The sequence below is a fragment of the Trichomycterus rosablanca genome, chromosome 9 (genome assembly GCF_030014385.1).
Source record: "Trichomycterus rosablanca isolate fTriRos1 chromosome 9, fTriRos1.hap1, whole genome shotgun sequence".
Lineage (NCBI taxonomy): Eukaryota > Metazoa > Chordata > Actinopteri > Siluriformes > Trichomycteridae > Trichomycterus > Trichomycterus rosablanca.
The window spans coordinates 32,591,820-32,879,143 of record NC_085996.1 but is presented as its reverse complement, the minus strand read 5'-3'; the positions used below and the strand labels follow the sequence as shown (position 1 = coordinate 32,879,143).

The following is a 287,324-nucleotide window of genomic DNA, read 5'->3' as shown; positions in this document are numbered from 1 at the left end:
CAAAAGCAGCCGACATAAATAATGGTAGACATTATTCCACTATATGAAAGCTGGAGCAGGGCCACAGACGAGTTCATGCCCAAAATCTTTCCAGTATGACTAAATTAATTCTACAATGAGGGCTACAATTCCACCACAGCAATGTAAAAAAAACTATTTTTAAATTATTGCAAGTATATTGCAAGTTCAAATATTACTGATATAAATTTAGATAGTCACAGATTACCATGTAATCATTTCATTGTTTAATTGATATTAGTATTATGCTGGAATGAGCAAATAATAAGAGGAATTCTCTTACAAACCTTTTCTATGACCATAAACCATCCAAAGAACCACTGTTACAAAGAATGTGACAACGAGTCACATTACAAGTTAAAAAGCTGTTTAAAAACAGGGTTAAAACAACACTGGTCAGCCAACTGCCTGCATATTGCATTTCAGGTTAAAAAATAACCTTATACAGTACATGTATTGATTTCTGCACCTCCTACAGTTTGTTGCCAGATTGTCAGTTGCAATAACAAGCAGACCCAGAACTACACAAAGTGTAAACTATAAAGTGCTTGGCTTGCACTTCATTAAGCCTTTGCTTATATGCTTAATGAAAATGTTCACATATCATGCAAAGGTTTGCAAACCCCTGTTTAAATATCATGTTTTGTCATTTTTAAGTGAAAATAATTTAACCATTCCACATTTTATGTTGTATTTTCAATATGGCAATTAATCAAGAAAACACTATGTACATGTGGAGGAGGTTATAACTTATTTTCACACATAATAAATACAGAACGTATAAAAACTTGTTCTGTAAATCATTCTGTATGTAAATGTTTTAATTATATCAAAAATAAAATACATTTTAGGCATTTCTGCATTCCAATATTTATGATTTTGAAATTTATGAGTTTGATGGACATTTTGCAGGATAGATGCTAAATGCCTTAAAAAATAAAGCCACAAAACTAAAAATCATGAATGAGCACCTTTAGGACCTAAACAAAACTCTACATAACAAGCTTTGTAAAGCTGGAACTCCTTATAGAACTGATAAGGAGGGACTGAGCCCTCTCCTATTCACTTTGCTGACCCACGACTGCACACCGTTGTACAGCTCCAACCTCTTCATTAAGTTCGCGGATGACACGACTGTGGTGGGTCTCATAAAGAACAATGACGAGACAAACTACAGGAGTGAGGTGAGTCGCCTGTCCCAGTGGTGCAAAGAAGGGATTTCAGAAGATCATGCACACAACATGCTCCTCTGACCATCAACGGTGCTGCTGTGGAGAGGGTGAGCAGCACCAAGTTCTTGGGTGTGCACATCACTGAGGACCTCTCCTGGACTAATAACACAACATCTCTAGCCAGGAGGGCTCATCAGCATCTCTACTTCCTCCGCAAGCTGAGAAGAGCCAGAGCTCCACTCCCCATCACGTGTACCTTTTACAGAGGTACCATCGAGAGTGTCCTGACCAGCTGCATTAGTGTATGGTACGGCGCCTGCACCACGTCCTGCCGCAAGACCCTCCAACGCATTGTGAGAGCAGCTGAGAAGATCATTGGCACCTCTCTCCCCACCCTCCACGAACTACACAACACCCGCCTCACCCGCAAAGCCCTCTGCATGGCAGGTGATTCCACCCACCCACTACACAGCTTCTTCAGTCTGCTGCCATCAGGAAGGAGACTGCGGAGTCTCCGGGCCAAGACCAGCCGACTGAGGGACAGCACCATCCACCAGGCGGTCAGGATCCTCAACTCGCTTCCTGTTCTGCCCCCCCTCTCACGAACCTAAACCCCCCCCATCTATACCAAAAACTTACATCCCCATTATCTTTTCAATGTACACATCACTTTAATCTATCTATAGATAATCGATTTTGCACTGCCGTTGGAATTACAGTGGTTTTAACAAAGTCTTCATAATCTGCATTGCCACTTTAAATGCTTAAGTTTTTATATTGGGACTTCTATTTTAAAAAATTTTTAAATGGTCTTTTTACCTCTATATCTTCATATTTGTGTCAGTGTATACAGTGTATCACAAAAGTGAGTACACCCCTCACATTTCTGCAGATATTTAAGTATATCTTTTCATGGGACAACACTGACAAAATGACACTTTGACACAATGAAAAGTAGTCTGTGTGCAGCTTATATAACAGTGTAAATTTATTCTTCCCTCAAAATAACTCAATATACAGCCATTAATGTCTAAACCACCGGCAACAAAAGTGAGTACACCCCTTAGTGAAAGTTCCTGAAGTGTCAATATTTTGTGTGGCCACCATTATTTCCCAGAACTGCCTTAACTCTCCTGGGCATGGAGTTTACCAGAGCTTCACAGGTTGCCACTGGAATGCTTTTCCACTCCTCCATGACGACATCACGGAGCTGGCGGATATTCGAGACTTTGTGCTCCTCCACCTTCCGCTTGAGGATGCCCCAAAGATGTTCTATTGGGTTTAGGTCTGGAGACATGCTTGGCCAGTCCATCACCTTTAGCCTCAGCCTCTTCAATAAAGCAGTGGTCGTCTTAGAGGTGTGTTTGGGGTCATTATCATGCTGGAACACTGCCCTGCAACCCAGTTTCCGGAGGGAGGGGATCATGCTCTGCTTCAGTATTTCACAGTACATATTGGAGTTCATGTGTCCCTCAATGAAATGTAACTCCCCAACACCTGCTGCACTCATGCAGCCCCAGACCATGGCATTCCCACCACCATGCTTGACTGTAGGCATGACACACTTATCTTTGTACTCCTCACCTGATTGCCGCCACACATGCTTGAGACCATCTGAACCAAACAAATTAATCTTGGTCTCATCAGACAATAGGACATGGTTCCAGTAATCCATGTCCTTTGTTGACATGTCTTCAGCAAACTGTTTGCGGGCTTTCTTGTGTAGAGGCTTCCTTCTGGGGTGAAAGCCATGCAGACCAATTTGATGTAGTGTGCGGCGTATGGTCTGAGCACTGACAGGCTGACCCCCCACCTTTTCAATCTCTGCAGCAATGCTGACAGCACTCCTGCGCCTATCTTTCAAAGACAGCAGTTGGATGTGACGCTGAGCACGTGCACTCAGCTTCTTTGGACGACCAACGCGAGGTCTGTTCTGAGTGGACCCTGCTCTTTTAAAACGCTGGATGATCTTGGCCACTGTGCTGCAGCTCAGTTTCAGGGTGTTGGCAATCTTCTTGTAGCCTTGGCCATCTTCATGTAGCACAACAATTCGTCTTTTAAGATCCTCAGAGAGTTCTTTGCCATGAGGTGCCATGTTGGAACTTTCAGTGACCAGTATGAGAGAGTGTGAGAGCTGTACTACTAAATTGAACACACCTGCTTCCTATGCACACCTGAGACCTAGTAACACTAACAAGTCACATGACATTTTGGAGGGAAAATGACAAGCAGTGCTCAATTTGGACATTTAGGGGTGTAGTCTCTTAGGGGTGTACTCACTTTTGTTGCCGGTGGTTTAGACATTAATGGCTGTATATTGAGTTATTTTGAGGGAAGAATAAATTTACACTGTTATATAAGCTGCACACAGACTACTTTTCATTGTGTCAAAGTGTCATTTTGTCAGTGTTGTCCCATGAAAAGATATACTTAAATATCTGCAGAAATGTGAGGGGTGTACTCACTTTTGTGATACACTGTATATATTTGTGCTTTAGTGTGTTTATTCTTATTCTATTTTTATATTCTTCTTTTATTCTAGGTTTATTGTTTAATTAATGTTTAATGTTGCACCATGGGTCAGAGAGTAATGCAATTTCAATCCTCTGTATGTCCTGTACATATTGCAGTTTTGACAATAAAGCAACTTTGACTTTGACTTTTGATATTTGGGTATTTTTTAAAGGCAACTGCACAAGCTACAAAACTTTGTAATATTAGGTTTTACCATTTATTACCAGTATGTTTAGAGAAAGCCAATGGATACTTTTAACTCAGGATATCTGCTGCTGTCAGGAACAGTGAAGCATAATTCAATAAAAAAAAGCATGCAGTCATCCAGTAAAAATCATTGGGTCCAAATAATGCTTTGCATATTGCTTACAACAGCCAACTAATATGCAGTGAATTGACAAGACCAGGTGCACTGTGTGGTTTTGCACCAGTCTTTACTGATTATGCTTCCACATTCCAGAAAAATAATCTTTAGCACTATTTTACAACTGTGTAGATATAGATTAATGTAGATGTAGTTTTATTGATCTTCCCAATTTAGTTCTGGAATTAAAAATGCAAAGTATATCTCCACCTTTTTCATTCCTTTCAGAAAACTGGAACATAACAACATAAAAAAAACAGTAAAGCTGTTCTGGAGACGGAAGGTTGGCACTACCCCGTTATCTCTTTCATATTCAAATAAGTATATCATGTTTCAATTATTTAGTCCACTGACCATATGACTTCAGGAAAATATTAATAATGTTATAATGAAATTAAATAATATAACAATCGTGTTTATATCTTTTACAACATAAGCACTTCCAAAAGTATATCGAATGTAAGCAGTAGTAGTAAATATTGAAAGTTTACATTTGAAGTAAAAAGTTGACATACACTCTCTCATATGACTTCAGTTATGTCCGTTACTATTACTTTTTCAAAAACAGCATATTACAAACTATAATTAATTTCATTTAATTGTAGGTTTACTAAAACATTAAAAAATATGTTTGCTTAAAAGTAAACATGCAGCAACTTATTAATTCATGGTGTACAAAGTTCTATAATGACATTTAACTGTGTAACGTGTAACAAACTAACTGTTTGCTAGTGATGATGTAGTGATAATGATAACACAAATTCAAGCCAGCTTTACATCACGTTAACTTAACTTAGAGGCTGCAAATCGAAAAGCCCCTGCTCCCTCCTTTTTCAGTTCATGTAGCCTAATCAGCTACAAAATTTAGTCAAGGTTTTGTAGCAGAAGCTTCTTTCTTGAACAGCTTTTCAACACAGGACATGGTCCCTAACTAGAGTGTTTGTATTTGTGGTTCTTTTCTATTTTAGTACTAATAGTTCAGTATAGGTGCAGTCAAACTAGCCCTATTTATGAGCATAGAGAGGTCACCAGCTGTAGTCAATAATAATAGCTAACACAGAATTAGCAAGCCATGACACATGTTCAGTTAAATGACATTATATAACTTTATATCACTACATGTGTAATCTAAGTATCTGTTTGTTCATTTTTTACAGCAGATGTTTATTTCAGATTGTTAAAAAACACCAATAATCTAATGAAAAAAAGTTTTTGTTTGGACAAAGAAAGATTTGTTCCAATTATTCAATTATTAAAAATAGCTACAGAAATTACTAAAATCCCAATACTGCCATGACAGACCTTTAACAAATGAATGGAAACGTTTGACAGTTAGGTTGTCATCTACCAACACATTTAAATAGATTAAACAGAATATTTTACATATAAAAATACACTCTGCATTCTATAGATTTATAACCATTCTAAAACTCAAAGACATTTCAAAGCACTGAAAATGGGCATTTGGATAAAAAAAAATACATGTATAATATATAGTGTGGAAATAGTATAGTGTGGAAAATGCAGTGTTTTGTTAATTTAAAATATTATTGAGAAAATGAAATAATGCGGCTTGCTAAATTGCACGATCCATTTATTTATTAGGATTTTAACGACCTGTTTTACACACTTTAATTACATTCATCAATAGATTCATCAGTTCACAAGTTTAATGTCAAACACAGTCATGGACCATTTTGCATCTTCAATTCACCTCACATGCATGTTTTTGGACTGTGGGGAAGAAACCGGAGCGCCCGGAGGAAACCCACGCAGATACGAGGAGAACATGCAAACTCTGCACAGAAAGGACCCGGACCGGTCCACCTAGGAATCGAACCCAGGACCTTATTGCTGTGAGGCGACAGTGCTACCCACCGAGCCAGTGTGCCGCCCGATGCACGAGCAATCTGTAATATAATTGTATGAATGTAATACTGAAGGCCATTTTAACCATTATTGTTCAGTCCTGCTACAGGATAGGAGGAACAGACGGACATTACAATGATTAATGCTTTACAACATGGTCACCAATGGTTGTTTTCTATCGAGCTTCGGCTGTATGTAAGTGCAAGGTAGGAAAAATGTCTTCTTATTAATATAAAAAACAGGGTATTTGTTAGATCACATAGAGCCGTGTTAGTAAGTATTGCACCTGATCGGTGTAAACTTGGATTGTGCTGTAATGAAGCTGATGACACCCACAGATCTTCTGAGAAACAGCAGACTCATGAAGTTCAGAGAGTCGAGCGACCAAAGCGCGATTAAAACAACGCGTTCGCTTTACATTAGCATTACTATCAACCTTTAATCGCACTCAATACACTGGTTATAAAGCTTTTTTTAAAACTCTACTGCATGCTAAAACTAAGTTCGCTGTAAAGTACAAAACGAAAGAGGACGATGTTTGTTCGCCACCTCGCAGTGACACACTTGACGTCAGCCTCCATCAGGAGAAACAAATAACACCGAGCGATGTTTGTTCCTGCAGCCGGGTTCATCCGCACATGAAAGCTTCAACACAACCGACACGATTAAACCACAGCGCAGTTTACACCTCGTTTAAACACGATCAAACCAGACCGAGCCAAATCCGCCCAGTCCGCCACGAGAAAACCAATTCGTCCCAAAAAGCCTCGCGTAGTCCAGCGCACGGACAAATATGAGTCGCTTTAAATCATCTTCCAAAAAAAACCCATACTTACAGTTTAATGCTTAATCCAGAGAGGCGTCGGAACGAGTCGGTTTGTGTATTTTCCGCGTTTAAAGGCCAGGCTGTGTGCGCGTGTGTGTGCGCGCGCGTGTGTGCGCGCGCGTGCGTATGTGTGTGTGTGTGTGTGTGAGTGTGTGTGTGTGTGTGTGTGTGGTATGGACGCTAGCTGTTGCCCGCTGTCCTCTTCCTGCTTTAGCGCGAGCGAGCTGCACTCAACTTAACCCACCCGCACCAATTATAACACAGACAACCAGCCTGACACACTAACCACCCAATCAGCAGCACCGCCACTGTCGTCTCCAACCGAGAACTATTTACAACTAACCCAATTCTGACAAGTTAACCACTAACTATTTGTAAATAACCCAATTCTTTAAAGTTAACCAGCATCTATTGGTAAATAAACCATAACTGACAAGTTAACCAGTAACTATCAGTGAATAACACATTTCTTACAATTTAACTGGTAACTATTTGTAAAAAAAATTTTTAAAAATCCCAGTTTACAAGTTAAAAAGAAACTATGCATTAACTAGCGGTTAAGGTACTGGGCTAGTAATCGAAAGGTTGTTGGTTGCTGGGTTGCTGAAAGGTTGCTGGTTCAAGCCCCACAACAGTCCGGTTGCCACTGTTGGGCCCTTGAGCAAGGCCCTTAACCCTCAATTGCGTAGACAGTATACTGTCCCAGTACTGTAAGTCGCTTTGGATAAAAGCGTCCGCTAAATGCTAAAAATGTACAAATGTACTATTGGTAAATAAAGTGCAACTGACAAGCTAACCAGTAACTATTAGTAAATAACCCACTACCAAATAACCCAATACCAACAAGTTAACCAGTAACTATTAGTAAATAACACATTTCCTACAATTTAACTGGTAACTATTTGTAAAAAAAAAAACCAGTTTACAAGTTAAAAAGAAACTATGCATTTAATAATACACAACTAACAAGCCAACAAGTAATTATTTGCAAAATGAACTAACTATCTGCAAATAACCCACTACCAAATAACCCACTACCAGATAACCCACTACCAACAAGTTAACCAGCAACTATTTGTAAATAAAGCACAACTGACAAGCTAACCAGTAACTATTTGTAAACACCGCATTTCTTACAATTTTCACAATTTACCTGGTAACTATTTGTAAAAACAAAAAACAAAGAGTTTACAAGTTAAATAGTGACTGTGTGAATAACTCACAATCGACAAGCCAACAAGTGATAATTTGTAAAATAAATAAATAAAACCTCACAACTGAATTGACAACCTGCAACTATTTCTAAATAACCCATTAAAAAGCCATTCAGTCACTTATAATGTAGTTGCTCAACATGCAGACTGTTTAATAATGTTTTAGTAATTAATGGAGAGCATACACGCTAAGTGACAACTGTTTGTAAATAATGCACAATTAGTCAATTGTAAAACATACAAAGTAAATATTATTTATAAATAATGCACACCATACAAGTCAAGCAACCATTTGTTAATAACACTTGATGTTCAGGCTAAAAACTCTGGAAATAATGTGTATAGTAATGCATATACGTAGATTATCTTAAATGAAAACACAACAAGCCTAATGATTACAAACCCAGTTCCAAAATAGTTGGGGCAGTAGGTAAAATGCAAATGTATTTGTCTTTAATTTAAAAAAAAAGCACAAAAAACATAATCGATGATTTACCTTAACAAATTAATTCATTTTATTAAAAGCTTATTTATAATTTAATGCATGTACCACTTTCCCAAAATGTTGGGACAAGGGCAATGTAAGCCTGGAAAGTTTGTTGACAGAACAAAAACACCTATTATAAAACGTTCCATAGCTAAACAGGTTTTATAAGTAACCAAAGATTGGTGAAGGCTTCCAGTTTTGTTAAAAAAAACAACTTAAGTCCAACAGTTTAAAAACAATGTGTCCAACTGCACCACTCCAAGGAATGTGCATCATCTTCACTCTTTAACGTTATTAAAAGAATTTGAAGAAATCTTTATGCGTAAAGGCTGAAAAACAATAATGAATGCCAGTGACCTTCAATCCTTCAGGCATCAACTTGTGTCTGTGATGAATATAATAACATGGGATCAGGAACCATTCAGAGAATATATACAATACAAGGTATGACTCTACTTTGTAAAGCCAAGACCACATATAAACAACATTTAGAAACGCCATTAAATTCTCAGAGCTCAAGGTCAATTGAGATAGGCTGGCATTACAAGTCCACCTATCAATTTGTTTTTGGAAATAATGGATGTTGTGTTTTTTGTGGCTAAGAAGATTTTTGGTATTTGTAAATAATGCACAGCATGAGCTATGTAAACTATCTGTAAATAACATAAAACACTGTTTATAGGTAATACACAATTTATAGCATGTGTAACCTATGTAATAGCTTTTTGTAAATAATCCACAAAATTATTTGAAGAAAAAAAGAAAGAGAAAATAATACACATTATTTAATAAATAGCATTATTTCGTGTAGCTAGTTCAACTTATGACTGTCCTAAACCACTGTGAATCTTATAAGCATGTATTGTATGTGAAAACTGACCTAAGCTATATTAAAACCACATTAAAAACACATAACGTTCTACATTCATGACAAAATCTGCTGCTGTCAAGCTACCACCCACGTAGCTTGACATCAGCATGAAAGTCTACAATCAAACCATTTGCTACTTTACTGTCCAAAACAATTGTGAAACGTAAGCACTCTCCTAACACAGGCATTGTCTTTGGTCTCACATTTCCTTTACACAACAAACATTTACTAGTCCATTATTAGTAAGTCTTTTGTGGGGAAAAATCAATACCCAAAACATTTCAAAACATTGAACAAGAGTTTCCATAGAGTGACTTTGTTGCACTAACAACATTTTTAAAAATCCCCTATTAAAGTCCCATTATGTTCAAGTTACCTATGTGTTTTTAAAAAAAGTGAAGTAACTGGCTGGATTATGAGCAACAGAATAATACAATTACTTAAACTGCCAAAAAACAAAATCTATAGAATTCTTAAAGTAAAATAAATTCAATTGACTTTTTTCCTGCTGCATATATACACTATAACTTTAAAAATAAATGACTACTTAACCTCATTTATCAATGGCTACTTAACCTCATTTTAAATGTATTTAATAAGGTCTAGATCAGATGACCTGGTCATTGCAAAATATTGATTCTATACTCATTCTCTGGATTTGGTTTTATGTTTTTATGAATCATGAGTTCTGCTTGAAGATCCAAACACAACCTACATTAAGATTGTTGGCAAAGGCAGCCACATTTTTATAAAAAAAGTTTATGATGACATCTATCCTAACAAGGTTCCCTGAGACTTTGGTTGAGAAACAGCGTCAGGACATTATTCCATCATACTAAACAGTGAGAATGAGTTTATACAGAACACAGAAGGGCCAAGGCATAACGTGAAATTAGCCACTGTGGGGGTGGGGGGCACATATCAGTGCATTATTAGTTGGGAGGGACCAACTAGGTGTTTTTGTTGCATTCAATTGTACACTTAATAAACTAGATACATAAGTGGTCAATTAGTAATTAGTAAGTAGTAATGTGTCCCTTTTGCTATTTGAAACCTAATGCTGTAACATAACCTCTCTTGCCACTCTAAATGCAAAAACACAATAACAGGACACCCGTAGCTAAATGATCTCTTGTTTGGGAAAAGCCAGATGTTTGCACATTTTCTGCCTTGCCAGTATTACCCAGAAACAAAAGACTTTTTCAGGTTTACTTCTTTTAAACTGTTGTTTGGGAATTGGTTGCTCAGAGCATGGCACTTCTGTAACTAGTTAAATACCAATACTCTTTCTTTACTTGCATTGACTATCAGCAGGAATATACAGCAATGTGGAATTATGTATCATTTACATGATTGTTTAATTTGTTGGAATTTACTAACATTTTAAATAATAAATATAAGTTGTGTACTATTTCATTTGCAGATTATAATTAAAGCTTTTTGTCAAATGTTTTGCTAATGACGGGGAGAAAAAAAATCCAAAAGTCTGTAATATCTGTTGCTTTATTTCTCTTTATTATTTTTAATATCGTATACTTGTTGTAGAGTTTAAACCATTCTGATCTTAACTATTTACAACAAACCGTATAGCCCTCATTATTAATGCACATCACACAGTAACCTAACCCAGATACACAAGTTTGGGCAATTGGACGCGCTAAAAGTCGAGAGAAAAAGGGGAGAAAATGAATAATATATATAAAATATAAAAAATAAAATATATAAAATATATAAAAAACAAACAAAAAAACATTGTTTGCCCTGCAATGTTGGGGCCTTTTAAGCAGCCCAGTCTTTTTTGTCTCATCTTACGTATAAATAAAAAATCTTTTTTAAAATGTTATGAATAATTTACATATAAATAAAACGGATGTGGGAAAAAAGGATTTTAAAGAGCCATACATTAACATAAACAGTATCTTAAAAACATTACCGAATGGAAATGAGGTAGGTATGACCTAGGAGCGGTAACAAGTCAGACTTTATTCAACAATACAATTTTGCACCGAGCTAATTTGTTTATTCATTTTACAGATAAAGCAGCCCAAGTTTACTCATCAGGGAGTAAGGGAGAGTGTGCATAAACAAGTGAGTGAGGGAGGGAGTGAAGAAGTGAGTGAGTGAGTGAGTGAGTGAAGAAGTGAGTGAGTGAGTGAGTGAGTGAGTTAGTCAGTGAATGAGCGAGTGAGTGAGGAAGACTGAGTGGTGGGTTGAGCAGTGGGCAAGTGAGTAAGTGAATGGGTGAGTAAGTGTGTGTGTATAGTGAGCCAGTGACAGGAAGTAAATAAATAAAAAGGTGAAGGACTGAGTAAACAGATTTAATAGACCGGAGAACTGTGTAAGTAAGTTAGCAAGTGAGTGACATTGAGTAAGTAAATGAAGGTATGTGATTAAGTGAAGAGATAGTTTAAGAGACAGTTAAGTGAGTGGGTAAGTGAATGACTAAAAACGTAAGTTGGGTAGGTGGAAAATTTGGTAAGTGAAAGTATAAGAGAATAAGTGGAGAATTGGGAAAGCAAGTGGGTGGGTGTATGGAGGTGGGTGGATGTGTGAGTAAAGAAGTGAGAAACAATAATAATGACATAGGTCTAAAAAAGTGTAACATAAATATGTTGTAAAGCATCACTAGTGTAAATGTATCTTAAGTAAACATTTGACCTTCAGTTGAAACTGTGTGGAACTGTGTATAGCCTTGATTGCATCTTACTCTTTAAGTTAGTAAAATAACTATAAGAGAAATAGAAATGACAACAAAAACAAACAGCAATTTATTTTCCCCAAAACCAGTTTAAAACAGTTCAAAGACAAGATATTAAATTTATGATTTTTGAATTGGTTGTTTATACACCGATCAGCCATAACATTAAAACCACCTCCTGGTTTCTACAAACACTGTCCACTGAACTTTGTAGTTCTACAATTACTGACTGTAGTCCATCTGTTTCTCTACATATCTTTTTAACCTGCTTTCACCCTGTTCTTCAATGGTCAGGACCCCCACAGGACCACACCAGAGTAGGTATTATTTAGTATTATTGGTGGTGGATCATTCTCAGCACTGCAGTGACACTGACAGTGTGTGTTGTGCTGGTATGAGTGGATCAGACACAGCAGCGCTGCTGGAGTTTTTAAATACAGTGTCCACTCAATGTCCACTCTATTAGACAGTTCTATCTAGTTGGTCCACCTTGTAGATATAAAGTCAGAGACAATCACTCATCTGTTGCTGCTGTTTCAGTTGGTCATCTTCTAGACCTTCATCAGTGGTCACAGGACGCTGCCCAAGGGGTGCTGTTGGCTGGATATCTTTGATTGGTGGACTATTCTCAGTCCAGCAGTGACAGTGAGGTGGTTAAAAACTCCATCAGCGATGCTGTGTCTTATCCACTCATACCAGCACAACACACACTAACACACCACCACCATGTCAGCGTCACTGCATGATCCAGAATGATCCACCACCCAAATAATACCTACTCTGTAGTGGTCCTGGGAGAGTCCTGACCATTAAAGAACAGCATGAAAGGGGGCTAACAAAGCACAGAGAAATAGATGGACTACAGTCAGTAATTGTAGAACCACAAAGTGCTTCTATATGGTAAGTGGAGCTGATAAAATGGACAGTGAGTGTAGAAACAATGAGGCAGAGTTAATGTTATGGCTGATCAGTGTACATGCTGATTCTTAATTTGCAGATGGTACCTAGTGTCATAGAAGTTGGGGCATGGGTGTGTTTATGACTGTAAAACATCAACTGTTAACAATGCTTTTAGCACCCATTATTGTATTTGTGGTAGTGGTTTTTTTTTTACATTCTTGCTTAATTTAACACTGCAGCTGAGGAAAGAGGAAAAGTCTGGGCTGCAGACAGGCAAGTCTAGCACCTGCATCTTTTACTAAAAAGCCCTCTGTTGTAAGATGCCTCTATGTGTTGGCATTCAATTATAAATTTGTATATTACAAAAATGTACAAAAGTGATCGTCACTTTGTGCTGGTGTTAATTCAGTATCTGACAGTTTACAAATCACTACTTACACATTTCATTAAAAAAATTTCTTTTTGTCAATACTATGTTAAAAACTAATACTATTGTGTTTACAACCCTATAAAGCTGACTATGGTGCCAATGTCAACAATCAGTAACAACTATGCAAATTACTTATAACTAGTATTATATTTCAGCTGGGCAGCTATATTTTACTTTAAAACACAAAAACTAAAAGAGAACCACATAAAACAGTCTGAAATGAAGATTTACTCAGATTTACAGTCTGACTCATGCATAATTTCTTACAAGCAATCATAAAGGCACTCATTTATAGCTGACCAAAGATGATGTAACTAAGGATTGCTTTTTAAGATACCCATTACACCTGCAGCATTACCTGTTTAGTACTGTGTAATTACTGAAACACAGACACTACTCAAACGTCTGCACCATTCAGTCTACGTGTTGAGCTCTGTTCCCTCTTCCTACCCTAGCTCATGTCCCAACTGTGTATAGTGTGCAAATACTGAACTTTAAATAAGTAATTCTCTCATTTTACCCACCCGCGACCCTGACCAGGATAAAGCAGTGGTAAATCAGACAATAAATGAATGAATGAATTTTGAAATTTTACAGAACTGGAACATTTGCCATTAGAAGCCATCACAAGATCCTAAAAGCATATCTAAGGAGTCAACTGCAATATTAGTGGCTTTCCCGTATTCTAGTATGCTGACTCTTACAAATGCTTAAACATTTCTACACATAAAAATAGGTTCCCTAGGTGTCATAGCTACAGATTTTTGTCTGTAGTATTTAATCAAATGAGCAGTGGCAGAAGGAGACCTGGCTCAGACGTGACATTCCAAATGATCCCAAAGGTGTTTAACACAGATCACTAACAAACCTCTACACCAAACTAGTTGGAAGTAGGTAATATATTTTAAATATATTTATTTTATATATAAGTAGACACATATTTATATATTTTATTTTATTTTAAGCATATCATTTATTTGATATAATCTGTGATTATTTTTGTGGCTGTCAGGCACTCAAGTGGCGCAGTGGTCCAATGCACTAGCCCACTACTGCTGAGATTTAAAGCTCTCGAGAGCTGTGCTATTGACAGCTGGCTGTGTCTGAGGGAGAGAGGTTGATGTGTTAATTCGTTACAGCTTCAAATGTGACCTTTACAACAAATAAATTGTAATTACATTGGTAAAACAAAAGAAAAAATGCAAAAATAGATTAATAAAGAAAGGTAAAATGTTGCTATTTTTTAAAATTATTTATCCTTTAATCAGTTCTTTTTTGCTTTCCCATCTAGTCATAACCAGTTTCATGATTTATTGATTTAGGAACGCTGCAGACCCGAGGCAGGCTGACAGAAGGCGCAGAGAGCCATGCACTGCCATTCATGATGAACTGCAAATGCTAAATTATTTTATTTTATTAATTTTACAGTAACATAGCATACAATTTAAGGTGTTTTAACATTATTACTCAGTGTAATTCAAATATATAAATAAATAAGTTATGAAAATGAAGTCACACATTGTGTACCTACAGAAAACAATTAATTAATTTTATTAGTGTAGTAAGAGATGTTGTTTACTTCATAGTAGTGTTTTTGTTTACAAAGTTTTTGTACGACTAATTTGTCAATCAATGAAAAAGAAATTATACAAAAGTAGAATCCTTATAGTGAAATAAAAGTAATACACCATCCAAAAGACTTTTTCTTATTTTAGAATATGCAAATATTACACATTTTAAAAAGTACTTGAACAAATATGGTCAGTAATACTTACTATAAAAAATATAACTGAAAACTGAAATGTATTTTATGAAAACTGAAATGTATTTGAGTGAAGTCAATTTTTGTGAACTAACATATATTTAGTGACACTATAAAATGCTTTATTCATCAATTCATACATTCTTTCCATGCACAAATATGAACAGGTTACTAAAATTGAAAAATATGCTGGCAGCTTCTCCAAAAGATGCCAAAAAATTTTATTGTGCTGCAAGACCAAACGCTGATGTCAAGTGCAGAGTGAAGAACAACTGCATCATAGATTTCCACAGATACAATCTCCTCAAGGTTGGTGATGGCCAGTCCAAGCAGAAACACTTCAAATGTCTTTACTTTTGACAAGTGAAGGATCGATATGATCAAAATTGTATTTCCAGCTATTTCAATGGCAGAAAGTATAATCTTTAGTACCAGTAATGCCAGTACACGCTGCTCCATTGGATTATTGTACAAAAAGTCTGGATTGAAAAATTTGTCATAAAAGTACTGTCAAATGACATGATTTAAGTAAATACTAAAACTTAAATCCATATGATTACAGGCAATAAAGTAATTATTTACAAAACAATATTAGAGCTTTGTAGGCATTATTAGCATATTTAAATCTACAATTAAAATTCATATGTTACCCTAGTCACTAGTCATATAATTAAACAAAATAAACAACATTCCAAATTATACCTCATCTTACAAAAACCATGTAAAATAAATAAAATAAAATAAATGTTTTTCAAACAAGTTAATAGGACTTTTGTATTTCACTATAATTCCAGTTTAAAGCAAAATTTGTACAATTGCTGTTAGCATCAGGCTAATTTCTACTTTAATATTCGTAACATTAAAGTTTCATTTCTTAATATTAGATCATCATATTTATGAGGTTATATAGCTAATGATGTCACATAAAGTGCTTCAAGGAAAAAAAGTTATGTCCTGTACCATAAATGTATGGGATGATACCTGTATAAATTGTTGCAATAAAAAACTCCATCTCTGACCAAGCAGGCATGTCATATCGGGTAAACATTAACTGATTAATTAGATACAAAATGCAGTACAGCTGAAAGAGAGTCATCGCAGAGAGGATGCCAATGGTGCTCCGATGAAACACATCATGCTCATGATGATGATGGTGATGATGATAAGCAGCTAATGCAGGTGGATCTGAATTATGATGTGAGTCCACTGCATTTTGCTGAACAATTAAAATCCTAATAATTAGGACACTCGTCGCTGTAACAATTAGGAGAGGCAAAATATGAACGATCACAATGAATAGAATTTTATAGACATTGTTAAAAGTGGGACAGTAATCTTTCGAACACTGGAAAAAATCAGTTGTACAGTTTTCAATAGTAAAGTTTTCTATGTGGGGGATGCTACTCTGATTTATAATGATAACGGGTATACTTACGAGAACAGATACAAAAATGCATCCCAAACTAAGACAAACAGCAGATATTATGTTGTCCATTAAAATAGGTGTAATTATTCGCTTGGCAGCATTGTGCAGCTTTTGATAGCGGAAGATGCTAATAAGCACTGTGAAAAATATGCTGGCAGCTTCTCCAAAAGATGCCAAAAATTTTATTGTGCTGCAAGACCAAACGCTGATGTCAATTGCAGATTGAAGAACAACTGCATCATAGATTTCCACAGATACAATCTCCTCAAGGTTGGTGATGGCCAGTCCAAGTAGGAACACTTCAAATGTCTTTACTTTTGACAAGTGAAGGATCGAAATGATCAAAACTGTATTTCCAGCTATTCCAATGGCAGAAAGTATAATCCTTAGTACCAGTAATGCCAGTACACGCTGCTCCATTGGATTATTGTACAAAAAGTCTGGATTAAAGAATCCCTGTCAATCTGTCCGCTGTAACTACAGCGTGAAGAACAACTCATTTTGCCTTCTCTTCTTGCTTTTCTGCCTCAGTGAATCCTGTCTGATGTCTAATACCAGGAGACTTACAAAACCTTACAGGCTGCTCTCTGGTTAATTGGAGTTTGAGGAAAAGCTAAAGAACTTAGAGGACTGGGAGATGTGTAATTGATGCCTTAGAGCTTTGTCATCTTAACATGAGAGCTTTGTCATCTTAACATGAGACAAGAAAGGATCTTGATGTCTATTTTTCCATGTGGCATTGCATTCTGTATTTATCCTTGAGTGGATCATATATAAAGAAAGCTCTATAATTATGCAGCTTACCTAAAACAAAACTATGAATGAATTTTGTCATAAATAAAATCATTTAAAACAGTACACCCTTTGCTAGTAGCCAGTAGTTCTATTTCAAGAACTTAACATTTTATCAACATTAACAATTTTTTTTACTGTTGTTTACACTACAAACACATAATCAGCCAGTCATGTGGCAATACAATGCATAAAATCAGACATGGCTTAAGATACTCAGTTATTGTTAATGTCAAACATTAGAATGGGAATAAATTCTGATTTGAATGACTTTGACCATGACATGACTGTTTGAGACAGATAAGCTGATTTAAGAAGAAAATGCTGATGTCCCGAGATGTTCAGGTACAATGGTCTCTAAGGACACACATACATTCTGTACCTATACAACACATTTTGAAAACAGATAAATAAAATTATAAAATGTAGGGTTTCTATTTCATTATTATTATTATTATTATTATTATTATTATTATTTTACATTATGTTTACCTGAAAAATGTTACTAAGATCAGTATTTTTGTGTTATGCTGTGACATGCAGATATTCATGGTCAGGATTTGGTGTAAACAACATGGGCTGTTTAGGCTGTGGTTGTGGTGTAATGGTGTGGGGAATGTTTTCTTGGCACAAATTGGGCCTCCTAATATCAGTTGGGCACTGTTTAAATTCCATTACCTTTTTGAATGCAAAATTAGACTGTCTGGAAACAAAGTTAATACATTTTCTTGGATCTGTTTTTACTAATTTATTGTCATTTATCTATTTCTATTGTATCCATATTGTAAACATGTAGTGCTATTAGTAATGAATTCCTTGCTAATATGTCATATACACCTAACTCTTAGTTGAGGACAACTGAGTCTCCTACCATAATTAAATCACAATGTAAGACCCACCTTTTCAATAATTATTTAAATTCTTTTCCTGAAGCCATTTGGCTACTAAGCCATTTACTACTAATCTGCAGAACACACACACAAACAGTGCAAATAACACATCTACCAATAATTAATCCTTATTTTGTCTCTACTTCTACCACATACACACACTCTAAAACAGTACCCAGCCAATATAACCAACTTTTTTCCAACAATAAATTGAAACTAGCATTGCACTTTCTAATGTCTCCTTTAAAAAGACCTGAAGTTCTACCTAACAGATTTGTGTTTATAACTGTTACTTAAGTGTATTAGAGTAAGACTGTGTTAGAGAGGAAAACCCAAAACACTTCTGTAAAAAGGATCTGCTGTGTGCTGTAAATGTTGAGAGAATACATATCCTAGGAAATTCCAGAGCCACCGTTTTTTCCAAGTCTAATGATGTAAATTCTGAGTTTCAAACTTTGGTTGAACACAATTGAAGAACTTGGTCCACTGTCTGTTCTTTTACTAGGACACGTCTGTTGTATTTGAGCAAACAATAGTAATTTCTGAACATTAAAAATAAAAAACAAACATTTTAAGCCTGTGTAAATGCCAGAGAGTAATTCTGTGTATATGGTGGGAAACAGGGGTGGAATATCACATTTCCAAAGCGTATTCTATAACACCAGCTAGCATACACGTTAACTAGATGTTTTGTTTTAGACTGTATAAAATAAATGCTTTAATTGAAATGACAGGTAACATTAGTTTATAGGACAGTAGTCGTGCTTTGTAAAAGGGGTAAAGTGTAATGACATGTTGCAAGTCATCAACCATCTAGCCATTTTTGCAAGGCTAACTGTTTTTAGCAATAATTTACCAAATACATTGCTGTATTTTCTCATGACTAATGTACAAACCACTAGTTTTAATGTAATTAAGAAACAAAATAGTGCCATAAGTAGAGTGTACATGTGTATGAACGTTTAATTCATTTAGTACTTGCTAATTGTTAGCACGTTGCACGAGGTCCACCATGTTTGACTCTGACGTCACGTGCTCGTACACGGAGCACGCCTGTGTATCTATGCGCGTGTGCGTGTGTGTTAAAGCTGACATGCTTCCCGGGGCATTTTGTAATACTCCAGTCACAACACAGCGAGAAGTCTTACGCTTGTGTATAACTCTTGTGTGTATGACTGATTATAAACAGCGGGCGGGCTGTAGTTGACACACATGCTAAGATCTAGATCTTTCTGCGCAAGTTTTGTTTATGCCGGAGTGACGCGGGTGAAGCGCGGGATACACAGACTCCCGCTTATACTCGGATTTATGCCCGCGGTGGTGACGGTGCGCATGCGCTGTGAAGTATTCCATACCCCGTGCATTAGCAGCACGCAGGTCTCCATTGGTGAAAGTGAATCCGTCGTCGAAGTTGTTCTGCAAACCACGGTAAAGACGCGCTCTGTTTTCAGCTCGGAAGAGTTAATGCTGGAGATGTTATCTGGAGCTTTTTTTTTTCGTTTCGTTGGCGTTAAGTTTTAAGTTCAAGCCTCTTTCAGCAAAGAGCGGTTAGCTTACACTTCAAATAGCTAATTTAGCTAGCTACAAGGCTAATTGGCTAACTCAACAGTATTTGTGGGAGCAAAAACAGTTTTATACTTCTGCATTAATTGTTCAGCACTTCAAATAATTCGTTTTTAAGTGATTATTAGTTTTACGTTTAGAAACTGTGTTGCTTTGTATATTGAGGTTTTGCCTTGTCGACGTTATAATTTTATTTTGGAAGATCGTCAATTTACCCAGAGCCTGATGTTAATAGGGTTTGGGAATAGAGGTGCGGCTCAGCTGTGCAGAATGAGTCGGTTGTTTACAACTGACTGCATGTTTTAAATGAATTGGCTAGAGAGTTTCGAGGTCACATTATAGTTTCTTATAAAACGCTTGAAGTATATATCGGTACCCTGAACCTCAACGTCAATTGGTTCCAGGAGTGGCGTTGAGTTTCAAGGTATTTTTCCCGTAAGGATGTATAGGAAACCTGTTAATGCGTTCCATGGTCCCGTGGAACTGCATATATTTTAGGCTTATGTAAAATAATGGGGTTGTTTTTGAGACTTATACACTGAAAATAACACAAATATGATATAAAAACACTGAAATACAATTGAAAACAGTTACAAATCAATAAAACCTGCACTCTACCATTACATCTTCATTGTTTCATTTACATTTTCAGCATTTAGCAGACGCCTTTATCCAAAGCGACTTACATTGCAGTTACAGTACACAGTTTGAGCAATTGAGTGTTAAGGGCCTTGCTCAAGGGCCCAACAGCAGCAACCTGGCAGTGGTGGGGGCTTGAACCAGCAACCCTCTGATCACTGGTCCAGTACCTTAACCACTAGGCTACAGCTGGTACAGCTGTTTCCGTATGCTTCTTAATCATGGAGATGCCTAATGTTGAAATGCTGTATTACATTCAGTAAAGGCGCATTTACATGAGAAGCTTAACGTGACTTATTGTACTAAAACAAGCGAAGAATTTCATTAGTGGAGAGATGTTATGAGCAGTAATAATTAAGAGAGGTTTAGTGTTTCTATGTTGTTCTTATAATACATTGTCACGTAAAGCTTTTTTTTAACAATAAGTGTTTTAGACTTAAAAAAAGCTGATTCTTACAATTTCTCAGAACCCCCAGCTATAACACAAGTTATACAGCTAAACACAGATACATGTGGATGCTTTCAGAGTACTTCTGACAGTTATTTCACACAAATGCAGATTCGTCTCATATTCGCACTTTGATGATGTTTTACTGCACCGCTCAAGCCAAGCTCTGAACAAAGCTTTATTAATCATTGTTAATTTGAAATTAAATCCATTTTTTTTAAACAAACTGAACACATTGAGTTTAAGGTAAACGTTGAGTTTAAGGGTACAAATTTCCCAGACGAAGGGCGTTGAGTTTCAAAGATTTTGAGTTTAGGGGACTTCGAGTTACAAGGTACCACTGTATAAAAACTATTAGCTGAGAATGCTGAAAATACGTACAGTATAGGGTTAAAAGCTCATGCGGTCTTACTCTTATTTTCTGCATTCACGTCTTATGTTTTGCCAAAATCCAAGTACATTAAAATAGGTTTATATTTTAAATAATGCAATAAAATAAATAATTTAAGTGTGAATGTGTGCATAATGTACAGCTGTCTGTAATGCAACAGTGATACAAATAAAGATGTTAAATTCATTTTTGTAGGTCTGTTTGTCTTAAACTGTGTTGATTTTAGTTTAAATTTTATTTTTGACATGAATGACTTTGGCCCTTTTAAGACTGTCTCCAATAAGTTTATGCAAGACCACAACCAAGTACAATTGCCCCCTCCTGAGTTCTTCTATTTTTGCACATTTGTCACACATACTTTCAAGTAATACAAGTCGGACAATATAAATCAGAAAACATTGCGTTTATGCAGTTATCCAAAACCAACTAGCATAGTTGGTGTCAAACAAAAATGTGCCCCTTTTGTTAATTAACCAGTTTACCAAATTTTAATTCATTACTGGTCTTAAACAGTGTAGATACACACAGGTTTGATCCCAGCCAGTCCTGTTAAATCTATTAAATAGGAACACATAAAAACACAATTGAACCACTGTGAGGGCCAAATAAAAAATAACAATAAACCAAATGGAATACATAATGGGCAAAATGACCCACATTTGTGGATAAAAACAGCTGGACCTACTAATCTGAGAATAATATGTCGACTGATAAGGGAAAATAAAACATTTTCTAAGGTAATGGAAAAAGACAAGCAATACATAAATAGTACAAGCTATTACTATTTCTATATCACTATATATTTAAAAAAAAAGGAGCAATTGCATTTATTTCTCATGCAACCAAAATGTAATGTACATGTTTACTTGTTAATCAAATGTTTTCCTTGTGTGCCTCCAATTATCAGGAAAAAACATCCTTGAGAATGAAAGAATGCAACACCACTTTTTAAGATCAGCTGCCTAATATTGCATGCACCATGGAGGGGAGCAATACCGAAGTGATTTTGGAAAAGGCTTCTAAAACCGCCACTCATCTCTTACTGACTGGGTGTATGAAACAAGTTCAAAATGATGTGTATAGTAACAACCAGGCTGTTACAACTGCAAAAGAGACAAGTCATCAACTTGCAATAAACCCTGTTTCACCCACCAAAGGCTCTACACAACCTAGTTATATGAGCACTAACATTCAAGTTACTCTGGAAAATGAATCTGTTTGGAGCCGGTTTCACAGCTTGGGCACAGAGATGATCCTGACAAAGCAAGGTAGGCGTATGTTCCCTTGCTGCCGCTTTAGACTGAGTGGATTAGAACCAGCGAGGAAGTACTCACTGATTATGGATATCATGCCTGTAAATGACTTTACATACAAATGGAATGGAAAGACATGGGAGCCAGTTGCAGTGGGTGAGTCACACGTGCCAGGAAATGTGTGTGTTCACCCAGAGTCTCCAGCCCACGGACAGCAGTGGATGGAGAGCCCAGTGTCTTTTTACAAGGTGAAGCTGACTAATGAGTGCATAGACCAGGAGGATTGCCTGCATTTACGTCCCATGCACCGCTATCAACCACGACTTTATGTAGTTCCAGTGGATTCAGAAGAGCCAGCGGCACTGGACAGCCCAAATGTTAAAATGTTTACCTTCCCTGTAACGGAGTTCTATGCAGTCACAAGCTACCAGAACCCCCAAATTACACAACTTAAAATTGACTGTAATCCTTTTGCAATGGCCTTCAGGGAAGACAGCAAAAGCATTCGACTGGTTCAAAACAAATTCCGACTCCATTCTACTGCTGGTACAAACTTAAAGTCTCCTGTTCTGAGTCTGGCTCGAAGTTTAAGCATGAAAAGAAAAGATTGTGCATTAAAGAATGCAGCCACCTCCTGCAATGAAGACAACAGGTATTTGTTAGTTTTCTTTCAGATTTTCTTAGTAGATGAAAAAAGAAATGTACTAGGTATTTTGGGCAAAAATACAATCCCTAGGTTTAAATGAACTATGTATAATGGATATCAAGCTTTCATCTTTTAGTCAATAGTAAGATTATTAACATAGCCAGTCATGTCTGTGTAGATGCCCAGCCAGCCGATATCACAACCGTGATTCAAACTCTGGATCTCAGTGGTGGTGAGTTAGTGTAATTTACCGCTGCAGCACTCGAGTACCCTCAACACTGAATACACTGATTAGCCAGAAAATGAAGGTTGGCTGCCCAATACCTTTTTGGGAGCTTGTGGTTTGTAACTCTTTGGACCATGGCTGTTTATGAGCACTTCTTGCTGTTTCAGAGATACTTTAACCAGATGTTTGACTATAACGATTTGGCCCTATTAGTGTCTTCCCATGTCTGCTGCATAACACATTATATTATGAGGGGCTACCTTAGGCCCAACATATTTCCCTGACAGTGACATATGCAAATGTGTTGCTATTTGCATTTATGAGGGTGGTTATAATGTTTTTGCTCATCATTTTTGCTCATCAGTGTATAACAGATAACATCTAAACATAAAAAAAACGATGTGCGCTGCAACCTGTTGCTCAGTCACAACTCTGTATTGTATATAATTGCCAATAGTGCATAAAATAACAGTATTAACGCACAAGGCAGGGCAGGGCGCTCGAGTGATGCAGCGGTCTATAAAGTTAGCCCACTATGTTCTGGGTTGGAATCTTAGTGGTGCTATTGGCCGGTCAGGCATCTACACATGAATGGTTATGTCTGACAGGGGTGATGGCTGAAGCCCTGCAATAGATTGGCACCATGTCCAGGGAGTTCCTGCCTTGTGCTTAGTGATTCCCCTTGGAGCCGGGCCCGCTGTTGCCCTGACCAGGATAAAGCAGTTAAACAAAATTGAAAAATGTACAAGGCTACAGTGTACAGGCATAAGTAAATAAGTCTTAAACAATTAAAACCAGCACTATTTTACATGGTACATGCAATAACAGTATAAATTATTTTGGCATAATTTAAAAAGCTTCTATAGGACTGCACACAGAGCAGAGATAGGATGCTTCTTCAGCTGGCAAACTGTAGGGCTGTGTTTCAATTGCACAATATTAACTGTGCTTTGTGCTTAAAACACTTATCATTTGCATTGAACTTATCTAGCAATCTAAGTACATAATGTGGTATTTGGGAACCAGTGTCTCTCATTTGCTGTTGCACAGCTTGAGGCAGCAAGTTTCGGAAGATATTTAAAGCCGGAAATATTACTTGGCCCTTCTTGTGTGCTCCTTATAGTCTTTAACTCTCTAACTAATTTCATATTCACAGCAATTGGTGTCCTTAGTTTTCATTTTCATGAACCACTATATCCTGGTCAAGACTGAGGCAGGTCCAGTTCCACCAGGAAACACTGGCCACATGGCAAAAATACCCAGGACAGGTCGTCATTCCAAAAAAAAAAATAATAATTCGTAAAAATATAACACTTATGTATGATGTTAGTTTGAACAGTAGCCTTTAATGTTAACTGTTTGTTGTTTTGCCCTTGTAGCAAAAAGGATCCAGTGTCATTGCCTTCTAAAGAGAGAGAAGCACAAACGAGTCACACTGCCTTAAGCTACTCAAATGACATTACTGTGTGTAAGGAAACTTTTAATTGCAGTAAAAATGAAATTGTAGTACGTGAAAACCAAACAAACCCTCCACTGGTTGAGCTCGTGACATCCTCGGACATTAAACCAAGCGAAAATAAGTCTTTGCAGGAACCCCTACAAAGCACTGAAGAAGCGGTTCTGCCTCAGAGCAACCCTGAAGCATCAAAACATATCTCTGATGCAGCAAATTCACAAATCAGCCTCACAGACAGTAAATCACCAAATGACTCCCTGCCTGCTGATATTTCTCAGACTCAGGAAAACTCAAAGCTAGATTCTGTGGAACTTTTACTCCAAGCCCAGCTTTCTGATGAGCACAACACAACTGACTTGTTTCCTCAAAAGCTTACTGAAGTGACTAAAGCAAAGTCTAAATGGTGGTCTAAGTATGCAAGACCTCTTCCTGTAACCACAACTCCTGATATTTCTTTACAACCAGACCTCGATGATGTGGATGGAATGCTTTTTGTATCATTTGGTGCAAAGGTATGATGATATATCTCTTAACACTTGATTTGAATTTTTGAAAGTCTGTGTACTAAATTATGACTCAGTACATCTTTTACACCTGGTGTGTCTAAATACTTGATTACTTAAGTAATCATGCAGTAAGTGAAGCAGCTTAACCTGATAGTTAGAAGGTGAACAGATCAGTTTTGCTGATATGTTTGACCGTGTATCTTAGATGGCTTTTCTATTGTAGCATAATTAATGTATTGTTCTTTCATTTAGAATCTGGGTGGCACGGTGGCTAAGTGGTTAGCACTATCGCCTCACAGCGAGAAGGTCCTGGGTTCGATCCCCAGGTGGGGCGGTCCGGGTCCTTTCTGTGTGGAGTTTGCATGTTCTCCCCGTGTCTGCGTGTGTTTCCTCCGGGAACTCCGGTTTCCTCCCACAGTCCAAAGACATGCAAGTGAGGCGAATTGGAGACACTAAATTGTCCATGACTGTGTTTGATTAACTGATGAATCTTGTATAACCAGTAACTACCGTTCCTGTCATGAATGTAACCAAAGTGTAAAACATGACGTTAAAATCCTAATAAACAGACAAACAAACATTTAAAATCTGATTCTACCTTAATGAATCATCTGAATGATGAAAATGTTATTACAGACTAGTTTTCCTTCAGAAATGTAAACACCAGGTATATATGAGATTAAATGATCTATAGTGCAATAAAACAGTATATATTTACCATGAATTATTGTATCAGTTATCATGCATTATTGTGTATTTTTATTCTTATATTTGAAATGAGTTTGTGCCTGTGTTTCTTATTTCAAAGAATACTTTGAGCAATGATGTTGAAAACGTAGAGCAAGAGGTAACATCATCTCCACCATTACCAACTCTGGATCGGTTAGATAACCAGGAGAGTGAAGGTAAAAAGAATGACGTTGTTTTACTGTTGATTTATTGTATGTTGTTAGAAATGTTTTTAGCAATCCTTTCCACATTTATGCTTAAATATCTTTTGTTACTGCAGATGCTAGTCTTTCCAGGATTTCCAAACTGGAGAGTATTTTACTTCATGATCTACAACAGATGAAGCACAGACAAGTCATTCACCCCCTCCTACAAGATGGTGCGAGGAGAATTGGTGTTTATATGACACATCAAGTTGACTGAAATTATTTGATGTGGCAAAAGTAACGTTGGTTGGTTTTATTGTTTGTATTTACAGTTGGTATGAAGCTGAGCCTTCTCAATCCAACATTAGCCATAGATCTGCAGTACCTGGGTGTGCAGTTGCCTTTTCCTTCACCAGTTCACAATGACCTATCATCTCCTGGTAAGCAAGCAAGCAAGAAAGAACTATTGTTTTCATGGTAAAACTGGCAATACAGTAGAATTAAATTGTTTAGTGACTGACTGTTTAGTAACATTGTCTATTGTTATTTAAATTTTCGGAGTGTTTTCCACTAGTATATGTTCCCTTGGAGGACTGATGCAGTCACAATCTGTCAGTCTAAATGCCTGTGTCAAACTGCCAAATGGGCCCTGGGAACATGAGTTAGTCTTTACTCACTGTTTGTGAGGGGTTTTGCAGGTTTTCTCCTTGTCCACATGCGTTCTTCTACTAGTGTTGAACTGCACCACCTGAGTACCCCTAAAATGGTATTTTTTATACATAATTCATACAGATTTTGGAGACAGTAAAATGCATATTGTTCTCTAGATGCAGCTTGTTCTTTTGTGTCACGGACTGGAAAGACAAACGATCCCACTAAAATAAAAGGCTGGCGAGAAAAGTTTAGCCCCACACAGAGTACGCCCGAAGGTAGGAGTAATCTACAGAATCTGTAACAGATTACATTTTTTTCATACTTGAGTTCTCGACCAACAAGGTCATAGTTTAGTCTTATAATGTTTCTTTCATAATGTTTTTAACAGCTGACATTTTGTGATTTTACACGTCATTAATGATTTTAGCTAACAGACCTAAGTCTATAGGTCATCATTTATCAGATCATCTGACAACTTAAGTGGCGTAAAAAAAAATCAAATAAATAAATAAATCTGACGACTTGAATGCCATCAGGAAAATGAATTGCACCTTGCTGACCTCTTACTTTACTTAAATTATAAAAAGCAGTGTCTCACCATTTTTAAAAAATGTTAAAAGAAAAATGAGTGATGTGTTTATATAAACTGGTTTCTTTAAATGTTTTGTTTTTGTAGGTCTGAGAAACTCTTCAGCATTCTGTAGTGACATGTTGGATGAGTATCTTGAGAAAGAAGCCCAGCAGATTAGCAATCGTGTGGCTGTGTTTTCTACTGGCTCTACGTTGCCAGTATCATACCAGCTGCCATCAAAAAGCAGCAGTTACATTGTCACCTTGAATAGTCGACTTAAAACTCAGTCTGCTTTGACAAAGGTATATTCCAACCCATCCAGCAAAATCCTGTCCAAATCTTCACCTACAGGGTCTCCGAGAATGTTATCACCAGAACCCCAACATGGTTTACAAGGAAACAAAGCGAAAGGAATTTATACATTTCAAGCTCAAACACATGCCATTCGTTCCACTGGTTCTTCTTGTAAACCTGGAGTGAACAAGCATCTAGGCAAGCTTCAGGAGAGCTACAAATCCAGTGCAGGGTTTTTAAGCTGTAACAGCAGTGTGCGCTACCCCATGACATCTGCAAAAATTTACTCCCAGATTCTAATAAAGGACATGGAGGAAGAGGCATTGCATCATGGAAAAGGCTGTACACATATTACCACCAAAAGAGCCAAGTTTGCCCTGCATGCACTGCTTAATTTCCAGGTAGGCCCTACTTTAACCATATTGTTTAGTTTTGTTTTTAGTTAATATATAAGTATTTTTAATTTCGATCTGTAGAGACTGTGTAATTTATCTGGAATTCATCTACACTGTATGGCCAAAAGTAACTTGGACACTTGACCATGGGCTTGTAGGACATCCAGTTTCAAAAAAACAGTTCTATGTGATCTTTTCAGTTATAACAAAAGTCACTATTCTGAGAAGGCTTCTCACAAGACAAGATGTGTGTGGGAATTTGTGCCCATTCACTTTACCAAATTATGTAGTCACTATCCTTCTGGTAGCCTAGTGGGTAGAGCTTTGGGCCATCAATCAGAAGGTTGTGGGTTCGAATATTTGCTCTTCCATGCAGCCACTGCTGGGCCCTTGACCAAAGCCCTTAACCCTCTCAGCTCTAGGGGCGCTATACAATGGCTGACCCTGCGCTCTGACCCCAGCTTTCCAACAAGCTAGGATATGCAGAAAAAAACATTTCTTTGTACCGTACATGTGTTTATGTAAATATGACAAATGAAGTTATTCATTCTGCCTTAAATTATTCTGCCTCCTGTGCTACAAATGAACAGTAGTTTCTACTCATAAGCTGCTTGTACATTTGACATTGTCTTATTTTATTACATGAGTATTTGGATATTTGTCTTGTTAAATCAGAGTGTATTCACATACACACTAATGATCTTATTAGGATTCATGTTCTGGCTGTAATCAAATTATCCGAAAGATCACGTGGATGGCTACTTAATCTGATTAAGGCCACATTCAGATTATAAGTGAAACAAATAAAATACCCGAATTTCTGCCCCGAAATCAGTTTATTCAGCTCATACACACGGATATTCTGATTAAGTTTGGTTTTTGCAACTTTAATTGATGCAAACCATGATGTGTATTCACTTTTAATTCATCTTTTTGATATTATTTATATATATGCAGTACAGTGTATATAAATATATATATACCTTAGTAGGGCACTAGAAAGTCTAAACAAAATAGAAAGCGGTAAATTACGCTAACCCAGCAGTGTTATTGGCTGGTCAGGCATTTACATACAGATATAATTGGCTGTGTCTGGGAGGGCAGGGATTTCAAATTTATTTATATAGTACTGTTTACAATGAACATTGTCTCAAAGCAATGTGGATGGAAAGGTAGATGGCCAGATGGATGGATTGGCGTTCTGTCTGTGGTGTGTTACCACATAGCGCCCAGTGATTCCAGGGAAGCCGAACCCCCTGTGGACATGACCAGGATAATGAAATAAAATGATGCCGATTCACTACACAGTGCACTTCGGGTTTAACACACTGCCTCAGTCAGACGCCTAAAAGCATAAAAATTTGCTGCTTCGACAACAAATATATATTATATATATATTTAAGAGTGAAATATGAACTCATTAAAAAAAGTATAATCTTTACATTATTGTTCTTTTTACCAAATGACACAAAATAACATGATGGATTAGAAAATATACAGTATAATACTGGTTAATAAAATGTAACAATGTAGGGTTTATCATAGGGTTGGGCGGTATGACAGTATTGCAATATACCGCGGTATTTAAAAATGGTGACGGTATTTAAAAATGGTGACGGTATTTCAAAAAATGTGAAGGTCCAAATTTCTGCTTCAGGTCTACTTTGAAAACTGCGACTTTAAGACATTCGCACATCCACAGTAAGGGAGGGGTGGGAGGGGTAGGCAATTGGAGCTCACTGATTGGTTGTAGTGATGGGAATTATGGCTCCTTGAATGGAGTCGGATCTTTTGGCTCAGTTCCTTTTAAAGAGCTGTTCAAAAAAAATGGCTCTTCGTTCTTCTGGAGGCGCTACTGGGTAAACTATAAGACAGCCCCGATATTAATATCAATGATGAACAATCATGCAAATTTTGCTACCTTGCCATAAATGTAGGCCTAATTCAAACAACACTTAAATGAGAAAAAAAGATTTATTTTAAAAGGAAAAAAAACTACAGGGAAGAGAGACATACTGTGGTTGCATTGCATTAAGTTTCAGATAAATCCTCTCTTGTGCAGAGATGTGCCTGTGTTTGTTTCTGCTTTAAAACATAAGCGCCATGAAAGAATCAGATTTAACATAATTAAACAAGTTTATTTCTCAGGTATTTGTGCTCGTTTTCTGCATGTTCTCTCTGTAGCTCGGTTACGGCTCTGTCTGTGTGTGTCTGTGTGTGTCTGTGTGTGTCTGTGTGTGTCTGTGTCTGTGTGTGTGTGTGTGTGTGTGTGTGTGTGTGTGTGTGTGTGTGTGTGTGTGTGTGTGTGTGTGTGTGTGTGTGTGTGTCGCTCGATCTCTCCGCGATATTAAAAGTGTTTTTGGATTTAAATTTCGACAATAAACAGCTCTTATTATGACTGATTGATTCCCTCTACTGATGCCAAGCTGAATGGGTGGATTACAGCTGATTAAAACTGCGCAGAAATAAAAATATATATTATAACAGCTCCCAGAGACGCATTTACGCTTATGCGTACAATATGTATTATAGAACAGATAGGATAAGCAATGTTTGACGTTCTGATTGTTTTATTTTTTGTAATAAAACATTTGAACACTGTGATTACACTGTAAAGTTTGTACACTGTACATGCGGTGATACAGTATACCGTGGTATTTTCTGAAGACGGTATGACGGTATGAAAATCGGCAATACCGCCAAACCCTAGTTTATCAGCAATATTCCGTTATGGTCATGTAGTTACAGCACTGTTTAATTGAAGCAGTAATATCATCTTGTTAAAATGTGTAATTAATCAACTGATTCACCACATACTAAGACGCTATTGAAAAATGTCTGTGTAAATTAAATCAGATTTTCCAACAGTAGATGTACTACATTATGTTTTAGATGATTAAACATACAACAGTAAGATTTATACCTACCCACAAATCCTCAGAAATTAGAAACTGTAAAGGTGAAGGACAAATAATATCATACAAATAAAAACTCTTAGAGTTTATTTCCAGCTTGTGGCTTTATCATTAGCTACTGATAATAAATATTATTTAATTTTATTTCAATGGATCAACCGCTTTATCCAGGTCAGGGTCGTGGCAGGTCTGGTTCCAAAGTGAGATACTGGGCAAGGCAGGAATACCCTGGACGGGGCACCAATTCATCACAGAACTTTGGCCTAACACACTTACCAAGAAATCAGATGACTGACTGTCTTATGTAATCCCGTTATAATTTACTGTCATCATCTCACTTCTTGCAGTAATCTTATTATTGTGTGCTCAAAAACATACTCACTGGTTGTAAATTAGTTTCTCTTTCACTGCTTTGTTTTGTTTTTCTGCCCCGCCCAGCCCTGTGTATATGCGTGTGAGTTTGTGTGTTGTGTGTGGTACTAGGTAAAAATTTACTGAGCTCAAAATTACCTGCTACTCATTCAAGTAAATTAGCTTTTTTTACCAGGTGAATTTAAGAACTGCTAATCACAATTGTTCTTGATTATGTTCGTATTTCTTATTCATGTGTTGATTTAAAGTTCCAGATTTGTCAGGAGGCCTGAATTATTACCCAAGCTGTGTTTTTATCTTGCCAGAAAGTAAAAAAGAGATCCAAGTTCCGAATACAACATCAAGATGGATGTTCTGAGGAATTCTGTCGGTTGGGCTGTATTTGTGACAGCTTGCGCAGAGAAAACCGAGGACCCACCCACTGCCGACGAGTCGACTGCATGCTTGAGTGCAAGTGTTTTAAGCACAAAGTTCTGTTGATGCCCCCTCCAAATGTGACTACTGTTCAGCAGGGCAAGAAAAGGGCATTCTTGGCGTTTTGTAAGTTTACTGTTTTCACTAGCAGAACCACGCTTCTAACTGATTCATTAAATTGCTGAAAGTCCTGAACCTGGTCTTGATCCATTCTTTGTCATTAAATAGGGATTGTCCTGATCTCACTTTTTGTTTGTACGCTGCTATTCTATGCTGTGTGATTCTATGCTGTGTCCCATAGCTCTCAGATTCTCCTAGACTAATTTATAATAATACTAAATAAGTAACCATAGGCAGTGTTTCCAAGCCATGTTTAGAAATACTGAAAGCCCCTAACCACATTAAATATGATTTATTTGAAACTATTTAAATACCATTTTCTTTTTTTAATTTTTATCAAGTGTTTTATTGTGGTCAAAATCTTTGTGGGCACAGGCCCTTAAGGAAATGCTGGGAGCAAGGCGGGAACACCCTGACAAGGGCATCAGTCGCAGGGCTTTGGCGACCCACTTCAGACATAGCAATCGTGTCTTTGTAGACACCCAGCTGGGCCAAACTAAACCCGGATCTTAGTGGTGGCCACCCAAGTGCGCTATATGCAATTGTTTTATTTGATCACATTTACACAGTTTTATTATATAGGTTATAAAATTACATTCTGTTGTTGAGGATTCAATAAAATTTACCTTACTATTTTGAGATCTTGACAACTGTAGTCAAAGATTTGTAATAAATGAATGAATTGATGCAGTTATTTAGACTCACCATGTTTCATATTATTGATATTATTTTCTTAAAAGCCATCGGAGACACAGAGAGTGAAAACAGACCTCCACCTGCTTCTAGTATCACCACCTTATGGAAACGGACTACAGAAGACAGTGACTCGGACCCAGTATTTATTCCAAGGCCAGCAAATCTTCCAAAAAAAGAGCCTCGCTTGCATTCCTCGGTTTCCCAATCCATTCATCAGGTCAGTTTAAATTCTGGTTATGGCTCTTAGTCTCTGTTTTCTGTTTTTCTTTAGTTTAACGTATAATATATGTCTGCTGGATTAACTTCCTATTGAAGTCTTTCTGTCCTGTTTGGTTTTAGATTGCAGAGGAGGATAAAGATCCTGTGTACCTGTATTTCGAAAGCATGATGACATGCGCTCGAGTGAGAAAGTTCAACAGTAACCCACCACCGCAGATACACATGGTCCCTATGAGAAAGGCAACTAAAGGAGCTAAACAACTTGTGAGTTTGATGGAATTGAACATTTTGACTACCCAGATCAAATGTTTTAAACTGTCTATTTTCATGCTTTGAGGCTTTTCCCCTTTTTTTCCAGAGTTCACTTTCAGAAGAAGGTGAATCACTTACCTCTGAAAAAATATCAGGTTGGTGTTTGTGGTCTTGTTACATTCAGAGGGTTAACATGCACATTATTATTTAGTCAGTATTGACTGTACGCTTAAAACATTTTATACTTTTAGCACTTTTTACTGACCTGGTGCTGGTGCCAAAATCCTGAACGGCACTTTAAACGTGGGTCTATTTTTAAAAGGTTTGCTAGTTTACAGGAACCGCCAACAGCTCTGACACAAGCACCATCTTTTTGTTGGTGGAAAAGAGGTATCTGAGTCCAAAGTAAGGCTATTATAAGAACCATGACTTACTAAGTAGTACACTGTGTTTGACCATTAGGGTTGTTCAGCCAAAGTCTACCCTTCTCTTCTGGCTTACACATAGCATTTTATGCAGTCAATTTATTCATTTGCACCCACCTCTTTTACTGGTCAGGGTTGCAGTGGGAATATCCAGGACGGAGTGCCAATCCATCGCAGGGTTTCGGCCATCTCCCTCTCAGATATGGCCAATCATGTCTGTGTAGATGCCCAGCTGACCGATGGCACCTCTGAGATTTGAATCCAGATCTCAGCAGTGGTGGGCTAGCATAATGGACCAATGTGCCACACAAACGCTTATTCAGTAAAGTGAAATATAAATGTGATCTTCAAAAATGCAGGCTGAGACACATTGTGTATGTCAACAAAATAAAAGAACCTAGATCAGTACTTTAATTTACAAAATAGTGACACTACCACTTAACTACATATAACCATGCTATAAGATAACACTGATTACAGAGGAACTATGCTGCCTTTCTGTTAACAGATTAAGTACAGTGTGAGAAGGTTTTAATTCAAACTAGAATCATAGTCCAGGTAGGTCATAGTGTAACATTTAGCATTTTGTAGAGCTCACAGTGGTTCTTGGTCTTTATTTGGTTCCTTTACTTTCTTACCTAGAAGACACCCCAACAGAGTCTACAGAAAACACAGGTGAGCCTGAGCCCACCAAGCTGCTGGAAATTCTGTCTGAGTGTAACTGGGAGCCCCATCGGAATTTGGTATTGAGTGCACTGTTCCGCCAAATGAACAGCAACCACCTCTCTGAACCTTTTTTCATTGGCAAATACAAGGTCCAGCTTGTCTCTACTACGTATAAACAGGGAGACCGGAGCACCACAGTCACCTATAAAGTGTGTGTCTCCCATGCTGAGGAACATGAGGTGAATGAAGACCAGCATTTGCGAGCAAAAAGGAAGAGGACAAAAAGTAAAACATGCACAGAAGGTAACGATGCTAGATGGAATTATGTTCTAAAATTTTATTTTATTTTATTTTTTTTGAATGATTTCAGGCAGATATTGTTGCAAAAAATTTGTGAGCATTTTTAAAGGCTTCTGCATAAATTACTTGTAAAATGTAGTTTAGTTTTAGTTTAACTCACAATAAGAAACTTAACACATTTTCTCTAAACTAATAACAAAATTTTTTTGTCTTTCTTTTTTTTTTTTTTTTTTGTTAATTAACAAAGAACCAGTTAAACCCTTGTATGTTATCTCGCACAAACCACTCACTCCAGGGCTTGCCACGGCATTTCTAGTGTACACAAGACTTTAACCTGGCTACTTTAAAGCTCTAATTCTGTTTCATTTCAGCTATTTACATGTTTTTGCCTTAAATCCATTGTATTGTGGAGTCATTATTACTGGCCTTAGCTGAGGCTAGAGACAATTGCAGGCCGGAAACTCCTGGAAAACTTCACATTAAATCAGAATACCCTCTCTCCTCTCTTGATTGACTTTTTTTTTTTATTGTTATTAAATTTCTTTCTTTCATTTGAGGGTGGGAATGCCGGAAAGGATTCCTCCTGACTGCTGCAGTCATTGTTCGTATAGACACCCAGCATGCTGGCAGAGCTAAGATTTAAACTCGCAACTCCAATATGTCAGCTCCGGTGTGCTAGTGTATTTATAGTGTGCTGTGCCACCCAAGCTCTCTACTCCACTATAGTGTCAGTAAAGACATGAAGACTACAGTTGTTGCTGTGTTATTACTTTAGTCACAAGTAGTTTTCATCTCGTTAGCATTTATGCGTTTTTATATATGGGTTCACAAACTGTCTTCACAACTGCACATACAAATTTCCTGAGACTGATGAGTCTTCTGTGTTATGCTGTTTATTTCTTATACAGAAGATTTTACCGATTCAGCTGATGTGGATTCTCAGAGGAGGAGCAGTGGCTTCATCAGCAAACAACCAAGGAAACTTTTCTCCTTGATTAGCCATTTTTCTCTTGCTGGTTACCTCAAGGCTGATAAAAAGAAACCAGGAAGGCCTGCTCTTGGGCTAATTAAGGTAAAACTTTCACCAATGGTTGGTATTGTGTTCACCTTAATCATTTGTGTGCTCTGTATTTTTTACTGTAAATCCTAAACCTCCCAACATGTCTGTTTTCGCAGGTAAATGGCAAAATGTATAATCAGGCAAAACTGTTACTGGGCCAGATGGGAGCGTTACACCCAGTCAATCGCTATGCAGCTTTTGTTACTGGCAGGCTACAGCATACAGCTCAAGATCAGCCTAAGAGTGTAGGTGATGTTGCCAAATCTTCTCCTCCTAATGTTCCTCTTGGGGATAGTGCTAACATCAAAGTGGCAAGTATTTTAAACCCATCGACTTCAGGTTTAGCTATAGCAAGGCCTGCTGTATCCAGTGTCACTCAACCTACGACGGTGCCAAAAAGAGGAGGAAAATCGAACTTTGCTTCCCTCAGTGTCCGTGCAATACTTGCAGGTAAGAACAACAACAAAAAAGAACTTCACTACTGACTGTTGTTTTCTGTAACGTAAACATTATGTTAAATTTTCTCTTGTGGCTAAAATGAGTCAATATTATTGCCTTAACTAAGCAGCCACTCAGTTTTTGTTCCTACATTACCCAGCTGACCATGCACGTGTGTGTGTGTGTCGTAATTCGCCTCTACTGCTGCAGACCTCTACTCCTGACCAAGGAGGGTCACAGCCCTCACACACCCCCCTTCGACACATGTGCAGTACCGACCACATCTTTGCACCAGCACGAGGCGTGTTCATATAAAGATCTGTTTTGCGTATGCAGAGTAATGCTTTGATTTTTATTATCCCCCCTTGGCACTGATCAGCATGCAGAGGCCACTATTGCAGCATCAGTCTATTACAGAGTTGATCTGTGGGCTATCATTGTTAATCAATGCCTCGCAAAAATATTCAACTCCCTGAACGGTTTCATATTTAAAGATGTGTGCAGGTCTGACAGAGCTGAGCTGTTTATGGCATGTGTGTTAATTCTCTACTCTGGTTATGCTTACACTTGGCAAGTATGCAGCAATATGTATATATTATAGCCCAGATAAGTGCTGGACAGTGGACTATTTCATCAACTGTGCGACATTTATGGCCACTCATATTGACCTTACTATTTAAACACTAAACACACATGCAAAATTAAGTCCCAGATAAGAGGCAACTGCCCAAAAGCCCTTGTGCGTTTTATCAGAGGAGGAAATGCGCACACACTCACACACTTACATATAAATCCTTAAAAGTGAATGATACTTTTGGGTACCTTTCAAACTAATACATATCCCAGCTTCTAAAGCTAAATACTTGTTTTAAACCCATGGAATTTGTTTGACCTTCTTTGCTGATTATGTATATTTTATATCTGAGCACTTTTTTAAAACTCTGCTTGAATCTAATACATATTTGTTATCAATTTAGGGCAGAGAAGATCTCAGCAGGATGATGCCTCTTCTGTCCCTGTTGATTCAACCCTTGCTCCAAAGCCTCTTGTTCCTGATGGCTCAAAATTTGTACTTCTGTCAGGCCTCCAGACTATCAAACCCACCGCTGATCCTTCAGGAGAGGCTGCTCAGGGTGCCATCCTGCCACCTGGACAGCAAGTGGTTCTGCAGCCTGTGCCAGGAAAGACAGAGTCAAATTTCTTTTGTCAGTACAATGGCCAAGTGATCAAACTCGTGCCCATCAGCCCAGAGCCTCTTACTAAGTCTCATACCAGTCCAGGCACTGAAGGTCAGTGTGCTTTTATGCTTTCTGTTTTTTTTAATATGTTAAAAACTTTTATAACAGTTGAATTAAATTTACATTTTTGGCATTTAGCAGACGCTCTTATCCAGAGTGACTTACAGAAGTGCTTCCATAGTAAATATTACCTTACTCTAGTGTAAGTAAACAACAGTCCAAGAACACTGGGTTTTTTTTTTTGGGTTTTTTTCCCGAAAGAAATGAAAGAGTGTTAGTAAGTAAGTACAAGTCAGCTTAAGTGCTTAGTAAAAAGGTGGGTTTTTAATCGTTTTTTAAAGACAACAAGAGACTCAGATGTTCGGACAGACAGAGGAAGTTCATTCCACCACTTGGGTGCCAGTACAGAGAAGAGCCTTGATGCTGGTCTTCCTTGAGTCCTGGGTGGAGGATCAAGTCGCGCGAGACTAGTGGCTCGGAGGTTGCGTGGTACAGAGCGGGGTTTGATTAGACCACGAAGGTAGCTTGGGGCTGGTCCATTTTTGGCCTGCCAGGAGGGAGTTGCAGTAGTCCAGCCGTGAGATTACAAGTGGCTGGACCAGAATCTAAATGGCTTCCATGGAGAGAAATGGTCAGCTGGTTATCCAGGACGACACCAAAGCTTCTTACATTATCAGATGGTCTGATCTGGGAGTCATCAAGAGAGATGACTAGGTCCTGGGTTGGAGATTGATCTACTGGAATGAGTAACATCTCTGTCTTTCTGGGATTGAGTTTTAGATGATGAGCTGACATCCATTGTGAGATATCTTGCAGACATGCTGAGATCCGAGCTGAGACTTGTGTGTCTGAAGGAGGAAATGACAGAATGAGCTGAGTATCATCTGCATAGGAGTGGTAAGAGAAGCCATGGGAGGCTATGACCTTACCCAGAGAGCGGGTGTAGATAGAGAAAAGAAGTGGGCTAAGTACAGAACCCTGAGGAACACCGGTTGAGAGAGGTCAAGAAGAATGAGGACCGATGACAGTTTGGCTGCTTTGGCTGCATGAAGCTTCTCAGTAACCTCCGCAAGAACTGTTTCTGTAGAATGCGCTGCCTTGAAGCCAGACTGGAGGTGGAGGTCATTCTGAGTAAGAAAGACAGATAGTTGGTTATAGACAGCACGTTCAAGAATTTTTTATAGAAAAGAGAGGAGACAGGTGAGATAGATGTCACAATGTACATCACTGAGAGTGAGTCTTATTTCAGCACAGCTTACACTGCACCCTTTCCCTGTATCACATGTTTTGTAAAAGAGATCACCATTTGCTGTTCTAAAGGAATTTAAATGATATTTTAATCTGACGCAATTCAGCAATCACTTATTTATGTTTGGTTAATCACTTGGTCCAGTATAGTCCTACTTCTAGCTAAGACACAATGATGGTTTGTTTGAACGGTTAGGATTTTAACGTCATGTTTTACACTTTGGTTACATTCATGACAGGACGGGTAGTTACTCTTCACACAAGGTTCATCAGTTCACACAAGGTTATATCAAACACAGTCTTGGACAATTTAGTGTCTTCAATTCACCTCACTTGCATGTCCTTGGACTGTGGAAGGAAACCGGAGCACCCGGAGGAAACCCACGCGGACATGGGGAGAACATGCAAACTTCACACAGAAAGGACCCGGACTGCCCCACCTGGGGATCGAACCCAGGACCTTCTTGCTGTGAGGTGACAGTGCTACCCACTGAGCCACCGTACTTGACAGTGCTTGTTGTTAGACGGCATGTTCCTGATCTACCTTTGTCTATTTTTTCTGCTTGTAATAAATGCACACATGCAGACAATGACAGACTGTCCTTCCATATAAAACCAAACATACTTATTTTTGTAAAATGCAGTTTATATGTTTGGTCCAACTGCAAATGTGCTGTTGAGGTGCATAAACTGATGTGACAGATTTAAAAAAAAAAACACTGTTGATCGTAAAAAATTTTTGACCATTTTTTCTAACTAATCTTTTAACATGCGTTATAACAGAAAACTGTGATTTGCCCTAAATTTTTATTAACAATTAACACATTTGTTATAGAACATTTTGACTGCAGACTGTGATAGCTGAGATTAAACTTTTTGTACTTTTTATTGTTTTTTTAAAAACATTTCCATCTTTTTCTTTTCCAATGCTTGCACAGGTAGCCTCTCACAAGATACACAAACACCTACCGCTACAGACCCATCTAAAGATACCGCATCCATCCAAAAGCCGTTGAGTTCTACCACTGTTACAAACCCATCATCCAAGCTGTTCCCTGTCATTACACCCAGAATACTTTCTCTGTCAGGTACAAGTGGTATGAACATTGCCAATGGAATACCAGCTATTAAGCTACAGTCCAGTTTTCCTGGAAAAACAGGAACATTTTCCTTCCGGATTTGTCCCCCTAAAAGTGAGGGTAAGTCTGTAGGATCAGGGCAGGATGCTAAACCATCTAATTTAGTTGCTGGAGCTCCTTCAACATTGATACTTCCTGGAGGTTTTACCTTGATAAAACTTGAACCTCCACCAAGCAATTCTGCAAATGTTAATACTGCATCTAATGCTGCTGAAATCTCACAGAGTGACGAGACTATGAAAAAATCCATCATCCAGGATCGCTCCTCCAGCCCTAAAGAAAAGTGTCAGAACTCAAAAAGCAGTGCCAATTTACTTCCCTTAGAAACATCAAACGGTAATGTAGAACAGATAAATGCAGTTGACTTAAGCCATGGCAACAATTCCCTTTCCTCTGAAGATGCTAATGAATGTGAGTCTGTGGAAGAAATGAAAGAATTAGTAAATACTTTGCCTGTGGAAGCTCAGATGCTACTTAGAAGTAATAATGGTGAATTTGAACATGAGGATATGGATAATTTGCCACTGTATGGATCAGAGCAGACAGAAAAAGTTGTCTCTGTTCATAAAGAGAAAATATGTTTAAATACAGAGATAACCAACAATATTGATGCCTTTGCTGGATCTCCAACTGAAGTGGGAGCCAATAGTTCCAATAATACAACAACAAAAGGCATTGGGGATGACCCTGGCAGTCAGGATGAGACTTCAAAAAGCCCTGTTGTTAATGAAAGCAGTTTAACACCTGAACAGGAGGAGTGTCAGAAAAGTTCTCAGGCTTCTGTAATAAAACAAAACCAAGAAGGGGTCTGTAATATTCCTGACAATATGGCCATGGTTGCTAATAAGCCATTAATAAACACAGCTAACATGGATCTGGTAAATATTAGCAAAGAAAATACATCCTTTGATGTGTTTGAACTTCAGGTTAAAGAAGTATATACTGAAACATCACAGACGTTTCCCCACCCTAAGGTTGGAGAAGGTGTTCAAGGAAATGGTCCTCAGATTGTCATTAAAATCGAACCATATAATGAATCGGAGACAGACATGACGGCTAATCAGAATGACACCAGTAACCAAAGCCTTGCCACTGAGAATAGCTCTCCAGCAGCCAGTAAAATCAAAACCATTGAGAGTCGAGCACAGTATCAAAACCTGGTCAACCACATTGACTTTGAAAAACAAAGACTTGGCCCTGAAAGTATTCCTATTAAAACTGCATCATGCAGTGACCCACCAGAAGCAGTCTCTACTCACCCACCTGTCAATCAAAATGGCATTGACCAAGTGCACCATTTACCACTTGTCAATAACCAAGAACCCAATAACAATCAGACACCAAAAGTGTCTTCCAAGCAAGGTTTACCTAATAAGAAACAATTGTCCTGCACCATCTTCAACAACACTGCTTCAAAACATGCTAAAGACAATGATCAAGATATTAATATTGGTGTGCCATGGTCCGTATTGTCGGGTCAGAGGCCTGCAGTGGCTTCCAGACTCACAGTTCACCAACCAAACACAGATTTAAAGGCAACAGAGAGCAAACTTTTGGTTCATGAAGATGAGAATTTAAGTGAGGAGGATTCAGGCGACTACTGTACTGAAGATTCCAGTGATGATGCCACTAGTGACATTGAGGACTCATTGGACAGTGTAAGTGTCTACTAATTATAACAGCATTTTAAATATTATCTGAAGTTAATTACCAATCCAGTTCCAAGTATTGTTATTAGAGCCAATATGGCACTAAAACAATGGATCCGTACCTGATTGGATTTGACATACAGTGGATTTAGTAAGTACTCGGACCCCTTAACTTTTTTTATACTTTGTTTTGTGGATTTGATTTTGAATGGATATCATTAATGTTTTTACCCATCAAGTTACACTTCCATTATCCAAGCTACACTTACACTATCATCCATAATGACGAAACATCATTGTCGAAAATATCATTGAAAATCAAATACTAAGATCCTACTTACAAAAGTATTATGGGGCACTATGTGTTGTGGGCTTTATTTTAAATGGATATACACTTGAGTGTGCAAAAGGTCAAGGTGTCTAAGTACTTTCTAAATCCACTGTATATTCTACTCATATCTACTGATGCAACTGTATGTTTGTATCATTTTCACAGGGCTTGCTTTTCTCCTCTTAGTACAAGATTTTTTGTGTCACATAACGGCCAACCCGCTGCTAGCTTTGTGTGTTTCCTCTGCCAAAGCTAGTTAGCTTAAAAGGACCATCATGCATTTATAAATATACAACAATACCTGTTTGTTTTGTTTGTTCATCGTCAAAATAATATATAGATTATTAGCATAGAATTAGAAGATGTACTTTATGACCAGTGGTGTTGACATAAGTTGTTTGCTAGGGGAAACAGATGGAAAACTTTTACTCGGACCGTTGTTAGTTCTAATGCTCTTGCATGCATGAAGTAAAACTGCTTGAAAGAAAAGTGGAAAGTGTTTATTATTATAAAATATTTTTGAAATCTAGGGTGATACATCCAGCGATGAAGATGGAACTGTTGATATTGAGTCAATTGAGGACAACCAAGAACAGATGTTTATTAGCAAGATGAAAGCTAAAGCTCGACAAAAAATGTAAGTCTCATGTCTTAATTTAGCTTTTATTTCAAATACTCGCAGTTTAGTTGCCAGATATTTGTTATATTTCCAGTGATTACCTGCCACCAACAGGACCTAACAGTACACAGGCAGGGTTAACTGTAACATGACACAGCATAACCGTTCTGATGCCAACAAGAACATAGAACGTTCTGATACATTTGTACTGTTTTGACTTAACTTATTTTCTGTAAGTGAACAAACAAAAATACTTCACTTTCATCATATGATTCATGAGTAATGTGTCTTTACATTGGCAAAGAACATTATTTGATCCTTAAATAATCAATATGCTATATTCACACAGGAAGTCAAAGAGAGCATCTGAATTTAGAGGATGGGTAAGATCGTTCTGGTGTTTTTTTCTAACCATTTGACATAATATTGGGATAAATAATTAAAATATGTACTTTGTCCACCTTTAACAAAAGAATCATATAGAACACAGTTCTATCGGAGATGCACCAGACCTTAAGGATGCAAGACGTCAGACTCACACCGAGAATGAGCGTCTGCGCCGAATTGAAATCCAGCAGCAATTTGTTACACTGAAAAAAGCACTGAACATTGCCGAAAAAATCAAGTCAAGCAAGTATGACCTTCTTAATCAGGTTGGTAACTTGCATTTATATTTGACTATTATAGTGCAATGACGTTCTTTTAACTTGAACATATTTTGGTAGTTGACATTAACAGTATTTAACTTGGGTACTTTACTGGTATTATTAGACATACAGTTTGGACACACTTGTCAAATTACTCGTTTTGCTGATGATGTTAAAACATCCTTCACAGGGAGTGCACATTTACGCAGTATGTGTACAATAGTACAAATACTGTATATTTGCTGAAACAACATAAAAAAAAAACTAAATAAAATATACCAAGTGTATGTGTGTTTATAAAAATGATATTGCCTATCGATTATTTAAGGATCAAACAATCTAAGACTGATTTTGTTGCAGGCTCGACTCATGATTTGGGCTCTTGAGGGTCGCAGCCAATACCTAGAAGAGAAGAAAAAAGCACTACTAAAGAGACGGTTTACCTATCTCACCAAGATCGCAGAATTGTCTGGTACGTTATTAAGCAGGTTGTAAGATTTGATGTGGAACATCTTTAGAACCACACAATTCCTTTCCTAGAAAAATCTTATTTAACATATTCTAGCAACCATATAGAACATCTTTTAATGCCTGACTTTCCTGAAAAGTGCAAAGCCAATGACTATGTCTCTTTAATCCCATCACTGGTATATGTAAAAATGTGCCTTGCTTTGTTTCATGGTTAATGGTGTAACTGGATGTTGCTCTTTTAAACAGCAAATACAAAAGACACTGAAAAGACACATTTCAAGGAAAACTGTGAGCAGATAAAGCAGTCTGGTGTTCAAAACCAGGTCAAAAATGTAAAGCCTCAAATTAACCCTCGACGAGTAGACAGTGAAGGTGACAAACTCCCACCTCAACTTGGACAACGGAAAGCCCCTAACTACATACCCAACAGATCCAAGAACTCTTCTGTACCCATTACAGGTTAGTCTTGCATAAACATGATTTTACAGTTTTTCATAATAATATCTTGAATCTAAGTACCACTAAACTGCTGGTTTTAGATCATTTTGAATTGTAATGTGCTTCACAATGGAAATGTGGTATCTCTATTTTAAGCTCTATTTTTGTGTCATCTGAACATCTGGTAGTACATGTATACAGTAAAAGTTTCATTAACGACTGCCAAATTGTAGGTTAGAGCTTTTCTGTCCTTCATAACCGTGGCTTTTCTCTGGCACCCCAAAACACTCCAAAACAGCTTGTGCTTATGTAGGTGGCATCTGACTGTAGATAGAAAGATGTTCAGACCTCAAGATTTAATTAATGCCTTCAGTTCCTCTTTAATGGAATTGTGCAGCTCGACAACCTTTTTGTTGCTCATCATTGCTGCATTCTCTGGTTCTTCTTGTACGGGTTGTCTCGTCATATTAATAAATGCATCGTTCTATGGTTGCTCCCATAATAGGGTTAGCCACAGTGTATCACTGGTCCGCATAATTAATCTCGCTTTTTTACACCAGATGCACTTCCTAAATGAACCCTCCTATTTTATCTGGCCTTGCGACCGGCAATGAGAGCATGAGAGAGTTCACCTCCCAATGGCTAGGCCATTCCCCTGATATTGCCAGTTATGTCTGTGTAGACACTGACCAGCTTTGGTTTGCAGAGTTTTGCACCCCATTTGTCAGCGGTAATTGTGGGCTAACCAACCAGAGTGCCTTGTGGCAATAAGTATACCTATTAGCTCTGGTGACCTTTAGAACACTAACTATTAAAGTACAAAATTTTTAGGGGTGCCAACAGTAAGTGTACACGTAGTGTATATTTAAGGTGAAAGAAATTTGAATGTTTAGAAATCATGTTCTAGGTTTAAGGTGACTTTTGGTGATGTATCTAATATACTGATTCTCAATATGCTCTTGGGATTTTTACAGTGGCCCCTTATAAGAGTTCAGAGCTTCCAGGCAACCATTCCGTGAGTGGATCTCTGCCTTCTGTTAAAGATGGAGCAGTAGCAGGTACTACTGAAAAAGAACTAGATTTTTTTGTTCTGCTAATTCATTTACTAGTTCATCTAAAACTTCAAAAGCTTTTTACTGTACACATGTCATATGACAAAAGGCCTTTCATTTCATCAAATGCTTTATCCTGATCACTTCCACCAGGAAACAATTGGCGCAAAGCATGAGTAACCTGGACAGGGTGCCAATTCATTGCATCCATTTTATTAAGCTATATTTTCTTTTCTTCTATGTTTTTTGTAGAAGATGTAGTGCGGATACTTATTACACAGAATCCTCTTGGTCTACCTTCAGTAAGCAAGCCTAAAAGTCTCTCAGCGAAGCCCAAGCCACCAGGTATCCAACAGATGCAGTAATATGATAGTGTTCTGCTATTTTATATATGGTTACACTTTTGGATTATATAGAATTCTACATGAAATACTGGTAATGTAATCAGAGCTTTATTCTATCAGAACTTATTCTAATAAATGAGATGTGAATAAACAGGTTGTATTTGCAGAGCTGCCCTGCTTTAAAGATTCTCTTCTAAAGAACAATCTGCTCATGGTAACTTTACCCCACCTAAAACAAATTTGAGAGGACTTTAGAAGACCTGTAGAAATAAAGTGGGCAGTTCATCATTAAGGCAGTAACATTGAAATTGAGTTGATTCACTCATAAGTCACAACTTAATCCGCATCGGGGTTGTGGTGGGTCTAGTGCCTACTTTACATTTAATGAGGGTTATTTATAAAATGCAAGAAATCTTAGAAAGATCTAAAAGTCCTACTCACTCTTGTGTACACGTAAGGCACACATAGTGTATATTTAAGGTGAAAGAAATTTGAATGTTTAGAAATCATGTTCTAGGTTTAAGGTGACTTGGTAATGTATCTAATATATTGATTCTCAATATGCTCTTGGGATTTTTACAGTGGCCCCTTATAAGAGTTCAGAGCTTCCAGGCAACCATTCCGTGAGTGGATCTCTGCCTTCTGTTAAAGATGGAGCAGTAGCAGGTACTACTGAAAAAGAACTAGATTTTTTTGTTCTGCTAATTCATTTACTAGTTCATCTAAAACTTTTAAAGCTTTTTACTGTACACATGTCATATGACAAAAGGCCTTTCATTTCATCAAATGCTTTATCCTGATCACTTCCACCAGGAAACAATTGGCGCAAAGCATGAGTAACCTGGACAGGGTGCCAATTCATTGCATCTTATACACCCCCCCCAGACATAGCCAATCATGTCTTTCTAGAGACTCGGTCAGCCGATAACAGATCTTGAACTTGGAATGCAATACCTTTATTTGTTATATATACAAATACACATGTATACAATGAAATTCTTTTTCCACGTATCCCATATCAACCGCTTGCCACCCGAGTGGCCAGGATATGCTTTAATTAGGTTCAGATGTATCATATGCATGACTTAAATTGATTGATTTGCTTTAGCAATGCCATTGTTGCTAAGGTATTGTAACTTTAGTGCATCCATTTTATTAAGCTATATTTTCTTTTCTTCTATGTTTTTTGTAGAAGATGTAGTGCGGATACTTATTACACAGAATCCTCTTGGTCTACCTTCAGTAAGCAAGCCTAAAAGTCTCTCAGCGAAGCCCAAGCCACCAGGTATCCAACAGATGCAGTAATATGATAGTGTTCTGCTATTTTATATATGGTTACACTTTTGGATTATATAGAATTCTACATTAAATACTTGTAATGTAATCAGAGCTTTATTCTATCAGAACTTATTCTAATAAATGAGATGTGAATAAACAGGTTGTATTTGCAGAGCTGCCCTGCTTTAAAGATTCTCTTCTAAAGAACAATCTGCTCATGGTAACTTTACCCCACCTAAAACAAATTTGAGAGGACTTTAGAAGACCTGTAGAAATAAAGTGGGCAGTTCATCATTAAGGCAGTAACATTGAAATTGAGTTGATTCACTCATAAGTCACAACTTAATCCGCATCGGGGTTGTGGTGGGTCTAGTGCCTACTTTACATTTAATGAGGGCTATTTATAAAATGCAAGAAATCTTAGACAGATCTAAAAGTCCTACTCACTCTTGTGTATTTCTGATCGGCAGCTTCAGGAAATTGTAGCCTAATCAGGTTCTACCATGTATAAAAGACTAGGATTCATATAGCAGTACCAGCATGTGAAGGGAATGATTAATCTTTGTACTTACATGAAAGTTGGCTAAATAATAGACCTTGTTAAGTTAATTACACAGACATCCAAGGGGTTTACAATTTTTTTGTAAAAGTCTTTACTTTGCATATAGAAGAAGCATCTGCTGCTTATCCCACAGTATTGCATTTCATTTCAGTACATATATTGCTTCATTCATAATCCCAGTCTAAATTGTCATACTCATTTGAAAATGATTCACTTTGTCTTTGCAGCAAAAGTGTCAGCTTTGCCCAAGATCGTGTTGCAATCCTTTCGCAAACCCGACACTGTAAAGCCCATAAAGGATGCCATGACTGTCCAACCAACTTCCACCCAATGGTCTTTTTCTGCTCAGCCATCATTGGATCAAGAGGAAAAAAAGGAAACCAGCAACACCACAGAGACTTCTAATGGACTGGAAAGAACTTCAGTTCCAGAACACTTAAGCCAAGAGAGCCCTGGTTCATCTTCAGTGGCCAGTGAGAGTGATCTTTATAATGATGCTCAGTCTGAGCTGGACCGGGGCAAGCCAGCCTCAGCAAGCAACAATGTGAGAAAAAGGAGGTCTAAAGAAGCTGTCCATAAAGAAGCTTCATCCAAACCTGATGGCTCTGGTTCCAGACAACTTAGACACAGGTCTCCTGTAGTTACCAGAATGGCCACAAGGAGCACTCCTACCCTAAAGAGGAAAAGGATTTTTTAGATAAAGTGCACTGACCAATGAACTTTGTAACACTCCACTTCTTTCATGTTGCCCCCTAACCTTAAATGCATCTCACTGTTGTTTGTGTTGATGTGTTTTTCAAGGTTTATGATGGTTTGATTGAAGTTCGCTTTTTTGTGTGTGCAAAAACATAGAACTGGTCGGTCTACCTCTCATTTGATGGCTGCACACAATCACACTGACTGAATGTGCTGGACCTGAGGATTTCTTCCACAGTGTTGACATTTGGAGGAGAAAAAAAACACATTAAATTAATGTATGAATATTCCATGTTATCATTTGATGATAGTTCTATGAATCCCATATTGGGGTGAAGTTATTAACATTTTCTTTTGATACGATAATTATGTGCTGTTACTGCTCATGGTTGTATTTTAAAAATTACAACCTCACTTGTTAAAAACGTGACATTGCAAATGCCTTTTTTCAATCATGTTTTGTATGATTTGGTTGAGTTTGATTTATCATTACTGACAATGTGCTAAGTTTTTTCATGCAAAATGTATTGCCTTCTACAAATATGTAAAATATATGCAAAACAGCAAAATGTGCATAGGTTTATTTTTACATGTCAATCTATACTTTTATCACCTGTATTGGGAGTGAAAATGTGTTCTTAGAGTTTTAAGTAAATTAATTAAAAGTTAACCGAAATCTCTTATTCACAAAAAGATTAATACCCTTTGTTCAATACTTTGTAGAAGCCCCACTGATAGTAGCAAGTCTTCTTGGATATGCTTCTAGAAGCTTTGTACACTGTCAATCATGACAGATTCAATTGGGTTTAAGTCTGGACTTTGGTTGGCCTACTTAAGGACAGACTAGCCACAAATCCAGTACAGTCTTGCTTTGACTGGACCGTACATTTTGGGTCAGGACTATGTTAAATAATTTGCAAATTTTGCAAAATGTATTTCCATTTACACTGTGTTGTAAACACAAGAAAATATACAACATACATTTAACAACAAAAAACCTGACAAGTTACTTTCATTAAAATGTATTTTTTTGTTAGACCTTTAGTAATGATCCCTAATTCTAAAGTAGTTTTTGTTGACCTGCATTATTATTTTTATTTAACACACATGTGCTTGGATGGTAAAGTAATACAATGTAACACATTACCCAACTTCAGGCCATGCTGACTAGCAGTAGGTTTTAAGGTCAGCAATATTAAGTGGGATTGAATAATTGTGACATGGCAATTATACCAAAATATCTTGCTGCTAAAATATTACATAATTCATTATTGATGTGCTAACCATTTAACTAACAGAGGAATTAAAGCTAAATGAAGCTCTGCAGAAATGTTTCGTTTCCAATCCTAATTTTCCTAAAGGGGGTTAAATATTTCAGATGGCATCTGTATTGTCTATAAAGTAATTGTGGCACATTTGCTCTCCGTGTCTGGTTGAAAATGCCATCAAAGACTGACCTTCAGTTAAGTCCTGCTGTCACAGGTATCCTTGTGCAATTTAGGTATGGTACAGATACTTCCAGGTTTGGATGGGAACTGTACTATAGTGTAGAGCACTGTGCAAGGGCTTAGGTGTTTGTTAGCCAGCTGGTAAAACTATTTATTTTTGCAATGCCATCCTGCATTGCTGTAGAAGGAAGGAGTACCAAAATGGTACTAACTATATGTTTACTAAAATACACACATATACGTATTATATCACAAATAGTGGAAAGCCCATTAATTATGTCATTAATTAATGTAATAAAAAAATGTTGAAAAATTATTGAAAATATGCATTTTGCCTGTGTCCAGACTTAGGGACACCCTGTTTATTAGAATAAGCCCCATCACATACACATTTGTCCCAAAACATTTGTGTAAGTGGTGAAGCAAAGTTGAGAACTGGAGAATAATTAAGATGTTAAATGCAATTTGTGAGACTTCAATACTACTGTACTACTAAAGATAATAAAAAATAATAATACATGGGTAGGAGCGTCTAGCAAAATCAGCAGCGGGGCAGATTAAAACATGGTGTGTTTATATTCACTAGAATTGTCTGGATTTTTGTTAACTGCAACAGAGTTGTTCACACAGTGAATATTTGATTGTATTTCATATTGAAAAGTTAGGACATAACTCGGCTGTCGCTTTGCTGTTACACTTACACTGTTGTTTAGAATATGTTAATTATCTATCTGACCAAAAAAAGACAAACCGTCGTTCGGGTTTGGTAGAAAACAAGTCTATGGCCATTTCCGCCAACTGGTGACACCTATAACAGAGGTCAGTTCCAGCAGCACCATGTACAAAGATAAACATGTGAGATAATCGATCACTGTATGAACCGGTAGTAAGTCTGGGTGATTTTGCACGTAGCTTTAGTTTGACTGTTTGATTTCAACAATGAAATGATCGATTCCCGCTTAGTTGACTCGGGTGTTTGGGTTAAACCATTTGAGTGATTAACGTGAGACACTTCAAAACCAATCAGATCCCCCCCCCCATCTGAGTGAATGGTACAGTCCAGGTAAAGCGTGCGCGTGTGCGCGCGTGCGCGCAAACAGCTGATCAGATGCAGTTCACGGGATTTTTCCACAGATGCTCCAGAATTTTATAAGAAGAGTTTAAAAACAGTCCGACCGGCAAAACTTAGAGTCCTCAGACTCATCAGATGTTAATTAATATATTATTCGTTTAAACGTCAGTGCTTGGTCCCATGAGCTCTGTGGGAAGTACTTGCAGGAGTGTGGTTTTGTTTTTGTGAGTTGAGCATGGAGACTTCCACCATTAAAACCAGAATTAAAAACCTACTTCGCTCCCCTTCAGTTAAACTCAAAAGAAACCGGCAAACCACCAGAGGAAGTCCTGCTGACATGGTAATGGTTTTCTTTTATTTGTTTATTAAACAAACGGCATAAATGCTCCACTAATAACTAAAACGTAAATAAATACTTCAAGCAAAAATATGTAAATAGTTTAAAAAAATATATAGGCTAGTTCAAATAAATCAGTCTTTATTGTGGGCTTTTTTTTTTTTACATTGATTGGTTTACATTACTGGTTTAACTGAATACAAGAAACATTCTGCTGAATTGGAACATCTTGTGTTTATTACATGAAAACAGTAACAATTAAACTTTTAAAAACAAACCGGTAAAGATGAGCTCTAGGCATTTGTGATGAATGTAATAATATTTAGAAATTTAGTACCAAAATTGCATTCCTAAACCTTTTGCAGGTCTTTCTTAACCGTGTTGTGTATGTTTTAATGCCATTTTCAAGCCAAATTTATTAAATTTAAAGCAAAATGATTATCTTATAAAGCGTTTTGAGGCATAAATCAGAAAAAAAAGAACTGATGTATGCTGCAAATATCAGTCCTGTTACCATTCTAAAGGTTGACAAAAAAATAAAAATGTAACAGTTGTCTCAGTCAAAAGTTGTCTCTATGTATGTAAGATCTACACATTTTAAGAACAGTTTTGTTTTTAAAGAATCACTATATTCTTATTCAGTTATAACCAATCTTTTTTCACCATCTGCTTCATCCTGGTTAGGATCATGGTGTGGCCAGTGTCACCCACTAGCCATGAACACACCCTGGATATGGTACCCTTAATGTTTGAAATACAATATGGAATTATGAAAGATAACCCTGCACCCCTATTGTTAAAAAAAAAGGTAGTTTTTCTACCTGTACTTTAGTTCTAACAGAATCCCAAGAGACTTGTGTACTGTTGTCTGTTTGTAGAAGAGTAAGGACATGTTTACTGAGGAAGCACTTCTGAGTTGCTCTGGATAAGAGCGTCTGCTAAATGCTGGAAATGTAAACATTGCATAAATTCAGATTACATACAGTATTATATTTGTAAACACCCCTTATCCCACTACCATCTTACAACAACATGACAGTTAATTAACTGCTAAAGCACTGTTATGTTGTATTTGTCAAAGGTAGATACGAGTGGTATCCAGGTTTATGATTTGTCTTCTCATAGTCCTAAAAGTCTTAATATCATGTCAAATTAGTACATTGCCAGTGACGTTATATGTAGCTTGTAACAACCAAGTTGCTTTGTAAACTAACTCACATCGGTCACAAGTAGTACAGAATGGGATTTCGATCTTGTCCTGGTCATTAAGGACTAAGCACAGTCATTCTTGTCTGGATGGATGCTTTATTGGCCAATAGTCCAGTTGAGATTTGGACCTGTAGACTGCAGCCACCCAAGCACCACACCTTTTGTATAGTAATTCACCCAGAGGAAAAAATCTGAACAGGGTATCATAAAGGGTTAGTCCTTTAAAATTATTCAAGTTTAGTTAATGCTTTTTTCTAAATGCCTTTTATCTGTATTGTTTATTTAAAATATTTTTTTTTACTCTAATTATTGTTGTAGTTAACTCTGGAGCGAGTACTTGGTGTAACTACTTCAGGAAGCAGTGGACTAACATGTGATCCTTGTTCTGGTGCTGTGGCCTACCCAGCAGGGTGAGTGAGACTTTTTGAATGCAAATCTGTCTGTTGTAAGGCTAGGTCTAAATATACTACTAATCAGATGTCATCTGATGCACAAACTTTATTCTTATTAAGAGGCTTAGCTGTTTTTTGGTTGCACAATAATTAGTCCAGTGGAGTTAAAGTTATGTAAGAACACTGGAAAAGTTTGATAACTAAAACTTATTTAACTTTTGTTAATAGTGCACTTAAGCTGAACTTAGAGCTGCCTAATTGCCTGAGAACATTTGCTTACTACTTAATCTCTATTGTATACACTGACGCATGTTTAAGTTAATTTTTCAGGCACTGTAATAAGTGCTTATTGTCCAACTGTCAAATATGCCACTATTTGTTTTTAGCTCTTAGCTGATTGGCCCTGTTTCTTGTTTGGGAGTAATATTTTTGCCTCTCCTATCTGTTATTTAATGACCGCTAATTCAGGACCTTGTGCAATTGGAAGTAGTAGCAGCATCCTTCAAGAGTGTTAACCTGCCAGTTGTGTAAAATCTCAGTGTAAAATGTGCCACTGAGTAGTTGCACATGCCTGTGATGTGGAACACCGTAGGTTGGGTTGTCAACTTTGTAGCTAAATCTGGGAAAGGCCCTTTCCAGCCTGACTATAGTGGTAAAAAACACAAGCATTGATGCATATCTTGTGACTTTTCAGCAAGGTTGCACTTTTTAAACAAAGACCTTTGTAGATAACAGATGTTCAACAAGCCTAGCACAATGCTTTTCTATTTCAGCTAAAACAGTGCATTAGCTTAACTTCTGGCTTCTTTTCCCTGTGCATCAAGTTGGGGATACTCCTGTGACCGGGAATAATTATCCAAATGTCCTAACATAGCCCATAGAACTCTAACCTATTTATATATGTAACTGATAAGCTTAAACATGGTGTAAACAAATAAACTTTGCTGTGTGCATGCATCGTCAGTTTACTTTCTAAAGGTTTCATAATGCAGCAGTCCCCAACCTTTTTTTGCACCACGGACCGGTGTCATATAAGATATAATTTCACAGACCGGCAGGGGCGGGGGGATTTAAAATAGAATAACAATACTACTCACAAATGAGATTTTTTTTTCGCTGCAACTAGACGCTACTCTCAACTAGGAGTGATTGGAGACAATAACACCTGTAAAAAAGTAGTGTTTCAATTGCTGATGTAGCAATCTCGAATTATTTATTCTTTCTGTGCGGCCCGGTAATAAATGACCCACGGACCGGTACTGGTCAGAGGCCTTTGTGGTTGGGGACCACTGTCATGTTTACATGTTCCCAAAAGCCAGTGTGCATGGGTTTGAAACTTGGCGTAATTCAGCAAGATCATCCAACATCAGGACTACATGGTTTGGATGGCAGATGATCTTTGTTTGCCACACGATGCCAGAAATAAGAGGGATGAATCATTAAGTCTCTGCTTAAAATTGAAAGGTGCTCTCAGCAGAGCCACTGACCTGGCCGGGTGTCCACACAAAAACAATTGGCCGTGTTTACAATTAGAATTTACTAGTTTGGGAGATAAAAGGGGGAAATCCAAAGAAAAAACATTTAGGCCTTATGGTGTTTTTTTACTTTGTGGAGAACCATTAATGTTGTGTTACTTCTTAAATTTATATTGTGTGTTGTGTGTTGTGTGGTCTTTCTAGGTGTGTGGTAGTGCTACTAAACCCTAGGAAGAACAAACAGCAGCACATCATTAACACATCCAGGTAAAGAGCTGGCATTATTAGCATGCATTTGCATGTTAATAGCCACGATTAACAATCTGCCATTCTGTGTAAATAGTTCTCTAGACATGACTTATTTTCTTCCTTTTCACAGGAAAACTATAACCACTTTAGCCTTTTCATCTGACGGCAAATATCTTGTCACAGGAGAGGTGATGTATGGTTTTTGTATGAATATATTAGTGTACCATCATGTCCAATTATAAATTAATAATCTGATGAGAATTAGGTAGGACCTGATTCTGTGATTATCTGAGCTGATTGATATCATATCCTCTAATACTTGATGTGACATCTACTCATTTTGGGTGGTCCTTTTGGGTTGGGAGTTTGATTAGCTTTTAAAACAGTGTGTTGTCGTGCTGATCTCATTGGCACGAGTTAAATTCATTAACAGCTGATTAAATACTTCCTCCAGAGCTGTGTGTGTATGATCTGTGACAGACCTGGAGAGCTGTGTTGTTGAGATTATTATGATTATGGTTGGGCTGCAGGGGTGCAGTTGGCGTATAATGCTATTATCTGATATCTTCTCTGCTTTGTTATTCATTTCATACTTTTATTACTTAATTATTTCTCTCTCTTTATCCATGATAGTGAAAATATATGAAACACAGACTGTATCTGTGGGAATTTGTGCCCATTCATTCCAAAAGCATTTTTTGAGGTCATTCACTGGTGTTTGATGAGAAGGCCTGGCTGGTAGTCAATGTTCTTATTCATCCCAAAGGTGTTCAGATGGCTTGAAGTCAGATCTCTAAGCAGTCCAGTGGAGTTTCTCTTGACCAGAATCATCCAACCATGTCTTCATGTACATTGTTTTGTGTATATGGGCACAGTTGTTGAACAGGACTTGGTTGTTCATGGATTTAATCATTTTCATATAATTTATTTTACACACCTGTTAGCAATAGGGTGGCTGAAACACCTAAACTCGATAACTAGGAGGGGGGCTTGTATTATACTGGTACTATCTTTTGAAATGTATCAACTGAAACTTCCCGTCTAAACTTTAAAACTGTCCTTCCAAATATGTTTTGTTTTTAACTTCCTGTCTGCTGTAACAAATATGCTACAAATGTGAGAGATCGAGTTGATTAAGTGTGATTGTAAGTCTGAGTAGAATGCTGAGCTCCTGTGAGTAATTGTTATGAGTAATTGTTATGAGTGATCAGATATAAGACGTATCTAAATGGACAATGAAACCTGAATGGTTTCATGTGATAATCTAATCAGAACTGAACTCAAGTGTGATATTGACTTAAGCTGTAGTAACTTTATTGAAAAGACCTTTGTTCCAGTGTTGCCTATCAGTTAATGACCTGTGATGATAATGAGCTGCTGGTTGATCTGGCGTTAAAGCTGGTGGTATTTTTCATGTTGGGTTTCATTGCTATTTTTCCTCATTTTTGTTATTGTTGTTTTCCATAAATCAGAAGCAAAGTTTTGTTGGTCTAGTGGGACCACTTAGTTTGTAGCACAACAGTGAAAAAAATGTATTTTAATTAAGCCAGCAGCGCAATGAGGAAAAATAGAAGTTTGATAGATCTGTTTGAGCATACATCATATCTTAGTGACAGTTTGTGTTTCTGTATTTGCCTTTTCTTGATTCTTTTTTATTTTGTAGTACACTTAGTGTTTTAGATCTACAGTTTAACAGGGCCAGTTAATGTATAGCTTTTATTTTAAATAAAATGATTATATAACAGCCATGTTTACTCCGGTTGTGCTTGTTTTATGTTATATTAAGTTTACAGATATTTTATTTTCAGACATTTGTTACTATTAAGTATTTCAGAAGGGTGAAATGATATTTTGGTTTAAATTAAATTCTAAATTATACACAGCAACAAATAAGTAGTACTGCAATTTAAATACTTCACAGTGAGACAAAACACTTAAGAAAGCAAAGAGGCCTGTGAAAGATCACAATAAGCATTTTAGTAGGCCTGTTATGCTATGTTGTATGGCTTGGAGGTGGGAATGGGTTTAATAGAGGCACAGTTCAGGCACAGTGTTTTAGGGATTGTTAGGGGAGCGAGATTAAGATGGTTTGGATATGTGCAGAGGAGGGATAAGAGTTATAAGAGGAGAAGAGGGTGCTGAGGATGGAGCTGGTAGGCAGGAGCAGAAGAGGAAGGCCTTGTGTGTGTTTTTCCAAAGTGATATTTGCCTGCATGTTTTGCTTGATCATGTCTCTACCTGCATATATAATAACAACATGGCTAAAATGCAACAACACTGAAAAGAACATTTAATGTTCAAATTTCTAACAGAATTTCAAACTACAGCAACATTTAATGGCTCTTTAATTGCTCATTAAAGGCCCCCATGAATTTCTTTTTTTTTTTTTAGAGTGGTCACCTGCCTGCAGTGAGGGTTTGGGATGTGTCTGATGGCTCTCAGGTGGCAGAGTTACAAGAGCACAAGTATGGTGTGGCCTGTGTAGCTTTCTCTCCTAACAGCAAATACATTGTTAGCGTTGGCTCTCAGCATGACATGAGTGTCAACGTGTGGGTCTGGAAGGTAAAACTACATACGAACGCTCAGTCACAATTCAGCTGGCATTTATGGAGTTAGTGGAGATAGTGAAAGAATTGTGTTGCTTTGCAGAAAAACATGTTGGTGGCTGCTAACAAGGTGTCCTGTAAAGTAACAGCGGTGGCATTTTCTGAGGACAGCTCCTACTTTGTGACAGCTGGGAATAGACATGTCAGGTTCTGGTACCTGGAACCCTGCAACTTAACCAAGGTACAGTTTTTCTTGCACAGTGTATAGTAAAATGTATTTTCTGCAGATGACAGTTTCTATCATTTCTAAAGACCTTTAATCATTAAACAACACTGTCAAGTTCACTTAAGTTCAGTTCTTTGTCAGAGTTCCAGCTCTTGTGATGAGAGCTTGAGAAGAAAATGTCATGTTGCCCACTTCTAGTCTGTGCTTAATATCAAATAGTTTCTTAACTATTGTGTAACTTTACAGCCTCTTACAGCTCCTGTTCCACTACTTGGGCGATCAGGCCTCTTGGGTGAACAGCAGAACAACTTCTTTTGTGATGTAGCCTGTGGACGAGGTGAGAAGTCCGAGAGCACTTTTTGTCTCACTCTTTCTGGGCTTCTCTGTGAGTTTAATGAGAAGAGGATGCTGGATAAGTGGGTAGATTTACGGGTGAGTGACTAACAAGAAACTTTTTTCTATAAAGACAAAAAACATTTTCACTTGTCTGCAGATACCGTTGCAACAAAAAATACTCAACCACCCAGATTATCCAAAATTTAGCATAAGGCTATATAAAATTTGCAGTACATTTCTTTTGTACCTTTGTAAAATCATGATCATTTTGCTTAGAACATGGTAAATTATTAATTGTAAGTCTATTATTATCTACAGATAAAATACGTTTAAAATACATTTAAAAAGGGGCGCCCAGGTGGCGCAGTGGGATATTCCGCTAGCACACCAGTGCTGAGATTCTGAAACTCAGCTTTCCCACCGGTTGGCTGGGTGCCATCTGGTGGACATAATTGGCAGTGCCTGCAACAGATACTAATTGGCCACCGTATCTGCTAGGGTGGGACGACCGGACTATGTGTGGGTGGGTGGGTGGGTCTTCATACACTGAGTAAGGACCCTGATTGGCGGAAGAGACGCCTGTGCAGAATGCAGGGGCGAGAAGAGGAGGGCTGTGCACGTGTCAGAGGAGGCATGGTCAGCGACGTGCTCTCCTCGGATTCAATCGGGTATCCCCCAGCAGCGGCAGACAAATTGGCTGCTCTAAATCGGGAGGAAAATGGGGAGAAAATTTTTTTTTAAAAAGACATGATAAGACCAAATTATGTAGACACTGCTACTAATTATTAAGTTAAGGTGTTCCTGGCAGTTTTGTTGCTAAAATGTATAAAATCAGTTATATAAAATGAATAAAATGCATTGTGTTGTGGCCTTTGTTTGGGAAAGACCTTCTTTCCTTTCAGCACCGTTGGAAAGAATTGGACTGTTAAATGCGAGCCATACCTTGATGTCCAGTATCAGTGTTTGATCACACAAATGCTCTTTTGGCTAAATGGGCTCATATTCCCCACAGATGAGCCTCATATAGTGATGTTAAGAATAAGTCAAAATATTTTACTTAAGTTAATTGCTTGGTAAAAGATGTGATTGATTTGTGTTACTGTGTGTAAAGTGATGCCAAGAATGTAAATGTTTTTTTTTTTTGCTTACACTGTATATTTTCCTGCTTTGTTTTGAATGTGTGTGTTGTGTAGACCAGTACAGCACATGCTCTGACTGTCAGTGAGGAACTGATCTTTTGTGCATGCGCTGATGGAACGGTTCGAGTATTCAGCTCATCTGATTTGCGCTTCATCTGCACCCTGCCTCTCCCTCATCACCTGAGTACTGACATGACTACTGTGACACAGGCCAGGTAAGATCAAACAGTCTGATCCTTAAAATGTGTTACAATAGAACAGTGTTCTGACACTGTGTACATTTTTTGAAAACCAAATTTTAAATTGGTCCAACTCTTATAGCTGTAACAGCTTTCTAGAAGATTTTGAAGTGGGTTTTTAAGAATTTTTGCCCATTCGTCCAGAACATGACCGTTTCTATTTCTACAGATACAGATTTGTGAATGTACTGTAATTTTTTTTTTATTTACTAATTTTTTGTTAAAAGTCAAATTCCTTTTTGTTCCTTAGTAACAACTCTTTCAAGAAATCAGACGCCCGTTATCCTGACTCCTTGGCAGTGACCTTTGACCCTGTCAATCTCTGGCTGTCCTGTGTGTACAGCGACCACAGTCTGTATGTTTGGGACGTTCAAGATTTGCAACGAGTCGGAAAAGTGCACTCGGCTCTCTATCACGCCGCCTGTGTCTGGGACTTGCAGGTAAATATTTTATAAGTGTTTTAAATCCAGAGTCGAGTTTAGTCAGAGTTTGAACTGGTTTATTTTAGGTTGTGAGATAAGTCTGTACGTTACATATCTAATTCCATCCTTTTTAATGCAAGTATGTTATCAACTTTTCACGTTAGTGCTGAGTGTCTCCCAGGATGCTAACTGTGGCAGACAAATCCAGCCAAAAATATAATTAAAACATTAAAATGTAAATGCAAAGCTCTTTGCCATTCCTTTTTAAATGAAACACGTACATTTGCAACTTGGTTATTTGAGACAAAAATAAAAATTAATTTAAAACAGCTAATTGTCACTGGAAAGGCTAATAGAGAAAAAAAGTCGAAGCATCACTTTGACTTTGTCTTTTCTTCATGAAATGCCTAATATGTGTCAAAACTAAAATCAAAATGCATTATTTACATTGTCGTTTCTTTTTATAGCAACAGGCTGCATATCTGATAAAATAAAAACGCAAAATAAATGATTTAACAGCAGACTACTGGTGTAACAGCTGGTTCATACTTTGCCCATTTGTGATGTTCTTCAGATGTATCCAAAAGCTACAGAGGGGTCGCCGACTGAGCTTTGTACCGCAGGACAGTTCTTCACCTGCTCTGCAGATAACACAATCCGTATGTGGAGCACCGAGCCACACAACAACTCAACTGATGTAAGTATTCTCAGCAATGTAAGTTTTCTGGTTAGACTAGTAATAAATGCTGGATCATAAAGATGTCCAGAGTTTTTTGCCCAGAAGATGGTGCTGTCAGATAAAGCTGTTACTTCACATTAAACAAGATTACCAGGAAGCACACCAGATGACCTAAAGTACGTGGACACTTGACCATAGGTTTGTTAGACATAACAGTTTGCATTTTAATGCTGCTGCTTGGCCCCTTTCTCACCTTTAGCAGCTTTAACAGCCTTCACTTTTCTAGAAAGACCACAATTTGCTATGTGAACGTAAGATTTTGTGCTTATGCAAGAGCATGTTGTCAGGCATTGGTTTTTGGCGGCAAGGTCTGGCTCGCAATTGACATTTCAGTTCATCCCAAAGGTGTTCAGACGGCCCTATATTCTTACAGATGACCTGTATTTGAGTTATAATGGGGGATTTAACCCCATACACAGAAATACCTTAGTGAGACCCTGTATTCTTATGGATGACCAGTATTTGAGTTATAATGGGGGATTTAACCCCATACACAGAAATACCTTAGTGAGACCCTGTATTCTTATGGATGACCAGTATTTGAGTTATAATGGGGGATTTAACCCCATACACAGAAATACCTTAGTGAGACCCTGTATTCTTATGGATGACCAGTATTTGAGTTATAATGGGGGATTTAACCCCATACACAGAAATACCTTAGTGAGACCCTGTATTTTTATGGATGACCAGTATTTGACTGACCTATTTGCATTCTCATTCTTTTTGGTATTGTCCTGCTTTGTATAAGGATCTTCACAAGGTTATTTATACAGAGAGTAACACTACATGCCTGCTGGACAGAGAGAGAACAGCTGGCAGCAACACAGAAAAGCCTGAAGTGCAAACTGCAGAGAGCCGAACAGGCATCAGAAGCATCTGCATCAGTCCAGATGGCAAACATCTGGCCTCAGGAGACCGAAATGGCACACTCAGGTGATATAACATTTATCATTCTTCTAGTTCTGGCAATTAAATCAACATGCTCTGTGAACATTTGCTACATTTTGGGCTAATTAGATATTTAAGTAGGCATATATTTGACTTAAACATTTTATCTTGTAGAGTTCATGATCTTAACAGTATGGAGGAGATCCTTAAAGCTGAGGTTCATGACTCCGAGATCCTGTGTTTGGAGTACTCCAAACCTGAAACTGGTATGTTTGCGCGAGCTGATCTGTGTGTGTCACATAGTGGTGTTTAAAGGTTTGTCCTACAGTTTTACCAGAATGAATGTGTCATCTCATAGGATTAAAGCTGTTGGCGACGGCAGGTCGGGATCGTCTGATTCATGTATTGGATGTTGAGGAGGACTACAGTGTGCTGCAGACCCTGGATGAACACTCCTCCATCACAGCAGTTCGCTTTGCTGGTAAGAGATGGTATTTCATAAAGGACACATGTAAATATATACTATAAAGAAACATATTTATTTAATCTACTTCCAAACCTTGATGATTGATTTGCTCTGACGTAGTGTTGTGAATAACATAGTGTAACATAAGTCACACCTAACTTTTATATAAACTATATATAAGTTTATATTTCTCAACACATTGTTTTTCACATTAATATTTTAAACATAAGATTTATAATTCTCATTCTAAAAGAAACTTGCTCTTCCATATAGTGTATGATCTGCTAATATTTTGTCCTCTCTTCTCACTACACTTGCTCTGCCCCTGAACTCCGCAGCCAATGAGGGGAAAGTAAGGCTTGTCAGCTGTGGAGCCGACAAGAGTATATACTTCCGTACTGCCCATAGGGTAAGTTTGCTTTTTCTTACTGCCATTTAAATAATAAATAATAAATAAATTAAATTGCTCATTTAGTGATGACAGGGTGGAACAGTGGCACAGCTGGTAGAGTGGATGCCAAACAGCAAAAGGGATTAAATGAACCTGGGTTTAATTTTCATTTTAAGTCACCTTAGGTGTTCTAACCATGACTATGTAGTTAATCTTTTTTTTTGCCACCTCCTTAAAACATGCAAAAGGTAAATTGACGCTGTTAATTGGCCGTAGGTGTTAGTGGGAAGGTTCCTAGCTGATTTTATAGGAGAGCTTATGCCAGACTGGTTCAGAAATAAGAACTGGTATAGAATGTATGTTGTATGTACTGTATATCTAAGTTGTTTTTTTTCCTTCACTAATGTTAAGACTTTCAGAGGAGTAAAATTTAAGCGTACCCACCATGTGGTGAGAAAAAGCACTCTTTACGACATGGATGTGGATCCCACCTGCAAGTATGCTGCCGTAGGCTGTCAGGACAGAAGGATCAGGTGTGCTCTTATTTACACTTTTACATGAGTAACATATTAAACATCTGGATTTTTAGTAATATTTCACAAAATGCTGTTTTTTTTTGCCAGAGTGTTCAACATAAGCAGTGGAAAACAAAAAAAATACTTTAAAGGCTCTTTTGCTGAAGATGGAAGCCTTCTGAGGGTATGCTGGGCTGTAGCACACACACAATGCATTTTTGTAGTTTTTGATGTTTGAGATTTAATGGGAACTTTTTTTTCTGCAGGTGCAAATTGATCCTTCTGGTCTGTATGTGGCCACCAGCTGTTCTGATAAAAATATCAACTTGTTTGACTTCCGGACTGGAGAGTGTCTGGCTGCCGTGTTTGGACACTCAGGTATACACATATAGAATTACTTTTTAAGGGACTTTTTAAATGAATATAATTGACATTGGGTGGTTTGTACAGTACACTCGTTTTTCTTTTTCATTTTATTCCCAACAAACAGGAACCCCCACTTGTTTGCTTATGTAATGTGAGATACTTGGTCAGGTCTAGTGTATGTTGGAACAATGGCATCAGTACTGGTTCTGTTGAAAGAATCAACTATAAAGGCAGATTTTGTACCATTCCTGAAACTGAACACCCTGGAATATACAAACACTAAACAAACTTTAAACCATCATAAATAATGACTTTTATTCTTTACACTGTAGCTCTGCAGAGATGCCCAGTCAGTAACGGATCAATAAACCTGCTCTGCACATTTTGTTAACTGTAGTTTATCAACTTTTTAGGCTTTTAATATGATGGTTGTTTTGGTCTAATATTACAGTGTCATTGTTTTTTGGTTGCATTAAATTTTCTGCAGTGCATAAATAATTATAATATAGACAAGATGTAATAAAATGGGTCATTTTAGAACATTAGGCCAAATTGTTATGGCCAAATGACTGGGTTAAAGTATCTGTAAACAGCAAGGAATGCTCACAGGCAGCCGTGATGAGCCATGAACCACTGACATGTTGTTTAGCAGCCAGGAATTACTGATGCTAGAAGACATTTATTTTAATAGAAATACTGTAAAGTTGTCCTGGTATAAAGAATTAATATAGCTGCTGGCCAGTCAGCAGCAAGGTGTTTTAGTGTCTGTAACTTATGTTTTTTTTTTTTTATCAGGAAAATAGGAGAAGGTGGTGGATAATGTTTTCTTTATTTGTCTGCTTACAGAAAATATCACTGGTATCAAGTTCACTAGTGACTGCAGGCATCTGATCTCAGTCTCAGGAGACAGGTAGGACCGTGCATTTGGTAGTTCTGATAATCTTAAAGACTTAAAGCTTGAATTAAACTATATTTTGGCAATCAATGTACAGTATGCATCAGCCTATGCTCTGCTTGTTGTAGCTGTATTTTTATATGGCGTCTTGCTCCTGAGCTGACCATTAACATGAGGGAGCGTCTGGATCAGTTGAAGCGCTGTCAAATCATCCCAGCCCTTACACACTCTGTGTTCAGGTACATAATTACATACAGCTTTATTATTCTGTACGCATAGTCTCAATTAAGAAATGCTGCTCATGAGGTTTAAACATTTCAGACGTGATTCTACAAGCAGCCTGGAGCTGCACAGCACTCTGTCTCTACCTACCTGCTCCACCGAGAGTGATGAAGCAGAGGATCATGAAGACGAAGACAGATTTGGTGACATCCAAACCCCAGATGAAAATGACATTCACCAAAAATCATTAGAAGATGAACAAGGTAACATGGTTGTGCTGTCCACATATACTAGATGGGTTCTTTTCTTATGATTTATGCATGAAAAGGTGCCCTTGCCTTCATTTGACTGATAACTCAACCTGACATCTGGCCATCATTACATTGCTTGTGTAATGTAAGTGGTTTAGTTTGTAGCCATTGAGGTTAAGATGAATATTTTTAGCCAACCTTTTTAGCTAGTCAGATAGCGAACACTAAGATGTTTAAGTGCATTTCAAATAGATATATCCTCAGATCTCTACAGAGAAAAGCTATTTATATTTCATTCTGGAGGACTTAGGCTGTGTTTGAATGGACATTCTTGACTCTGACGCATTTTATTTTATTGAGAATGTCTCATTGACGGATCATACATACTGATGCATGGTCATGCATCAAAATTATGCTCCGTGATCTGTTAAAGTTCACAAGGTCTGAAATGGTTATTCATTTATTAATTTCAGTGAAGGAAATGAAGAAAAAATTCAAATCCAAACTGTGTAATTCTATTCTATAAACATTAAACTGTATGCATACAAGCATACATACTACAGTGTATACTGTACATAACAAGTATGTACATAAACTTCACTGTTAATGTTTTTCTACTCTAATAAGTACACCTTGAGTGCTTTAAGATATGAGTTTTGTTCCAGTGACAATAAAATACACACCCTGTAAAAGCAGGCTTATTACTTTTAAGTGGACCATATCCACTATATTAAAATGTAATTTAGGATAAAGGATATCATCAGTAATTTTCCTCTATCACAGGTGCTTCAGATGAGGCTCATGACTGGGACTCTTCTATTAAGGTAGGAGTTGCATAAGTTTTAAATACTGATCCACATTTGTCTTCATTCTCGTAGCTACTATTTAACTATATATAAATATCTAAAATACTTTACTCATTTAAAACCATTATATACTGTATTTTAGGTTACATTTCATGTTCTCTTGTTGTTTATGATTTAGCCCCAGGAGTCATGTACAGGTACATGTGGATCTGAGCCATCTCTGCCCCAGGTTCCTCACAAGAGAAAACGTTGGAACTGCAGGATGGGCTCTTTGGATCTAATGGTGAAGTCCATGTTGGAGCTTCGGCAGCTTGACTCTTTTTCTAGGCCCAACTCTCCCAAGAGAGGTCATCTTAGCAACCAGGCCAGTGGCAGCACTGCTAGCCTGAAAGCCAATACGGTGAACTCATTACAATGCAATCCTCACTCTGCCTGGTTATCTCCTGCTTCATCTCCGGAGCCTGAAGGTGTAGTGTTGTACCCAGTTTTGTGCCCAAGCACTGACTTCCAGTCTGAAGCCTGCCAGTTGCAGAGAGAAAATGTGAAGTGTCATGACAGCCCTAGCCGTGACAGTGGTGGCTCTGCTGGCTATGGAAGTGGAGGATCCAGCCCAGAGCAGGGCAGTGAAGGTCAGAGCTATACCATGAATAAAAAAAAAACCATTTAGTGTAGTGCAGCTTTTGGTGCAGCTGTTGCCTAAGCTTTATCATATGTCTAATCTCGTCACAGCATCATAATAGAAGTGTTTGTACAACCTCTTTATACTAAACTAACTCTATAATGCACTTGATCTAAATGACTATTTACTAGGCTATGTCTTTAGCATAGCCTCTGGTAAGCTTTAACTCAAGAAGAAATATGAGTGCTTTTGCCAGAGGGGTAGGTGCTCGGACATCTGCACATGCCTGGCTACTAACCTTTAAATGAACGACACGAGCATTCATACTAAAGACAGTAACTCAAAGCTGTACAAATTGTAGTTAAACCCTTGCTAACCACTAGTTTTGGATGTTTTTACTTTGCCTCAGGCTCTGATAATACTGAGCCATTAAGTATCGATGAGGAGCATTACACACAAGAAGAGGAGGACAAGGACAGAGGAAAGTCATTTCACAAACCGGAGAGCCTTAATCAAGAGAGATTTCTCAAGCAGCACTCTCGGACGATGGCTGAAATCAATAAAGGTAGAAATAATTTATATCTGTGTGGGTTTGTTTACCTTTTTTACCATCCATGACTGTTGTTAATGTTAATATTTATATGGTTTACTTGAAATTTGTATTTTTGAGTGCTGGCACTTTAACATTTAGTCATTTAGCAAACAACCTTTTCTAAACAATTCTATTAAATGTACAGGTCAGAAGCCCAGACCCAGAAGCAGCATTTCAGCAAGCTTTTTTGCACAAGGCTCCACCACCAGGTATGAGAACCCAATATGTAAAAATGTTAGCATTCATAGACTTGCTTTGATCATGTATGACATTCAGGCCATGTATTTGTTCTTAGTAGTCCCTCCAGGTCCTTCTCCAAGACTGGCAGAAAGTCTAAAAGAGGTCCAAGTTGTGTATTTAAGCCTCAATACATCCCAGTGCATCCCATGCAAGAGGACAAGAGTCAGGAACAGGGCTTGGAGGAGAAGACGGAGACAAACCTTCCTGATCTGCTAGGCTCAACCCCAAAGAGGAGGAAATCTAATAGAGTGCAAGAGGTCAACCCAATAAGCAAGTGGAGGGTGAAGTCAATGTCTACACACAGCCTATTAGCAGAAAGTAGTAAGTTCCTCTGAAAGCACTGCTGAAGTTCTTGAATCAGTTAAATTCATCTTGACTTGTTAATATTTAAATGTTAACCTCATGCTGCAGGAACTCTAAGGGAACATTTAAGTGACAGTAATTGGTTAAATTACATTTTGTTCTCAAGTTTTGTCAACTTTTACCAAAGTAGACATTTAAAATGAATGCCAATTGATTATAAGAATTTAAAAATGTTAATATAAGCTGTATTTAGTAAACTATTTAAACCCAAATGAACACAATTTGTATGCATAGCTAGATAATGACCCCACAGCATGCTATATACTGTAATTAATAATACAAAGAACTTAAAAGCTTGGTGGCAGCAGCACCATAGTAGTAAAGAGAACATAACTAAAAGTGTAAATTTTTTGTATCTTTTTTAGATCTTTTTTAGATGCTTAGATTTTTTTATTGTGAAATATTCATTCTATTTACATCACTGAAAATGTTATCACTTCTTTTTTGAAGGTCAGAAATCTGTAACCTCATCCTATCTAAAACGAGAGTCTTACCCTCCAGTTTCTGAGCTTCCCACAGAGAAGAGTGATGCCAAAATACAATCACGCCACTCATCTTCAACAGAAAGTCCATCTGCTCATCTCTGGGACAGCCCTAACACACAACGGCGCTTCAAGAATCGCTCCTACATGAACCCCACTACAAGCTTTAAAGCCAAGGTCTGCCGCTCTGTGTCCCTCGGAGAGGGTCTTCATTTAAACCTGCCCACTGGCCAGACGACACCTAGCACAGGGTCATGCCAATCTCCGACCAGTCCATCTGATGCCAGTACGCCTCTTCTGCCATCTCCGTCCAGCCCTCTGCCTGGTCCATGCAACCAGGGTGAACCAGAGTTAAGTCATGGTGGAAGTCAGACTTCACCTGTTAAAATAAACAAGACTCATGTTTTATCAAGGACAAGTTTATCATCATCTCCAGTTTCTCATTCTGAGCCTGTTAAAGGCAACCCTGAAGCTTTGTCCTACACCAAACAGCACCCCCTGGTGGCTGTCCAGGCCTACAACGTGATGCATGAGAGCCAGACTGATCAAGGTTTGCATTGTTTCTTGGTTATCCTGAAATATTTAATGTGTTACTTTTCCAGTGTGTGAATGTTTAATGTCTATTTCACATCTGTACTTTTATTTTATTTATAAAAAGCTGCAGCCATTAGAACCCCACACTAGTAGATATAACCTATAGCCAATACTGATGTCAGCCAGAGTCTGGTTAAAATTTGATTAACAAAAGTGACAGCATAAACAATTTATTATTTATTTGATATATTGTTCTCCAGCAAAGACCTCAGTCAACCTGGAGACTTGCAGACAGGCTGCAGCTGAGTTGTACAGCAGCATAAAGAAAGCCACACAGCTCTTCGGAATGGTGAGTGCAGTAAATCCCTTTTTTTGGTAAATATGCCATAAGTATACAGCTGAGGTCAAAAGTTAACTATTCCAAAACTATTAATATGGACAGTAGCAACAGCTTGTGTAAAGAAATTAGGTGCAACTTGCATGAAAAAGCTTTTATTTGAAGCATTAATATCTTTTGATTTGTGTATATGTATATACATTTTTAACTGGTGTCTAAGTACTGTGTCCCCATATCAATTTAGTTTTTTGTTCACATTTATAAATACATAAGTTTTTATAATTACAAAGTGAGAAGACATTCAGTTCAAATCAAACAACTTTAAACATCTAGAGAGGGATTGAACCTCGGAGTGGTAATTTTAACATATAATAAACGCTATTGTTACACAGCCAGTGGTTTTATACTTGGTGTTTCTTTTTCTCCTGGACTAGATGAACTCTGATGCTGGGGATAAGGGGACAGAGCAGCAGGAAATGGGGCGAGTGCTGGTGGATGCTCTGTTCATGGCGCGCTCTGAGCTGGAGGCTGTTCCTGGACTCTGCTCTAAGGTGGAGCCGATGGGGTCAAGTGAAGGTGAAGATAAAACGTTAGCCCTGCTGGAGCAGTACTCTGAGCTCCTGCTGCAGTCTGTAAAGAAAAAACTTGAAGACAAGATCTAGTTTTAAAATCTAGTAAATAAGAAAAATAATCCTGCACTCGTTAAGATGGTGCTAATAATAAGCATTATGCACTGATGCACAAATGCACAAAATTGCACAAATTTTACATTTTTAGTTTACATTATTATGTTTTTTTTATTTTTCTTTAATCAAATCCTAATAATGTTTTTAACAATATAAATTTTTTATTCAAAAGTATAATTTATTTTGTTAATTTAAATGTTTTGTTGCCTGGTAAGTATGTACATCTGTGTGTTTTAAATACATCATGAGTGTGTATTTTATCTAACAAATCTTATGTGTTAATAGGATGTAAATAACTTTATGATATGCTAAGTGGGTTAATTTTTAACATTTATTTTTACATTTTACACGTTTCTGCATGTGATTTATCACAGTTTCTGTTTTACTTTTTGTTTTTGATGTATTACTATTTAAATAAAATGACATGCAGGGCATCAGAATACTGTTTATTAAACTTTACATATTCTGTACCCCTTAGTGGATTGTGACCTTGTTGTGGTGTACTTCAGTGAACTATGTTACAAGTAGCCTAATGTTTCTAGCAGGCTGAACATGTCTGAGGAAAGAGATAAGACAGAGTGATCCTACAGACTTCTATTAAACATACAAGTAAGGTTTAACTACACTGTCTGAATGAGTGTTACCTAGGTGATTTACCCAGGGATTTATCCCTGGGACTAGTCTTAGGTGGCTGAAATGGCAGCCGGGTTGGGGGTCAGGTGCTTTGCCAGTCAGGCAGCAGACAATTGTTGGATAGTTTTAAACAGACTAAACCTAAAGAGGATATAGAACAAATTCAACCACTCTGACAAAGTCAATCATGGTAATAAAGAAGAGCATATATGGATAGAGAGAAATCAGTTGAGGTGGATTGGACATCTAAAAAGGATGTCTGCTGCTTGACTCTTGTGAAGCTGTTTTGGGCATGTCCTGCTAGACTGAGGCCATGAGCCAACCCAGGAACGGCTGAAGAGATTATATCTTACAGTTTTTGGGAATGCCACAAACTATGGTAAGGAATAAAAAAAATCTTTGCGGATCTTGCTGACACCATGACCTACACCAGGATGAATAGATGAAAAATAAGATTGGATAAAATAAATGTTTTGTAGCTATAAATGTTCTACCAGCCTATAGTTATGATACATTTATTGATGGGATTACACAAATATTTCGCACAAGTCACCAGGCTCAAATGTAAGTGTAATGACAGATACCATGTAGAAAATAAAAACCATATTCTATCCAGTATGTGTATAAGATGTATAAAGTAACATTAGTTTCTTGCAGGGGGAGCATCATATGATTTGAACGGACGTTTTTGTTCATGAAGGTTTTTTGTAAAAAAAAAGTAATCAGAAACATTTTTTTATATTCAGTACTGAAGAATTTGCTGTGCTGGTGTGTACATTCATTATCTTAGTGTTGGGTTGAAACACTGAGCAGTGAAGGTCCTTCCATATTGCCTTAGTGCATTACAGATGTAGTGTTGGTGGGTGAAGTTGAAGGAAACAGTGGTCCAGCTGTGGTTTAGGGTAGAGTATCCACGCTGACAGAAGTGAGATTGACATCATGCAGGATGTTGATACGGTCGATCTGGTTCACCTCTTTGATGCGGTACTTAAAATCAAACATTGCTGTGTTATTTACCACCACCTTGAACTCGCTGACTGTGCAGAAGATCTTCATCTGTAGAAGAAGAGATCCTGTAAGTACATGCAGTTTGCATTCAACTTAATATTTGGCCAAAATATTTTTACGTAATATTTTTTTAATGGTTTATCTGAAATATGTTGTTTGATTTGGGTGAAGTTAATTACAAATTAGAAGTTAAAGTGTTCTGTTTAAAACATTCTTATTGTGGACATCTAACCAAAATAAATAGGTGAGATCTGTTATTTTGAAAGTGACTACTTTCTAAGCTCCATAATTCAAGATTCATTCATTTTTCTACTACAAGCTTCATCCTGGTCAGAGTCATACTGGGTCTGGTGCTAGCTGAAAGCAACATTGCCCCAAGTGTGTGCGTGTATGTTTGCACTGTCATGGATTGGCGACCTGTCTGTTTTCTACCTTCTACCCAATGAATCCCACTGAGCCTCCGACTGTGACCAGGATAAGGTGTTTAATGGTCAACAAATGAATGGTCCAATTCAAAAAACATTTTTCCATGAATAAACTACAAAGATCCACAATCCGTTACATTCTCCCTCACCTCAAAGTGTTGTCCTGCAGCAAAAGGAAACGGCGCTAGAAGATTTCTCTCCTCAGGTCCCCATTGTTCTCCCAGTTTGTGGTTGCGGACAATAACCTGCTTACCCATCTCGTTGAAGCGTGGATTGATGTGCAGTGGAATGTCATTACCACGCAGAAAATTGACAGTAAACCTAGTGTTCAATAACAGTTTAGTTAAAATTCTTCTTGTCATATCTAACAATATCAAACAATTGTAATGCGTATTTCCATTTTATAAACTGATTAATCATTTACAGTCCAGACATAAAATGTCTAAACCATTAAATTCAAGAATTCATAGAACACACTTTAGCAGCAATAAGGTTTCCACTAGCTGCTTATCTGTGTTTTGCAACATTTCAGACCATTCTGAGCATTCATGAAACGTACTGAATTGTTTGTTTCTTTGTTTATTAGGATTTTAACGTTGTGTTTTACACTGTGGTTACATTCATGACAGGAACGGTAGTTACTCATTGCACAAGGTTCATCAGTTCACAAGGTTATATCAAATTGTCTTGGATAATTTAGTGTCTCCAATTTACCTCACTTGCATGTTTTTGGACTGTGGGAGGAAACCCAGAAAGGACCCGGACCGCCCCCACCTGGGGATCGAACCCAGGACCTTCTTGCTGTGAGGCGACAGTGCTACCCACTTAGCCACCGTGCCGCCCACATTAAATTATGCCATTAAATCTTAGATGGGTTAACTTAGTAATTCATTTGGCACAAAGTAGTGAACCATTCAAATGTGGCAAATTAATAGTATTTGCACAGCACTGTATCACAGCTGTATCCACAGCAAAGACGTATCATCAGTCCACAAAGCCTCATACACCAGAATCTCAACCAACAAATCTCCATCTACCCATCTGAAGAGCAAACAGCCATATAAAAGATTGTCCCCAATCCTATTACTGCCTTCCTTGTAACTCTGAAAGAAACATGTGAAAAGCTAGTACTAGTCTATCAGGAGTTTTTAAGGTGTTTGGCTGCACAAAAAGAAATCTAACTCCCTTATTCCCCTAACTACCTCCCTTCCGGTCCAACATTAATTCCTTATTTACTTTAGTCAAAGGTGTGACCTGCACTCAGAAATTAGGACTGGCCATTTGAAATACAGAGTTGTTATTGATAATTTGTAAATTATTAAGTTGTAAATGATCAAGGCATGTTTTACAAATGGTCTGAAAAGTTAAAAAAAAATTGTGGAATTGTGCAAAGGTTTGTCCATTAGACAAATTACTTAGGTAAGGATAGGTAAGGATCATCATTTAACTCATATTTAATAATCCAGATAATTCCTAGGGTTCTTTCAACTGTAAATACACATTCTATGAAATCGCAAATGTTTACTTACATTTTTGCATCAGGCTTCACTTGGCCCCTTATTGTTAGCATAAGCTTATCATAAATGCCTCTTGGAAGATTCATGTTGAAAGGCACAGACTAAAATCACAACAAATTACAGTATGAAGTTAGATTTTGTTTAGCAGAACATCAAAACAATAGTTCATTTTTATACATTTTAATTTCATTAAATTTATTTTTCATTAATTGCTTTATAATGGCTGTAAAGCAGGAATAATATTGGCAGGTTCCACATATAACCAATAAAAAAAGCTTAAACTTACATTTGTAGACTATAGAATTATCGGTATAAATGTCAAGTAAATTACCAAAGGTCCTGTGGATGAAGCTGGTGGCCAAGCTTGTTGGCCATCAGTGGGGCCCTGATTAGGCCATCCAGGCTGTCCAGGGTTTCCATGCCATGAAGGAGGAGTGGGCTTGGGTAGCTGTGAAGGCCAGTTTATTTGTGAAGGCTGGCTAGGTTGACTTGGTTGGTTTGGTGGGAGGGGCTGGAAGGGTTGGCTTGGTGGGATAGGTTGAAAGGGTTGGCTTGGTGGGATGGGTTGGATGGGTTGGCCTGGTGGAATGGGTTGGATGGGTTGGCCTGGTGGAATGGGTTGGATGGGTTGGCCTGGTGGGATGGGTTGGCTTGGTTGAGTGGGTGGAAAACTAGGCCATCCAGGTTGGCTAGTTGGTACTGGTTGGCTTGCTGGCCAGTTTGGCACAGTGGGCTGCATACCCGGCCAGTTGTATTGGTTGGGCTGACAATGCCAACATGGTTGATATGGTTGGGAAGGCCACACTGGTGAACCTGGTTGCTGAGTGTTTGGGCATGGCCATGTACTGTTACCCTGTGAACCAGATGCTGGACAGCTCATGGTGTCTAGGAACTGTGGGTCAAGGAGCACATTGGGGTTAGACCATGCAGAAATAAAAAAATGCTTGTTTTAGTTTGTATACTGAAATAATCATATTAATGTCACTATACACTGATCAGCCATAACATTAAAACCACCTTGTTTCTACACTCACTGTCCATTTTATCAGCTCCACTTACCATATAGAAGCACTTTGTAGTTCTACAATTACTGAATGTATTCCATCTGTTTCTCTACATATCTTTTTAGCCCCAATTCATGCTGTTCTTCAATGGTCAGGACCACCCCAGAGCAGGTATTATTTAGGTGGTGGATCATTCTCAGCACTACAGTGACATGGTGGTGGTGTGTTAGTGTGTGTTGTGCTGGTATGAGTGGATCAGACACAGCAGCGATGCTGGAGTTTTTAAATACTGTGTCCCCTCACTGTCCACTCTATAAAACAATCCTACTTAGTTGGTCCACCTTGTAAAGTCAGAGACGATCGCTCATCTATTGCTGCTGTTTGAGTTGGTCATCTTCTAGACCCTCATCAGTGGTCACAGGACGCTGCCCACTGGGCGCTGTTGGCTGGATGTTTTAGGCTGGTGGACTATTCTCAGTCCAGCAGTAACAGTGAGGTGTTTCAAAACTCCAGCAGCGCTGCTGTGTCTGATCCACTCATACCAGCACAACACACACTAACACACCACCACCATGTCATTGTCACTGCAGTGCTGAGAATGATCCACCACCCAAATAATACCTGCTCTGTGGTGGTCCTGTGGGGGTCCTGACCATTGAAGAACAGCATGAAAGTGGGCTAACAAAGCATGCAGAGAAACAGGTGGACTACAGTCAGTAACTGTAGAACTACAAAGTGCTTCTATATGGTAAGTGGAGCTGATAAAATGAACAGTGAGTGTAGAAACAAGGAGGTGGTTTTAATGTTATGGCTGATATGTGTATCTAGTTCTAAAAAGCCTTTAAAGTATGCTAATGAAGTTCCTGTGCACTGCACATTTAAGTTTTATTTCCTGTTCTGACAGGGGTTTTTGGGGATAAAATTAGACTTTATAAGGCAGGTATTTAAACATTTGGCAGCTTTCAATAAAAGCATATACAGACCTACCAATGACTGCACTGTTCTTGGATTATTTTAAGATTAATCCAAGAATCACATCTACTTAAACACCTTAAGGGAAATTCCCAGTAGCAAAACCACCTTCTGCATGTTTTTCAGTGGTGAAACTAAACCAGACTTCACTAACAGAAAACCCACGCAGACACAGGATAAACTATTTTATACAAAAAAGGTTGGTTTTTTTTTTTTTTTTTTAATCCTTCCTAGTGTGTTCTTAAGTACCATTTAGCTAAACCAGTTCTGTAAATATGTAAAATGATGCACATAAAAAAAAAATACACAGAGTATTTAGCAATTTAAAATGACTAAAAAATAATTTATAAAACATTATTTATTATAAACTACAGTATAATAAAAAGAACAATAATAATAGCAGGTAATCTGCCCGACATGCAAACCAAATGATGTGAAAAGTAAAGACAGCAGTACATACCTGTTAAGATGCGCCACAGATGGGAAACACAGATACAAGGAGGAAACTCATCACAAACATATGCATGTATATATATATATATACTTGCTTTCTAACCACTCCCATTTTTAGTTTGCTAAATCTCTGGGAAAACCACACCCAGTAAAAGAAATGGCACACTTCACTTCGTTATAGGCAAACAAGGTTTATATATTTTTTTGCTGTCTGTATAAGAATCTGTTCTAAAATGTCTTTCATTAAACATGGAAAAATAAAATTGGTTCATTAAGTTTAGTTATTCAGGTACGCATCATACAAACACTCTTTATTGAGGGCAAAAAACAGCTGATGACCACTGTCTAGCCCAGTTTGCAGAAGATGTCTGAATACATATATACAAAGTATAAAAATCCTTAAAATGACAGTATGATTAAAATTAGCCTTACAATGGGCTTAATGGTGGTTCAGTGGCTTAGCTCGTAGTGTAAGTGTTGCATTGCAATATAAATCCCTGGAATCTGGGTTTGATGAGAAGTGTCGCATTTTCTCCTTTTGACTATTTAAGGTTTTTCCCTATCCCCTCTCACAAAAGATTGCAGTAGATGGGTTGACTACTGGAAATTATCCCTGGGTGTGAGTGATTAATTTTGAGTGCATACACCCTCATGAATTATCGCATTGTTCAGAGTGTGTTCCTGTCTTGTGCCAAGTGTTTTTGGGTGCCACTGCCATCCTAACATAAATTAAGCAGTTGCTGAAAATTACTAAATGAATCACTGGTATAGTTAATTTATTCAATAATTTATTTACATTAAAAATGGTAACATCTATCTATTATTAGATCTTGTGTATCACTGCAAGTTTATCACTGCAAGTACATTTAAATAAAACCATTTGATGTTCAGAATTACAAACCTTAATTTCAAACAAGTTGGGACAGTATATGTAATGATAAAAAAATGATAAAAACAACAGAAACATCAACAAATACATTGTTATTGTAAATGTAAACCCTGTAAATGTTTAAAATTGTAACAGTAAAAAAGTTGGAATAGAGTAATTTAAGATAAAATTAAAGTAAAATAAAGTGAAATGGTTAAAAAAAACCACCTGTAAAACTGGTAAAACAATCATGTTTTGGGTATAAAAGGAGTATCTAAGACAGGTCCTAGTCCTTTATAGGCAAGGATATAAGATGTGACTCTTTTTGACTGCACCTTCTTTCTTATTGTTGTGCAGGCAAAATATTAGATATATAAGTACCTTTTTAATTTAGAGTTGTTTAATTATTACGTCATTAAAAACCTTTAAGAAGTTCCATGATCACCATGATTGGTACTTATTGCATAAACTTTTTCCAAGATGCATTAAATCTTTTTATGTCTTTTACAATAAAACAAAGTGCAATTTGCACAAAAGAATTTTTAATTTTAGCATTATTATCTAAAAATTGGCTGCTTTTGCGTAACGTTACATATAAGCCTATACATTTTACAATATATAGTTACTCAATACTGTTTCTACTGAGTGTACATTTCATTTTATCTTCATACAAGGCTTTATCCTGGTCAGGGTTAGAGTGGGTCTGGTTCTACTGCAAAACACTGGGCGCAAGGCAGGGATACTCTGAACAAGACACCAGTCCTCAGGTCTCAGGGCTTTGGTCATTCCTCCGTCAGACAAAGCCAATCATTGTGTCTGTGTAAATGCCCAACCGGCCAATAACACAGCTGAGATTCAAAGCTGGATTAGGTGGGCTAGTGTTATAAATGACAGTGTCACCTGAGAATTTTGTGTACATTTGAAGCAGATTAATGAAATGAAGTACTTTAAATAACAAAAGTAATTAAATACCTTCCGGCACCGTAATAATGACAAATTTAGCAACTACTATATACTATAGCAACTATTTCGGACTAACCTACAGTCACCCACATCATTAATCAACAAAATAATAAAACAATGCAAAGAGGACAATTTTAAATAGGACAATATATGCTGATTGGTTACCATTAATTGTAAACAATGTAGGCCTATGTAGCTTCATTATGACTATGGCATGATCAGTGTGGTGCTGCATTGTTGTCAGCAGTCATGAGACTATCACTAACTGCTCACAGGAGTACTGACAACTCAGCAGTGCACTAATGCAATAACAGTGCATAGTCAAGCTGTTGTGTATAAATAGACGACCCACTGTTTAAATGGGAGGAGTTGGAAGAGAAGGTAAAAATGTCACACTATACTAATTTCTCACAATATTTTAAACACAAGGACATTTGCTAGTTGTATAATTTTTTTAAAAATAATTTTTGGTTATTTTACTGACACTATCATGCAAGACACATATAATACACTGTGTAGTCATAAGTATGACTACAAGTAAGACACTTGAACATGAGCTTGTGTTTGCCAATACTATGATCTTTAATATAGAGTTCCTCTCTGCCTTTGCAGCTGTAATAGCCACTCTTCTAGTAAAGCTGTCTACAAGATTTTGGAGTGATCTATGGGACTTTTAGTAAAAAAAAAAAGCACAGAAAAGAGTCTTCCTTAAACCTGTGCCACAAAGTTGGTTTGATTTTATACACCTATTAGCAATAGGTGTGGCTAAAAAATCATAAATCTATAATTAGTAGAGTTGGCCAAATACGTGGTTCTGACCATACAGTGTATAACAGTGACTAAAACAAAAAACAGTTTTCAATTATTTGAGTTATTTTTAAGTCTTTTGTCAGGGGTTAAGGTGGTGCAGTGTTTATTACAGTAGTCGATTCTGTCTGAAAGGGTGAGAGTGAATGGCCAAAGCCCTGTAGTAGACCGGACCTGCTACAACCCTGACCAGGATAAAGTGGTTGATGAAAATAAAATAAATTTAATTAAATTATTTAGTCACAGAGAAAATAATAGCTACACACAGTTTATTTTCACAGCTCCATATGTCCTAAGAGTGTCAAAAGACATTAATATACATGTAAAAATTACACTATTTGTCCAGTATGTGAACACCCCTGCTAGTTATTAAGTTCAGGTGTTCCAGCCACACCAAAGGTTCATTAAGCCCTGGTTTGACATGTTTGGTGTAGAGGAACTCAACTGGCCTGACTTCAACCTCACCAAACACACATTTGGAATGCACTGGAATATTGATTGCAAGCTATGCCTTCTTATCCAACATTAGTGCCTGACCCCATAAATCTTTTTTATCTAAATATTTCAGATTTTCCAGATCAACCTATAAAAATCTTGTAGAAAGTCTTTGAAGAACAGTAAAGTATACTATATATGCGAGGGAAGAGTTGTTACATACATTTGGACATACAGTGTATGTGTTGTTCTTGTCCTGGCTGTGTTTTTCACAGAGGCAAGTGTGTGAAATGCTGCTGTGAGATGGAGAGCTACTATTTTGGGCTATAAATCTGTAGGCTGATGTAGCAGGCTTTGACAGGCCTTCTGTCACTCACATGGCTTACTCAGCAGGCAGTTGTAGTCAGAAGAATGAAGATACACACACATTGATTAAGGCAGAAAGTGAAACTGACTACCTGCTAACTGATCTTGACATTTATTTGAAATCTGCTAAGCATATAATTAACTTTTTTTTTACCCATAGTCATAGTATTTATTTTATGAACATAGGAAAAGAATAAAAGTAGAATATTGTATACAGACTAATTAGTGACCAACAGTGAAAACTCGGGCCCTTTCTGATGTTTGCTTGCCTATGTCATTGTATATTTGTCACAGTTAATGGGTTCAGATCATTAAACAAAACATACTTTACAAGGTTATTAAAGTTGAAATATTTTGTAAATCTTAATTTAATGTATTTATGAAAAAAATCTCACATGCATATTGCCATTGTAAATAAGTAATTGCCCTCAAACTGGTAAACCATCCAGTTTTCATACCAATTTAGCTAACTGAACATAGTAAAGCTTGATTTTAGTCACCCTGTGAAACAGAAATCTTATCTTGAATCGTATGATCAAAGTCATGCACTCACCTTAAACCTGTTACTAAAACATTGTCTGGAAAAGATTACAATTCCAAGTCTGAGGTGATAGGTTGCCACTGATGGGTCCTTGAGCATGGCCCTTAACCTTTAATTGCTTGCATTTTATTCAGTCAGAATTGTAAGTCACTTGAGATAAAAGCATCTGTTAGATGCCATAAATGTAAATAAGATAAAGCTGAAATGTAATTAGGATATACAGCATAATGTTGACCATGGAGCAGCTTAGTCACTGTCTTTGAACTTAATAAGATGGCAAGACCTCTGTGATTCTGTTGCCAAATGTTGATTTATTGCTGTTCAATTTGGTTGTTGCCTGTTTTAAAATCTGGTCACCACCAAGACCTGCTAACATGTTTGGAATTTTTCAATAGGCCCTCGACTCCTCAGCCCAATTGGCTATATTTATCACAGTAGAATGACAGCGTGTTATGCGATGCAATCTGAGGATTAAAATTCATGAACATTTAAAAGTGTTTTTTGTCTAGCCCAACAGTGACATCTCTCCAGGTTCCCTAAATCTTTACACAATAATAATTATAAATATTAAATGGTGAAAGACCTAATAAAATGCAATCTTGTATTGAGAAATGCTTTTAAACTGATAATTAACTGACAATTTTTTTTTATAAAGTTTGGCACAAAGAGGTGAGCCCTGAATCATCTTTGTTTATGTCGACTGAGCTTTAGGTGGATCTTCCTTTTATACCCAATGATTATCACACTTGTTACCATTGCACTTAATTATTGTGAAATATTTAAAAACAGTATGCAATATTTTTGCAAAGTTTAGTGCACAATTTCTATTTGCTGGACTTAAAAAAAATAAAATAAATGTGACCACTTATTTGCAAATGCTAGATTGTTTGTCCCTGCATATGATAAATTCTGTAAATAAATAGAAATCGTGACAATTTTAAAAATTAAAAAATCCCTAAAACTTTTGAGGGCGGTGTGCCTCCAGGATTGACCTCTAAAACTCCTGTAATAGGGTAGTATTTAGAGTAGTGTGCAGTTTGGAATGCAGCCTCAACGGTAGGGGGCGTGTCCGCCTGGCAGCCACACCTGAGCCGTGATGCCCTGGATACATGGCTGTCAGTGGCATCAGTTCCGGCCGTGACTTAGCAAAAGCAGAGCTGTCAGTACTGTACACACACACACACACACACACACACACACACACACAGGTAATTAGCGGCGTTTAGAGCTCAGTCCCGCCTCTCTAATACACACACTTACTCACACTCACATTCACTGCTGCTCCGGTTACTGTACACCCGCTCTGCGCTGCGTAGCAACAACAGCCCGGATGTAGAGAGCGGCGTCCCCGCATCAGGACCGGAGCCGAGGGAAGCGGGAACATGGCGCTGGTTTTAACGTAACAGTAAACCTCATCCTCCCTGAGAATTAGAGCAACACGAGACATGTGAGGAGCGTCCAAGGGTGCAGGTAGGTGAAATGTTGTTTTGGTTTCTGCCCAGCGACAAGCCGTCTCATGACGCGCGCTGTTCGGTGCGCAAACGGCGCTTTAACCCTGAAGCGTTTCACTTCCAAACTGCTTCATCTGTTAACCGAGCGCCCTGTCTTCTGATATCAAAGAAATAAACACTCCGTGCTGGCTTCGTGTGCTCAGATCTGTGTTAGTGCTGTCGTTCTCTACATCTAGTGCATGTTGTAATATTCGCTACAGCAGGTTATTCGAGTAGCAAAAAACGACTGGATCGATTCATTCGATTATTGGAGATAATTGCTTCCCCGTCTGGTTCCGTTTGGGCGTTAGGGGTGTCAGGTTTGTTTTTAGGTTTGGATGGATTTGCATCTCATTTAGATGTTGCTGCAGGTGGTCGAGCCTGTCCTGACTGATTGTGGCTAAACGTGGTTAGTATTTGCAGAGAACTCGAGTGTCATCATGGCTGTCTGGTTGTCAATAAAAGAAAAGCATTGTAACCTTAGTATAAATAAATACTGTTTTCCTGCACCTGAGTATGGCTACACCTTTAAGAGTAGGCCCACAAGTCCAATAGAACATATGCAATGACAAGGCAATGACACAAAAGAATACTAATATTACTGCCAATACTAATGATAATACAGAAGGACAAAATAATAGAAGCCCAAAACAATATATTGATATCAAGTAGGCCTGTGACAAATATTGCATTATCACTTACACAATAACTGAACCTAACTGCAGTTATTGATATATGATCAAGACAGTTAGATTCCACAATCTTACATGTTCATATACTGTAAATGTACAGCTGCCCTTTATTTATTGATGTAGTCAGCAATATGTTATATGTTATGATATGGTCAGTCCCTCCCTGCAATTATATGAAAAGATACCCTAAAATCTACTTACATATTAAGCTGGCTTTATACTTTATTAAATAAAAAGTGTAACAGTTAACATGGCAGTAATGTAGAACAGTAAGGTAAACAAAAACAGTGAATAGAACCAGTTCAACATTCAGTATGTAGATTTTAAACTGAGTTGGGATCAGACAGTTCATTACTTTTACATTTACGGCATTTAGCAGACGCTTCTATCCAAAGCGACTTACAATTTGGACTGAATACAACACAAGCATTTGAGACTTAAGGGCCTAGCTTTAGGGTCCCACAGCAGTGGTGGGGCTTGAACCAGCAGCCTTCTGATCACTAGTCCTGGACCATACTACAGATATAAAGTATAAATACACATACTCACATATATGAGGTCACACAGAATAACAGACCAACTTCCACTGTGTCACATTGCTGATGCTATTAGTTCATATTTGAAAGACTCTGTCTGACTTTAAGACTGTCTGCTTAAAAATGAAATAATTGTACAGTCTGTGTGATGGATAGACCCTAAATTAGTACATTGACTATTTGGCCTAATTGGAAATCTTTTAGTTGTGTTTGTAATAGTGATTAGGTTGAAAAGCGAAAAATGAATCTCTTTTTATTTGTTGTTTTATGTACATTCTTCTTTGTAGGGAGTAAATTGATGTCTATGTGCCAGGCCTAGGAGTTTCTGTTGCTGTGCATATGGATCTAAACTGGTGTCCTGTACCAGGATGTTGTGGAAGGACATAATTAAATAAGTAGATCACAGTAGTAGCTCCTCTGTCTCCACACTGGACATTATAGTCAGCTCAGATTTTAAGTGAGGCTGGACAGGCTGTTGACAGAAACAAGTAATGCTGCACTAAAAGCAAGTACGACAGCTGACTACACTATCGGAACATACTTTAGGTGTCCTACGTTGTGACAAACATTTTTGTTATTTAACCCTTATATGCTCCCTATAATGTATAAACCTTACAGGTTAATATGAAAAACACAGCGTTATCGTTATGGACAACAACAGCATTATGGATGATGTTTGAATTTATACAGCTCTACACTTACAATGTTAATTATAATAATTATAATTTTTAGAAATTAGAGGCACAGTTGAATACTGAGAAGCACAAAGCTGATTTTTGTTGAGACCAACATTAAGCACCAGATGGGCAATTATTCAACCTCTTTTGCTTTTGTTATGTAATTTATTTCTGTGAATTGTTATTATTATTGTTAATATTATTATTATTATTATTATTAGAATAAAATAGGGTAGAGCAGTGTATTATAGGTCCTCAGCACCCCCTTGCTGATCATAAATTTGTCGCCTTTTACTTAATACCCGAGTCTGTGGAGTAAGAAATTCTGACACTCCTGCATCACATACACAGGAGTTTGCAGAGGCCCTTTAAATCATGTGGCTGGTCAACACTGGTCCTGGGTTGTATTTCTGTGGAAATCCACAGAAGGTGTTGGCACAGGGTCAGTCAGATCGTTAACCTAACATTTTCATAGAACAGTTTGAGTATATCACTCCTATAGCCCTGGTACATAACTGCTGGAGTTCTGCAGCTCTGTTTAACAAGAATTGGAATATATATTGAATGAAGTTTAAGTACACAACAAAAATCAGCTATCCAGAAATATGTAAGGTGGGTCTGCCTGCAGGCTTTATAACATTATCTAGGACAAAAGAAACACAAGGAAAAAAACATGGCTGAACATGGCTACCAGGGTAAAAGCAAAGAACATACTATGCAAAGACAAGCACACAAAGCTCATCAGTGACAACAGAAGAACCCCAAACACACAACTGGAAAAAGTCAGACAAATAACAATACCAACAAGAAATCCTGGCAAACAACAAACAGTGGCTTCAAATTTTAAAGACCAGAACAGTTTGCAATGACATCTGCACCTCAGCATCATAGCACAAATAAATATAAACCCTAAACCCTTTAAAACCTGTGGAAACTCCAGCAGCTAGACAGAAACCTAGAACAAACACAAAACAAAAAGCAAGAAACCTTCCTCCACACATATCAGTGGTTTCTCTATGATATAAAGAGCAGATTCCCAAATTTTCAAACCATCTACACAAGTAGCTGCAGCAGTGGTAGTTGGGAAACCTGGTTTGGACTGAACACACCGGAACAGAGCACAATATTTACAGCACAAGCACAGGCAATCCTCATGGCACTGGAGTACATAGAAAAAACGTCATCAGACAACAATATGCACAGACTCGAAAGTGTGTTTGCAGAAACTTAAGCTTAAATTTAACTTAAACTTAACTTTAAACATAAATAGATGGACCACAGAATGGACCAAACAAAAACACAACAAAGTACATGAAATAAACCCTGACATAAAAATATCAAACACCTGGAAAGCAGATGGGAGCAAATTATATACAGAAAAATTGCAGGATTGGACATACATGAGTCACACATATAATCTAACCACTGTGCTACAACTGTCCATCATTGTTGCACTGGAGTACAGACTGTCACATATATCAGATACAGGTATCAGCAATTGGCAGTCCTCAGTTGTAACCAGTTCTGTAAGCGTTTGTCCACTGGCATGTGGTAAAACCAATCCAAGCATGTTTTAAACAACCACCGAACTGTATAGACGTTCACTGAATCGAAAGCTTTGGTTAAACATCACTTCTGTTTTCTGCTCACATGCCTTCATTAGTGCTGGACCACTAAAGTACTTCAGGTCAACCTGACTCTATAAGATTGATTCGGGTGATTCAGAGAGAAGCATCAGAAGCATAGTAATGAGACGGAAAGTCTCACTAGAAGGTTAAGAGAGTTAGCTTAAGTGAGAGCTGAGCGGGCACAGGAAGTGTGTGTTATCAATACAATAAAAGATTCATCAGAATAACTGAGGTGACAGTTAGTCGTGGTGGGTCAGCTTTTAGTTTTCAGGTCACTGACTGTGATGTGTTTATTTAGTGATTAAAATAGCTAGCATACTGAACCATGTGCATGGCTAGGAGGTTTTGTAAATGTCAAGAGCTTACAGACCATAGTATAATAGTTGCCTGTGTGGCAAATAAGATTGCCTTGGTGTACAAATGTACCCCTGACAAATTATACGTGCTATTTCTTCAAGTCTATTATTGATATGCAGTTGTAGCCTAGAGGTTAAGATACTGGACTAGTAATTGAAAGGTCGCTGGTTCAAGCCACACCACTGCCAGGTGCCACTGTTGGGCTCTTGAGCAAGGCTCTTAACTCTTAATTGCTTAAACAATATACACAGTACTGGCACTAGGGCTGTCATCATAACCTAATACTTTTGAACCAGTGAGTTAGGAGGCACAATTCAATGACACTATTATAATTTTTGTCATTGTATTTATTATGCAGTAACGTATGTGGTCAAATATGTTAAACTGTATCAAAATAGCAATATAGACATTTGCAAACCTTTTGTGTTGGTCAATGTGTTAAAACACTTCCTGTAAAGAGCACAGGCGTACACTTCTGAGCAATGAAAAATGTCCTGTTATCTGATGAATCCATTTTCACCACTTTTACATCTAGACCAGTTAATGTTTGTATGAACCTAAAGGATACCTTTATTTTACATAGTACTTTGGGGGCCCATAATGGTATAAAAAGCCATCCAGGGTGAACCACCAATAAAATTTGGTGGCTATTGCTAAGCAATTTTTTCCAAGGATGTTCCCATGTTCCAGGATGATAATGTACATACTGTTAAAATAACTCAAGTGGTTGTGGTTTGATAGCACCACGATTTTTTATGGCTTCCTGAGTCTCCAGATTTTAACCTAAAGGTATTTTGGGACACTCTGGAAAATATTTGTCCACTCATGTCTTTTTTTAGTTTACTATTTTTGGACTGTGCTGTGGTTTTTGTTAATAAAAATAGGGGAAATACAATTAGACCAACATCAGTTTATGCAACTTTGCATCAGTCAGCAAAAAATATTAAAAACTAATGAACCCGAAGAATGATCTAGAGCAATGAAAAGTGCAAAATCACAACATAAACATCAAAATATATAAGAAAATGTAAAAAAATAATAAAACCAGATCTTTAGAATGTTGAATTATTTCTGTTGTGAAGTTATTGGTTCCTGTGGCTTTTTTGGTAGTGATCTCAGGGCCTATCTTTAAACAGTAAATGTTCCTCTAAGTAGTTGGGATTGAACCAGTGTCTTGTTTGCAGAGATCTTCTGTAAAGTCCTTCTATTGTTTCATCATTGTTTCATCAGAAATGACCTATTCATGGCCATCCACTTTCATACTAACTTGAAGTTGAAATCTGTTATTGATCTCACATATTTTCTGAAAGATGATTCTTGTTTTTCCACATTTGTTTTCATAATTCAATGCCTTTCTTTTCTTTAAAAGATCCTAATCCTTTTTATTTTCACTTCTCCTTTTTTTTTTTGCAATTTCCACTGTATTATCGGTCATCTAATTTTATTTCTTCCTTTTCATTCTTCTTTGGATTTTCTGTTTCTTCTTTGATGTCCTTTTTGAGTTTCATCTTTAGCTTCTCTGGTTCTCTCCCAATTATGTCCAGAATCTGAAATCACTTCCTGATGTTATCTTTGGAGACTGGTGGTTCTTCTGGCACTGTACCATCAGTCATTCTGTTGTTCTATTCCATTTGGTTTTCTTGGTAGAGTACAGAAGTCATTTAGCATTGTCATTTTCCATGCAGTTAAAGTAATATCATTGCTGTTGTCATCTTTGTGACCATCTGCCTTGGACATCGTCCTATATTGCTGCTGCCCAGTATAGGTGGTAGGTTTAGTCTGGCACCTCTGCTTGACCTTTTTGTTATGGGAAACCCTGACAGGAGATAAAACTCCACACACTATAGCTCTCTGCTTCTCTGATGCACACAAGCTTTCTCACCTCAACAAAGCACCATATCATGAGAAGTGTTTAAGTCAGGCAACTGGTACCCTGAGTGTCTGTCATATAATTATTTTTATGCCTCTGTATTTTGAGAATTGAGGTAACTCAGGAGAGAAGCCTTGCTGGCTCTGCATGGTATAAATTTGAATGCTTTCATGTTTCATTTCAATCACTTTTCCTACCCACATTAAAAGCTTAGCTAATATAGAACAGGATTAAATCTGCATAAGTGTAGCACCACACTGTGCCTTTGTTTCATTGTATTAGATTTGATTTCTAAGCAACAATTACATCACAAATTCAGAAGATGTTAGATGTCAGAGTCAGAAGATGCTTATATAGATGCTTTATAGTAAATGTAACTGAGCTTGTAATACATATGTATCAGGTTACGTTTTATACTAGATTAAAGTTACATCATATATCATCTACAAGCAGAAGGGTGAGGGCTATGCCTTCTCTAAGAGACACTGCCTTTTTTTTACTGGGAAGATCAACATCCTTAGCAAAGAGCACTAACTGCTCACACTGCTCACACAACTCTTTGCCATCTGTCCAAGCCATTCATCAGTGCTAGTTATGCTATTTTGGATGTCTGGATGATAGGATATATTTTGGATGCCTTATGTTGGACCAGTAACCTTTTTTTTGTAATACATTAAAACATTTAAGGCTGTTCAGGTGGTGCAAAGGTCTGTTATGCCAGCAAACCACCACTGAGATATGTGCTGTTTACACAGACATGATTGACTATGCCTGGTTGGTGGTTGGCCGTGGGGGTTGTGGCTAATACTGTGTCTCATTCGTAAGATCCTTGACTGAAACACATTAGAAAATTAGAAAATAGATTTGCTAGCAATAACTGAATCAGTTTTTGCCATTGATATTTGTTTAGAGCAAAAGCTGGTCCATAATTGGTCCTTCAAAGCTGGTTTGGCGCTGCTGCCCTGTGTTATTCAATTTTGCTGCCCTTCTTTATCCAATAAAAGCTGTTGAAGAGACAAGTCAGCATATATGTCATAACCATGCCAGACATCACGCTTCACTCGTCTTCATTCAGAACCTGTAAAAGAAAACGGAAGCCTCTGAATCATGGCAAGAAATTTGACCTGCTGTCTAATTCAATACACAGATGAACTCTTTTATAACTTTATTCAAATTTGGGACAATTAGCAGATGCTTTTATCCAAAGTGATCTGAATACAGTTTAAGCAATTGAGGGCTAAGGGCAGTGCTTAGAGGCCCTACAGTGGCAACTTACTGGTGGGGCTTAAACCGGCAACCTTTTGATTTCTAGTTCAGTACATTTACCACTAAGCTACAACAGCTCTTCATTGCTTCTTATTGATTATTATTGATTGATTATCTGATTAGGTTTGTTTTGAGTTGTTTTGGAATTAAGTGGGCATATGTTTATATATAAATATATAGTAAATATGATAATCCAGGTAAACAGTTGTGTTTGTATCTTCATTTTTATTTTTGTATATAAATATACAGAATTGTAAATACTTATCAGTACATACATAGAGAAATATATTGAAGCAGCCTGTTACACTGTTTTTTTTGTGGTTTGCACAGTTTGCCTACTCCTTCTTATTCGCTCACCTTCAGTGGATTCGTGCGTGAGGTTAGTTTCGAGAGTCACACACTGATCTCTGGTTCTTCTACTCTTGTACAGGCACCTCAGGCTACTAACCAGGGTCCTTAAACAGCATTGAAGACCCCACCCTCTTTTTTGTCCGGACTTTTCCAACCCAGCAGACTTTAGTGGCCAATTTTGTCTGCTGCTTTAACTTAAGCGCTTCACCCTCATCTATGACCAGTGTGTCTGTGGCTGTATTACATATCTGTATGTACTTTTATATCTGTAAGGACTGCACAACAAGGTCAAGATTCCAAAACGGTTTTGGAAGTGGCCCAAAGCATGTGGACACCTGACCATGAGCTTGTTGGACATACCATTCCAAAACCATGGTCTGTAATATCAAATTGTCCAACACCATTTGTGGGCTGGAACAGACTTTACTTTTCAGGAAAGGCTTTTTTATAATTTGATTAGGAGCATGTGGAGATTTGTGCCCATTCTGCCAAAATATCATTTGTGAGGACTAGAAGGAATGACTCAATAATTAGAAGGCGTGTCCATACCTTCTAATTCTGATTATTAACAGATTAGTTGAATCAGTGTGTTTGATCAGGGAAATCTCTTCTGTACCCTCTTAATTACCCTCTTAAGTTTGTCTTTTATTACTGGTAATATTACTGGTATTTGCTTGTTGTCTTGTTTCCCTGTGTTTTGTTGTAGTATTTTTTTGGTTTTGACCTTTCCTCTCATGCAGGCCAGTCTTTCATGCCACTGTTGCAATATTCTCGAAATGGCATAATGAAAGTATTCAGTAATACACCAAGGCGCTGCTGGTTACCATGTATTGCACAATGTGGCATTTTTGTCTGGAGGCTGCTGATGACACTTGTACAGAATACAGCATGTTTGTACTGCATCAGTTGAAAATTATAGTGTCTGTCACACAATTATGCTGCTCAGATTTTCAAGGCAAAGTTCACGTTATTAATTTGAATGAACTGAAATCGTAATTTAACAGAGAGAGGATTTGAAACTGGAGTAAACATATATCTAACAGATTTTTCACAAACTGAAAGTGTTTTGTTGTTATAACCATTACAAATCAGAGCCATATAACTTTGTTGTTTCATCTTTAACATTAAACCTCATGTAAAATGAATGTAACAAAATTACACTTATTTAAAGGATATTTGCTATGATGGGTGATTTTGCATTACAAACTTTGGTGAAAATAACGATTTAAAATGAATAAACTTTGATCCATCCCACTAGGGTCAGTCATTCATGTTTCACCACAGTACTTTCAAAAATCAGGCATTACAAACTCAACCCTTAGTGCCAATAACAACAAATGCTTTAGATATTATTTTAGATCAATCCCATAATCTATGCCTTACCACAGATTGATCAGGGAGATCCTTAGATGGTTCCTTGGACTTCTTGGCTTGGTTTTCGTCCTGAAAATTCAGTCTAAATATGGGCCTTTATGGAATCAAACTATGTCTAATCAATTTAAATTACAAAAGGTGGATCCCAGTTGTGTACTAGACACATCTCGAGGATAATTAAAGCAAACAGGATGCACCTGACCATCGTTGAGAATACCACAGTAAAGGGTCCAAAGACTTGTAAATATGAAATACAGGTTTTTAATTTTTAATTAATCTTCATCATTATGGGTAATCAAGTGAAGATTGAAGGGTAAAAATTGCATTTCTATGTGTTCAAATTCAAATCTATAACACAACAAAGCTCACAGAAAGTCAAAGGATCTGGTTACTTTCTAAATCTTCTGTTTATCACAGTTTATGTAAATTAGGTTTAATTGAAAGTATTTAGAGACTGAAAGACTGTCACAAATAGCTCTTTTATACCTGTAAGTTTATTTTAAGCTTTATAGAGCAGTTTTGTAATCTTTAGTCATGCAGTTGTGCTGTTAATGTGGTTCAAGGTCTTTTTAGATCATTTAAGATTCTGTGAATAGGACTTTACACTACAGTTTGTTTACTGATTTGAAACTGCTGGTTCAGAGCTGGCTTTAAGAACTACAGTATCTCTACTAGTGTATCAGTAACTGTTTACTCTAGCGTACATTTATACATAACGTGTTGATAAAACACTAATGAACTATTGATGCTGAATATGTAATTAAACCAGTTTGATTTTCTGTATATTTTAAAACTCCATAGACGTGCCAGGATTTATAACATATCTTTAACTATTGAAGACGTCATTTCCATTTTTCCAATCTATTCTGGAGTGGTTTTACCAAAGCATGGCTTGTCTCTGAGACAAAACACTGGTCTAAATCTGGAGTGCAACTCATGCCTGACCATTAGATGGATTAGTCACTGTGATGAGTGATAGGTCAGAGCAAAAAACAAAGACTTGCAAAGAGAAAGGTCATAATAATCACCACTGTACTGGGCTCCAGTGATAACATAGCTAATATAATTACTGAGTTCAGGTGTTTCAGCCACACCCATTGCTAAAACACCTGAGATGTATAAAATTTATATTACAGAAGTTTTATGTGTCTAGATTTAACCCTTTTGCACAAAGTGACGTACATAAAGATAATGTTTGATGAGTGATGTGGTTGAGAGGTGGCCTGAACAGAACCCTGACCTTGATTGCAAGCCAGGCTATCTTGTTTAAGATCAGTGCAAGACATTATAAATGCTCTTTTAACTTAATGGGCACAACATTTCCACACTCGCACACTCCAAAACACTTTACTTTTTCTGCAATTCCCTTTGGGATCAATAAAGTCTTATCTTATCTTAAATTATAGTGAAAACCCTTCCTAGACAGTGGAGCTACAAAAAAAGGGGATAGCTGTTTTTCCATGTATATGGTTTTGGAATGGAATGTTCCCAGGATCATAGTCAGATAACATCCCCAAACCATTGCACCATTACCACCAGTCTGAACTTTATTTTTAGGTATTTTGGGTTTATTAAAAAAGTTAAATATTGATATAGCTGTGCATTTTAAATTTTTAAATGTTTAACCTCTGAACAGAAAAGTACTACTGACAAAAAGTTGCATGTGTGAGAGAAGTTGTGGTATTTGTCATTTGTTTGTCACACAGCTGATGGGGTGCTTTGCATTTCATGATTTCTTAAGGCTTTTCTTGTAGGCGTTGGTCTAAATTATATAACCTTCTGAACAATTCTAAATTTGTTTTCTCTCAAGTAGTTCTTGGGTTTACAGAGAATTAGAATTTGTACATAAACTAATGTATAAACCCTGCAGTTATCACAAATGCAGAATACACAAATACTTAGTCAAAACAATATAAAATGTATTCAATCATTTATTTACATTTAATAATTGCTTCCTCCTGATCATGGTCGTGGTCCATATGGTTTTACTTCAAACAACAGGGCACAACGCAGGTATACACCTTGGACAGGGCATTGATCCATCATAAAGCACCACATACTTACACATTCACTTGTACAGTTTAGTGCAGCCAATCTACATTTTAAATCTCTTTAGAAATTGGGAGTAAAATTTAATATTTAACGAAAACAATGCTGACACATGGAAAACACTGCAAACTCCTCACAGTGACTGAAGGGCAGTTTTGGACCTGAAGCTGTGCTATACCCTCACTACATGGCGTTCTTGTGATGTTTTTGTTTTCAGTTCTATTTTTGCATTTCCAGATACCCTGGTTATATCGCACCTGTCTCCTTCTGACATGTGTGTAGTAGCCAATCAAGTGATTATGTCTGCAGGAAAATCAATAAGACAACCCTCACATTAGCTGTGAATTTACTGCTTCAAAAACGGCCATTCAGGTCTACAGTAGCGTACACTTCAATAGTACAAAACCAGGGTATTTACCACTTAATAAAAATGTAATTTATTTAACAATGGCATATAAAAACATATGTATGAACACATATAAACACACATATTTTATGTCATCTTATTGTGCAAAGTGCAGGGTAATCATGAGCTGTAGAGGTGGCATCATGAGGCGCGATCAATATTGCATATGGAGAATCCCACGCTGATCCCCATTATTCTCAGTTTCTGTGCTAACGGCAACGACGAGCCAGCAAGAACTTAAGGAATAACCTCAGTCTACCCTATTCTGACTATTTCCTGGCTGTGTCTTACACTGCATCATATGCACTTAGTAGTATATCATTATTAGTGTGCTACTTTCACATACTATTTAGTACAGAAGTGAGATTAGGACTTCTGAATATGTTTGTAGTTACGGGATGATGACTTGCCCAAAAAGAGCCAGTTTATCCCCCCTAATGTTGATAAAAACACTCATTTGTATGACTGAGCCAGAGTGCATTTCAAAGATGGCAGCCAAGTGAATAGACATGCCTGTAAAGACTGGTAAATGACTGAGCAGAGACTCTAATGACTCTGACAATGATGCTAGCATTATCATTAAAATGATCAGGTGGATAACAGCAGATATAAATGAGTGCTTTAGAAGTTCCTCTGGGTTTGGCAAAGTAGAGGGTTGTTTGGACGGCTTACATCATATACTAATATCAGAGGCTGCATTCATCTGGAACTGAGCACCTGTAATTAGCACCAGTCAAATCATATAGTGTACTAGTCTGTAGGATAATGCTAACTGTGTCATCTCCTTACTTAAGCAGTTTCGTTCTGTTTTGCTTATCTGTGTGTAGGCTGCTGACCTGCTGAAACACACAACACTATTTTGACGTTACATAAGTGCTTTAAGAAACCGCCACAAACTTTTGATGGCTGCTAGAAACACAGAGGTGGAGACTACCAATGCTTTGTGGGTAAACACACATGCAAAGTCTTGTCACATGCATGCACAAGCTCAGACACGTACAGGATGAGAGGAAGGAAAATTACAGCATATTAAAACCCACAGCTTTAGCAAAAATGGTGAAAGATGAGCTTACAATCGAATCATTTAGACCTCAGAGCTAGGGCTGGGCGATATGGATCAAAAATTATATCTCGATATTTTTTAGCTGAATGGCGATATACGATATATATCTCGATATTTTTTCATCCCATAAGGTAATAACAACAAGACACTTCTGAGACAAAGCTACATGTTCCAAATTTTTTACAGGCACTTTTATTAATATTCATGCTGGGAAGCTTCACACAAGAACTATTTTTCCTTAAGAAAAAAAATAACTATTGTAAGAAAAAGTTTGTTTTCTAACGTCTCACCTGTTGTGTAATGTGAATTACAAATATATTGTCTGGCCCTTTAAGAATGTTAAGTGCACTATAGGGTGCAGGGAGCGAGTGTGTAGGGAAGATAACAGAAATTGACCGTTTCCGGCTGCGCTTGTGTGAGCTTGCGTGTTTTGCACTGAGCTTGTGTGACATTAAAAGTAGCGTTCTCGTTAAACCCCCCCTCACATGTTTGGACTTTATACATTATTTTTACATCAGTCGCCACAACATTAACATTTACATTAATATTTTCTTTTACCATATAGAACTCAGTTCTGTAATCCAGGCAGAACTAATCATTCATGTTACTGTGTAACTATTACAATATATAATGCATTTTAATCAGCGTTCTGCTTCATGCACTTCATTATTATTTAACAGCTTTATTTGTTGTTTAATTGCTGTTTGCTCTTTGCTTTACTTTACTGCAGAGTTAGTTCATGCAATTTTATTAATTTTTGGATGTTTATTGGCCGAGAACAAGAAATACTATAATAGAAGATAAATAAATAAATGAGTCTCGGACGTCGGGATATCATCCAGTATAAACTAACGTGCATGTCAGCCCGTGCATGCGCTTGTATGTTTATATTGGTTTTTGAAACGAATAACGACTCGTTTTCTTGTTTTTCAACTTTGGGATTTGAAGTGAAAAACGAATGGTACACGGAGCTCGAAGATTTTGTCTGGACTTGTTTTCGGTTTTCTCTACAGAATACATAATTCTGCTGCTCATCTGACACTTCCGAATCCGAACCATCTCCAAATAATTGAGCCATTATTTTTCTTTTTACTAAGCAGCTCCTCTTCGATAGCTTCTGTCATGTCTTTATCCGTCTCCATGCTATCGCTGCCTGCAGGAATTACTGGTGAAGCGGTGGGGAGGGGGAGTTGTGGTCAGTGAGGAAGAGGGGCGGGGCAGGTGAACATGTGCAGAGACAAACTGGGAGAAGAGAAAGTCGAACTGTCGGATCTAATTGGAACGCAACATCTATATCGATATAAGCGATATTGTCTTATCTTATATCGCGTATGAAAATATATCGATATATTATAAAATCTCGATATATCGCCCAGCCCTACTCAGAGCCCTGATGTGCTATTTTGAGCACAGCAGCCACTTAAGACCACTTTACACAGGGCAGTGTTTGGTAAGTAGTTAGGGCTCTGGGCTGTCAAGGTTAAGGGTTTGAATCTTGGCTCTGCCAAGTGGCTACTATTGGGCCCTTAACAAGGCCCTCTTGGCTCCAGGAAAGTTGTATAATTGCTGACCGTTCTATCTCATATCAAGAGCTGTATTTTAATGCTGTTTAGTTTGGTGATGGTGTGGTTGGTTGGTTGGACAGGGTGTCTGATTCGCCAGTTGAAAAGGAAAACACATTCCCAATGACACATTGCAAAATCTTGTAGAAAGCCCTCCCAAAGAAGAAATGATGGAGCTGCAAGGAGATGGGGACTCTATATCAACATTCATGGAATGGGATTTCCAACAAACTCTTGATCAGGGGACTACATATTTTTTTTTGTCCGTATGGTGTGGGTATGGGGGTTATTTGAGACCACAATCTCATTCTTATATTATCCCTTAAAACTTCAAAGCTTTGCAACAACCATTTGGAGAACACAATGAACAGGGAGTGCATAACATCATGTTCCTCCATAGCCACCTGACCTGTGTTTATGAAGACACTTACAGACAGAGAAAACCAAGCCTTCAGGAACAAAACAGGATGCTCTTTGTCATTCTGTGAGATCATTATGGGGTGACATGGAATTTTCTCAGATTTTATACAAGCGTGTGGAGTGCCTGAGTGCATGCTGTCATTACAGCAAAAAGGGGGACATACCAAATATTTAAAATTCTGAAATGTATACATTCATTCAGGTTTCATTTTAGGGCTTGGACTTTTGGACCCCACTGGAATTATTTGTAAATCAGGGTTTGAATTCTCAGCCTGACAGTAGCCCAGACCTGTCTCCCATTAAAATATGACAAGTTTAATATTAAGGAAGAATCAACCATTTTGTCCTGGTCAGGGTCATGATGGGTCCGGTTTTACTGGAAAACACTGGGCACAAGCCAGGAATACCCTGGACAGGGTGCCAATCCAGTGCAGAGCTTTGGCCATGGTGATGTAATACAGTGGTTAACATGCCTGGTCCCAATTTTTTTTTCAGCAATCAAATTTTATATAAAAGTTGAAAAATCAAATATCCTTGTATTGTTGTCCATTGAATACAGGTTAAAAGGGCTGCTTTTGTTTAAAGTTTTCTTGCCCTCCCAACCTTTTTGTAGTTTTTAGTTCTAAGTCAATATGATTTTTTTTTTACAGATGCAGTAGGTTAAGCTTACACTGAAAAGGCTAAGATACAGGATCATTTTCATAATTTTTCTAGCTTCTGCTTTAAGCAAATGTGTCGACTTTGAATAATTACTGTTATTCAGAAAGTGTGTGTGTGTTGATAAGCCATGCTTGCTTCATGCCGGTGCACTGTGTTGTGTGTTGTAAAGTGGATGCTAAATGATTCATGCTGAGGGATTTTGTCATGGTTCTCATGGGCTTTAGCAAAGTGCTCTCACACGACGGAGGAGTGAAACTGGCTCAGAGAGAATACACGTGAGAGTGCGCTTGTGTGTGATAGTCTGTGTGACTGTCTGTATTTCTTCACAACGTTTGCTGTGCTAGCAATGTTATGCCTGCGCTAGTCCTGCACAAACCCACTATGCCTGATTTCGCTGTCTGATCGCCCTCACCTGCTAACCTGCTGCTGTCTCTGTTAGTCCTGCACTGCCTAATCACCTTACTCCAACACACATTTCCTGTCTAAGGGTGTCAGTATGGTAATCCCAGTACAATAAACCCTTATCATTACATGTGTCATGAAGTAATCAACAGGTTACAGTAGTTTATAAACTAAGTAAATAAACTGAGAATTTCTCACACAATTTGCCCTCTCAAGCCAGTCAGAAGCAAATAATAACATTAGGACAATCCCCAAAATGTGCAGGCCAATGTCAGTTTCATAACAAGTGTTCATGTCAAAATGGCAGATATATTAAATGTTTGGATGATGGTAGTTACTAGGAGTATATGTTAAAGGCAGGGTTGAATTATTTCTGGAACAGCTTAGGGTGCTCACAGGCAGTCGTGGTGAGGGTACAGTGGTTACTTGCAGCGATCCGAGAAGAGACAAACCATCATTTTAATGCTAGTGATGTAGAGAAGTGCATCAAACCCTTCTGTCTATGGGGCAGCGTGGTCTTAGACCAATCAAAGTGTCAATGCTAACTCCTGTCCATTGTTAAAAGCACCAACAATGGGCAAGCAGGCATTGGAACTGGACATCAGAGTGACAAATCCTATTTTCTTGTTTACCAGGGGAAGAGATTGCACCAGGATACATTGTAGGACGATCCCCTTTACAATATTCTGAAGGTGAAGGACCTGTTAATGTCCTGGCACCAGACACCACATGAGTCCTTCAGATGTCTGGAGTCCATGTCTTGGTGGGTCAGAGCTGTTCTGACAGTGTATTACGCGACTGGTCCTAATGCTTTGGCTCATCAGTGTATATGAGTGTGTGTAAGTGTGTATGTATGTGTATAGATGCTCTCTAGAGCAACAGTCAGACACACTGTAATTTAACTTCTCAGCTCTGCACACCTCTGTCTCACTCTGAATGCCTAATAATGGGCCGACAGGGTATGATTAAGTCCCAGCTCTACAGCTCATCATTACCCTGCACTTTGCACAATAAGATTACATGAAGTATAAGTGTTTGTCTGTGCATGTTTCTCTGTGTTTATATGTGTGCATGTGTGCAAAATAACTGAAACACCTGGTTTTAGACCACAATAATTTATTAGTATGGTGTAGGGCCTCCTTTTGCGGCCAATACAGCGTAAATTCGTCTTGGAAATGACATATACAAGTCATGCACTGTGGTCAGAGGGATTTTAAGCCATTCTTCTTGCAGGATAGTGGCCAGGTCACTACGTGATGCTGGTGGAGGAAAACGTTTCCTGACTCGCTTCTCCAAAACACCCCAAAGTGGCTCAATAATATTTAGATCTGGTGACTGTGCAGGCCATGGGAGATGTTCAACTTCACTTTCATGTTCATCAAACCAATCTTTCACCAGTCTTGCTGTGTGTATTGGTGCATTGTCATCCTGATACACGGCACCGCCATTGGATGCACATGGTCCTCCAGAATGGTTCGGTAGTCCTTGGCAGTGACGCGCCCATCTAGCACAAGTATTGGGCCAAGGGAATGCCATGATATGGCAGCCCAAACCATCACTGATCCACCCCCATGCTTCACTCTGGGCATGCAACAGTCTGGGTGGTACGCTTCTTTGGGGCTTCTCCACACCGTAACTCTCCCGGATGTGGGGAAAACAGTGAAGGTGGACTCATCAGAGAACAATACATGTTTCACATTGTCCACAGCCCAAGATTTGCGCTCCTTGCACCATTGAAACCGACGTTTGGCATTGGCACGAGTGACCAAAGGTTTGGCTATAGCAGCCCGGCCGTGTATATTGACCCTGTGGAGCTCCCGACGGACAGTTCTGGTGGAAACAGGAGAGTTGAGGTGCACATTTAATTCTGCCGTGATTTGGGCAGCCGTGGTTTTATGTTTTTTGGATACAATCCGGATTAGCACCCGAACATCCCTTTCAGACAGCTTCCTCTTGCGTCCACAGTTAATCCTGTTGGATGTGGTTTGTCCTTCTTGGTGGTATGCTGACATTACCCTGGATACTGTGGCTCTTGATACATCACAAAGACTTGCTGTCTTGGTCACAGATGCGCCAGCAAGACGTGCACCAACAATTTGTCCTCTTTTGAACTCTGGTATGTCACCCATAATGTTGTGTGCATTGCAATATTTTGAGCAAAACTGTGCTCTTACCCTGCTAATTGAACCTTCACACTCTGCTCTTACTGGTGCAATGTGCAATTAATGAAGATTGGCCACCAGACTGGTCCAATTTAGCCATGAAACCTCCCACACTAAAATGACAGGTGTTTCAGTTATTTTGTCCAACCCCTGTATATACCATTGTTAAATAAATGCACTTTTTATTAAGTGGTAAATATGCTGGTTTTGTACTATTAAAGCGTACACTACTGTAGACCCGAATGGCGTTTTTTAAAGCAGTAAATTCACAGCTAATGTGAGGGTTGTCTTACTGATTTCCCTGCAGACATAAACACTTGGTGACTTCACCTCCTGGACAGCTTTCAGTGTGGATATTCTTGCTTGTTTACTGTGCAGGGTCTGTATGATTGTTTGCAGGTTGTCTTGAAACTGCTTGACCTGTCTGAACAATGGTTTTACTGATTGAGCTTCCTGTTTGCACCAGCTGACTGTGCTTGGGCATTAGGGTTGCCAGCCATCAAGGATTGGCTAAGATCACCCAGAATTTAAATAAATCCTCTTCAGACAACAACCAAATGGGAATTAGGCATGTTTACAAGACTACCTAAACACACATTTACTCTGTCCAGAGCAATCGATCAGCTGAATTATTCAGTTATCTTAATATCATTATCTTTTTCACAAAAGCATTTATGCATAAACTTGATTTAAAAAAGTAAAAAAAATTGAAGTAACTGCATTTTAACATAATAAATAAAAAATAAGTTAGGACCGTTAATACAAACCTTTTTTATTTGGTAAATTAATCACAGATCTGGCTGCATTAATACAAAAACATTCTACAATTTTAGATTTAAAAGGAAATCTGTTCAAATATGATGCAGGTATCACAAGTCTCAACACATTATCATTATTAAAAACTGATTTTCATAGAAAAGGAGTCAGTAGTGGTTTGTCATTAGGTGACCGATATTATTTAAAAATAAGTGATTGACTGTGGACTCGAACGTGTTCGGCTCTTTTCTTTTTGATGCTTTTAAAAGCCAGTCTTTTGTGTTTCTTTGGGATACTAAGTAAATTAATTATTTGAAAGTAAGTTTATCTTTTTTATTAAAACACATTTTTATTTAGTTTGTTCATTCATTCATTTGTTTATTCATTGTCTGTTACCACGGCTTTACCCTATTCAGGGAGGCAGTGAATAAGATTTACAGGGCAAAAGGGAGGAAACACCCTGGAGAGGCTGCCAGTCCAGTCCACACTAACACACAAACACATACCTAGGGCAAAGTTAAGTATCTCTAATTAACCTGACTGCATGTGTTTGGACTGTGGGAGGAAATCGGAGCTCCCGGAGGAAACCCATATCACCGTGCCTCCCTAAGTTTGTTCAGTATTTTTTAAGACATTACATCTAGTTTAACCATTCAATAAATGTATTTATTGGTTTATTTTGTTGCTGCTTTTGTGTTCTGAATTCCCCCCATTGACTTCTGTCTTGTTTTTTTAACCATGTATCCTGGCCTTAAAAATGTCTATAATTAACAGGTAATTAAGTCTATAATTAACAGGTACTGCGATGCATTTACATTTACATTTTCGGCATTTAGCAGATGCTCTTATCTGGAGCTACTTACAGAAGTGCTTCCATACAGGTACAGGTCTCTGTGAGACTCCGTCCCAGGTGGCTGAGGCAAAGCGGCTGCCGACCGCACTCGTGTTGCAGGGGGCAGCTGTCCCCGGTCAGTTCAGGACTGGTGCAAGCAGAAGATGTATTACAGTCAAGGTCTTGTTTTACTTTTTTCAAGCATTCTAGATTACTTTACTGATCTGTAAATTACTTTTCTTGCATTTTCAGATAATAGTCCATTATGAAATTGCTGCAAATCTTCTTCCTAATTACAATGCACCAACTTTTACTATGTAACTTTAGTAGTAAAATGTGAAAATCAGGCGAGAAGTTTGTTATAACAGTACATGCTACATCACGTGTTTTAAGCAGTCATGTTGAATGTGCTTGTGTATGATCTACTGTCACCGAAAGAAGTTTAGCAGGTGTCTGAAAATGTTCCTCTTGAAAATTCTTCAGATGCTTTACACAGTCTTTCCTCACTGATCTGTGTCTGTATGCTGGAGATAGATGGACGAGTGATATGTGCTTCAGAAAGCCAGATGCCCCTGTAGCTCTCACTTTAATAAGCATGCCACAGTTGGACAGTGTTGATGTGAGTAAAAATAACTTCTTGAGCAAGATGGGTGTGGTGTTGCTGCTTGCTCCAGACAAAATCATGATAACAGGGGTCTTTTATTTATTGAGAAGCTGTTCACACCCTCAGGAGTAATTCAGGAAATCTATGTGGTATTTTTTGTCAGTACATGTGGGTGTTTATGTGCTTGTGTTGGTGACGCTGCCACTTGTGGACACAGGCTTCATGGGTTATGTACTCACTGTTTGTAACAGCTGTCCCTCTCTCTCTTTTTTTACTTTCTCTCTCGTTATTGGGTGGATCTAAGTGTACAGTCTCACACTGTGATAGAGGGTGCTCATGCCTGATCTTAGTGACAGCCTGGTTACTAACTGGATGTTGTGTTGATGTAAGTTTACACGAGGTGTCGTGAAAGGATTTACCCTGCGGGTTTGGAATTCAGTAGGATGGTGTTGGCCTGGGAGGGTCTTTATTGTCTCACATCGCAGCACTTTGGACTTCGTCTATATGGAACAGGCTGCTGCCATTAGCATTTTTGGCCCTATCTCTTGTTGAGAGCAAACGGATTGCTCATGGGTGAGGAGCCCAGGACAAAGCTCCTAGTTCACCCTCACTAGAAATGTGTAACTGTCCCCATGACATACACTGATTACATTTTTTGTGGAATTTGATACTGTGTGTCAATAAATCTGGAGCTGTCATGGTTGAAGGGGAGTAATGAGTCAAATACCAGGTAAGATGACATATGGTGGACTAGCTTACGCAAATGCATAATGAGTACAGAGATATTTTTGGTTATGATTGAACTACATAAGAAATAGTAGAGCGGTTTCACCTAGGTCTTTGGGCTTTATTATTATTATTAGAATGTTTAATTTCTGCCCTTTACTTAACAATGTTTTGTCATACAAATAATGAGATGAATGCTATTTCTGTTCGTTTAAACCCACTAGGATATGTTTCTATCTAATATTATTTCATTCTTTTTTACTAACTGCTTCATTCTTGTGCTGGGTCAGGTAAAACTGGTCACAAGTCAGGAATACACCCTGAACAGGGCACCAATCCACAGCTGGGTTAAACATATTCTGTCGTGTACTTACACGTACAGGCAATTTAAAGTTGCCAGTTCAGCTTTTACGGGTTTTTGGGAGGTAGGCAGTGCCAAAGTACCCAGTAGGTCAGGAGGCACTAAAACACAAAGCAGGAGTACACCACAGGGCATCACACACTCTCACTTTTACTTATACTCTTATTCTTCTTATTTATCTGTTGCCCTTCCTGATGCAACTCTTCTTTTTTATCTGCGCTGAGAGCGAACTGACAGGTGCACCTCCCAGTGGCTAGGCTGTTTCAGCTATTCCCACCGGACACAACCAGTCTAACCTCCCAGTGGCTAGGCTGTTTGAGCTATTCCCACCGGACACAACCAGTCTAACCATGCAGACGCCTGACCAGCCAATAGCGCTGCTGAAATCTGAAACCCAGATCTCTACTGTAGTTGGCTAGTGTTCTTTACAGCTGTGGATCATGATAACAAACAGTTTTTACACCTAAAGAGTCTTTACACCTAAAACGGTGGCCAAAATTTGCCACTTGCCAAAATTAATAATTTTTTTATTTAATAAAATGTATAATAAGTGTACTTAACTATTAATTGTAACAAACATAGTTTTTTTCATTAAAACAATAAACAGTGTCTAATTTAACCAGGGGTAAGAACTACTTCATTTGATTTTTGTATTAATTATTGGCTATTAGTAGTTTTGTTATTATCATTATTGTGATGGCACTTATTTAAGTGTAGAAAAAAGTCACACAAAATACAGTCAGTCTTTCATTTGTCCATCACTCATTTTTAGTAACTGCTTTTTACTGTTCAGGACTGACATGGGACTGGAGTCAATCTGTCTTCACTCTGCAATCTACCACTCATACCTAGTAGTTTATCAGACCCCTGATATGTTTTGTGAGGTGCAAGGAAACAAGACAGTAACCGGAGAAGAGGACTGAACCCAGGAGTTACTGCACTTTTTTAATTACCCAGACTTTTTTCCGTAGTTCTTATTTACTCTCAGTCAGATATATTAGAGCCCAGCATGCATGTGCTGCATGCTTGACATAAGTCAGTTAATAGCTCGGTATGTCCCAAAAGCCTTACTAAGCCCCCTGCAGCAGGGAGTGTGCAACCAATCGTATGCTCCTGCAAATGTGTAAGTTAACAGCACATGTGTAGATGGGCTTTAAATAGTGCCAGCTCTGTTCTGTTAGCAGGACTGCTGGGAAAAGGCCAGGCCTCGCTTCGTCCCACGATTCTATGGCTTTGCTCCGGGCGGGAAATGCCTGCCATCCCTCAGATGGCGACAGATGGTTCAGGGACAAACAGAACTGCAAGTCAAGTGCAAGTCGAGTGCATGGCTTCCCCTTTCAGTGCTACAACTCAGTTCTTATGACTGCTCTTTAATGTATGTCTTCTATTTTATTACATATTACCCTATTTTTTGTTAATGCATGATGTGAGCAGAACTGCTTTTGATTAGGGCTGAACTATTTATGGACACTAATATAATTGTGATTTTTATCAATAATATTGCAGTTGCAAATTCGATATGTGATTTTTTTTTTTTTTGTAATTTAGGCTTCAGTCGTGTATGTAAGTGTAAAAAAAGTATCTATCAAGTGTAGTAACCCTCAGATCCTAATCCTACATAATCAAAGATCACTCTGTTACCTACATAGCCAAGTTGCTTGAGTATCAAATTGTATGAAAGAGGGGTGGCATGATGGCACAGTGGGTAGTGCTGTCACCTCACAGCAAGAGGGGCATGGGTTTGATTCTTAGGGTGGGCAGCCAGGGTCCTTTATGTGTGGAGTTGATATGGAGTCAGGCCAAGTGTGTGTGTGCCCTCTGATGAACTGGTTTCCTGCCTTTCGACCAGTGAATCAGACCCACCGTGACCCTAACCAGGATAAAGCGGTGGTAAAACAGACAATGAATGAAAGCATGGAAGAGAAAGATTTCAATTTAGCAGACACTTTAATCCAAACCTACTTACAATTGTGACTAAATACAGTGCAAGTGGTTAAGGGTTATGGGCCTTGCTCAGGGGCCCAACAATGAAACCAGAAACCTTAATCAGTAATCAGTATCCCAGTTTCTTAACCACTAAGCATTGGTTTTCCTTAAGTAATGCATGTAATACAGTTACTTTACATTAGTCTTTTATTTCCAACTGTGTAATGCTAATTTCCAATAACACAGTATATGTGATTTCACTACAGCCAAATAGATTGAAAGGACATCTTGTATTTATGTACAATTTTGCTGTAGCAGTTTATGGCCAAAACAAGTCTGTGGTGTCACAATTGACATTTAAATTAATCTTAAATGTGTTAAATTGGACTGAGGTAAGGACTCTGTTGAGACCCACTGATCTTCTACACCCAAACATGTCAAGCCATCGGAACAGTAAAGGTCCTTTACTTTTATATAATTTATTTTGTGGAACTTATTTGATACACCTGTTAGTGATGAGCCTGCGTGAGACACCTAAACTTAAGAATTATAAGGGATGTCCACATACTATTGGCCTTATAGTGTATCTATCATTATCATCCTAAGAAATGGTCTTACTAGTTGAGAAATAGATTTAGTGTTGTGTTTGATCTAAAAAAAGCCCATGCTTGCACATTTTCTGTGCACTCAGATTTCTTTTTTCTTCTTCTTATCCCTTGTTGGTTTAAATCCTGTAGTCTGTGCGATATGATTTCAAAAAATTTCTCTATTTATGTAGGTCATAGGTTTCATCAGAGGCATGAATGCTCTGACAGCTCCTGTATCCCTCTGCCTCTTATCTGGCCCAGTCCCTTAAGTACACCACGGTTAGAAGGCCTCCGTCAGAGCAGTGCAGTCTACACACAGTAGATGCATGTCTAAGCTTGGATATACACTTACTGACTAGCCATTCTTTACAGATGTGTCACTGTTGTCTGATGTTATAGATTTTAGCAGGACTCCAGTAGTGTGTTTGTCTTGACCATGTATCATGCACAATGCTTTTATTTTAAGCTAATTATAATATGAAGACATTCAAAAAGACATTTGAAGTGATATTTACTTGCATTTGATCCGCCTCATTGCATATGTGGTTATGCAAGTTATGCAATAACAGAGGCCAATGTTCAGCTAAGATTATTCTTTATTATTTTACAGAAATGTATTTGTTTTATTGGCTTGCCATCATATAAACAGGGTTTTTGTTTTTTTATCTGTTTTATTGGCTTTTGAACACTATTTTATACTCATTAACCTCAGACTAATGATAAGAAAGGTAAAAGCCAGTGGTTATTTAAAAAGACTTGCAGAATGACCTGAAAGCATCAACAGCAGGCATAGCAGTAACATATAAAACAATCAGAAAAGAATATTAGGATTTGTGCTGGTATGAGTGGATCAGACACAGCAGCGCTGCTGGAGTTTTTAAATACCGTGTCCACTCACTGTCCACTCCATTAGACACTCCTGCCTAGTTGGTCCACCTTGTAGATGTAAAGTCAGAGACGATCACTCATCTATCGCTGCTGTTTGAGTTGGTCATCTTCTAGACCCTCATCAGTGGTCACAGGACGCTACCCACGGGGCACTGTTGGCTGGATATATTTTTGGTTGGTGGACTATTCTCAGTCCAGCAGTGACAGTGAGGTGTTTAAAAACTCCATCAGTGCTGCTGTGTCTGATCCACTCATACCAGCACAACACACACTAACACACCACCACCATGTCAGTGTCACTGCAGTGCTGAGAATCCACCACCCAAATAATACCTGCTCTGTAGTGGTCCTGTGGGGGTCCTGACCATTAAAGAACAGCATGAAAGGGGGCTAACAAAGCATGCAGAGAAACAAATGGACTACAGTCAGTAATTGCAGAACTACAAAGTGCTTCTATATGGTAAGTGGAGCTGATAAAATGGACAGTGAGTGTAGAAACAAGGAGGTGGTTTTAATGTTATGGCTGATCGGTGTATTTACTGAAGTAAAACCATTTCCAACACTTACTGACCTTGTGTTAAAAGGTAATTCTTCTCTTTACCAGTTCATCAAACCAATTTAAATCTGATTTTTTAATGTGTGCAGCCCTGGGATGGACTGGTCTTGTCCAAGGTCTGTTCTTGGTTTGCACCTAGTACTAAAGGTAAATAAATGCAGTTTTTAATGCCCTGCTGAACACTGTATATATTTAATGTATCTAATTTCTATTATCTTCTTTAAGTTTGCTGTTTATCATTAACTCACACACTTTTCTGAAATCAGGAGTAGGAAAACTAAACACTAATTGTCTTGTTAATCAGCTCGACGAGCTTCCATGTTATTTTCCAGTCTTGTTTTCTGAAAGCTGATGTTTTGAATTATGCTACCAGGTGCTGGCAGACAGAGCTCTTTATTTATGCAGTGAAACCACTGGGTGTCCCTGATCAGTCCAGATTTAGCAGCCTGCGTAAAGCGCTTCTGTACTGTTTAAGCAACTAGGCTAAAAAGAGCTCTGCCTACACTGAATTTACATGAGGTGTTCTCATTAACACTTTTTTCTGGAGAAGGTTTTTTAAACAGGCACTGCTGTCCCTTTGTCTGTGTGCTCATGCTGGCTGTACAACTGGCACTGCGTAGGTCAGCCGGACATGTTGTACAGCTGTGTGTCCAAACTAAAGGACAGCATTGTGCTCCTGAATGGCAGTGACCACCAAATTTGGAGCCCGATTCCAACACAATGAGATCTATTCAGTAATGAAACACAAAGAGGTTGATGAGCGGCCAGTGCTGTGTGATCGTGCTCTCGCATTACAAAGGCTTTTAGATCCAGCTAATTTGTTTTCTGATAAACAGATTTACGTGTACTTACTGTGAATTTATCCACTGACACTATTGTTTTATTTTAATGAGGTCTGGTATAATGAAATTGAATTAGGGTTTTTTGATGATAGGTCTTATCATCACCTGATACCACTCATTAAAACCGTGGGCATTAGTAAAAAGCTGATTAATTGTTACACTGCTACAAAACGATGCTAAAACTAATTTGTTAATTTCTAATTTAAAAACAATTTTTGCTTTTTCACATCAACAAAATCATTGGTATGGTTAAGGCATTCTTAAATACACTATTCCAATTCACCCCAAATCAGTAAAGTCAGGGCTTTTAAAAGACCACCCAAGTGCTTTATTGACCTTGACACTGATTTTGTGTGGAGGGTATTGTTTTGTAAAAAAAAAAAAACCAATGGGCCTCATGGAACTGTTGCAGTACATTGTCCTTTACTGGAACTTATGTAACCAGCCCAAACTACCATTCATCAAACCCAGATTTGTCCATGTATTCTTTGCCTCCAAGTTATGGTGGTCTGTTTTGGACCTTTGTATCATTTGCCTTGCATAGATTATTTTAGGCTTGTGTGCTACTGCTTAGTCATTAGTCATTAAATAGAACATGTGCTTTAGCAAGTGGTGCACCTGAGAACAGACATTTTTATGTTACATGCTTCAGCTCTTGCAAATCACATTCTGCAAGCTGTTGTTACACTAAATAACAGAACTGACAGTCACATGACCATAAAGCTTACATGTTGGAAAACACACATCTTACTACAGTGGCTGCTGAGCTTTTCAGTATGACCAATCGATGAGGATTGCATGACTGTATGCTTCATTTTGTGCATTTGTTATCAATGGGTGTAACCAAAATAATGAAATTCACCAGTTAAAAAAGAGACCTCACATAGTTATTAGATGAGAAAAGACCATTTAAAATCCAAGTGGGTTCTTATGCACGGATGATCATGCTAATATTAACCAATTTCCGCAACAGAAATTCCAAAGGTACATGGTATGTCCAAAATATGGATATGTGCACACCTTATCGTGAGCTTGCTGGGCATCCTTTTCCAAACCTGTTGGCCCTCATTAGTGGTTATAACTACCCCCACTCTGGCTTTCCAAAAATGTTCAGTCAAAAACATTTGTTGGGTCAAGTGTTTATGTTGAATATGAACATTTGTTCCACACATTGGTCAAACCAATCTATCATGTACTAGCCATCAAACAAGAGCATGTCAAGTGGACTGCTTTAGCAAGTGCACTTTAGCTGAGCAATGCATGTTCCGTTTTTTTCTTTTTTAGTTATGATTTTTCTTTGTCTTTCCAGGTTTATCCAGCTTTTCCAACATGTTTGGAAAGAAGAAAAAGAGGCTGGAGATCTCGGCTCCCTCGAACTTTGAGCATCGTGTACATACAGGGTTCGACCCCCGCGAGCAGAAGTTCACTGGGCTGCCTCAGCAATGGCAAAGCCTCTTGGCAGATACGGCCAACCGGCCCAAACCCATGGTGGACCCGTCTTACATCACGCCCATTCAGCTGGCACCGATGAAGGTACATAAATCAGTCACTATTCTAAAAACCTGTCGGTTGTCTCTTTGTGCGTTCTTACACACTTTTATTAGAGGATGTGTCTGTGAGAGGTTGCTATGTCTCTCTAAAATGATAAGAATATGGGACAATGTTATACAGTGTATCACAAAAGTGAGTACACCCCTCACATTTCTGCAGATATTTAAGTATATCTTTTCATGGGACAACACTGACAAAATGACACTTTGACACAATGAAAAGTAGTCTGTGTGCAGCTTATATAACAGTGTAAATTTATTCTTCCCTCAAAATAACTCAATATACAGCCATTAATGTCTAAACCACCGGCAACAAAAGTGAGTACACCCCTAACAGACTACACCCCTAAATGTCCAAATTGAGCACTGCTTGTCATTTTACCTCCAAAATGTCATGTGATTTGTTAGTGTTACTAGGTCTCAGGTGTGCCTAGGGAGCAGGTGTGTTCAATTTAGTAGTACAGCTCTCACACTCTCTCATACTGGTCACTGAAAGTTCCAACATGGCACCTCATGGCAAAGAACTCTCTGAGGATCTTAAAAGACGAATTGTTGCGCTACATGAAGATGGCCAAGTCTACAAGAAGATTGCCAACACCCTGAAACTGAGCTGCAGCACAGTGGCCAAGATCATCCAGCGTTTTAAAAGAGCAGGGTCCACTCAGAACAGACCTCGCGTTGGTCGTCCAAAGAAGCTGAGTGCACGTGCTCAGCGTCACATCCAACTGCTGTCTTTGAAAGATAGGCGCAGGAGTGCTGTCAGCATTGCTGCAGAGATTGAAAAGGTGGGGAGTCAGCCTGTCAGTGCTCAGACCATACGCCGCACACTACATCAAATTGGTCTGCATGGCTGTCACCCCAGAAGGAAGCCTCTTCTGAAGTCTCTACACAAGAAAGCCCGCAAACAGTTTGCTGAAGACATGTCAACAAAGGACATGGATTACTGGAACCATGTCCTATGGTCTGATGAGACCAAGATTAATTTGTTTGGTTCAGATGGTCTCAAGCATGTGTGGCGGCAATCAGGTGAGGAGTACAAAGATAAGTGTGTCATGCCTACAGTCAAGCATGGTGGTGGGAATGCCATGGTCTGGGGCTGCATGAGTGCAGCAGGTGTTGGGGAGTTACATTTCATTGAGGGACACATGAACTCCAATATGTACTGTGAAATACTGAAGCAGAGCATGATCCCCTCCCTCCGGAAACTGGGTCGCAGGGCAGTGTTCCAGCATGATAATGACCCCAAACACACCTCTAAGACGACCACTGCTTTATTGAAGAGGCTGAGGGTAAAGGTGATGGACTGGCCAAGCATGTCTCCAGACCTAAACCCAATAGAACATCTTTGGGGCATCCTCAAGCGGAAGGTGGAGGAGCGCAAAGTCTCGAATATCCGCCAGCTCCGTGATGTCGTCATGGAGGAGTGGAAAAGCATTCCAGTGGCAACCTGTGAAGCTCTGGTAAACTCCATGCCCAGGAGAGTTAAAGCAGTTCTGGGAAATAATGGTGGCCACACAAAATATTGACACTTCAGGAACTTTCACTAAGGGGTGTACTCACTTTTGTTGCCGGTGGTTTAGACATTAATGGCTGTATATTGAGTTATTTTGAGGGAAGAATAAATTTACACTGTTATATAAGCTGCACACAGACTACTTTTCATTGTGTCAAAGTGTCATTTTGTCAGTGTTGTCCCATGAAAAGATATACTTAAATATCTGCAGAAATGTGAGGGGTGTACTCACTTTTGTGATACACTGTATATGTTATATATGTTTGTATTCATGCTACTTTATGTGGATTTTGTATATTTGTACACAAATGATGTTATTTTTTGAAGGAGTTACATTTTCTAAAAGGAGAGTTTTGATCACATAAACTTGCTGTTGATGAAGAACGGATGGTATTTTATGCTCTTGTTTTATTCTGTTCGTCTTGTATGTTAATGTCAGTGTTGGTAATGTATATGTATGTAAGTCTGGACATGGAAGTGTCCTGTCAGTATTGTCAGTATTACTCCTACATATAGTGTCAGTGCAACCATTCTCTCCTGCCTCCTTTATGCTCTTCATGTTGTCTGTCTGTGCACTTCTGTTCTCCTGCTTTGCCTTTGTCCTGTGCCTGAACAGCTTGTGTGTTGTCTTGTCACTTGCGGTTTCAGTGTTAAAACCGGTTTCCCAGCAGTAAAAAATTAATTAACACATTGAAAAAATAAAAAAGGTGTGTTATTAGACATTACAATGTCCCTAAAGCCTGTTTTATGCTTTCAGTATTATAAGGCATACGTATAATGATAGAACAGGAACACTTTTTCAGTACACCAATAGTTTTCAATCCCCTGTTGCCTTTGCAATCCAAGGGTGCTTGCATCACCCCTTTTTGGCCACAGGAGGGCTAAGTACTGTTATGCTTTTAAACTTGTACAGCACAAGCCGACTGCTTCTTATACATCAGCCAGCGGTGACACTAGTTTTGCAGCGCAGACAGGAATCCCTCGTTTGACCTTCCTCTGTTTAGTTCATTCATAGTTTTATCATTTTTATAAAACTATATGGCTATAAGTATGTGAGCACCCCTTTTTATTACAAACTTCATGTGTTTTATTTACATCTATTGTTAACAGGGTGCTAAAAATTATGTTTCCAGAACTGATGCAAGTGTGCAGAAAGCGTGGTCAGTAAATACACGGTTTGACAAGTTTGTGTAGGAACTCCAGTGACCTGAACAGAGCCATGCAATAAACTGTGCGAGAGCAGCCATAAATAAATACAAACAAAAGCCTAAATATTTAAAACACCCTTCTAAAATATGCAAAGAAAAATATCCAATAAAACTTCAGAAAGTCAAATGGAAAAAGTTAAAAGTAAACCTTTTTGCTTTAAAATTGAAGGCCTAAAAACACAATAGATCAATCATACATCTTTATTTCCTACTTGTGCAGGACAGTGGTAGCTCCGTAGTGAAATTCTGTAGAAGTTGTAATGTAATGTTTTAAAACAATTTTCCTCTCTCTTAAAGCCTGATTAGTTGCTTTTAAAAGAAAAAGGAAAAGAGATCAGAGCTGCATTAAATTAGAAAGCAATATTACCCAAAAATCATAAAGAGCTCATTTTGTTGGAAGGAAATATTAAATAGTTTTTCTGATGTATCTAAATAAACAGATGTTTTGAAAACATGTTTAAAACATGTTAAAAAATTATTACCTTTGTGGCCTCTAAATATGTACACCAGTCTGTGGCACAGGACGAAAGGCAAAGAGACAGAACTTGTGCAACAGCTTTGGCTTTGGCTGTTTTTTAAAAATCCAATATGACATTAATGCTTTTAGTAAAAAACAAAAACCTTCCAGGCTGTCAGACAACGAATGAAAATGATCTAACATCTGTAGTGAGGTGCAGTGCTTTAGGAGATTTCTCTGAAGAGGGGTCGACAAGACATTAATTCTCCTGCTCTCTTCACAGACATCTCCCAAGAAAGTCCGGTCATCTGAATCTCCGTTGCGAAAAGTATGCTCTTTTTCCTACCCTATTTGATCCTTTTATAATCCCTTAACCACAATATCTCCTGTTTGTGCTAAATTTCTCTTTTTCTTTTACTGCTTGGCCACCTGCATTTTGGGTAGTTCTAGTTTCTAGATAATGGTGATAAACCATACAAACATAACCGAAAAGCACTATGGATTCTAATTCATTCATTTTCGGAAGCTAAAATGCATGTGTTTCTACATTCTAGTGGCTTATGATTGTAAAATTTGCTGACATTTTATGTACATATTATTTTATATCTGTAGAATTTTTCACATTAATGCTTCATGTAGGCATATGGCTTGCTATAAGCATGTCACATGATGAAACACTGACATTTGGTAGTAATACCTCATGACATCTTAAAATTCATCGTGTGGCATGGACCATTAATTTGTTCTGTAGAAGTTTGTTTATTTAAGCTTGTTTATTGTGCATGCTTTGCTGTAGCAAGCTGTATTGGAGTAGAGATGTTTGATGTTTACAGAACTGATGTGTGAAAATGCAGTAACCTTGAGTTTAAATAGAGAACAGAATGATGGGGTGTGCTGTAGTGTATTTTAATCGTTTTATATCAGAGCAACTTGTAACCAATTATTTATTTTCCTTCATGAAGAACATCACATTATATTTTATTGGTTTATGCTTAAGCAATAGAACTTGAGAGGAAATGTGTCATAAAAAATAACATTGCAGGTGTGATTTGGTCGCAGCAACATGTGCAGTAAATTTTCACAGCCTTGATGTTATTTGTAATAACACATGACCTTGACTGTTTCGATAAATAACAGTGGTAAATAACAGTAGCTACGGTTCTTATCCTCGGTGGTTCTACATACAGACATGATTGGGGGAATTGGGTGTTGGGTTAGTGGATTGGTGTCCTGTCTAGTGTCCTGTGTTACTGTGTTGCACCAAGTGATTCCAAAAACCAGACCCACTGCAACCCTGACCAGAATAAAACGGTTATAAAAACATGAAAATAAAATGAATGCATATCGAATATGCATCTTTTTTATTTAAATCAACTTTAACAGGATACAATCCAAAAGACGGAGGCTTAAGTGCTTTGCTCATTGACCAAACAGTGACAGTGTGGCAGTCACCCTCAACCTTACAATCAATAATCCAGTATTTTAACCTTTCAGCCGCCACCTGTAAGTTAGTGCTTGTAAATTTGATGCTGCTTTGAAAACTATAAATTTCAACCTAGAGCTTGTGCAGTATATCTGGGATGTCCCGAGCCATGCTCATAGAACACCAGAGGGAGTGAGTTCACACAAATAAGGCTGTAATTCAGTCACAGCAGGCACAAGTGGAGACAAATATAATAGATCATTACAGACATGATGATGTTTACTAGATAAGCCACAGAATTGATTGTTCTATTGCGTTTTTGTAACATGGCCACACAAAACAGTAGTTTCTGATTGTATATAAACTAATCCAGGTAGTATCAGTTATAAATGTGTATCATTTTTTAACTGGGTTGGCAGGCCATTAATTTATTCATTTCATTACAAACCACAAAACCACAACAATAATAATAATAAATAATAACAAAAATAATAGTAGAGGACATTATACATGGCATAATGGACTAGCCAGTGGAGGTAGTGCCATGCTTTGGATGATGTCCTGCAGGGAAAGCCTGGGGCCAGTAATTCATGTGAGCCATATCTAGACCAGGCACACTCTTTCAGGCCAGTGGGTTTTTTGATAGCGGTGGCACTACAATGCACAAGTAGTTGGGGAATAGTTTAAGAAACACGAGGAAGAGAAGTGTTGCCTTGACCCCCAATTTTCCCAGATCTTAATCATATTAAGAATTTGTGAGATGTGCTGGAACAATGAACAGTTCTGCTGGTGTTCAGTCAACACAGAAAACCTTCCAGAGGTTTTGTGGATTCCATGCCTCAGCTGGTCAGAGCCATTTTGGTCACACGCAGGGGTGTAGCAGCTTATTAAGCAGCTGACCATAATGTTTTGGTTCATTAATAGAGGTGTAAAACCATGAAAAAAGTCAATGAATATAGCCTGAATGACAAAGCTTTAATGACTGAATATCTTCAAAGATGCAAAAAACAGTTAGTGTGTTTGTGTGTGTGTGATTTAAATAAGCTTCTTTAGAGTCTGTACTTTACTCACTCAAGTCGAGACAAGTTGCACATTTCACGCTGTGAGCTTTAAATCTTAGTAAAAATTAAAGTGTGTGTGTTCTATAAGCTTCAGAACACTTCAGATACACCTTTGGTTAAAATTAAGAGAAACTCACATTGGCACTGCGACCACTGGAAACCTGATGCCCACAAGAGAGGGCGTGATCCTGACAGAAATAACCAGCTTGCTGACATAATTTATAGCAAAACATTTGGTGGGTTTAGTATAAAAGTCAGGAAAATACCACTTTCACAGTAAGAGGAGCTCTCTGCAGGTCGTATTGCAAAGTGGCTTTGAAAATGCCAATACAATGCACTAGACTGCACAGCCCCATGCCAGTCCATTCACATTTCAGACCTCACAGCAGCAACTGAATTTAAATAGAATTATATCGGCTATACCAGCAAAGTGTGCTGGCACCTGCATAAGTTATTGCCCCATCTGTCAGTAAAACAGCTTTAATAGCATGTGGCTGATTAAAGCACTTAGTCAAAGCGTAGTGTAAGTCAGAGTCAAAGCTGTGTGTAATATTAGAATCGCTCAGCTACCCCCCTCCCATCTTTTTCCACTTGTGGCACTGACACATGAATGATGTTCTCATTCCTCCAGCTGCCAGACTTGTCTGTACACTGTTCCTGAGGTAATAAAGGAGTTCAGAGAAGGAGAGAAAAATGTTCAGGAGTGTTCAGACTGGTCCCAGAGATAGATAAATCTTGAATTTTGCTGCCGGCTGATACAATGTGTTCTCTTTAAAGGAAGGGTGGCGTGTGGGGGTATTTGATATTCCTACTTTATCTGAATCACAAAAATCATATTTGGTTGGATGCTTTCCTCATTTGTAAAGCAGATGACATCGCTCAAAAAGACATTCATCCGTGTGATGGGTTTGATAAGGTTAGTGTGCTTCAAGTGCATGCACTCAGTAGATATATTTAAGATTACTCTTTTTTTTTGAGAGAGATTTGCAGTGAATAAATTGTTCAGAATGAACAGTAAATTACTCATGTATATACTTTTAAATATTACAGAAATATTACTAAAAGTTACAAAAAGCTTGATGTTGCATATAATGCAGGAGTTTCTCACTCCATTTATATGTTATACTTGAGAGCAGGGTGTCTGCAGGTGTCCTCAAGGTGTAGCCTAGTGGTTAAGGCACTGGACTAGTAATCAGAAGGTCACTGGTTCAAGCCCCACCACTGCCAGGTTGCTGCTGTTGGGCCCTTGAGCAAGGCCCTTAACGCTTAATTGCTCAGACTGTATACTGTAATGTAAGTCGCTTTGGATAAAGGCGTCTGCTAAATGCCCAAAGTGTGATGTAATGTAAATGTCATAATGCCATCCTAAAATGAATTTATTTTTCATTTATCATAATATGTTAAAAAATAATAAAGAAATTAAACAGAACCAACAAACCCACAGCTAAATACAAAATTCTGTAGAAGCCATGCAATCCAGGTAAGTAAAAACATAAAGTGAAATTAAATCACAGTGGATGTTACAAAACATGTTAAAGTGCAACTGTATATGCAATTCTGTTTAAAAGTGCTAAAAGTTAGCAGCCTTATGGGATATTTAACCATTTTATTTACTATTGTACTCATTTTTAAAGTTTGGCAGCATAATATGCTCTAATATATGCTATAATATGCTTGGAGTTTAAAAAGGGAAAACAAGGCAGTTGTAGCCTAGCGGTTAAGGTATTGAACTAGTAAGCAGAAAGTTGCTGGTTTAAACCCCACCACTGCCAGGTTGCCACTGTTGGGCACTGGAGCAAGGCCCTTAACCCTCAGTTGCTTAGACTGTATAATGTAAGTCGCTTTGGACAAAAGCGTCTGCTAAATGCTGAAAATGTAAATGTAAAAAGGGAGAATATTTGCTGTACCCCCTCCCCCCTTTCTCAGTGTTTCCACCCATTGCTCTGAATGAAAGCACATAGCTAACAAGTTAATATTATCATCAATAGTAGAGCGTGACCCTCCACATACGATACTGTTGTCTGTGTGACCATCTCTGACTGGTGGGAAAGAAGCGGTCAGTGACTGCATGCGTGTCAGAGGGGGTCTGCGGCTCTCCTTGGTCAAGGTGGGGTCTGAGGTGGAGGAAGTCGGAGGAAAAAAGAAAAAATGCAATAAGAGAACTTATTTGCAAACATGCTGTGAGGTACTGTACACTACACTGATTATAAATCAAACACCAATGTTCCCAGTAGCTCCAGTGTAGTTACAGCCCATTTTCCGCTGGCTCTCAATAGTGCAGTGATAATGTTAAATATGGCACATTGGGACTCGTTATTCTTGTAATACAGTGAAGACAGACATGGGCTTCCAGCCAGTCAGAGTGGCTCAGTAATAGCTAACCAGCAGCATGGATCACATGATGGCATGGAAACCTGATAGTAGACCTCTGTTGCTAATGCTGTATGGATAGCAGCTGCATGCGGTTACATATGTTAGGAGCAGATGGTTCAAATATGGGCAGGAGAAAGAGGGCTGGAAAGAGAAAAGCAGTGAGAAGAACTGAGAGAATAAGCAGCAGGTGCAGGGACTCTTGGCAGAGCAGGGCAGGCAGGGTAATGCCATTCAGCTGCAGCTGAATCTTAGGCGAAAGAAAAGCCAAACTCGCACAGATGTGTTATTGATAGAATTAGGGTTTTAACACAAATGCTACACACACTTCACTGCATCTAACTGTGAAGTCAATGAGGATTCATCAGTACAGCAGAGTAGGTTCTAGCTCAGAAGTAGTGATTTGGCATGGTCTGGTACATGTATGCATGTATGAACAAATTAGTTGCCCAGGGCAAGCATTATTCATTAGTAGCAATCAGCTCCTGTTTTCGCTGCTGTTCAACATATTCTGATATCAATTGTCCGAAATGCCTCAGTGTTATAACTGTAGCTTTCTAAATCCTGCAGCTACTTGCGCTGCATTTAGCACATCAAACATGCATCTAATCAATCTTAAAGAACTGTTTTTAATGACAGCTTTGAGTTGAAATTATTTGTCCCCTGCTGTAACACACCATTACGTTAAAAGCAAATTCAGCAGACTGCATTATTTAGGTCATTAAACAAAACATTAGGGGGACAACACAATGGCTCAAAGGGTAGCACTTTCACCTCAAAGCGAGAAGGTCCTGCGTTCGATACCTATGTGGAACGGTCTGGGTCCTTTCTTTGTGGGGTTTGCATGTTCTCCCCTTGTCTGTCTGGGTTTCCTCCAGAAGCTTCAGTGTCCTTGCTGTGTACAGCTACACCCAAACACAACTTTTTTTGCATTTATATTATTTAAATAATGAGCTGCAGAGCTGTTACACATTAAAAACATCAACAGTAAAACCAGTTTATATCAGTACAGAGTTTGACTGCATGGTAATCTCTGTACATGTGGTTTTTTTTCATCATGTCCCAGTAAAAATCTGCTTATCATCTTTCAATAACTACGATTACTGAACTGGTTCTGCTTACAGTGTTTATATTTATATTCATCGTACTGTTCTAAATTTCTGCCACGGTTGTTATTTTATGCCGTGTTTAATAAACAAATTGGTCATCGCTTAAAAGAAATTGGCAAAATGTGCATTCCCAGTATTGAGTGTTGAATGTTTTTTACTTACTTACTCTCCTTTACTTCCAGAACATAGCCTGCCTACAGTGTACACTCTCAAAGAGAGCTAAGATTAAACAGTAGCCAACAGTGTTGGCCAGACAACAAGAAATGCCCATAAAAAATGGTTTGCTAAGTTTGATGTGAACAAACATGACTGGCCTGACTCCTAACTTCGGCCATGTACAGCATATGTATGCAGTAATATTATGTGCTGATCATGCTTATGTTCATGTGTATAATAGTGTACACTGTAAACTCTCAGGTTTCTGCTGGCAAATGTGGCAGTGCAAGCTGTCTCTGAAGAGCTGTGCTATGAAAGAGCTTTATTTTAGTCGTGTGTGTGTGTGTTAGGGTGAAAGATGGCTCACGTTCATGAAGGCATGGTGAGACATTTTCTTTCTGGTTACTGGGTCAGCATTCGTTGGCTTTGCTGACTGATTTAAACAGTTTGACACATACAGTGTATCACAGAAGTGAGTACACCCCTCACATTTCTGCAGATATTTAAGTATATCTTTTCATGGGACAACACTGACAAAATGACACTTTGACACAATGAAAAGTAGTCTGTGTGCAGCTTATATAACAGTGTAAATTTATTCTTCCCTCAAAATAACTCAATATACAGCCATTAATGTCTAAACCACCGGCAACAAAAGTGAGTACACCCCTAAGAGACTACACCCCTAAATGTCCAAATTGAGCACTGCTTGTCATTTTCCCTCCAAAATGTCATGTGATTTGTTAGTGTTACTAGGTCTCAGGTGTGCATAGGGAGCAGGTGTGTTCAATTTAGTAGTACAGCTCTCACACTCTCTCATACTGGTCACTGAAAGTTCCAACATGGCACCTCATGGCAAAGAACTCTCTGAGGATCTTAAAAGACGAATTGTTGCGCTACATGAAGATGGCCAAGGCTACAAGAAGATTGCCAACACCCTGAAACTGAGCTGCAGCACAGTGGCCAAGATCATCCAGCGTTTTAAAAGAGCAGGGTCCACTCAGAACAGACCTCGCGTTGGTCGTCCAAAGAAGCTGAGTGCACGTGCTCAGCCTCACATCCAACTGCTGTCTTTGAAAGATAGGCGCAGGAGTGCCGTCAGCATTGCTGCAGAGATTGAAAAGGTGGGGGGTCAGCTCAGACCATACGCCGCACACTACATCAAATTGGTCTGCATGGCTGTCACCCCAGAAGGAAGCCTCTTCTGAAGTCTCTACACAAGAAAGCCCGCAAACAGTTTGCTGAAGACATGTCAACAAAGGACATGGATTACTGGAACCATGTCCTATGGTCTGATGAGACCAAGATTAATTTGTTTGGTTCAGATGGTCTCAAGCATGTGTGGCGGCAATCATGTGAGGAGTACAAAGATAAGTGTGTCATGCCTACAGTCAAGCATGGTGGTGGGAATGCCATGGTCTGGGGCTGCATGAGTGCAGCAGGTGTTGTGGAGTTACATTTCATTGAGGGACACATGAACTCCAATATGTACTGTGAAATACTGAAGCAGAGCATGATCCCCTCCCTCCGGAAACTGTGTCGCAGGGCAGTGTTCCAGCATGATAATGACCCCAAACACGCCTCTAAGATGACCACTGCTTTATTGAAGAGGCTGAGGGTAAAGGTGATGGACTGGCCAAGCATGTCTCCAAACCTAAACCCAATAGAACATCTTTGGGGCATCCTCAAGCAGAAGGTGGAGGAGCGCAAAGTCTCGAATATCCGCCAGCTTTGTGATGTCGTCATGGAGGAGTGGAAAAGCATTCCAGTGGCAACCTGTGAAGCTCTGGTAAACTCCATGCCCAGGAGAGTTAAGGCAGTTCTGGGAAATAATGGTGGCCACACAAAATATTGACACTTCAGGAACTTTCACTTAGGGGTGTACTCACTTTTGTTGCCGGTGGTTTAGACATTAATGGCTGTATATTGAGTTATTTTGAGGGAAGAATAAATTTACACTGTTATATAAGCTGCACACAGACTACTTTTCATTGTGTCAAAGTGTCATTTTGTCAGTGTTGTCCCATGAAAAGATATACTTAAATATCTGCAGAAATGTGAGGGGTGTACTCACTTTTGTGATACACTGTATATAGCTGCTTTTATTTAAATGGAAAGTGTCACATAAAAGCACACTGATCTTAGCTTATTATCACACTAGCTGTGCTACTTCTATTTATAGATAGCACTTAACATCCCAGTTCCAATTAGCATTTCTTTGTAGAAAGGAAGCGCTGAACTAAAATTCTGTTTACATAGCTAGTTTGAATCTTTTTATCTCCCTCCCTTAATCATAAAGACACATGCTTTTAAAGAACGTCACATGCATGCAAATGTCCCTAACATTTCCCTGTGCAAATGTGCTTTTTAGGAATAATTATCATGGTTGTTAATGTCAGAGACATCACATACAGTGGTTTAAATCTTTTTTTCTGTTTGGTTCTCTTAGGAGACTCTTAACTCCCAGCATTTAAACATCTTCCAAAATGGACAGATCATTCAAAAGACAACTAAACAATGGGGTGGGCATTTTAACCAGTTTTGCTAATTGTGATGCTGAGGTGTGGGATATACTTGTTATTCAAACCCAAACATTGTATTAAATACAGAGGGCTCACCACAGTTGTAAAGAGTGGTTATATGAGTTAATGTTGCCTATTTGTCCAACTCAAACCAGTCTGACTATTCTCCACTAATGTTGTCTCATCAATAAGGCATTTCCACCCTGCAAAGCTGCCACTCACTCTCACTGGGTGTTTTCTTGCACTGTTCTGTGTAAACTTTATAAAGACTCTGTGATTTTGTCACTGACTGACTCACCAGCTTGCAAGGATGCATTTAATCTTTGCAGTGTCATGAGAAAAAAGCAAAAAAGAATCTTGATTAAGCAGGAATAACAAGCTTAATGAGATATATTCATCATATTGTCATGCGCTAGTTTGCTTGCTGACTGTCTAGGTAACATTAAAGCATAGCTAACAGTTCAGTTGCTGACTGCTTATAAGCCTTATTTGCCAAATATTTAAGTCTCAATATGCATCATATTCAAATATCTTAAAATATTACAGAACCTTTGTCATTTTTTGTAGGTAGCTTTAGCATTAACCCAGGGCAGTTAATTAGCCTGACTAGCATTGACAGTGGGTAGAAAGCTCTGGTGTTTCTATAAATCTTACATATACATTTTAAAAATTATATTGACATTATTATATTCATTGATGACTTCAGATATCGGATCTCAGTGACGCAAAGTTGTGAAGAAAATTTGTTTAATTTGGTTTAAGTCTGTTTTAAATAGAAAAAGTGACTTTAGTGCAGTGATGGCTAATGTGACCAAATGCTATATCCAGAACCAGGTATTCAAGTTAAAGATACCAATTTCCAAATCATGTTATAGTTTAAAGATAATTCAAATAAAACAGAAATAATTTTCACTAAGAAAATATGAGGAATTCTAGTTACGTTTTTACATTCTGGGGCTAATAAAATGTTTGACTGTATGTGCGTTTACACTGAGAAAACACTAAAGATGAATTGGCAGGAACTGTAAGTCAGTAATACAGAACTTTCCTTAAATGTCACTGATGTTTTTCATGTAATTGCTCACTCACATGCTGTGTAGAGTTACTGTACTGCTCGTTTTGAGAGCTGTATTGCTGTGTAGAGTTACTGTACTGCTCGTTTTGAGAGCTGTATTGCTGTGTAGAGTTACTGTACTGCTCGTTTTGAGAGCTGTATTGCTGTGTAGAGTTACTGTACTGCTCGTTTTCAGAGCTGTATTGCTGTGTAGAGTTACTGTACTGCTCGTTTTGAGAGCTGTATTGCTGTGTAGAGTTACTGTACTGCTCGTTTTGAGAGCTGTATTGCTGTGTAGAGTTACTGTACTGCTCGTTTTGAGAGCTGTATTGCTGTGTAGAGTTACTGTACTGCTCGTTTTGAGAGCTGTATTGCTGTGTAGTTACTACTGCTCGTTTTCAGAGCTGTATTGCTGTGTAGTTACTGTACTGCTCGTTTTCAGAGCTGTATTGCTGTGTAGAGTTACTGTACTGCTCGTTTTCAGAGCTGTATTGCTGTGTAGAGTTACTGTACTGCTCGTTTTCAGAGCTGTATTGCTGTGTAGTTACTACTGCTCGTTTTCAGAGCTGTATTGCTGTGTAGAGTTACTGTACTGCTCGTTTTCAGAGCTGTATTGCTGTGTAGAGTTACTGTACTGCTCATTTTCAGAGCTGTATTGCTGTGTAGAGTTACTGTACTGCTCGTTTTGAGAGCTGTATTGCTGTGTAGAGTTACTGTACTGCTCGTTTTCAGAGCTGTATTGCTGTGTAGAGTTACTGTACTGCTCGTTTTCAGAGCTGTATTGCTGTGTAGAGTTACTGTACTGCTCGTTTTCAGAGCTGTATTGCTGTGTAGTTACTGTACTGCTCGTTTTCAGAGCTGTATTGCTGTGTAGAGTTACTGTACTGCTCGTTTTCAGAGCTGTATTGCTGTGTAGTTACTGTACTGCTCGTTTTCAGAGCTGTATTGCTGTGTAGAGTTACTGTACTGCTCGTTTTCAGAGCTGTATTGCTGTGTAGAGTTACTGTACTGCTCGTTTTCAGAGCTGTATTGCTGTGTAGAGTTACTGTACTGCTCGTTTTGAGAGCTGTATTGCTGTGTAGTTACTGTACTGCTCGTTTTGAGAGCTGTATTGCTGTGTAGAGTTACTGTACTGCTCGTTTTGAGAGCTGTATTGCTGTGTAGTTACTGTACTGCTCGTTTTCAGAGCTGTATTGCTGTGTAGAGTTACTGTACTGCTCGTTTTGAGAGCTGTATTGCTGTGTAGTTACTACTGCTCGTTTTCAGAGCTGTATTGCTGTGTAGAGTTACTGTACTGCTCGTTTTCAGAGCTGTATTGCTGTGTAGAGTTACTGTACTGCTAATTTTCAGAGCTGTATTGCTGTGTAGAGTTACTGTACTGCTCGTTTTCAGAGCTGTATTGCTGTGTAGAGTTACTGTACTGCTCGTTTTCAGAGCTGTATTGCTGTGTAGAGTTACTGTACTGCTCGTTTTGAGAGCTGTATTGCTGTGTAGTTACTGTACTGCTCGTTTTGAGAGCTGTATTGCTGTGTAGAGTTACTGTACTGCTCGTTTTCAGAGCTGTATTGCTGTGTAGTTACTGTACTGCTCGTTTTCAGAGCTGTATTGCTGTGTAGAGTTACTGTACTGCTCGTTTTCAGAGCTGTATTGCTGTGTAGAGTTACTGTACTGCTCGTTTTCAGAGCTGTATTGCTGTGTAGTTACTGTACTGTTCGTTTTGAGAGCTGTATTGCTGTGTAGAGTTACTGTACTGCTCGTTTTCAGAGCTGTATTGCTGTGTAGAGTTACTGTACTGCTCGTTTTCAGAGCTGTATTGCTGTGTAGTTACTGTACTGCTCGTTTTCAGAGCTGTATTGCTGTGTAGAGTTACTGTACTGCTCGTTTTCAGAGCTGTATTGCTGTGTAGAGTTACTGTACTGCTCGTTTTCAGAGCTGTATTGCTGTGTAGTTACTGTACTGCTCGTTTTGAGAGCTGTATTGCTGTGTAGAGTTACTGTACTGCTCGTTTTCAGAGCTGTATTGCTGTGTAGAGTTACTGTACTGCTCGTTTTCAGAGCTGTATTGCTGTGTAGTTACTGTACTGCTCGTTTTCAGAGCTGTATTGCTGTGTAGAGTTACTGTACTGCTCGTTTTGAGAGCTGTATTGCTGTGTAGTTACTGTACTGCTCGTTTTGAGAGCTGTATTGCTGTGTAGTTACTGTACTGCTCGTTTTGAGAGCTGTATTGCTGTGTAGAGTTACTGTACTGCTCGTTTTCAGAGCTGTATTGCTGTGTAGTTACTGTACTGCTCGTTTTCAGAGCTGTATTGCTGTGTAGAGTTACTGTACTGCTCGTTTTCAGAGCTGTATTGCTGTGTAGAGTTACTGTACTGCTCGTTTTCAGAGCTGTATTGCTGTGTAGAGTTACTGTACTGCTCGTTTTGAGAGCTGTATTGCTGTGTAGTTACTGTACTGCTCGTTTTGAGAGCTGTATTGCTGTGTAGAGTTACTGTACTGCTCGTTTTGAGAGCTGTATTGCTGTGTAGTTACTGTACTGCTCGTTTTCAGAGCTGTATTGCTGTGTAGAGTTACTGTACTGCTCGTTTTGAGAGCTGTATTGCTGTGTAGTTACTACTGCTCGTTTTCAGAGCTGTATTGCTGTGTAGAGTTACTGTACTGCTCGTTTTCAGAGCTGTATTGCTGTGTAGAGTTACTGTACTGCTAATTTTCAGAGCTGTATTGCTGTGTAGAGTTACTGTACTGCTCGTTTTCAGAGCTGTATTGCTGTGTAGAGTTACTGTACTGCTCGTTTTCAGAGCTGTATTGCTGTGTAGAGTTACTGTACTGCTCGTTTTGAGAGCTGTATTGCTGTGTAGTTACTGTACTGCTCGTTTTGAGAGCTGTATTGCTGTGTAGAGTTACTGTACTGCTCGTTTTCAGAGCTGTATTGCTGTGTAGTTACTGTACTGCTCGTTTTCAGAGCTGTATTGCTGTGTAGAGTTACTGTACTGCTCGTTTTCAGAGCTGTATTGCTGTGTAGAGTTACTGTACTGCTCGTTTTCAGAGCTGTATTGCTGTGTAGTTACTGTACTGTTCGTTTTGAGAGCTGTATTGCTGTGTAGAGTTACTGTACTGCTCGTTTTCAGAGCTGTATTGCTGTGTAGAGTTACTGTACTGCTCGTTTTCAGAGCTGTATTGCTGTGTAGTTACTGTACTGCTCGTTTTCAGAGCTGTATTGCTGTGTAGAGTTACTGTACTGCTCGTTTTCAGAGCTGTATTGCTGTGTAGAGTTACTGTACTGCTCGTTTTCAGAGCTGTATTGCTGTGTAGTTACTGTACTGCTCGTTTTGAGAGCTGTATTGCTGTGTAGAGTTACTGTACTGCTCGTTTTCAGAGCTGTATTGCTGTGTAGAGTTACTGTACTGCTCGTTTTCAGAGCTGTATTGCTGTGTAGTTACTGTACTGCTCGTTTTCAGAGCTGTATTGCTGTGTAGAGTTACTGTACTGCTCGTTTTGAGAGCTGTATTGCTGTGTAGTTACTGTACTGCTCGTTTTGAGAGCTGTATTGCTGTGTAGTTACTGTACTGCTCGTTTTGAGAGCTGTATTGCTGTGTAGTTACTGTACTGCTCGTTTTGAGAGCTGTATTGCTGTGTAGAGTTACTGTACTGCTCGTTTTCAGAGCTGTATTGCTGTGTAGAGTTACTGTACTGCTCGTTTTCAGAGCTGTATTGCTGTGTGTATGTTTGTGTTTACATGCTAGCGAGTCTCCTAGCAAATGTGTGGAGCATAAACAGTGAACTAAGCAGCATGACTCAGGAGAAACACGGGGCTCTTACTCAAGTGTTCTGGGATTTTATAAATTAGACTTGAGCAGCCTCTGGTGTTGAATTAGAGTACTGTTCCGTGTGTAATTCAGTTCTTCTCATCCTTTTTAGTGGTGATAATGATGCAGCCATCGCAAAGGCTGGTATTGTAGGCAGTACAGATGCATTTAAACGTATTAAGATTAGACCTAATGTGCATACTTTCTCTAGGCTACCACCGAGATCTGGGTTTGAATCTTAGCAGTGCTATTGACTGGCTGGGTTTCTATACAGAAATCATTGGCTATGTTATTAAGGGACTTGTTTGGCACCCTTCCCAAGGTAATACTGCCTTGTGCCTAGTGTTTCCCTGTGGGACCAGACCAGCATCGACCCTGACCAGGTTCAACTAGCTGATGAAAGTGGAAAAAATAAAATAATTTACTTTTAATTTTTTACACTAAAAGTTATGTATTAGACTTAACTTCAGACTAGCTTTTTCAACATTTGAAGAAAAAAGTATGTGACTTTATCAAAGGTCATGTTTTGATTTCAGTTTTTCCTATATAGAAAGGATAATTGCAAATTATAATGTCTGTTAAGAATTTAAAATTGCTTGATGAATGATGAAGAAAACCTAATTAAACTAAATACACACAGCAACTAAATCATTAGCAGTTAAAAACTTAATGGGTGTGTATTCAAAAGGTTACCATACAGGGCTGTATATATTTGAGTAGTGTGTCAGAGCAGTCCCAACAGAATTAGAGGTGCAATAATTGAGACATACTATTTAGGAGGCTTGGAATAAATCATCATCCTGTTTGTTTCTAAATAGGCTAGCATATTTTACCGCTGCACCACCCAAGCACACTGTGTCCAAAAATTTTTATTTATTAATTTTTACCATTGGTAAAAACCAGTCTGACTGTTCTTACACAGCCAGGCTGGTCATGCTGGATGATGTTGCTGGCAGCAAAATGTCTCCCGACTCTTTCATGCCTGTCACATGTGATCAGTGTGAACATGCTTTCATCTGTGAAGAAAAAGAGGTGTTAATGGCAGACTTTGCTAATTCTGGAGTTCTCTAGCGAATGCCAAACAAGCTGCACAGTGCTGCGCTGTGAGCACAGGTCCCTCTAAAGGATATATGTCACCCTCATGGAACCTGTTTCTGATAGTTTGGTCAAAAACATGCACATCAGTAGCCCTCTGGAGGTCATTTTGTAGGTCTCTGGCAGTGCTCCCACGTTCCTCCTCGCACAAAGGGGCAGATACCAATCCTGCTGCTGGGTTTATGCCCTTCTGAATGGTCTGTGTCTTGGTATATCTGTCAAGCTCTTTAGACTGTGCCGGGGACACAGAAAACCTTCCACTAGTGACAAGGACACTAGCAAAACTCAAAACTAGAGAAGAGAAAAAAAGGATAAGAAGAGAGGAATTGTCTGTGGCCATAACCTGCAGAACCATTTTCCTTTTGGGGGTTGTCTTGCTGTTGCCTCTCCAGTGTACCTGTTATCACTTTCATTTAAACCAATAGAGGTGAAATTGATTTGCAGTTGTTGCCAATTCTGACCATTCAGCTCTATGACAAAGCATTTTTAATAATATTTATGCACTTTCCTTTTTTCTGCCAATCTAGTCACATTCAGTTACCTGGTTGCAGAACCCTACCCTGACCAAGGAGGGCCTTTCATAACACTTGCCCACTTCGACACGTGTGCCACAGTAAGAGAGTTGTGCACTGCTCTTTATTATTGCCTGTTTTTGTGCAGGCGCCATCGAACAGCCAACTGAAGCCGTAATTGCAGCAATAATAAGGAATCCTTTTGGCATATCTTCTCCCTGATGTAGCCAGTCACGTCTGTGTAGGTGCCGACTTGCCAATAGCAGAGCTGAGATTCAAAGAGATTCACTTTTTTGGTAAGATGACAAATGTGGGAACAAGGGTTGGTGTTCTCTTAAAAATCAGACTTAGTGGAAGATGCCATCTGCTGACAAGTGTTACAGATATAGAAATATTTTTAAACCCATCTGTTTTGTGTTAGTAAACAGCGTATGTAGGAAATTGCATGTCTTAGACTTTTTTGAGGGATTCATTTCAAGTGTTGTGACTCAGTGTTTGAATGATTCATGAGATCTTGTATTGGTGGGTAAACTGTCTTTGCAGCACTTTTATAGCTGCATGATCAGAGCAGACAGTTTAGCAAACAATATGTCTACAAGCCTATCACACTTCCTTCAGAAACTCTGTGTTTAATTATGTGTTTTTAGAGTAGCTAGTCTACACACGTTAAGGTTTCTGAAAGATAGAAAGTAAGGAAACCAGAGTACCTGGAGAACGTCCACACAAGAACAACATGGCATATTCAAAATTGACAATAATTGGAGACAGGGCTTAAAGCTGGGTCGCTGGAGACTTCTGGCACCAACACTATCTACAAAACCCCTCTTTAGTCCTTGGATTGCTTTAATTGAGTCCTTAATGTTTTGTGATAATGAAGATAATGAAGCTTTCTTTAAAAATAAAAACAAAGGAGGTAAAGATCCCCTTTGCAAGGGCATTCGAGAAATTCCAATTAGAGTTTAACAAACCTTGTGAGGTTTTAAGAACTTGAGTATGAAAAAACATTTGCGTTATAGTGTGCACCTGACTTTACTGACTTTAATTTTCAAACCTAATTCTTTCCATAAGATGGAAATAATTCTACCAAACTACTACCGAATGGTGTGTGTGTGAGATAAAAAAAAAACATAAATCTATATAAATTTAGGCCTAAGAATCAGTGAAATCTGACTGTATTACATTATTAAGTTTTGTCCTTCTTACACCAAGTTATGCACCTTTTTCACTGGCCTTTTCTAAATGGCTGCATGGCAAGAGTTTTTGAATGCCAGCTCTACTGTGAATTCCAGCTTGTTTAGCTTAAAGTGTTATTAAGACTAAGTCATGAACATGTTGATGCATGCTCAATAATCCAGGTACACAAATCCACAAAGTTGAATCAGTTCATCTGGACACAAGTTTGTTGTAGAGATACGTTTCGTCACTCAATCCGAATGACTTCTTCAGTCTTTAACATGTTTATTCACTTTTGTAGCTGTAGTTTTGATGTATTTTCCAGCATGTTTTTTCTTCAACAATTTCTTGTCTTTGCTGATGCGGTTCGACCTAGTCTGCCAGGAAAGACTTCTGACTGTTCCGCAGTAGAAATAAATCATTTGTGACCTGAACTCAGTGCAACTATTGATGTCTGATAAATAGGTGTTTGGGCAGCACGGTGGCTAAGTGGGTAGCACTGTCGCCTCACAGCAAGAAGGTCCTGGGTTCGATTCCCAGGTGGGGAGGTCCGGGTCCTTTCTGTGTGGAGTTTGTATGTTTGTATGTGTCTGTGTGGGTTTACTCCGGGTGCTCCGGTTTCCTCCCACAGTCCAAAGACATGCAAGTGAGGTAAATTGGAGATACAAAATGTATGAAACGCATTTGTATAGCATATGTGTGTTTGTTGCTAAGCTGCTAACTTCTGTTTACTGTGTTTGTGTTTTGTCCACCCTCTGTAATTGTGCTTCTTTGTACATTCATAGCATTTTTACTACAGTAAATTTAGGGATACAAAATGTGCTGAATAAGTCACATTAATATAAATGTGTGATTTATTGCTCATATAAACTTGAAGATTACATATCAAACCTCATTTTTACAGCCAAGTTAAGATGACATTTAAAAGGTATTTTATGAACCCCCTTGTAAAGGTTGGGGTAAAGTACTACATCCCCCAGATTTCATTCCCTACACGCAAATATGAAATGTCAAGTCTTCTCAAACACATATTTTACTCCATGTCATTGTAGCAAAGCTAGCTAGCAAAAGTGTGAGAAATACGCTCATTTAGCATGTAATATCTGATATAACCAGAAGATGGCGCCAGTGTAGTATTTTTCATATAATTTGTTCAACGTACGATTGAATGCATCTTTGTAATGTGTAAACTAGTAACGATGGCTTTTATCAGTGATGATAAGATACTTTTTTATTGTAAGGCCATACATTTAATGCAGGCTGAATATGGGGTGAATTGTTCAACTTGTTGACAGCTCTGTTAACAATAGCGGCGTACATAATGAATGTAAAATGTAAAAAAATCTCAAATGCTCCATGTAATATGTTAAAAATTACTATGAGGTAATAAAATATAGTTATTAAGTACAGCAATCAGCCATAACATTAAAACCACCTTCTTGTTTCTACACTCACTGTCCATTTTATCAGCTCCACTTACCATATAGAAGCACTTTGTAGTTCTACAATTACTGACTGTAGTCCATCTGTTTCTCTGCATACCTTTTTAACCTGCTTCAATGGTCAGGACCCCCACAGGACCACTACAGAGCAGGTATTATTTAGGTGGTGGATCATTCTCAGCGGTGGTGTGTTAGTGTGTGTTGTGCTGGTATGAGTAGATCAGACACAGCAGCGCTGCTGGAGTTTTTTAATACCGTGTCCACTCACTGTCCACTCTATTAGACACTTCTACCTAGTTGGTCCACCTTGTAGATCTATTGTGCTCATCTATTGCTGCTGTTTGAGTTGGTCATCTTCTAGACCTTCATCAGTGGTCACAGGAAGCTGCCCATGAGGTGCTGTTGGCTGGATATTTTTGGTGTGTGGACTATTCTCAGTCCAGCAGTGACAGTGAGGTGTTAAAAAACTCCATCAGCACTGCTGTGTCTGATCCACTCATATCAGCACAACACACACTAACACACCACCACCATGTCAGTGTCACTGCAGTGCTGAGAATGATCCACCACCCAAATAATACCTGCTCTGTAGTGGCCCTGTGGGGGTCCTGACCATTGAAGAACAGGGTAAAAGCAGGCTAAAAAGGTATGCAGAGAAACAGATGGACTACAGTCAGTATTCGTAGAACCACAAAGTGCTTCTACATAGTAAGTGGAGCTGATAAAATGGACAGTGAGTGTAGAAACAAGGAGGTGGTTTTAATGTTATGGCTGATCAGTGTGTAAACACTGTGTTAGAGTTATCCCTGGTTTATCTGGTGATTTCATACAAATAATTTAATAAAATAGTTTTATAAAATAATAATGTATTAAACCCAACCAAGACAGATGTTACTAAATACAAAGGCTACTATGCAAATGTAGCATAGGAACTCAAACCAATACATGAGGTTCAGAACACCAGTGCCAACCATCCATGTTTAAAAAACAACACTAGGTGTCAGTGCTGTTGCACACTGCTGTTACTCGACTATGAAAATGCTGAATCTTGTACTGTAGGCTATTTCTAAGTCTGCGTGAGTCGAATACTGTAATGCAGGAGACCATATCAGGTCACTGGAGTTTTGGATTTGACTCTTCTCTAGCTAAGCAGATCAGCCTCCAGCCCATATTTTAAGGTAGTGGTGTGTGTGGTTAGTATAGTAGTAGAAAGGTTGGTATAAGGGATTATTGTCTAAATGAATTAGTTATTATTTATGTGTAGGTCTTTGTGGTCTGTTGTGTTTTTATGCTACATGATTTTATGCTTAAGGCAGACTGAGGTAGTTTTTGATGGTAATTTGAGTATATAATGCCTGCCCAGAAAGCTTGTTTCTAAATACTGTTTTTGCAATTATTTATTTTTAAAGGAACACACATGGCCTCAAGACCAAATTTTGTGGACTGGTACTGGTCTACAACCTGGTGGTTGAAAACACATTATAGCTAAGTTCTTACTGTATGGAGCATATTGGCTGCAGTGTGGCAACTACGTTGGGCTTGCACTGAAAAAGTCCACACAGCGTCCTTGTCCATAGCTTTTTACTGAGCGCAGTATGGAAAGGTTGTGATGGCAAGGTTCTGCTAGAGGCAGTGTCATTAATTACACCCCCCCCACCCCCCAACACACACACACATACACACTCTCACTTCATTACAGTCAAGGTTAATCCTCTGCTTATCTTGTGGTGAGCTCATTCTTCCCCACACTCCTCCTGCTACTCACTGCTCATGTTCTCTCGCTTACCTTGAGACGACAGCAACGTTGGGGCAGGAGTGGATCTATTACACCTTATCACAGCAGGACAGGCCAGAGACAGAGCCCTGGTGAAATATGGCTCCTGCCAGAGGACAAGAGAGCACCCCCGATCCCAGTCTTTCATAAAACCACGAGAAAGAAAAAGAGGACGAGGTAGGGTAAGACAATATGAGGGGAGGCGGTACTGTGTGAAAAGAACTATAAGTTACATAATTTAAAGAAATTGGTACACCTTAAAAGCCGAGTTAGATTCAGGAGCTTGACATTGATTTGCCACACAATTAACCTCACATCACCTCCTCACTACACCTCTGTCAGTTTATCACATTCTTTTTCCCTCTCAATCTCCTCTTTTGTAATACCTCATGCTTATTGACTTTCATTCTAGACCTGCTTGGTTTTCCGCTGTAATAAACAATTTTCTACCACGAATATGTACAATCATGTACAGATTGTTTGACACAAAGCATAATGGCTTCTATAAAACTTGCTGATCTTTCTGTAAAAAATATCATTAATGAGTATTTCAATTTTACAAAATCAGTTTGTTAACAATTATTTTGGAAAAAATAGGATGTTTGATTCACATGTTAGATTAGACTACATTATTGCTTTCAAAGCTCAAACACTCAAAAACCTTTGTTGTCCAGCTATGAAATTAAACTGAGCTTTACTGATTAAGTGAAAGTTTACACACATATATAGACCATGGCAACAGTTCTGTTTCTGTTATAGAATTATTAGAAAACACTTTAAGAAATATACACTACATGGCCAGAAGGATTACGGATACCTGACCATGAGCTTGTGACTGTTCTATCTCAGAGATTTATAAACCCCTGTCTTACAAAATGAAACTGAGTATATTAACCATGATGGCTGAGTTACCAGCAGTCAATAAATATTTAATGGATGCTCTGTACCAATTACTTATCTGTCTCTTTTTGTATTTGTACACTTCTGTAAGACAGATAGCTGGACTAACCTTCATGCTGAAATAAGCAGCGTTTGTATTATATCTTATATGTACAGTGCTGCATAAAAGTATTTCTGATTCCTTCTGTTTTTGTGTGCACATTTGTCATACTTAATTTTTTAGATCTTGAAAACAAAATTTAATGTAAGACAAAAACATGTAAGGAAACACAACATGCAGTCCTATAATGATAAGAGGAAAAGGTTATTCAACACCCACGTTTCTCATTCAGTTACTTTTTTAACCAATTAACTAAATAAAGAAGTGGATTTAATTAGACTATACACATTCAGAACTGGTTACCACCAGTCCTGTTGAACCTAAACCCACAAAAACGTACAGAATATTCTCAACAAGCAGTTATAGTGTTGCATAACATTAATTATTTATTAAATCAAATAATTATTTTAAAACAGTGTTTTGTGGTTTATTTATTAGAATACATTGTCATGACATTATGTACAAAATGCTGGGTAAATAGAAATCAATAAAAAGGGTATAAAGTATATTATTGTGCTTTACCAAGGCCGTTTTATGACCCTGGTGTAAATCACGTTCCTTTGGCAGTTAAATTACATATGTTAGATGGGTTGGACTGCACCACCATCAGTTCCACTTGACCAACATCTGACACTGGTGTGCTGATGGCTTGACCTGCGAGGTCACTGTAGAGATTTTCTGTTCAATAGTGTAGTGTGTTGTATTTAAATAGAGCACCATTTCAGGTATAAACTGTATAATACATATGAGAAAATATAGAATGTGATGTTAAAACATTGTTGATCAAAATTTGGTAAATTAGTTTCATTTATTGTTTGTTTGTTTTTGTTTTTTTAAGTAGATGTAGATGAAATGTCATGTATACATATACACGTGTACAGTACAATGAAATGCTGCGAATATCCCAGCTTGTTTAAAAGCTAGAGTCAGAGCGCAGGTTTAGCCATTGTACAGCATCCCTGGTGCCAAAAGGGTAAAGGGCCTTGCTCAGGGCCCCAACAGTGAGTGAATTACCAGCTTCCAGAATTACAATTAAGCAAGCTATTACACTCTAGTATCAATGAGCAATTAATAGCCAAAAAGCCAAATATTTTTGTAAATGCAAACATTGACACACATCACTACTTTGTGAAATTGCAAGTACATGTATTTATTTATTTACTTTATTTTAGTTCATTGTATTTTCAGTGTAAAAATATTTAATAACTTTGAGATCTGTAAATAATAACTAGAAAACTGAAGGATTTGCAATGTCAGACGGAAAATGTTGCAGACATGCTAGGGCTCCTTTACAGTGCAATTTGGTCTATACATTGTTTCAGTTGACCTGGTTTCAAACATTACACACTGGCTATGTGGTGCTTCAAATGCCAAGATGTCACTGGCTGACACAGTAAGGGCATAAGCGTGAAAGAATAAAGCAGATTGAGTTCATGATGAAGCATGATGAGGGGGAGGCTAACATCATATTCCTACTGTAGTGACTTTGTACTTCTAAGCTTGCAGCAATGTTGCATAATTCACAAAGAAAGAGAAAATCTGTGTGCGTTCCTCTCTCTAGCTTTTGGTTGGTAAGAAAGCAAAAAAATAGCAGTTTTATTTTCCTACGCTGAGTGTAAAGGAGATGAGTCAGAGACTAGCTGTGAAATGCTTTTAGGTAGGAGTGGAATGGGATGAACAGAGGCTCCATTTGTTTACGATGAAAGCTGTTTTGCTCAGAGCTGCTACGTGCCAAATAGTGAGATTACAGTATCATGTTCTTGTCAGACTCCAGTAATATTTATTGTAATCATTTTCAGGTCAAACAAGCACCCTGTAGCGCTGTGTGATAGAATCTTTTTCACAGTGTTTAAAAATGCTTCAGATGCTCAATAGCCTATTGCTCTGTAACAACCAAGCAAAATCTGGTTAGCAAGAAGGTCCTGGGTTTGATCCCCAGGTGGGGAGGTCCGGGTACTTTCTGTGTGAAGTTTGCATGTTCTCACCGTGTCCATGTGGGTTTCCTCTGGGTGCTTCGGTTTCCTCCCACAGTCCAAAGACATGCTATTGAGGTGAATTGGAGATACTAAATTGTCCATGACCGTGTTTGATATAACCTTGTGAACTGATGAATCTTGTGTGATGGATGAGTAACTACCGTTCCTGTCATAAATGTAACCAAAGTGTAGAACATGATGTTAAAATCCTAATAAAACAAACAAACAAAATTTTCTTACACTGGTAATGTTCTGGTATCTTTTAAACATGCAGCTTTTTTACACAACAGTCTGCCTGGTTGTTGGTAGCTTCTCATGAAAAAATGACTGAAAGGTCAAAAGTTTCTGAATATCGCTGACTTTAACCCCACTCCACCTCTATGGGGTTAATTGAGAAGTTAATTGCTAGCCAAGCCTTCTTGTCCAATATCAGTCCCTGACCTTACAAGCACTCATTTGCACTCAGTGGAATACTCAAAAATCTTGTGAAAAGCTTGTAGTCACAAAGGGGTAAAAAAGATGTCCAAGGAGCTTATGTTAATGTGTCCACATACTTTTGGCCATATACTGTATAAAAATCCCAGATTTTACATATTTAAAAATAATAGAAATTAAATTTCAAAACTTTAAGGTTTAAGTATCAGTGGTTCTTTGATAAAGTGATGTGTGGGTTAATTACTTATTATTGATTCCTCATTATGGTTGCCTGATTAATTCTTTACTGCAGAATCAATTTAAAGCTGCAGTGCGTAACTTTCGGACATCTGAGACCTTCCTGGCAGAAATATGTTCTTACAAACAAAACAATGTTTCTGTTCAGTGAAGATTTATCTTATGGATGAAAGAGGTAAAATACGCTTATCTTGTAGTCAAGTAGAGCTTAATAATGAGGCTTTGGCTCCTGCTTGGATTTTCAGGTCAGCACAAAGCAACCTTATCTTTTTAAAAATAATGTGTAATACCGCAGCTTTAACCTAGTTTTACATGGACAGGTGGCATGATTATACACTCTATAGACAAAATTATTGAGACACTCCTCCTATTGACTGAACTCGTGTTTTAGCCACAACAAGTTTAATAAATCAGTAATATGAAGGAAATTATGTGCCTTGAAATGTGTTTAGGGAAGGCCTTTCCAGTTCCAGCATGGCTGTGCCCCTGTGCACAAAGCAGGGTCTATAAAGACAAAAGAAACTCCAGTGACCTGCACAGAGCACTGACCTCAGCCCCACTGAACAGCTTTGGAATGAACTGGAACAGCAATTAAGGCTTTCTTGACAAATATCAGTACCCAGCCATACAAATGCTCTTTTGACTGAATAGGCACAAATTCCCACAGGCATACTTCAAAGTCCTGTGAGAAGCCTTTTCAGAAGAGTGGCTGTTTTTATAGCTAAAAAGATCATATACAGGTCACTCAATGGGATGTTCGGGCGGCACAGTGGCTAAGTGAGTAGCGCTGTCACCTCACAGCAAGAAGGTCCTGGGTTCGATCCCCAAGTGGGGCAGTCCGGGTCCTTTCTGTGTGGAGTTTGCATGTTCTCCCTGTGTCTGCGTTGGTTTACTCAAGGTGCTCCGGTTTCCTCCCACAGTCCAAAGACATGCAAGTGAGGTAAATTGTAGACACAAAATTGTCCAAGACTGTGTTTGATATAACCTTGTGTGAACTGATGAACCTTGTGTGAAGAGTAACTACCGTTCCTGTCATGAATGTAACCAAAGTGTAAAACATGACGTTAAAATCTTAATAAACAAACAAACAAACAATGGGATGTTTAACAAGTTCACTAGGTGTCCAAATACTTTTGGCCACATATTGGGTCTGACTGAAAACCTACTGAGCTGCCTTGCTGCCGACTGCCTACCTAGACAGCTGCCTAAGTAGAGACGATTCTAAGACATCGAACTCATAGGGCAGATTTGGACTTACTACTTAGACAGCAATTACGGCGATTACGTTACCACAGTTTTCGCTTACTAAGCTAACACAGTTAGCCTCAGGCCATTCAAACCAATGGGCTGAGGCAGCACAACCCGCTAGCATTTCCTTACGTGTACCGAAAACGGTTGTCACTGACAAGTCCAAATTTGCTAATGACTTACACTTGTACCCCTTCGTTGCTAAAGAAGCATTGGATGCTCCCCCGCCATTCAGTCAGATAATCACTCATAATTAAGGCACCTCAGTAGGCAGCATTTTAGTGTGCCTAAGAATTTAGGCAGCCTTCTTCTTGGGAGCGCACGTAGGGTGATGTAAAATGCTGTCTATGTAGAGAGCTCACTAGGTTTTCAGACATACTCTATGTATATCAGCTGTCTGTATAATTTTTAATCCCTTTAAAATTATGCAGTCATTTTACTATATTTTTTTAACTGCATAGTCCCATGTCTGGTGCGTTTTCCTTGTTTTGCATGTATATGCATGTAGGTATCTTATTCTGATATATAACTGCTTTTGTTCTAGTCCACCAGCAGTATTGTGCAAAAAGGACTAGACAGTTGGTTGTAATGTTCCGTAATGTTTAACAAGATGCATTTTTTGTAATTATGGCAGTCATGGTGGCATCTCAGCCCAGTGTTTTGGAGGCAAAATAGAGTGACACGTACTCTTTCCACTTCTTCCTCTTTCAGACAATTGTACGAGGGAGCAAGCCACCCAAGGACACTTCCATCAATGGACTCCTTGAAGAGTTTGACAACATTTCTGTGACCCGCTCCAATTCTCTGCGCAAAGAGAGCCCACCGGGATCCCACCAGGCTGGATCTGTCAAGCAGCTGTCCATAGCCTCAGCTAACGCCAGTAGCAGCGGCCCAGAGGAAAACGGCTTTAACCACTACTTTGCCCGCTACTCCTGCGACCTGGACAGCAGCAGAGAATTTCCACTGGAGCGGGACAAAGGTGCCTACGATGCAGAATGGGCGGTGGGGAGGCACTACCGCTTCTCATTAAAGCAGAATGGCCACCCTATCCGCAGCCATTTCTACCCAGATGCAATGCCTCAGAAGTCCTCAGACTTTGCCAAGGTGCCGCCAGACTACCATGCCTACTTGGAAAGCAAGGTCCGTCTTTCCTCTGCCGAGATGGTCACAGGTGGCAGCAGGGCTTACTACAGGGCGTCCTTGGGAGGATCTAGTCAGGATTACCGGGAACACCCACTGGGAACACCATCAAGGGCCTCTCTTCAAAGTGAGCAGATCAGCTATCCAGATGGTGACTGGGGCAGAGGAGTTTATACTGCAGCACTTAGGGACGAATACGAAAAAAGGCCCAAGTCATCATATATCTCTCAGACGAGCCCCCAGCCAGCCATCCGCCAACGCTCCAGATCAGGTTCTGGCCTCCAGGAGCCCAGTCTGCCCTATGGCATCGGTGCCTTCAGGGTTGCACCACAGGGCCCCTACAGCTCCTACACCTATCCACGGCTTTCAGAAAACACGTCTGCGTTGCAGATGATTGGCAAGGTAAAGCACTTCTCTGTTTTTTCCTTTCATATCTTGGATGATATTTAGATGTGTTTTCAGTATAAATCAGGTAGTAGTACAGTCATGTGTATACCCTGATAAGCAGACATTACTACATTATCTGACTGACTAACATCAAGCTATTTAGTTACACTTACATCATACACTATATGGCCAAAAGTATTTGGACACCTGACCATGAGGTTGTTTGACATCCAATTAAAAAAAAACAAATGGTATTAAAATAGAGTGACATCTATATTTTCAGCTTTAACAGCCACTCTTCTCATAACACTTTGAAGTACGTCTGTGGGAATTTGTGCCCATTCTGTCAAAAGAGCATTTGTATGGCTGGGCACTGTTGTTGGTCAAAGAAACCTCAATTGATGTTCCAGTTAATACCAAAGCTGTTAAGCAGGGCAGAGGTCAGGGCTTTGTGCAGGCCACTGGAGTTTCTTTAAACCAAGCTTTTCTTCATGATTTATAGACCCTGCTTTGTGCACAGCAGCACAGTAATGCTGGAACAGGAAAGGGCCTTCCCTAAACTGTTGCTGCAAATTTGGAAGCATATCAATTCCTTCATATAATTGATTTATTCCACCTGTTTGCAACTGATGTGGCTGAAATACATGAATTCAAATATTTTAAGGTGTCCCAATACTTGTCTTTACAGTCTAGATGGATGTAGCATTGAGTTAGCTAGCTTAATTTGGCCAAGAGGATGTTTTTGAAAATCTACAAAAGCAAATATGGATGTTTATTGGCTAAACAATAAAAACAACAATTAAAAGAGTATATAAAAGATGAAATATTAATATTAGGAAGTGACACTGGGCTGTAGAACCAGGCTTAGTTTTCAGTCCGATTGATGTCCTATCAATTCAAATAGAAACAAGTGGACTCCAGTTCTTCACACATCTCAAGGATAATTAAAGTAAACAGGATGCATTTGACTAGAATTTGGAGTGTCACAGCGTCCAAATACAGATTTAAGTGTAGACTGATCCATTGGATATCCTTCGGATATTCAACCAAAACCCTGCAATGGATTAGCGCACTGTCCATCAGAATCCCCGCCTTGCTTCCAATGGTTAATTTAATCAGAGCACCAGATCTTTTAACTCACTGGTGCTGAGGTGTGTAAAAGATCTCCAGCTCTGCTTCCTATTTAAATATCATCTGCCAACTGTTGGAAATTAATTAACCTTTTCTTTTTTTTAGCTATAGCAACCTTTACTTTCTGGGAAGGATTTCCAAAGATTTTGGAGTGATTTTATAAATTTGTGCCCATTCAGTAAAGAGTGTTTGTGAGGTCAGGCACCAATGTTGGACAAGAAGGCCTGGCTTGCAGCCAACATTAAAAATTTTCGCAAAGGTGTTAAACAAGAGTTAAGATCAGGGCTCTGTACAGGCAACTGGAGTTTCTTTACACCAAGCTTGTTTTTATGGAACTCACTCTCAGAGCAGGAAACTTCCTTATTAAAGCTGTTGCCATAAAAATAGAAGCATATCATTTATGTAATAAATATATAGTTGTGTTTACATCTTAGCAGTATGCGTGGCCTTATATACACTGATCAGCCATAACATTAAAACCACACTTACTATCCATTTTATCAGCTCCACTTACCATATAGAAGCACTTTGTAGTTCTACAATTACCGACGGTAGTCCATCTGTTTCTCTACATACTTGTTTAGCCTGCTTTTACTTGTTCTTCAATGGTCAGGACCCACAATGTAATATATATATATATTTATTATAGGTAAAACATACAGATGAAAAGTTTAGAATTGTTTTTAGAAACATAAAACCAAATTACAAGGTACTATAAACCATTTTGCATGTTTTAAACCCTGTGTTAGTAAATAAACGATCCAAATAAAGTTAGAAACGGTTATTTCGCATTTATATGCATTTATACTTGTCTCCTGCAGTGACCCTTTTAATCCAGAAGCAGTGAAGAACTAGGGTTTGGTGTGTAATCGTGGTTACTGTTTACCTCTTTTTAATGAAATTTTTTTTTTGCTTTATTTCACTTGATTCTAGTTTTTTTTTGGCAGCCTATTGTTTTTTGAGGAAGCATGAGTGATTATTTTAATAATTACAATTTATACATCAAATCCATGTACACAGATTACCTGTTGTTTTGAAATTGTGGATAAATACCCAGAAGGGCTTCAAATATTTGTGGATAATGGGTTTGTGGGTTATTTACTTTGCTAATAATTTTGGTGGCCATAATTAATTACCCAGAAATGCAAAATTTTGTTCCATTCTTTGAAACACTAGGAAGTCTCTCTGCTATCACAGCTCAAATGACATACAGATAGCTGCAATGTGTCTCGCCGCAGGCTGCGTTTTTTATGTTCTTTACCGTTACTGGCTTTGTGATAAATCTGACGTTACTGCTTAATCTACTTGGGAGTCGGGTTGCCATAGGCACACAATTACTTTTACGAGAATGGTGCAGAAATCTATTAATGGAACACTGGCTCACTCACAGATAACAGCAACTTATCTGAGACATTGGGGGGAGAAGCTTCTTTAAAGGCGTAACACACCCCAGCTAAGCTTTGCTGATGCAAAACCTTACTGTAATTGTCATACTACTATCCAGGCTATTAGAAATGCTGTTTCAGTACAATTCCCACATACAGTATTGACACTGCGTACAATAAAATGAATATCTTTTTTACGTATTAAATACAATTTAGATTTGATTAAAAAAAGACAAAAAATCTGCTGTGTGCACTTTACTTCGTTGTAGCCAGAGGGTAACAACCATTATGATTCCAAAACCATGTGATGAAATAGATGAATTTTGATGCAGTAGAAATGTATATAAATAAACAAAATATTGATTATTTGTGTCAATTGTCATTGAGTAATTAGATGAGTTATTGCTGAATTGATTTACTGGATGACTGTGCTGCCTTTACACCAGTAACCAATGCACTATATTGTTTTGGTGGTGTACTTGATTTTATACACCGACCAGTCAGAGCATCTCCAAAACTGCAGCTCTTGTGGGGTGTTCCCAGTCTGCAGTGGTCAGTATCTATCAAAAGTGGTCCAAGGAGGGAACAGTGGTAAACCGGCTAAGGCTCATTGATACATGTGGGGAGCGAAGGCTGGCCCAGACGAGCTACTGTAGCTCAGATTGCTGAAGAAGTTGATGCTGGTTTTGATAGAAAGGTGTCAGAATACACAGTGCATTGCAGTTTGTTGTGTATGGGGCAGCAAAAGGGGGACCAACACAATATAAGGTGGTCATAATGTTATGCCTGATCAGTGTACATGTTTTCTTGAGATTTTACTTTATGGTTGTTTCTAAAAAGGATGTTAATAGTGATAAGTGCTATATCAATTAATAGTTATCAGGTAATTATTTCTGTCATTGTGAAAACCTGCATAGTATGGTAAAATAAACCATATTTCTCCCCTGTTCCTCCAGCTCAGCTTTTGGACAACAGTGATTTTTCTGCTATGGAGCACTATATTTGTAACTGCAGCTTGGGAATCACTCACAAACACACACACACACACACACACACACACACACAGAGTGACAAACTGACGTTGCCATACTCTCCTTTTCTGCAGCCTTTGCATAAAACGGCCCGTGCTGTGTTCCACCACAGAATTCAATTTCACAGTCCACTTGGGCTGTTGATTACACTGCCAGATTCAGATTAATGTGCGTTTAACGAACATGATTGGGGAGTGCCCTGGCTGCCAGCCAGTAAATGATCACAACACTGTATGTGGGGTGTCTCGGCACCCCTCCATCCAGTGAGAACACCTACAGAATGAGAATGAGGTTAAACAGCTATAATTATACATCATAAGGCATTTGTACAGGACTCTCCCCACCTCCCATGCCCCTCTGAATTTGTTTTTAAGAGGAGTAAAGGGTAGCTAATTTTATTTTCATTTAATTTAACTTAATTTAATATTCTGCACATTTTAACCCTGCTGAGGTAAAAGAAGGATCTTGTGAGATACCCACAATAAAATTAATAATTGCACAGAATGTACAAAAACATTCATATCATGTGTAAAGATATTAAGTTTGAAGCTGGTATAACAATTCTGTTTGTACTACTTAACTACAGTCCTATCTAAGAGTAAATGTAATTATAATGAATTCTTGATATTTATGTTTTTTTATTCACTGATTGTTGACAAAATGTTTTTTTTAATTTGACAGCCTTCTTTGTTCTTGAAAGGCTTTCCAAGATTTGAAGTGTGTCTGGGGAAATTTGCCTGTTCAGTCAAAAAAGCATTTGTAAGGTCAGGCACTAATGTCGGACAAAATGTCCTGGCTTGCAGTTAAACTTCCTATTAATTCACAAGGTATCTTATGTGGTTTAGGTTAGGGCTCTGTACTCGAGTCTTTCCACAACAAACCCAGCAAATTGTGTTTTCATAAAACTTAATTTGTGCACTGTGACACAGTCATGCTGAAACAGACAAGGGTCTTCCTCGTATTACTGTCCTGAAGTTTGACTTGGCAGTAATTAGTACAGGTGTTCACATACTTTCGGCCATACTGTGTTATGTACATGAAAAATATTGGCATTAGGCCAGCATACTTACGTCAGTTACTACATATGTTAATAATAAAAATAATATAACAACAATATTATTATTATTATAATAAATACACATTATTTTGTTTTTTGAACTTAAGACTTTTTTTTATATTTTTAAGTCAACTAGTTGTTCATTTTGAATATGCTTGTTTAATGTGACTATATACACTGATCAGCCATAACATTAAAACCACCTCCTTGTTTCTACACTCACTGTCCATTTTATCAGCTCCACTTACCATATAGAAGCACTTCTACAATTACTGACTGTAGTCCATCTGTTTCTCTACATACTTTTTTTAGCCTGCTTTCACCCTGTTCTTCCATGGTCAGGACCCCCACAGGGCCACCACAGAGCAGGTATTATTCAGTGACAATGACATGTTGGTGGTGTGTTAGTGTGTGTTGTGCTGGTATGAGTGGATCAGACACAGAAGCGCTGCTGGATTTTTTAAATACAGCGTCCACTCACTGTCCACTCTATTAGACACTTCTACCTAGTTGGTCCACCTTGTAGATGTGAAGTCAGAGACGATCGCTCATCTATTGCTGCTGTTTGAGTTGGTCATCTTCTAGACTTTCATCAGTGGTCACAGAACGCTGCCCACGGGGCGCTATTGGCTGGATATTTTTGGTTGGTGGACTATTCTCAGTCCAGCAGTGACAGTGAGGTGTTTAAAAACTCATACCAGCACAACACACACTAACACACCACCACCATGTCAGTGTCACTGCAGTGCTGAGAATGATCCACCACCCAAATAATATGTGCTCTGTGGTGGTCCTGTGGGGGTCCCGACCATGGAAGAACAGGGTGAAAGCAGGCTAAACAGATATGCAGAGAAATAGATGGACTACAGTCAGTAATTGTAGAACTACAAAGTGCTTCTATATGGTAAGTGGAGCTGATAAATTGGACAGTGTGTGTAGAAACAAAGAGGTGGTTTTAATGTTATGGCTGATCAGTGTATTGTCACATTAATATACATACAGTGTATCACAAAAGTGAGTACACCCCTCACATTTCTGCAAATATTTTATTATATCTTTTCATGGGACAACACTATAGAAATAAAACTTGGATATAACTTAGAGTAGTCAGTGTACAACTTGTATAGCAGTGTAGATTTACTGTCTTCTGAAAATAACTCAACACACAGCCATTAATGTCTAAATGGCTGGCAACATAAGTGAGTACACCCCACAGTGAACGTGTCCAAATTGTGCCCAAAGTGTCAATATTTTGTGTGACCACCATTATTATCCAGCACTGCCTTAACCCTCCTGGGCATGGAATTCACCAGAGCTGCACAGGTTGCTACTGGAATCCTCTTCCACTCCTCCATGATGACATCACGGAGCTGGTGGATGTTAGACACCTTGAACTCCTCCACCTTCCACTTGAGGATGCGCCACAGGTGCTCAATTGGGTTTAGTCCATCACCTTTACCTTCAGCTTCCTCAGCAAGGCAGTTGTCATCTTGGAGGTTGTGTTTGGGGTCGTTATCCTGTTGGAAAACTGCCATGAGGCCCAGTTTTCGAAGGGAGGGGATCATGCTCTGTTTCAGAATGTCACAGTACATGTTGGAATTCATGTTTCCCTCAATGAACTGCAGCTCCCCAGTGCCAGCAACACTCATGCAGCCCAAGACCATGATGCTACCACCACCATGCTTGACTGTAGGCAAGATACAGTTGTCTTGGTACTTCTCACCAGGGCGCCGCCACACATGCTGGACACCATCTGAGCCAAACAAGTTTATCTTGGTCTCGTCAGACCACAGGGCATTCCAGTAATCCATGTTCTTGGACTGCTTGTCTTCAGCAAACTGTTTGCGGGCTTTCTTGTGCGTCAGCTTCCTTCTGGGATGACGACCATGCAGACCGAGTTGATGCAGTGTGCGGCGTATGGTCTGAGCACTGACAGGCTGACCTCCCACGTCTTCAACCTCTGCAGCAATGCTGGCAGCACTCATGTGTCTATTTTTTAAAGCCAACCTCTGGATATGACGCCGAACACGTGGACTCAACTTCTTTGGTCGACCCTGGCGAAGCCTGATCCGAGTGGAACCTGTCCTGGAAAACCGCTGTATGACCTTGGCCACCATGCTGTAGCTCAGTTTCAGGGTGTTAGCAATCTTCTTATAGCCCAGGCCATCTTTGTGGAGAGCAACAATTCTATTTCTCACATCCTCAGAGAGTTCTTTGCCATGAGGTGCCATGTTGAATATCCAGTGGCCAGTATGAGAGAATTGTACCCAAAACACCAAATTTAACAGCCCTGCTCCCCATTTACACCTGGGACCTTGACACATGACACCAGGGAGGGACAACGACACATTTGGGCACAATTTGGACATGTTCACTGTGGGGTGTACTCACTTATGTTGCCAGCTATTTAGACATTAATGGCTGTGTGTTGAGTTATTTTCAGAAGACAGTAAATCTACACTGCTATACAAGCTGTACACTGACTACTCTAAGTTATATCCAAGTTTCATGTCTATAGTGTTGTCCCATGAAAAGATATAATGAAATATTTGCAGAAATGTGAGGGGTGTACTCACTTTTGTGATACACTGTACATACAAAAACATTGCGAATGTTATAGATGTATATACTGTATGTCATGTCACTTACAAAGAGAGATTTAATGTGATTTAAAAGTGTTTTTTTTTTTACTTTGAAATAACAGGGAGTATCAGTATATTCACAAAAATATTTAATATTCATGCAAAAGAATAAGGAACATTTTGTATTTGCACAAAATCCTCTCAGTATAACCCTAATCCATTTGTTCCTTGTTTACGTTTGCCTGATGTATTACCTTGACTAGAGAGCTGCACATTAACTGCCTGGTGGGTGTTTCCTTGGAAAGCTTCAGCTTCTTGATAAATTATGTGTTAGAAACTTGTCTTCCGCTAATAATTACAAAGTATTATTCCTGACAGTTGTCCTAAATATGGCTGATTTATCTGCCCTTCAAATACATTCTTCATTCTTTTACAAGCAAGCCATTTACTCTTGTCTTTTTCATGCTCTTATGCAGGGTGACTATGACAGGATGTCACGGGACGGAAGCCCACAGGTGCCAGGGGCAGAGACGTACCCACGTGGCCCTTTTAAACTACCTCAGAGTCATGCCAAGATGGGCTTTCCACCAAACTTTCAGTACCCACCTGCCTTTCACTACAAGCCATCACCATACCACCACCCTCCATCTCAGCCAAGTCCACCATACACCCCTCAGGGGGCGCACTCACAGCCCTCCTCACCTTATATTCCCCCCGGGTACTGGGGCTCAGCCTGCGAACCTCCACCGCCCTCACGTGTCTCGCATGAGCAGTTCAGGGGTGCATTACAGCTTGTGGTGAACCCGGGTGACCCACGTGAATACCTGGACAACTTTCTAAAGATCGGCGAGGGCTCCACAGGTATCGTGTGCATCGCCACGGAAAAGCACAGTGGCAAACAGGTAGCCGTCAAAAAAATGGACCTTAGAAAACAACAGCGACGAGAGCTGCTCTTCAATGAGGTAAGAATCAACAAAAACAGTTTTAATTAACAGTTGTCAAAGCAGTATAAAGGACTTTTCATGAAGTGTCATCTAGTAAAATTTACAACAATGAAAACTGAACTTTCAAAACTTTGGATTTAAATTGGCGTCTAGTGAACTTTTCCAGGAGCGCCGGTCAGTGATGGAAAAACTGAGTCAGAATCAGTAACTTGGGATGCAATTGTGGTGATTTATTTCTCCAAATCCAATGACAGGTGCAAAATATTATACATAAAAAAAAAAAATTTCAGTTAGATATTACAACACTCAAACACGGCCTAAACTAATAAACAAACTTTAAACTAAACTTAAGTGCTTTCCAATTACAGCACCACCATTACAACACAGCATTTCCTAAGGTCACCACTATCAAAAAGTTATTAGTCTATGACAAACAAACACATTACATTATTACACTGATGAACATGTTTATATTAATTACATTAAGACAATATCATGATCACAATTATATAAGAACACCATACAAAATAGATACAACATAGCCCATTCCCAAAATGGTGCAGTCCAAGGACTTCAAATCCCATCAACTATCAGTGCTCGGGTCCTTTGACTCCCAGCACAGCTGCCTGAATGCCCGGTGCAAACCTGTAAGTAAACTTACTTGAACCAAACTTTTTGTTTAAAAAGTTAACCCTGCTAACCCTACAAACATTTATCCCACTTCTTACAATCATCCCCATCTTCAATTCAATAATCACAGTTCGCATTGACAACCAAGTAAATGATTGTGGTGTTTATACATTGCAGCCCCCAAACAAAAGTGTACCAAACTGTTACATGTAAACCTTGAAAAGCACCTTAGCTTTGTTACAGTGGCTTTGACGTCATTTTCTTTTTCTTTAAAGGAAATTGTAAATTCTGTGAGATATATCATGTTCTCATATTTGTATTCCTTATTAAATCCCAGTTATATTTATATATACGTGTATGTTATGGTACAAATACATGATTGTTTCATTACTTTTGAACATTTCTACATTTGTGCGCACAGTAGTATTGGAATGGTAACCATATATTTTAATTAAAAAAATACATTTTAACCCAAGAGATCATTCTGGTTACTGTAGTCCTTTTGTATACTAGCTTGTCTAAAGGCTGTACTGTGCTGCTGTTTGTTGTAGGTGGTAATTATGAGAGACTACCATCATGACAACGTGGTGGACATGTATAACAGCTATCTGGTTGGAGATGAGCTCTGGGTGGTGATGGAGTTCCTAGAAGGTGGTGCTTTAACAGACATTGTCACACATACAAGGTAATGATGGACACATTAAAAGATTTTTTTAGATTATAAAAGTACTTTTTAAGCATCTTTACTTGGCTGCCATTCCATTACAGTGTAACAGACAAACAAAAAACCCTCTAGTTCTCCTGACAAAATGTCCATGATCACTTATTATTCATCTTTTTGACTTCATAATCTCTAATAAGGTTTGATGGCTTTCATTCTGCAACTGCTGATTTTAATCTGAAGACTGAGAAGGCCACTCTAGGACATTCCAGAACTGATTCTGTAACCAAGTTTGGTTGATTTGGAAGTGTGCTTGAAATCACCTTCTAGCCAGAAAATCCAGAAAATCACCAAAATTTAATTTCACCACAGAAGGACCTCAAAATGCTGTGGTATTTCTGTGAACCCATTATGTCAGTCACGCAGTCAAGATTCCCAGTTACTGCAGCAGAAGAACATCCCCACATCTCTGACCCACCTAAATTCTTGACCGTTAGGATAGTGGATGCATATGAATATGAAGGTGCTGTTTTACATAGCCACATTTTGCAAGTGTGAATATAAATATCTAGTTTTAGATATTTCTTGGAAGTATAACTAAATAAATATGCATGAAGACCTTTCTGCATAATTGTGAATGAAGAAGTCAAATTGTCAATAATTGATCAACTGTTAAACTACAATGATTTCATTTTCCTTTTTCATCTTCCCTTTTTGTTAAAATTCTGAATTTAGTTTTGCATCGTATTTATTTAGTATAAATTGTTTGGTTAGAAATTGAAATTTAAAAACAAAATATACATTTTATATCTTCTAGCCCTGCATAGCATGCTAATATATTGGGGGTTTCAGCTTGTTCTGATTTTATTTTTAAAAACCTGCTTTTGCTGAGTTTGGTTTTAAAACAACAGCATGTGTGTTTTGTGCCCACGTAAAGTGTATTCATAATTACAGTCATTGGCAGTGCACATCAGCTGTGTGTGGCACAGTGTTAGGTTCTAATTGCATGCCTTCAGGTGGATGGGTGGCCATGTCGACATGAAGTCGTGAGATTAGTAGCAGAGTCTTGATTACACTTGGAGGAGGTGTGAGCTTAGCTGTTTTTACTTTAAATTTTAATTTTATTAGTTTAATACAAAAAGTACTGCTAAACTCATTAATAGAGATCCCTGTATAAGACATGCTCATATTTACATTTTTAAATTAGAGGAGATGTACATGGAGTGGAGCCAAGTCTGTGTGCACAAATTAATTAAGTGTTAAGTGTTAGCAAAGTTGCTTCTGAGGGTTCAGATGATACACAGTTGGCAAATAATGTAAATTATTTATTTATTTGGATTTTGGAATGTCATATTTTATGCACTTTGGTTACATTCATGACAGAAAAGGTTATTCGTACACAATGTTCATCAGTTCACAAGTTCAATGTCAAACACAGTCATGGACAATTTTGTATCTCCAATTAACCTGACTACATGTCTTTGGACTGTGGGAAGAAAACCGGAGTTCCCGGAGGAAACCCACGCAGACATGGGGAGAACATGCAAACTCCACACAGAAAGGACCCGGACCGCCCCAGCTGGGGATCAAACCCAGGACCTTCTTGCTGTGAGGTGACAGTGCTACACACTGAGCCACTGTGCCGCCCCAAATAATGTCAAAAAAAAAATCTAAATTACAGGTGTTATGTGGCATAAAGAAACACATCAGGTTCACAGCAGAAACTATTCCATGGTACAGCGGCATCCTATCAGTGCATACTGCCATTTCAGAGGAAAAAATGAGCCTTTTAATGTTATGATGGTTACACTCAGGGTTCACTTCGCTTTTACACAACGTTATGGGTCCATTAGAAAAGGTTGCCATTTTGAACAGAATGGTGAACGTGGAATTGAAAGTGAAGCACATTAGCATCTGAGCAGAGTTACTACAAGGAATCACACTGGGTTTTTAATTCCTGTACATGGTATGCTCTCCCCAGTTGTTTTTTTATTTGGTTTTTTACTGCTGCCTGGAGAGTGTGCAGTGCGAACTGTGTGACTGTGTAGGACGTTAAAAACTTAGTAATGAAAATGTAATTTTGCACAGGTGGGTGAAACGTGTGTGTTCCTGCAATAAAATATTTGTCGAACTGGAATTTTTCTAATGTTAATACATTATAAAATACATTTTCTTCAGATAGATTTTTTTCCTTTAGCACATTAGTCGAGATAATGATCAAGTTCCGTCCTAGACAATAGATTTGCCTACAGATATATCACCATGACCACTCTCCAGCCAGAAAATGTAATTATGGGCACATACAAAACCTCTGTAGCCATTAAAACTATCATCAGCAATAGGGAGTGTGTTGTTCTCAAATGTGTGGGCGTCAACAAACCAACGGATCGACAAATTCAAGCTCCCCTCGAGTGCAGTGAAAGGCCGCAAGCGAGAAAACAAATGCAGGAGCTGTCTCAACAGCTGGCCCTCATGTTCATGCTCTCTACAGCTGATGTGCTGCCTAATCAGACATGCTGCATCTACTGCTGCCTGAACAAGCCCACCATTGTTCTTCTGCTATTGTTTTACTGCTTTACATACACTGTTAATTATTAGGTTAGAAAAATGGACGTTCTTGCGTATGTGTTTTATTCTGTGTAGTTTCTTGAATCTGTGGCTTTATCACTGTTACTTTGAAAATAGTTACTTGTATTAAAAGTATTGTTCCTTTTTTGAACTGCTAGATCCAACGCTGAATTTCATTATCTTTTTTTTTGTCTTTTGTGGCAGAATGAATGTGGAGCAGATTGCCACAGTGTGTCTGTCAGTGTTAAAAGCCCTCTCATACCTCCACACACAAGGCGTGATCCACAGAGACATTAAGAGTGATTCCATCCTCCTCACTAGTGATGGCAGGGTGAGTGTAAGGTTGTGTTCACATTGACATTGTCATTAAAAAATTAATTAATGCCTGTTGCATTAGTGGGGCTTTTTCTTCACTCATGTTTCAAACCACATACTCTGTACTATTAAGAATTAAAAATAAATAAGCCAGTATTGCATTTTCTTTAGTAAGTGTAATGGAACACAGACAGATGTTTGTACTAAGCTACTGATATCCGTCGACAATAATGTTGTGTGCAAAGTTGAATTAGGCTGTTTTGGATAAGAGCTCATAGCCAAATGTTTTCCAATCACATACTGAACTAACATAAAAGACTAAATCTTACTCTCTCATTGGTTGATACATAGTTGGATCTGAAAAAAATGTAATTTTTAAACCCAGTGATCTTTGATGGATGACTGAGCATTATATTAACACTTGGTTATGCGTCACTGCAAACAGTCCAGCAATACATCATTTTTATTGAAAAAGTGTAATAAGTGTAATCTAAGCAACTGAAGAGCCTTGATAAGCGGGCCTAAATGTGGCAACTTGGCAGATATGGGGCTTGAACCAGCAGGCTTTTTGATTACTGGTCCAGTAATCCAGTTAAGGCCACTGAGCTACCACTGCCTTAAGGTACTCTTAAGGTAGTGGCCCAGTAATCAGAAAGTTGCTGGTTCAAACCCTACCACAGGCAAGTTGCCACTGTTGGGCCCCTGAGCAAGGCCCTTAACGTTCAGTTGCTTGCATTGTATTCTGAAACAATTCAGCGTCTAATAAATGTTAAATGTAAATGTAGGAAAAAGGAAATAAATGTCAGTGTATTGCAACTGCAAGCCTGGCAAATAGATGAAAAACAGAAAAAAAATATTTACAAGAGTCTAAGACTATCTAAATCTTTTTTATATTAGGCAGAGATGTAATCAAATCTAATTAAAAAATAGTGTAATAACGTGTAATTTAATCTTTTAATTTTACCCCGATGTAGATGTAAGGACATAGTAAATTAAGACATAATAAGCTGTTAATTTAGTCTGATGCATCCTCATTATAATTAAGTATGTTATATTTGTTTTTTATAGATTTTAGCCTTTACATATGGTCTGATTACATAGTTCTATTATATATGTTTTATACATCATGTTTTGTATTGTTAAAACCATGTCCTCTGCCTGTTAATCTTCAGATAAAGCTCTCTGACTTTGGCTTTTGTGCACAAGTCTCAAAAGATGTTCCAAAGAGAAAGTCATTGGTTGGCACACCATACTGGATGGCACCCGAGGTCATCTCAAGGTTGCCTTATGGCACAGAGGTAAATGGTAATTAGATGAAAAAAATTGATTTCACCCTGTTTCTTTTATATGTCTGTACTGTAATTATGTACTGTTATACAGTATATTGAGTTATAATTACATCACATTACCACAACAGAATGTCCAAAGTTGTATGCAAATAAATATATGATCTTGTTTTTTAGGTTGATATTTGGTCTTTAGGAATCATGGTGATTGAGATGGTGGATGGAGAACCACCATACTTTAATGAGCCTCCACTGCAGGCCATGAGGAGAATTCGAGACAACCTACCCCCTCGGCTAAAAGAATCACACAAGGTAAGCACTGAGCCAAAATATTGTAAAACATTTGGGTACTGTTTTTGGGGCCCAGTTTGCCATCTTCCATTTGGACCTTTTTCTGCCTCTCGGCTGCTTGTTGTGTCACATGCAGCGCACACAATTGTCCTAGCAGTTCTGATTGGTCGACCTCAATAACCTAAAGTCATGTGCATGTATTGTTGCATGCCATTTCAGCTATTAAAACTGGTTCAGACAGAAAGTATATAATCAGTTTTACTTAAAACTTAAGGCGCACAAGATGGCAGCATAGGTCATGAGTGTTTGGAACTCTCTCCAGCCTAAAACTCAGTTTTTCAGACAGCCCAGAAATACTGGTAAATATAATTTAATTAAACTTAATGACAACTTGCAAAACTGACATTGTTCTTCCACCTACATAAAATAAATACCATATCAGGGCCGTACACTGTTAATTTTACAAGAAGCATGTGCTGAGCCTCATATAGCTGTTGAAGAAACCCAAACTGTGGACAAGAAATTGGATGATTAAATAAAAACAGTCTCTGGCAGTCACTGATTTATGATGTTATGTCTTTCCTCAGGTATCATCAGTGCTTAGAACATTTTTGGATATGATGCTGGTGAGGGAACCATCACAGCGAGCCACAGCACAAGAGCTCCTGCAGCACCCATTCCTCAAACTCTCAGGCCCTCCCTCCTGTATTGTTCCTTTAATGAGGCACTACCGCCATCGCTGACCAACACATTATGCAGTACATTACTACTGTACTGCACTACTGACCTAAATAATGTGGATAAACCACATGGTAGTTTAGATAAACATAAATGCATCTACTAATACACAATAAATACATTAAAAACACCACAATATGGTGAATATAATACGGCTCCTAGTAGCACGGCTGGCTCCAGTGGTGGGTGTTTGACTCTTTGTTAGTTAGCTAGTAAAAAGTCTGTGGGAATCACATGTCCAGTGCAGTTGATTTCTGACTTCCTGTCCAGAGTCATACTGTAGTATGATCTAGAGTTCAGTCTCTGAGGAACTGACAAGCAACAGGAGATCGATAACCACTAGCTACAACACAAAAGCACTGATGGTGGTTTATTCAGGAAGACAGGAGATAACATGTGATGGTAAAATTCCTTTAAAGGACACAAGGCTGGTACACTACTGAGGAACAAGCATCTGTTTTCATGTTTCTTTTCACACTAACAATGAAAGTGTATTTTAGAGGACTTGTAAGTTTTTTTTTTCTGTACAGTTTTTATAATCTGCAGTATTTTGTTGTGATGTAACCATTGTGATATGGGCAGTATTAAATAGACTTACAGAGATCTTTCCTACTGTTTATAATCAATTTTTGACTTAAAAATGAAGATATCCTCACTAAACAAGCTTAGCTGTTAAAGAAACCCAAATCTATTTATTTATCCTACATTTATAGACAGAACTTCCAGTGTGTGTGGAGAGAGATCTTGCCAGAATTTTGTATGCTGTTTAAAAGTATTATTTATTTTTAACTGAAGCCTAATTTTTCAGTAGTGTGGCCTTTTTCATTTTGTTCTCATTTGGAATACCTATAAAGGACAATGTTAGCTATATACTGCAAGCAGGCTGTACCAGACAAGCAATAATCCAACCTGCATTTATTGTTCTATCTACTGCTCGTCATTGGTGATCACTGATGATTTTTTCTGTAATAATATCTTTTATTAATATACTGAAACATAGCTACTGCCTTTAAAAATCGCATTCATACCTAGTGAGAACACCAATTTGAAAACCGAGCAATATTGACATTTGAAACACTCATTTCAGCACTGAACTTTTAGGTGTCACCTGCTGTCTGTGACGCAGCCTCCAGTCCTGTTTCTCTCCCATTAGTCACTGTGATCTGTAAATATAAATAGTTTGTTTCTTGCAAAACCTAAAGAACGATTGGGCTTAAATGAATCTACCTGTTAGATCTAACCGTAGTTTCACTTTGTACAGTGATCTTGCATGTGTATCATCAGTACAGCTGGTTTTAATAAAAAAAGGGGAAACCAATGTCTCCATCATTTTTTTGAGAACAAAAGTTTACATGCACTGCTCTGGTTTCCTCCAACAAGTGCAATGACTAAATGTGAGTGTGTGTGTCTGTGATGGAGTGCCAACCTGTCCAGGGTGTTTCCTACCCTTCGCGCCCAATGAATTAGACCCAATGCAACCTTGACCAAGTTTAAAGCAGCATACCACACAGTCACTCCACTCAAAACTGAAAATTAACTTATTTAGAAATGCACCCTGGAGAGAGTACCAATCAACACAGGGCAGTTTTTACACAGATACAAAGAGAACATGAACAAATCTCCACACACAGGCTGGAGGCGGCAATCAAATTAAAATCTTAATGGTTAATGTTGCTGTGTGGCACCCACATGCCTCCAAATACACTCAGATTCTGCCTAAACTGAATATTAAAATTTTTAGTTGTTTACTTTCTCTTTAATGCATGATTCATATTGTATAGTTTTTTAGTCAAATTATCTGCTTCATTCTGATAGGGATTGCAAAAAAGTCTGATGTAGGAAAATAGGAAAGTGGGGACAACATTGTAGAAACTCTAAACTTGGTAAGTTCATCATTTGATCTGTATAGTATGTGTAGCTTATAAAAATAATAAATTAGTGTATATACCACAGGTGTATCTAATAAAGTAAGTGTATACGCCTGATCATGGGCCCCATTTGCAGCTACACTATAACCTTCTGGAAAGGATTTCCACAAGATTTTGAAGCGTGGCTTTGGGGATGTTTGCCCATTCAGTCCAAAGAGCATTTGTAAGATCAGATACACAGCATTTAAACATTATAAACATTACATCTGCCAAAAGTACACAATAGTCAAGCCTTTAAACCTTTCTCCAATGTGTCATTTTGTCACAAAATCCACAGTTTGTATCAGTAAAAATTTTCAACTTGAATCTTGTGTTTAATAAGTTCTGACTCGTAATATCCCATACATCCAGAATAATTAATAGATTAAAATAATATGTGGGATACTTTACGATGAATGAGAGTATCATGGCTCAAACACAGACATAATTAATTGTTGTTTTTAGGTACTTTTCTTCACCCTACATTTTTTACATACGCTAGGAGTCAAATCAATACTTCATCATCTAACCTCAGAAATGTATTGATCACCTCATGTGTCATAATACTGAGTGTCATTTTTCTCATTATGATGATCTTTGGGTTTATTTAATAGTTTCACTTTAGTTGTTTTGCTGACATGTAATATTGATTTTCATTTCTTTTTTATTTCGACACACTTAAATCTTAAAAAAATATATAAATAACTAAAGAATGAGTGGTGTGAAAGTGTTTAGTGTGTTTGTAATAACAAAATATTAGATCCAAACCAAACTGACGCACATAATAGAATTTATCTTAAATAAGAATTTGTACACAAAATGTTGCATGGGTGTACTTTTTACAGCATGATCCATATGATTACAAAGATCAGTCTTGTAATATTTTTATTATATATTCTCTTTTAAACACCTTCATCTCAGCTCACTTTACATTGATAAAAGTTACACAGCATATGTGCAATTAATGTGACAAGTACAGTAATTATTATTCACATGTAATATTTGTACAGGACATTGTTTATGTACAAACTCATAAATAAATGTACAAATAAACTAAAATTCCAGATGCAAAACACAGAGATAAAACTGCAGGAAGCAGACATTAAAGATATAAACATTTATCCACTGTTAGGCATAATGTTTGCAAGCGTTGGCTTTTGTCTCATTGGCAGGCCTTGGCCTGATGCATAGGGAGTCTCTACATGTTCGTGTAGAGTGAACGGTCACGAGGCAGCGAGGGTTGTTGAGTAGCCGTCATCTTGAGGTGGAAGTGGTAGATGGCGATGACAAGTACAAGGATAAACCCCAGGATAATACCCAGCACCAGGGGAAGAATTTCCTCCAGCTGCTCACGCTGGTCTGTGATGCACGTATATGCTGCATAAAAAGAACGCTGTTACTTCTAATAGCATTTATACATCCTTAGCAATAATCTGAGATTTCATTTCTCTACTGCTTCAAGGGATCAAGTTTACATTTATACGATAACTGCAATACTATAAAAAACATTTTACTACCACAGCGATAAATCTGAGATTTAATTTCTTATTTTTCTACTGCTTTAAGGGCAAGAAGTATGCAAAACAACATTTTTGGATATAATGCCCTTTACACAAAAGCAATTATTATTCAGCTACTCTCAAAAGATTTTACATTTTTAACACTGAACATGCCCCTAGCTTTCTATAATACTGGCTTTAAAAAGAGATACATATAAATGCATTATTGGCACTTTTCCTCAACCTACATCAGCTTATTTTTCTCATGGTGTTCTGTCCAGTTTTTCACATCAACCTCCTCCGTATAACATTTCAATGTATACAAGCTCCCCTGCAATTTAAACAAATGATACAGCTTTTTCTTTACCTCATTATTTTCAAAATAAAGTTGACATCTTTTATCCACTAACTGCGTGTCTTCTGTTACACAACTACATATAATTAGGGGGGAAAGGAGCACTAAACTGCTTCCCTTTGGAGACATGAAGCCGCCCATGGTATCTTGTTGAACTGTAGGTTATTGGGCAGATCAACAGATTTGTAGCAGAGCACTTACTGACCCCTTACTGAGAAGTGCGCACTACATTACATTACACTACATGAGCACTTACTATGGCACGCATCAAGTATATTAATGTAGGTGTGTATACGCCAGCTTTAGCAGCCAGTTGCAGCCCAGCTAATAAAAAGGTCAAGGACCACTGCTTTAGAGCTTTTAAAAGACTTACCGTAAGAGGATTATCTTTACAACAGCTCTGCTATAGAATTGTAAGGATTACCACTCTGCTCAAGTTATTCTATAAACAATTAGATGCCTAATCTGAAGCAGCTCATTGACTGCTCAATTAATAATGGATCGAGGAGTCAGTGTGTGATGTGTCACCCTTACTCACAGCCAGAGTGGACAAAAAATACCAGAGAGGACAACACAGTTTGCTCTTGCCATAAATAACAGACTGTACACATTCTTACTGTGTACTCTCAGCACTTTCAGCACAGACTTAGGGTAAAAACAGGGACACAGTGTTCTAGTACAAAGAGCTCTGTTTTTACACTGTCCGTAATGGGCTTGTAAATCAAAGGAGTGCAAAGGGGACAAAGCTGATGACCTCATTAAGTGAAGGAGATGGGAATGATGATAAACTCAGAATGACCTCACACTATGGTCCCTGCTTTTGCGCAGCACTAATGTCTTCTTACCATTATACTGTAAGGTAAAAAGTGTGTGGGTGGGGTGGGGGGTGGGCGGGCAGAACAGTTCCACAGACACATGTATTAAAATATTTCCATTTTTATGCTCTGTATGCATATATAGTCATATTTCTCTTTTCAGGATTCCCAACAGATAAAGCATTTCCTGTCAATGTCATGGCAAGCAGAGGTGAGTCCAGAGAGTTTAACTGGCCTTTTTCTCTTGTGTGTTATTGTCTTTTCCAACTGTACTGAGGTGCTCAATATACTCAACTTTGTGTATGTACTTTTGAAATTAACAATATGCTACATTAAATGAATTTCTTTATGTATTTATAAAAAGCTAGTAATTGTATTAAGTAAGTGTTTCTTACGTTCACTGAACACAAAGTCGCTTTGTATGTCAAAAGGCTGGATCTGGATGTCAGACATAGAGATGGTGATGCCCTTTTGGTGGTCACTAGAGATCAATGTCAGGGTCTGCTGAGCTGCACATCTATATGAGCGCCCTACTGGGGTCACCAGCGCTGATAGGTGATGGGTGCTGGCAGTGTGTTTTCCCGCTGCAAAGATAGACAGGATCTCATAAATGAATAATAATAAGAACAACAACAACAACTAATGTACTAATAACTCTTATAATTCACTTTTGTTTGTACTAGAATTATCTGCTCTTTCTTAAGAATAATACAATTATTATAATATTAAAAACAATGATAATAATAACAACAACGATAATAATAGTAATACTTATTATTAATATAATTATTGTTATTATTACTGTTTTTATTATTATAATTATTATTAGTAGTAATAGTAGTAGTAGTGCTAGTAGTACTGGTAGTAGTAACTCTTATTTTTAATGCTGTAAGTAGTGTGTCTGACCAAATAAAGACAATACTTATTATAATTATTCATAGTCTTTTAGTATTATCAGGATTTTCAATATTTTCTCAACTATAAAACCAACCCTCTCTCAGGCTAAGCCAAATGGAGTAAATCCAAGTGCTTGAGTAAGTAAAAGAAAAATAATTGCTATATACTCCTACACTTCTACTACTGCTTATTATACATTATCTGTTATATTATTTTTAACTACTATCTATTTGGTAAAAGGCAAGTATATACACCCCTGACACACATGAATAAATGTAATCAAATTAATATTACATTAATAAGTTTTATTTTGCTCAGAGTTTACAACTAAATCACGTTTATAAAGTGTAATTATCCATGAGAGAAGGAAGGCCGTTATTACAGATGGAGAGAAACTGCGCAGTGCAGTGCCATGCAAAACCGTAAACTAACCTAACTTTCCATAATCAAACAAAATTTAAATGTTAAATATATTTATATGTAGTAACACTGCAACACTAGAAAGAATTTACTATGAAACTCAGTTGACCATAGTGGATTTGTTCTATACTAAGCTTTTTTAAACCAGCGCAGTGCAGAAGGAGAGATAAGTGGCTGAATCATGTCGCATTACGAACAAAGATCCTCATGGATCAGAGAAACAGGTAAAACCAGAACGATTTTAACACATAATAATAATAATACATAATAATTATAATGATAATGAGTAAAACGACAGAATACATTTAATTTGCTTTTGATATACGACCATTTACAATAAATAAAGTCTTTATAGTGTATAGTTCAATATTATTAATTCATATTAAACAATCAGCTATGATAGTAAAAGGAATCAGTAGGGATTGGTAGTAAATCCAGCATGCAGATGATAGATTAGTAGATGTGATGTACGCACGGTTATAGGCGTTGATGAAGTGAGAAGTTTCTGATGTATCATACACCAGCTGAACTTTACTGATCTTCCAAATCTCATTCTCACTGGTCTTTCCATTTTTCTTCACCTTGTGTTTCTCCTACACACACACACACACCCACACACACACACACACACACACACACACACACACACACACACACACACACGAGTAAGTAAACAACAATAATAAATGTAATAATAAAAGAATACAATTCGACTGAAAAAAACATGTATGAATGATATATACACACAGTATCTAAAATACATCCTATACAATTGCTTGTTTTGTGCAGACTATTATTAAAAAAATTACTGAGGTATTTATTTCCCACCACAAAGATTTTTTTTACATGTACAGTCTCTCTCTCTCTCTCTCTCTCTCTCTCTGTCTATCTCTTACTCTTGCTCTCTTTCTCACTTTCTATGTCTCTAATTCTGGCTCTATCTCTTTTTTTCTCTCTCTCTTTCCCTCTTTCACACAGACACACATTCTTTTTAAATTGGTCCAGGTTTGACAGGGAACAATTTGATCAGTGATATGCTTACAGAATGAGAAGTTTAGTAGAAGGCAGGTTTAGTAAAAAAGACAGGTTTGATAGAAGATAAGTTAGGGACAGACAGGTTTGATAGGGAACAAATTTGGAAAAAGACACTGGCACACCTTGGTGAAGAACAGACGGAGTGTATGGGCATTATTTTTCCAGGAAACTTGCAGCTCAGCCTCTGTTGTGCCACATGTACCTGCTATCTGGGCTCCGCGTGGGAGTGTAAAAGATGCCTGTTCTGTGATTAGCTGTAAATTACATGAATGTATACAGAATTATACATTCAGTTACCTATTTCATATACATAAATACAAAATACAACTTTGAAAATTAAAAAAATTTAGAAGAAAACTTACATCTATACCATTAAGTGCCAGTACATCATAAGGAACTACAATTTTCACTGCAAACTCTGCCATTAAGCACGTAGTTCCATTGTCACGCACTACAAAAATGTCTCTGTTGGGGTTTGGGGACAGACCCGACAAATTCTCCACTTCTTGTTCTGCAACCACCAGAAAGGCTAGCGCACCTGCAAGTAAGCAATTGAAACTCTAGAGATGCTATACAATAACATAGTATTTAAGTATGGATGGATGCACGAATAAATGGATAGATTGATGGAAGAATTGATAGATGGATGAATTAATGCAGTGATTGATAGACAAATAGTTTGACAAAGGATAGATGGATGGATGGATGGATGGATGGATGGATGGGTGGGTGGATGGGTGGATGGGTGGGGATAGTTGGATAGATGATTGATAAATAAATGGTTTGGTAAATAAATGGATGGATACATGTAAAAAACAAATTACTCTTTGTATGTATGTATCAATGGATGGATGGATAGACAGATAGATAAATGGATGGGGCAGTTGATTATTGGATGGATGGATGGATGGATGGATAAAAGATTGATGGATGAATAGATGGTTGAATAGATGGATAGATAGATGGATGGATGATTAAAGTAATTAATAATCACAGGTAAAAGGATAAATAAATGAGTGATTGGATGTGGGTAGATGAATGGTTGGACATACAGGTGAGTGAATAACTAGATCAGTGGATTGATAAATGGATAGACTGGTGAGTAGATTAATAGATGGATTGATAAATGATTGGATTGAAGAACCAAATGATGTATGGATAAATGGATGGATGAATGTAAAATAAGGCAATTATGTCTATAGATTGATCAAAAGATGGATGAGATGGATGGATTAATATGACTGAAATGATGAAAAAATGGATGGATGGATGGATGGATGGATATACTTTCATTTGCAGGGCAAAAAATAGCTAGTTAACCAAGTATCTCTGTATGTATTCAAGTGTAATGGATGAATGACTGATATATACATATATCTCTTTTCATTTTCATAAGTTGATAAACATAAGCATTTTTTTTCCAAGATCTGCATTTATAAATAGATAGATGGACAGATGGGTGGATAAATACATGAGTGAATAAAGAAATCCATTTTTTATTTCAAAAACAATTCAATACTAAACACATTAAGCAAATTTATATAAGAAACTTTCTCGTTTTATTTTGTTACGCCAACTTGGATCCCTAACAATAAAGTGGTGGCGGTGCCACATTATGTATCCAGTCCAGCACAGAATTCTTGGTAGAGTCACCAATGGAAACACCACACCAGATACACCATCAATGCACAGATTATGATTAAACAGTCAACCCAAACCCCTTAATTTTGAAAGCTGAAAAGAATAAGGAATAATAAGTGCATAGATCAGGATCTCCAAGACATAGGACCACATTTTTTGCACATTAACTTTGAGAAATGACACAGTATTTTGATGTTGATGAAAACCTAAAAACACCCTCATGCATGTGTCTTATAAATATTATACACTATACGGGTTGATTGAACTTATTATTATTAAAGGCTTATGGAATGGACAGGCATTTTAAGGGCTCTGATTTAAATAAGGGGTTTTGTATTTAAATTAAGTGGATAGGAATAGTTTAAGGGACAAATTAGGAATAATGGCATATGTGTAAGGACTTTATGATTCACAGTGCAGTGAGTATTGTAGTTAGCTATCTCCTCTAGGAAAAAGGAACAGTCTATTACCCTTATAAATCTATGGTGTGTCTCACTGTAGGAAGGACCTAAAAGTCATATTCAGATCCTCTTCGAAACAAGAGTATTTTAAAACCAAATACAATTTAAAGCACCAAAGAAGCTTTAATTAATTAAAGCAATCAAGGAGGTTGAAGGTGGTTATTTTTTACTCAACGTTTAAAGGGTTAATGCAGCGTAAAAGTGTCGAAAGCTACATTCGTGATTAATTACAACTCGGAAATACTAGGGAGAAGTTTAGAATGCGGATTGGGACGCAGCCGCTGATGAAGCGCTACTCACAGAGAAGAAAGAGGAAAAGTCCTGCGCTGTCCGCGGTCCTGAACCTCATCCACTCCATCCTGATCCGAGTGCGCTCCGGGGGGGAACGACAAAAACTACACACTGGAGGTTTGAGGGGGGAATGAAGCACCGCGGCCACTCTGATCGACTTTTTGGACTCACGCTCAGATCATCGCGGGTGCAGAAAAATCCGGCTGTTTTCGGAGTCCTGATGAGGCAGCATCCGGTCACTGTGCGCACTAACTGGCTTTTTTTAACCAGAGGTGCGCTCAGTGAGTTCAAACGATGGTAAAACGGGGTAAAAGCTCTGACTGTACACCCCTAAACGACAGCAGAGGTTTGAGCAGTGCTGGGAGTGAATTTGGCCGGCTTAAACGCAACACTGGTCCCGCAATGCTGTTATTTCCATAAGTGGGTTTTCAGCAGAGGGGCTGAAGGGAATCACTACACCCCCCCCTCTTCTCCCCTCCCCTCCCCTTCCATCACTACAGTTCTTACAACACTGCAGCTGTGTCCTGCGCGCGTGCGAGCACGAGCGTGTGTGTGTGCGTGCGTGCGCGTGAGCAACTACAGTATCTCTTTATAGAGAACTTGATCAGGGCTGCGGTGGGTGTAATACTGGGGGCAAGACAGCGATACACCATGGACAGGGCACCATCCTGTCGCAAGGAAAAACACTCACCAGTACACTAAAACAGTAAAGAGGGGTCAACCCAGATTTTGTATTATTATTATTTTTTTATGTAAAGATGTGTTTCCCTCATCTCCCAAAACATACAGAATCTGTGTTAACCCCTCTTTACTGTTTTTAGGTGTACGGTTGAATGTTTTTCTCTGCGACAGGATGGTGCCCTGTCCATGGTGTGTCCCTGTCTTGCCCCCAGTATTACACCCACCACCCTGCCCAAGTTACAGAGGATTCAGAAAATGAACTAAGGATCATTCGTTGTATCTCCTTTCATTTAGATTTTAGGGATGTAGTCACATGACAATAGATGCAGTGTGTGTGTGTGTGTGTGTGTGTGTGTGTGTGTGTGTGTGTGAATGATCTGAGGTGTGCGAGGACAAAGCTGCTCGCATCCGCACGCACACACACACACACACACACACACACACACACACACACACACACACACACACACACACACACACACACTCAAACACTATCCCAGTGGCATTGCTGCTTACTCCACATGGGATCAAGCTGAGAGGGTATTGAATGTGTAATTTCACGTTTCAGTGCAGACCAAAAAATAAAGCGCAATCTGCTCACACACACCCAAGCGAAGGGACTGAGACTCAAACCAGACCAACATGCGCAAAGAAGAATTGCAGACGCAAAGCTCATTCCTGATTTCAGTTTATTTATTTCCTGTTCACTTCACACGTAAATAGATTAAGATTCACAAATGCACAAACGCCTTTAACACAAGTTTGGGATTGCAGCAGGTCTCGGATCATCATTTAGCTGCTCTATAGACGTATTTCATCGTAAAGAACGAAGAAAAGTATAGTGACTGGGTACATTTTTGTTTTACAAAGCTTACAGTACAACAGTAATTCCTGAAGTAACACTTCAATCTTTACACTGTCCATCTGCAGGGTAAATCAAAATCAAGAACAGTGCCCCTGTAGCCCTTACTGAGAAGAAAAACAAACACATTTTACTCCATCTCCAAGAATTCTAAATGCACTTACTGGTTAGTTACTGACTGTGGGTTCTTTACACAGTAATGCTTTACAGAATTGCCCACAGCAAATACAATAAATGTTGTTTTTGTAAATGTTGAAATACACCCTTATGGTCCGTTTATGAACCTTATACCTTACATGGGTTGTAAAGTGAAACACGTGAGTAATCTTGATGAAATGAAATTAATTTTTGTGCATCTATGACAGCTGTTTGTTTGGCACAATCATTATAATAAAAAGACATGTAGCTAGAAAAGCATTTGATAAATAATTGCTAATTTGAATAAAATAAACATTTTAAAACAATATATTTTACAACTTTTGTTCAAAGGACAAATAAGCTACACATTTTAAATAAAAACGATTGAACCCGACTTTAAGGACAGCTGAAGTTTACATCCACATGTTTACATAGGGCAATTAGGTCATGGTTACCCTGAGATGGTTGCCCAAAGATGACTATATCTGGTGACTTCTCTGTGCTCATACGAATAGTATGGTTATGCTGAGTTGAATTATATAAAGAGGTGTGCCATAAATAAGAAGTTGGCACATTAATACCACTTTCAACAGTATCTCATCATACGCTGATAGTTTTCTTTCAGAGTTATTATTTAATGGTTAATTAATAAACCCTATTGTAACACACTCACGCATCCAGATTAGTTTTATTCTACTGAACATTTGCTCAGTTGGGACTTTTTGTCCGTCCAAAATCATTGGTTGGACCCTCTTCACCACCACTCGTGCGTATTGTGCGCTAGTTTAACCACACTGTTAATGCTCAGCTTTATTACATCATTGGTCCTTCTGCGCATCACGTGCGCTCAGAGGTGCGCTTTAGAGGTCTGGAGCTGAAAGTCGAACTCGCACTTCACAGCGCTGATACTGTCTATGCTCGGTTTGCTGCCGACTTGCGGGTGGTTGGTGCTGAGAGGAAAAGTTTCGGACCTTGGCATGCCTGCTGTAGCACTTGCACCGTCTTCATCACGCGCCCTGCTGCCATCGCGCACCTCTTTTGCGGACTTTTTTAACTCGGGTAAAGTGAAGCGGCGCAGTAACCTGTTGCTCAGTGCAGAAAATGCAGTAGGGGGGGAATCCTCGTTATTTCTTGGTGCCGGTTTGCTCTTGCGCACTGATATTGCTGATCGCTCTGGTGGTGCTGAGCTGAGGGCGCTTGTGGGCAAACTGCACCGCTTGCGGTAGTAATTGTCATCAAGTCTTGCGCTGTATAGACAAGGCGAATCTGCGCCCTCGTTTCCGTTGGCTGTGCGAATAGGAGTTAATAAGATGCTGAGCGGACCTGGTAAATCAGCGAGGTTTTTGGATGGACTTGGTGAGGATAAAACCGTGTTGGGCGGTTCTACAGGTCTGGATAGAGGCGAAAGGTGGCTGTGTATGCAATTTTCTGCAACTTGCTTTAAAGTTTGCGTTACGCGGCATCTGTGCGGCAACTTCGGTGTCAGGACATAGCCTTGTGAAGATGTTGGCCACCTCTCCTTGTCAAATTCACCCTCCCTCTGCAGCTCATCAATAGAATCCATGGACATCATCCTGCTCCACAGACTAGAACATTTTTTGCGGCTAACGTTTTGCGCACTTGAACTTGTGACCCTTTTCTCTTCCAGTGCTTGCACATCATCATCTGCGCGCAAAACATCAAATCTCTCCACTAAGGCATCCCAATCATAGGCTTTTTTTGAGCTGCACATTAATGCAGATAAACACTCAGTGTGTCCTAAATACTTCGCCACATGCATTGCGGAGTTCCCAACTTTATTCTGCCGGTCAATTTGCAGCCCGAGCCGTTTGAAAGCCCGCACCAGGAACTCCACAACTAGTGAATGTCCTGCAGCAGCGGCGTACATGAGAGCAGTGTTTCCCCATGCATCCATTATTTCTGGATCTGCATTATTCTTTACCAGGGTCTTCACAGCATCCAGGTACCCTTTCTCACAGGCGTGACTGAGTGCAGTGCGCCCGCATTCATCCTGCTGGTTCACATTTGCACCCCTCTGAAGCAGTAGGTTCATAAACTTCGCCCTGGCACAGGAATCCTGCAGAAACACAGATGAGATGAGCGGGGTGTGATCTCCTTCGCTCTTTGCATCCACGATCTTTCCATCCAGCGCGTCCAGGATGAACCTGGCCAGGTGCGCCTTGTCCTTGGAAATGGCATCCAGGAGGATCTTGGTGTCTGTTTTGGAGTCAGATTTCTCTGGAAGCTTCAGCATGTTGGTGGTGCGGATGAAACCTTTTTAGGTTTGTGCAATGGAAAGTTCAACTCACCTGCAGATCTCGAGCTTTCTGCGCGCGCTTTATACCTGCGCCTTGTGGGTTGCCAGGCGACCCGGTATCATCCCGGTCTTTGTAGTCTGTAACTCAGCATTAATGAGGTCATAATCACAGACACTTCAGAGAAAAGCGGAATACATTTGGCGCCCTGATTGTGCTTTTGAACTGCAAAACATTGGAAGCGCAGGAAAGATAAAAACAGATGGAGATTTAACGCATTTAACACGTGCAGAATAAACTATTAATCCTTTTAATAATTTTCACTAACCGCTCCATTCAGGGTCGCGGTGTGTTCGGCTAAACAAGAAAACACTGGGTGCAAGGCAGGAAAACACACACCGCTCACTTTCTCACATCTAGAAGCAATTTAAAGTAGGCAGGCCAACTTTTAAGTGTTTTCCAGAGGTGGAAGAAAGCCAGAAGAAACCCACACAGACACAGGGAGAACCTGCAAAACTGCAGTGACAGGAAGGAAAGAGGATCAAACAGGGATCCATGTTTCTGTACCCACTCTACTCACCATTGTTCATTTATTTATATATTTTTACTAACCTCGTCAGGGTAACAGCTGGTCCAGCACCACCTGGAAACCATGTGCCAATCCATCGCAGGCCACCATCCATGTATCCATGAATTACAAAGTGTTGCATTAAAGTAAGTTCATTCAAATGTGTACATAAAACTTTGTATTCTAAACTTTGTATTTTTACTATTATACGTGTTTAATTAACCAATATTAAACATGTTCAATTTAATGAAAATGTAATAAAAAAACAAAAGTAAACCATTGTAACAATGTGCTCAAATTAAGTTAATTCCATATCTAGGAAAGGAAAAAAGTGCTGGACGCTCAGGTGGTGTAGTGCTCTATAGCAGTACTTAAGTATGAATCTCAGCAGAGCTACTGACCTGGTCAGATGTCTGAGTTTAAGGAATGATCGGACAGAGTCTCCTTCTGAGCTGAAGCAATATGTGATTTCCGGAACTGGTTTGGGTGTCTTTATGAGTGTTGGGGGTGGGGGGGAGCACATAAAGAATAGAATTGTTCTCCATATGTATACATATGTATTATAATACAGTTCTGTGGAAATCCAACACTGGCAGGTGCAGAATGGACACATGTTGGAGGGTGTATGTGGCGAGCTTTCTCCTTGATCAGGTTGAGAGTAGTGCGAATGGCAGCAGATTTAGAATTAGGAATTGCAAGCTGACTAGAAAAAAGATACTTTATGAAAGGTTTATGAGAAGTCAATAGGGAGTCAGGTTTGATTTAACACCTGTATAGTTTATTGGAACACATACTATAAAACAGTATTAAAGTAGCAGGAAACAACTGTATTTTTGAAGTATTTTCATTGCTAGAAGTAGTTTGACAAATACAATATAAATACAAAAACACTGACAGAATGGTCCATTGACTAGCTGCTGAAACCTTAGAAACCAAAAACAATACAAACAGGATGAAATTCGAAGCAACATTGTTCTGGAAAAATAATCCGCTCTGTTGTTGCAAACTATATAGCAAAAAATTCTACATGAAAGTTGCTGTAACATTCAACTAGTGCAAAAAGCCTCTAACTAATGAAATATAATCTTAAACCTCTAGACACACTATATGTAATTTGAATATATATATAACCTGTATATAAATAACCCCCTATTTTGGCATGTCCATTTGTAAAATAATTTAAACATCCTACCAAACATCAAGTGGCACATTTGTAAGCGATGGATTGAAGTTAAAAGCACTTTGCTTATTATTCGGTAATAGATATGTGGTGAAAGCACAATACATGTACCAGTCGTCATGTCAAAGATCGGAAAAAAGGAAAGACAATAACTTAGTGATTGATAGGTGGCTTTCCGACAACACACATATACACGCTATTCCAAAGCCCTTGTGTAATAAACATACTGTTAAACCATTTGGTTAAATAAACTACATTTATACATTCCAGTATATAGACAATATACTCACCCATTATTATCTAGTACAGCAAAAACACTGTTTATTACAAGCAAAACCAAGTGGTATCAGATTTCACTGCTGTGGCTTATCAGTTTACCCTGATGACAGATAATTACCCATGGACAGAGCTGCCTTTTCCCACAACAGGTACAGAGTTAAACTTCCAAACTACAGTGCAGCTCAGGCAAGAGTTAGAAATCAGAAGTGTGGTTCACATGACTGTACGTCAACCCAGCTTCCTTTTTTTTACATTCATAAACATGAGACTTGCTTTTGGCCTCTATGGTGTCCCAGTTAATGAACAGGTTAGCCACAGGCTAAAAGCTCAAGCTTGCATCCTTTTCTTAAATCCTATTAAACTTTATTGCACTCATCTAATATCAGTGATCGTTTCCTATGGGTGTAATGATACATACTCTATGACCATCTACAAGCTGTGGAGGCAAACATCCATTGCTTCCATGCACAAAATAATGACATCAATTAATTGCCTCCAACTTTGTATCAACAATTTAGAGAGTTTGGTAAGGAGAAACTTTAGTGGCCTGGACGAAGCCCCAACCCCAACAGCGCTGAACACCTTTTGGATAAATTGGAACATTATTTGTAAGTCGGGCCTTACTGTTTAACACCAGTTTCATCAACCACTTTTTTCATGGTCTGAATTGGTCCAGGTTCACATGGAAACACTGTCCATCTCAGGGTCTCAGCCACCCCCTCACCCCTCAGTGGTGGTGGACTGGTAGAATAGACCTCTGTGCCACCCAAGCACCCATGATCAAATATATTTAGCAAATACTATGCGTACTACAGCTTTAACCATGATATCACTTTTTCCTAGTGTGTATGTGCACACAAGACTGGATGAAATGCAGTGGCAGAGCTGTGTAATTAGCACAGACAGTGCAAGATGCAAAGTTAAATAATTTTTACAGCACTAATCAAGTGACTGAGCTGATATAAATACCTGGTGCTAATTATTTTGACATATTTTATAGGACTTACACTTAGTTAGTAAACCAATTAACAGTGAACCAACATTACTTTATAGCTATATCAGTATTCACCCTGCAGTGCATGCCCCAGACACAAAGGCCTTGTCTTAAATGGTGCCCTATAACCTAACCACTTTGATAAGCTGGGGTGTCTGTGTCAAAGGAACAGTGTAAAAGTACTGAGACACTCGTTAAGGATTGAGATACGACAGGGTTTCTCAAATACAAGAACAACAATTACTTATTATTACTTGTTATTTATTTTTATTAATTTAAGGTCTAAAATATGAGATGCTTTCCATGTTTTTAGCATTATGATCAAAGGGCACTTTTATCTAGGTTTGATTATGGTGTATCATAGTACTATATGTATCGTTACACCCATTACTTCAAAATAAACTATTAAATAAGTGCAATATGCAAAAAATAAAGGTCCTACCAAATGATGGATGAAAGTCCTACCACCCCACTAGTTGAAGTCTATGGGTTTTTGCTTAGGGTCCATGGAAGGTCAACACCGTAACAATCAGAACATGGAAACGTGAACAAAGCAACAATGTAACAGCAGGAACAATACAGTGTCAAAATGTATCTGCAAACACAAACAATTTAGTGGTACTTCAGATAAAATCTGGCTAAACAATTATTAAAATGAATAAATAAAAATAATTTTGTAAAGCTGTTTATTAATATTTCCTAAGTCTTAAAAAATACCAACAAAAAAGTAAAAGAACAGCAGTGTAAGATGTCTACTATGTTTGGTTTCATTCACTCCTAAAAAGTTTCTTCCTCAATACAGTGTACGAACGATCGACTTTACATTCTTAGCATAGGTGAAACTGAGTGCTGCTACAAAATCTTTGACGGCCTACAACAAATAAAGTGCTCAGGATATTTAACTCAGCTCTTGTGTAGCCTATCGTTCACAAAATTTGTGCTGACAAAAAGAAAAATCATTGCGTAGCCTTTATTTGCCTGGTGCTGCTACTATAAACTAGTACCACTGCGACCAAAGGTTTACAAAGAACAACTCTGAGTTCTGTCCGTTTGGGGTCATCATGAGAGATGTGATGGCCACTGTGGAATCTGGTTGGTACCGTTTACACACTTTTGCAGTGAGTGTGTCCACCTCACCAGGGTCTTGCCTTTCCAGAGGTACACATAGTGCTGTTAAAGCCGGCAGAAAGAGCACCTCGGTAGTAAGGACGGACTACAGACAGAGGTCGATATTAGAGAGTGTTCAGGTAAGAAAGGAAAGAAAGAGCTGGGTAGAAGGAACAGCTAAGGGACACTTTAGTGGGGTGGGGCAATATTTTTGGTTCCATAGGGTCCACAGAGAGGAGAGTCAGCAGAGGTTGTATAGTGCCGGGGAGTTGTAGAAGTGGAGTTGTAGAGGAGAGAGTCTCTTTCTTGGCTTCTCAGTTGACGGACGGCGTGGTTAAACCACTGTTGCTGGTCTGCGGTCCATCTCCGCCTCCAGCTTCACCATCTTCTGCATGTCCTTGGCCTGGAAAGATCACAAGGGCACATATCTTCAACCCTTAAACAAAGGGTTTTCAAACACCTGACCCTTAAGAAACCTAGATGTAATCATGTAGAAACAAGCACTATAAGGTCATTCTTTTTAAAACGGTCATCAACACAACATATAATGATACTGGTAATAATGAATAAATGCACACCCAATTTCAAAATAGTTGTAAATAAAATAGTAAATAAATAGTTGTTTGGATAAACCGTCTCTAATAAATAAATACATATAATATATGTCACTGGTTTATAAATACACCGATCAGCCATAACATTAAAACCACCTACAGGTTTCTACACTCACTGTCCATTTTATCAGCTCCACTTACCATATAGAAGCACTTTGTAGTTCTACAATTACTGACTGTAGTCCATCTGTTTCTCTACATACCTTTTTAGCCTACTTTCACCCTGTTCTTCAATGGTCAGGACCCCCACAGGACCACTACAGAGCAGGTATTATTTGGGTGGTGGGTCATTCTCAGCACTGCAGTGACACTGACATGGTGGTGGTGTGTTAGTGTGTGTTGTGCTGGTATGAGTGGATCAGACACAGTTTTTAAATACTCCACTCACTGTCCACTCTATTAGACACTCCTACCTAGTTGGTCCACCTTGTAGATTTAAAGTCAGAGACAATCACTCATCTATTGCTGCTGTTTGAGGTCATCTTCAAGACCTGTATCAGTGGTCACAGGATGCTGCCCACGGGGCGCTGTTGGCTGGATATTTTTGGTTGGTGGACTATTCTCAGTCCAGTAGTGACAGTGAGCTGTTAAAAACTCCAGCAGTGCTGCTGTGTCTTATCCACTCATACCAGCACAACACACACTAACACACCACCACCATGTCAGTGTCACTGCAGTGCTGAGAATGACCCACCACCCAAATAATACCTGCTCTGTGGTGGTCCTGACCATTAAAGAACAGGGTGAAAGCAAGCTAAAAAGGTATGTAGAGAAACAGATGGAGTACAGTCACTAATTGTAGAACTACAAAGTGCTTCTATATGGTAAGTGGAGCTGATAAAATGGACAGTGAGTGTAGAAACGAGGTGGTTTTAATGTTATGCCTGATTGGTATATATATATATTATTAATTTCCTTTCCATTCTTGCTTAATATAACATTTTAGCTGCTAGAGGGTCTGAGGTCTCACTTGTCATATATTGTGCTTCATAAGCCAAATGTTTTTCAGTTGGAAACCAGTCTGGACTGCACCTGTCCTTTCTTACTATGGTGCCTCAGTGTTGCAACACATGCAGAAATTAAATTAACACCGTTTTGAGAAGCATGGTGGTCTCTTTAAAAAAAGTTGTTTCAAAACGAATACGCACCCATCAGCATTAATGGTGCCTTCACTAATGTGCAAGTCACCCATGCCAATAATACACCCACATATCATGACAAATGCTGGGTTTTAAGCTTTCTCTTGTTAATGATCAAGATGGTCCTGTTCCTCTTTGGCCTTGAGCACATGATGTTCACTATTTCAGTACATTCATTAGTAGACTGCATATATTTTGTTGCAGTGATTCATTTCAGATGAGCCTGAGACCATAGAAGTTGTCGCCATTTCTATATGTTAATGATAAATGGCTTCTGCTTTATGTAGAAGAGTCCTAACTTACATTTATAGATGCAGCAACAAAGTATGTTTTCGGACAAGGGTCTTCCAAGGGATTCATAAGTCATAAGTGTGGTTTTATTCATTATAGAAGTATGTCAATTTTTACCGTAGTGCTGTCTGAGGGATTAAAAGTCACAGACGTTTTTAGATTTCACCAGATTCTCTGAAGCTTTTAATAATGTTATGGATTGTAAGTGGTAAAATCCCCATATGCCATGCAATCATGCATTGAGAAACATTGCTCACAAACTGCTGGACTATTTGTTTAAACAGTTTTTTTTTTTTTGACCTAATGCTGCTTGTAAACAACTGAGCCTTTCATTGATACCCCTTTTGTAACAAATTATGTGAGAATTGTCTGTTGTCTATTTACCTGTAAATAGTTCCAAAACTTGTGTTTTTTGCATTCCTAAAAAGTTTTTTACTGCTCCTGTCTCATCTGTTTTGAAATATGCAAAACTAAATCTATGGAATTCTTTTTTTATAGAAGAATCTGTTAATAGAGTTAGCAGCTTAGTGAACACTACATTTTAAATGAAACATTCCATGCTCCCAAGCGGGCGGCACGGTGGCGAAGTGGGAAGCACTGTCGCCACACAGCAAGAAGGTCCTGGGTTCGATCCCCAGATGGGGCGGTCCGGGTCCTTTCTGTGTGGAGTTTGCATGTTCTCCCCATGTCTGCGTGGGTTTACTCCAGATGCTCTGGTTTTCTCCCACAGTCCAAAGACATGCAAGTGAGGTGAATTGGAGATGCTAAATTGTCCATGACTGTGTTCGATATAACCTTGTAAACTGATATGAACCTTGTGTACCGTTCCTGTCATGAATGTGGCCAAAGTGTAAAACATGACGTTAAAATCCTGATAAACAATCAAACAAACAATGCTCCCAAGCCTGCCTTTGGTCAGTATCTAAACCCCTAAAAGTAAACTCACTGTATCAAGTCTGAGCATATATGGAACATGTATTGAGGCGTTCTCCTGGGATATGGGCAAAAAGTAATTGACACAATTGAGTAAACATGGTCCTTTAAAATTGCTACATATTTGTTGATTGTTATGTAATCACATACAGTAACTGCTGAACCAAGACTGGTTGTCCACAAAATTATGGATACGGTACCATATTTAACATTAATCAGACTTTATTACTGCTCAGGGGTCCAGGGTTTGTGCTTTCCATACTTGATAACCTATACTGTACTAAAAAAAAAATAAAAAAATAAACAAAAACACCCAGAAGAAAAGGCACAAGTTTTATAGCAGAATGGAGAAATGAGTGAGCCTACCTTGACTCTGAGAGTTTGCATGATGTGATTTCAAAAGCTGTGCAAAAAAGTAAATCATATGTAAATGGATGAGCTCAGAATACAAAATGTGATTCATGGAAAAAAGAGATCAAAGAAATAAAACAATGAATGTGTTTCAAAGCCTTCGATTTATATGGTCCTAACCATACAAATCTGAAAAAAACCTTTATTAAAGACATACCTGCTCATTAAATTTCTCCAGTTTCTCTAGCTGCTCACGCTGGGATTTCTGCAACTGCTCCATTTCTTTTGACTGTTTCATAGCCAACTGTAAAGTCACAGAGACGTTTTATTTTACAATACAGTGCAGTTGAAGGGTAGTACAGTTAAATATATATATAAATGTTATATTAAATTATATGTCTGTGTAAATCTATGTTTTATATTTCTTATTGGCATTCTATTACATTTCTTCCAGTATGTCTCAAAACTATACTAAGGTAATGACAACTACCTAGGCCTATTTCAACAGATGTCATAAATGCTGACTTCATGATTTTTAAATAAATGCGAAATATGATCTGTCAATTTTTAAAGGGTACATTTAAATGTAATATGCTAAAACATTAAAAAAACATGAAGTAAAAACTCTTGAGTGTTTTTACAGGTTAGTTTATTTTATATGGGTGTCATGCAGATCTATAAGCATATAAGTCATAGATAATATACAAATGCATAAATTTTTCTAAAACATTAAGACACTAAGAGACAACCAACCCTTTTTCGCTCCTCAAGAAACTTTTTTGTGTTGCTGCTGTTCAGCTCCCGCACCCTCCTGTAAAATGAATAAGACAGGTATTACATGACAGTTGGTGAGTTAAAGTATGGGATGTGATTCCATTCTAATGCTGAGTTTAGAAACATGTGTCCATACCTCTCTCTCTCAGCCTTGTTTTTAATGCTCTTGTCTTGGCTGATAGCTTTGCTGTTCTCCATGGATGTCTTGGCCTGGTTAGCCTTCATCTCTTTGCTCTGTCTGTGTACATTAATCAGTAAAATACTCAATCTTTAAAAAGGACACACAGTATTTTACTGTTTATTAAAAAAACAATGAGTTTGCTTAGGGGGCATCATTTCTCAAGTCATCTTAGATCAACTTTACAGACTGAGAATCCTAATTAGATTATTAATGATAAGAATACTATTATATGACTTATTATGCTCAAACAAATGCCAGACATGTAGCTTTGCTGGCACTGTAAGAAGATATGCCTACAGCACACGGACATAATGACCTATGAGCCAGGGATTCATATAAATGTCAGTTAAATCTGGTTCTCTGCAGGCATTCTGTAAAAGTAAAAAGAAGTAAGTTGTATTGCTCAGTGGTCACGATACTGGACTGGTGATCAGAAGGTTATTGGTTTAAGCCTCACTATCAACAAATTGCTATTGTTGAGTCCCCCGCCCCCCCAACAACTCTTAACTCTCTATTGTTCACAATACATGTAATTTTTTATCCTAACATGCCTGACCATCAACTTAGGTTTTTTTTTTGTTTGCTGCAACAAAAACTCTTATTTTTTGTTGTTTTAATTTTTTTTATTCAAGACAAAATGTTGACATTCAAAGACCACATGAGGCAAGATGAAGATAAAACAGATTTTTTTAAAGCCCTTGGAAATATTCATATCACCATATCACTACAGTCAACACTTTATTCTGGTCAGGGTCGCAGTAGGTCCAGCTTTCCTGGACACACAAGCACAAATCAGGTATACCCTGACAGGGTGGCAACCCATCTTGGGGCTTCGACCATCCCCACCAAGACATAGCCAATTACGTCTGTGTAATGTGTGTGTGTCTTACATGGCAAGTTAAGCGCTTATTAATGCAAACCTGGTGACTTGGCCGACAGTAAGCAACAATGCCACTTGGCAGGGGCATGCTTAGCAGGTTGGTTAAAAAGTACTGCTAAAAGAAAGAAAAAAATACTGGCACCCCCACTATCTCACACACTTACCTTTCATGGATGAGTTTGAGCTGCTGAGTCTGCTGCTCCTGCACAGTGGACAGCAGTTTCTTCAGATGATCACACTGCTGTGTTACATGTGCATCCTTCATCTCCTGCTCCTCTGTGCTGTGGGAGTGGATCATCTCAGACCATTCTTTTGTGTGCTGGGCAACAATATCCTTCACCTGCAGGATAATAGCCTGTTACATAACTTACCTTACACTCATGATGCTAACTCTTTATTTATCTATGTGGGATCAGTGCACGGACAGCAATAAGTTCATACTTTAATCACCCACATTTATATGCAGACTGTAGACCTACTTTGCACTAGCAGTGTTTTTACACTTACATCCAGGGTGTGCTGAGTGGGAGCTTCCCAAAAAATGTGTCACTGTTATTCATGATTCACAGTTTGAACTTGAGAGCATTTTTTCATATTGAATTTAAAAACCAGACTGTGCGATATTTACTTTACCATAAATATAAAATACACACAAAAACATTGTTTAGAGATCTTGAACTCCTGAGTTTAAACACCAGATAGTCTTTTCGACCAAACCGTGCACTCACACAGGCACCACTGGCCATCCACGGGGGGATCGAATGGGTCTCACTACCACTGTGCAGTTATGATCTCTGCTGTCTGGATGAGACACCTACACTAGTAATGGTCTATTTGCAGCATTCATAGTGTGGCTTTTCATGCTTGCTATGATTCTATGTGAGAATCTGACAGGTACAATTGTTCAGATAGATCTGGGCAAGGCAAGGCAAGGCAAGTTTATTTGTATAGCACCTTTCATACACAGTGGCACTTCAAAGTGCTTTACATAAGGAAAAAATTAATTAAAAGCATTAAAACATTCCTGAGATCTAGAACCTCAGAAAGACTTCTTGCAAACATTTAGTTACAATTAAGACAACATGAAATTCAAACAAGAGAGATAAAAAATTAAGGACATGAAAAATTTAAAGAAAATATTGTAAAATATAACCTACAATTTAGGGAATATGAAATTAAAACAAGAGAGATAAAAAAAATTAAGAACATGAAAACTAAAAGAAAATATAGTAAAATATACCCTACAATTTAGAAGAGCATGAAAAACTAAAAGAAATATGGTAAAATGAGGGTAATAGCAAATATTTCAAGCTCAATCATAGGCACAAGAAAAAAGAAATTTTTTTTTAACCTGGATTTAAAGATTTCTACATTTAAGGAACATCTAATATCTCCTGGCAGTCTGTTCCAGTTATATGCAGCCCAACAGCTAAATGCTGCTTCACCATGTTTAGTTTGGACTCCATGGATCTAAGAGATCTACTGGGTTTATATTCTCTAAACATTTCTGAGATGTATTCTGGGTCTAACCCATTCAGTGATTTTACACTGGGGAAGAATACCTTTGCTTTATGGTCTGATGTGAGGGTCTCCACTTTTACCACCATCTCCTTCTTTAACTCAGAACAGTTATTTTCTCTGCAGGGGAACAAAGCAGAACAAACAAATAGTGTTTTCATGTGTATAAAATTACTTAAACAGTAAAGCATGTTTAATTGAACAGAGTTAATTACCCTTTCTTTTTGATTGCTTTATCTAGCAGCTTCTCCAGAGTAAATTTATCTTTGTCATGCTGTGCCACCATCTTGTCCACCTGGGTGCAATGAGACTTTTGCATGGCGCTGTGCTCCTAAAAACAGTTCAAAACGCTTACATTGAAAACTATTGAAGACTAAAAGGCTTTATTAATATATTAGTTCCTTGACAATAGCTATAATTTCCTGGCAACACATAAAGAAATACTCATTTACAAAAGGTGCTTGAAGTGATCATTTGACCAAAAATAAAATGCCCCCATTTTTCCCTACCATAAATGATTAAAGCACACTAGTTCTTATAAAATGTCATGTTACGCATGTGGGACGCACTGTGGTGTTGGGGTTTCCTCTGGGTGCTCCAGTGTCCTCCCACAAGTCCAAAGAAATGCAGTCTGGACAGTTTCAACTACTGAATTACCCTAAAAGTGTGTGTCTGTGAGTGTCTGCCCTGTTTTGGACTGGCGACCTGTTTGAGGTGTATTCTGCCTTTCGCCCAATTAATCAGAACCACTGCAACCCTGACCAGGATAAAGTAGTAATAAAACAGAAAATGAATGGATAATTGAATGTATGTTATGCATGTGTAGTGAGAAGATACTATAAAATGGACAATGATATTAAGAGCAAAAACGTTTGACTTAAGTGCCTCTTTGTTTACAAAAGAAAAATATGGCAACCTTGGAAGCATGATCAGCGTGTGCTTCATTTCCATAATCTAAACACAACACATAGAACTATTACCTCAAACAAGAGTGTGGCAGGACTAGATAAGAGCAACTTTCCATTTTGCTATATCTTGTCACTTACATGGCCAAGTTCTTTCCTTGGTTTGCATCATGCTAAAATAGTTGTTGCTTGTTAGCAGCATTAGCCTCGCAGTTGTCGCATCAATCTTAATCTGCACATCTCAGAAAGCACCAGACTCTTAGCAATTCTAATGAGTGCCTGCTCTTAAACACTGGATCAAAGATAAGCAAAATGGATCTTGATAGCATTAGGTGACAGGCTATACTTATTAAGAAGCAGGTGTCATTAAGACATGAAAAAGATTAAAGATAAAAAGAACAGATTTACCTGAAAATTTTTTAAAGTATACAAACCTTTCCATGTCTTTTCTTCAATGAGTTTAGCTCTTTTTGCTGCTTCTTTATCAGTTTGACATAAGACTAGAAAAAAGCAAGTGATCCATAAGTTGCTTATTAAATATTAAATAATACATTTCATTTAAGACAAATGATTAACATATATCATTTTATTAATAATTATATACAACTAACAATTTCCATTACAAATAAAGACTTACCTTCATCTGTTTTAAATCCTCAATGGTAACCTGGTTCACCAATGCAGCGTCTGTAAGAACAACAACAGCCATAAAAAAGATGTTTATTTTCTATTATAAAATACTAGGAATGTAAGGGGCAGCAGTACACTCTCTGGACTGGATCTGGATCTCTAACAAAACCTTTTGAATGTTTCAAACTGTTAGTAATAAGAAATGACTGATTTAAACAGGCTGCATTCCAAACCATACTCCAATGAACTTAACAGAATGTGTAATTAGTGCACTATTAATGGTATAGTTACACACTATGTAGCACATAGCATGTGGTTTGAGATGCAGCCAGGAAATCACTTTTGTGTGATTTGTAAACAAATGTCCACCGGCTATGACCATGGACAAAAGCTCATGTGGACCAGGTTTATCCAGTGCAATATATCCAGGCCTATTTTCTTTAGCATAAGGTATTAAAAAGACTATGATCAGTGAATTAAATATAATGTGTTCAATATCAAACACAATTCACCTCACTTGCACGTCTTTGGACTGTGGGAGGAAACCGGAGTTCCTGGAGGAAACCCACGCAGACTCGGGGAGAGCATGCAAACCCCACACAGAAAGGACCCAGACCGCTCCACCTGGGAATCGAACCCAGAACCTGCTTGCTGTGAGCCGACAGTGCTACCCACCAGGCCACAGTGCTGCCCCCAATCAGTAATAAAGTTCGAAATGCATAGAGCAACTTATTTTATTAAAAGGTCAAATTAATTGCTGGGAGTACATGCGGCTTAAGTAAGTAACAAACGTAAAAAATACATTTTAAACCTGTTTTAAATGATTAAGATTTTTTTCTGTCTGTACTGATCCGTCTTACCTTTCTTGGTTTCAGAGTTATTACTCTGAGTGCCGCTATAGCTCTGACCCATGTCTGAACTGGTCTGAGGGGTCACGCTGGTCTTCACCTGATTCGATTTACCCCTCTTATCACTCTTGGACAATTCATTTGGCACGTCCGCAATGTCACTCTATGTTAAGACAGCAGGTTTACTTAGAAAAGCGGTGAATACTCACAAATACAGACACAGCCAAGAATTTGTGAAATAAACATACCGTCTCAATTCCAAGAGCTCTCATTTGGTCGGCCCTCTTCTCTGCTATCGAGAGAAACTTTTTGGGGTCTGAGAGTGCATCCACGATAGCTAAAAGAAATACAGAAAAAGAGAAAACAAACTGATTTAAAAATAGGCAGGGTGAAAAGTACTATGTTTATTACATTAAGTTTTACAGAAAAAACACTTAGGGGTACAGCATCTAGCGTAAAAACTGTAACACTAGTACTATTGACCAGCGAAAACTAATTAGAAAAGTCTAAGACAAGTGTGTTTGCACAGGTGAAGGTGGAAATTTCCACCTGTGCAAACACACTTGTCATAGACTTTACTAATTATTTTGTACTTAATTGGTTTCTATTTGCCTAAAATTAATTTTTTAACAAGCAATTGTGATTACTTGATTCATGATTTGAGCAATTGTGATTCATTTGATTCACAATTCATTCACCATACTGTTTCTATGGAAATTGCATCCGCCTGTGCAAACACACTTGTCATAGACTTTACTAATTATTTTGTACTTCTACTTGCCTAAAATTAATTTTTTAACAAGCAATTGTGATTACTTGATTCATGATTTGAGCAATTATGATTCATTTGATTCACAATTCATTCACCATACTGTTTCTATGGAAATTGCATCCGCCTGTGCAAACACACTTGTCATAGACTTTTCTAATTATTTTGTACTTAATTGGTTTCTATTTGCCTGAAATGAATTATTTAACAAGCAATTGTGATTATTTGACTTATGATTCGAGCAATTATGATTCATTTAATTCATGATTCATTCACCATACTGTTTCTAAGGAAATTGCATATACCGGTGCAAACACACTTGTCATAGACTTTTCTAATTATTTTGTACTTAATCCATTTCTGTTAGCCTAAAGTGAATTATTTAACAATTATTTGACTCATGATTTGCGCAATTATGATTCATTTGATTCATGATTCATTCACCAAACTGTTTCTATGGAAATGGCATCACCGGTGAAAACACACTTGTCATAGACTTTTCTAATTATTTTGTACATAATCTGTTTCTGTTTGCCCAAAGTGAATTAATTAACAAACAATTATGATTTGTTTGATTCATGATTCGAGCAATTATGATTCATTTGATTCATGACTCATTCACCACACTGTTTCTATTTTTGTCGCATTTTGGAGATTCATGTTTTCAAATAATCTGCTGCATGATCAACTGCTAAGCATGTCTATCATTTGGAATGCATCCTACAAATGAATAAATAGAAATAAACACAAAACACTGCATTCATTTATGATCAAAGACGAAATCAAATCAGGATTCTGCATTAAATTGGATTGTTTTTATTATTGTTATGGTATTATATTATCCACATCTGTTCTTGGCCAGCACATGGAATAAATAATGCTTTTAATAATCAGGGCTAAGCATGCTGGCCAGCAGCATGAACTGAGAAGCAGCACAAAGGAGCAGCTAAAGAAAGACAATAACCTTGGCCAGACACATATTCTCAACAAGCCTCTCACAACACACTGCTGCGAGAGAGGACTATGTGTCTATTCAGCACATGCTAATCAAACGCACATATTCATGCATGTTATTATAACCTCTCAAAGAGGCGAGAACAGGAACCTGGACAGCCAAACCTGGTGCCAAATCTGATTAGTCGGCTTAAAAAAATCAACAAAAGGAGAACATCTAGGCACTGGGAAAAGACAATGATCTACAATCTTTTGTTTATAAAACAGCAAATTAATTGTTCATTAATGTATTCATTTACTATCTGTTTTACCACCATTTTTTACTATTTAGGGTTGAAAGGTAGAAAACACGCTGGACAGGTTGTCAGCCCATCTCAGGGCAAACACACACACAATTACATTACATTTACATTTTCAACATTTAGCAGACGCCTTTATCCAAAGCTACTTACAGTACTGTGACAGTATACATTGTCTAGGCAATTGAGGGTTAAGGGCCTTTATCAAGGGCCCAACAGTGGCAACCTGGCAGTGAACAAGCAACCTTTCGATTCTAGTCCAGTACCTTAACCTTAAAATGTATTAACCTCTAAGCTACAACTGCCCTACAACACACACATTCACACCTACGGGCAACCCTCACAGACACAGGGAGAACATGCAAACTCCACACAGAAAGGACCCAGACTGCTCCACCTAGAAATCTAACCCAGGACCTTCTTGCTGTGAGGCAACAGTGCTACCCACTGAGCCACCATGCCACCCCAAATTTATAGTTTGAACATATGAACATTTTTAAACTAGTAAAGACTTCAATGTGCATGTTTCTGGGGAGTTTATGGTTTATCCATGCTTTTTACTTTGCATTATCAAGTGTTTAAAGGCAGCTGGCACACTGAAACACACATACACTCAAGCACACATCATCTGGAGAGATCTAGGGCATGGCTGCAGGCCAGAGATGTGTTTGGAGTGCGGTGTGTAGATGCAAGGTTTCAATGCAATGACAGAGGTAGTACTGATTTAACAGTAAAATTTACACTGACCTTAAAACAGATTAATATACTTATTAAAACAAAACAGTACCGGTGCTGAAATTGAAACAAACATAAATTGGAGTATGAAAATACTAGAATGTATTTATTCATTCATTCATCGCAGGGCACACACACACACATACACACACCCATTCACTTACAGGGCAATTCAGTGTCTCCAATTAACCTGACTGCATGTTTTTGGACTATGGGAGGAAACCGGAGCTCCCGGAGGAATCCCACGCAGACACGGAGACAACATGCAAACTCCGCACAGAAAGGACCTGGAACGGGGGCCCCGCCTGGGGATCAAACCCAGGACCTTCTTGCTGTGAGGCGACAGTGCTTCCCACTAAGCCACTAAGCAAAAACAGCCCCTAGAATGTTTTGCTAAACCTAATTTTGGCACTAAGAACTGCAAAAACAGCCTAATGCAACTATGTTAATGGGAAAGAGTCACTGTTGGCTATTTTGTAACAATACACAATGCTAAGCTTGAATGTTTCTTCAAACCATTAACTACAAAAACCCTGAGAGAACTAGACTGGCTGTAATACTGTGTCTGTATCATGTAGTAAGAGTATCAGTGACGGTCTCTTACTAATACATCAAGAATCAACGTTCTGGCCTAAACTAGAATGTTTAAGATCTGGATCTGTTGATCCAGTATTCCCCTTTATTTTTTATAACAGAAAGGAATTGAAAGCTTTAAAGAGAAATACAGCATTTTTAATCTCTACCATTACACAACCTTTTTTAATATATAAAAAATAGCCAAATGTGAATAGCCCCCTTTCAGTATCATAGCATGTATCGTGTGTATCATGTTTGTGTGTGTGTGTGCATGTGTTCGTGGTGGATTAGTAGGTGGACTGAGTCATATCCAGGTTTAATTCAGCTCTTTAGAAACACACGGCCCACTTCCTAATCTTAAAACCAAACATTAGTCTGTGTAGGCACAATGTAGTGTTGGGATGATGTGCAGTGTAGGATTGTAGTGTAGGGATGATGTACAGTGTAGGATTGTAGGTAATTGTACTGTGTGTGTGTGTGTGTGTGTGTGTGTATGCAACTCACCCCCAAATCCATCAGGTACGTAGGTCTTAAGGACGATGTTGCAGAAGATGGTGGGTAGAGAGAGGGGTTTGTTGCCCTCGTTTCTCAGGGAGATGTGTCTATACCCGGCCTGCAGGCCATCCAATGGCAGAATCCTCTGGCCAATTAGCTTATTATTATCATCATACACAGCAATCCTCAGCACTGCCAGCTCAGGCAGGATCACCTGTGTGTGAACAGAGGAAGAAGCAGTTCAGCCCAGCACAACACTGTACACATGTCGATTTTATAATAAAACATTACACAGTATTTAATTAAACAATCAATTCTTACTAAAACAATTATAATAATATCAAGAGAAATACTTTTGTATCCTATTTACCAGATCCTACTGTATAGTTAAAAGATATTATAGTGCTGTGTAATGGAATGAAAATATGTAATAAGAAGTCTCATTTAACAGAACATTTTTAATAAATAAACAAGCATTTTTAAGACATTTGAGTTGAAATGTAGAAAAAAAACATCTAGTTCTCCTGACATTTGTCCATGTGCATCATGTGTTATTCAACCCCCAGCTACGGTACTTGGAGCAGCAAGTGGAACATTCTTTTGCCTTTAAAACCTCTAATAAGCAATTTCGGTAAGTGTTAACAAGCTCTGACACCAGTCTTGTGGAATTCTTGCCCATTCGTCTCCCGCAAAAGTTTTACTACAAGGGAACTACTTCTAGCTCATTGAGGTTTGATGGGTTTCATGCTGCAACCGCTTTCTTTAAATCCCACCAAAAATTTACTATGGAATTTAAATCTGGAGTGGAAGAGGGCCACTCCAGGATTTTCCAGAAGTGATTTCTTAACCAAGCTTTGGTGGACTTGGAGGTGTCCTTAGGATCATTGTCTTGCTGGAAAGTCCAATTATCACCAAAATTCAATTTTATCACAGAAGGCAGATTGTTCCTCATCAAAATGCTGTGGTACAGTCACACAATCAAGACTGTCAGTTTCTGCAGCTAAAAATCATCCATACTTAATCACAGACTCGCCTCCATGCTTGACCGTGGGCACAGTTTTCTTGAGGTCATAAGCCTCATCTTTCCTGAGCCAGACAAACTGCTGATCCATAAGGCTAAACAGTTCCAGTTTTGATTTGTTACTCCATAGAGCTGTTTCAGAACTATCTGTCAAGAATAGTGTGTTTTGTAGAGTCTGGCCATGACGTTCTTGGTTGTTAAGTGATCTTATAGTTGACACTATCTGACATTTGTCCCAGCATTTGTTAGGTCATCCTAAAATTCTCTTGCACTAACATATAGTTTTTTTCCTTTGATGTCCTGATGAGATGCTAGGGCCTTTCTCCCAGAGCCAGGCAGGTTTGAAGCTTCAACATAAGTTTGAAACTTCCAGAAAACATTCTCAGCTATGTCTCTAGCAATGTTTAAGGGCTTGAAAATCTTCTTATACCTATTGCCCTTTTGGTTCAATGCAATTATCTTCACTCTCAGTATCAGTGACCCTTAGTTTTCACCAGGGTTGCTACACACCTTGAGCACTTAAATTTCTGAGCGGTGTTTATAAAACACATCACAGCTAAAGGAAATTAAAGGTTGTTTTTGGGTTCCAAGTGGTTTAATCATGTTGTAACCAAACTTTGGGTCATACAGACTAGCAGTACGTTCTACAACAACATTATGTAGGAGTTAAACAACTATGAGATGGCACTATTAACTAAGTATCCTGTTAAACTCTAAAACACATCATTAATTTTCTTTGTTCATTTGCTTCATCAGTCACTGATAAAGACATAATTTAAAGCCATTTCTAGCTTAGCAGAAAAGTTACAGTTTTTTGTATATTTTTGCAGCTGTATTAATCAGTCTGGATGTAAGGTGTCGGATATTTGCTTTACAATTCATTTTAAGGCTGATTTCTATGGGTTTGGTAGGTGAAAGAGGTTTTGGTTACTGCAGCGGTTTTACTCCATTTTGCAATTGTATAAACCAGGAGTATGCAGTAACGATTACACCGTGTGTGTATAGGTGTGTGTGAATGTGTGTCTGGGTTAACAGCAGTTAATGTGTGTGAGAACAGGCAGCACTGCGGCACTAGTGATTTATGGCCTGTGCTGAAGCTCAGTGTCATGGTTGAGAGATTCTGCCGTTCTGCTGGTCTCAGCATAATAGCCTAGTTCCCTCTCGTTCTCTCTTTGTCCGTTTCACTCCCTCGCTCCCTTTTTCAGCCAATAAAATGCTTAAAGTACAATTACTGACCCAAACAAAATACTGAGGTTGTGGTATTCATTGACAATGGCTTCAAGTTGGAAAAAAAACTGTAGTAAATAACATGGATTTCTTTATACTTGTGCAATCTTTATACTAGACTATTTTTATTGCTACATTTTGTTTTGTTTCATATTTCTGCTCACCATGTTTAGTCAGATTTCAGTTCTATTCTCTGCATTGTCTCTCCTCATTTTGCTCTGGCTCAGCTGTGCTTATTGTAAATGGTAGCATAAGGCTTGCCATAACTTTTCTGTGATGTAACGTGACATGCAATATATATATACAATGCCACACACATCCTTCCCTTTAATTCCCTATCTAGTCATATCCAATTACCCAGTTGTATCTTTCCTCCATCTGCAAACCCCTATCCTGACCAAGGAGGGTTGTACCTAACACAGTCCCTCCAACACATACCTGAGTCACGTACTGATCCCTATTATTGTCCATCCTTGTGCAGACACCCTCCAGCAGAGGCAGCAACTACAGAAGCAATAAAGAATTCTTTCGCCCATCCTCCCACAGACATAGCCAATCACGTTTGTGTAGGTTCCCAGTCAACCATTACCAGAGCTGAGATTTGGTGAAATGCATGAAACACATTCACACACAAACTTAGACTTTTTATAACTCCATTTGGCCTGACTGCATGTCTCTGGACTTGTGGGAGGAAACCAGAGCACCCAGAGGAAACTCATGCAGATACAGGGAAAACATGCAAATTCTGCAAAGAAAGGACCCAGGATACCTGGCCAGGGAAGCAAACCCAGGCCCTTCCTGCTACCCACTGTGCCACCATGTTAGCTTTAAATATATATATTTCTTAATAATATATATTTAGATATTATATATTCAAATTTATTATGTGACCTTTTCTTTGCTGCAGGCTTACAATAACTGGTAATGCACCACTGACCAGTGTGGTGCAAAACTGCGAGTCTTGCAGGTACTAAAAATACTTGAATTTGTATGAATCCTGTGATAGTGAACAGAAATGCAAGATAAAATGGCAGCTAATGAGGCAGCAGGTGTTAAATTTATTTGCTGCAGGTTAAGGATAAACACAAAGACTGCTACTGTTGTACATGTTCAGTTTTCACCGCTCGTGCAGCAGAATTTGTTGGTTTAAAACCAGTGCGGCATCACGTGCTGTTACAAATGCTCTGAAGCGATCATTTATCACACCCGCAGTAGGACAGAGCTGTGAATGTGGCTGTAAAGAGAGTCTTTGTGAGATCACTCTCCATCGGTTTTACACAGATAAAAGAACAGCGTAATTAGATTGTGTAACGGTAATTGAATTTTAGTATAATTACTCATTGCTGTATCTGTCGCCCTGTTTCACTGCTGCGTGCGAATGACGCCCACCTTTCTGAAAACAAATGGCTCCTCATTGTAGGCTGGGTTCAGACCATTGTTCATCACCATGCGGGTACGAAACTCTTTGCGGATGGTGTCAGTAGGAAGGCCATACATGTCCACCTCTACATAAGTGCCAATCTTCTTATCGGATAAAAACTGACCTGAGAACACCTGAAAGAATCAGAAACACAACAGTAAGCACACATAATAAGACATTTAATGTATAAGATCTAACACAGGAACATGTACAAGGGTGGACAAAATAACAGAAACCTGTAACAAAATATAAGTACCAAAGAGCTTATGAGAAGTAGGACACTCATTGGATTCCACAACAGCATTATTGCTATTTAGGAAGGAAGAAAGTATGTTTAAATCTGGACAATTGGCAGGTCATGAAAGGTGCATGACTGAACCACTCTTGAATCATTTAAGAAGTATGTAAGGGAAAGTTATTGTCCTAATATTATCCTAACATTCTCACTACTAAATCTGCGTCATAAGATACACCAGGTTCTGTTTTTGAGTTGAAATATAAAAAAAAATCAAGCTGATTTTGTAACTGTCCAAGTTAAACTAAAGATTACCACAAGACAGCTAACCACACTATTATAAAACGGATAGTTCCGGTCCTAAAATCTGATTGGCTGGGCCGCGTTCGAAGCCGTTGTAAAATCCCCGATAAACGCACACCTATGACCACCTCACATCATTCCATATCAATACGCCACTGAAAAGAAAAAGTGAATGTTATGTTCCCCCTCATGTTGCCTAGCAACACTGTTAATGAACTACCTGGGGTCGCAGAAGAATGCTTTTTGTAAGTGTTTTTGTAAATAAAAACATTTATAAATTGAGCATTGTTGTATTTTATGATATTTTATGTTGACCGCCGTTTTATAAAAATAAACACTTCAGGACTCGCGCCATCTTCTATATGTACCAAAGTTTCAGCTTTCGTCAGTAAGGGTGTTTTGGCTCTCAAAGTTTTGCATTTAAGAACTCAACATGAACTCCTAAATTTGGGTGTAACAATTGGAGCTAAAACCTTTCTCCAAATTCTGCTCTGTTGAAGGGTTTTAAAATGTGCTTATTTTTTATTTCGTAATACTCTGTGGAATGTATGTTCTAACTATTGTAAAGTGCCCTTGAGCTTGGGAAAGGCGCTTTATTAACACATTACAGTAGTAGTAGTAGTAAGCCCCAAGTGTTGGCTGTAGGTGTACAGCGCCCTCTGCAGGCTGCACTATCCTACCTGAACACTGCAGGTGGCAGCAATAACACCATCCACTGGCGTTTCAGAGAATGGATCAAACATCCTGTCTGAGCGACGCATAAAGTCTGGCTTCAGCAGATACCTGCAATACACACATCCACAGATCAGAACCGTACATTCCCCTACATTCTCTCTGTTACAAACACAATTACATACAAACTAGGGTTATCGAGTTTTTGCTGCACTTAACATTTACTACTATGGCTGGGTATGGTTATTCAAAATTCTAAAACACTAAATACTTCTACAGGGTGTCCCAAAATGACATTTTAATTTTTTAATAAAACACATTTTTTATTTGAACATTAATAATGTTTTTGCTTCATTTGAAAGTAAAGACATGAAGGTTATGTATGTAACAAAACATCTGACAATTGACCGCCTCGACCGTGGCAGCACATGTTCACTCTTTTGATGAAATTTTCCATGACACGTTGACATAATTGCTGAGAAATTTCAGCAATGTTGTGTCGAATTTCTTCTTTGAGTCCTTCAATGGATTGTGGTTTACTGGTGTACACTTTATCCTTAAGATAACCCCAAAGAAATAAGTCTAACGGCGTCAAGTCACATCACCATTTTTCAAGTGAATTTTTACAATTTCTATGCGTTGTTTGATTGTGTACCTTTTCATAATTTAACCTCAATGTTTACTATAATGACAGCAATTTAAAAATCTCAAACTCTGGTTTTGCCGCGAAAAAATGGCGGCAAATTTAAAATGTCAGTTCATTTTGGGACACCCTGTATTAGTGCTCGTGTACTTACACTGGTATTAAAACAGTACATAAAATATTTAGACTAATAATAATTTCTTTAGAAGTCAATTTTAAATAGTTACAACTTCCTTCAATAAGCATAACAATGAGCTAGCAATGTAAGCATTAACAGCTACAGTTGCAATAAAAAATACATTTACATTTTCAGCTTATAGCAGACGCCTTTATCCAAAGGCTGTATGCCTTGCAAGCAATTGAGGGTTAAGGGCCTTGCTGAAGGGCCCAACTGTGGCAAGCTGGCGGATGTGGGGCTTGAACCAGTGAAACCTTCCGATTACTAGTCCTGTACCTTAACCATTGAGCTACCCTTGCCCCTGATGATTCAACACCCATTGCAAATTAGGTTTATTAGCAACACTTACAAATTTTCAGCTGTTGTAGTAACCGATTAAGAACAAATAATAGTTTAATAATTCAACAACTATAAATCAAGTATTCTCTTCAAAATGTTACACAACATGCTACTTTTAATTAATGTAGTCTTAGAATTATTCAACCCCCTGAATACAATTCCTCATAAGAGCACACACGCAAACCTGAACCAGCTGATCAAGAGCTTTATTAATTGCATTAGGTGTGCTTGAGATAAACACATAAAATACCTGCACTGGCAGGGGTTTGTTGACTGTGAGGTTTGATTGCATGTTAGGAATATGGCTAGGTCAAAAAAGTTGTCCACAGAGTTAAGATTGTATTAATTGTATTCCCAATTTAGAGTAGCCAATTAGTCCTTTGCTGCTGGGGACCCCAACTACATCCGAGGAGGGTATATTTGCCTGACACACACTACCAACCCCCTCTTATTCGCCTGCACAATTAACTTGGAGTCACATGCTGTTCATCCACTGTTCATCTCAGCGTTCATCCACTTCTGTCCAGTGGTTTGACCTACTAACCAGGGTCCTTACGGAGCGCCAAAGACTCCGCCTTCTTTGTAGTCTGGTCTTTTCCTACCCAGCAGACTAGTGGTCAATTGTGCTTGACAGGGGGTGCCCAGCCACACAGTAGCAGAGCTGAGATTCGAACTCTGAGAATTCAGAACCCCAGCGCTGGTGTGCTAGTAGAATATTCCGCTGCACCACCTGGGTGCTCCATATAAATTGTTTTTGTTCAATTGGTTTATTACAAACATCTGAAAGTTTGTAAATGTTGCTAACAAACCTAAAATTGCAATGGGGGCTGAATAATTTTGAATGCAACTGTATGCAAAGGAAAGTATTTACATGCAGGTCTATTCTGATTACACAAATGACATGTATAGAGTTCACACCTTCAAGGTTGGCAAGTTTTTCTTGTGTAGAGCTAATGAGGTAATAAAAAAAGTTTATTTTGCTTTTTGTGCATTTACAGTGTTTACAGTGACATCATGCAGTGCAATGCCTTGGAGGCAGGTGTTAACTATTTGTCAGATTAATTGTTTGGAAGAAGATTAATGACTGGGGCATTTCTCATTCCAACAGCCCACGATTAATCAAACACCAGCACACAGACACACAGCAATCACGGTGACAGCAGTGCCTGCTTTTTAATGAAGGACCACCCTCGTGTCTCCTTTACTGCAGAGTGGAGGGGTCTGCTAGAGGAGTGAGAAGGTAATTCTGACACACAGGGGGTGTAATCCTAAAAGTGAAAGTTATTTCCTCAGGCAGGCTTTTAAATGGAGGATCTCCATGCAGCGGATGGTCGGGTATGCAAGAGCCGCCATTTAACAAGTGCTCATTTGTGCTAATGCGGATCGCGGATACGGGCCGCCGCTGGCTACAGCTAATGGGATGTGACACACTTTAATTGATGAGTTTTAGCAGGATGAGGCGGCCACACTCACCCACACGCCCTGTTGTACTCAAACTTCCCCTGGTTCAGCTGCATCGCCAAATCTGTAGATAAAGAAACACATTAAATATTAGTTGTAAATCTAAGTTGCATTTTATGACTATTGGAATTGAACATAACTCTGCATCATTCTACCTGCACCTGTACTAAACATCATATTACATGTTTTAGATCCAACAATGTAATGCAAAATTCAAGATGTTCTATTAGCTCCATAATGACGACAAAGCTCTATAGCTTTTCTACTTCCTTTTATTACACATAAAAAAATGCATTTTTTATCCAAATGTTTGATTTATTCATCATCAATTCATTAATTACTAATTCATTCTCAAAATATTTCTCCAATTAAATTTAGCTTATTATGCAAAATGGAAATTCAAACTACTACTACTTATTTATTAATTTATTTAAAAGGATTTTAACATCATGTTTTATACACTTTGGTTACATTCATGACAGGACAGGTAGTTACTGGTTACACAAGATTCAACAGTCATGGACAATATCATATCTCCAGTTCACCTCACTTGCATGTCTTTCGACTGTGGGAGGAAACCAATGCAGACACGGGGAGAACATGCAAACTCCACACAGAAAGGACCCGGACTGCTCCACCTGGGAATCGAACCCAGGACATTCTTGCTGTGAGGCAACAGTGCTACCCACCGAGCCTGTTATTACTATTACTACTACTACAAATAATAATAATAATAATAATAGGGTGCCACAGTGACACAGTAAGTAGCGCTGTTGCCTCACAGCAATAAGGGCCTGTGTTTGTTTACTTGAACAACCAGGATCCTTTCTGTGTGGAGTTTGCATGTTCTCCCTGTGTCCATATGGGTTTCCTTCGGGCGCTTCAGTTCCTCCCACAAGTCTAAAGACATGAATTAAATGGCTACATATATGTAATTACCAAAAAAAAAAAAACTCCATAAATAATAAAATTTGCTTTACGCTTGAAAATAAATTTCCACTAGTTTGCAGTTTAGAATCACACAATGTGCCTTATGTATTTAAATTCATAATCAAAATCAAGCTGATCAAGCAGAGTTTCATGCTATTCCACAGCTTTACTGACAATTAAACCAGACCATACCAATAGACCTTACTTAAATACGACTGTATTCATGAGAAATGTGAGCATCCATGTACTTTAGCAGCTCTCTGGTGATTAAACCAAGATTAATCAGTCTCTTGGTTTTCTTTCTCTTTTTTTTAAACTCAACGTTTGCTGTTTTATTCAGCTATCCTGACAGTTTAGCCCTCACAGCAACTTCACAGCAGCCATATGCTCTGCCACAGGGCAGCATCTGCTTAACAACATGTTCTTGGATGTATGGTGCCTGCATGCCATGCACTGTGTGTTTCTTTTCAGACATTGATGAAGTCGTGGCGCTCTTGGCTGAACTAATTATGCTCACATTTTATTAATGTTTTCTGTTAAAGAACGGAATACATATCATTTGTAGTTTTTCTGGCTGGAATATTTATGCATCCATAATATGACTAAAACCCATTAATATTAACAAAGCACCACAATGACATACCAATTTTTGATACATGTACAGTCTAGACACACAAAAGTTTGATCATTGAATTTTTTTAGTTAATACATCATCTATAATTTCTGAAATTACTAAAGTTGGGGGTGGCAAGATAGCTAAATGGGTAGCACTGTTGCCTCACAGCAAGAAGGTCCTGGGTTCAATCCCCAGGTGGGGCAGTCCGAACCCTTTCTGTGTGGAGTTTGCAACTCTCCCTGTGTCTGCGTGGGTTTCCTACGGGAGCTCCGGTTTCCTCCCACAGTCCAAAGACATACAAGTGAGGTAAATTGGAGATACAAAATTGTCCATGACTGTGTTCAATATAATCTTGTGAATGGAAGAACCTTGTGTAATGAGTAATTACCGTTTCTGTCATGAATGTAACCAAAGTGTAAAACATGACGTTAAAATCATAAAAACAAACAAACAATACTAAAGTTGGGGGTGCCGCAGATTTTGCAGCGGTGCTTTGCATTTATAGCTGAAAAAAGGACCATATGAAATTATCCTGAATTATTAATAACATATTAAGGTTTTTAATAATAAAACAACCCAGTTCGCCTAAACTAACACAAACAACTGTGCTTACTTGTTTTTACTGAACCCTGATCATTCATTCATTGTCCAGTTAGACTAAGTTGTAGAGATGCACAAAGCTTTAAAATCTACAAAATAATTTCTGGTCTGGTTTTCTGCTGGTATGCAATGCCACCATTCTGTATCTTTTTGGGAACTCACCCTGGTGTCACCAGTGTCACCCCGGAAGAGCCGATTGCCCCAGAGGCGGCATGACAATTCTTTTCCACTGCATATCCCACCCAGAAGGGGTGGCACTGTGGCTCAAAACTGTTGCCTCACAGCAAGAAGTTCCTGGGTTCGATTCCCAGGTGGAGCAGTCCATGTCCTTTCTATTTGAAATTTGCATGTTCACCCTGTGTCCAAAGATGTGAAGTCAGGTTAATAAGAGCTACTTAAATTGTCCTGTGTGTGTTTTGTTTGCCCTGTGCCAGGCATGTTTGCACCTGAACTGGTGACCTGTCTGGGGTGTTTCCTGCCTTTCATCCAAGGAATCAGACCCTCATGACCCTGACTAGGATAAAGCGGTGGTAAAACAGACAATGAATGAATGTAGTTTAATCAGGAGCTACATTAAAATTACAGCTGCTTGTGTGTTATTAGTTCGTTTGTAAGTTTTTATTGATTATTATTATTATTATTATTTATTTATTTATTTATTCGTTTATATTATCATATAAACTTATGACTTACATAATCAAACCACAACTGTAAGTTATTCTTGCTAAAATGTACGTTACTTATTAGCCATGTTTGTGCTCATGGGTTTAATAAATCTCTATTGTATAAAAACATTTTGCATAACCACTTTATGATTGTTTTGGGTTAGGGGGCCATGGCCTCGGGGTAAAGATGTACCTGGAGTCTGGAAGTTCAGAGAGACCATCTGGCAGCCAGCGTTCCAGAAGATCTGAGGCATGTAATTACTGGAGTCCACACGACCTCCTTTGGGGTAAATCCGGCTCATCTGTCGCTTGTTGTAACTGTGTGTTGGCCGATGAGGAAAAGCCACGTGGGAATGTAAGGGGGGGGTTTGCAAAATAGTGGAAACAGTGGACAAGTTGTTTGTAAGATGGAACAGAAGGGGTCCAATACAGGTTTATAAACAGAGAGATCGGCCACTTGCAAAGATTATGCATTTCACAGTAAGAGTACAATAGGCTGTTTGGCAGGACAACAGGCAAAAGGTTTTAATGATAAAGTGCTATATTAAAATATGCAATAAATTTCATTTTTATGACATTTAAAAAACTTAAAATATTAAAATATTACTAATGCTTTTCTTTACACCCAGGCTTAGATTCACCAAAGATTTACACATTTTATAGTATCAGCAACAAATGCCTTATCTGATTTTCTAGTTGAGTCCACAAAGAATGAATTCATAGGAATAAAAAAAAGTTTGAGTGTTTTTAGTTGAAGGTGCCTGCACATATTATTCTGATGGACAATTTGCAACACGTAGAAACAATGACGAACAAAGCAAAAGGATACTTGACAAACTCGATGGCGTTGGTTTTCAGGTAGCCCAGGCCCACAGACTCATTGAAGGACGACATGTTGTGATGAATATTTTTCTCTGAAAAGAGACGACATCAAATAATTTAATAAATATACTCATTAAAAACAAACTAAACAGCATTGAATGTGTCCAGCTTTACCCTCTGCAATATCAAAGCTCGGAAACTTGACTGGCTGGGCGTAGTTGACCATGGCGGACAGGTAAGGATGAATGTTGGTTGTGGCTCCTTCATATTTATACGAGGCAATAAGCTGCTGCTCAGCATCTGCATCCTCCGCTGCGTCCACACTCTGAGGCACAACATATTTGCACTTAAATGAATTCATCCTTGTAAATGCTTTTTTTCCTAAGGCGATATACATCTGACAAACAGAGCTAAGCAAGAAACTGACAATGATCCTGCAGTAGCTGCTGCAGTACGAGGGCTCTAACTAAAACATTTAACACTTAAACATTGCCTGTTTGAGAGCTCCTTCATCCCGGTCAGAGCTGCTGCGGGTCAGAGCTGCTGCGGGTCCGACCCACTGGGTGAAAGGCAGGACACACCCTGGACAGGTCGCCAGTCCATCACAGGGCAAACACACACATAGTCACATACATACTCTCATTTAGTGTAATTTAGTACCAATTGACCTGACTGCATGTCTTTTGGACTTGCACACAGAAAGAGCCAGGAAATCAAAGCCAGGCTCTTCTTGCTGTAAACTGACAGTGCTAACCATTGCACTGCCATGCTGCCCCCTATTAAAACATACAAAATGTAACCTACAGAAGAATTTAATGAAGCCATAACTAAAGAGCATTTATAAGAGCGATTACTTTTTATAGATGGCTGGTTGATGTTGGATAACTTCTTTTTATTAGCAATCATTAAAAAAATTATTTAAATGCAAAAATAAATACAATTACAAGGAGAGCACTGAATGCAGTAATACTATTAATTGGTATGTTAGTAAGCAGTCTGGGACAAAACCCAATTTAATCACTTTAAGCACTGCTTTATGAAGACGCTGGATTGGCTTTTTCATTTTATTGACAGTGTTTCCATGTTAAAACGTCTTAATTTCTTTTTATCTTTGATATCACATGACAAAACAAGCAACTCATGAGCGATTAAAGCTTAAATATTCAACCTTCTTTTTGTTATCAAGATCTGAAGCCTCTGACAAATCGGTTGCATCTGCCTCTGTCGCTTCTGAAACCTCAGTGATGTCGTCTTCAGCAATCTGAGAGAAGATAGTGAAAGCAAAACGCAGGACAATGTTAATTTTTTAAACTGACAATGTGGAGTTATGATATTAAAAGAGAAACATTAAGAGGAGCCCACCTTCTCCTTCCTGATGCTGTTTTCCTGTGTGTCTTGTTCACTGTGCTCTTCTGAGGAAACGTTGTTGCGGGTTTTAGTTTCTGAGTCTTTGCCGTCAGCTGCTGAATACGGGTAAACATATTAAGACATGTTAAGACACTGTTAAAGCAAAATCTAGACAGTTCTTAACATAAAATATTTATACAATTAAAAAATCATTTACAGATTCGGTCAGTAAACAAGTTTGACCTGCTTCACATTTTCCTCCCAATCTAGTTGTATCCAATTACCCGATTACTAACACATGACTAACACGCCCCCTCAGACAAGTAAGCAGTAGCCGACTGCATCTTTTTACCTGCATGAGGCGAGTTCATATGTGGATCAGATTCGCACACGGAGAGTCACGCACCGATTCTGTTACCCCTCTGCCCTGTGCAGGCACCATCAATCAGCCAGCAAAGGTTGCAATTGCATCAGTTATGGGGAATCCTCTTCAGCACAAACCCCCCCTACGAACGAGCCAATCATTGTTCGTGTAGGCACCCAGCCTAATTTAGCAGACCTGCTCCAGTATTTTAGGGGTCGCCACATCCGGCTCATTCTGGTCAGCATATCAGATTTGGCATGATTTTTATGCTGAAAGCCCTTCCTGAAGTAACCTTCTATTTTATCCAGGCTTGGGACCGGCTATGAGAGTGCACTGACAGGTGTACCTCCCAATCAATTTTTTCTTAGTTGTTATTTGTTTATTTTAAAAATAAAATTATTTGATAAATCACTAGACAGTGTTCTCATGCTTTTAGCATGAACTTCATGCTGCTATATATAATGTATTTACTAATTCTATGTTAAAACCCAATCCTGTTACTCATTAACAACTACCTTCCACTTAGAAATCTTGTAAAAATTGAACAAAAAGTTGCCTGAGATTGACCAATACATATTCTGTGTAGATAAATACGTGTGTTACTAGATTCAGTGTTAAACAAAGCTAAAATAATAAAGTTTAATTTCATCAGGTTACTACACACAAATAGCACACAATCTGTGGAATGGCCCTAATACTGACGGACAAGTATTGTCCTCCAGATGTGTGTACTTGTGTTTATAATCCACGGTATGATTGACATATAATTCTGCGGCATTTAAGTGCTGACCGTTCTCTATATCGTCTTCATTCTCATCCTCCCCGGCCTGCACGCTTATCTCTCCCGCCTCCATGTGTCTCTTAAACGACTCCAGTTGCTCTGTTAGAAACACACAAACACACCCATAAACACCAGGTAACAAGGTCAGTTCTTTTCCTCTGCTGTTAGCATAAACATTAACACAAACATATGGCAAAGCTACTGAGTGTGGGAGTAATTTCACTACAGACATCTTGAAAGAGACGCGAGTGCATCCAAGTGTTCAGATGGGAAAATGTTTGTGCCAGAACAGCAGAGCTAATCCAATAAAAGGAAAAGAACATTTTTATGAAAGTCAAACAACAGCAGGTACGTACTCTGTTCAACTTCAGGTTTTAAACGTTTGTTTTTGATGAGGATTTTTCTCTTGAGGTCGTTTGGAGAGGGAAGGGGACGTCCAGGTTCAATCTGAAAAAAGAAAAAAACGTACATATCTTAGGTACGTCTCAACTGAACATATTCTGATATTTAGACATGCAAAAAAGGGACTAAGTCTAGCAGGTCAAATAAATTATAGAGAACTTTTATACTGTATAGTACAGCTATGTACAAATGGCAATCCAGCAGGTTTTTCAAATGTGAAAATAATAAATAATAATAATGAAAATAATAATAATGACACAATACAACTAATCTGCATTTAAGAATTAAAATATACATCAATAAAAGAGCAAAGCTACACATAAGGTAAAAGCAATAGATAGCTAGATAGATGCTAAATTGCTAAAATAAAGGAATTTAAAAGACTTATCAGTCGGCATCTAAAGCTAGACAGAACAAGAATGTGTAATTTTATGTCGTCTGGGAGTTTCAGATGAAAGCATGATGGAAGCTGAACGTGCCATTACTACGTGCCATTCTGCTATTTAAAACTGTGTACGATTATTTATATGCACACATGACAGATTTGAGCATTTGAACTGATTTGTACTATTAGAAGGTATAAAGACATAAAACAGGGGGCATGTCCCCAGTTGCATACGTGTTTTGACTGGGTCCTGGACAGATACGGTGTGTGTGAGTAGTGATTTACGAGATCACATACTGGGAAGCCCTCCAGTGGCTGTTTGAGTAACAGGTCTCCGAAGATGTCCTCGCAGTACTTCGCCATTTTATACTGCTGAGTTTTACTGAAACATCACAACAAGTCATTAAGCACCACAGCATGATAAACGATCACGATCCAGTTCAATAAAAATGTTGAGCATAGATGCTTATACGACCGAAAGTATGTGGACATGCAACCATGGATTTGTTGGACATCAGTTCCAAAATCATAGGCATTAATATGGAGTTGGCACCAGGTTGGGAGCATAGAATTTCTTATATACAAGGCTCTAGCTAATTCACAGCCATGAAAATCACGTCACCGACCGTGAAATGAGCCGTTTCCCGTGTAATATGCGATTAGCTAAAAAATGTAAAAATTTAAGGTTTGTGTGCTTTTCTGTGCTGTAGTGTGCTGACAATGTTGATGTATGTGTTTACATATAGAGTGCATTTTGTTCCTTTGGAGATTCCATAATCAATGGAAAAGTGTGCTTCTCTACACACGTATTTTGCTCCCTATATTAATCTATGTACAGTTTATTTATTTCTTTATAAACTTAGCAAACTCTAAAGAAGCTGAGTTACACTAGCAATAGGTTAGACAAAATGTCCAAGATGTCGATGTCACTGTTGCCTCACAGCAAGAAATTCCTGGGTTCGATCCCCAGGTGGGGCGGTCCGGGTCCTTTCTGTGTGGAGTTTGCATGTTCTCCTCGTGTCTGCGTGGGTTTACTCCGGGTCCTTCGGTTTCCTCCCACAGTCCAAAGACATGCAAGTGAGGTGAATTGGAGATACTAAATTGTCCATGACTGTGTTCCATATAACCTTGAGAACTGATGAACCTTGTGTAATGAGTAACTACCGTTCCTGCCATGAATGTAACCAAAGTGTAAAACATGACGTTAAAATCCTAATAAACAAACAAACAAACAATAAAGCAGATAAAAACACAACACAGGTAACTGAGTTTGGAAAACTCCCAATTAAATCTGTTGACACGCCCCATCGCAGGATGTTTTAGGTTTACATTTAACTCAGGATAGGCTGTGCTGTGTAGTGTAGCTTCCATTTATTCTCTCATTCAATTTATGAGTGTAATTCAATGACTGCTGTGAAATGTGGAACTTTTCTTTAAAAATCAGTGAAATCTGTGACTTTGAAAATCGAGGTCCGTGAATTTAAGCACATTTTACCATAAATTTAAAAGGATCCTATTTATAATTGGTGTCCACATACTTTTGGCCATATATTGGATGTCATAGAAAAACATCCAGAACAATTACTTGGAATAAATGAAAAACTGGTTACTTTAGATGTATAAAACTGTTAGTAATCACTGTGAGGAAAAACAAAACACAGCTTACTGCTCCACTTACCTGCAGTGGTTTTCAAATGAGAGAATAACAGGATAGTCCGACATAACAAAAGCTGTCTCTTTAATAGCCTGAATCACGTCCTATAAAAAACACAAAGACAAGTGGTGATTAATTCCCTGAAGCATTTATTACCCTGTGTTTATTTAAGCGGGGCACCATCATCTCACGCTCTCGTGATGTCCTTGTGTTGGTGTAAACAATAATAAAACTAATGCTGTGCCACCCTACCTGCCTACTTTTACTTATATTTGCCTTTATTTCAGAATTGGTCTACCTTTTATCTTTGATTTCATTTTATATCATACAATTTATACACAGAAATCATTAAAGCAGTGATTAAAAAGTTTACATTTGCGTTTAACCATATTAATCATATTTCCGTCTTTACTACATTGAAAATGGGACCGTACCCGATCAATGGTTAAGGTACAGCACTAGTAATTGGAAGGTTACTGGTTCAAGTCCCACATCTGCCAGCTTGCCACTGTTGAGCCCTTAAGAAAGGCCCTTAATTTTCAATTGCGTGCAATGTATACAGTCTCAATTGTAAGTCGCTTTGTATAAAGGTGTCTGCTACAAATGTAAATGTAAATGAAAATATTATATGACATATCTGAAGAATTGCAGATGTTCAGATACAGGCCATAGTGAGATGTATGTAAACAAACAAGCTGCTCAAGCAAAGCCATGTTGCACACACTCATACAGAATGTATAGGGTGAAAGAGTGTGAGAGTTCTTACTTTGAAGAGAATATCAGTACACATGGCTTTTCCATGGGTAATAATGGGTTCCTGATCTTCCCCTTTCCCATCCCAACAGTCCAGCTCCACACACCTAATCAGACACACACACACACACATATATTAGAAAGGAATTAGAATCTCTTACACTTTCTTAAACAGTTATCATAAAGAATAGAAACACAGTTCAAAATCATCCAATCACTCTGCAGAATCTCTCGAATGAGACCAGTTTCCATTTAAGTTTATGCTATATGGACAAACTCATTGAGATTATTGGATTCAAGTGTTTCAGTAAAACACTCTAGCACACCAGAGCTGACATCTCAAGCTCGCAAGTTCGAATCTCAGCTCTGCTATCAACAGGCCGAGTGCCCAGATGGACAATGATTGGCTCATCCAAAATAGGGAATGCCTCATAACTGCTGCAGGTATGATCTCTGCTGACTGTTTGATGGTAGCTGCACAGAGATGCATGGCTCCCTGTGCATTATACAGATCTCCATATGAACCCACCTTGTGCTGGTGAAAAAGATGCAGTCGGCTACTGCCCACATGTCAGAGGGGGCATGTGTTAGTCACGACCCTCCTCAGTCAGAAGTGGAGGTCAGCAGCAGTATGCGACTGGGTAATTAAATATGACTAGATCGGGAAGAACACTGGGGAAAACATTTGGCTGCACTGTTCTATCAAATTGATCTAGCTAACAAAAGCAAAGCTAACAAGAAGGAAATGTAAATTCAGGCATTTTAAAGTAAAGCTCTTCTACATATACTGAATAAATTATGGACTAATAAGATAATAAGATTTTAATAAATAACTAATAAGATTTTTTAATATGAGCCTGAGTCTCCAGAGGGTCCCTGTGTTGTGGAAGACGTCCTGCATTGTTCCTGATCCGAAGACGCCGCGACCTAGTGACATCAAGGATTACAGGCCAGTAGCACTGACGTCCAACATCAAGAAGACCATGGAGAGGCTCATCCTGGATCAGCTCCGGCCCATAGTCCAGTCACTTCTGGACCCCCTCCAGTTCGCCTATCAGCCCCGTCTGGGAGTAGAGGATGCCATCATCTACCTGCTCAACCGAGTCTACGCTCACCTGGACAAGCCAGCCAGCACTGTGAGGGTCATGTTTTTTGACTTCTCCAGTGCATTCAACACCATTCGGCCTGCTCTTCTGGGTGACAAACTGACAGTGATGCAGGTAGACGCCCCCCTCGTGTCCTCGGACTATGCTCAAGATCTTCTTGTGTGACACTATGGTTCACCTGTGCAATATTCTGTGCAATATTCAGTGCAATTTTTTGTATTCATATGTGCAATAATAATAATGCAAGCATTTAATTATTTAATTATGTGTAAATAACTTTTTAACTTCTATTTGCAAATTTTTTCTTCTTTTTTTTCTTTGTTTTAAGCTCGTAGAGTGTTTATTCTTTCTACATAAATGGGTGCTACTGTAAGAACTGCAATTTTCCTCTGGGATCAATAAAGTATTCTGATTCTGATTCTGATAAAATGTAAATAAACACCCACTACACTTTTTGAAATCATTATGCATTATTCATTATCACACAGTGTAGACACCCAGTGTTTACCTGCATCCCGACAGCAGCACCTGTCGATACATTTCCACTGATGATTTCCCCCCAAACTGTCTGCCTGTCAGGTATGTGTTGTGTGATGAACTGATGAGGTAGTGTGCTAGTGGTTGATCCATATCCTGACACAGGTCCAGGCGGTCCAGAAATACAGGAGCGTTCTCGTCTGACATCAGGTATCGACAAAAACCATCACTGGACATACGGCCTAAAGAGATAAAGAACCAGAGGATGTGTAAAGATCATGTGTAAGGCATTTGTGGCATTTTTAAAAATACTAAACTAAAACTAAAAGATAAACTCTTGTTGTATTCTGACCTCTATTCCTGCTGATAAATGAAAATAAAAAGAGAAAACTGTATGCTGGAAGCCAAGGTACCATTATGAAGGTTAGAATCTCTGTTTATATGTATAAAATCATTATAAATAATTTACAAATAGAAACAAGCCACAGACTATCACACTTTGCGTGTGGCAAATCCACAGACCTGCAAATATGGAAATAGAATGCAGGTGCAAATGTTTTTTTTTAAAATGCATTTTCTCCCATTTTTCTCCCTTTTAGCGCATCCAACAGCCCGATTGCGCCATGCTTTCTCTCCACCAATGCCGATCCCTGCTCTGATTTAGGAGAACGAAGCTAACCCACGCCCCTCCGACACGTGGGCAGCATGCCGTATGCATCTTATCACCTGCACTTTGATGAGTGCAGTGCAGCTCAGCACTGTGTTTGGAGAGACACACCCTGAGAGCACTCTTTTCCAGTGTGTGTTTTTACCGCTGCGCCACCTGAGCGGCCTCAGGTGCAAACGTTTTAACCAAGGTAGAGGTTGTGTATAATATGAGCAGAAAAATGGAATCATTTTAGTCAGTTTAAAAAAACCTGCTTTAGTGCAGAGGTTCCCAAGGTGGGTGTCACATGAAATTAAAATGAATGGTAATTATCTTACAACCCTGTCCTGAAGAACAGACATTGTCACCGAAACACATAGTACCGTAAAGTCATAGGTTGCAATACTTAAACTTGCCACAAGATGGCAGAAAATCACCACATTATAAATCACTCAGCATTCGTCTGTTGGCTTCTCTAAGTCTATTAAAAAAGCATCTGCTCTGCACAGCTCTGTATTTTATGCCTCTACCTTTTTTCTTCAGGTCCTCGTCTCTCTCGTACTTCTCAATGATCTGCATTACCCGTTTGGGGTCATAGAACGGAAAGAGGATCTCATTCAGCCGAGGGTCCCGCTGGTTCTACAAACAGCACAGTACAGCTTTATTAGCATGGCGCTTTCGAGCGTATACACAGTCATATCCTGCATCACGAGTCGTTAAGCTCATCACCAACCCTAAAATGTACCGCTGCAGACACCGCACAAATATTTCACCTCTGACACATGAGCTGTAATTCTGTTCCAACACTTTTCTAAACCAAAATGCTGGGCAGGCTGGATGTAGCACAGGAACAGTAGGTAGTGTCGGACAGGAAAATACAGAGACAACACTTAGAACTGGCAGGAAAAGGCAGAAGCAGGCATGACAATGGAAAGGTAATTTGACAGACTGTCTAGGCCAGTACCTAGGGTAACTCATTTCACCCACACTCATTGCTAGAAGTGCTAACGCGCTTGCAGACTCATGGACACAAAAGCGCATGCTTCCACGATAAGCAAACATGCATGCAGGAACACAGAAAGCAACGCAGCATCAGGAACAATGGAGCAGCCCGACGCGGCCCTAATGGTAGCCATGGTTACATGATACCGGATGGCAGAATTGGCTGAGAGGTAAATAAGGAGCATGGGAAGCCAGGGAAGCAACCACACAGAGAAGTTAATAAATGATAAAGAGCTTACTTCATTCAGAAAGCTGACTAACTGGTCTACTGTTAAATAATCACTTTTGTCCCCATTGCTGCAAAGAAATTAATTAATGTTACTTTAAATGAACAATGAATAAAGAGGATTAGATATTACAAAGCATTAAAGACACACCCGAGCTCTCAGTAGTCATGTGTCTACATTTCTATATGTTAGCTGAAATGCTAAATGCTAATATTAAACTGTTATTATTAAACTGTTAATGCAGGTTAGATTCCTTTAAAAGAGTTAGCAGAGCAGAGACATCCAACCATAATGCATCATTATATCTGATTGGTGACGAATGAAAGAAGAAACCTGAATAAGTAAGATGGGTTGGTATAAAACACAAGTGGAGACTTTCACAGCCACCATATCTCAATAGACAACATATAGGACTATGTTGTAGTGTAGACCATCAGTCTCCACCATCATCAAAACACCAATCGGAAATCATTTTTGAGGAATAAGTTCTATCAAAGAATAAGAAGAATAAATTCTATCTCTCTATTACAGCAGTTTCAAAATCCGTTTCAGCAGTTCATTGGACGCTATGGGCGCATTCACATGAGAAGCGACACCAGTTGTTTCCTATGGAGTGTGTCGGTGCTGCTTAGCTTGCCGCTGTGCTTCCCTACCGCGTACCTGTTCAAAGCGTGTCCAATGAGACGAACAGTTTGATATGACGTAGTAAAAGCGACTCGGTCCGTACGAACAACGCTTAATGTGAACTTATAATCAGTGATAATTAAGAGAGGTTTAGTGTTCCTGTGTCATCCTATTAATATATTAAACCACGTTAGGCTTTTTTAATGATAAGCATTTTAGGCCTTCCCAGAAAAGCTGATGCTTACAATTCCTCAGAACCCTAAGATATTACACAAGTTTAAAAGTGAAACAGTGAGGAAAATACATGTGGTTGCTTAAAGAGTGGATTTGACTGTTTTTCGTGTGGTGGTGCACTTTGATGACATTTTACCGCACCGTTCAAGCCGAGCACTGAGCAAAGCAGCGATTTGTGCTGAGGCTCGCGGTGTTGTCGCATCTCATGTGAATGCGCCCTAAGGCAACATGCTGGATTTTGCCTACATTTGTCACCTGACTATTTATGCAGTTATAATTTATCCTTGCAAGCATTAACACATTATTCTTCTTCTTCTTGTTCCTCAGCCTTTGACCCGTTTTTCGATTACGGGGTCGGCATTTCCGGCTTCTTCCCGTTAGGGGTCGCCGGCGGGATCTGGCAGTTTTTACGCCGGATGCCCTTCCTGACACAACCCTCCCTATTCATCCGGGCTTGGGACCGGCACTACAATGCACTGGTTTGTGCATCTATCGGCTAGGTATCTATAGGACAATTCAGTGTTTCCAATGAGCCTGGTGGCATGTTTTTGACTGTGGGAGGAAACCGGAGCACCTGGAGGAAACCCACGCGGATACAGGGAGAACATGCAAACTCCGCACAGAAAAGACCCAGACCACCCCACCTGGGGATCGAACCCAGGACCTTCTTGCTGTGAGGCGACAGTGCTACCCACTAAGCCACTGTGCCGCCCTCTAACACATCATTATATAATTTAATTAAAAAGACCGATGTAAAACCCCATCACAGCACATTACAGTGCAGAAAAAGAATTTTACTTGGTAGCCTATTACTCTACACACACATCATCACAAGTGTTCTGCTTGGTGTGTGCAGCTTGTTTTGGACGTACATCTTCTTGAAGAGTTCTTCTATATCTGTGCGTGGGCATATTTTCTGAGTGAGGGCGTAGAAGATGTCGAAGGTAAACGCTGAATGCTCAATTTCATCATTCTAAAATAGAAAACAGACAACAGAAAGCTCAGTTTTCATCTCTATTTTGAAAGGAATTACAAGGTTGTTTTATTGTTTGGTGATGGACACAGTTTATAAAGCTTTTAGCACTTTTTAATGTCTGCATTTATTTCTCATAAACTGTCAATGATAGATCATTAAACTTAGTCACTGATAGTAATCAAGTGGGCCTATTACTATTGTATTGGTGTAATTACACAGTCTGATGCCTGTGGTTGCATATTTTTCTACAGATGGTCCCCAGCACGAAAAGTTTGGCAGGGTTACGACCCAAATGTGGCTGTTTGTGCTGGTCATTCTAAAACTGTCCAAAATTTCTCCTCACATTGTCCAAATAAGATTAGAAGCTACAGAAAATGTTACAGCTGCTTAAGCATGTTCTGAAAATAATTAAACACAAAGGTTCAGGCGCCCAGGTGGTGCAGCGGGATATTCCGCTTGCACACCAGCACCGAGTTTCTGAACTACTCGGTTCGAAACTCGATGTTGCCTCCAGTCGGCTGGACGCCATCTAGCGGGCACAACTGGCAGTGCCTGCAGCAGATACTAATTGGCCACCGTATCTGCAGGGTGGGGACCGGACTATGTGTGAGTGGGTGGGTCTTCATACGCTGTGTAAGGACCCTGATTGGCGGAAGAGACGCCTGTGCAGAAAGCAGGGGCGAGAAGAGCAGGGCTGTACAGAAGAGGCGTGTACAGTGACATGCTCTCCTCAGATGCAATCGGGTATCTCTGGTGGCAGCGGAAGACAAAATTGAGTGCGCTAAATCGGGAGGTAAATGGAGAGAAAATGCATTAAAAAAAGAAAATAAACACAAAGGTTTACATATATAACCAGCATGTAACATTAATAATAAACAAATGTATTTAATTCATACATTAGTAGATTTGTTTAACTGTTAAAAGTTTAGGAACACCGGCTGGGCAGCTACATGAACAACGATTGGCCTGTTGTTCATACAGGGTGGGAAGCCAGATAGGGACCTCATAACTGATGCAATTATGACCTCTGCTGGCTGATTGATGGCGCCTACACAGAGTCGGGGAATAATGCGTTGATCAGGGTGTAGCTCTCCGTACACAAAGCTGATCCGCATATGAACTCGCCTCATGCAGTCGGCTACTGTACACGTGTCGGAGGGGGCGTATGTCAGTCTTGCTCTCCTCAATCAGAAGCGGAGATCAGCATCAGTAGAGAGGAAGCATAATGCAATCGGGTAATTGGATATGACTAGATTGGGATGAAAATTGCAAAATAATATGCAAAATAAATTTTTAAGTTTAGGAACAATGTGTTTCTCTTCACTTCTAACATAAAGGCTAAAGATCAGAATCCGTTTAATAGGAGGGAAATCATACAGAAATTAATTGCAAATACTTTCCTGCAGCTGCACCAAATCAGTTTAAGTTTCAGTTTCAAACATTGACAGTCATTTTTTAAAGAAATTAAAGCAGTCAGTACCTTCCCACTAGGCAGGCCGAGCTCCTTCAGGGCTTGGAATATCCCCTTCTCGGTTTTGCCAGAGCCGAAAGTCCTTGTGATGCTGCAGGAAAGGAAAGGACAGGACGATGTGCAGCATCAGATCACCTTAAACTTCAGACCTGATTCATTCCATTTATTTCAGTGACCTTACTAAAGCTCCTCTAGCACAAGATCAATGAAGCTGAACAAGCCGCCCATAGCTGGAATGTAAAAGAGAACTTACCCTCTGACTGGGATTTTGCCATTGACATTGGTAAGGAAGCTCAGTCTCATCCAACTAAAAAGGTAAAAAAAAACATGTTACAGTTAATCTAGTGTCTCTTGTGCTTTTTGGTGCTGATGTAAAACCTTTACACTCTAAAAGAGCCAAAGCAACAGCGCATTCATGGTTTTCACATTTGTCTTATCTGATCCAGGTTTGAAACTCAGAAGTGCTGTTCACCAATTAAGCATCTAAACAGACATGATTGGCTGTGTCTAAGGGAGTGGGTGGGCAAACACACAGCCTAGCCATTGCAAGATGCACTTGTCAGTGCGCCCTTAGTGCCAGTCTAAAGTCCGAATAAAAATAAGAAATGCCATCTAAAATGATTCGCATTACTTATTTCAAGCATCTATGGGATGTGCTGGACAAACAAACCCATTCAGTGGAGGCCTCGCCTTGCATATTACAAGACTTTAAGAACCTGCTGCTATGGCGCCCAGGTGGCGCAGCGGGATCTGAACTCCTCGGTTCGAAACTCGGCGTTGCTACCGGTCGGCTGGACGCCATCTGGCGGGCATAATTGGCAGTGTCTGCAGCAGATACTAATTGGCCACCGTATCTGCATGGTGGGAGCGGGACTGTGTGTGCGTGGGTGGGTCTTCATACGCTGTGTAATGACCCTGATTGGTGGAAGAGACACCTGTACAGAGTGCATGGGCGAGAAGAGGAGGGCTGTACACGTGTCGGAAGAGACGTGTACAGTGACGTGCTCTCCTTGGATGCAATCTGGTATCTCTCAGCAGCGGAAGGCAAAATTGAGTGCTCTAAATCGGGGAGAAAAATGCATAAATACAAAAAAAGAACCTGCTGCTAACATCATGGTACCAGATACAACAGGACACCTTCCGAGGTCTTGTGGAGTCACCACAGATCAATGGGTTTGGTAGTTACAGAGGGTCACTTCGTCCACCATGCCTCGAGAGGTCAAAGCTGATGTGATGGCACAAGACCTCCACTATGTTAGGTGGTTGTAAGGGTCTGGCTGATCAGTGTAGATGATTGTACACCGTCTCATGTTGATAATGTTTATTATATCTTTTGTTTAAATGATAGAGCTTTTTGTGTTTTTTTCACTCTGCTGTTATTCAAACTGAAGTCAGTGAGGAATAAGGAATCTGTGGTTTCAAAAACACTAACAATGTGTACTTCCTACTGCCCTGGCAACCTTTCTAATTGCTACATTCAGTGCCGAGTGGCTACTCACTGCTTCTTCAGACAGGTCATCGGACACACGTTGTTTGCCTTGCAGTTGTGAATGACCGATTTCAAGCCGTCCATCCATTTCTGGAAGCAAGCAAACACAGGCCCTTGTTACACGTTACAGCAACCACAAGTGATGCAAGAATGGCTTAGTGGATGCAACAAGCAAACACCAGAGTGGAGGTTATTCTGTTAGAAAAAGAGGAAATAAACTAAGACCGGGGGCAGCCGTTTATGTCCAAAGCCGTTTATGTGCCCAGACTGGTGGCTGTGTGAAGGACAAGTAACCTTGTGAAATGCTAGTGCTGTTGGAGGAGCACAATATTCAACTTTTAACATTAAAACTGGTTACACAAGACTCATCAGTTTAAGTTTTTAATGTCAAACACAGTCATGGACAATTTTGTATCTCCAATTCACCTCACTTGCATGTCTTTGGACTGTGGGAGGAAACCAGAGCTCCCTGAGGAAACCCACATAGACACAAGGAGAACATGCAAACTCCACACAAAAAAGATCCGGACGCGCCCAGGTGGCGCAGCGGGATATTCTGCTAGCACACCAGTGCAGAGATTCTGAACTCCTCGATTCGAAACTAGGCGTTTCCACAGGACTTCTGGGTGCCATCTAGCGGGCATAAATGGCAGTGCCTGCAGCAGACACGTCTCTGCTAGGGCGGGATGACCAGACTATGTGGGTGGGGTCTTCAAACGCTGTGTAAGCAGATTAGCAGATAGAGAGGCACCTGTGCAGAATGCATGGGTGAAAAGGGTTCCGCTAAGGGCTGCACGCGGGTCAGAGGAGGCGTGAGCAGCAAAATACCCACCTCAACTGAATTCAGGGATCCCCCTGCAGGAGAAGACAAACTGACTACGCGAAAAAGGGAGAAAATGCATAAATAAAATAGAGAAGACTAAAAAGGACCCGGACCGCTCCAACTGGGAATTGAACCAGGAGCTTCTTGCTTTGAGATGACAGTGCTACCCACTGTGCCACCAAAATTGTTTTGAATATATTAACATATATTAACTTTTATCTCAAAATAAAAGTGCTTTTCAATATTGTATCATTCTCAATAGCACTAAAAGTAAACGTAGGTGTGATGAATCAAACAAGAATTACTTATTTGTATTATGTATGAAGCTTGATAAATCATATTATTTTCAGTAAAGATGCCTGTGTTTTTACATATTCATTTACACTGACATTTTCGGCATTTAGCAGACACTCTTATCCAGAGCGACTTACAGAAGTGCTTTCATAGTAAACATTACCTTACTCTAGTTTAAGTAGACAACAGTTCAAGAACACAAATCTGCTAAAACCCTGATAGAACCAAGGTTAGTGTTTTTTTTTTCTCCAAGAAATGAATAAGAGCATTAGTAAGTAAGTACAAGTCAGCTTAAGTGCTTAGTAAAGAAGTGATGAAGGTTTTTAATCGTTGTTTAAAGACATCAAGAGTATAGATGTTCGGACAGACAGAGAAAGTTCGTTCCACCACGTGGGTGCAAGTACAGAGAAGAGCCTTGATGCTCGTCTTCCTTGAGTTCTGGATGGAGGATCAAGTCGAGCGAGACTAGTGGCTCGGAGGTTGCGTGGTACAGAGCGAGGTTTGATTAGACCTCAAAGGTAGCTTGGGGCTGGTCCATTTTTGGCTTTGCAGGCAAGCATCAGTGTTTTAAACTGAATGCGTGCAGCTACAGGAAGCCAGTGAAGAGAACGCAGCAGTGGGGTGATGTGGCAGTGTTTAGGTTGGTTAAAAACCAGGCGAGCAGCTGCATTTTGAATGAGCTGCAAGGGTTTAATAGTGGACATAGGAGCACCTGCCAGGAGGGAGTTGCAGTAGTCCAGCCGTGAGATTACATGTGACTGCACAAGAATCTGAATGGCTTCCATGGAGAGAAATGGCAGAATCTTCCTGATGTTGTAGAGGAGGAACCGGCATGATCTTGTCATGTTGGCTACATAAGAAGAGCCTGACCTCCGTGTAAATGTTTGGTGTTTTGGTGTGACACTATTTACTATTTAAGCCCCAGCAAACACTGAAGCTTTTTTTTTTTTTTACATTTTAGCAATTTGTAGCATTTTAACATTTTTAGCTACAAAAGACCACATGACAAATCGCATTGATTTGAGCTTTGTTTCTTTTTAAACTGATTTCCCTCTATTGTCCTCCATTCTCTACGTTTCTGGCAGATGGCACCGTGCCTTGTATGTTGCAGTGATTTGATATACAGTGTATCACAAAAGTGAGTACACCCCTCACATTTCTGCAGTTATTTAAGTATATCTTTTCATGGGACAACACTGACAAAATGACACTTTGACACAATGAAAAGTAGTCTGTTTGCAGCTTATATAACAGTGTAAATTTATTCTTCCCTCAAAATAACTCAATATACAGCCATTAATGTCTAAACCACCGGCAACAAAAGTGAGTACACCCCTAAGAGACTACACCCCTAAATGTCCAAATTGAGCACTGCCTGTCATTTTCCCTCCAAAATGTCATGTGATTTGTTAGTGTTACTAGGTCTCAGGTGTGCATAGGGAGCAGGTGTGTTCAATTTAGTAGTACAGCTCTCACACTCTCTCATACTGGTCACTGAAAGTTCCAACATGGCACCTCATGGCAAAGAACTCTCTGAGGATCTTAAAAGACGAATTGTTGCGCTACATGAAGATGGCCAAGGCTACAAGAAGATTGCCAAAACCCTGAAACTGAGCTGCAGCACAGTGGCCAAGATCATCCAGCGTTTTAAAAGAGCAGGGTCCACTCAGAACAGACCTCGCGTTGGTCGTCCAAAGAAGCTGAGTGCACGTGCTCAGCATCACATCCAACTGCTGTCTTTGAAAGATAGGCGCAGGAGTGCTGTCAGCATTGCTGCAAAGATTGAAAAGGTGGGGGGTCAGCCTGTCAGTGCTCAGACCATACGCCGCACACTACATCAAATTGGTCTGCATGGCTGTCACCCCAGAAGGAAGCCTCTCCTGAAGTCTCTACACAAGAAAGCCCGCAAACAGTTTGCTGAAGACATGTCAACAAAGGACATGGATTACTGGAACCATGTCCTATGGTCTGATGAGACCAAGATTAATTTGTTTGGTTCAGATGGTCTCAAGCATGTGTGGCGGCAATCAGGTGAGGAGTACAAAGATAAGTGTGTCATGCCTACAGTCAAGCATGGTGGTGGGAATGCCATGGTCTGGGGCTGCATGAGTGCAGCAGGTGTTGGGGAGTTACATTTCATTGAGGGACACATGAACTCCAATATGTACTGTGAAATACTGAAGCAGAGCATGATCCCCTCCCTCCGGAAACTGGGTCGCAGGGCAGTGTTCCAGCATGATAATGACCCCAAACACACCTCTAAGACGACCACTGCTTTATTGAAGAGGCTGAGGGTAAAGGTGATGGACTGGCCAAGCATGTCTCCAGACCTAAACCCAATAGAACATCTTTGGGGCATCCTCAAGCGGAAGGTGGAGGAGCGCAAAGTCTCGAATATCCGCCAGCTCCGTGATGTCGTCATGGAGGAGTGGAAAAGCATTCCAGTGGCAACCTGTGAAGCTCTGGTAAACTCCATGCCCAGGAGAGTTAAGGCAGTTCTGGGAAATAATGGTGGCCACACAAAATATTGACACTTCAGGAACTTTCATTAAGGGGTGTACTCACTTTTGTTGCCGGTGGTTTAGACATTAATGGCTGTATATTGAGTTATTTTGAGGGAAGAATAAATTTACACTGTTATATAAGCTGCACACAGACTACTTTTCATTGTGTCAAAGTGTCATTTTGTCAGTGTTGTCCCATGAAAAGATATACTTAAATATCTGCAGAAATGTGAGGGGTGTACTCACTTTTGTGATACACTGTACATCAATCAGAGGGTCAGAAGCAGAGTGGGATTACACAGAGTGTTATTTCTCCTCTATGAGCTGCACTGACCTCAGGCTACGATGGTAAAAAAAAAAACCTCTGTTCTCAGAGAACGCATGTGAATCTGAGCCAGGACCCTCAGTGTATAGAGAACATACAGATCCTGAAGCACAAATTCAGTGCAAACAGCTTTCAAAAAACACCTCAGTTTAACATCTGGCTACGATGTGCTTGTGTCTAAAAGACTTCTAATGAGCTAACCTGATTCAGGCATTGATTATTTATACAGTCCACCTAGTCTGGTGTACTTTTAACCCTTAAGTCATGGTTAAAAGAACCCATTTCAACAATCATATTAGAAGATGAAGGATCCTGAAAGCATAGAGTGTATTTTATGTAATTAACTTCAACTGTTAGCAATCAGTGTGTCTGAAACACCTAAATGTCCACCTAAAGTGTCCACCCACTGCGACCCTGATGAGGATAGAGCAGTTTTCTGAGACAAATAAATAAATACAGTGGGGCCAAAAAGTATTTAGTCAGCCACTGATTGTGCAAGTTCTCCTACTTAGAAAGATGAGAGAGGTCTGTAATTTTCATCATAGGTACACTTCAACTATGAGAGACAAAATGAGAAAAAAAAATCCAGGAAATCACATTGTAGGATTTTTAAAGAATTTATTTGTAAATTATGGTGGAAAATAAGTATTTGGTCAATAACAAAAGTTCAACTTAATACTTTGTAACATAACCTTTGTTGGCAATGACAGGGGTCAAACGTTTCCTGTAAGTCTTCACCAGGTTTGCACACACTGTAGCTGGTATTTTGGCCCATTCCTCCATGCAGATCTCCTCTAGACCAGTGATGTTTTGGGGCTGTCGCTGGGCAACACGGACTTTCAACTCCCTCCACAAATTTTCTATGGGGTTGAGGTCTGGAGACTGGCTAGGCCACTTCAGGACCTTGAAATGCTTTTTACGGAGCCACTCCTTCGTTGCCCGAGCGGTGTGTTTGGGATCATTGTCATGCTGGAAGACCCAGCCACGTTCCATCTTCAATGCTCTCACTGGTGGAAGGAGGTTTTGGCTTAAAATCTCACGATACATGGCCCCGTTCATTCTTCCCTTAACACGGATCAGTCGTCCTGTCCCCTTTGCAGAAAAACAGCCCCAAAGCATGATGTTTCCACCCCCATGCTTCACAGTAGGTATGGTGTTCTTGGGATGCAACTCAGCATTCTTCTTCCTCCAAACACGACGAGTTGAGTTTTTACCAAAAAGTTCCATTTTGGTTTCATCTGACCACATGATATTCTCCCAATCCTCTTCTGGATCATCCATATGCTCTCTGGCAAACTTCAGACGGGCCTGGACATGTACTGGCTTAAGCAGGGGGACACGCCTGGCACTGCAGGATTTGAGTCCCTCTCGGTGTAGTGTGTTACTGATGGTAGCCTTTGTTACTTTGGTCCCAGCTCTCTGCAGGTCATTCATCAGGTCCCTCCGTGTAGTTCTGGGATTTTTGCTCACCGTTCTCATGATCATTTTGACCTCACGGGATGAGATCTTGCGTGGGGCCCCAGATCGAGGGAGATTATCAATGGTCTTGTATGTCTTCCATTTTCTTACAATTGCTCCCACAGTTGATTTATTCACACCAACCTGCTTGTCTATTGTAGATTCACTCTTCCCAGCCTGGTGCAGGTCTACAATTTTCTTCCTGGTGTCCTTCGACAGCTCTTTGGTCTTGGCCATGGTTGAGTTTGGAGTCTGACTGTTTGAGGCTGTGGACATCTGTTTTATACAGATAACGAGGTCAAACAGGTGCCATTAATACAGGTAACGAGTGGAGGACAGAAGAGCTTCTTAAAGAAGAAGTTACAGGTCTGTGAGAGCCAGAAATCTTGCTTGTTTGTGGGTGACCAAATACTTAATTTTCCACCATAATTTACAAATAAATTTTTAAAAAATCCTACAATGTGATTTCCTGGATTTTTTTTCCTCATTTTGTCTCTTATAGTTGAAGTGTAGCTATGATGAAAATTACAGACCTCTCTCATCTTTCTAAGTAGGAGAACTTGCACAATCAGTGGCTGACTAAATACTTTTTGGCCCCACTGTAAATGCATTATGTACAGTTGAGCAGTTTAATCATTGGTAAATTGTGAAAAGAAGAGTTAATGTCAGCTTCAATGTTCTGTGCTGTTTTATTACTTTGTCCAGTATAAACGGTAGAACCAGACCCACCACGACCCTGACCAGGACAGAGCAGATGAATCCTGTTATGGTTACCTTGGCTGTGTCTGCGCTGTCGGCTACCAGGTACATAAAGCTGAGGTTGACCAGGTCGGGGCCGCTGCACACACAGATGATGCAACCGTCTAAATCAGCCTCACTTCTGCCTGCTGCCTCCAGAGCTGCAAGGATCTTTGGGTCCTTGAGAGAAAGAAAAACATACGAAAAAAACAGAAAAGTTTAAACAGTGTGGCATATAGTGGTAAAATGGGTAAACCAAAAACAAAAGTACATAACTAAATCAATTTTCCTAAACCCTTTTTAAGTGGCTGGACTTTTCCCCCTTTTTTCTATTTATTTATGCATTTTCTCCCAATTTAGTGTAGTCAATTTGTCTTCCGCTGCTGGAGGATCCCCGATTACAGTCGAGGTGGGTATATTGCTGCTCACGCCTCCTCCCACCCGCGTGCAGCCCTTAGCGGAACCCTTTTTCACCCACCCATTCTGCACAGGTGCCTCTCTGTCTGCTAATCAGGGTCCTTACACAGCATTTGAAGACCCCACCCACATAGTCCAGTCATCCCGCCCTAGCAAAGACGTGTCTGCTGCAGGCATTGCCAATTATGCCCGCTAGATGGCGCCCAGCCGACCAGTGGCAGTTCAGAACCGAGGAGCTCAGAATCTCAGAGCTGGTGTGCTAGCAAAATATTCTGCTGCGCCACCTGGGCGCCAAAATCCAGTAGCTTTTAACTCTTCATTGCAATTTCCTTGCCAGTCCGGAACTGACCGCAGGACGGCGCAGACTATCGTGCACCAAGTATATCAGAAAGATCAGTTGCATTTATAGGGCTGGCATTGAAACATTTTATATTTTTACCTCAAATGCTAAGTGAACCCCAGTGGGATACCATTTCCATTTTAGCAGTTACAAAATAGGGTTACTTATATTTCATTAAGGAGAGAGATGGCACGTTGATGCAGTGGGTAGCGCTTCTGCCTCACAGCAAGAAGGACCTGACTGAGCGGCCAGGGTCCTCTATGTGTGGATGCTGCATGTTCTCCCTGTGTTTGTGAGGTGCTCCAGTTTCCTCCAACTAATCCAAAGACATGCAGTCATGCCAATTGGATCTACTAGAAATTTCTCCTTAGTGTGTGTGTGTGTGTGTGTGTGTGTGTGTGAATCAGGTACATAAGCATCATGTACATAAGCAGTGGTGATCCTTTATCAACATGTAATCCTTTAGCCATAAATGTGGTATCTTAATACTGAAGCCTGTAAGTGTAAAATATGCTTTTAATGTCCTCAGCTCTAGCAATAAAACTCGTGAGCCTTTCTCTGTCTCCATTTTATTGTTTCTGCCATTTTAATCTATTATATTTTCTAATAAATTACCGTTGGTTGTTACTTAGACATTAGACTTGGAAATTGTGGAAATATAGACCTTTTTACAACACAGCACCTCAGTGTTAAATTACCAGAAGATTTTGCTGTGCTAACTTATACACTTTGTGTACTGGTCTAACACTGAATATACCATATCATTTTATCTCTAGATATAAACATTATACAATCATTAACTACTACCTAAAAAACAAGCCTCTCCAAAAAAAAACAAAAAAACAATGGCAGGGTGCCAGAGTTCTACAATATATACACCGATCAGCCATAATATTAAAACCACCTCCTTGTTTCTACACTCACTGTCCATTTTATCAGGACCACTTACCATATAGAAGCACTTTGTAGTTATACAATTACTGACTGTAGTCCATCTGTTTCTCTACATACTTTTTTAGCCTGCTTTTACCCTGTTCTTCAATGGTCAGGACCCCCACAGGACCACCACAGAGCAGGTATTATTTAGGTGGTGGATCATTCTCAGCACTGCAGTGACACTGACATGGTGGTGGTGTGTTAGTGTGTGTTGTGCTGGTATGAGTGGATCAGACACAGCAGCGCTGCTGGAGTTTTTAAATACCGTGTCCACTCACTGTCCACTCTATAAGACACTCCTACCTAGTTGGTCCACCTTGTAGCTGTAAAGTCGGAGACGATCGCTCATCTATTGCTGCTGTTTGAGTTGGTCATCTTCTAGACCTTAATCAGTGGTCACAGGATGCTGCCCACGGGGCACTGTTGGCTGGATATTTTTGGTTGGTGGACTGTTCTCAATCCAGCAGTGACAGTGAGGTGTTTAAAAACTCCATCAGCACTGCTGTGTCTTATCCATTCATACCAGCACTTCACACACTAACACACCATCACCATGTCAGTGTCACTGCAGTGCTGAGAGAATGATACCTACCCAAATAATACCTGCTCTGTGGTGGTCCTGTGGGGGTCCTGACCATTGAAGAACAGGGTGAAAGCAGGCTAAAAAAGTATGTAGAGAAACAGATGGACTACAGTCAAAATGGACAGTGAGTGTAGAAACAAGGAGGTGGTCATAATGTTATGCCTCATCAGTGTATATTATATAATCTATTATTTTTACCAACAATTAAATGATTATTTTATTAAATTATTTTTACCAAAATTATAAAAAATCGCTTTGCAAAACCATTTCAAAACTTGTACCTTTAGCTAAACATGTGCAAATCATTTAAAATGAGACTTTAACAGTAAACATCAGGTCAGTGTAGTGAGTCAACAGATTAAATATGAGATTCTGCTTGTTGCCTGAGACACCGAGTTCTTATCGTGTGTTTGAAAAGAATAATGAAAGAACCTATTAGTGTCAAATTCAATAATTAACATGTTCAGAAACTCCCAGGACTGAACTATAAAGGAAACAATGAGGGCTGCGTTTCAATCTGCACAGAGTCTAGAACTGTGACTCAAAACCTTAAGTGATCTCTAATTCTATAATGCTTAGTTATTGAATTAGCAAAACAATAGAGCTTTGTAAAAGCTTAATCTAGTTAGGCCTAATAGAAACGTGCGAGACAGTGATGTCCTACCCTATGTCTTTGTTCTGCTGTTTATAAGCTGCTGTAGGCAGAAATACAATGTGTCACCAAATGATGAAGTAATGATAGTAAAACAGAACACTTCCCTCTCTGTAAACAAGACTTACACCACATCCTAATCTGTGTTTGTGAGCACATACACAAATATATACTTAAACCCCCACACAAACACAGTTTTTTGGCATCCAAGGTATACACACATTTGACATCACGTAACTTGTAGACAGTGGGACGGAAAACAAAAGGTGCCAAAGCAAATAAAACAAAACTATAGGCTTATTCTGTTTTCTTTTAAATAGTACTGATTACACTATAACACCACCACCTACATGTTCTGCACATGCACTAGTCACGTCGCAGATGCAGAATTCAAATCACTAATAATGACTGTAGTGTGCAAGCAAAGTCTGTCTCAAAACACAATCAAATGGACTAAAATTCCACCAAACTTGTGACAGTATTAAATCAAGTAGCATTTTTAATGTCTTCATTTCCTGTCTGTAAACTATAGCATTAACATGACCTAAGACACGTGTTGGCACCACGGGTTTATGGTTTGTGCAATGTGCACTTCAATCAGCTAGGAAGCAAGACGATTCTATTTCCATGTTTGAGGCAAAATGAAAGAAAATAAATAGATACCTAATCAAAACTTACCAGACTGACTTTAAACAAGACCTCATGCTGGGCTTTAACTAAACTTCAAAGCATCCTGAATCTTACAGCCCATCCTGTTATCAACTTCAACAGGAATTTGTTCAAAATGAGCCTGAACTTATAAAGTCACACTATATAAATCAATTCATTTTTAATGCTTTTTATAAGTAAGTTTTTATTATGGTGGTAATATGTACAATGGTACCTTGTAACTTGACGTCCCCTAATCTCGAAACCTTTAAAACTCGACATCCTTCATCGAGAAATTTGTACCCTTAATCTCCACGTTTACCTCAAACTCGACATGTGTGCAACTGTCGTTTTGTTCAGCGCTTGGCTTGAGCGGTGCGATAAAACATCATCAAAGTGCGAATATGAGATGCATCTACATTTGTGTGGAATAACCATCAAATTCACTCTGAAAGCTCCACATGTATCTGAGTTTAGCTGGATTTACCTCACTGTTTCACTTTTAAACTTGCTGAGAAATAGTGACAATCAGCATTTGTGCACGTCACACTCCATAGGATTGTGCAATTTAGGATTGTGACTCCATAAAATTTACTGCAATTTTCACTTTGTTTACAATGCAAATTTGCACTTTAACTGCAATTGTTGTTACATATATTTTTCTATATTTTTCTTCCTTGTTTATATTTTATATACTTTTAAAAGACTGTTTATTATATTGTTCTCTTATTTGTACTTTTATTATAGCACACTCGTAGAGTTCCCGAGCCTCCCAACACACATTTCAATGTACAACTGCTGCTAACATTTGTACAAATGACAAATAAACTTGAAACTTAAAAAGGAAATAACAGCACAGCAGCGCCAAAGCGGTTTTGCCGCTTCTCATGTGAATGCACCCTTTACCGTACTTGCTAAGGAATACTGTATTCCAAGATCAAGCATCTCCATGATTAAGAAGCATGGGAAAGCAATAAAGAGGTAAAGGTGAAGTGCAGATTTTATTGTATTTTTTATTGAACTATATTTGTGTTATTTTCAGTGCATAAGTGTCAAAACAACCCCATTATTTCACATTAGCCTAAAATATATGCAGTTCTATGGAACAATGGAACGCATTAAGAGGTTTCCCATTCATTCTTATGAGAAAAAATACCTTGAAACTCAACATTTTTCAAACTCGATGCCACTCCCAGAACCAATTGCCGTTGAGTTTCAAGGTACCACTGTATCTGCTTACCTTAGTCACCTACTTAAATAACACAAATGGGCTTTGCTGGCTAACCATATCTATGTTGTGCAGTAGAGTTAGTGTTTGAAATGTAACAAAGCACAACAAAGAAAGTTGCACATTTGGCATCTATACCAGTTTCCAAAATCTAAAATTGGGACTTATTGTATCTTTGCTCTGTAGAGAAAGCCATTATTTCCCCCCCCATCTGCTCTAGTAAAGAAAGCCATCTTTCTAAGGCTGAGATGGGATTTAGGAAGAAAGGTCCACAATGAAATGACTTCTTATAGATCTCACCTTTGGCACTGCTCCAGCACGAACACTGTTTATGAGAGAACACTCTAGGACTTGGCCCTCCTGCAAGAAAGACACGAGAAAAAAAGCACATCCACATTACTCTCAAGACGCTGTGGTACGGCTAGAATACAGGGAGAAATTAAATTAGTGAGGACCGCTATCCTGTTACACATTAACATGGATTACAGCTGCGAGCGCAAGAGAACTGCCAGCTGTGCTCTCTCTCTCTTCATATACTGCGCTAACATGACAACTTTACAAATAGAAACATTAGGTGTATTTTCAGGCACACTTATCATCTTATTATTATGAGTTTTGGTTAATTATGCTAACAGAAAGCTAATACAGCAGAGTTTGGTGTAAGTTCATTATCTGAGTTGACAAGATCCAGTAAAACCAGAAGGATTTAAGCCGTGCAATCAGTTGTTTCCTGCATGTAAAGTCTTATGCAGACTGGACCTGTTGATTTTTCAGTTAGAAATAAGTTACAAAGAAAAAATTCTGCCAGTTTATTTATTCCTTTTTATTTTTTACCACGATTCACTGTGTGTGATGCAGGCCTCGACCAACCTCTCTGAAACACAGCCAACCATGTCTGCATGCAGACGCCTGACAGGTTGATAGCACTGCTAGTGATTAGAAACCTGAATCCAAGTGGTAGGAAGCTAGTGTAATTTACAGCTGTGCTAGCCAAACGCCAACTTTAGTGCACATACAGTAGGGAAGTGTTGTTATGGCATATCTATTATTTAACATTTTCTTTAGTGAGTTCATTTAGCAAATAAATTCAAATTGGGCAGTTAAATGATTTACATAAATTATTCTCTGTAGAGGGTGAATGTAATCATTTTTAAGAAAATAAACAAACATGGAAGTTAGACTGTAGACCCCATTATTGTATTTCTTTTAGATTTCTACAACTTGGCTTCATCTTAAACCATGTATAGAGTAGCTAATATTACATCAAAAAGAGTTTGATGTTCATTGAGTTTAGTGTTAATACCAATTAACTGCAGTTTTATGCAATTTGAGGGTAGAGTTGGTGGGTAGAGCTGTGGGTTACCAACTGGAAGGTTGTGGGTTCAAATCCCAGCACTGCAATGCAGCCACTGTTGGTCCCATGAGCAAGTCCCTTAAACCTTTCGGCTCCAGTGTGCTGTACAATGACTGCCCCGTGCTCTGACCCCAGCTTCCAAATAAGCTGAGATATGCAAATAAGGAATTGCATTGTACTGTACACGTTTGTGTATATATGACAAATAAGGCATTACATCTGCCCTAGATATCATTATAATTATGCTTAAAAAAAAAAACAGCAATATATATATAGGCTGATGGACTACATTATATAAAGTGCTGTAAAAAACTAAATTTGATCATTAGAACAGTTACACTACCCATAAGCTACTTAACTTAAAAGTAGTGAAACTACCAGTTTACTACTATAAAATGTAGGTACATCACTACTGATAAACAAGCTGTTAGTATAAGTTATTACATTATTCTGTTTGTGTAAATATACTCATGACTGCAACCCAGACTTCCCAGAATTAATATCCAGTACCAAAGATGTAATAATGCTCCAAAAAATTTAGTGTTGGCAGTGTCGGCCTTAAACTTAAAAATAAAAACTATGTTTACCTTTCCTTCACTTTTCCACGTAAGAAAGAATCCAAACTCGTCAACTTTAAAAAGGCAGCCGGATTCAAAGACAAACGGATCCTGTGGAACAGAATAATGAATGAATGTTGGTATAATAGTCAGTCTGTTTTGCATGATTCTTAGCTGATGTAAGGATGAACAGCAAGTCAGTGTACAGCTATTCTCACAGCAAGTCCATAGAGAAAAAACCTTAGAAACCATAGCTTAAAGGTTTACTGTCCAGTTAATAAAACACCCACCATTACCATTAGTGGGAATACCCACCATTACCCTTCCATAGTGGAAGCAATGTCACTGATTGGTGGGTTTTAAAACAAAGCTAAAATGAGACTAATGTGTAATTGTTACAGTGGTGTGGAAAGAGTAAACGCTGCTCTTCAGTGGCCTCAGTTATTGCATTTTTGTAACATTAAATAATTAAACGAAATGTAATATTACACACACAAAAAATCTGAGTAAAACACAACACATTGTTAAACATAATTATAACAATGAAAACAAGGATCAGTTATTTGTTAGGTCTGTGTAACCTTTTAGTGACAAAAATACAAAGAGAAAAATTCCAGTGTTTTGATAGACCAACTTAATTGCATTTTGCAAATAACATAACATTTAAAATATGATGGCTGTAACACACTCAAAAGGTTGGGATAGGGGCGTTTTAAGGACTCTTTATTAATTTGCAAACTGAGAATTCATATTGTTGCAATTTTGCAAGGGGAATTTTTGCCAACTCTTGCTTGATACAGGACTTCAGCTGCTCAGCAGTCTGTTTACACTGTTGTAGCCTGGCACTTGGTCTTGGTGAAATAACCATGGACTTTCCGGGAAAGAACATCAACTTGATGGCGGCATGTGTCTTCCAAAAATCTCAATAATTACCACATCGTCAATGTTAGCTTCACACATTATGAATCCCTGTACCATGACAGATGTTGGCTTTGGCACTTCTTACTGATTACAAGCCTGGATGGCACTGATAAATCAACATTGGTTCTTCCCAAAAAGAAGCTGAAACATGGACTCATTTACATTTTTGGCATTTAGCAGACACCTTTATCCAAAGCGACTTACATTACAGTTACAGTATACAGCCTTAGCAATTGAGGGTTAAGGGCCTTGCTCAAGGGCCCAACAGCAGCAACCTGGCAGTAGTGGGGCTTGAACCAGCGACCTTCTGATTGACTAGTCCAGTACCTTAACCACTAGGCTACTGCTTGCCCATTGAATCATTTGTTTGTTTGTTTATTAGGATTTTAACGTCATGTTTTACACTTTGGTTACATTCATGACACGGTAGTTACTCATTACACAAGATTCAACACTTTACAAGGTTATATCGAACACAGTCATGGACAATTTTGTATCTCCAATTTACCCAACTTGTATGTCTTTGAACTGTGGGAGGAAACCGGAGCTCCCAGAGGAAACCCACGCGGACACAGGGGGAACATGCAAACTCCACACAGAAAGGACCCGGACCACCCTACCTGGGGATCGAACCCAGGACCTTCTTGATGTGAGGCGACAGTGCTACCCACTTCTGCTCATCAAACCTAGACACACATTTCTTTGGGTCCATCTAAGATGAGCTGATGTCCAGAGAATTGATATATGGCTTTCTCCTTCAACAGCAGACTGTTAAGTAACAACTATTTTCCATAATGTGCTCGAGTCCATGTGGCTTTACAGTATTTACCACAGAAACATGGTGTTTTCTTATGCAATGGCATCTGAGGTCTAAGGTCACACATATTTAAAGGTGGTTTCTGGCCTTTCCTTACACAAACTAAATTCTGAATCTTTTTTTACGTATTATCTACAGTACATAGTAAAATACCTAAATTATTTGCTAGATTTGATCGACAATTCTTTCATAAAGTTTGGCACAAAGTGGTGAGCCCTGACCAAGCTTCGTTTGCAAAGACCGAGCCATTGGTGGATCCTCCTTTTATACCCAATCAAGTCAAGTCAAGTCAACTTTATTTATATAGCGCTTTTTACAATAGACATTGTCTCAAAGCAACTTTACAAAATCCAGGACCAACAGATACAAAAAACCCCTGTTGAGCAAGCCGAGGGCGACTGTGGCAAGGAAAAACTCCCTGAAAATTACAGGAAGAAACTTTGAGAGGAACCAGACTCAGCAGGGCCCATCCTTCTTGGGTGGCCTGGAGGATACTTTAAATAAATACACAATTTACACAGAGCATACAAACACAGAATTTAATCATGATTCCTTTACTTGTTACTAACCTACCTGCCTATAAGTTGTGTAACTTGTATATTCTGTACATTTAGACACACTGTCTTTTTTAGTGTGTTGCAGGCATTAAATAAAATAAAAAAAACATCAAAATAATTTCTTTGTAATCTTTGTAGGTTTCTTGCTGGCAGCCGGCATATTGCTTCATATTCCTCAGTCGCTCGGCACAAAAACAAACTTGAGTTCTTAAGTCTGTCTGCTGTTCAGTATTTAAAGGCAAGTCAGGGTTACCCTGAACTCTTTATGTGAAGTGTTGAAGTTGTGGACCACAGCAGGTGGTTTGGCAGCAAAGCAGTGAAGAGTGATAAAGGTTTCAGGAAATACAGGGAAACAGACAGGTTTGATTATTATGGACCAACAGACAGGAAGAAACTCTCTCATCACTGCACATCAAATAGTCCTCTGGGAGAGCACTTTCACTCTGACAGAACACTTAAGCTTTACAGCAAGTCTGAAAGACTTGAGTCTGTGCCATCAGTGGTATTGAACACAATACAGGACACTGTCAACTCAGTGGATGTTCCTTTTTCTCAAACACAACAATACATCTACAGAGTTTATTACAATTTTAGTTGTTATTTTAGTCATGTATGTGTATACAGTGAGGTAAGAACATTACTGAAATTACAGTCATTTCTCCTTTTCCAGTTTTCTTCTGCATTTTTGCCACAGTAAATAATTTCTGAACATTTAGCAAAATATGAGACAAATTAACAAGTTAAAAAATAAATAAAGTAAAACAATTTCATTCACAAACCCAATTCCCATTAGGGCATTTTGTAAAAAGCAATAAAACAAATTTCAGTGACTTTATGTAAATATTTTAAGCTTTATTAAACTGTGAAAAGCTTTCCTGTGTTTTGGCTGACCAACTTCATTGTTTTTTTCTTGCATTTTCTCCCATTTTCCTCCTGATTTAGAGCACTCAGTTTTGTCGTCTGCTGCTACCAGAGATACCAGATTGCATCCAACAAGAGCACGTCGCTGTACACGCCTCTTCCGACACGTGTACAGCCCTCCTCTTCTCGACCCTGCATTCTGCACGTGCGTCTCTTCCGCCAATCAGGGTCCTTACACAGCGTATGAAGACCCACCCACACATTGTCTGACCCCCACTCTGCAGATACGGTAGCCGCTAATTAGAATCTGCTGCAGGCACTGCCAATTATGCCCGCTAGATGGCGTCCAGCCGACCGGTGGCAACACCGAATTTCGAACCGAGGAGTTCAGAAACTAGATGCTAGCAGCAGAATATCCCGCTGCGCCTTTCATTGTTTTTTTAAAAATATATAATCCTTATTAAATGGATACCTGCAATACACTTCAAAATTGTAACAGGGCCAAATTTAATGAAAATATTTCAAAATATTTTAATATATTTGAAACATTCCACAACAAGTAAGTGAATAGGTAACATGTGAAGGTACCATAATTGGGTAGAAAAGGAGGATCCAACAAAGACTTTGTGAGAGAGTTTCAAAAAGAACATTAAAAAGAACATTTCTCAATGCCATACTGCAAACAATGAATGTGCATGACCTTTAAGCTGTCAGATTCAAAAATGACACAAAAAGTGGCAAACATTGCAAAAATAAAAAAGCTTTGTAAAATTCCTAGGGCCAAATTATTTACACAACACTGGAGTTGGAAACAACATTCACAACAGTACAATTGCCAACACAGCAGGATTATATCACAAGTTGAGTTGTGTTAATTCCAGACACTTAATGGTGTTAACAAATACCTTATTGGTACTTTAAAATCAAATTGGACATAATCCTTTTAGACCATGTGTCCATTGTAATGACATAAAAAAAAATAATAATAATAATTAAAACATTCGATTTGTTTTTGAGTGTATTCCAGTCAGTAAAACAACATTTTTATTTTCTTCCATCACTGGAACATAATTGGGGTCTGAACGGGTTAGGAAGAGAGATTCCAGTGATTAAAAATTTGCAAAGCCTATAAGCTGGAATTAGTAAGAGTAAAAATCTTAAAGAACTACATTTTGACTTGAAGAATGCAGGATCTTAAAAAAACTTTATACATCCAAACACGCATAATTCAAGTGTTTAAGTCTGCTTCAAGTGTTCTTCAAGTAGAAAATAGTCTGAATAAAATTTCTCACTTGGTTTAAAGAAAAAAGCATGTGCTTGTAAACATAATTAGGCTAATTTAGGGTACTAATGAAGTGTAATCTGTTCATTAGTTTCTTTACGGAAGGCTAGCCCGTGAGGTTTAACAATGACAATGACTTTAATGAGCTTCTTTGTTAATAAGTAGAGGCTTACTAGCTTTCAAAAGCTAGTAAATTAAAAACCGTGGTAACTATGTTGTTCCTGTTAATTGAACTCTTTGATCTTTAGACGCAGTATCTCTGATAAAAGATTAGAAGAATGGGAGTTTATTGCGAGAATAGCAATGAACATCTGTACATTAATTCACAGGTCTTTATGATATGTATTTTAAGGGCTTAATAAATTGTTTCTTCATCCTGGGTCATAAAACACTTTTAAATTATATTTTGACCTAAAGTTTGTTTTATTTAAATTTGCTTTATCCTAGGTGTAATAATTGAATACCCTGGACAGGATGCCAGTCCACCACAGGGCTTTGAATCTGGGCAGACATCAATTTTTTAATTCTGTCCAAGGCTGCACTGATTTAAACATTTTTTTAAAGTTCACTTTTTATTAGTTTCTATCTCTGGTTTGGTGCAGAAAAGGAAAGTTTGTTTGTTTGTTTATTAGGATTTTAACGTCATATTTTACACTTTGGTTACATTCATGACAGGAAACGGTAGTCACTCATTACACAAGGTTCATCAGTTCAGGTTCAAGGTTATATCAAACACAGTCATGGACAATTTAGTGTCTCCAATCCACCTCACCCGCATGTCTTTGGACTGTGGGAGGAAACCGGAGCACCCGGAGGAAACCCACACATACACGGGGAGAACATGCAAACTCCACACAGAAAGGACCCGGACCATTTCTCAATGCCATACTGAACATACTGCCATAAGGTTCCACTTAGCCACCATGGAAAAGGAAAGTGATGAATAATAAAAATGCAGTGAAAAACACAGCAGAAACTAATGAACAAGTGATTCCAATAAAAACTTCATGCTGTCATTTCTGGCTGACTTTTTTCCAAAGGGAAATAAAAAGTAATGGATCTAAACAAAGAAACAATCGAAGTGATACCACACAGTGCTGGTGCACAGATCATGGATATCACTGAATCAATTACTCCACTAAAAGAAAAAGGAACATATCTGTTCCCTTATTCCTTTTTTCTTTTGTGTTATCTCTAAAGAATACAACAAGTGATCCCCCCACCCAAATAAATAGACATTTAAACATTTACATTTTCAGCATTTATCAGATGCTTTAATCCAAAGCGACTTACAATTATGTTTGAATACAGTTTGAGCAATTCAGGGTTAAGGGCCTTGCTCAGGGACCCAACAGTGGCAACTAGGTGGTAGTGGGGCTTGAACCAGCTACCTTTTAATTACTAGTTCAGTAACCACTAAGCTACTGTTGATAATATTTGGATATATTCAGTTTCCGGCCACTGGAGGATTCTGAAGCACCACACTACTCTCCTTGTACTCTTCCGTCACTTGTGCCAGACAGCAGAAGCTACTGATGCAGTAACAGGGAGATAATACCCCATCCAGGGCTGGCACCAACTCATAGTTGGCTAATATATTCGCCTGCTGTGCCACTTGAATACCGGTATTGTTTTTTGTCATTAGTTGTATGGTTGCAAACAGCAGCTTGACGTATTGACCTTGTGCTGTATGGAAGGTATGGACAGTACCAGCCCCTCTGGCCCTCCCTAAATTCAAGCAGTTGTCTGAAGGTGTTAGTAGATTCCCACAGTGGTTTCTTGTCTGGCTGCTTTTAGTCACTGCAGTTGGAAAAGAAAGACTTTATTTCCAGTTTTGCAGCGCAGCTCGTTGCAGTTCAGTTTTATCTGGAAAGGTTCGTCGTCATGACCGTCCACAACACTCTGCAACTCTGATAAACACCCATCCTGCATCTGTTCAGTGAAATCTCCAACACACCAGGCCAGACTTATATGAAACAATGGATCCTTGTAGAAAGTGCTGAGACTGAACTCCTCCATGGTCTTGTCTACTCTTTTTACCAGCTCGTGCAGCTGTGAGTGACCTGTAGAGATTTCCATGCCAAACCTCTGGACTCAGATGTTGTCTGTGGTGCTACAAGTGAGCTAAAGGAAATGAATCTAGACCCTTGCTTACATCCTCATCATCGCTTAGGCACTTCAAGGCTCTAGTCCCTTTTTTTAATCTGACTTCTGCTCATGCTTTCAGCACGATGAGGACCTAGTGCTATTTGTCACAGTGAACCCGTTCGCAATACTGATAAAAAGGCATGAACTACCAACAAATATTGACTTACACCCTAATAAATTCAATTTTAATTATTAAAAGTTGCCACACATGGGCAGAAAGAAAGACCATGGTGCAAATGCCCTTTAAGGCAACAGCCAGCACATAGTTGGTGGCCTGCTAGAAAAATCCACTGTCTGCTGCCCTGTGGGAACAGGATGAACAGTAAGTGCTCTCCCCGAGATCCCTGTCTTATTTACACCCTCACTCCTCGACCAGGCATCTGCAGCGTTAATCAAGAGACTTGTACCCTGCAGGGCAAATCTGATAATGAGATGCACTACAATGTTAATTTTTCTCCTACAATTCAGAGAATACATTTCAAGATATCAGCAGTGAGGTTGTACAGACTGGGTGTCAGCTTTTCCTAACTAATAATCTACCTGTAAATAAATGGTGCTATATCTCATACAAGTACCGACCATGATGGTAGCATTGCACTGGCATGCAAAGCACTGAACCTGCCATCCGTACAATGTAGCCTGTATGTGCAATTTCTAGATCTCACAACCCTAATTTATTTAAAATTGTATTTATGCATTTTCTCTCTGTTCTCCCAATTTACTGTAGCCAATTAGTCTTCCGCTGCTGGGGACCCTGATTGCATCCGAGGAGGGTATATTCGCCTGCCCCACGCCCCCTCCGACACGTGCGCAGTCCCTCGACCCCTTCTTTTTCATCCATGCCTCGGTGGATTCACACACGAGGTCAGATATCTCCATGCTCCTCCACTTCTGCATGGCCCTGGCACAGCGTTTGAAGACCCTGTCCACTTATTAGTCCGGTCTTTTCCCACCCAGCAGACTTAATAGCCAATTTTGCCTGCTGCAGACACTGTCAAATGTGCCTGCTAGAGGGTGCCCAGCTGACCAGTAGAAGAGCTGAGATTCGAACCGTGGAGTTTAAAATCTTAGCGCTGGTGACATCCCTAATTTTATTCATGGTTCTCAGGGCAAAAGATCTATTCATTATTATTTCACATCTACTGTACATAATATTGTGAAAAGATTTAGGATATCCAGATGTCCCAGAGTGTGTAGCTGGAAATCATTTATATTTTTATTTATTTTATTTTACCTTTTCTCCCAATTTAGTGTAGTCAATTTGTCTTCCGCTGCTGGGGATCCCAATTTTTTGCAGCTAAGATGGGTATAGTGCTGCTCACGCCTCCTCCGACCCGGGCACAGCCCTTAATGGAACCCTTTCCCACCCATGCACTCTGCACAGGCCTCCATCCGCCAATCAGGGTCCTTACACAGCATTTGAAGACCCCGTCCACCTATTCTGATCCTCCCTCCCTACAGGAACTGCCAATTATGCCCGCTAGATGGCGCCCAGCCGACCGGTGGCAACGCCGAGTTTCGAACCGAGGAGAATCTCGGCACTGGTGTGCTAGTGGAAAATCCCGCTGCACCACCTGGGCACTGGAAACTAGAGATGGGACGATCGATCGGCTATGAATCGGTATCGGCCGATTTTTAATCAAAATATGCTATCGGCGATCGGCAATATTTCCTAAAAGTAGCCGATCGTGTGATATATAAAGATCACGTTAAGTTAACAGCTCAGTGGATTGATCCAGACTTTGAGCTACGAAGCACCAACCATCACATCACCATTCATCAACAATCGTACAGAAACCATCGTGAAAGCTCTTACGATGTAATTTTGCTGATTGTAATATTTACTTTAAAAAGATAATTCAACCCGGTCACATCTGAGTCGATTCTATCAGCACGTTATATAAACTCCTGGTTCACTTTGGTAAATCGTAAGCGGTTCTTCCTTGTGATGTAGATGAGAACAGAAAATGTTACAGAGCCAATCCGAGGCAAAAGTTTATTCATTACCAAATTCGTTAGTTCAGGATCATCTGCTGAACTTTTAGAAAACTTTTAGCTCCTTAGAGTCCACGAGTCTGACTCGGTTACAGATCTGTGGTAATAGCAGTTTAATTAAGCTTTTTAATTAAGCTTTTTAATGTAAGAGTCACACAAAATGTTCTGTAGTAGTTGGTGTTTATTTAAAACCACGACATTTAATTAATAACAGTAAACACGGAGAGATAACCGAGAAGAGAAACTTACGCTTCACATAAAAACTCATGAATCAATGAATCACTTATAGCGATACTGTGAACAAAGGAACACACACACGCGCGCTGCTCCGGTTTATCTTTACTGTGAGGCTCTTTTTAAGTTTATTTACCGCTAATCTAACCCCCCCCCCCAAGCCCCCCCACCCCCCCGGATCGGAATAAAGTTGTTTAATAATACATACAGTGGGGCCAAAAAGTATTTAGTCAGCCACTGATTGTGCAGGTTCTCCTACTTAGAAAGGTGAGAGAGGTCTGTAAATCCAGAAAATCACATTGTAGGATTTTTAAAGAATTTATTTTGTAAATTATGGTGGAAAATAAGTATTTGGTCAATAACAAAAGTTTAACTCAATACTTTGTAACATAACCTTTGTTGGCAATGACAGGGGTCAAACGTTTCCTGTAAGTCTTCACCAGGTTTGCACACACTGTAGCTGGTATTTTGGCCCATTCCTCCATGCAGATCTCCTCTAGACCAGTGATGTTTTGGGGCTGTCGCTGGGCAACACGGACTCCACACATTTTCTATGGGGTTGAGGTCTGGAGACTGGCTAGGCCACTCCAGGACCTTGAAATGCTTTTTACGGAGCCACTCCTTCGTTGCCCGAGCGGTGTGTTTGGGATCATTGTCATGCTGGAAGACCCAGCCACGTTCCATCTTCAATGCTCTCACTGATGGAAGGAGGTTTTGGCTTAAAATCTAACGATACATGGCCTCGTTCATTCTTCCCTTAACACGGATCAGTCGTCCTGTCCCCTTTGCAGAAAAACAGCCCCAAAGCATGATGTTTCCACCCCCATGCTTCACAGTAGGTATGGTGTTCTTGGGTTCTTCTTCTTCCTCCAAACATGACGAGTTGAGTTTTTACCAAAAAGTTCCATTTTGGTCTCATCTGACCACATGATATTCTCCCAATCCTCTTCTGGATCATCCATATGCTCTCTGGCAAACTTCAGACGGGCCTGGACATGTACTGGCTTAAGCAGGGGGACACGCCTGGCACTGCAGGATTTGAGTCCCTCTCGGCGTAGTGTGTTACTGATGGTAGCCTTTGTACTTTAGTCCCAGCTCTCTGCAGGTCATTCATCAGGTCCCTCCGTGTAGTTCTGGGATTTTTGCTCACCGTTCTCATGATCCTTTTGACCCCACAGGATGAGATCTTGACCCCAAGGGAGATTATCAATGGTCTTGTATGTCTTCCATTTTCTTACAGTTGCTCCCACAGTTAATTTATTCACACCAACCTGCTTGCCTATTGTAGATTCACTCTTCTCTACAACACTCCCAGCCTGGTGCAGGTCTACAATTTTCTTCCTGGTGTCCTTCGACAGCTCTTTGGTCTTGGCCATGGTTGAGTTTGGAGTCTGACTGTTTGAGGCTGTAAACAGGTGTCTTTTATACAGATAACGAGGTCAAACAGGTGCCATTAATACAGGTAACGAGTGGAGGACAGAAGAGCTTCTTAAAGAAGAAGTTACAGGTCTTTGAGAGCCAGAAATCTTGCTTGTTTGTGGGTGACCAAATACTTATTTTCCACCATAATTTACAAATAAATTCTTAAAAAATCCTACAATGTGATTTCCTGGATTTTTTTTTCTCATTTAGTCTCTGATAGTTGAAGTGTAGCTATGATGAAAATTACAGACCTCCCTCATCTTTCTAAGTAGGAGAACTTTCACAATCAAAGGCTGACTAAATACTTTTTGACCCCACTGTATGCTTGATCTAGAATGCTCTGCTCAACAGATTCGTATCTCTGAATGTTTAGGCTTCCCTTGTGCCTTAGGCAGGTCAGAGCAAAGCCCAGTTCCATTTCAGCCTGTTTAAGTGGTCTGATCGAGTTAGCTGGGGGAAATGAAGAAAGGCCGTGGGAGGGGGACAAGGGACGTTCCTATCTCTAGAGACGTGTGTCGCGTGTGTTGATGATTCATGTAACAGAGCCTCTAAAGATTTTAGCCCTTTAAACGCCAAGCCAGACTGATCCTGTTTCTTTTAAAACTGTCTTATTATAGTTTTAAGTCTGTATGTTTGTTTTTGTGTTTGCTGGAGTTATTGACAACAGTTTCTCCACAGTTCTGACTGTGTTCTCCTTAAATCTGAATGTGTTTCTCCTTAAAGCTGAATGTGTTTCTCCTTAAAGCTGACTGTGTTTATCCATAAAGCTGACTGTGTTTCTCCATAAAGCTGACTGTGTTCTCCTTAAAGCTGAATGTGTTCTCCTTAAAGCTGAATGTGTTTCTCCATAAAGCTAACTGTGTTCTCCTTAAAGCTGAATGTGTTTCTCCTTAAAGCTGAATGTGTTTCTCCTTAAAGCTGACTGTGTTCTCCTTAAAGCTGAATGTGTTTCTCCATAAAGCTGACTGTGTTCTCCTTAAAGCTGAATGTGTTTCTCCTTAAAGCTGAATGTGTTTCTTCTTAAAGCTGAATGTGTTTCTCCATAAAGCTAACTGTGTTCTCCTTAAAGCTGAATGTGTTTCTCCTTAAAGCTGAATGTGTTTCTCCTTAAAGCTGACTGTGTTCCTACTTAAAGCTGAATGTGTTTCTCCTTTAAGCTGACTGTGTTCCTACTTAAAGCTGAATGTGTTCTCCTTAAAGCTGACTGTGTTCTCCTTAAAGCTGAATGTGTTCTCCTTAAAGCTGAATGTGTTTCTCCTTAAAGCTGACTGTGTTCCTACATAAAGCTGACTGTGTTTCTACCTAAAGCTGTGTTTCAACTTAAAGCTGACTGTGTTCCTACTTAAAGCTGAATGTGTTCTCCTTAAAGCTGACTGTGTTCCTACTTAAAGCTGAATGTGTTTCTCCATAAAGCTGACTGTGTTCTCCTTAAAGCTGACTGTGTTTCTACCTAAAGCTGTGTTTCTACTTAAAGCTGAATGTGTTTCTCCTTAAAGCGGACTGTGCTCCTACTTAAAGCTGACTGTGTTCCTACTTAAAGCTGACTGTGTTTCTACCTAAAGCTGTGTTTCTCCTTAAAGCTGACTGTGTTCCTACTTAAAGCTGAATGTGTTTCTCCATAAAGCTGACTGTGTTCTCCTTAAAGCTGAATGTGTTTCTCCTTAAAGCTGACTGTGTTCCTACTTAAAGCTGACTGTGTTTCTACCTAAAGCTGAATGTGTTTCAACTTAAAGCTGACTGTGTTTCTCCTTAAAGTGGACTGTGTTCCTACTTAAAGCGGACTGTGTTCCTACTTAAAGCTGACTGTGTTTCTACCTAAAGCTGTGTTTCAACTTAAAGCTGACTGTGTTTCTTCTTAAAGCTGACTGTGTTTCTTCTTAAAGCTGACTGTGTTCCTACTAGAAGCTGACTGTGTTCCTACTTAAAGCTAACTGTGTTCCTACTTAAAGCTGACTGTTTCCACTTAAAGCTGACTGTGTTTCCACTTAAAGCTGACTGTGTTCCTACTAGAAGCTGACTGTGTTTCCACTTAAAACTGACTGTTTCTACTTAAACCTGACTGTGTTCCTACTTTAAGCTGACTGTGTTCCTTTAAACTAACTGTTTCTTCTCAGAGCTGACTGTGTTTTTCTTTAGAGCTAACTGTGTTTCTCCTTTAAGCTGACTGTTTCTACTTGAAGCTGACTGTGTTTCTCCTTGAAGCTGACTGTGTTTCTCCTTGAAGCTGACTGTGTTTTCCCTCAGAGCTATCTGTTTCTCCTTGAAGCTGACTGTGTTTCTCCTTAAAGCTGACTATGTTTCTCCTTGAAGCTGACTGTGTTTCTCCTTAAAGCTGACTGTTTCTCCTTGAAGCTGACTGTGTTTCTCCTTGAAGCTGACTGTGTTTCTACTAAGAGCTGACTGTTTCTACTTGAAGCTGACTGTGTTTCTTTTTAAAGCTGACTGTGTTCCTATCTAAAGCTGACTGTGTTCCTACTTAAAGCTGACCGTGTTTCTCCTCAGAGATTAATTCTCCACTCAAGGCTGACTGTGTTTTTATTGTGTTTCTCCTTGAATCTGACTCTGTGTCTGGACAAAGCAGGCTGTGTTTTTCCTCAGAGCCAACTGTTTCTCCTCAAATGTGACTGTGCTTCTCCTTAAAGCTGTTTCTCCTCAGAGCTGACAGAGTGTTCTCCTTAAAGCTGTTTGTTTCTCCTACAGCTGTTAGTTTTTCTCCTCAGAGCTAACTTCAGAGCAAACTGTGTTTCACCTTGAAGCTGACTGTATTAGAGCTGTGTTTCTCCTTGATGCAGACTGTGTTTTTTTCCCAGAGATAACTCTGTTTACTCTGTATTTCTTCTCAGAGCTAACAGCATGTCTTCTTAAAGCTAATTGTGTTTTTTACCTGACTGTGTTTTTCCTCGGAGCTGGCTGTGTTTCATGTTGAAGCTGATTGTGTTTCTCCTCAGAACTAGTTGTTTATCTCCAAAGCTGACTGTATTTCTCCTCAGAGCTAACTTGGTGTATTATTATTTTACTCGAATGATAAAGCTGATCTATGAAATAAAAAGTCAATACGTAAACAAACTTTTTACTCTTTACTATCCGATGTTTTTGTTTTTGTAGTTTGCCTAGCTACACCAAGAAATTCTACCCACTGAACCTGTAAAACACTACATGCTCTGCACTGGTAGTGCCATGTTTGTAAATGATCAAAGAAGAGGAAGTGACAGCTTACCTCATCATATCTGTCAAACAAGGCACCTTCCTGCAGGAAATTAGGGACATGCTTCTGCCAGTTGAATTCATAAGACTTCGTCATGGCTGCTGACTGAACTAGAATGAAGGAAAAGAGAAAACATGAAGAACCTGTGCACTACATGAGGACACATACAAAGCCAACTTGGAAAAATGCACAGATATGTCCACTCAAATACACTTTACTGTGGCTAAGTTGGTAGCACTGTCGCCTCACAGCAAGAAGGTCCTGGGGTCAATGCCCAGGTGGGGCGGTCCGGGTCCTTTCTGTGCAAAGTTGGCATGTTCTCCCCATGTCTGCGTGGGTTTACTCCGGGTGCACCGGTTTCCTCCCACAGTCCAAAAACATGCAAGTGAGGTGAATTGGAGATACTAAATTGTCCAGGACTGTGTTCGATATAACCTTGTGTGAACTGATGAACCTTGTGCAATGAGTAACTACTGTTCCTGTCATGAATGTAACCAAAGTGTAAAACATGACGTTAAAATCATAATAAACAAACAAACAAATACACTTTACTCATTCATTAGCGAACCAAGACATTAATGCAACAGTACAAAAGCTTATGCAGTTCCTCTCTGCTGTTATCTTGGTATCTTCTGGTATCTTGGATTTTTAATGGGTTTTAAAACGGAAAGCCTGCTGTGTTTTGAGTAGGGATTCCTACAGCACATGATTCCCATGTTTCCAGCACCTGTGCAAACCATTTTAGGAAAAAAGCAGAAAGCAGTAGTACTTTGTATTAAAACTTCAGAGTATAAACAACGTTTCAATGTTCTAGCAAAAGGTCAAGCTGTTTCCACTCCATCACTTAGCCTACTGTATTACAGCACTCTAAATGTTGGGACAGTGGGGCTTTCCCCAAATTAAACACATCCTTGTAAGTACTTTGGAGAAAAAGTACCCTTTCAAAAACACCATTAACTCATGAAAAAAGAAGCAAATTCCAGACTTGTGCTTCCCTGTGTGTCACAACTATCACTCATGGTGCCAGACATGCATTTGGACCCTTGAATGGTTTATATGTGAGCATTTCATTTTCATTAATGGAAGATAAGACAAAACTGGTAATAAATGTAACCTACACTGATGAGGCATAACATTATGACCACCTCCTTGTTTCTACACTCACTGTCCATTTTATCAGCTTCACTTACCATATAGAAGCACTTTGTAGTTCTACAATTACTAACTGTAATCTATTTGTTTCTCTACATACATTTTTTGCCTGCTTTCACCCTGTTCTTTAATGGTCAGGACCCCCACAGGACCACTACAGAGTAGGTATTATTTGGGTGGTGGGTCATTCTCAGCACTGCACTTACACTGACATGGTGGTGGTGTGTTAGTGTGTGTTGTGCTGGTATTAGTGGATAAGACACAGCAGTGCTGATGGAGTTTTTAAACAACTCACTGTCACTGCTGGACTGAGAATAGTCCACCAACCAAAAATATATCCAGCCAACAGCGCCCCGTAGGCAGAGTTGGTAGAAGATGACCAACTCAAACAGCAGCAATAGATGAGCGATCGTCTCTGACTTTACATCTACAAAGTGAACCAACTAGGTAGGAGTGTCTAATAGAGTGGACAGTGAGTGGACAGCAGCGCTGCTGTGTCTGATCCACTCATACGAGCACAACACACACTAACACACCACCACCATGTCATTGTCACTGCAGTGCTGAGAATCATCCACCACCTAAATAATACCTGCTCTGTGGTGAAAGCAGGCTAAAAAAGTATGTAGAGAAACAGATGGACTACAGTCAGTAATTGTAGAACTATAAAGTGCTTCTATATGGTAAGTGGAGCTGATAAAATGGACAGTGAGTGTAGAAACAAGGAGGTGGTTTTAATGTTATGGTTGATCGGTGTATGTGAGTAATACAATAAAGTCTTGACTCTTAAATTTTATTTCAATTCATTATACTGTACATGTCAAATCCATTTGAATCGTGGAACTTTTGCATTGGTTATTAACTGTCTTGTGGTGCATCGTTACATTCCTAGTCAATAGCACATTAGACTAGTAGGATGCAATCCGTTGTATGCAACACAATAACGTTTATAGGATCCAGTTGATAGGGACAATGCAGTATTTACATTTAAGGCATTCAGCAAAAGCTTTTATCCACTTTCAATTGGGACTAAATACAATGCAGGGACTAAATACAATTGGGTTGAGGGCCTTAAACTACAGACCATCTGACCAGAAATCCAGAACCTTCTTGTCACCTTTGAGAATTTATTTGAAATAATATTTCTTTAAAGTGTTTGAAAACCAGACCTACTACTTTCTAGTCTGTCTGTTCTTTTTTCATTTTATTTTTTGTTTACCATTGCTTTATAATTTTCAGGGTCGTCCAGTTTCCCCGTAATCACTGGACACAATTCAGTAAAACACACCAAACCGCCATGGCACAGCCAATCATGTCTTTATGTAGACGCACGACCAGTCAATAACACCAGCAGTAGTGTGCGCACCACCCAAGCACCTTTGTCTGTAGCTAGAGCATCTTACTGCACACCTCACAATTACGGATGCTGCTCTACTGTAAGCAGAAAGCTAAATATTTGTGTCAGAAAACATATTCTGTTCACTGTCCAACAAAAGCAAGCTTCATTAAGCCACTCTGTCAGTATTAGCAGTGATATGTAAAAGGCAATACATAATAAAATCAAAGTGTAGTCTGTGCTTTAACACTAAAGACAAAGCCTTTTATTTAAAGTACAATGTTTTCTCCATACACAAGAGTCCTCTAGTGCCACCCATTTAAATTGTCCTTGAGGTAATACCCAGTCCTCTCAGGTTTCAACATGACTTTCAGATAAATGACAGTGAGGCACTCATAAACATCAGATCGGATGATGACGGGCAAAATTCCAGCTCAAGTCCATAACGGACATATCTGAATCACTGGAGGATTGAATGCTCATTTCCTAAAGGAAATGATCTGGGTTTCTGCTTCCTAGTGTGGCTTAATAAACATTTAAAACATAAATGACTTCATGGCGTGACAACAAAGATGTCTAGTATGTTCTGTTCTTATAGTGAACTGGAGTAATCAAAATTAGTACAAGAGAAGAAATGGGGGACAGAGGGGTGAAAGATGTGCAGAGCAATAGATGAGCTACAGTCAGTAATTGTCTAGGTGACACAAAATGCTCAGTGCATGTACAGTATATACAACTTTGGAAAAAATATGATATATGTTTATATATAAAATAAACTGAAAAGTGTCAGACCATTTGAGATTTATTTACATAAGGGCCAAGACCTGTGTGTGTGTGTGTGTGTGTGTGTGTGTGTTTGACTCTGAGGACTGCAAACAAGATACACCCTAAGCATCCTTGTCAGTAACAATAAACATCCTTTTAACAGCTGTAATTTCTAAAACACACAGAAAGACCAGCGAACACGGCCTGAATGTGATCCTCATGCTCATTTTTAGTTTATTATTAAGGACGGGTTAAGGATTGGCACTTGCAAAAAAGCCTGCAATAACGAATAATCTATGATCATTAAAGACAAGGTTAAAACCCCAGTGCTGAACCTTAATCACTGCATTAAAAATCAGCATGCCTCTGTAATGAATAGCATTTTATTTACCTCATGTATATAAGACATTTTTTATTCTTTGTTGTTGTTACTTTTTTTTATTTACTGCTTCGTTTTAGATTTTTTATATATTTAATCTTCTATTGTAATCTAGCTGGAACAGAAGAAGATTCTTATTGTTCAGTGTAACTGACTGTTTACTGTGCATACACTAATCAGCCATAACATTAAAACCACCTCCTTGTTTCTACACTCACTGTCCATTTTATCAGCTCCACTTACCATAGAGGATCACTTTATAGTTCTACAATTACTGACTGTAGTCCATCTGTTTCTCTGCATACTTTGTTAGCCCCCTTTTATACTGTTCCTTAATAGTCAGGACCCCCACAGGACCACTACAGAGTAGGTATTATTTAGATGGTGGATCATTCTCAGCACTGCAGTGACAATGACATGGTGGTGGTGTGTTAGTGTGTGTTGTGCTGGTATGAGTGGATCAGACACAGCAGCTCTGCTGGAGATTTTAAATACCGTGTCCACTCACTGTCCACTCTATTAGACATTCCTACCTAGTTGGTCCACCTTGTAGATGTAAAGTCAGAGACGATCGCTCATCTATTGCTGCTTTTTGAGTTGCTCATCTTCTAGACCTTCATTAGTGGTCACAAGACGCTACCCACAGGGTGCTGTTGGCTGGACATTTTTGGTTGGTGGACTATTTTCAGTCCAGCAGTGACAGTGAGGTGTTTAAAAACTCCATCAGCATTGCTGTGTCTGATCCACTCATACCAGCACAACACACTAACACACCACCACCATGTCAGTGTCACTGCAGTGCTGAGAATGACCCACCACCCAAATAATACCTGCTCTGTAGTGGTCCTGGGAGAGTCCTGACCATTGAAGAACAGCATGAAAGAGGGCTAACAAAGCATGCAGAGAAAAAGATGGACTACAGTCAGTAATTGTAGAACTACAAAGTGCTTCTATATGGTAAGTGGAGCTGATAAAATGGACAGTAAGTGCAGAAACAAGGAGGTGGTTTTAATGTTATGGTTGATCGGTGTATGTGAGGAATACAATAAAGTCTTGACTCTTAAATTTATGGGTTTGGTAATACAATTTGCAGATTAAGACTATACTATGCAAATTTCATATGTCAACAACATCCAAAAACGTTGCTGACCTCTTTGTGCTAGAATGATTGAAGCAAAGTGGTTCATGTGCTTGAGAGTGCTGAAAAGTTGACCTTTTAATCAGTTTTTTTTAAATAATGGATGTCATTTTCTAAAGGACAAAGAGGAAAAGACCATTCAAACTGTTATCACTGTAACTTTTTGAGTGAATACACATTTTTGAGCACCATATTTTCCCATTTAGACTACGTCTTTTAAATGGACATTCTGGCTTGTTTTAGCAGCTTGATGCCAACCCACATTCTGCACATGTTACAACAGCTTGGCTTCATAATAGTTATTTCATATTCATCAACTGAGAAACACTGAGCGCAGGGCAGGAATACCCTGGACAGGCGCTAATTTATCACAGGGCTTTGCCCCACCCCCAAGACTTGGCCAATAATGTCTGTGTAGGCAAAGTTGTTTAAACCTGGTGGGCAGGGTAATAGATGCATGGACTTTAGATAGACCCCTAAAATGAGAAATAATTGTCAAGACTATTAGTCATTGATCATGTTAATTCAGTGTTGAGTCTCCTTTACAGTAAAGTTTGTGGGTCATAGTGCAGCAACCTGTGACTACATCTGTCCTGATTATCACATATTACATTTACGGCATTTAGCAGCTGATTTTAACCAAACAACTTACACTGTGTTTGTTTATTAGGATTTTAACGTCATGTTGGGTTACATTCATGACAGGAACGGTAGTTACTCACTACACAAGGTTAATCAGTTCACTCAAGGTTATATCGAACACAGTAATGGACAATTCAGTATCTCCAATTTACCTCACTTGCATGTTTTTGGACTGTGGGAGGAAACCGGAGCACCTGGAGTAAACCCACGCAGACACAGGGAGAACATGCAAACTCCACACAGAAAGGACCCGGCCCCAAGACATATAAAACAATTGACGGTAATCAACCAAAAACCAAGTCAAGAAAATATGACGAAGCTCTTGGGTTCACAATGAATGTAGTGGGAGAGGAGGAGAGACCAGTTTGTATTTTATGTCTAAAAACTCAGGCAGCTGATAGTATGAGACCCAACAAATTAAGAAGACACGTATATGCTAGACGTATATGCCATATTTCAAATGATCTTAAAGAACAGCTCACTGAAAAACAAAAACACAAATGTTTCACCTTACAAGTGGACGAGGCTACTGACAGCAATAAAGACTGCTTGTTGGAGCAGACTGATTGAAGGAGCAGTTTAATGATATGTCAAAAAGTGGTTTGATAAAGTCAAGTACAACAGAAATTACTGAAATAAAGGTGAAAGGAACATTCATGATCTTTAAACTCGGCCTGGTTTTGTCAGCATTTTGTTGGGACAGAAAAGGTTTGAGAACCACTGGTCTAGTACCTTAACCAATGAGCTTCCACATCATCACCTGACCTTGATTAGATTTTGTACAGTTTTTTTTATAAAGAAAGTACATCCTTTTTCAATTATGTTTTCATTTAACAGAGCCTAAAAACAACTGTAGGTTCCTCACAGTCTTAAAAAACATACAAATAACCTCAGATGTAAAGAAGATGAATGAGTGAAACGTACTCATTGTTTCTTTTAAAGCAAACATTAAAACACTGGATAAGAAAAAGTACACCCTTCTCCCTTCCACAGTTATTAAGAGAGTAGGAAGCAGGTGTTGTCAGATCAGAAACATGCTGTTATAGGCCTTCAGACCACCCAAGGAAGATGGGTCCCTGCTGAGTCTGGTTCCTCTCAAGGTTTCCTCCTGCAATTTTACAGGAGTTTTTCTTTGTCACTGTTGCCCTTGGCTTGCTCAACGGGAGTGTTTTGGTCTGTTGGTCCTGAATTTTGTAAAGTTGCTTTGAGACAATGGCTGCTTCCGAAATCGCATACTTCCATACTGAACACAGAGCGGTTAGTGTGTCCGAATACGTAGTATTTATTAAACAGTATGCGAAAAGTATCCGGATGACCTACTACATCGGCAGCCAATTTTGAGTATGCAAACACAGCACACCTGCGGTCCGATAATCTACCCTATCATTCAAATGGAGCTGCAAAGGCATTCGTAGCGAAGAAGAAAGATGGCAGAAGGCGGAATAAGACAAAAATTAAAAATGTTATGTTTAAGTACAACCCTTAATAATGTTATGAGTAGCTTTGTGGAGAACAACAGAATTAATTTTGTCTGATTTTAAAATTGTTAGAACTGTGGCGATGGTATGTCAAGCATCATGTGATGTTGGTAGGATGGTGGACGTAGTACTTCTGAGGTTGCGTGCATACTGCACACTCGCGTACTGAAAGAGCATACTGCTTTACCGGCCCAGCAGTGCGCACTGCCTCCAATTTAGTCCTATCCTATTTCCTCGGCTGCTCGCGTTAGGGGTCGCGGATCGTGATCAGCATTATTGATTTGGCACAGTTTTTACGCCGGATGCCCTTCCTGACACAACCCTCCCTATTTATCCTGGCTTGGGATCTGCACTATAATGCACTGGTTTATGCATCCTAGTGTCTAGGTACCTATAGGACAATTCAGTGTCTCCAATTAGCCTGGTTGCATGTTTTTAGACTGTGGGAGGAAACCGGAGCACCTGGAGGAAACCCACGCAGACATGGGGAGAACATGCAAACTCTGCACAGAAAGGACCTGGACCGCCCCACCTGGGGATCGAACCCAGGACCTTCTTGCTGTGAGGCGACAGTGCTACCCACATAGCCATCGTGCCGCGCACTGCCTTCAATTTAGTACGTACTGTTTAAGTATGCGATTTCGGAAGCAGCAAATGTCTATGGTAAAAAGAGCTATACAAATAAATTTAACTTGACTTATAGACAATGAATTAACATTCTGACCAATCATTTAGACCTAACCACGACCAACAGCAAACTGGAACAAAAAACCAGTAGAGTTTAGACTCACTTGATAAAAACACCTCCACCCCTCCCTGCATACATCTCTCTCTAATCAATACCCCAATTACTGGATTCGGCTCAGTGAAAGAAAAAGATATATGGCTGCTGTTAGCCTGAGAGAACCAGTTCCACAGTAAACAGTTTTGTGTGAGGATGACGATCCGCCTCAGCTGTATGAGCTTTTGAGCTTCCACAAACCATTTGGGTCATGGCCATACAGCCTTGTGCCTCATGCAGGGAAAACCAGAAGGCTGAGAGAAATGCAAACACTTGTGCAAACAAAACAGAAGAAGACAAAGCAGTCAAAATCCCTTCTTCATCCCTTAGTCCTCACTCCACCTGTCTACTGTTTGACTTTGTCATATGAGGCTTCATTTGTCCAGTAGGCGTTTCACATGAGGTGTAAAACTTTCTTTAAATATTAGTTGTAACTCCTTTAACACACAAGGAGACCAAACAATGAGAAATCCATACACAGAGAACTCTAGGCCTAATCCTGGATCTGTGTTGACAGTTGTAATGTACACTTATTACTCTGTAGTTAATGTGCTATGTGCTAGAACACTCACTCACTCACTATTTTTCCCCTCTTTTTTCCCCCAATTTTTCCCCCTAATCTAGACGTGTCCAATGACCCTGAATGCGTCCTCTATACTGATTCGACCCTTCACCGCTGACTGAGGACGCCTCTCAACTGACATACGCCCCCTCCGGCACGTACAGTCAGTACAGACTGCATTTTTCACCTGCACGAGTCGAGTTCATACACTGACGAGCACTGTGTATGGAGGGCCACAACAGCCCAGCCTAGTCGGAAGGCAGAGCTGAGATTTGATACGATGTATTCGAAACCTTAACTCTGAATGATGACAAGCGAAGAAGAGCTCAACACCCCCCTCACCCTCCCCACCACGCACTACAGAGAGCATCTTGAGCAGCTGCATTACTGTCTGGTTAGGGAATTGCGCTATCTCTGGTGGCAAAAGTCTCCAGCGAATAGTGAAAAAAAAATTCCTCGAGGTCTCTTTTCCATCCATCAGAGACATCTACACCACATGCTGCATCCACAAAACCTTCAGCATTGTAAAGGGCTCTTCACATCCCTCACACAAACTCTTCAATCTTTTGCTGTCTGGATAAAAGTACCGTAGCATTCGCAGAATTTGTTACAGTTACAGGTTACATGCAATTCATCAAATGAAGTTCTATGTCATCATGGACAATTTTGTGCCTCCAATTGTCCAAACTTACACGTATTTGCACCGTGAAAGGAAACCCACACAGACACAAGAAGAGAACATGCAAACTCTACACAGAAAAAACCCAGACTGCTCCACCTGGGAATTGAACCCAAACCCAGGACCTTCTTGCTGTGAGGTAACAGTGCTACCCACCAAGCAGGTCTTTGTATTTCTCCTGCTGTCTAAAAGAAGGTACCGTAGCATTTGTTACAGTTACAAGTTACATGCGATTTAACAATTTAAGTTCAATGTAAACCACAATGACAGGCAATTTTGTACATCCAATTCTCCAAAATGTACACGTCTTGAAGGACCTGGATTGTTGAAGGACTGTGGGAGGAAACCCAACCAGACACAAAGAGAACATGCAGACTCCACACAGAAAAGACCCGGACCGCTCCACCTGGGAATCGAACCCAAATCTAGGACCTTCTTGCTGTGAGGAAACAGTGCCACCCACCGAGCCAGCATGTCGCCTGTTTAATTCACCAATGCAAGTTCAAAGTCATACACCATCTTGGGCAATTTTGTATCTCCACTTCACCAAACTTACACGTCTTTGCACTGTGGAAGGAAACCCACACAGACACAAGAAGAGAACATGCAAACTCCACACAGAAAGGACCCAGACTGCTCCACCTGGGAAACGAACCCAAACCCAGGACCTTCTCGCTGTGAGACAACAGTGCTACCTACTGAGCCGTCGTACCACCCATTTATTGTAGTACTTTGTATTTATCACACTGCTTACTGTCTGCACTGTGTATATTGTATTGTTTGTGAGTAGAAGTGATTTTATTTATCATGGTTTCTTATTTGCCAGCTCCTCTGTTGGTAACCTGTTTTCTCTTGAAACCATGTTTGGATCCACACTGAGCGCTGACTCAGTTGAGAGTTGGTAGGGTGGGTTGCCTCTTGTTTACTGCCATGTCCGGCTTGTTCCAGACAATGGAAAACCTAGTTTTCATTTGTACTCTATTTCTTTTCTTCATTGTGAGCTGTGGATATTGTGTATCTACCTTTTTTACATTTACATTTTCGGCATTTAGCAGACGCCTTTATCCAAAGCGACTTACAGTAGTGTGAGAGTATACTGTCTAAGCAATTGAGGGTTAAGGGCCTTGCTCAAGGGCCCAACAGCAGCAACCTGGCAGAGGTGTGGCTTGAACCAGCGACCTACTGAGTACTAGTCCAGTACCTTAACCACTAGGCTACAACGTCCTCTTTTTTTACATTGGTTGTTTCAGTTATGTTGGCCACGTCTGTTATTTTTTATTACCCCTTTTGTTTCTGGCTTTTTAGCTGCAGTATTGTTCTACCCTGGTTAGGCATCCAGTAAATTGCTCTCATGGCGCCTTAGTGGTGAAGTGTGACCCGCCCTGTTAGAGATCCATTAATGTGATCACTAAAAGTAACACAAGCCCTACAAATGTTTGTGTATTAGTTTAGGCTAAATAAGTTTGACTAGAAGAATGTATTTCATTGCAGAAATACAGATAGTTCCAGTTTTTTCGTATTTGTTACACAGATGGAAATACACAAGGTTTTGATTTAACCCAGAAGCGGATAACATGGTGAAATTGCATTGACATAATGAGCTAATTCTGCATAAAATCAGACTGACATAATGGGCTAACATCCAGTAAGCTGCTCGTGGTACTTGGCACCAGCCTGTTTGTAGGATTTTTATCAGTGTTTTACAAACGGTTGTTGTCAGCAGGTTCTCTCACTTTCTAATCAAACATACAGTTTTGTAGGCGCAGAAGAAACATCATGGCATAATTTATCGTGCTAATGGCACACTGTTTTATCATCCACTTATGATTTAAAGCTACACACTAAAGCTGCTGCTCATCTGTGATTGTTTGTGTCTGTGCATTCATGTGAAAGCGTGGGTTGGCCTGAAAAGTAAACAGCACTTTGAATTAACCAATGGAATTAAAACCTCAGCTAAGAAAGGGTTGATACAGAGGGTATTTTAAATGGGGGTGGATGGGGCATTTCTGCGATCAGCCCTGCAATCTATACAGTATTTCAAAAACATAACTACATGTGGGTGCCGTTGAAAGGTCAAAGTTACATTGTTACTCAATAATAAGTAAAGTTTTAACTTAGTGCTATACACCGATCAGGCATAACATTATGACCACCTCCTTGTTTCTACACTCACTGTCCATTTTATCAGCTCCACTTACCTTATAGGATCACTTTATAGTTCTACAATTACTGACTGTAGTCCATCTGTTTCTCTTCATGCTTTTTTATATTTTTATATATTTTTTTATATTTTTTGTATTCATATATGCAGTATATCTTCAAGAATTCTTTTATTTTTACGTTTATTTACATACTTGAGTAAGCCAGTCTAACTAGATGTAGGACTAAAGCTTTATAAGCTTTATAAAAACACTCACTGTCACTTTACTTAAAAGCCTGATTTATGGAGTGCTGCAGAGATAACTGTCTATCCAAAAGGTTTTTCAAGTTGAGTTGAGTCAAGTATTGAGTTATTTCAATTTTGGCTATCTCTAGGAAGCTTCAAGTTCGTGCCAAACAGCTTCTATTTTAAAATGATTGAGGGCACTAAGGTCATGGGAAGACTTCCAGCCTTATAATTTTATATCCTTGTCATGATCTATTCCTTGCCACAATATGATTATGTAGATGACTTTATGGCTTGGTTTTTGTCCTGTAAATGCAGTGTAAATTACCCCTTATAGACCCAGATGTGCCTTTCCAAACCATGTCCTATTAATTCAATTAGCCACAGGTGGACTCCAATTGAGTACTAGACACATCTCAAGGATAATTAAAGCAACTAGGATGTATTTGTTAACAGTGTGAAATAGTGGGTGGCGCTAGCGAGCAGCAATGGAGTAAGACGTCTTTTTTTTTTTCCGCTCCGCGATTTTGTTTTAAAATAGTTTATATCTACTTAATTTTTTATACCTTCGCATTATTGTTAATTGATTGGATAGTGTTTGGCATCTTAATATCACCACTTGTGCATGACAATGCCCCCAAAGTCTGTAAAACAGAAGCCCGTCGAGGCCCGTGGCGTGGCTGATTTGGCTGCATCCCCCGCTGGCCTCTCTGCTGAGGATTCGGAAGGCCCTGAGACCCCTCCTGCTTGGGTCAAGCCATTAATAGAGGGACAGCACAATATTTTAGCTCGACTCGTCTCTATTGAACAGGCTCTTCAGACTGTGCATGCGACTGGATGCCATGGTAGAAAATGCGGTTAAACAGGATGCCCGGCTGTCCGAGCTTGAATTAAAACTTCGTCGGACTGAGAAGCTAAATGAGTCCCTGACACTTAAACTTGAAGATTTGGAAAACAGGTCTTTTCGAAATAATATTCGGATTATCGGCGTGCCTGAAGAAGCTGAAAAAAGAAGGCAGACAGAATTTGTAACGGAATTGCTATTGCAGGTGCTTGTTAAAGATAACTTTGAATTGCCCATTGTTACCGATAGGGCTCACAGGAGTTTGCGACCTCAAACATTGTGCTATAGCAAAAGTCTAAATACGTTTATTAATAAGAGGTCTCAGTTTTTGCTTTTTTTACTTAAATCCACGACACATTAAAGAACATTAAAAGTCAAGGGGTCTTGATACTTTCTAAATCAACAGTAGCTCCCGTGTTCACCATCATCTTACTCTGTTTATTGCTAAGCAACTGGGCAGAAATGTGTGTTAATTTAAATGATCCGGGGGAAAAAAATCATTAAACTTCACACTCACAGCCTCAAGATTTACCAGTCCAGGTTTGCCCAAACATGGTCACGACTCAGGAGACAGGTTGCAAGGACAACTGGCAGAGCCGGAGAGAAGCTATAACTGAGGAAACAGTCCAGCAGAAAGGCTTCCAGCTGAGCAAATTAATTTTGGGAGAAATGCTGAGGATTAGGGGATCTTAAGCTAGACTGCAATATGTGAAGTGAATATTACTGTGGTACAAGTACAAACCCCATGTCCAGAAAGGTTGGGATGCTTGGTAAAATACAGTAAAAAGAAGAATCTGTGTTTTGTTAAATCTGTTGAAACTTTAATTGACAAAAGTAGAAAGAAAAGACTTCCAATGTTTTCAGTGATATAAATTTTTATTTAATTGTAAATATAAAACACATTCAGAATTGCCGTATGCATCTTATCACCTACACTTTGACGAGTGCAGTGCAGCTCAGCACTGTGTACGGAGAGACACGCCCTGACAGCACTCTTTTCTCATCTCTGTGCAGGCGCCATCAATCAGCCCACAGAGGTCGTAATTGCATTCGTTATGAGAGAGAGACCCTATCCGGCTTAATCCCACCCATATCTGAACAACAGGCCAATCGTTGTTCATGCGTTGTTCATGTGGCCGCTCAGCCTCAGCCGGCAAGGCAGAGCTGAGATTCGATACAATGTATTCGAGATCCCAGCTCTGGTTCCAGCATGTGTTTTTACTGCTGCGCCACCTGAGCGGCCACGTTTTAATATGTTAAACCAACTAACTAAACTAACTACAACATAAATCATCAAATTGTATTTAAAGTAGGGCTGTCGAAGTTAACGCGATAATAACGCATTAACGCAATCTCAATTTAACGCGATTATAAAAATTAGTGCCGTTAACGCAAATTCTAGTTCATGTTGAGACTTGACTGGTAGAACCAACGTTTTAATGTCGGACTTGCCACCGTTTTTTATTTGCGGTTTGTTATCATAATGTTACCGAGCGTGGTAGTGTCGTAGTAATGCACTTGCATAATAAAGAAGCTGCCAGTCCTCCATTCACGTAACGCTAGGACGGACACTTAAAAATCCTCCTTTTGGAGTGAACTGGTTTCATTTTTGATCAATATTATTTACCATTGGCTCAGGTACATGTCGAAACAAATGCTTTGTATTTCATTGGTTTAACAGCCTCATTTGACTCCTTATAGAGCTACCACTGGCCAATCGGAGAAGGTCCGCCCTCTAAATGCTAGTCTGTGATTGGGTGGTTGAATTTCGCCCGCCCTCTCTGTTTTGTAAACACCGCGCTACCTGAGTCAATCACTCAGCTCTCATGATCAGGAACGCGGTGAAAATGCCAAAAAGTAAACTTTTGAGGCAGCGATGAACGGACCTAAATATGAAAAGACACAACATTTAGTGAGTAAAACAGTCATTTGTTATATAATTCTTGCTTAAATTGGTCAAAAACTGTTATATGGGTTCTGGATTCATTCTGTGTGTTGCAGTAGCATGTCCCCCTGTTCCTAATAAGATGTCCGGCTTTTTGGGGTGTAATGAATTTTTTTTGTTACTATGAATCTGGCCACCCTAGTCTAAACACACTCAGTTCGTGTAGAAACGTCCATTAAACCACTGGATAGTATTACTGCCTAGTATGTGAGTGAATAAAACAGTTTTCTCTTGTCCCAGCAGTTTTTAACATCAGTACATTTAGCATAAAATGTGTTCACCATTGTAATTGTAACATTTCACTTAAAAATCCTTGTTTTCTATAACATTTACACAGATTTTTTTTAATGCGATTAATCGCGATTAACTATATGAAATTCTGAGATTAATCGCGATTAAAAATTTTAATCGTTTGACAGCCCTAATTTAAAGTAAAAAAAAAAAACTAGGATTAAGGTTAAACACTTTAAAAGGTAAAAGTACAAGACTGTGTATTTACACCAGTTTTTTTATAAGATATAAAATTATACCTACAAAAACATACATCCTGTTATTTATTGCAAATCAGTTTTCCACAAACCAAAAACCCCATATTTTTTATATAAATATAAATTAATAACGTAATTAATTAATAGTTTCTCTGTCCCTTTTTTATAGAATTGTTTTTGTAAATCTAGTTTTTATATAATATTGTTTTAGTGCCGTACCTAATTTTCTTTATTTTAGCCAAAATTAATAATCTAATTGACTAGTGACTAGTTCTTTCCTCTCTAGCTTAAGAAACAAACGTTGTTTGTGTTTTGAATTTGGTGGATTCAATTTGAATTTGGTGGCTAGAAGTGTAGCACTGTGCTTGGACTTTAGCAATAAGAGCACTTTTCTGAACCTTTAAGAAACAGTAGTGCTGCAAGTAGTGGGTGCACAGCTCCAGGGTCTGGGGATCCATGTTTAATGCTCACCTTTGGTCACTTTCTGATTATAACCAAAACGTCCTGTACTCACTACATAAACAAACTAAAAAGGGAATAAAACAATTTCACAAACCCCAGTGTGACACAAACCAAGGGAAAATGGCATAATATCTAATCTCTAATAATATGTACCTAAAAGGAATACTTAACCAAAATATATCTTCAGTTGCCCTAACCTCTGCAGATAAAGCAATAGGAGAAGCATATTTTCTAATTCCCTGAAATAGAACACTGCCTTATACAGAGGAAGGAAAGCCGAGGGCAGCAGAGGTTGAATAATTTCCCAGACTGACCATAAAGCCATGTGACGCACAATCACATATTTGGCCAAAACACAGCCTGAATAAGGATTACATAAGATTCTCCAACAGGTGAAACACACTAGTAACTCTGGCTGTGTTTAAAACGTAAAGCTTGCCTTTTCAGGAAAGGACCTGCATAATTAGCCAAGGTCATCTGAAGGTGAACTACCAAATAGGGAGCATCTCTTCAGAAAAAAAATCAAGACATAATTTCACAGAGCATAGAAGGATTTTTGTTGATTTTCAAAATAAAAAGGCAAAAGTGATTGGACTGTGCTGTGATCCTATTTTAATTGATTGGCTACCCCCTCTTTTTCCCTTTTATCCTATTAGACAGAGAAAACCTTTCTTGACAAACACACAGATGTTGCTCGGCTCCGACACCGTCCATCTCCATGGCAACCCTTTTCCGGGGGACTGCTGGGCCGTAATAGCTTACCGCACTGTGGCATCAACGCACCATGACTTACTCCACTCGTCTCCTGGCAGCACTTGAAGGCCCAAATGAAATCCCGGCACATCCCATGCTTATTCACTCTCCTGAAGTAATGAAACATGGTGGCTTTCCCAGAAGCTACAACGTTATGTCTGTGTAAAACAATCCAGCTCTTATATATATAGTAAACACAGCTGGAAATGATACAGTAAGACCTTGTATAGGACTCAGTCAATAAAGTCAATAGCAGTTTCAACATCAGCTACACAATTATGTCCATTAATCTGGTCAGTTCTTGCTAATTCATGTAAAAACAGGAGCTAAATAAAACATGCATGATGTATAAATGTGCGTACATTGTATTTTGAATGAGATCTTTAATTTTAATGCATTTATAATATTATATTTACCCTCAATGAGCACTTTACCAGTTACACCTACCCAGCAAGTACAATCATTGATTATTTTATAAGCTCCACCCACCATACAGATTAACTTTGTGGATATACAATTACTGATTGTAACCCATCTGTTGCTCTGTACATGTTGTCACCCCCCTCTTTTTTTTCCAATTAGCCAAGTGAAAGGACCCCTGGACCCATAGGACCCTATTGACCAGATGTTGTTTGGATTGGATTGAAAAGAAGCGGCTGGCGACTGCACACATCAGTGGGGTGTGTGTTAGGTACCCTCCGCGGCCAGGATGGTTGAGAAATATAACCAGGGTAACTGGATACGACTGGATTGGGACAAACAGGGAAAACTGTAAGCCAAGGCTGCTCAGGTGGCACAGCGGTAAAAATACATGCTAGCACACCAGAGCTGGGATCTCAAATATATCGTATCGAGTCTCGGCTCTGCATGCCGGCTGGACTTAGCAGCCACACAAACAACGATTGGCCTAAAATATGCTAAAAGTCGGGGGAAAAAGGGGAGAAAATGCATAAAGAAAAAAAAAATATATCAAAAAATAACTGTAAGCCAAGACCCATATATGTTGGATCCCCCTTTTATACCCAGTCATGATACCCTCATCTGTTACCAGTTTACCTGGTTATTGTTGAACATTTCAAAGGATGGAAATTAAAAAAATTCAATAAGCATTTCACTCTTATTTATTTTGCCTTGTTTTTTGAATGTGCTGCAGGCATCACATTTAAATGAGTTTATACTTACAAAATGCAATCAGGTTGTTCAGTGAAAACATTGGAAATGATTTCGTTGTACTTCTGTCAGTTAAATAAGGGTTCAGTAGAATGAAGAAATTACAGACTCTTATTTTCATTGCATTTTAAAAAGTCCCGGCAATTCTCAAAATGAGGTTTGTGCAATTATTTTAAAAGAACGTAAAAGAAAAGTCCCTGTCTGCGTTTTAAAATGGTATCATTATACTGAAGTACACAAAATGATATTGTACTACTTCTAAACTGGCTGAGTAAATGTGATCATGATTTTGATGTTAAGCAAAATAATTGAGTTTTTATTTTAGCCTGTATAATGTAGCCCTACAGTAGAGCTGAGCGGTATGACCAAAATTTGTATCACAGTATTGTTTTAAGATTCTGATGGTTCATGGTATATCAGTATGTTTTTTTTGTATAACTGGGAAATTTTATATGCCTGTGGCTTATTCTACTGGCATAGCATATAATAGTTTTCATTTCAGTATGTATATAATGAAGGTTTTGAGTACTATAAGGTTTGCTTGGCCCCACAAAATGACTATATTAATACATATATAAATACAATTGTTATTGTTTATTTAATATTTAGTATTGTACAATTACCCTTAGCTCTCCCTTTAACAAATAAAATGACGTTTGCAAACTCCACTGTACAACTTGACCACAGGTCTGTTGTAGAAAAGTGGACGACTTTAAATATCTCCGCTTCCAGTTCGCTTATAATTAGGGCTGGCACCGATCCGATACTCTCCAATATTGGCCTAAATCACTGGATCGGATATCAAAAGGAAAAAAACATGTAATCTGATCTAATCTGTTGCTTAATGTAAATAACACTTAATGTAAATAACACTTAATGTATATAAGGCCATTCAGAAATGAAAACACACTGATCTACTTAAACATTTAGAATTTTAAAATATCATCTACTACTGCCACAACTAAAAACTCTGTTTTATGGTGTGTCATCCAAAGAGTCTACAATTGGAAGATGTGGATGTCAATCAAACGCGATGGACCAATTAGAATTGATGCAGTGTTTGGTTGAGTTTAACCATGGTGTATTGAGACATGTATTATTACTGCTTAGTTGTTTGAGAGGAGAAATGATTGGTATCGGTATCGGCAGATACTCAATTTGCAGTATCGGTATCAGACATAAAAAAGTGGTATCAAGCCAGCCCTACTTATAACGTTGGTTTAGCAACTGACCTGAAGTGTTTTTGCCCCGGTAAGACCTGGAATCTACTGTTTTAATTATTGCTCTGAAAGCTTCTTTCTCGACTGTCTATTAAGGAATCGTGTCCTTGCATATGTGGATTGTTACTGCGTTCGTAATGTCGTTGTTTGCAACAGCCGTGGCTCGACAAACTGTACAGTGTACAGTGTTTTAGTCTGTTCTAAACTGCCGACCAAACCAAAACTGATGATACTTAAAATAAACCTAAAGCCTGGACATACAACACCAATTCACGCAGGACACATTTATCAGCATTTATTCAGTAATGCACCACTGATCATGCGTTCTTGCTTTCAGTTTTAGCATGCTTTACATGATCGGCAGTTAGATAAGATTCCTTTACTGATCCCCATAGGGGAAATTCGAGTGTTACAGCAGCTCCAGTACAGTGTAAGTACAGTAAATAGAGTACAAAAAATAGAGTACAATAAAATAAAAAAAATAAAATTATAAAAAAAATATTAGCTATATATTTTTTTATTACTATCATACATCGATATGGTAATTACAATATAATAAAACACTATATAATAAATAATGTATAATGAAACATCCAGTCCAGTGATGGGGAAAGGGGGGGGGCATGAGTTATTGTATGGGAGGGGGGATGTGGGGGGAGCTGGCTCGTCAGTGTGAGGACGTCCTGTGTATTCTGTGTAGTTATTTGGGATGTGGAAATCTATTAGGTAGCAAACAAAGATCTGACCTACCAGACAGAAGTTAGAGCTGCGTCAGGGACGTCTAGGTGACTTGTGACAGCAGTAGATAGTTTTCTGCAACACAGAGACAAAAACAATTACTAAGTAAGTTATCAAAATAATTAAAGTTAATTTATTTATTTATTAAAATTTTAACGTTGTGTTTTACACACTTTGGTTACATTCATGACAGAAACTGTAGTTATTCGTTACATAAGATTCATCAGTTCACAAGTTTAATGTCAAACACAGTCATGGACAATTCTGTATCTCCAATTCACCTCACATGCATGTCTTTGGACTGTGGGAGGAAACCGAAGCTTCTGGAAAAAACCCATGCAACCAAGGGGAGAACATGTAAACTCCACACAGAACGCCCCACCCATGGATCGAACCCAGGACCTTTTTGCTGTGCGGCGACAGTGCTACCCACCGAGACACCGTGCCACCCTATTAAGATTTTAACGTCATGTTTTACACACTTTGGTTACATTCATTACAGGACAGATAGTTACTGGTTACACAAGATTCATCAGTTAAAGTTTTTAATATCAAACAGTCATGAATTGTAAATAAGTCATTGTAAATAAGAACTTCTTAATGTCTTGCCTGGTTAAATAAAGGTAAATAAATAAATGAAGTTATACATTTTTGTGCTGTCACCCACTGTAGGACTGTAAAATTGTGATTTTGACTGTAGGTCAGTTTGAATGTGACATCTACTGTCTAGTTGAGGTGTCTGCACTAGTGGTGGCGTATTCACAGAGTTCATAGCGTGTCTTTACATCTGCGGTATGGCCAGTGAATGTACGCGTATCAGAGGGGGCATGATATTCTCAGTTCTTCTCGACCAGAGTGGGGGTGGTACAAGCGGCTATAGAATTGCAAGATAGGTCAGTTTGAATGTGTCTTGCCGACTACTACTACTAGTGCTGACAAGTTTCACAGATTAATTTGGACAGAATATCTGAAGTGAAAGCATGTTGGATGCTTGGAAGATGGAGCTTTGGGTTTGTAAAATCAAATAATGCTAATCAAATAATAAAATCTATTAAAAATGTAGCTGGAAGGGCCGCTCAGGTGGCGCAGCAGTAAAAACACACACTGGAACTAGAGCTGGGATCTCAAATACATCGTATCGAATCTCAGCTCTGCCTGCCGGCTTGGCTGAGCAACCACATGAACAACGATTGGCCTGTTGTTCAGATAGGGGTGCGATTAAGCCGGATAGGGTCTCTCTCTCACAACTAATGCAATTACGACTGATTGATGGCACCTGCACAGAGATGAGAAAAGAGTGCTCTCAGGGTGTGTCTCTCCGTACACAGTGCTGAGCTGCACTGCACTCGTCAAAGTGTAGGTGACAAGATGCATATGGCATGCTGCCCACGTGTCGGAGGGGGCGTGGGTTAGCTTCGTTCTCCTCAATCAGAGTAGGGATCGGCATTGGTGGAGAGGAAGAATGATGCAATCAGGCAATTGGATGCGCTAAAAAGGGAGAAAAAGGGGGGTAAATGTAGCTGGAATGATGTGAGTAAATCAGGATGTAATCATTTATGAGTTGCCGACACAAGTACACGTTAGGAATGCGATGCTTCTCACTGAACCATGGTCATCACTACAGGGAATTGTGTTCAGAGTTTTATCCTTCATTCTGAGCATTTATCTTTCATACGGCATCAGAAAATACTTTAACTTTAGGTTACAAAATGGATGAACCTCATCTCATATTAATAATGAATCTACCTGACAAAGGTTTCACTTCAAAACAGAAGTCGCGCCATGAAGCCAAATATATTCAGAGTTCATTTATTAGAGCTGTGTATATTTTATTCATGATGCTCTGTCTTAAATACGTAAAAGACTAAGCCGGCTGAGTGTTTCAACAGGCACAACTGGTTGTCCCTGATTGACAGACTTCTAATGGGATGGATTGCCTCTAATATTGTGATCTACTGTCCAGTCGAGGTGTCTGCACTAGTGGAGGCGTATTTACAGAGTTCATAGCGTGTCTTTACATCTGCGGTACGGCTCCCGGGGAGACTCCGTCACTGGCAGGTAAAAAGATGCGGCCAGTGACTGTATGCATGTCAGAGGGGGCATGATATTCTCAGTGTTTCTTGACCAGCAAGGTACAGATACAAGCGGCTATAGAATTGCAAGATGGGATTAAGCAATGACGAAACTGGAAGAAATATTGAGAAAATGCAACACATATACTGATCAGCCATAACATTAAAACCACCTTCTTGTTTCTACACTCACTGTTCATTTTATCAGCTCCACTTACCATATAGAAGCATTTTGTAGCTCTACAATTACTGTACTGTAGACTGTAGTCCATCTGTTTCTCTACATACCTTTTTAACCTCCTTTCACCCTATTCTTCGATGGTCAGGACCCCCACAGGACCACTACAGAGCAGGTATTATTTAGGTGGTGGATCATTCTCAGCACTGCAGTGACACTGACATGGTGGTGGTGTGTTAGTGTGTGTTGTGCTGGTATGAGTGGATCAGACACAGCAGCACTGCTGGAGTTTTTAAATACCATGTCCACTCACTGTCCACTCTATTAGACACTCCTACCTAGTTGGTCCACCTTGTAGATGTAAAGTCAGAGACGATCGCTCATCTATTGCTGCTGTTCGAGTTAGTCATCTTCTAGACCTTCATCAGTGGTCACAGGATGCTGCCCACGGGGAGCTGTTGGCTGGATATTTTTGGTTGGTGGACTATTCTCAGTCCAGCAGTGAAAGTAAGGTGTTTTAAAACTCCATCAGCATTGCTGTGTCTGATCCACTCAAACCAGCACAACACACACTAACACACCACCACCATGTCAGTGTCACTGCAGTGCTGAGAATGATCCACCACCTAAATAATACCTGCTCTGTAGTGGTCCTGTGTGGGTCCTGACCAATGAAGAACAGCATGAAAGGGGGCTAACAAAGCATGCAGAGAAACAGATGGACTACAGTCAGTAATTGTAGAACTACAAAGTGCTTCTATATGGTAAGTGGAGCTGATAAAATGGACAGTGAGTGTAGAAACAAGAAAATGGTTTTAATGTTGTGGCTGATCGGTGTATATATGTAATATATCCAAGTATGAACAGATAGAGGATGGATGGATGGATGGTTAGTTGAAAAAAGGCATTGTGTGTTCCAATTAATCCCAATTCATGGGAGCAAAAGGCTTCTGCTTCTAGCTCTATAAATAACCCCTAAAACACTGTTACACAAGTCAATTAAAACTCAGACTGTTTTGTAGCCCACTCTTACAAATATAGCTCTTTAAACAAAGAATTAGGAGTGATGTGTATCAGATGACAAGTGCTATAAAACACTTAGTACACACAAAATACTTAGTGCGACTAAAAGCCATGTAAAATCAAGAGAACTGCTCAGCAAAATCGGGCAAAGTGATCTGAGAAATGAGAAAAAGGGCATCAGGGAATGTGCCCAGCAGATTTATAAAAACTTTTATAACTATACCGATCAGGCATAACATTATGACCTTGTTTCTACACTCACTGTCCATTTTGTCAGCTCCACTTACCATATAGAAGTACTTTGTAGTTCTACAATTACTGACTGTAGTCCATTTGTTTCTCTGCATGCTTTGTTAGCCCCCTATCATGCTGTTCTTCAATGGTCAGGACCCCCACAGGGCCACTACAGAGTAGATATTATTTAGGTGGTGGATCATTCTCAGCACTGCAGTGACACTGACATGGTGGTGGTGTGTTAGTGTGTGTTGTGATGGTATGAGTGGATCAGACACAGCAGCGCTGCTGCAGTTTTTAAACACCTCACTGTCACTGCTGGACTGAGAATAGTCCACCAACCAAAAATATCCAGCCAACAGCATCCCATAGGCAGCGTCCTGTGACCGCTGATGAAGGTCTAGAAGATGACCAACTCAAACAGCAGCAATAGATGAGCGATCATCTCTGACTTTACATCTACAAGGTGGACCAACTAGGTAGGAGTGTCTAATAGAGTGGACAGTGAGTGGACACGGTATTTAAAAACTCCAGCAGCGCTGCTGTGTCTGATCCACTCATACCAGCACAACACACACTAACACACCACCACCATGTCAGTGTCACTGCAGTGCTGAGAATGATCCACCACCTAAATAATACCTACTCTGTGGTGGTCCTGTGGGGGTCCTGACCATTGAAGAACAGGGTAAAAGCAGGCAGTGTAGAGAAAAAGGTGTGTAGAGAAACAGATGGACTACAGTCAGTAATTGTAGAACTACAGAGTGCTTCTATATGGTAAGTGGAGCTGATAAAATGAACAGTGTGTGTAGAAACAAGGAGGTGGTTTTAATGTTATGGCTGATCGGTGTATATTATCTAGTGTATTTATGTAATTCCATTGGCTGATTTCCTTGTTGCCTGTTGAAATATTGTTGGAAGTTCTGATGAGGGTACCTTGGGTTTTGCTCCAATAATTCACCTCAGGGGTCCAAAACAATTAGCACTCGTCCTCAATCCCATGTCATGACAGCAGACAAGGTGAATGTAAGGAAAGAGGGAAATGTTCATCTCTGAAGCATCATCTATTTCCTGATGATTGGGAAGGATACCAACAGCTTTTGAGAGCATGGATGGGTTGCATGTTGCCCAGACAGCATGTTAAAGAATGTAAAAAGCACCGCCATTATGTTAGACAATTAGCATAAAGTAGCGTGTAGATCTGTACAGCTCTCCACAGGCCTGCGTCACCGCCCGTCCCCTGTGCAGCAGAAATGAGGTCTGCTTCTCGCTCTCTAATTCTGCGTCAGTGCCATCTCCAATCTCACTAGACCGCACACCTCCAACTCCCCCACTGTCTAATTAGCAGATTCCATTAAGTGGGAGCTTGGTGTCCAGGACTAGTTTTAGAGGTTTCTGCTCATGCATGGTAGAGGGAACTTAAACGTGACAAAGCTTCATTAAAATAGAGAAAGAAAGTGTAAAATGTGTGCAGCTTGCGTTTTAAACCTTTTACAACAGCAGATGAAACACAATTTATGATTTTCATAAATTGTGTTTATGAAAATCACACACACACACACACATGCAATTTCTCACAACTGTGTCACCTTTGTCACAAGATCTACCAGATACCAACATGGGAGGGTAAGTGGCTAACACTTGCTTTCTCTAAAACACGAATTCAACAACTGGATGTGGATCGACTTACAGGAAAAAGTATACAAACAGCCCTATTCTCTACACATAGTGCCTGAGGTACACTATATTGCCAAAAGTCTTCACTCACCCATCAAAATCATTGAATTCAGGTGTTCCAGTCACTTCCATGGCCACTGTGTATAAAACCAAGCACCTAGGCATGCAGACTGCTTCTACAAACATTTGTGAAAAAATGGGTCACGCTCAGGAGCTCAGTGAATTCCATCATGGTACCATGATAGGATGCCACCTGTGCAAGTCCAGTCGGGAAATTTTCTCACTACTAAATATTCCACAGTCGACTGTCAGTGGTAATATAACAAAGTGGACGCGATTGGAAATGACAGCAACTCAGCCACCAAGCGGTCGCTACGTAAAATGACTGAGCGTGGTCAGCGGATGCTGAGGCGCATAGTGTGCAGAGGTCGCCAACTTTCTGCAGAGTCAATCACTACAGACCTCCAAAGTTCATGTGGCCTTCAGATTAGCTCAAGAACAGTGCGTAGAGAGCTTGATGGAATGGGTTTCCACGGCCGAGCAGCTGCATCCAAGCCTTACATCACCAAGCACAATACAAAGCGTCGGATGCAGTGGTGTAAAGCACGCCACCACTGGACTCTAGAGCAGCGGAGACGTGTTCTCTGGAGTGACGAATCACGCTTCTCTGTCTGGCAATCCGATGGACGAGTCTGGGTTTGGCGGTTGCCAGGAGAACGGTACTTGTCTGACTGCATTGTGCCAAGTGTAAAGTTTGGTGGAGGGGGGATTATGGTGTGGGGTTGATTTTCAGGAGTTGGGTTCGGCCCCTTAGTTCCAGTGAAAGGAACTCTTAATGCTTCAGTATACCAGGAGATTTTGGACAATTTCATGCTCCCAACTTTGTGGGAACAGTTTGGGGATGGCCCCTTCCTGTTCCAACATGACTGCGCACCAGTGCACAAAGCAAGGTCCATAAAAACATGGATGAGTGAGTTTGGTGTGGAAGAACTTGACTGGCCTGCAAAGAGTCCTGACCTCAACCCGATAGAACACCTTTGGGATGAATTAGAGCAAGGACTGCAAGCCAGGCCTTCTCGTCCAATATGAAACCGGTCCGTGGTGCAAAAAAGGTTGGGAAACGCTGCTCTATCAGACTCAGATTTGGTACATTAATTCAAAGTTCAAAAGCAAGAGGAAAGGAGACAAACAAGCTGCTTCTGGAGTTCAAAGCAGGTGGTAATACATAAAACATATACTGAAACTTTCAGGTGAAATAAAGACATTTGGAATAGAAAGGCATTATGCATTGTTGTCATACATACATCTATTTCTGAAGTATTTTGTGTATTTAATTAGTGTTACAAGTTTTTGGGGTTGAGATTCAGGCTGTCAACTTGAATAGGTTTAGGCAGGTACAAAAAAATGTAACTGTCCAGAGGGGCGGCACGGTGGCTCAGTGGGTAGCACTGTTGTCTCACAGCGAGAAGGTCCTGGGTTTGATTCCTAGATGGAGCGGTCCGGGTCCTTTCTGTGTGGAGTTTGCATGTTCTCACCGTGTCTGTGTGGGTTTCCTCCAGAAGCTCCGGTTTCCTCCCACAGTCCGAAGACGTGCAAATGAGGTGAATTGGAGACACTAAATTGTCCATGACTGTGTTTGACATTAAAGACTGATGGCGCCCAGGTGGAGCAGTGGGATATTCCGCTTGCACACCAACACGCCATCTTGCGGGCATAATTGGCAGTGCCTGCAGCTAATTGGCCACCGTATCTGTAGGTTGGGGGCCGGACTATGGGGTGGGTGGGTGGGTCATCATACACTGTGTAAGGACCCTGATTGGCGGAAGAGACGCCTGTGAAGAGTGCATTAGAAAATGCATAAAAAAAAGACTGATAAATCTTGTGTAACCAGTACCTGCCATGTCATGACTGTAACCAAAGTGTGTAAAACATGACGTTAAAATCCTAATAAAATAAACTGTCCAAAGTAAAAAAAAAGAAAGAGCCCTGTAAGCACAAAAGCATAATGAAAAAAACCAAAATCAAGTAAATACAATGGGTAAGACCACAGACTAGCACTGATGGAGAAGATGTTGAAGTGGTGAACAGCTTGTATTATGAGACACATTATGAGAATTGAGAGAAACCAATTTATTAAAAAAGACAAATATGATTGAAATCGATGAAGGTAAAATAGAAAGAAGATGACCAACAACAAGATGGATGGATACAATTAGAGAAGGAATAAACGAGCCATTAAGAAGTCTAAAGACCCAAACAGAAGACAGGATGTTCCGGAGAAGCATCATTTATATGGTCACAAGGAGTCAGAATCAACGTGACAGCACTGTGTGGAGATCTCTAAAGCCTTCAATTTTAAAATTCTTTCTGCTTAATTTTCTGTCTAATTAACAAAAATATGTAAAATTTGCCAATGTGATTTTAAAAAGAAAATGTTAAAAATTGTTAAAATGTTAGGATTAATTGTGTACCTTTGAATGCCAAACTTAAACTCAAGGGCTGATCTACACTGATCAGCCATAACATTAAAACTTGTTTCTACACTCACTGTCCATTTTATCAGCTCCACTTACCATATAGAAGCACTTTGTAGTTCTACAATTACTGACTGTAGTCCATCTGTTTCTCTGTATGCTCTGTTAGCCCCCTTTAATGCTGTTCTTCAATGGTCAGGACTCTCCCAGGACCACCACAGAGTAGGTATTATTTAGGTGGTGGGTCATTCTCAGCACTGCAGTGACACTGACATGGTGGTGGTGTGTTAGTGTGTGTTGTGCTGGTATGAGTGTATAAGACACAGTAGCAATGATGGAGTTTTTAAACACCTCACTGTCACTGCTGGACTGAGAATAGTCCACCAACTGAAAATATCCAGCCAACAGGCCCCGAGTCCTGTGACCACTGATGAAGGTCTAGAAGATGACCAACTCAAACAGCAGCAATAGATGAGCGATCGTCTCTGACTTTACATCTACAAGGTGGACCAACTAGGTCTGAGTGTCTAATAGAGTGGACAGTGAGTGGACACGGTATTTAAAAACTCCAGCAGTGCTGCTGTGTCTGATCCACTCATACCAGCACAACACACACTAACACACCACCACCATGTCATTGTCACTGCATTGCTGAGAATGATCCACCACCTAAATAATACCTACTCTGTAGTGCTCCTATTGAGGTCCTGACCATTGAAGAACAGCATGAAAGGGGCTAACAAAGTATGTAGAGAAACAGATGAACTACAGTTAGTAATTGTAGAACTATAAAGTGCTTCTATATGGTAAGTGGAGCTGATAAAATGAACAGTGAGTGTAGAAACAAGGAGGTGGTTTTAATGTTATGGCTGATCAGTGTATGTTGGTATAAATACAGCAGTTAACCTGGTACAACATAAACAAAGCTTAAAACATGCAAATATGTTTATAAAACGTTATTATAGTAAAATTGTCTCATTTTTATGAAATCTCTGGTTACACAGATTCATTTCTGACAAGCTGATATCGGTTCTACCTCACAGCCACATGTGCTCGTCTTTATATAAACTAGTGTGATAGCACATTACTAAAATAGCTGAGTCTGTGAGGTGATATGTGAAAGTTCTGTCATTCCTCTGCAAAAAAATTAACAATGGGATTAGTCTACAAGTAATGTCGATCCGGTCGTGTTGATTTCTCATGTAAACATTTGGAAAGCACATCCTAGTGCCTGGTCTTAATCTCTGACATATACAGTCCAGATAAATTTCAATAGCTGCACTGCTGCTAATGGCTACCAAATGTGAAACGCTTCACTTTCCATCCCGCCACTACACCGTCATCGCAATGGTTGGCTGAATCAGATTGATTATTATTTCAGTGCATTAGATAGATAGATAGATAGATAGATAGATAGATAGATAGATAGATAGATAGATAGATAGATAGATAGATAGATAGATAGATAGATAGATAGATAGATAGATAGATAGATAGATAGATAGATAGATAGATAGATAGATACTTTATTGATCCCGAAGAAAATTAGAGTTACAACAGTTGATATGAAAACTATGCTGCTTTTATAACCAAAAAATATTAGGAGGAGACGTTTACTATTCATCTTAAACAATGAGTATAGTAAATAAACTCCTTTTGGACACACCTAATACATGTACTACAAGTGGCTGATCAGCCATGACATTAAAACCACCTCCTTGTTTCTACACTCACTGTCCATTTTATCAGCTCCGCTTACCATATAGAAGCACTTTGTAGTTCTTCAATTACTGACTGTAGTCCATCTGTTTCTTTACACACCTTTTTAGCCTGCTTTCACCCTGTTCTTCAATGATCAGGACCACCACAGAGTAGGTATTATTTAGGTGGTGGATCATTCTCAGCACTGCAGTGACACTGACATGGTGGTGGTGTGTTAGTGTGTGTTGTGCTGGTATGAGTGGATCAGACACAGCAGCGCTGCTGGAGTTTTTAAATACCATGTCCACTCACTGTCCACTCTATTAGACACTCCTATCTAGTTGGTCCACCTTGTAGATGTAAAGTCAGAGACGATCGCTCATCTATTGCTGCTGTTTGAGGTCATCTTCTAGACCTTCATCAGTGGTCACAGGACGCTGCCCATGGGGCGCTGTTGGCTGGATATTTTTGGTTGGTGGACTATTCTCCGTCCAGCAGTGACAGTGAGGTGTTTAAAAACTCCAGCAGCGCTGCTGTGTCTTATCCACTCATACCAGCACAACACACACTAACACACCACCACCATGTCAGTGTCACTGCAGTGCTGAGAATAATCCACCACCTAAATAATACCTGATCTCTGGTGGTCCTGACCATTGAAGAACAGCATGACAGGGGGCTAACAAAGCATGTAGAGAAACAGATGGACTACAGTCAGTAACTGTAGAACTACAAAGTGCTTCTGTATGGTAAGTGGAGCTGATTTCCATGGATGGCTGAGCAGCTGCATGAAAGCCTTACATCACCAAGCAGAATGTCAGGCTTCATATGGAGTGGTGTAAAGCTGGACTCTGGAGCAGTGGAAAAATGGGAAATATTTGGAGTGGTGAGTCAAACTTCTCTATTTTGCAGTCGGATAGATAAGTCCAAGTTTGGCGACTGGTAGGAGAACGTTACCTGCCTCACTGCATTGTGCCAATTGTAGTATGACACCAAAATTCTGGAAGCTGTTATAGCTGTGAGAAAAGGGGAGGGGGGACTGAAACTCTAGACTGTAGGTCTAATGTATTTGTTTAGCAATCTTTCCTTTGGGGTTTTACAGTAAAATAATTTAAAGGGTTAATTGGAATTGTTTTAGAAATAAGTGCTAACACATTTCTCTGAAGATGACCCAGTGCTTTAATTAAAGTATTGTTTTTACTGGTTTTCTACCACAGGGTATTCAGACAAGTAGATAAGGCATTGGCTTTCTAAGCTAAAGATTGTGGTTAAACAGTGATGGCTTAGTGGTTAAGACTCTGATCTATTGATCTGGTTGAGGGTTCAAATCAAACTTCTGCCCTGCAAAGCTGCCACACTGTTAAGCCCTGGACCAAGGCCTTTAGTTCGTTTTGCTCCAGTGATGCTGCATAACAATAGCCATGAGCCCAAACCCCAAATTTGCAACACAGCTGTGTATTTAACAAGAATATTGTGTTGTACATGGGCAGTCGTAGCTCAGTGGTTAAGGTAATGAACTAGTAACCAGAAGGTATTCATCCCCACCCTGACCAAGCTGCCACTTTTGGGCCCTTAAGGAAGGCTTTAACCCTCAATTGTGATAACTGTAAATCACTTTGTATAAAAAAACTTCTGTCTTTAAAACGTCTGTTAAATGTTGTAAATGTATCTAATGACTGTATAAAGATAATAAATAAAATACAATCAGTTACAACTGCTGTTCAACAAGGTATTTCCCAACAACATTAAATTTTAACTGGATATATTATAGTAACAGGCTGTGAAAAAGTAAATGGCCTTTTTTGATCGCCTCTGGTACTGCTCCAGAGAATAAAATGATCAATAAACCACTACACCTAAAAACTACAATTTACTCTTTGTCATTTGTTTACTTTAATCTTTTATTTACTGTTTACTGTGGAGAACCTGAAAATGGCAGATGGTTCACAGACTCTTTTCATCAAATATGACAGAGCTTAAATGTATCTGCCACGAAAAATGGGATAAACCGCCCAAATCCAGGCAGTCAAAGTTTGTACAGATGTACACAAGAAGACTGGCAGCTGTAATCCATGATAAAGTGGCTTTTACAAAGTATTAAATAAATATGTTTACAAATAAGAAATTTCAGTTTTTGATTTTTATTAAAATTTTTCATGCAAACTCCTCACAGAAAGGACCCTGGCTGCCCAGTCGAGGAATCAAACCCATGCCCTTCTTGCTGTGTGGTGGAAAAACTGCTTGAGGTTTATATTTTATAGTGCTGACTAAATGTAACTAGGCTGTGTTTAATCTAAATTGGCCAGTGATCACTGACTTTTCACAGGGATGTTATGAGTGTTGAATAACTTTGAACGTTTAGGCAGCTCAGGTGGCGCAGCGGTAAAAACACACACTGGAACCAGAGCTGGGATCTCAAATACATCGTATCGAATCTCAGCTCTGCCTGCCGGCTAGGCTGAGCGGCCACATGAACAACGATTGGCCTGTTGTTCAGATATGGGCGGGACTAAGCCGGAAAGGGTCTCTCTCTCATAACTAATGCAATTACTGATTACTAATGCAATGGCTGATTGATGGCGCCTGCACAAAAATGGGAAAAGAGTGCTGTCAGGGTGTGTCTCTCCGTAAACAACGCTGAGCTGCACTGTACTCATCAAAGTATAGGTGACAAGATGCATACGGCATGATGCTCATGTGTCGAAGGGGGTGTGGGTTAGCTTTGTTCTCCTCAATCAGAGCAGGGATCAGCATTGGTGGGGAGGAAGCATGATGCAATTGGGCAATTGCGCTAAAAAGGGAGAAAAAGGGGAGAAAATGCATAAACAAAAATGAAAAAAAAAAACGTTTAAATGGTGTTTTACATGTTTAGTTTTGACTCACGTTTTCTTTATATCATAGCATGTTCACCTCTGTTCAACGATCTAACCAAGAAAATAATGTTTACAAAATATTTCTTTACATTTTTTTAGTTTCTTGGGACTATACCAACATCAAACAATTATTATTTTTAACTAGTACACACAGCATTTTTAATGAGCCTCTACCAAACAGTTGCAATAATCACAAAAATGATGCAACTACCTGCTAGCTTTGACATATAGGTTAGAAAGGTTTTTGTCTTAAAACCCTCTACCAATATTTTTGAGTTTAACACATGTCAAACAAGGAGTAGATACAGCCCAAACAAGATTATTTAAATACAGCTTATTTTTACCCAAGTACAACTCGATCCGAGCGGCTCGCCGAGTGCTGAGAGATATCTAGCTTGCTAAATATCTGGATCTGAGTCACCCAACTGGCAATGAGTGCTATGTCGAACAGCCAATGAGAACGCTAGTTATGCTGTGAGGGGAAATGCAGGGGAGGAGTGCAAAAAGGTGGGTCAGGGGCATAATATAGTTTATATCAGAATACATCAGCACACACACAAGTTTTACAGTATTTCTGACCTGATCATTCTCTACAAAACATAACACCAACGTTGCATTACAAAAAATATTTATTAACCTCCAACTCACTACAGAACAATCCCTGCTGTTCACGTTGCCAAATCCACTCAAATTCATTTCTTTTTTTCTCTTTGCTTTAACGCTGCACATCAACGCAAAAACTTTGATCGCTCGCTACTTGTTGACGTGCATTTTTGGACGTGGTATATTTAAACCCCTCGTCACTTCTCGCGTGTGTTTTTGTGACAAAACATAGTTTGGGAGACCAGAGAAGCTCGCCTGCGATTCCAGTTGGCGATAGATCGTGTAGTGTGAAACCCTCTATCGCCGATCAGTCGCGTAGTGTGAAAGCCACACCGACTTAAAAGACTCCCGATTACAAGAGATCCAGTTGTGTAGTGTGAACTGTACAGCGACCTGACGACTTGAAAAGTCATGTAGTGTGAACTTGGCATAAGCTAAACCTAATGGTTCAGCAGACTATTAAAGGGTTCATTTAATCTGAGGTGATCAGAAAGGGGGCATTTACTTTACACACCATTGTGTAATGTTATCAACACTAGCATAAACCTAAACTGTATGATCTCAGTGTTTTGCAGCAGTCTGACTTGGTGCACAGTGACAGATTGAGAAGTGAGGATCCTTAGGCTCTTTTCTGTGTTATGAAACAAAGGTCAACAGTTTAATTGGAAGTGCAAATTACGTTCACATAAAGCATTCCCACCAGTGGTTTGAGCCACGGGATGAGTGAACGTGAACAGAGGGATGTGTTTCCAGTGGGGGGCTGGAATTAGAAAGTGCAGATAATAGCTTTTGATTTGCACTGTTCCTAAGTATTTTTAGACCTGCGTATGCAGTCCAGGAACAGGATTCGTTTGACCGATTTCTATGTTCAGGGATAGACATACAACCTGAACAGTTAGCACTGGTGTGATGGTGGGAATATTCCAGGTGATCGGGGTCACATTGTGAATGTTTTATAAGAGCACATGTAGTAATGTACACTATATTGCCAAAAGTCTTCACTCACCCATCCAAATTATTGAATTCAGGTGTTCCAGTCACTTCCATGGCCACAGGTGTATAAAACCAAGCACCTAGGCATGCAGACTGCTTCTACACACATTTGTGAAAAAATGGGTCACGCTCAGGAGCTCAGTGAATTCCAGCGTGGTACCGTGATAGGATGCCACCTGTGCAACAAGTCCAGTCGTGAAATTTCCTCGCTACTAAATATTCCACAGTCAACTGTCAGTGGTATTATAACAAAGTGGACGCGATTGGGAAACGACAGCAACTCAGCCATGAAGTGGTAGGCCACGTAAAATGACAGAACGGGGTCAGCGGTCACCAACTTTCTGCAGAGCCGATCACTACAGACCTCCAAACTTCATGTGGCCTTCAGATTAGCTCAAGAACAGTGTGTAGAGAGCTTGATGGAATGGGTTTCCATGGCCGAGCAGCTGCATCCAAGCCTTACATCACCAAGCGCAATGCAAAGCATCGGATGCAGTGGTGTAAAGTGGAGATGTGTTCTCTGGAGTGACGAATCACGCTTCTCCGTCTGGCAATCCGATGGATGAGTCTGGGTTTGGCGGTTGCCAGGAGAACGGTACTTGTCTGACTGCATCATGCCAAGTGTAAAGTTTGGTGGGGGGATTATGGTGTGGGTTGATTTTCAGGAGTTGGGCTCGGTCCCATAGTTCCGGTGAAAGGAACTCTTAATGCTTCAGCATACCAGGAGATTTTGGACAATTTCATGCTCCAAACTTTGTGGGAACAGTTTGGGGATGACCCCTTCCTGTTCCAACATGACTGCGCACCAGTGCACAAAGCAAGGTCCATAAAGACATGGATGAGCGAGTTTGGTGTGGAAGAACTTGACTGACCTCAACCCGATAGAACACCTTTGGGATGAATTAGAGCGGAGACTGTGAGCCAGGCCTTCTCATCCAACATCAGTGTCTGACCTCACAAATGCGCTTCTGAAAGAATGGTCAAAAATTCTCATAAACACACTCCTAAACCTTGTGGAAAGCCTTCCCAGAGAAGTTGAAGCTGTTATAGCTGCATCTTAAACCCTATGGATTAAAAATGGGATGTCACTTAAGTTCATATGCGTGTGAAGGCAGACGAGTGAATACTTTTGGCAATACAGTGTACTGTATATAAGCAAGCACAGAAAACTTTTACAAACACAGACAAAAATGCTATTAAAAATACTATTATTGAAAACAGACCAAGTCAGCTCAATGCAAAACCTAATGCTAATACTGAGCTGCACTTGCGTGGCATTTCTTCTTCTATAGAGACCGAACAATTATGCCACAGGCTCAAATAAACGAATAACTTATCAGCACACATCTAACACACTCCACTGCAAATATTTTACTTAAGCAAATATTTATATACTCTCAGTCTTAAGGGACTTTTAGTCCACACTACCACCAGTATATTCAGTACATTTCTCTTCAACCAATAACGATGAATGCACTACAGGGCCAAAAGTATGTAGGCACCCCTCCTGAATATTTCAATATTAGGTTTACATTCAGGTATTTCAGCAATGCCTATTGCTAACATTTAAAACTTAAATTAATAAATTATATGCCCACAACACTGTAGCAACAGTAGTTTTAGGAAAGCCCTTTTCTGTTCCAACATGACAAGCTTGAAGTGAACACAAATACAAATAGCTTTATTGTCACTGTACAAGTACAATGAGATTCAGTGTGCTCTTCTTAGAAAATAGAATAAGCTTCGCAAAGCTCTGACCTCAACCCCATTGACCATCTTTGGCGTGAACTGAAACCAGCCAGGGCTTGCACAAGAGAAGTGCCTAGCCTCATAAATGCCCATCATGTTTTACACACTTTGGTTACATTTATGACAGGACAGGTAATCACTGGTTACACAAGTTTCATCAGTTCAAGTTTTTAATGTCAAACACAGTCATGGACAATTTTGTATCTCCAATTCACCTCACTTCATGTCTTTGGACTGTCGGAGGAAACCAGACCTCCCGGAGGAAACCCACGCAGACACTGGGAGAGCAGGCAAACTCCACACAGAAAAGACGCAGACCACCTCACCTGGGAATCAAAACCAGGACCTTCTTGCTGTGAGGGGAAAGTGCTACCCACTGAGCCGTGTCACCCTTATAGAATGGCGTATCACATGAACACATACTTTTGGCAATATTAGATATATTTGAAGAGTACATTATCCACCACAGCTGGCTACATTGCAAAATGTATGGCTTCCATAAATTTAAAAGATGAAGCCTTCAACTTAGCATTGCATAATTAAGCAATAGAACACTTGAGGTCGTGTGTTATCGTGATAACACACGACCTCAAGTGTTCTACTGCTTTTATACAACATTTTTTACAAAATAAAGAAAGAAAATAAATCAAAGAAGCCCTGAATTTCATATTAAATATGCTTTAATATTGACAATACCTTCCGCCAAAAAGTAGTTCCACAACAAATATAAAGTTTAACACTACAAAGCAGACATCCCAAGTTGCAAAAACTCATTTTAGGGAGGTAAGAACAACAAGAAGAAAAAGGCAAGAACCTCCGAAGGGAAAAAAGAAATAAAAAAACTCTCACACACACCAAAGGATTATGGGTGATAACAGAACTTTTAGGAGCTGCTAACTGGGCTATTAAGCTAACTGTTCGCGTTACAAACACATTAATGTTTCCTACATAGTGCACTAGATTGTGTATCAGATCGCGGATTTATGTTCCCTACACAGTGCGCTAGATTGTATATCAGATAACGGATTTAAAACGCGATCGGGAATAAAGTTGGTGTCGCCTGCGTGCGCGTTTGTGTGCATGAAGCTTGTCGTTACTGGCAACGCGTCAGCGGAGTAATACAGTTGTGGTGTGAAAAGGCTGTGCTGTTATCATGAATATCAGCACGGTTAGAACGCTTCTCAACCCAGCAGATTGTAAGGTCGGAACTAACTGTTGTATAACTAGATCTCACACATTTACACATAAACCACTTCATTTTGGTGACTAATGAGGTCTCATATAACTCATAAGTCTAATTTACATTAAATTCAGCAGCTCTAGTGTCCAGACATTTTACAGCAGCTCGCTTAATACCAAGATTACACCAAAAATCAGAATCAAGCTTCCGTTCAGGTCTACATTGTGACACAGCCAAACAGGAAACGACTGTAAACCTTGCACTACCATTTCTTGGTGCCACTGTTTCAAGCAAAACTCTACAAAGGCTTTAAATAAAGCCAACAATAAGGTGCTGTAACGGTAGTAAAATTGGTTAAAAGAGTGCCAGACAGATTAAAAGCCGCTTCACCTTGCGTAACACCTTGAATTTAATCCCTCACACTGCTGCGACAACCAGCTATTAGACCTCTATTTTTAGTTTGGCCATAAGCAGAAGCCATCAACAGGCATCATACCAAACCTTTCCGGATTACAGCGCCAGCTTTCCAGGATTACATTGATGCTTTTAGCTGTTTTATTGATTAAGATGGTGCATTGTTAATTACCTGTAAAGCCGAGTATTGAAGTTTAAAGGTGACAGAAAATAAAACATAGTAGGGAAATTTACAATGAAATGACAATCAGTAGAAGGTTACTAGATGTTATAAAATGCAGGTGTGCATAATATACAAGGGACCAAAAAGGTTTCCACATTTTAGAATGGCAGGAGGGCAGGAGGAGTAGTAATTGGTTGTGCCTGAGAGACTGAGAGACGCTTATAGTCTGGATGTAGCGCCATCTGATTTCCACCTTTTTGGAAGCTCAAAGAAGCTTTAAGGGGAAGAAGATTTTCATGTGAAGATGATGTGAAAGCAGCGATGCATCAGTGGCTACATGCTCAACCAAAACCATTTTTTGCTGATGGCATTAAAAAGTTATATAAAAAGTTAACAAGCATCTGATGGTACCTATGTAGAAAAGTGACGTATTTCTTTTAATTCTTCAGAAATAGAGTTTTAAAAAGTGCGGAAACTTTTTAAGAACCCTCGTAGATGATCAGGTGTAAAGACCAACGTTGACACCAAGCTGACACTTGGGTGTTTCTTCTGGAAAATATGTTTATTGATCAAAAATTAAAATCCCTTTTCCAGCATAAATAAAGTCGTATTTTAAGTCAGTGCCTTAACTGGTGATGTTAATGTCCAGCTGACTGTCATATAATTGATGAAGTCATTGTTTGATTAACGCTGTAGTCATTTAAATCCATTTTTTACAACTCATAGTTGATCATCACCAGGGAGAGAGCTGAAGTTGTGCTAAAATTTGACTTAGCAAAATTCTACACCCCCAGCGTGCATGCAGCAATTCGCCAAAACACCTTTTACCCGACATCGGTGTCACACCTGCTATTAAATGAAAAAGCCTCTTGAAAAAGCATGCTGTGAATTTATTACATATTTAAAATCATAAACAAGGAGACTACTACACAGTTTAATCCTAAATGGGCAATTTATTTAGCAATGTTTAGCTGGTAGTACACAGTATAGAGCGGCTGGTGAACAGAAGTACGTGTGTGACATTAGTTCTCAGCTAAAATGCTCTAGATTATTTCTCATGTCTCAGTATAAATGTAGGATTTTGTTGACTATGATATACTTACTAATAGAATTCAGAGGAGCTGTAAGATATTGGGTGTGTTTGAAAACCTAGTGAGCTGCCTTGCTGTCTTACTGTCTACATAGGCAGCTGCCTAAGTAGGGAGGATTATAATAAGTCATTAACCTATAAGTCAGGTTATTCAAACACACTACTTAGACAGCAATTCCATCAGTTTTCACTTACTTAGCTTACACAGTTAGCATCATGCCATTCAAACCAATGGGATGAGGTGGCACAACGCGCTAGCATGCAGAGATGTTCACAAGTCACAAAATACGAGTCTGAGTCGAGTCACGAGTCTTTAGGCTAGAGTCAGAGTCAAGTCACGAGTCAATAAAATATACACAAAACATATATTGGAAATGTAGCGTAGAAATAAACAAATAAAATGTCAGTTCAGATAAAAACAACAACAGATTAGCGACTGTATTTTGCCTTTACTTTCCTAGGTACCAGTTAAAAGCTTAAACTGACGTTTTGTTTTCATTGCAAATTACTGCACAGCGGCCAAAATCCCAAACACAGCAAAAAAATCCATAATACTGCTTACCTTAGCTTGTCCCATTAGGAATATAATCAGTTATTTTGTAAATGTGCTTACAATTAAAAACCTCCAAACTTTTTCCGGTTGTGAAGTAAACTCAAACTCGTTAGAAATCCAATCAAGCGTTTCATTGACAATCATCTGTGTGACGCTGCAAACTAAATACATGTAAATAACAGCATTTCTTACTAAAAATTAAAATCAGAAGGTCTGATTAGTTCAGAAAGCGGTTCTTACAATCATTAGCGCCAATTCTGTAGGAGCGTTCCATTCACATTATCTGTTACTGTGAAGTGCACTACGTATTCCACCATTTTAAGTAGGGAGCGACGCTTCATCACTACACTGGAAGCTGGCTGGAACATTTATCCATTGCGTGCGTTGCGGGTTAATACAGCCGGAGCATTATTAGAGAGCAGAAAATGACATGATCAGAATGATGTCGGATCATATATATATTTAATTGTCACACATAACTAATGTTGCTGACTTTTGTTGTCCACAAGTCATTTTATGCGAGTGTCGAGTCAAGTCGAGTCTGAAGTCGCTGTGTGTGCGACTCGAGTCCCCATCTCTACTAGCATGTCAACTAAAATCTCCCTCCGTGTCCTGAAAATGGTTACATTCGCTGACAATCCCGAATTTACAAATAAATGACACTGCAAGTTTATACAAATTCAAAATCAATAATAATTTATTTACGTTTGGAAAGAACTCGTTTCTCTGTACCGTCCGCCATATTTTTTTATTTTTCTGTGAGAAAAGTTGTGCCGCACTGAATGCTGGGATTGCCTTCACTATTAAGGCAGCATCGGATACTCCCTCGTTATTCTGTCAAAATAGCGTTCAGATTTAAGGTGACTTAGTAGGCAGCATTTTAAGGCATCTAAGAATTCAAACAGCCTTCTTCTCGGGAGCGCGTGTAGGATAACGTAAAATGCTGTCTATGTAGAGAGCTCACTAGGTTTTCGAACACACCCATTGTTATTATTTCTCTATCATTAGCCTATTTAGTAATTCCTAATTTTATCATGTTTAAATACTGTAATGTTCTACATTCTAGTCATGTTAAGCTGTTTTTAATTTATTTAAAAAATCATTGTTGACATAAAAACTCAGTGAAGTGCTCAATATTTTAATGGGTTTAATGTAAACAGTTACAGAAGAATCCAAAATGATAATGAAAAGAAAAAACAATCATTTAATATACTGTGTTCGATGGTACACTGTGTAGAAAAATATCAGCACCATGTTAGAAATTCAGACTGCGGTAAGCCTGCAGCAGTACATTACTTTATGAACCTCTCAAACAGTTCATTTAATAATGACATGAACAGAAATAGTGGTTAGTTAGGAAGCAGCTTAAACACAGCACACAATCATCTGAATGTTTTACTCATCTACAGCTGGTGCAAAACAGTTTCTCTCTTGTATTTTCTGTTATAATGGCATCGCGGGTAAATAATAATTTTGCAATGCTCTAGCATTTTGCAGCAATAAAGATTAAAGTTATAGTTCAGCAATAATAATAGGTTCACAGTTATAATAACAATGAGAAAAATTTCATCCCTATGACATTTGTATTTTTTCTGTGACTGATTACAGTTTCTACAGCAGTCGTGTTTAGAAACAAACATAGACACAATAATCCTTTATGTTTTTTAAAGTCTTTTTGTGCTCTATACATTGACAAAAGGGATAGCAAAGAAGCTAACAGAAGTACTCAGAAATAGCATTGTAGGCACCTAAATGGAACATTTGACACATTCTGAACTCCTCGGTTTGAAACTCGGTGTTGCCACCGGTCAGCTGGGCGCCATCTGGCAGGCATAATTAGCAGTGCCTGCAGCAGATACTAATTGGCCACCATATCTGCAGGTAGCCTAGTGGCAAGACGTAGCCTAGAGGTACTGGACTAGTAACCAGAAGGTCGCTGGTTCAAGTCCCACCACTGCCAGGTTGCTGCTGTTGGGCCCTTGAGCAAGGCCCTTAACCCTCAATTGCTCAGACTGTATAATGTAACTGAAATGTAAGTCGCTTTGGATAAAGACGTCTGCTAAATGCCGAAAATGTAAATGTAAATGAAACAGGAGTAAAATCCAGATAAACACATGTGAAGCTTTCAGAGTGAATCTGATGGTTATTCCACACAAATGCAGATTTGTCTCATATTCGCACTTTGAGGACGTTTTACCGCTCAAGCCAAACGCTGAACAAAGCGACTTTCATTGTTAATTTGAAATTAAATAAATAAATGTTTTAAAAAAAAAACTGAAAACGAGTTTAAGGGAAACGTTGAGTTTAAAGGTACAAATTTCTTGAAGAAGTGAGTTGAGTTTTAAAGATTTTGAGTTTAGGGGACATTGAGTTACAAGGTACCACTGTATTATAAAGTTAGTATGAATTCAACAGAAAAAAAAAAAACTGCTAATAGTAACGGACAGAGTCATTTTGGCTATTTTTAATAACAGAGAAGGGAAAAACCTGCAAACCTGTCAGAAAATGGACCACTGACATCACTGTGCCTGTACTCTTATTTTGTCTAAGCTGCCCTTTTACTGATAAATCATTAACCTCATGGTTCCCGTCTCATTGATTTTTAAAAGATGATGGTTCTTCCTGTGTAGTACAGACAGTGATGTCATTTGTCCAGAGATGAAAATGAATGCAGGTTTTGGGAAATGTTGGGTTGTTTGTGGAGTGCTACAGACAGAACAGATAGAATGAGAATGCTGTTTAAAGAAGAAAGAAAAGTAATGGAATAATGCTGCCTTGCCATGTTTCACCAACCTGGAAACCGACTGTGTACCAAACAGCATAAACAGCACGTTCATGAACTAATATCATCACAAACATGGGACATATTATTTTTGTGAAAATACTGCAGTAATTCAATATCAAAATGGCCCCAAAGAAAATGCAGAGAAAGCGCATCTATTACTATTGAAAAAAGAAAGAACTTTATTATGGTGTATGGTATGGTTTATGTATGGTGTATGTATCAGCACACGTACTGTACTGAAATGTGATGTGTGTTTATGTACAGTACAGTACTACTGTGTATTGTTGTCTATTATTGTTTATTACAGGAATGCCTATTCTATAATTTAAGGGAAATTATACATGTATTTATAACAAAAAAGACCATTTAAGACATTAGAAAGGTTAGGTAAGGGGGTGGTTTGGGAGGTCTGGCACGGATTAATTCTATTTACATTATTTCTTATGGGAAAAATAGGTTTAACTTATGAACATTTAGACTTAAGAACAGCCCTTCGGAACCAATTAAATTCGTAAGTCAAGGGTCTACTGTATATGTTTGATAGAAATGGGTATTTGACAGATACCACAGTAGAGTGGGATAGCTGATAAAATGTGTCTTAATAATAATATCTAAAATGGCAGCAGATTAGTTGCTTTGTTTTGTTTGTTTGTTTTTTATAACGACAGAATTTCCATTTGTGATGTTCATGGCAGGAAACTGTATTTGTTGCTTGTTTTTCAGTCTCATATAATATGCATTTAGTCCTGTGTTACTAAGAAATTTAAGAATTATTTCATTATTATCTTGCGTGAGGGTTTCTTTTAATGTTTTAGGCACTAGGGTCTTTGTCTTTCACTGTTGTTAGATTTGTAGCACTAATTAATCTAATGAATACAGTTAAGTGAAAATTGCATCCCCATAATTATGTATTCTGTTGTTAAAATGGAAAAAGATAAACAGTACATTTAATTTAATGTGTTTAACAAATATTTACAAACTATTCCACACAATATGGGTGTATCATGTAACAAGGTAGTCAAACCATTTTGAGCAATGTGCAAAGTACAGCCATCTAACAAAATACAAAACAGGCAGTTTCTAAACATTTTAACATTACACAACAGGTAGTTCTGAAAATCTAATAACAGAATATTTTTTTCACAACACTTGTCTCGCTACACTTACCTCTAGTTGCTAAGTAATGAATTATATTTACAGTATTCTTCTCTGTTCCTGCATACAACTCCAAAATACAGTAACTGGATTATCCAAGAGCAGTAAAATGTAACCATCTTGGTGAGGCTACTATTGATATTACCACTGCATGTTCACTCATTTCATAATTAATTCAGTCAAGTGTTTTGGACTTGGACAACAAAAAAGCACAAGAGACCCTGAGATGTGAAGAAAAGCAGACCCAGAGACCCTGAAAAGAAGAACGGAGAAGCTGATCACTCACCAGTGCTGCATCTAGTGCTTCAGTATAGCAGCAACATCTTTTTTCTGAGAACAACAAAGAAAGAGCCATAAACAAGATTTTATTTGACCTCAAACTGAACAAAAGATTTCATCATTTATAATCAGCTGCTAGACTCTGTTTTCAAATGCTTTACAGCAAAAGAAAACAGCCATGAAATCACTGTATCAGCAGTCAATTTCATAGATGGAAATAAAAGCTGGTCACTCGTAATCGATTTGTTAGAAAGACTATAAGTAACTGTGTTTTTATCCATCAAATAAAACACCCTTACAGTGTGAGCAGCCTCTGGTTCAGGGGTTTAGTGCTCATATTTATTTCAGTTCTGTAGTAAATTTATGAACCTAAAGTAAATATATAAACTTTAAAAGCTGAGGTGGAAAAAAAAGACAAAACCAAATATATTTTCTAACCAATCTTCTCACTGGCCCAAGGTGCCAACTAAAGGCTCAGTGCTGTAGAACCGACAAAGCTGGTAATATACACATACAAGTAGCAATGCACAGAATATAAATGTACTTATTAATACATTAAGATTAACAACAAAAGGCAAAGTAATGTAAGGTAACAATAAAACAAGTAGGTGAAATATGTACCAGTATTAAAGCCAGATTCAAAGCATCTTAGTTAAACATTTAATATTTATAAATATACTCTTAATTTGTTCATGCCCTTTTGTCCATGGCAAAGATAAGATAAGAATGACTGATTCTGGAAAACTGTAATATGAAAGTCCAAAACAGGTGTATACATGCTCCCCCAATTCCCAGATTTACTTGCACTATTATTACCAATGACCATACTGTTAAAAAAAAAAAAAGAATTGCCTCTGTTATTGCACATATGTCACATTGTACACCGACTAGGCATAACATTATGACCACTGACAGGTGAAGTGAATAACACTGATTATCTCTTTATCATGGCAGCTGTTAGTGGGTGGGATATATTAGGCAGCAAGTGAACATCTTATCCTCAAAGTTGATGTGTTAGAAGCAGAAAAATGATTTGGATTTGAGCCAGTTTGACAAGGACCAAATTGTGATGGCTAGACGACTGGGTCAGAGCATCTCCAAAACTGCAGCTCTTTTTGCAGTGGTCAGTATCTATCAAAAGTGGTCCAAGGAAGGAACAGTGGTAAACCGGCGACATGGGCGGCCAAGGCTCATTGATGCACGTGGGAAGTACAGGCTGGCCAGTGTGCTTCGATCCAACAGACAAGCTACTGTAGCTCTGAAGAAGTTAATGCTGGTTCTGATAGAAAAGTGTCAAAATACACAGTGCATCACAGTTTGTTGCATATGGGGCAGCAAAAGGGGGACCAACACAATATTAGGAAGGTGGTCATAATGTTATGCCTAATCATTGTATAATTTTAGATTATGATATTTTGTAAAGGGGAACTTAAGTTAAAACAAGACTTTTTGTAAAACATAATTTCTTTTCTCAGAGAACATAACTATCCAAAATGCATATCACCCCTGTAAAAAAGAGACGTCTCCTTCGTTACTCAATCAACCAGGTTACCCACTGATTTAATAGGGTCATGTAGAATATTAATCTCACTCATTTTCTGGGTCTAGAACTCCACCAGACAAGAGTGAGAGCCATAATATCCAATGGTAAAACCTGGAACAGAGCCCAGTGATCGCAGTAAATCACAAAACATCCCAAAAACATGTTTAAAAAGCTGCAGTGCCCACAATATAAAAAGACCAGGCAGTATAGCAATTCTGAGAGGGTTGCAATGAGTGTCTTTAAAAGTGAATGATCCCCAAACCTTTGGGAAGATTTATTAGGGACAGCTAAATTAAAAGTAGATTAAAAAGTATCCTCCAGACCACCCAAGAAGGATGGGCCCTGCTGAGTCTGGTTCTTCTCAAGGTTTCTTCCTGTAATTTTCAGGGAGTTTTTCCTTGCCACAGTCGCCCTCGGCTTGCTCAACAGGGATTTTTGTATCTGTTGGTCCTGGATTTTGTAAAGTTGCTTTGAGACAATGTCTATTGTAAAAAGCGCTATATAAATAAAGTTGACTTGACTTGACTTGAAAAGTAGATTAAAGGGACCAGGGTAGTATAATTTCTGGAGAAAACTTAATACAGGAGTTTACAGTAAGAGCATTATATTAACAGCCAGGTGGTTGTTGTAGTGTGATGATGTGGGGTGCTTTTCAAGGTCAGGTCATCTGTCTGTAAACTAAGATGTTGAGTACTGTGAAAAAAGTATTTGCCCCCCACCACCAATTAAATCAACCAGTTAACCAAAATCAATCGGGTTTTAACTGGGTTTAATTTCTCTAGCCAAACCAAGGCATGATTACTGCCAGACCTGTTAAATCTCTTGAATAAAACCTTTACATCTGACAATGTGAAGCAGATTAGACAGTCTCAAAAAGCAGCAAGCAATACCATGTTCTATACAGAAAGGTCTGGGACTTTTCTGAAACTCGGAGAGTACAGAGAACCTCAATGAGAGCCATTATCCACAAATGAAGAAAACATGGAACAGTGGTAAACCTTCAGAGGAATGGCTGGCACACAAAAAAAACCCCACAAAAGATCTTTTGGGTAACGGGAACAGAACAATCGACTGCGGCGACCGAAAATACAGGAGCAACTAAATAAGGAAAAAAATATAGTTTTATGCTACAAGCAGGGCAGTCAGGTGTTGAGGATATGTTACGGTTGAGATAAAGTTGACTAAAGCATCCCACTGCTAAAAATGGGTGCAACTCAGAAAAACGTTTATGTTTTGCCACCCTGTCTGTGGTAATTTAAGTTCATATTTGTGATTTAGGGCAGCAGTAGCTCAGTGCTTAAGGTACTAGACTAATAATTAGAAGGTTGCTGGTTCAAAACTTATCACAACCCAGTTGCCACTGTTGGGCCCCTGCACACAGCCCTTAACCCTCGATGAATTCAGTTATAAATGGTATGGTATTCAGTTATAATTGTATGTTGTTTTGGATAAAAGCATCTGTTAATTGCCAAAGATGAAATGATTTTTGGTTTTGCCTGTTGATTTATCCAGTTATTTTCTCAGACCTTAAATAAATAAATAGTAGAAGTAGTATTCTTCAACAGATAAGCACAAAAAAGTGAAGACAACTGAACTAGCTGAATCTTTACTTCAGCAAAATATGATGCAGACTACTGTTTATTATGATTAACTGCATGTCTCTATGTCATCATTAGTTTTAAGGGTAAATAAAGTTGCCATATAACATTATTTGCAAATATATACTTAGTTACATCTAAGTTCCCTTGTCACCCTTGGGGAGACTCGTTCAGTAAGTTCCAAATTTCTTAGTCCACAAACTGCAAGTCAGCTGACAGACCACAGCCCTCAGGCTTAACCATGACTTCAGATCTTTTAAATCAAACATCTGCTTTAAGAAGACATTAAGCTGCCACCAAATTTAACAACCCTGTTTAATCATATATTTAAACTATTCATGATCAATACATATATAATTGTATTACTATTTGAACCCCAATCAGGTCCTGCACCGCGATAATTTTTATACTAAATAAAACAAAATGCTTACAAAAAATCCCAAATTTATTTACTTGGACTAACTTATAGTAATGTGTGCTTATATTCTTATACCCACATATACAATATGGTAATTTGCATACTATTCTTGGAAGAGGGTTATTTCCTTTACAATTTACATACAAAAACATGTTATGCAATTTATTTGTTGAGACAGATGCTCAAACCATGCAGGCCATATGTGTGTACAATTACACACACTATGTGAAGAAAAATATTTAGATTAGGTTTTAAACAATTGTTCAGATTTAATTACATGTCCCAGTTACCATATTAGTAAGGTCAAACACACAGGACCAGTGGCTATATGTTCATATTTAAAACATTAATGTAAATAGGTCATTTGGGACATGTCAGCTAAGACTTTATGTTTTATGTATGAATATCCAGGTTTGTATTTGCAGTTCTTTCTATATTGTTGTTAAACCAAGATTGTTCAAAAGCACTGTTTTGTTAAAACTTTCTAACCAAACCGTTGTAATAAATATTGTGCATAAGAGAAATACTGTGATATTATGTGCCAATGTCAGCCAACACCAATGACTAAATAACATAAACAAATCGACTTTATCTTAGCACTAGGGACACAGTAACAAAATCGCATAGTAATGTATCCACTTCTACAATTCCTTTTGTAGGTTCATTATAATAAAACCCAAATTGTTAAAGATAATCACGTACACTACCTTTGCAGGGTAAAAAACATTACAATCTACATTTTATACTGTGTTGAATGCTGACACTTGTTTAACAAACCTTTATAAAACACCACCAACAACAGCTACATATTAAACCAGTTAGCTGTATCTGAAATTTGGAACATATTAGCTAAAGCTGGTGTTGAAAGATTGTTACGCCAATGTTGTTAAATATTAAAAAATAACTGGGTGAGTAAAGATAGACCTGTCTCTGAACAGTATTTTTAACATCAAGTTTTTTGACATTGTGTTGATGTAACAGTGTTTTGCTGGACTGGATAGTAATGTTAGATTTTCTTCACAGTGTAACTGTTGTAACTGTTGTGTTGCATTAATGTAAGAGTTATTTTAAAATCATCAAATGTGCATTTTTTTTTCTTGTGATGTAAAATATTAATATTAATATTAGAGTTGTGCCACACACAACTTTGCCTTATGCTTATCCCTACAGTGTGGGCCAGCTGTCACTTACAAAGCTACCAACATCAGTTACTGATACAGGTCAGCATTCTGGTTTAAACTTGAGGTTTGTCAAGCCAGAATTGTTAGACATTTGTAAAACATTGTCCATTAGTTAAAGCACATATACAGTATTGATGTGTCCACTTTTAGAACTGCATTTGCAGATTTAACCTCATTATTTATCAAGCCCAACTTGTTTTCAACTACAAATTGGTTAAATAGTCATAACAATAAACCTACTTTTAAAGTCAATATGTAGGCATATGCAGTAATGATAATATTACAGTGTTTTATTAGACTTTAATGTATGCATTTGTTTAGCTGGCTAGGACAACATTGTGCTTGCGAATCCTGAAAGTGCTAGTTAGCCTGGAAGCTAACGGTCAGTAACGTCTCGTTTAGTTTAAATGTGAATTAACGCTCGCGCGGATGTAACGGTTATTTATAAATAGTAACGTTACGTCTGCACATGCCTGTTTTATAACAGGAAAAACAAAGCACTAATACTACAGCCGCATCCAGCACACTTTCCATTCTCATTTCCCTTACATTCAGTAGAAGATGTCTCTGTCACTGCTTCCAATCTCCACTACTAGTATAGAAAAATAACCACCGAATATGGTAATGGAGTTAAGCGCTTTATCCACTGTAGCCGCTCCGCCATCGTCTCTCCTGCTCACAGCGATGTTCGCTTAGTCCATCCCGGACCTCCCAACTGAACCAGCCGCATTCAGGACGCACAATTAGAAAACACAGCTAACACACAATAGCGGTGGATCTTACATGAACAGATGCAGGTTTGAGGATGCAGAAAGTCCGCAGTCCACGGGCTTGTTTTTTTTTTTCTCTCTCCCGGTGTTTCTCCGATGTCCAGCTGTTATCCTCCCTCTGTGTCCCTTCCTCTTGCTAATGCTGCCCACTCGTGTTACCTCTCGCCCTCCAGTGGAGAGCCACTAAAGAAACCCTCCGCACACCTCCCGTCTCCTCCCTCACTCTGGTAAATGAATGAAAGGTTAACAGGGGGAGTGAGTCATGCACAAGTTGCCCTCCCTCCCTAACTACTTTCCTCCCTACCTTTCTCCATCCAGCAGCTACAGCGGCTACACAGCGGGAGGAGGAGGACGACGGCTTTGTGTATTAACAACAGTCCACTGTACTGTACTGTACTAAATGTAAAGTCTCAGTCATTCAGCAACACCTGCTCGGTCTGTGTGTTAATCAATATAAGACAGACATTACATGAAAATGTCTGAATTACAAACAGGTTATATGAACAGTGGCGGTTCTGGGGGGGGGGGGTGCATTAAACGGTGATTCTTTGTTGATCTGTTTACATCAAACTCAAGAAAATGTAGACTGAATACTGCATAAATAAAATGTTGAATTCTACTGAATATCGACTGTTTCCTTTTAATGCCCACAATGCACATTTGGGCAGAAAGTAATTGGCCCCTCTAACATAGCCTCTGGCCCCTGCCTGGCCCACCCACCTCACATGGTCTAGAACCGCCACTGTAATATGAACTGGGTAAATTGTAAATTAAAATCATATATCAGCTACAAAATGCTTCACTGATCACCACTTTCATATGCTACAAAAAGCAACCAACAGAGGATCACATCGTGGTAGCCCAAACACAAGTACAATGAGAGCAGTCATAAAGAAAAAAGGTCAAGACAGGGATAGATGGACACTTTACATTTTACAAGACAGTTACATTATGTAGCTAAATACCTTAAAGTGCAGCTACACAAATAACCACATAATTAAATGAGCACCTCTACATGCCAGTCTCAGCAAAAAGAGTGCATTAACAGCTCAGACAATCTTGAAAACGGGCAGCATGGTGGCTAAGTGGGTAGCCTCTCAGCAAGAAGGTCCTGGGTTCGATCCCCAGGTGGGGCGGTTCAGGAGTTTGCATGTTCTTACCGTGTCTGCGTGGGTTTACTCCGGGTGCTCCGGTCTCCTCCCACAGTCCAAAGACATGCAAGTGAGGTAAATTGGAGATACTAAATTGTCCATGACTGTGTTGTGTGAACTGATAAACCTTGTGTAATGAGTAACTACCATTCCTGTCATGAATGTAACCAAAGTGTGGAACATGACATTAAAATCCTAATAAACAAAGATCTAGTGTAAGGAACACAAAACCTGGATTTCTGAGCACGAATAAGAATATAAAAGTCTTTTTAAAATTTTGCTATATTTTCTATAGTGGTAACCTAGTGGGTAGAGCTGTGGACTATCAATCAGGGTTGTGGGTTTGACTCCTGGCTCTGCCATGCAGCCACTGCTGGGTTCTTAAACAAGGCCCTCAACCCTCTCTGCTCTGAAGGCGCTGTATGACTGACCCTACGCTTTGTCCCCAGCTTCCAGTGCGAGCTGTGATAAACAAAAAAAGAATTTAATTGTACTATGTACATATGTGTATGTATATATGATAAATAAAGGCTTTCCATATACACCTGAATGGATACATATGTTTGGAAAAAGCCAAAGGACACCTTCAAACAACAACTTTTTTTTAAAAATACTCAAAAACACTGTTACATCGCCTTTCCTCTTAGTTATATTTTTGAACGTTTGGGAACCGAGGATAGTAATTGTTCCAGTTTTCAAGTGAAATTTTTGTCTATTTTTGCTTATTATAAGACTCGGTCGACTTTAATTCTCCTCTTTAGGATGCACCACACATTTTAGTAGGTATCAGATCTAAACTGCAGGCAGGCCAAATATCTCTTAATGTCAGTAAAATCTCTCTAGATATTTCAATATATGCCTCTGTGTCAACGGTACCCCCATGCTGTGGGCACTGATGCATCCCTGTACCATGACAGATTTGGCATCTGGATGGTCCATCTCGTCTTTGGCACATCTATTTTTCTCAACAAAAAAAAAAGAAAAGCTGAAACATGAACTGCTGAACAAGCTGAATCTGACCACATCACAGTTTCCATTGTCTTTCGGTTCATCTGAGATGAGCTTGTGCTCAGAGAACTTGACAGTGTTTCTGCATAGAAATGATTTACAGCTTTCCCTTTGCATAATATAGAGTTGCAGGTTGGATTTCTTGATGCATCGGGCAACTTTGTTGAGTGACATGTACTCCCAAGTCCATGTGGCTACATTTATAACAGTAATATGACGGTATGAGGGCTTGAAAGTCATGCACATTCAACAGTGGTTTATAGCCTTTACCTTCACAAACTAAGATCTCAAAGATTTTTCCCTGAACTTTCTGTAATATTATAGATGGTAGATGTCGATCTAAATTATTTGCAATCATGTATTAAGAGATGTTCTTTTTGAACTGATTGATAATTCCTTCACAAATTTTGGCACAAGACTTTATTTGCAAAGACTGAGCCTTTGGTAGATCTGCCTTTTACTTGTACATTTACAGCATGCATCAGATGCCTTTATTTAAAGCAATTTCCGATTGTAGCCAGTTACAGGGATCAGGGCCTTGCTCAGGGGCCCATCAGTGACAACTAGGTGCTGGTGGGGCCTTAACCAGTAGTCCAGTCTTTGTAAATATGAAAGAATTAAGAATTTAATGCGGGCGGCATGGTGGCTCGGTGGGTAGCACTCTCGCCTTACAGCAAGAAGGTCCTGGGTTTGATCCCCAGGCGTGGTGGGTCCGGGTCCTTTCTGTGCGGAGTTTGCATGTTCTCCCCGTGTCTGTGTGGGTTTCCTCTGGGAGCTCCGGTTTCCTCCCACAGTCCAAAAACATGCAGTCAGGTTAATTGAAGACACTGAATTGCCCTATAGGTGAATGGGTGTGTGTATGTGTGTTTGTCTGCCCTGCGATGGACTGGCGCCCCATCCAGTGTGTTACTGTGTGCCTTGCACCCATTGAAAAGCGGTGAAAGGCTCCAGCTCCCCCCGCGGCCCTAATTGGATAAGTGGTTAAGAAAGTGAGTGAGTGAGTGAATTTAATGCCTGCAACACTCTCAAAGAGTGAAATAACAGTGAAAAATGTATAGAATAATTCCCCCATAATCAGATAAATTATAACAGGTGAGAGTGCCATGATTGGTTATAAAAGGATGATTCACCTAAAGGCCCGGTCTAGTGTACATTTCTGCTTTGTGCCCAGTGTTGACTGATAGTGCTGGACCTATGGCAACCTTGACCAGCATCAAACAGTTGATATTTTTGAAAATGAATGTTTTTCAAATGAGCTCTGAGACGTGTTTTTTCAGAGTGAGCGACTACAGCCAACACAGCAGATGTGACATGCAAAAGTGTTGGCATAAAAGTGCCAGTATCATATTGGCTATAGAGAAACTGTGAAAAAAATAAGCTACAAATAAAAACAAACACAATAAAAAGCAATAATAATTATAGCAGTAAAATCACTAGTTTACTCTGAGGGTAAACCTTGGTAAAATATTTTACTGTTTACTAGCTATATATCTACTGTATATAATAATGGAAAATGGGAACAGCTGTATATATTAGCTGCAAATATTAACCTTGGCCATTACCTCCCTAAGGATAGAATTCATTAAACACTGTTATCTAACATCTTTTCTTCTCTAGGCTGATGAAAATGTGAGCATATTCCCTGTAGTTTAGCAGAAGAGGAGGCAGTGTCAGTGGTTGTGTAACTGCAAGGATCATATTAAAAACGTATTTGTTCTGGCCCTATGCTTGCTTAATTAGCTGACTTCCTGTCAGTTGGAATGCAAGGAATGCTCGTGGCGAGCTGAGTTGTTGTCAAAGAAGTAATAACATAACAACTCATTTACATTTATTTCTTTAAAGAAAGTAAATTCACATGCCAATTAATATGGAATTTTTATCACACTAGCAACTCCTCTGTAAAACTTTCCCAGATATTATACTAGATTCCGAAACATCATGCTGAACAGTTATTATTTTATTATTTTTGTATTGTAACGTTAAGTAACATGGTTTCTGGCTTGTGTTCCAACTCATTCCAAATGTGTTGGCTGAGGTCAGGGCTCTGTAAAGGCCAATGCACTTCTTTACATCAAACTAAGTAAACCATTTCTTTACTGTCATGAGTGTGTGAGGGGTGCTATGCTAGCCCAGCATCTATTGTTCTATTAAATCTATTGCATTCAAGCCCATACACTACAACACTACATTTTCTAGAGCTTTATTCTATTTCCACTAAATGTTTCAGCTGACACTGTACATTTAACACGATTGCATTATAGTGGTTATTAGACTGCCAGGTAATTGTGTTTCACCTGCTCCAGTGTATAATGGTGATAGTACACTACACTAGGCACTGCTTGATATTGTACATGGTGTACACAGAAACCCAATCAATAAAGCTGCTGAAAAACAGTTTTTGTTCAAACGTTGCTTCCAAATTGAAATTCAGTAGTGAGCTTTGATGCTGTTCTGGGAGCCTATGTGGGGTAGTGCTTGATGGCTTCCTGATATTTTCACCTTACAATCACTCCACAAATCTGCCTGGGGATAGAATACATGTGTTAAACTGATTTATTACAAGAGGGGCATCCTTTAACAATGCTATGCTGAATGTCACTGAGTTCATTACCAATCATATTGCCAATGTCTGTCCATGGAGAGGATATGCAGTATGCTTGATTTTATGCATCTGTTAGCAAGAAGTGTGACAAAAATAGACAAATTCACGAGTTGTGAAGGGGTGTCTTTGACTTTTCTCTTGCAGTGTATCACATCTTACTGCTGTAACCGATGCTTAATCACAGTGTCTTTACAATCATGGTCTAAGTAATCTTAAATAATCAAATGGAAACTGGGTTAATCATGACACACACACACACACACACTCATACATAAAAAAAACGTAAGAAAACCTGTCACAACACAAATGATAGAAGTAGGTTATAAACAAAACCCCCCTAGTGGATGAACACATGTGGATTGAGCTTTGATAAATATCAGAGCAAAGGCCACACCTGCATGGCTATCACAGTGGCGTTCACTTTGAATTATTCTCTTTCATGTAGGCTGTGTGTCTCTACATTCATTTTGCACCTTCTATTCAGTAATCTAACCTGTTGCACTTCATTTTGGTTACTGTTTTCATCACTTTCAATCACAAGTGTTAGGTGCTTGAATTTGGAGTTTAGGACTGGACTGTAATTACACATTATAAAAGCCTTGCTCCGCTCAGGTGGTGCAGTGGTAAAACACACGCTGTTCACCAGAGCTGAGATCTCGAATACATCGTATCGAATCTCGGCTCTGCCTGCCGGCTAAGGCTGAGCAGCCACATGAACAACGATTGGCCTGTTGTTCAGATAGGGGCGGGATTAAGCCGGATGGGGACTCTCTCTCAGACTAGTGCAATTACGACCTCTGCTGGCTGGTGGGTGGCACCTGCACGGAGATGGGAAAGAGTACGGTAGAGGGTGTGGCTCTCCGTACACAGCGCTGTACTGCAATGCACTCGTCAAGTGTAGGTGATAAGATGTTCGATTGCTGTGCACGTGTCAGAGGGGACGTGGAGCAGCCTCGTCCTCCCCAATCAGGAGAAGGGACCAGCAGTAGTGAGAGGATGATTGACAGGCAGAAATGGGATGCGATGGGAGAAAAAGGGGAAAAAAAATAAAAATAAATAAAATAAATAACCTTGCTGAGTTTTTAACAGCTGGGTCAAAAAATTCTCATGTAAACATAAAAATGATTGTATAGATTTAATTACTGCAATGAATCTTAAGGGGTGTTGTTCGTACAGTATAAGCTTGTCATAAACAGCTATCAGAAGGACTGCTTGGTCAAATCTGATGTCAAGTGATAGATTCAAAAACGTATTTGGCACCCCCTGGATTTGTTTTTTTTCCATTTTGGCACAGGTAATCATTTTAAATCTTGCCTACCAAATGTAATAACTGTTTTTTCCTTCTTTAGCACCTGCAGCCAAATGCTGTCTCTTATACAACTGTGATCAGTTGAATCAAATGTTAGCCCTTACCTTTTGCGAAATTGTTATCATTCACCCACTTTGAAGGGCTTTCAATCGTGAAGTGTTTGTTAATGGTCCTGCCACAGCATCTCAATGAGGTACAAGTCAGGACTTTTACTTCTACAACTACAAAACCTTGATTTGGTTTCTTTTGAGCCATTTATAGTGGACCTGCTATTGTACTTCAAAGCGGTGTCTTTTTATATTGTTATTTATTTTACTAACAATATTTGTCTCTTCCAGAAATGACTTTAATGGTGGCACAACCAAACCTTTCTGTGTACTTGACATGGCTGGATATGTTATTTTTAATTGACATGTAGGTTCAGCAGTGTTGACAGTAAGTAATCCGGTATGTTTGTAGAATAACTGAACTATGTATCAAATAAATTAGACTAATTCATTGAGTTACTACTTGGGTAATTACCTTCTTAAACAAGACCAGTCAGCTCATTAATAACTGAAGTATCTAAACTTGGCCAGCTATGCAAATTTACAGCTTTAATTCATTAGTGGCTCAGCTTAAATTCATGCATGTGCATTATCATGAAAAAAATATTTGCCCTTTTATTTTAACTTGTTTTTCTTTTGAAGGAAACCTGCTGTTCAGCCCTACCTGGCCCTGTGTGCAAACCTAATTACCTCCTTAGCTACTAAATCAACTAGAAAACCAAATTCACTTAACAATTGGGTTTAATTTCACCAGCCACACACAGGCATGATAACTGCCAGACATGCTGAATCTAAACATCACTCTAAACCACGTCTAGTAATGTTATTTATTAGGATTTTAACGTCATGTTTTACACTTTTGGTTACATTCATGACAGGAATGGAATACTCATTACACAAGATTCATCAGTTCACAAGGTTACATCGAACATAGTCATGGATAATTTTGTAGCTCCAATTTACCTCACTTGCATGTCTTTGGATTGTGGGAGGAAACCGGAGCTCCCGGAGTAAACCCACGCAGGCACGGGGAGAACATGTAAACTCCACACAGAAAGGACCTGGACCGCCCCACCTGAGGATCGAACCCAGGACCTTCTTGCTGTGAGGCGACAGTGCTACCCACTTAGCCACAGTGCCGCCCCATCTGGTAATGTGAGGCAGGCTAAAAGATCTCAAAAAGCAGCAAATAATGCAATGTTCTAAACTAATTCAAATAGAAATGTAAGACAAATGTAATAAAATGTATTCATTAGTTTGGAAAAGGTTACAAAGCCAATGCTAGGGCTTTGGGTCAAACACAGTCAATCAGAGTAAACACCATTATCAACTTGGAACATTGGTGAACCTTAACAGGAGTTGCTGGCCTACCAAGAGTTTACCAAGTCAACGACTCATTCAGGAGGTCACAAAAA

At 38.9% G+C, this 287,324-nt stretch overlaps 7 protein-coding genes across 15 annotated transcripts; 3 read left to right on the top strand and 4 right to left on the bottom strand.

The window, feature by feature from the left end:
• Positions 1-16,044: 16,044 nt before the first annotated feature.
• LOC134320881 (trissin receptor) lies at positions 16,045-16,971 on the bottom strand. The gene has a single exon (XM_063002520.1). It carries the CDS (start codon positions 16,969-16,971, stop codon positions 16,045-16,047), a length of 927 nt encoding a protein of 308 aa, XP_062858590.1.
• A 5,282-nt stretch (positions 16,972-22,253) lies between these two features.
• Positions 22,254-48,775, top strand: magl (MAX dimerization protein MGA-like). The gene is made up of 26 exons (XM_063002519.1): positions 22,254-23,179; positions 24,779-25,367; positions 26,170-26,266; positions 26,371-26,469; positions 26,569-26,676; positions 27,064-27,165; positions 27,567-28,156; positions 31,743-31,977; positions 32,712-32,884; positions 33,007-33,150; positions 33,245-33,293; positions 34,206-34,532; positions 35,438-35,601; positions 35,706-36,039; positions 37,005-37,316; positions 39,452-41,310; positions 42,163-42,269; positions 42,601-42,634; positions 42,725-42,904; positions 43,259-43,370; positions 43,616-43,828; positions 44,782-44,865; positions 45,112-45,204; positions 45,786-45,869; positions 46,396-46,488; positions 47,271-48,775. The coding sequence occupies exons 1-26, from the start codon at positions 22,254-22,256 to the stop codon at positions 47,738-47,740; spliced, it is 7,578 nt and encodes a 2,525-aa protein (XP_062858589.1). The 3' UTR covers positions 47,741-48,775.
• Positions 48,776-50,494: 1,719 nt separating this feature from the next.
• Positions 50,495-68,200, top strand: LOC134320879 (mitogen-activated protein kinase-binding protein 1-like). Its single transcript, XM_063002518.1, has 28 exons — positions 50,495-50,599; positions 52,124-52,215; positions 53,877-53,939; positions 54,052-54,109; positions 56,313-56,483; positions 56,571-56,708; positions 56,940-57,125; positions 58,223-58,383; positions 58,658-58,847; positions 59,404-59,544; positions 60,320-60,504; positions 60,634-60,725; positions 60,818-60,940; positions 61,264-61,334; positions 61,728-61,849; positions 61,940-62,015; positions 62,098-62,209; positions 63,044-63,107; positions 63,221-63,331; positions 63,414-63,577; positions 64,349-64,389; positions 64,550-65,000; positions 65,400-65,555; positions 65,728-65,791; positions 65,878-66,143; positions 66,636-67,217; positions 67,462-67,550; positions 67,973-68,200. Exons 1-28 carry the CDS (start codon positions 50,495-50,497, stop codon positions 68,198-68,200), a joined length of 4,302 nt encoding a protein of 1,433 aa, XP_062858588.1.
• Positions 68,201-69,610: 1,410 nt separating this feature from the next.
• Positions 69,611-72,687, bottom strand: LOC134320077 (galectin-3). Its single transcript, XM_063001376.1, has 5 exons — positions 72,410-72,687; positions 72,139-72,310; positions 71,820-71,908; positions 70,440-70,611; positions 69,611-69,913 (listed from the first exon to the last, which is right to left on the bottom strand). Exons 1-5 carry the CDS (start codon positions 72,685-72,687, stop codon positions 69,755-69,757), a joined length of 870 nt encoding a protein of 289 aa, XP_062857446.1. The 3' UTR covers positions 69,611-69,754.
• Positions 72,688-79,356: 6,669 nt separating this feature from the next.
• Positions 79,357-151,840, top strand: pak5 (p21 protein (Cdc42/Rac)-activated kinase 5). 3 transcript variants are annotated; one of them, XM_063002265.1, is made up of 10 exons: positions 79,357-79,686; positions 106,569-106,792; positions 110,271-110,315; positions 135,088-135,918; positions 143,566-144,051; positions 145,215-145,348; positions 148,097-148,223; positions 149,380-149,505; positions 149,671-149,805; positions 150,372-151,840. In XM_063002265.1, the coding sequence occupies exons 2-10, from the start codon at positions 106,589-106,591 to the stop codon at positions 150,525-150,527; spliced, it is 2,244 nt and encodes a 747-aa protein (XP_062858335.1). In that variant the 5' UTR covers positions 79,357-79,686; positions 106,569-106,588; the 3' UTR covers positions 150,528-151,840. The 3 variants fall into 3 exon arrangements, with proteins under 3 accessions (XP_062858335.1, XP_062858334.1, XP_062858336.1); XM_063002264.1 differs by lacking the exon at positions 79,357-79,686 and adding an exon at positions 98,869-98,949; XM_063002266.1 differs by lacking the exons at positions 79,357-79,686; positions 110,271-110,315 and adding an exon at positions 98,875-98,949.
• A 1,355-nt stretch (positions 151,841-153,195) lies between these two features.
• lamp5 (lysosomal associated membrane protein family member 5) lies at positions 153,196-160,093 on the bottom strand. Its single transcript, XM_063001375.1, has 6 exons — positions 159,853-160,093; positions 157,813-157,988; positions 157,573-157,704; positions 156,891-157,008; positions 155,494-155,682; positions 153,196-153,806 (listed from the first exon to the last, which is right to left on the bottom strand). Exons 1-6 carry the CDS (start codon positions 159,908-159,910, stop codon positions 153,628-153,630), a joined length of 852 nt encoding a protein of 283 aa, XP_062857445.1. The 5' UTR covers positions 159,911-160,093; the 3' UTR covers positions 153,196-153,627.
• A 5,026-nt stretch (positions 160,094-165,119) lies between these two features.
• LOC134320706 (1-phosphatidylinositol 4,5-bisphosphate phosphodiesterase beta-4-like) lies at positions 165,120-280,004 on the bottom strand. 7 transcript variants are annotated; one of them, XM_063002257.1, is made up of 40 exons: positions 279,806-280,004; positions 274,290-274,333; positions 251,099-251,161; positions 232,181-232,278; positions 218,757-218,837; positions 217,116-217,175; positions 212,048-212,191; positions 205,880-205,959; positions 204,634-204,687; positions 204,390-204,471; positions 202,806-202,906; positions 201,088-201,145; positions 200,377-200,485; positions 199,232-199,442; positions 197,631-197,724; positions 196,889-196,968; positions 195,445-195,592; positions 194,780-194,870; positions 194,433-194,522; positions 193,294-193,391; positions 193,100-193,192; positions 192,106-192,256; positions 191,939-192,023; positions 191,303-191,427; positions 188,311-188,362; positions 185,686-185,788; positions 184,437-184,601; positions 180,809-181,013; positions 177,220-177,308; positions 176,984-177,134; positions 176,131-176,180; positions 175,928-175,993; positions 174,804-174,919; positions 174,633-174,708; positions 173,235-173,410; positions 172,146-172,247; positions 171,989-172,046; positions 171,453-171,539; positions 171,251-171,287; positions 165,120-168,310 (listed from the first exon to the last, which is right to left on the bottom strand). In XM_063002257.1, exons 4-40 carry the CDS (start codon positions 232,262-232,264, stop codon positions 168,222-168,224), a joined length of 3,741 nt encoding a protein of 1,246 aa, XP_062858327.1. In that variant the 5' UTR covers positions 232,265-232,278; positions 251,099-251,161; positions 274,290-274,333; positions 279,806-280,004; the 3' UTR covers positions 165,120-168,221. The 7 variants fall into 7 exon arrangements, with proteins under 7 accessions (XP_062858327.1, XP_062858330.1, XP_062858331.1 ...); XM_063002260.1 differs by having other exon boundaries at positions 193,294-193,394; positions 195,508-195,592; XM_063002261.1 differs by having other exon boundaries at positions 195,508-195,592.
• Positions 280,005-287,324: the final 7,320 nt, after the last annotated feature.

Coding starts and splice junctions, on each gene's coding strand:
- LOC134320881 (XM_063002520.1), bottom strand. CDS start 16,971: ATGGAGCAGCGTGTACTGGCATTACTGGTACTAAGGATTATACTTTCT.
- magl (XM_063002519.1), top strand. CDS start 22,254: ATGGAGGGGAGCAATACCGAAGTGATTTTGGAAAAGGCTTCTAAAACC. Junction 23,180..24,778: donor TCCTGCAATGAAGACAACAG/GTATTTGTTAGT, acceptor TTGCCCTTGTAG/CAAAAAGGATCCAGTGTCAT. Junction 31,978..32,711: donor AAGGGCATTCTTGGCGTTTT/GTAAGTTTACTG, acceptor TTTTCTTAAAAG/CCATCGGAGACACAGAGAGT.
- LOC134320879 (XM_063002518.1), top strand. CDS start 50,495: ATGGAGACTTCCACCATTAAAACCAGAATTAAAAACCTACTTCGCTCC. Junction 65,792..65,877: donor GCACAAGGCTCCACCACCAG/GTATGAGAACCC, acceptor ATTTGTTCTTAG/TAGTCCCTCCAGGTCCTTCT. Junction 67,551..67,972: donor CCACACAGCTCTTCGGAATG/GTGAGTGCAGTA, acceptor CTCCTGGACTAG/ATGAACTCTGATGCTGGGGA.
- LOC134320077 (XM_063001376.1), bottom strand. CDS start 72,687: ATGAGCTGTCCAGCATCTGGTTCACAGGGTAACAGTACATGGCCATGC. Junction 72,311..72,409: donor CAACCCATTCCACCAGGCCA/ACCCATCCAACC, acceptor CCAGCCCCTCCC/ACCAAACCAACCAAGTCAAC. Junction 71,909..72,138: donor CTTCATCCACAGGACCTTTG/GTAATTTACTTG, acceptor TTGTGATTTTAG/TCTGTGCCTTTCAACATGAA.
- pak5 (XM_063002264.1), top strand. Junction 144,052..145,214: donor GAGAGCTGCTCTTCAATGAG/GTAAGAATCAAC, acceptor TGTTTGTTGTAG/GTGGTAATTATGAGAGACTA. Junction 145,349..148,096: donor GACATTGTCACACATACAAG/GTAATGATGGAC, acceptor CTTTTGTGGCAG/AATGAATGTGGAGCAGATTG.
- lamp5 (XM_063001375.1), bottom strand. CDS start 159,910: ATGGAGTGGATGAGGTTCAGGACCGCGGACAGCGCAGGACTTTTCCTC. Junction 157,705..157,812: donor TGGCACTTAATGGTATAGAT/GTAAGTTTTCTT, acceptor TGTAATTTACAG/CTAATCACAGAACAGGCATC. Junction 153,807..155,493: donor CGACTTTGTGTTCAGTGAAC/GTAAGAAACACT, acceptor CTTTTTATGCAG/CATATACGTGCATCACAGAC.
- LOC134320706 (XM_063002257.1), bottom strand. CDS start 232,264: ATGACGAAGTCTTATGAATTCAACTGGCAGAAGCATGTCCCTAATTTC. Junction 181,014..184,436: donor AGCCATTTGTTTTCAGAAAG/GTGGGCGTCATT, acceptor GTTCACACACAG/GTGATCCTGCCTGAGCTGGC. Junction 173,411..174,632: donor CATCAGACCATAAAGCAAAG/GTATTCTTCCCC, acceptor ATTATCCTGCAG/GTGAAGGATATTGTTGCCCA.